General features: G+C 47.2%; 1 long non-coding RNA gene across 3 annotated transcripts; it reads left to right on the forward strand.

Moving 5' to 3' along the window:
* The first annotated feature begins 12,259 nt into the window (after window positions 1-12,259).
* Window positions 12,260-231,029, forward strand: LOC138246496 (uncharacterized). 3 transcript variants are annotated; one of them, XR_011194299.1, is made up of 5 exons: window positions 12,260-12,293; window positions 138,939-139,018; window positions 224,704-224,846; window positions 226,882-227,062; window positions 230,024-231,029. It is a non-coding gene; the product is annotated as an uncharacterized lncRNA (long non-coding RNA). The 3 variants fall into 3 exon arrangements; XR_011194300.1 differs by lacking the exon at window positions 138,939-139,018 and having other exon boundaries at window positions 224,704-224,906; XR_011194298.1 differs by lacking the exon at window positions 138,939-139,018.
* The last annotated feature ends 57,329 nt before the right edge of the window (window positions 231,030-288,358 follow it).

Genomic DNA, 288,358 nt, shown 5'->3' on the forward strand with positions numbered 1-288,358 from the left:
CTGCCTGTACTTATCCATTGTAAGGGGACAAGCAGCCAGTGTGGCAAGGCCAATGCCACTAGGTGTGACAGAAACTGTCTTGGGACTGACTACCCCAGTTTCTACTATGGACCCAAAAGTGAACCCAACTACACCCTTAACTTGACTGTTGCCAGCAGTCCCACCACTAGTACCACTACTGCTAGGGGCACTAGAGCTTGATGTATTAGTGGTGGTAGGCTCAGGGGGTTTACCTGGACAGGACTTATCCCCTGGCCTATGGCCTCTGTTTTTACACACAAAGCACCAAGGCTTTTTAATGTGTGCAGGTTGAGAAGAAGAGGAAGAATTAGTTTTATCCCCACCCTCTGAAGAGTGTTTAAGATTTGAAGTGGGATCTTTGGTTTTACCCTTATCCCCATGCTTATCTTGAGATTTTTACCATCTTTCTTCTTATTGCCATCTTTGTCACCCCCTGTATGAACTTTTCTGTTCACCCTTGTTCTGACCCATTTGTCTGCCTTCTTTCCCAATTCTTGGGGAGAGGTCAGATCAGAGTCTACCAGGTACTGGTGCAACAAATCAGACACACAATTATTAAGAATATGCTCTCTCAGGATCAAGTTATACAGGCTGTCATAATCAGTAACTTTACTGCCATGTAACCACCCCTCCAAGGCCTTCACTGAATGGTCAATGAAATCAACCCAGTCTTGTGAAGACTCCTTTTTGGTCTCTCTGAACTTTATCCTGTACTGTTCAGTGGTTAAGCCATAACCATCCAGGAGTGCATTCTTAAGAACTTGGAAATTATTAGCATCATTTTCTTTCACAGTAAGGAGCCTATCCCTACCTTTTCCACTAAATGATAGCCATAGGATAGCAGCCCACTGCCTTTGAGGGACATCCTGTACAACACAGGCCCTCTCAAGTGCAGCAAACCACTTGTTAATGTCATCCCCCTCCTTATAAGGGGGAACTATCTTCTGCAGATTCCTGGAATCATGCTCTTTTGCAGGATGACTATGGGGAATACTGCTGCTGCCACCATGGGTTTCTAAACCCAGTTTCTGTCTCTCCTTCTCTACTTCTAAAGTCTGTCTATCCAAATCCAGCTGTTGCTTCTTGAGCTTCAGTCTGGTTTGTTCCACTCTCAATCTATTGAGCTCCCTTTCTAACAATCTGTCATCAGGGTGGGTGGGAGGGACATGCCTTGAAACAGAAGTATGGTGAGAATGGACAGAAGGAGACCTGTCCCTTACAGAAGCCACCCTAACAGCTTGGCTAACAGAAACATCACTACCAGTATGGTGAGAATAAATGTTTTTGCTATGATGTGAGACAACACTATTTATATGGGGTGGCTCATCATCATTACCAACTAAGCTAGACTGTCTAGTAATGGGCAGGCTAGGAACTTTCTTTCCTGAATCTTTTCCTGGGGGAGTCCCTGGATCAGATTGAGAACCATTAGCTACTTTTTCTACAGATGGGGCACTTATGGCCTTATCCTGTACTCTAAGCATGTTAATTAACAGTTCTAAGGAAGGATTCTTCCCTACACTCAAACCTCTCTCTATGCAGAGACTCCTTGCTCCTTTCCAGCTAAGGTGATCATATGCAAGTTTGGACAGATCAACATTTTGGCCTGTGCCAGACATTTTTAGAGAGAGTTAAAGTGATAGTAAAAGAAAAAAAGTTTGTCAGAGCTTTTAAAAAGACAGAGAAAAAAAACTTTTTAAACTTTTTAGAACTTTTTAGAAAGTTAGAAGTACTTTTCAGCACTTAGAAAAGAGTGAAAAGAGGAAATGCAAAACTTTTTGGCTATGTGTATATACACTGACCTTGTTTTGTATATTTTTCTCTTATGAAAAGTACAATGACAAGAGTGGTAAGTAGTCTCAAAGCACTTATCCCACCGCTGCACAACCAATGTAGGAGGCTGGACTGGCTTGTAGTGAGTACCAAGGGGTACTTGCACCTTGCACCAGGCCCAGTTATCCCTTATTAGTGTATATGGTGTCTAGCAGCTTAGGCTGATAGATAATGGTAGCTTAGCAGAGCAGCTTAGGCTGAACTAGGAGACGTGTGAAGCTACTACAGTACCACTTAGTGTCATATGCACAATATCATAAGAAAACACAATACACAGTTATACTAAAAATAAAGGTACTTTATTTTTATGACAATATGCCAAAGTATCTTAGAGTGTACCCTCAGTGAGAGGATAGGAAATATACACAAGATATATATACACAATAGCAAAAATATGCAGTATAGTCTTAGAAAACAGTGCAAACAATGTATAGTTACAATAGGATGCAATGGGGAAACATAGGGATAGGGGCAACACAAACCATATACTCCAAAAGTGGAATGCGAACCACGAATGGACCCCAAACCTATGTGACCTTGTAGAGGGTCGCTGGGACTATTAGAAAATAGTGAGAGTTAGAAAAATAACCCTCCCCAAGACCCTGAAAAGTGAGTGCAAAGTGCACTAAAGTTCCCCTAAGGACAAAGAAGTCGTGTTAGAGGAATAATGCAGGAAAGACACAAACCAGCAATGCAACAACTGTGGATTTCCAATCTAGGGTACCTGTGGAACAAGGGGACCAAGTCCAAAAGTCACAAGCAAGTCGGAGATGGGCAAATGCCCAGGAAATGCCAGCTGCGGGTGCAAAGAAGCTTCTACTGGACAGAAGAAGCTGAGGTTTCTGCAGGAACGAAAAGGGCTAGAGACTTCCCCTTTGGTGGACGGATCCCTCTTGCCGTGGAGAGTCGTGCAGAAGTGTTTTCCCGCCGAAAGAACGCCAACAAGCCTTGCTAGCTGCAAATCGTGTAGTTAGCGTTTTTGGACGCTGCTGAGGCCCAGGAGGGACCAGGAGGTCGCAAATTGGACCAGCAGAGAGAGGGGACGTCGAGCCAGACAAGGAGCTCTCTCTGAAGCCGGTAGCACCCGGAGAAGTGCCAGAAACAGGCACTATGAGGATGCGTGAAACAGTGCTCGCCGAAGTTGCACAAAGGAGTCCCACGTCGCCGGAGACCAACTTAGAAAGTCGTGCAATGCAGGTTAGAGTGCCGTGGACCCAGGCTTGGCTGTGCACAAAGGATTTCCGCCGGAAGTGCACAGGGGCCGGAGTAGCTGCAAAGTCGTGGTTCCCAGCAATGCAGCCCAGCGAGGTGAGGCAAGGACTTACCTCCACCAAACTTGGACTGAAGAGTCACTGGACTGTGGGGGTCACTTGGACAGAGTCGCTGGATTCGAGGGACCTCGCTCGTCGTGCTGAGAGGAGACCCAAGGGACCGGTAATGCAGCTTTTTGGTGCCTGCGGTTGCAGGGGGAAGATTCCGTCGACCCACGGGAGATTTCTTCGGAGCTTCTGGTGCAGAGAGGAGGCAGACTACCCCCACAGCATGCAGAAGCAGGAAAACAGTCGAGAAGACGGCAGGATTAGCGTTACAGAGTTGCAGTAGTCGTCTTTGCTACTATGTTGCAGGTTTGCAGGCTTCCAGCGCGGTCAGCAGTCGATTCCTTATCAGAAGGTGAAGAGAGAGATGCAGAGGAACTCGGCTGAGCTCATGCATTCGTTGTCTACAGTTTCCCCAGAGACAGAGACCCTAAATCGCCAGAAAAGAGGGTTTGGCTACCTAGGAGAGAGGATAGGCTACTAACACCTGAAGGAGCCTATCAGAAGGAGTCTCTGACGTCACCTGGTGGCACTGGCCACTCAGAGCAGTCCAGTGTGCCAGCAGCACCTCTGTTTCCAAGGTGGCAGAGGTCTGGAGCACACTGGAGGAGCTCTGGACACCTCCCAGGGGAGGTGCAGGTCAGGGGAGTGGTCACTCCCCTTTCCTTTGTCCAGTTTCGCGCCAGAGCAGGGCTAAGGGGTCCCCTGAACCGGTGTAGACTGGCTTATGCAGAATTGGGCACCTCTGTGCCCAACAAAGCATTTCCAGAGGCTGGGGGAGGCTACTCCTCCCCTGCCTTCACACCATTTTCCAAAGGGAGAGGGTGTCACACCCTCTCTCAGAGGAAGTTCTTTGTTCTGCCATCCTGGGCCAGGCCTGGCTGGACCCCAGGAGGGCAGATGCCTGTCTGAGGGGTTGGCAGCAGCAGCAGCTGCAGTGAAACCCCAGGAAGGGCAGTTTGGCAGTACCAGGGTCTGTGCTACAGACCACTGGGATCATGGGATTGTGCCAACTATGCCAGGATGGCATAGAGGGGGCAATTCTATGATCATAGACATGTTACATGGCCATATTCGAAGTTACCATTGTGAAGCTACATATAGGTAGTGACCTATATGTAGTGCACGCGTGTAATGGTGTCCCGCACTCACAAAGTTCAGGGAATTGGCTCTGAACAATGTGGGGGCACCTTGGCTAGTGCCAGGGTGCCCTCACACTAAGTAACTTTGCACCTAACCTTTACCAGGTAAAGGTTAGACATATAGGTGACTTATAAGTTACTTAAGTGCAGTGTAAAATGGCTGTGAAATAACGTGGACGTTATTTCACTCAGGCTGCAGTGGCAGGCCTGTGTAAGAATTGTCAGAGCTCCCTATGGGTGGCAAAAGAAATGCTGCAGCCCATAGGGATCTCCTGGAACCCCAATACCCTGGGTACCTTAGTACCATATACTAGGGAATTATAAGGGTGTTCCAGTAAGCCAATGTAAATTGGTAAAATTGGTCACTAGCCTGTTAGTGACAATTTGGAAAGAAATGAGAGAGCATAACCACTGAGGTTCTGATTAGCAGAGCCTCAGTGAGACAGTTAGGCACTACACAGGGAACACACACATATAGGCCACAACCTTATGAGCACTGGGGTCCTGACTAGCAGGGTCCCAGTGACACATAACAAACATACTGAAAACATAGGGTTTTCACTATGAGCACTGGGCCCTGGCTAGCAGGATCCCAGTGAGACAGTGAAAACACCCTGGCATACACTCACAAACAGGCCAAAAGTGGGGGTAACAAGGCTAGAAAGAGGCTACTTTCTCACACAACCCCCCCCCAAACGAAGGACAATAAGGCTAACCTTGGCCAGTTGAGACTTTATTGTCTAAGTGGTGATAAGTAGAGAGTAGCTCTGCAATAGACTGGTTACTCCCTTTATCATCCACTATATGGTTACTTCCCTGTGGGGATGTAAACCACCCTGTTTGAAGTTTTTTAGCTAAGCAACAATGTGAAGATGTATTTTTAGAGTTTCTATCAATAAGTTTTAGTTTAGAGCAGTGGGAATTATCCACTGAACCTATTTGTAGTGATGGAAATGCCAGACAGGGATGCTGTCTCAGAAAAGCCATGGCTGGGCAAAAACTTTGTCCATATGGCTGGAAGAGAGAACAGGGATGCTGTTTCTCTTGAGTTGGAGCAGGGCAGGGATGCTGTCCTATGAGCTCCACACTAGGGCAGGGATGCTGTCCTAAGTGTTGTGAGGCAGTGCAGGGTTTCTGCACTAAAGTTTCTCTGGGAGGGTTGGAGGGATGCTCCATGTTAACTAAAATGGTGCTCTTTTTCTCACCAATGTTAGTTATCCCACAGAGAGGTACTTCTACCTCAGGGAGTACAGTTTTGCCAACTGATGATTCCCTTGGAACAGGTGCCACCCCAGGAGAGGTTTCTCCCACCACAGGAATGGTATCCTGAATGGTAGGGTGGTTAGGGGATACTGTGATACCCCTTTTACCTGTTGATGGAGAGGGATCCTGAGTTTTCAGGCCTTCTCTCCTTTGCTTTTTCATTTCTGTAGAAATGAGAGGGAACAATTCCTCAGGGATGCCCAGCATTGCTGCATGGGCATAAAACTCTACATCAGCCCAACCTGAGGCCTCTAGGTCATTACCTAAGAGACAGTCTACAGGTAAGCTAGGTGATACCACCACCTGCTTAGGGCCAGTAACTCCACCCCAACTAAACTGAATTATAGCTAAGGGAAGAAACTTAGTGGAGTTATGGACATCAATAATCTTATACTGTTGTCCAATGATGTGTTGATCAGGGTGCACTAGGTTTTCAGTCACCAAAGTGATACTGGCACCTGTGTCCCTGTAGGCCAAGGCCTCAACACCATTTATTGAAACTGTCTGCCTGTACCTATCCATTGTAAGGGGACAAGCAGCCAGTGTGGCAAGGCCAATGCCACTAGGTGTGACAGAAACTGTCTTGGGACTGACTACCCCAGTTTCTACTATGGACCCAAAAGTGAACCCAACTACACCCTTAACTTGACTGTTGCCAGCAGTCCCACCACTAGTACCACTACTGCTAGGGGCACTAGAGCTTGATGTATTAGTGGTGGTAGGCTCAGGGGGTTTACCTGGACAGGACTTATCCCCTGGCCTATGGCCTCTGTTTTTACACACAAAGCACCAAGGCTTTTTAATGTGTGCAGGTTGAGAAGAAGAGGAAGAATTAGTTTTATCCCCACCCTCTGAAGAGTGTTTAAGATTTGAAGTGGGATCTTTGGTTTTACCCTTATCCCCATGCTTATCTTGAGATTTTTCACCATCTTTCTTCTTATTGCCATCTTTGTCACCCCCTGTATGAACTTTTCTGTTCACCCTTGTTCTGACCCATTTGTCTGCCTTCTTTCCCAATTCTTGGGGAGAGGTCAGATCAGAGTCTACCAGGTACTGGTGCAACAAATCAGACACACAATTATTAAGAATATGCTCTCTCAGGATCAAGTTATACAGGCTGTCATAATCAGTAACTTTACTGCCATGTAACCACCCCTCCAAGGCCTTCACTGAATGGTCAATGAAATCAACCCAGTCTTGTGAAGACTCCTTTTTGGTCTCTCTGAACTTTATCCTGTACTGTTCAGTGGTTAAGCCATAACCATCCAGGAGTGCATTCTTAAGAACTTGGAAATTATTAGCATCATTTTCTTTCACAGTAAGGAGCCTATCCCTACCTTTTCCACTAAATGATAGCCATAGGATAGCAGCCCACTGCCTTTGAGGGACATCCTGTACAACACAGGCCCTCTCAAGTGCAGCAAACCACTTGTTAATGTCATCCCCCTCCTTATAAGGGGGAACTATCTTCTGCAGATTCCTGGAATCATGCTCTTTTGCAGGATGACTATGGGGAATACTGCTGCTGCCACCATGGGTTTCTAAACCCAGTTTCTGTCTCTCCTTCTCTACTTCTAAAGTCTGTCTATCCAAATCCAGCTGTTGCTTCTTGAGCTTCAGTCTGGTTTGTTCCACTCTCAATCTATTGAGCTCCCTTTCTAACAATCTGTCATCAGGGTGGGTGGGAGGGACATGCCTTGAAACAGAAGTATGGTGAGAATGGACAGAAGGAGACCTGTCCCTTACAGAAGCCACCCTAACAGCTTGGCTAACAGAAACATCACTACCAGTATGGTGAGAATAAATGTTTTTGCTATGATGTGAGACAACACTATTTATATGGGGTGGCTCATCATCATTACCAACTAAGCTAGACTGTCTAGTAATGGGCAGGCTAGGAACTTTCTTTCCTGAATCTTTTCCTGGGGGAGTCCCTGGATCAGATTGAGAACCATTAGCTACTTTTTCTACAGATGGGGCACTTATGGCCTTATCCTGTACTCTAAGCATGTTAATTAACAGTTCTAAGGAAGGATTCTTCCCTACACTCAAACCTCTCTCTATGCAGAGACTCCTTGCTCCTTTCCAGCTAAGGTGATCAGATGCAAGTTTGGACAGATCAACATTTTGGCCTGTGCCAGACATTTTTAGAGAGAGTTAAAGTGATAGTAAAAGAAAAAAAGTTTGTCAGAGCTTTTAAAAAGACAGAGAAAAAAAACTTTTAAAACTTTTTAGAAAGTTAGAAGTACTTTTCAGCACTTAGAAAAGAGTGAAAAGAGGAAATGCAAAACTTTTTGGCTATGTGTATATACACTGACCTTGTTTTGTATATTTTTCTCTTATGAAAAGTACAATGACAAGAGTGGTAAGTAGTCTCAAAGCACTTATCCCACCGCTGCACAACCAATGTAGGAGGCTGGACTGGCTTGTAGTGAGTACCAAGGGGTACTTGCACCTTGCACCAGGCCCAGTTATCCCTTATTAGTGTATATGGTGTCTAGCAGCTTAGGCTGATAGATAATGGTAGCTTAGCAGAGCAGCTTAGGCTGAACTAGGAGACGTGTGAAGCTACTACAGTACCACTTAGTGTCATATGCACAATATCATAAGAAAACACAATACACAGTTATACTAAAAATAAAGGTACTTTATTTTTATGACAATATGCCAAAGTATCTTAGAGTGTACCCTCAGTGAGAGGATAGGAAATATACACAAGATATATATACACAATAGCAAAAATATGCAGTATAGTCTTAGAAAACAGTGCAAACAATGTATAGTTACAATAGGATGCAATGGGGAAACATAGGGATAGGGGCAACACAAACCATATACTCCAAAAGTGGAATGCGAACCACGAATGGACCCCAAACCTATGTGACCTTGTAGAGGGTCGCTGGGACTATTAGAAAATAGTGAGAGTTAGAAAAATAACCCTCCCCAAGACCCTGAAAAGTGAGTGCAAAGTGCACTAAAGTTCCCCTAAGGACAAAGAAGTCGTGTTAGAGGAATAATGCAGGAAAGACACAAACCAGCAATGCAACAACTGTGGATTTCCAATCTAGGGTACCTGTGGAACAAGGGGACCAAGTCCAAAAGTCACAAGCAAGTCGGAGATGGGCAAATGCCCAGGAAATGCCAGCTGCGGGTGCAAAGAAGCTTCTACTGGACAGAAGAAGCTGAGGTTTCTGCAGGAACGAAAAGGGCTAGAGACTTCCCCTTTGGTGGACGGATCCCTCTTGCCGTGGAGAGTCGTGCAGAAGTGTTTTCCCGCCGAAAGAACGCCAACAAGCCTTGCTAGCTGCAAATCGTGTAGTTAGCGTTTTTGGACGCTGCTGAGGCCCAGGAGGGACCAGGAGGTCGCAAATTGGACCAGCAGAGAGAGGGACGTCGAGCCAGACAAGGAACCCTCTCTGAAGCCGGTAGCACCCGGAGAAGTGCCAGAAACAGGCACTATGAGGATGCGTGAAACAGTGCTCGCCGAAGTTGCACAAAGGAGTCCCACGTCGCCGGAGACCAACTTAGAAAGTCGTGCAATGCAGGTTAGAGTGCCGTGGACCCAGGCTTGGCTGTGCACAAAGGATTTCCGCCGGAAGTGCACAGGGGCCGGAGTAGCTGCAAAGTCGCGGTTCCCAGCAATGCAGCCCAGCGAGGTGAGGCAAGGACTTACCTCCACCAAACTTGGACTGAAGAGTCACTGGACTGTGGGGGTCACTTGGACAGAGTCGCTGGATTCGAGGGACCTCGCTCGTCGTGCTGAGAGGAGACCCAAGGGACCAGTAATGCAGCTTTTTGGTGCCTGCGGTTGCAGGGGGAAGATTCCGTCGACCCACGGGAGATTTCTTCGGAGCTTCTGGTGCAGAGAGGAGGCAGACTACCCCCACAGCATGCACAAGCAGGAAAACAGTCGAGAAGGCGGCAGGATTAGCGTTACAGAGTTGCAGTAGTCGTCTTTGCTACTATGTTGCAGGTTTGCAGGCTTCCAGCGCGGTCAGCAGTCGATTCCTTATCAGAAGGTGAAGAGAGAGATGCAGAGGAACTCGGCTGAGCTCATGCATTCGTTGTCTACAGTTTCCCCAGAGACAGAGACCCTAAATCGCCAGAAAAGAGGGTTTGGCTACCTAGGAGAGAGGATAGGCTACTAACACCTGAAGGAGCCTATCAGAAGGAGTCTCTGACGTCACCTGGTGGCACTGGCCACTCAGAGCAGTCCAGTGTGCCAGCAGCACCTCTGTTTCCAAGGTGGCAGAGGTCTGGAGCACACTGGAGGAGCTCTGGACACCTCCCAGGGGAGGTGCAGGTCAGGGGAGTGGTCACTCCCCTTTCCTTTGTCCAGTTTCGCGCCAGAGCAGGGCTAAGGGGTCCCCTGAACCGGTGTAGACTGGCTTATGCAGAATTGGGCACCTCTGTGCCCAACAAAGCATTTCCAGAGGCTGGGGGAGGCTACTCCTCCCCTGCCTTCACACCATTTTCCAAAGGGAGAGGGTGTCACACCCTCTCTCAGAGGAAGTTCTTTGTTCTGCCATCCTGGGCCAGGCCTGGCTGGACCCCAGGAGGGCAGATGCCTGTCTGAGGGGTTGGCAGCAGCAGCAGCTGCAGTGAAACCCCAGGAAGGGCAGTTTGGCAGTACCAGGGTCTGTGCTACAGACCACTGGGATCATGGGATTGTGCCAACTATGCCAGGATGGCATAGAGGGGGCAATTCTATGATCATAGACATGTTACATGGCCATATTCGGAGTTACCATTGTGAAGCTACATATAGGTAGTGACCTATATGTAGTGCACGCGTGTAATGGTGTCCCGCACTCACAAAGTTCAGGGAATTGGCTCTGAACAATGTGGGGGCACCTTGGCTAGTGCCAGGGTGCCCTCACACTAAGTAACTTTGCACCTAACCTTTACCAGGTAAAGGTTAGACATATAGGTGACTTATAAGTTACTTAAGTGCAGTGTAAAATGGCTGTGAAATAACGTGGACGTTATTTCACTCAGGCTGCAGTGGCAGGCCTGTGTAAGAATTGTCAGAGCTCCCTATGGGTGGCAAAAGAAATGCTGCAGCCCATAGGGATCTCCTGGAACCCCAATACCCTGGGTACCTTAGTACCATATACTAGGGAATTATAAGGGTGTTCCAGTAAGCCAATGTAAATTGGTAAAATTGGTCACTAGCCTGTTAGTGACAATTTGGAAAGAAATGAGAGAGCATAACCACTGAGGTTCTGATTAGCAGAGCCTCAGTGAGACAGTTAGGCACTACACAGGGAACACACACATATAGGCCACAACCTTATGAGCACTGGGGTCCTGACTAGCAGGGTCCCAGTGACACATAACAAACATACTGAAAACATAGGGTTTTCACTATGAGCACTGGGCCCTGGCTAGCAGGATCCCAGTGAGACAGTGAAAACACCCTGGCATACACTCACAAACAGGCCAAAAGTGGGGGTAACAAGGCTAGAAAGAGGCTACTTTCTCACAACTGCATTCTACGCTACTGCACTCTATGCCACTCTACATCAATCCACTCTACGCAACTGCACTCTACAGCACTATAATCAACTCTGCACTGCACCACTCAACACTACGCCACTGCACTCTCTGCCACACAAGTCTACTCTGCACTCTATGCCACTGCACCACTCTACACTACTGCACTCTGCCACTCTATTGTATGCCACTCTACTCCACTCTACTTTGTCCCATGCCACAGCACTCTACGCAAATGCACTCTAAACAACTGCACAGTACCCCACTGTACTCTAAATGAACTTCACGCCACTATGCCACTAACTTATAGCCATGCTAAACAGCAGCCACTCTGGTCAAAACACATTGGCAAAGCCAATAACTCTTGCGTAGACAAGACCTATTGGCTTTGCCAATGCCTGTTAGTACTATGAGGTAGGATGTCCCTGAAAGAACTGTGAATGTGTAAGTCCTTGTTTTAAACATGCAACTGATGCCTCGTTGGGGGTAGTAAACGTTATATAAATACAATTACATCATAATATAGGCTGCTACAAAGTGTGCAAATACATCCCAGTTAAAGTTTTAAAAAAGTGTTTTTCAAATACAGATTTGATTAATATATAGTTTATACCTAGAACTAACATTATTTATAACAGTCTAATAAAACACACACTCCACAGCTCACCTTGGAACACCATTACAGTATCTCTGCCATTTATTTAGTGCTCACAAAATGCCTGCAGCGTCCCGAGCTGCTTCTAACGGCCCAATGAGGTGCCGTGACGCAGCTCGGGAACAGGTAACTAGTAGAAGGGCAGTGACACAAAAGAAACTCAGTAAAAGAGGAAAGCTGAGATTATATAGTAAAAGAGGAAAGCCGAGATTATATATATAGAATATATAATCGGCACGAGTACTGACCTTAGAGAAGGGGTAGCGCCGAACGCGGTACTGCTGCTCCAACCGCAATCCGTTGTGCCCCTGGCAATGCCGACCGTTAAAATGAAAAACGCGCATGCGCGTCATCCTCAATTAAAATTCACACTAAAAATTCAAAGCGCGCATGCGCTCCAGAAGTGCCCGTGGAGGGGAGCAGTCCCAGACGGCGAAATTGACAAATTCGCCGGTGCGCATGCGCACAGTTGTGCGCATGCGCACATAACACAGCCGACTCGATTCGGACGGGGTGCGGCTAAAGATAGAACACCGGGAGGAGTTATCAGGCTGGTGGGGGCGACAGGTAAGTGCCATTTTCTTCTTCTTTTTTTTTTGTAACTGCTTTCTCCTTTGCACTGTTCTTTTTCCAACAAGAGAGACAGCCTCGTGGGAAGAGGCAGACATTTGCTGTGTGGAGACCCCCTGGGCAGTTCAAGTTAATTTTCGACCCTCGGGTGTGAAAGCAGGAATACCGTGGTGGGGGTCAGCGGCATTGGTGCAGGCCGTCGCAGGCCTGTGCTGCAAGCACTCACTTGGCATCCAACGTGGTTTTAGGTGGGGGGCGGTCCCCGGGCACTTTTATTTTCTTCAGTGCGGTGCCTGTCTGCACCCTCGCACTTTCCTGGTTTTTTGTGGCCGCGGCAGTCTTGCTTCGCTGCGGCCCATGTCACAGCTTTTTCGGGCCTTTTTGTCGCATTACTGTTGGGAGGTGGGGGCCGTCCTTGGCATTTCTTCCTTTGGCTTTGGTGCAGACGAGCACCTCTGCGCACGGCTGAACTTTCTTCTTGGGCACCCACAGCAGCGTTTCTCATGCCATGGGCCACGCTTTTGCCTTCTGCATGTTGAAGGGGGGGCGGCCCCGGGGCATTTTCTCTCGGGGCGCAACAGCGCCATCGCGCATTCTTTGTCTCGGCCGCGGCAGCTTTCTCTGACGCTGCGGGCCATTCTTGCTGAGACAGGGGGTGGCCTTGAGCATTAATGACATCTTCTTTCGGTGCGAACTAGCACCTTCATGTTCATGGCGACCACAGCCGTCCTGGCAGTGCTGTGGCCGCCATGCCGCCTGGTGGGTGCTTCTTAGCACTGTAGCGCTTCTCTGTTCGCGGCTGCAGTCGTTTTCTCAGAGCTGCGGGCCGCGTTGGTCACTGTCAGAGGGGCTTTCCTCATACCCCCGGGCTCACCTCATGCTCGGTGTGTGGGGGATGGCACTCCCGTTCCCCTCCTTCCACGGGGTAGCATTCATGCTGAAAATTCATGCAGAGCTGCCTCAGGCACAGGCAACTCTTCCCCCTTTGAGCAACGTCAAAGTTGCTGCCAGTGCCCACGTGGAATCGTCGACCCTCGTCGCCAATGTAGTGTTGGGGCCCTAGGCCCCCATGCTACTAGAATGTCCGACACGGACACTGGTGTTTGGTATCTGGAACTGGCCCTGGGCACGTGCGCCCGGCCCTTTTTATTGCCAGGGTCACCTGACCGGTGACGCCTGTGTTGGGTGGGTGTGGGGTGTAGGTGGGAGGCCAGCCCTCAGCAGAGAGGCTGGCCAAACACTAGAACGTGTCCAGCAGGACACTACACAGGGTACAGAGAGGGGCTAAAGGGGCAGTGGAAAGGGAGATCAATACTGATTGGTCGGATTACCGAGGGAGAGAAAACACAATGGGCTAAGTTTAAGAAAAGTGGCGCTAAATCATGCGCATGTCTACTTTTCTTGTGCCCCTTAGCGCCCCCCTAATGCCACCATATGTGCGCCCTATTTAACATATGGTGCACCATGACAGTAGTTAGGGAAAATAGTGTCAACATTTTTTACTCTAGTTTGGAGCTTTGCAGGATTAGCGAAAATGTGGACACTAATCCTGCAAAGCACGTGGCGACCCATTGAAAACAATGGAAACCTAATTTTAACGCCTGCTCTGTGCAGGCGTTAAAAATGCAGAAAAATGGTGCAAAGAAAGCTTTTAGAGTTCTTTGCAACATTTTTTTGCCCCCCACCTCATGGGGGAACACACCCCTTTGAAGGGAAGAGTGTATGTGTGTGTTTTTTTTCTTCTGGAATATGACAGACAGTTCACCATACCCAACTGAAAGCACCTGTACCGAACTATTTTCCAGAAAATACATTTATTAGGGGGGTGTAACACCGCAAAAAACCCCTACCCCCTGAAGCTATACCCCTGTGCATCTCCCAGCTGGATGATGCACACCTTGCTTGATTCATACATAAACATTCTAGAATGTTGTTTACAGTGATAAGGCGAGACATTAATATCGGTGAAGTAGGGGAGACAAATATACTTCATGTATGTTAGGCAATGTGCCAACTGGAGTGATGACAACTCCCTCACTTTCCTGATATTAACACCTAATCATGCATATAGTAATATGCTAGTCTAGTCAGCAGTTGACTACGGGAAAGGCGAAGTGGAATAAGGGAGAGAAATAGACACAGTGGTTATCCTCACTCTGCCTGTTTCTACAGCTGGGCTCAGGTGCAAAAGAATACTTCTCTCTATGTTGATAACTACCTTCAGTGATTTGTAAATTAAATATGTGCTTTGAATGATTCATATTGTATCATGTTTACATTAGTAATATAACTTCTTGCTCCCCTCATTGAGAAAATAATGCAGGGTAAAGTTCATATCCTTTGGGAAGGATAACTCCTCAAACAAATGTTCAAAATATAAAGGGGTACATCTTTCAGTGCAATGCTATCCTCGAATGCTTCTCTGAATATGAAAGACTTTGATAACTCCAGGTTAGTGTTTGTATTCCAATAGGACAACAGGAACTCGACTTCAGCAAATGAAGTCCAGATATTCTCCAGCGGTACCATCACAAAGTGACACTAAGTAACGCATTGATATTGACTTTCTAGAACAAAAGGCATGTTGTGCTGGAAAGGTGACCATTTCTCAGAGCAAAAAGTACTTTGCACTGTTTTGCATTACTGTACGTTAAGAGGGTGTTACTAAGGTCTTGTTTGAAAGCATGAGTGGAAAAAGCCATAGATTTTGACACTAATGCCCTCATTATGACCCTGGCGGTGATAAAGTGGCGGTAATACCACCAACAGGCTGGCGGTAACTTTGGCCAAATTATGACCATGACGGTGATAACTCCCATAGACAGCCAATGTACCACACCAACCGCCACGGCGGAAACAACATTAACCACGGCGGCTGCCAACAACAGCCAGGCGGGAGACAAAGTACCGCCCACCATATTAAGACACACGAAACCGCCACCTTTTCTGGGGCGGTACCAACACCAAGAAAAGCCTAGCGGAAACCGAGCTCGGATGTGAAAGGACTCACAATGGAGACACAGACATTGCTGTGGGGGGCCAGGCCAGGCCAGACATTGCTGCGGGGGTCATCTCCAGGGTAATGGTTGCATGTCAAATACATGTAACCTAGCTTGTTAGTAGTCACTTTCAGTCAGGGCATCGTGGGTCCCAGGTGTGCTGCAGTTGGCTGTGTGTGCGCCTCATCATGCCTTGGTGACTAGCCATATCACTGGTAGTGCAATGCATATTGATTAGGCCTGTTCCCTGTGTGTGAGGGTGCTGTGTACGCCAATGGTGGTGCTGGTGCAGTAATTGACACAGTCTTTTCTTTTTCACTCTCCCCCCTTTTTTTGTTCTGTCATCCTGTCCTTGTGTGCATTAGCATCATCTGGCGGAGCAGGGTCACCGGCGACAGAGGGAGCTGCATCCCTCAGGACCCTGGAGGCAGAGTCCACCGACGCCGAGGGAACCAGTGGGACAGAGGGCAAGGGGAGCACCACGGCGGAGATGGCACAGACTCAGGCAAACACAAGCACCACACTTCATCCAACAGGAACTCACGCAAACACCATACAGTTGCAGACACAACAACATCCACTGTCTCCCCTTCCTCCTCCTCCTCCTCCTCCCCGTCCTCCTCCTCCACCTTCCTCCCAATCACGTCCACACTCACACCTGCATGCATTACATCCACTACCAGCATCACCACACCAAGCAGAACACACAACACACTGGCAGACACCTCCACAACAGCCATGCATGCCGCCCCTCCTAAGGGACACAAACGCAAGCATTCACGCATCCAACAGCCACACAACTCACATCAGCATACTGCCCATGTACCTGCACCCAGGTGCAGCAGACATACTCCTCCAACAACCACTCCCTCATCCTCCACTCCCATTACTCCTCCCTCCTCCTGCCCCACTGTCCCTAAAAAGCTTTTACTTGCCCAATTTGACCTCTTCCCTCCCCCGCGTCCTGCACGTATGGGCAGGGTACCAAGGACACAGCCCAGCACCTCAGCCAAACAGTCCACAGGGACAGGGGTAGCACCACCTGCTCGTGGTGGTAAGGATACCAAACCTCCATCACAGAAGGGGAAGGAGCCAGCACCACCAGGGAAGACGGGGAAGTGGCCTGCACCACCAGGGAAGAGTGGGAAGAGGCCTGCACCACCTGTGAAGAAGGGGAAGGAGAATGCACCACCTGTGAAGAAGGGGGAGGAGCCTGCACCACCTGTGAAGAAGGGGGAGGAGCCTGCACCACCAGGCAGAGAGGTGAAGAGCCTATCAACCCTTGCCAGGAAGGTTAAGGGATCCACGACCCATGTACAGAAAGAGACGATGTACTCTACGCCAGCGGAAGCTGTCAGGCTGACCCCACCACTGCGAGCTGTCACAGAGCCCCCACCGCCAGCTGTGGAAGTGCTGCCATCAGTGAGTGCAGAGGCTGCCCAGGAGGCTGCTCCATCCACCACCACAGTGCAGCCATCGGACAGTGCAGAGGCTGCCCAGGAGGCTCCTCCAACCACCACCACAGTGCAGCCGGCAACGCCAGCGGATGCCATGTAGGCCGCTCTCCAGAGGCTGTTGTGCGAGTTGCCTCCTCCAGAACCAGTGGGCAAGTCACCCACTTCAGAGACTGTGGCCTTGCACTCCCCAAGACAAAACAATGGGCATGGAGCCCCCCCCCCCCCAAGAACCAGTGGGCAAGTCACCCACTTCAGAGACTGTGGCATTGCACTCCCCAGGACAAAGCAATGGGCATGTTGCCCGTCCAGAACCAGTGAGAAAGTCACCCACTTCAGAGATTGTGGCCTTACACTCCCCAGGACAAAGCAATGAGCAGCACAGAATCTCCTCCAGCACCAGTGGGCAAGTCACCCACTTCAGAGACTGTGGCCTTGCACTCCCCAGGACCAAACAATGGGCATGAAGTTCCATCCAGAACCAGTGAGAAAGTCACCCACTTCAGAGACTGTGGCCTTGCACTCCCAGGACAAAGCAATGGGCATGGTGCCCCATCCAGAATCAGTGGGAAAGTCACCCACTTCAGAGACTGTGGCCTTGCACTCCCCAGGACAAAGCAATGGGCATGGTTCCCCATCTAGAACCAGTGGGGATGTTTCCGTATTCGGCTGAGGCACCCCCCTGCATATCCTTGAGGTGCCTTCCAACTTGCAAAATGATGCCCCTCGAATGTTCTCTCCGGATGTGTCAGGATACAGGTTGGGCCTTGGACTGTGCCCTGTGGCATTGTGTGCCCTTATGACTTTGGACTGGGCATTGGCCCTTTATGTACATCTGTAAATATATTTGGTTTGTGTGGTGGGTTTTGCTATACTAATACATTGTCGGTACTCCAGCATTGTGGTCCGTGTTTTATTATGCCGTTTGTTGTGTGCCGTTGGTTTACATGTGCAGCTGGTTGTGTGTATGGTGTGTGTGTGTCGGGTGTGTGTTGTGCATGTTTGTGTCACTCTTGTTTTCCTCCCATCCTTCTCTGTGTGCTAGGTGGTTGTACTCACCTTCATCGTCTTCGTCGGCGTTGGTGTTACAGGTGGAGCATAACGTAAAAGAGCATCGGGAAAACTTGCAGTTCATGTTCCATTGCGGCGTGACCACTTGGGGACGAGGTGTGACCTGGGGTCCCTGTACAGGTGGGCACAGTGCTGATTGACGTGTCCTGGGGACAGAAGTGTGAGTACGCTGGGTAGGTGCTGTGGTGGACTGTGATTGTGCTTGTGTGACCGTCTATCCGTCTATCACTGGAGGCATCTTCTGTTGGGGGACTGGATAGTGGTGGCACCTCTTCTCCACTGACATTGGCTGGGTTACCTGTGGGGATGTAAGTGATGTAATATGCTTCAAGTGGCACACGCGTATAGATTTTTGGCTAGTGGCTCGCCGGTTGCTGTGCAGCCTGACCCCGGAAGCCCCTTGGCCTCGAACATATTCAGACCACTCCCCAGTACCAATACTGTTGACAACTGGTACGATAAAGGCTCCTCCATTTTCATGGAGGTTTCCTCCCTTTTCGCTTTTAGACACTGTCTTTAAGGCCGAATTGACCTCAGAGATCACAGAGTTCTTTCGGATTAATGAGGGTTCCGTTCCTGAGGTAGGCACGGTATGGGAAACCTTTAAGGTGTACATCAGAGGGATTACCATAACCAAACATGCTGGGGTGCTCCGATCAATAAGGCGGCGGCTCCAAATACTTGAAAGGGACTTATCAAAACTGGAGCGAGACCACAGTGACACTGCAGACGCTAACTTGTTGAGCCAAATTTGCGCTAAGATACAAGAATACCAAGAGACAGCTCACACAGAAATACAACACCTGGGTAAATACACCACAGCCCGAATATACGGGGAGGGAGAAAGACCGGGGGCAGTACTGGCGGGATTGATACGTCCCCAGCGAGGCAAAAACACAATTGAAACCATATGATCCGAGGGGGGAGAGGAAATAAGAGATCCTGAACGTATAGCCGATAGATTCCGAGAATACTATCAATCATTATACTCCTCCAGGGTAAACCCAAGCTCGGATGCAAAAGCAGACTACCTCACACATATCGCTATGACTAGACTGACACAGGAGGATAGAGAGGCTCTCGGTGCACCTTTGACTCTAAGTGAAATTAAGGAAGCGCTGGGGGGAATGGCTGAGGGGAAAGCTCCTGGTCCAGATGGGCTGACAGTATACTTCTACAAAGCATATCAACACCTATTACTCCCAAAGTTAAAAGACGTATATGATGAAATGGTAGAGAAGGGCAGCATGCCCCCATCAATGAGAGAAGCAATGATAATTGCCCTGCTCAAACCGGGTAAACCCCGAGAAAACTGCTCCTCTGATAGGCCATTGCCACTGTTAAATGTAGATGTAAAAAATGTTGCCCGGATTTTGGCTGATCGCTTGGCTGGAGTGCAGCCACGTCTGATTCGGCCTGAGCAAGCTGGTTTTGTCCCCGGTCGCAGTCTGTCCATGAGTCTTCGCACATTTTTTGGCACAATCCAAAATATTAACCCGGAGTTGAAGGCGGTGGCAGTCTTCCTGGATGCCGAAAAGGCATTCGACTTGGTAGAATGGGAGTTCATAAGGGTGACTTTGCGCAGATTTGGGGTGGGCGACACCTTCCTCCAAATGATCTTCACATTGTATAGCGACCCCCGAGCCAGAGTTTGTGCTAACGGTACGGTGACGGAATCGTTTGGGGTTACGAGGGGTACCAGACAGGGTTGCCCGTTATCTCCCCTATTATACGCGTTGGTAGCGGAGCCCCTGGCGTGTGCAATAAGAGAGCACCATGGACACCGAGGCCTCAGATTTCAAAATGATGCCCTTGTTTTGTCTACATATGCAGACGATACCCTATTATATATCATAAATCCTGAGCGTACCGTCGCTCCAATACTTTGAGAACTCATAAAATTTGGCTCTCTGTCAGGGCTAGTAATAAATTGGAATAAGTCCATCGTGTTAACTCCAGTAACAACGCAGGTAGATGTAGACTTCCCGCTGGCGTGGGAGACGAACACTGTCAGATATTTGGGGATACAAGTGCATACTGACCCTAAGAGAGTGATAGAGGGAGGATAATTTCGAAACTGCATTGAAAAAATTGTTGATGGATGTGGAGAGATGGATCAAGCTGCCGTTGTCGTTACTTGGGCGCATAGCACTGATGAAAATGGTGGTTTTACCGCGCTTTTTATTCCTGTTTCATAATATACCTATAGTCCTGTCGAAGACATACTTTGCCGCTTTGAAAACGTTATTAATTAAATTGGCATGGGCAAACAAGGTACCTCGCATGAATTAGCTAACTCTGACACTCCCATATGAGATGGGGGGCTTGGGAGCCCCAGACCTTGAGATATATTACATAGTTGCGCATGCAGCAGTGGCACAGGAGTGGTTTCATGGGACGGGTGAGGCCCCGTGGCTAAGGATTGAGAGGGAGTTGGCGGCCCCAGAGCAGCTGAGTAGTAGGTTGTTCCATACACCCCATAGACGAAATAGAGAATTTGTGTCCATAAATTCGGTCACACGTGCATGACATGAACTCATTAACAAGCAGGGGCTGGTATTATTATATTCTCCGCATGTCCCGGTAGAATGCTGTGCCTGGTTCTCTCCTGGGAGAGACCGTAGTTTGGTGCAATCCATGCGCGAAATAGGCATTGACAAAATGGGAGATATCTTCGAAGAGGGCATAGTGAAGACCTGGGACGCAATAGCAAGGGACACGGAGACACCAACTTCCCTATACCGATATCAGTACCACAGGGTGAGACACGCTCTGACGAAATTATTAGGAGATGATATGCAAGAACTCCCAGAGGTACAGGCCCTCTCGGTGGTACTGTTGGGAAAACAACCTCGCCGACTGATTTCTTGTCTCTATGCACATGTTCAGGGGGCTAGGGAACATGAGTTATCGAGAGCGCGCCTGGAGTGGCAGAGAGAGCTAGAGGTGCAGATCACAGACGCACAATGGCCATACTGCTGCTCTAGAACGAAATCCATATCCTTAAACAGCCGACACTGGCTAATACATTTTAAATATCTAAATAGAGTCTATTATACCCCCCTGTGACTCTATCAATATGGACTGAGAGAGACAGCTAATTGTCCCAGATGTGGAGAGGAACGGACTGGATTCCTACACCTGTCCTGGGGTGCGGAATGGTGCAGCAATTTTGGAAGGCAGTGACACAGGAACTAAATAGTATCACTGGAGAGCAGATGACCTGCGAACCGATGACAGCACTTTTGGGCTGGGATAAACAATTAGCGGCTCAAAATCGCACACTACTGGCAATGGGGTTCCTATCAGCCAAACGACGGATAGCAATGAGATGGGATCGCGGCCCAGTCCCCACAATACGAGAGTGGCATACAGATATGGCATATTGTAACACACAGTCAGACAATTATAATGATATGCTCCCCACCACCACTAGGCCGAAGAAATAATGGGAGGCCTATAGCCGCTACCTTGCTGGAATGGAAACAAGCGTACCAGAAACAGGAGAGACATTCTGATGGGACATAATAAAACTGAATCACATGAATATAAGCAGTGACTGTGGCTGATTGATGGCCCGATGTTTCAGGGTAGAGGAGATATGTGTAGAACTGTTTACCGTATGCGACCGCCTAAATACGTCAAGTGATTGATAAGTTTGCAGCAAGATTAATACTTTGTTATGTTGTAAATGGCTACATTAAAATATAAATAAAGATTTAAAATATATACATATGCTTCAAGTGTATGACATTTGTACATCCATGGCTTCCCCTCTATCATTGGTGTTGCCCTGACACCTTTTGCTTGTGTATGGTGTAAGAAGTTGGCTCTGTATATCCTATTTCAAAGTAAGAAATAGTGTACACAGAGTCCAAGGGTTCCTCTTAGAGGTAAGATAGTGGCAAAATTAGATCATTCTAATGCTCTATTTTGTGGTAGTGTGGCCAAGCAGTAGGCTTATCAGAGGGTAGTGTTATGCATTTGTTGTACACACAGTGGCAATAAATGAGGAACACACACTCAAAGACTTACTCCAGGCCAATAGGTTTTTATATAGAAAAATATATTTTCTTAGTTTATTTTAAGAACCACAGGTTCAAGATTTGAAGTAAACACATAAAATGCAAGGTACTTCACATAGGTAAGTTAGGAACTTTGAATTAGAGCAATAACATATACAGTTTTGGTTAAAATGGCAATAAGCTATTTTAATTGTGGACACAGTGCAAAAATCAACAGTTCCTGGGGGAGGTGAGTAAAGGTTAGATTGTGAGGAAAGTAGACACTTACAAGTCTCAGTTCCTGGGCATAGGCAGCCCACCGTTGGGAGTTCAAGGCAACCCCAAAGTTACCACACCAGTAGCTCAGGGCCGGTCATGTGCAGAGGTCAAAGAGGTGTCCAAAACCCAAAACACATAGGTGCCTATGGAGAACAGGGGTGCTCCGGTTCCAGTCTGCCAGCAGGTAAGTACCTGCATCATTGGGGGCAGACCAGGGGGGGGTTTGTAGAGAACTTGTGGGGACACATGTAGTCACACAAAACACACCCTCAGCGGCACAGGGGCGGCCGGTTGCAGTGTGCAAAGCAGGCATCGGGTTTTAGATAGGATTCAATGGAGGGACCCGGGGGTAACTCTAGCGGTGCAGGCATGCACAGGGGGTGCTTCTCGGGACAGCCACCACCTGGGCTAGGCAGAGGGTCGCCTGGGGGGTAACTCCTGTGCTGGGGTTCGGTTCCTTCAGGTCCTGGGGGCTGAGGGTGCAGTGCTGGTTCCAGGCGTCGGGTCCCTTGTTACAGGCAGTCGCGGTCAGGGTGAGCCTCTTGATTCTCTCTGCAGGCGTCGCTCTGGGGGCCCAGGGGGGTTTTCTCAGGCTACTCACGGGCTCGCAGTCGCCGGGGAGTCCTCTCTGTGGTGTTTGTTCTCTGGATCTCGAGCCAAGGGTGTCAGGTGCAGAGTGTGAAGTCTCACACTTCCGGCGGGAAACGTGAGTTCTTTAAAAGTTGCTTCTTTGTTGCAAAGAAGTTGCTGTTGTTGAGCAGATCCACTGCTCATGGGAGTTTCTTGGTCCTTTACTCCAGGACAGTCCTCTGAGGCTTCAGAGGTTGCTGGTTCCTGTTGGATGCGTCGCTGGTTGCAGGTTTTCGAGTAAGGAGGCAGGCCGGTAGGGCTGGGGCCAAATTAGTTGTCGTCTTCCGTCTTCTCTGCAGGCTTGTAGGTCAGCAGTCCTTGTTTCTTCAGGTTGCAGGAATCTGATTTCCTGGTTCTGGGGTGCCCCTAAATAATAAATGTAGGGGTGTGTTTAGGTCTGGGAGGGCAGTAGCCAATGGCTACTGTCCTGGAGGGTAAATACACCCTCTTTGTGCCTCCTCCCTGTGGGGAGGGGGGGACATCCCTAATCCTATTGGGGGAATCCTCCAATCTCAAGATGGAGGATTTCTAAAGGCAGGGGTCACCTCAGCTCAGGACACCTTAGGGGCTGTCCTGACTGGTGGGTGACTCCTCCTTGTTTTTCTCATTATCTTCTCCAGCCTTGCTGCCCAAAAGTGGGGGCAGTGGCCGGAGGGGCGGGCATCTCCACTAGCTGGGATGCCCTGGGGCGCTGTAACAAACGGGGTGAGCCTTTGTGGCTCACCGCCAGGTGTTGCAGTTCCTGCAGGGGGAGGTGTGAAGCACCTCCACCCAGTACAGTCTTTGTTCCTGGCCACAGAGAGACAAAGGCTCTCTCCCCATGTGGCCAGCAACTTGTCTGGTTTGTGGCAGGCTGGCAGGAACTGGTCAGCCTACACTAGAAGTTGGATTGGTATTCAGGGGGCATCTCTAAGATGCCCCCTGGGTGCATGTTACAATAAATTGCACACTGGCATCAGTGTGCATTTATTGTGCTGAGAAGTTTGATACCAAACTTCTCAGATTTCAGTGTAGCCATTATGGAACTGTGGAGTTCGTGTTTGACAAACTCCCAGACCATATACTCTTATGGCTACCCTGTACTTACAATGTCTAAGGCTTAGACACTGTAGGGGCACAGTGCTCGTGCACATATGCCCTCACCTGTGGTATAGTGCACCCTGCCTTAGGGCTGTAAGGCCTGCTAGGGGGGTGGCTTACCTATGCCACAGGCAGTGTGAGGTTGGCATGGCACTCTGATGGGAGTGCCATGTCGACTTAGTCTTTTTCTCCCCACTAGCGAACACAAGTTGTGAGGCAGTGTGCATGTGCTGAGTGAGGGGTCCCCAGGGTGGCATAAGACATGCTGCAGCCCTTAGAGACCTCCCTGGCATCAGAGCCCTTGGTGCCAGGGGTACAAGTTACAAGGGACTTATCTGAGTGCCAGGGTTGTGCCAATTGTGGAAGCAAAGGTACAGTTTAGGGAAAGAGCACTGGTGCTGGGACCTGGTTAGAAGGGTCCCAGCACACTTTCAAATCAAAACTTAGCATCAGCAATGGCAAAAAGTTAGGGGTAACCATGCCAAGAAGGCATTTCCTTACATATGGTGATGTATTGTGGGTATGTTAGTTTCCCTATGCTGTGCTTGCTTTAGTGATGGGTGTACATGCAGGGCTGTAAGGGATGTCCATACATTGGTATGGCATGCAGGGCATGGCATTGGGGTTAATCATATGTGTAGGTGCAGTGTGTGGGATGGAGTGGAGTGATGGGAGTGAGGGTGTGGGTGTGAGATGGCATGCAGGTATTGGGGGGGAGGGGTGATAGGTAGTAAATGTTGCTTACCAGTGTCCAGTCCTCCGGCAACTCCAGCGAGTCCCTCAGGATGCAGTATTGTCAGTACTTGCTCCTCCCATGCTGTGAGCTGTGGGGGAGGAGGATGGGTCCACCGCCAGTCCTCTGTATGGCGAGCAGGTGCCTTGCTGCAATGGAATGTACCTTCCCCCGTAGGTCGTTCCACCTCTTCCTGATGTCGTCCCTTGTTCTTAAGTGCTGTCCCATGGCGTTTACCCTGTCCACAATTCTCTGCCATAGCTCCATCTTCCTTGCAATGGAAATCTGCTGTACCTGTGATCCAAAGAGCTGTGGCTCTAACCTGACAATTTCCTCCACCATGACCCTTAACTCCACCTCAGTGAAACGGGGGTGCCTTTGTGGTGCCATGGGTGTTGTGTGATGTGTGTTGGTGTGAGTGTGTTGGGTAATGTGGTGGGGTGTGTGATGTGGGGGTGTATGGGTGTGAGCAGTGTGTGTGTCTGGTTGTCGATGTGCTCTTCTTCTCAGTCTCCGGGTAGCAATTGGTGTTTGTAAGGGGTTGTTGGTATTGTGGGTGGGTGTTTTATAGTGCTGTGGGTGTGGTGTGTGTATGAGTGTCAGGGGTGTGTTTTTGGTATTGGCCAATGTGGTGGTTTTGTATGTGGATGTCCATTCTGAGCGCTGCGGTATGTACCGCCAATGGTTTACCGCTGTTGAATGTCCGCCGTGGTAATTTGTGTGTCATAATGTGGTGGGCCTTGTTTTGTTGGCACAACGGTATGGGTGTTGGAACCGCCACTTTATCACTGACCTTTGGGCTGGTGGAATTGTGTATGTGGCAGTATTCTGTCGGATTGGTGTGTGTGTGTGTGTGTGTGTCATAAAATGGTGAACGGATATCCGCCGCCGTGGCAGTATGTTGGCGGCTGTCAGCGTGGCGGTAAGTGGGATTTACCGCCAATGTCATAATGAGGGCCTAAACCAAAACAGCCAGACTGGGCTTTACATGAAAAACTAATGCATCCTTGAAGTAGGAGTTAACAAGAAGATATTTTTTCATTTCTCCAAAACATCCAAGCATTGCTATGTGTACTGAAGTTCACAGAACACACTCAGTGCATAAGATCCTTCTGAGTTTGTCTAATCATAAGACTTTGTACTGGAAGGGTGTGCTTCTAGCACACATCCTTGACTAGATGAAGCACACTCACCTATGCATTATGGTGCAATACTATGTGTCATGCAAGGAAGGCTAATTAGAGTGCCAGCAAAGCGGATGATAGCAGTAGCAGGCCAATCTTAGTGGACATGGATCTGTGCTGTTTTCACTCTTATGCAACACAGCACAACAAATTTGCTTTGCATGAAAAATTAGTCAGTCTGTCCATATGTTTGCTGATTGCCTAGCAAAGAACACTGTGAAACACAAGAAAACTATACTCCATGAATCCAAGATGACAGCCACCATTCCACGTTTCTGGAGAGTCCTGTGGTTCCCTGAGACTTGTAGTCTGTTCTGACTCTTTATCTAAATTCCTATCACCTCTCATGCATCGCACATGCAAGGTCTGACAGCAAGTGGCACCCTCATTTTGCAATCCCCACTTGGGGCCTCATTTACAAGAATCTGGCACATCGGCTCCAATGCGTCACATTTCTTGTGCTGCCCTGAACCCCCTAACAATGCCATGGATGTGCTGTATTTACAATACAGACCTCCATGACACATGTTTCCACAGATGCATCAGAAATTCTGATGCATATGTGGCACTGAACTCAGGCATTGCTGGGACAGCATAAAAGAAATGCAGTGCTAGGAAGGCTCCCATGTTTAAAAACCCTGCGTCAGATTCTTGCCTTCTCTGAGCAGGTGTTACATTTATTTAAATTTAGTAAATTTCACTGTGCCAGTTCTGTGTGACTTTTTGCCTGGGTATGCCTACCTTGCATACATTATACCTGGTGCAGGTATAATGTGGCACAAAGCTTTACAAACTTGTGCAATGGTCCCAATGCACCAGTTTGTAAATATGATGCAGTGTAGGGGACTGCTTGCGCTGCTGCAGCATTAAAAAGTTGACGATACAGCGGTGCAAGGGGCTTGTAAATGAGCCCCTTTATTCTCTGGTCTTGGTTAAATTGTGCACTTATGACGTTTGTTAGGTGTTTCTTCTCATCTGTCCTTTTATCACAGGTGAGTGTGGTCCATGGACCGTGACACAACTTTTAATCACTTCTGAATATTCAAGGGTGCCAGATTATAGACAACTGTGCCATTTCTTCAGACCAGATGCGTGGCTGCTGGTGCTATGCAGAATGCTCTTGGATAAACATATAAACACTTTTCGATTCTGGCAGAGATGCACATTTCACAGAAATTAAACCACATCAATGTATGCACTTACAAATATGAACATACCAGGTGCTCCAGTTGGAAATGTACTTTTGTTAACTCGCAAAGGAACTGAAATCTGATACAACAGATGCATGTGTTGATTTAAAGAATCTCAATCATTTCTGTTCTGAATGTCAGGGCAAAGAAGGGGTTTTCCTCTCTAATATTGTCCTGCTCTGACTGCAGAGCCTAGGGTTAAAAGTTTCAATCATTTATGAGTATTGAAGTGTGCCAAATCATGTACAAGGTCTTTCCTTTTTTAACCACCATTTTTGTGGCTTGACAAAAGTAGAAGAAAGCATTGGCTGCGCCAATCGGTTTCAGGGCTGAAATGTATAGGCTTTGCCAGTGCTGGTTTTTGTTTGTGATCACCAGTTGCACTTATGTATACTGCAATGAGTTTAAGGCCCAGATTATGGATGGGATGGAATTCCGAGTTGTGTGGTACTTACTATAGCCAGTGATTACCAGGTATGATAAAGACCTTACTGTTTGTTAAATTTCGACATGTCAAATCTGCTGGAATTTAAGCAAGAACAACTGTATCTTAATTACTGTGTCAAGTCCACTAAGGTGGGTAAGTGCCTAACCTGCATGCTATTCCCAAAAAAGTCAGACTACTTGATAATTATCAGATCTGGTAAATATGGACCATCTCGGTGTCAGATTTTTACCTCTGCATTTCATCCAACATGATATGAATAAATGAATGATGTGTTCTAGAGAGCGCAACAGCAGCTCTAACTGGTGCATCCTCCGCTAGTTGCCGAAAAAGACCAGAACGTAACAGAGCCCACCTTTGGACCAAGCAATCCCATGAAGAGAAAGTAAAAAAGAACCTGGAACAAAATCATATATTTTTAAAGAGATGGGTCTTTAAGCAGGTATTGAAATTGGTCTTGGAAGTGATGGTTCTAAGATGATCAGGAAGAGAATTCCACAGCTTGGAAACCAGGAAAGAAAAGGTTTGGCCTCCCACCTTGATTTGCGTATCTTAGGGATGCACAACAAGTTTTGGTGAGTCGACCAAGGGTTTCTGGGTGGTTGGTACTTTTTGATCTTGTTTTGAATATACAATGGGCCCATCTGTTGTGTTCGGCCCTTCTGTCGTGTCACCCTAAACGTAAATAGAAGGGCTTTGAATCTTATTCTTTGCCCAGTAGGTTGCCAAGGTAGTGTCTTTAGGCCCTTTCTGATTGAGTGGCATCAAGGAATGTTCAGCACCAACCATGCCGCAGCATTCTGTACCCGCTGCAGTCTGTTTGACAGCTCTTGGGGGGACTGAGGAGCAAGATGTATGCATAATCCAGCCTTGATGTGATCAGGGCCTGGATGATGTCTTTCTATGTGTTTTCAGGGAGAAACTTCAGGGTCTTTCCACGCTCATGTATTTGCTGTGGCACCTAACATACTATTGTAATTGTATTTATATAGCGCTTACTACCCCTGACGAGGCGTCGTGCTGCATGACAATGTGAATTTTAAACATTGCTTATATTATTTTTTGCATGTGTTTGCTGTATTTTTTTTTTCAATTGATATTATTTGGTGTCTTGTCAGTAGTACATATTCATTTCTGTATAGTGCACAAACTCACCAATCTCGAGCAAGACCTATTGGCTTTGCCAGTGCAATTAGTATCTGGATTTCTCCTCGAGGGTTCTGGCTGCTTGCTGCTGCCTCTGTCGAAAAATCGTGAGCAGGAAGACGTCACCATCGCTAAATTGAATACCTACATGCTGTTCAAGGTGGCTGCCTCATAACCCAGCATGAACATACAAAGGTCAAATGGATGCGCGGCCTCAAAGACACGCGACTAGCATCATCAATATCCGGTGATGGCAGGAAATGTCTTTGCTATTAGTGACCGGCTGCCCTTTTAAGCAACATTTAAAGTTCACGCTTCCAATTGTTGTTTTTAATTGTGCTGTTATGCGGCAACAGATCAATAACTGCAGTGGACGGCAGTACATATTGACGCGAAAGTAGATTTATTTGGGGACTTTGCACCAGTCAGAAGCACAATGCAAAATAACAGAAGATAGAGTGAAATCAGGGCTTGTAGTGAACCCTGCTTTCCTCCGCGCCTTTTTAACTGCGCCTGATGCTGGAACAAGAAAGTTTAAGTGCTTTGGATTTCATTGCCTCTGTGGCCTGATGACTGCACATTCCCAGTCCATGTTTTCTTATACCAAGCACTATAATCTTGAATTTTGGTCCAATTAAAATAATCCCGTAATATAACTCTGAGAATGCATTGAGTTTTTAAACAAATAACCACACCTGTAACATTGTCCTTGATTACATGCACTAGTGTACGTATTACAATACAGTCTTATAGCCCACTATCCAAGGGCTATACCGGTAGTTAAAGGCCCTGAACCAGAGTTATAGGCTCGAGCTGCAGGGGAGGGCCTATAACAAGGGCTGAGGGACATTAACAACTGCTATAGTCTGAGGCAGAAGGGCTATAAGGCTATTCGAATATTCTCACCTATATGGGGAGGAATGTTGTAAATTAAAAAGGGAGAAATGGAAACACAGCTTATGGAATGTTGGAGCAGAAGGCTTATACCAGACGTTATAAGCCCTTAACCATTTCATTGTCTTTAATGGAGCTCACAACATTACAATGTTCTAATACTCTTTTTAAAGAATCTTTGTATTCCTGTACATGAGTTTTGGTGCATAATGGCTCACAGCCTTAAAATTGTATTATCAAACGTATTTCACTGCTTCCTGTGATGTATGCAGTTAGTTGAACCAGAAAATTGCCTTTTTTAACATCATATGTTCCACAGCAGAGTACGATTTTGCGATTGGGAAATCAGTTGACTGGCCTGGTTGGATCAAAGGGACCATGCGGAAAGGTGCAAAGAAAACTTTATGAAATCTTGTTACATTCAATAATATATCAGACAGATGTAACAAGGATTGGAAAACCCAATAAGTTTCCCCTTTATAAGTGTCGAACCATTGGCTTTGCCAATGCTTGCTTGTAAAGCATTCTTACAAAAAGTAAAAAAAAAATATTCAAAATACCAGAGTAAAAACATACATATATCTTGAGGTATCTCAAAACCGTGCTCTGCATGAAATGTTTTCATTTTTTTATAAATAGCCTGGTTTACTTTTCAAATACTTATCTCTCAGGAAACTTTGAACAGATTTTTTTAAAAATAAGTTGGTTTAAAGGGAAAGGCTTACAATGGCTTAATTTACTTTCCACAGGACTCAGAACTGAACCATACTCTAGTCATTTGACCTCTGCAGTAGCACAGGGAGCAGCTCTTTCTCCTTCCAGGAGAAGAGGCTTCTCCATTTCAGTGATGCTAATTACACCTTCCAGCACTTAATTTGTAAAAACAGTGAATGCCAGGGCCCAGGTCAGTTCTCAGGAGGACAGTGCAGTTGCATCCCCTAGGTGCCTGTCAGTGCAGCCAGCTACCAGCATCAACACCACCTACTAGTGATTACACTCCTAAAAGAACGTTTGAGCTATACCAGGTGACCCAAAGCTATATGAATGGTTTTGGCGCACTGGCATTCTCATTTAATTCTAAGTGCATATTAAATACCTAAACACTCTGCTCATTTAAAGATAAACTGACAGAGCCCTCGTATGGTTGACCATTATAAATATGTCAGTGTTAACAAATTAGGGACTGCTACTGCTTCAAATGCCAGCTGCGTGCATGCAGGCGACAGGCTCCTCTCCCAAGGCCTGAGCTTCTGAGTAATGTGTGTACTGCAGGAGATAAAACAAAACAACCCATAGAGTCTGCCTCTTAGTCATACCCTGGCAACAATATATCTGTTGCTGTTCTTTTACAGACAAGCTTGGAGGGCAACCCAGAGCATACGGGTGGATATTCGAGGGGCCAAGGAAGCAGCAGAAAAGAGCGAGAACAAGAAAATACATTCACTCCCATGGAGTGCTGAATGAAAAAGTAGTTCCCTAAATGTGAGCAGTGGAATGATACAAGTCGGCCAATCTAAAGGGCGGTAAAGAGGCAATGATGTGTGAGATATGAGGAAGGCAAGCCAATCAAAAAAAGAAATCAAGCACATGAGTCACCATAAAGCCAATCAGTTGGAAACAATGGTTGGGCTTAAGGCCCACTGTATGTTTTTGATAAGGCCCAAATAAGGCTTTTGCCTTCATGCAGCTAAAAGCGAGAATTAATCTTACCCCCTCTTAATTCGGGCCACATCACAGCTCATCGTTGTTACCATGCCACCTTAGAAAAGAACCAGCCATATGCAAGTCAGCCTTGGGCATACTTCAATGAGAACAGTTTCAGGTTGCCTACTGAGCTGGAACACAAGCAACCTAGACTGGTTTCATCCTAGTTATGGCTCGTTGGCCCGGTAGAGCTTGAGCCCTCCGGCACAGTGAGCATGGGCACCACAGCTGGGCATACCCGTCACACTTAGTGCATTGCACATCAGAAAACAAATAGTGATAAATAGAATGCTTGAATTAATCTCAGCTACTGGTAATTACACGGGGGCTGTATCCCAGGCCATCATTTTTTTTGCCCACCATGCCACCTCAAGAGAGGAATCAGCCAAATGCAAGTCAGCCTGGGCCCAGCCCAGCCCAGTATTCGAATCCAGGTCCCCTTTAAATGGAAGCGCAAGCAAGCCCAGACCAGTTTCAACCTAGTATATGTATTTATATAGAACTCATTCACTCTCTACGAAAAATCCTCCAATACATTTGTTAAAGAAGCAAAGTACAAACTGCCATCCCACAAACCTAGAAACATCAATCGCAAAATTCAAGATCTCCTAACTCCACTGGACTAATGGAAAAAATAATCAATTACACTTAAGAAACCCAGACAGACTTACACTTCTATGCATTTTAAGTTAATAAAGAGTAATTTATTTACTTTTGGTATCACTCTTTCCAGTGGAAATTCTTTCTAACCATGGATTCCTCACTGCCCTCCCACCTCTCTGTTCTGTGAGTGGAATTCTGAGCATCTTATCAAGGTTCCAAGTTATATTTTTGCACACTGTCATCTGCAATTTGTTCAGAGTACTCAGTTTCTGAAGGTAAGCGAGGTGAAAGATTAAGAAACTGATGTCAATGTACAGACATTGAAAATATAGGCGACTCCACTAGGTCACGTATGGGATGGTCTGAAGTTACCGAAGAACCATATGGTGCCACCTACTGGTGCATAGGGAGCACTGTTGAAAATATCTGGATTCAGCTTGGTGCCTGGGAATATTCTACAATGGTCCGAAGTGTCAATTAGAGAAAACATATTTCAACTTTGGTGTTAAAAAAGCCTAGAAATTGTAAGGAGTTTAAACCTTTTCTTTAAAAAATTCACATTGCTTGATGCCCAAAAGGCACTCACTTACAATGCCTTGTGAGCTAGGAGTAGCCTTATTAAGGTGCTCAATAAGCTGCAAGTCACTGACATGTAAACATAGAGCAGTCATAGAATTTGGTCCACTGAGCTGAAGGTCAAACATAAATGTTGAAGCAACAATGTAGATTTTCCTAATACATTATGACGGAAAGTCTTAATTTTATTAAAGATACGGAGGCGAGTATTATGCTTCTCTTACTTGCTTTAATTTCAATAGCAGCAGTCAAGAAACTACAACTCCCAACAGGCTTGGAACCACAAAGCCAATGGGAGCAAAAAACGAAATAACAGATGAACCAATCACAATTCTGACAGGTAGCATACGTCACACTTGACTGCGACCAGCCCTCTTTCTTGATGCGAGAAGGCTAGTATTTACGAGAGAACAGAGGAAAAATGGCAAAAATTATAGCAATTGCCAAAGTCAGAGAACAAAAGTCTTGGATCAATGCGATGCAAAACCGTAAAGAAGCCGGAATCCGGAGAGAAGAGGAAGGAATGCTTCAGAAAGAAACTGGACCTCCAGTCGATGTGACGGCATGCGGCAAATTCTTCCGTTGATCAAGTAGAGGCTTGAGCTGGAGTGGGAGGAGCTGCAAGGGAGGGAAGAAACAAGACAAATCAGAAATATCTCCTTGTTGAGGCGGGATAATACTCGCCTCCGTATCTTTAATAAAATTAAGACTTTCGGTCATAATGTACTAGGAAAATCTACATTTTATGGCAAGAACGGAGGCTCATATTATGCTATTTTAAAGCATATTAATCACTATTGAGGTAGCTGTGTGCACTGGTTTACAATAAAAGGTCCTAAATACATTATCATTGGACCAATCAGCCGATCTCAGAATGTCCTCCAACCTGGATCCAACCCAAAAGGCCTTGGAAGCCATAGCACCCCTGACTGAGTGAGCCCCAAAAATGGAGGTATCTATACCCGCCAGGGACATAACCCAACGAACCCATCTGGCCAGAGTTGCCGCGGCCACTGGATTATGTGGTTTTTGGAAAGAGATTAGAAGTTGGGAAACTGAGGACCTTCTAAGATCGGCTGTCCGTTCCTCATAACATTTGAGACATTGCCCTACACAGAGTTTAGGTTGATCTGGGAAATATGGATAAAAGACTGTACGTAAATTGGTTTTGGTGCGTTTATTAATGGAAAAAAGTACCCCTGTGGGGACAAACTGCCGAGAAGTAACATCGAGTGCTCTAACGTCAGATAAACACTTAATAGAGACTAAGCAAAGCAACATAGTTAGTTTCGCTGAAAGCATTATTAACGACAAATCAGCATTGTCCTGCCAGGAAAGGAACAAATTCAAAACCAAATTGATATCCCATAACTTGGAATATTTAGGTAATGGAGGAACAGAAAATCTTCTCCCTTCAACAGGCGACAGAGTAGGGGGTGTTCTCCCACCGGTTTGTCGTTGACGTGTTCGTGATGCATGGAAATAGCAGACCTATATAGATTAATTGTTCTATAGGACTTACCTGCGCTAGCTTGAGCCGCCAGGAAATTAATTACATAATTTATATCTGCTGAAAAGGGATTGAGGTCCCTTCCCAAACACCAGCTAGACCAAAGAGACCAGGCGGAAGAATATGCTTTCCTGGTACCGGGGGCCCATGCCTTGTTGATGAGGTCAGAAGCTTCTTCCGAAATTGGAATGGTAGATGAGGAATGCCTGATACCTTCCAAACTGATAGAGTGAGCGTATTGTTGAGCACCAAGGGATGGGGATTCCCCAAGGGATCTAGCAGAAGGGAAGGAAAAGAGGGAAGTAGAGAGGGATAATCTATTGCCAATTCCAGAAGAGGGGGGAACCAAATCTGGGATTGCCAAAAGGGGGCCACAAGAACCAGCGTCGCTCTTTGGCGCCTGACTTGGGCCAGGACTCTGGTAATCATAATGAAAGGCGGAAAGGCAAAATTGGTCGACTGGGACCAATCCTGAAGAAACGCATCTGAAGCCAACGCCGAAGGATCCGGGCGCCAACTGAAGAAAAGAGGAAGTTGGGCGTTTAGGCGGGAGGCAAACAGGTCTATCTGGAAGGGACCCCACTTGTGGAGGATAGATTGAAAAGTTGAGGGGTGAAGCTTCCAATCGCTGTAATTCCTGAGGAAGCGGGAATGCCAGTCCGCTGTCTGATTGAGGGAGCCGGGAAGATATTCCGCCGTGGGCGAAATCTGGTTGCCCAAACAATATTCCCACAGGCTTTTTGCCAAGTCCGCCAACGGCTTCGATCTGGTTCCTCCCAGATGGTTTATGTATCGGACAGCCGAAACATTGTCCATACGGAGGAGGATGGTACACTGAATCCTGCCTTTTGTCAGACTCTTTATTGCAAAGGAACCTGGAAGCATCTCTAAATAATTGATGTGCAATCTGGACTCCCGTAACGACCATGTACCGCCAGTCGAGATTGGTCCACAGCGGGCGCCCCAGCCCGTCAGGCTTGCATCGGATTCTAACACAAGATCTGGGGCTGATGGAAAGATAGTTCTGCCATTCCAGGCATCTAAATGGTCTATCCACCATTGGAGTTCGAGGCGGGATTCCTGATCCATAAAGACCATGTCTGAATAAGCTAGGCCTTTTCTGAGATGACGGATTTTCAGTCTTTGAAGGGCCCGATAATGTAAAGGGCCGGGAAATATGGCTTGAATTGAAGAGTATAAGAGGCCTACTATCCTGGCTTTCTGGGATTTCCGAAGAGTTCTCCGAATCTCTGACTTGATGGCGTTTACTTTTTGAAGAGGAAGATGGAGGGTAGAGGAAGAGGAATCTATTTCGAAACCCAAAAATTGAAGTCTTTGGGAAGGAGTCATACTTGACTTCTCTACATTCACTAGAAAACCCAGTTGGGATAGTAGGGAACAAGTTATCTCTAGATGAGAAAGAAGCGTCTCGCGATTCTGATGTAGAATAAGAATATCGTCGAGATAAATTAGCAGTCTGATGCCCAAAGATCTGAGATGAGTCGTCACTGGTTTCATCAGCTTTGTGAAGCACCAGGGTGCTGACGAGAGACCGAACGGCAGGGAAGAAAACTGGTACGTCAAACAGAGCCACTGAAACTGAAGGTATTTGCAGTGATCTATATGAATGGGAACCGAGAGGTATGCATCTTGCAGATCTAACCGAACCATGAAGTCGGACGGGAGGAGAATATCCCTTAAGTGAAGAATTGTCTCCATTTTGAAATGTCGGTAGACCACAAACTGGTTGAAATACTTGAGATTTATGACTGGTCTGAATTTTTTGTTTTTCTTTTGGACTAGGAATAACGAACTGAGGAACCCTGAGGGATCTGGAGTTGAGATTTGGACGGCGTTTTTGGAAAGGAGCGACTTTACTTCTTCTGAAATCAGAAGAGACATTTCCGCCGAAAAAACTGGCGGAGGAGGGAAATAAACTTGGAGAGGTTGCGCATAGAATTCTGGGGGTTATTCTAACTTTGGAGGAGTGTTAATCCGTCCCAAAAGTGACGGTAAAGTGACGGATATACCACCAGCCGTATTACGAGTTCCATAGGATATAATGGACTCGTAATACGGCTGGTGGTAAATCCGTCACTTTTCCGTCACTTTTGGGACGGATTAACACCTCCTCCAAAGTTAGAATAACCCCCTCTATTTGGTAGCCCTGAATAGTATTCAAAACCCAAGGATCGGAAGTTAAAGAGTGCCACTTTTGAAGGAAAAAACTGAGTCTGCCTCCAACTGGAGGAGGGCCAGAGGAAAGGCTTACCTTGGTTTTTGGTGGATCTGAATCCTCGTTGTCCACGGCCTCTGTAACCTCGGCCTCTCTGAGGGTAAAACTGGGGCTTGTATGATTGGTATCCGTAATTGGAGTACGCAACTGAGGAGCCTCTGAATCCTTGCGGATGAGAGAAACGGCCAGTAGAGCGGCTCCTGCCTGCACCGGCCCTGGTGAAAACCTGTTGATTGAAAACTTTTTTGATATTTTGCTGGGCTTTATCAATAGAGGAAAAAGTGGCCACGAACTTTCCTAAATCTTTGATAAAAGATTTTCCGAAGAGACAACCATCAGCCTTGGCTCCAGGGTCCATGGACGCCAAATTAGAGAGTTTGGGATCTAACTTTAGTAGTAACCCCTTTCTTCTTTCATGCGTAATGGCTGCATTCGCGTTACCCAACAAACAGAAAGCTCTCTGCGTCCAGAGTGAGAGCTCTGAAGGGTCTATATCCGCATTGTCTGATTTAGCGGATTCTGCCAGATCCAAAATACGGGCCAGGGGCCCCACCAAATCCAAAAGTTTATCCTGGCAATTCGACCAGGCTTTATCTACCCCTTTACGGGGATCCTTGCCAAATTTTGAAAAGAACGTCAAAAGTGATTCATCAATCACTGGAGTGGTAGTGATATTTGAGGAGAGAGATGGTCTGGGGCATTCAGATCTTAACTTGGCTCTCGTCTGCTTATCCAGGGGAAGCCGTAACCTGGACGCAATGTATTGTCCCACGTGACGTGCAGGGGACCACTCAGTAGAGTTAGGGTGGTGGAGGTAAGAGGGATCGAACATGGGGTTACCGTCAGAGTCAAGAATGAGTTTTGCAGAAAAAGGAGTAGAAGGCTCAAGTTTAGGCTTTTTAGGGGGGGAAGCCTGTGAGAGCGAGCCCCATGCGTCAGAATCCTCATCATCCTCATCAATATCCCCGATGTCCTCATCGGTATCAGAAATATGAGTGATAACCACTTGTTTTGGCGCTGTAACCGTATTCTTTACTTTAAATTTACGCTTTCCAGAAGCGTTAACAATATTCCCCTCCTTTAAAGGAGGCCTGGGAGGCATATCATCCTCAGTCAGGGGTGAAGAAACTTCACCAACCAAAGCGCCATCTTTTTGTTTTACCACATCCTTATTTTTTCTATGTCTGCTATCCCCCGCAGACTGGGCCAAAAAGGATTGGAAAACCATATTCTGCATTGAACTTTCCAAGTTCTTCGACATTTTACTCATGGAGGCTGAAACAGCCTTAGATACAGCCTCGTTAATAAAGGCTCCAACATCCTTACTAGTGGAAAAATCTGAAAAAGGAGATTGCCCTTCCATATCTATGGAGAAAACCGGGATAGTAAGGGTTAAAGCTGAGCCCAGCCGGAGGAGAGAGAAAAGACACGCCCAAGAGGCATGGTCAAGCAGGAACCCAAAAGGAAAAACCAGCCGGAAATATCCCCGTTGAAACGCGAGGTCCGGCACAGAGAAGAACAAGCCGGGACCTCCAAACGAAGAGGAGTTTCACCCTGGAGCGGTAAGCACCAAGAACCGAAACGCGCTGTGGAGCGGACGCTCTTCGAAGGAAGGGCGCGTCCGATGGAACGTTGGAGGCAGAAGCACTGCCTCCGACGTGCTCGAGCGCGTCGTGCCGAACCGGTTCTTAGACCGGAATAACGCCTCACGCGCCGCGCGCAATAAGCAAGCCCTTAAAATACAGTTACTAAAACGCGCATAACACCAAAGCCATCAATACATATAAAATATGAGGTATAAACGAGCCTTAAGTATAAACATATAGAAGAGAAAAAATAACGTGACTTATCTTGACTGTGAGCAGCAAGAAAGAGGGCTGGTCGCAGTCAAGTGTGACGTATGTTACCTGTCAGAATTGTGATTGGTTCATCTGTTATTTCGTTTTTTGCTCCCATTGGCTTTGTGGTTCCAAGCCTGTTGGGAGTTGTAGTTTCTTGACTGCTGCTATTGAAATTAAAGCAAGTAAGAGAAGCATAATATGAGCCTCCGTTCTTGCCATAAAATTACGAACCTTATGGAACCCTACACTGCAGTTTGAACCGAAAAGGCAATAAAGACAGGACCTGCGATGGGCCCTGTAAAAAAGAAGAAAACTAGGAGTATTTCTTTGGTGTGGTATACAACATCAAAGGCGACATATAGGACAGAATTACACTGGTCACTTCTTCATCTGTGATGTTCCTTAGCTTGTTTAGGGACAACGCTAGCCTGTCCATGTTCCTTTGCTGGATTGAAAGCTTCAGTGCCATGGGTCTAGGATCCCTGCATGCAGTGTTTTTATAATAATCAATTAATCAATGCTTGTAAAGCGCGACTTATCACCTGTTAGGGTTTCAAGGCGCTGGGGGGGAATGTAGCGTTCACTGGTGGTTCTTAAAAAGCCATATCTTCAGTTCCTTCGTGAAGCTGAGGAGGGACATGGTTTGTCTGATGTGGAGGGGAAGGGCGTTCCAGATGGTGGCTGCGAGGTAGGAAAAGAAGCGTCCTCCTGTTCTGGTTTTCCTGATGCAGGGTACTTCTGCGAGAGAGAGAGCTGGGCTAAGCGTAGGGTCCTGTGGGGTACGTGGAGGTTGAGTCGATGGTTGAGGTAGTCTGGTCCGGTGTTGTGGAAGACTTTGTGTTCGTGGGTGAGGATTTTTAAGGTGATTCTTTTCTCTATGGGGAGCCAGTGCAGTGTACGCAGGTGTTAAGAGATGTGGCAGTGTCGAGGTAGGTCGAGGACCAGTCTGGCAGCGGCGTTCTGAATGTGTTGCAGTTTGCAGATTAGTTTCTTGTTGATTACGGCGAAGAGTGCGTTGCCGTGGTCCAGTCTGCTGGTGATGAGGGTGTGTGTGACTGTCTTTCTATGTTTGAGGGGGATCCATTTGAAGGACTTGCATAGGAGGCAGAGGGTGCGGAAGCAGGTGGAGGTGACGGAGTTGATTTGATGGTTTATGCTGAGATAGGAATACAGGATGCTCCTGAGGATACTGGGTTGGTGGGTGGGTGGCCACCAGGAGGACCTCATTGTTCTCAGAGTATCTTCAGTGGTGAGGGGGATCCAGGTGGTGATTGTTGGTTTGTTGGTTTTGGTAGAGAGGGTTCTGCGCGTAGGTTGTACTTGCTGAAACTGTCATAGATGGTCTTGATTTTGTGGTGGAAGTAGGTGCGGAGTCTGTCACAGAGGTCCTGTGAGGGTGGGATGACCATTGTTGGGTTGGGCAAACTCCTTGATGATGCTGAAGAGTTCCTTGCTGTCATGTGCGTGTCAGGAGATTCTGTCTTGTATAGCTTTCTTTCTGGTGTTTCTGATGAGTTGGTGGTGTGCGGTGGTGGTGGCTCTGAAGTTGCAATGGGCTTCTGTGAATTTGGTGTTTCTCCAGATTTTCTCGAGGCGGCGACTAGATTCTTAGAGTTCTGAGGTGAACCAGCTGGCTTTCTTTGCATGCTTGCTGTTGTTCTTTTTGAGGGGGGCTATGGTGTTGGCACAGTCAGCATCCATTTGTGGAGGGTGCGTGCTGCGGTGTTTGGGTCGTGGTTGTGTGTGATGGGGGGGTCGGCGATGGCGGTGATTCTTTTCCAGTTTCTATGTGATGGTTGGTGTTGGGGTCTGATGACGGTGGGTGTGTTGAAGATGAAATGGATGCATCAGTGGTCTGTTCAAGGGTGTTCTGAGGTGTGACTGAAGGTAACGGAGGTTCCTGTAGTGAAGATGGGATTGAGGATGTTTCCTGCTGAGTGTGTTGGCTCCGTCATGATCTGTCAGAGCCCTATGTGGGTGTTGGGGTCTTGTAGGTTGTCGAGGTGGAAGTTGAGGTCTCCCAGCAAGGTGTAGTTGGTGGCTGTGATGCCTTGTGCAGAGATGTAGTCTGTGATGGAGTCGGCGAAGGGAGCATGTGGTCCAGGAGGGTGATAGATGAGGGTTCCCCTAATGGTGGATGTCAGGCTGGTATGTAGTTTGAAATGGAGGTGTTCCATCAGGCTTGTGGATTCTTCAGAGTCTTTGCAGTGTGTGTTCAGGTGGCGGTTGGACCTGTGGACGATGGCAATCCTCCCCCACCCCCCAGGGTGGCTGGGGCGGTCTTTCCGGATGATCTTGTATTCCTGGGGGTTGGCGATGGCAATGTCCGGGCTTGAGGTGGTGTTGGTCCAGGTCTCGGTGAGGAACGCGACGTCCGGGGTTGTTCTGTCAAGGAGGTCCCAGATTTTAGTAGCGTGTTTATAGAGGGAGCTGATGTTGAGGAGAATGCACTTTAGATATATGGGGTCGGTGTGTTGTTGCGGGTGGGTTGTGCTGGGCCCAAGGGCTTGGTGGTGGTGTAGGGTTGGAAGTAGTGGAGGCAGCTGAAGGGTCCGTGGGTGTTGGCTGGTGATGCTTGCTTGCAATTGTTGTTGCGTCCTGGGTTGAGTGTGATGAGTGCTGCTGACATGTATGGGCGGTGGGTGGCAGGACCAGAGGTCCTGGCGCTGGTCGCGATTGGTAAGCTGCACAAAAAATAATGAGCTACTCTAGAATCATATTTCTGTGGAGAAGTGTGGCTCAATGGTTAGAGCGGCAGACCCTGAAGCAGAGATCTGGCTCAAGACCAGGGTTCAAGTCCCGCTTCAGCAGGTCTTGGGCTCAATTCCACTTGACCAGATAATTCTCGCCTCGGTGCCTAATCTAATTCATGGGTCCCACTCTGCAACTCTGGGCAATAGCTTGCTTAATCTCCACAACGGCCCCAACAGCGCTTGGATGCCTGGCTTCACCCTGGGGGTGCTCAGGAGTGGGCACCTCACAGGGAAAAGCCAGGAGGGGTTCCATAGCGGTATGAGTACAGCGCCTTGAGACCCTAACGGGTGAGTAGTGTGCTATACAAGTGCTAATTTACATACATAGATACAAAACCAAAGAAGTACGATATGTAGCAATATTCATCTTATAATGTATGTCAACACTTACAAAAAAATTATATATATATACGTTCAATCTGAGGCTACATCACATATCATTCATTATCTACATTTTCATGGATATCATTACACCAAGATACAGTATTACTATATCAATATTTTATTAATCATTATAAAATACATCATAAAACAGACAGTACCTACATCATTCACACCGCATTCATTCTAGACTAATATATACAACAATATAATGAAATATTGACACATAATCAAATATTAACATGTATATACAATAGTACCAATATACATTTACTTAAACCTATAGAGTCCAATCTCTTAATATACTCATATGGTACTCATAGAACCTAGTAGGAACCAAAGGCTTACGTGCGTTTCGGGGATCCTCTCATAGGGAGGTCACCTTCATCAGTGCCGTTCCCAAATCTATATTTAAAGGTAGATACCAACACCATCAGACGGACATATATATCAAACGAAGAGCTGATGTCTTGATAGGTGCCACTTGAGATAGGGATATGTGATATATAAAGAAAATAGAAAAATCGCCTTGAAATCGTGCAATCCTGAGTCCAAACAAGTTAGACAAGCACTATGTGCAGATTAAGTGCACACGACCCTAATACCACATGCTCCAAACAAGTGCAGAAAACACCACCACACATGAAGACAACCCGTTAATGTGATAAGCACCAAAGGAGACCGAGTGAGAACCCAGAAATAAAGCAATAGCAAAGAAAGAATTAATGTAAACTTATGTCAGTTGAAACATGCCAAATCATGCACCAGGACCTAAGAGAAATCTGTGGTATCTCATATGCTCGTATAAATCGAATCTTGCCTTAAAATAATTCCACCCTGTGAGGGTAGCAAGAAAAGACCCCATCCATTTGTTTTCTAATTAGATGCCGATATTTACCTGCCATTTACTTTAGGTGGACACTATGGTGGAGGGTACACACTCTACCAAGGGTGTGATAGATACCCCTTTGCATTGCGCCTGAGTGTTCACATAACTCCTTCAAAGATGGAGTTCTCTACAAAAGGAGACCAAGTAGTTGCCAAGAGAATTGTAATAATCATAGTTAATCAGAGTGCCTTAGAGGGTCAATAACCCAAAGAATGGCTTTACTATTAATGGCTCATTTTTAGAGGACAACGGGACAGTAAGGATGAGCTGTTATAGTAGTTAAAGACCCCACTCCGGCAAAAATGTCTATTGAATTATTCTGAAAAAGAAAAATGTGTATACAATATATACTTATTCTCTAACCACTCACCGATCTCTGTAGTGCGTGTGGGCCTGATAGCATACCAGGCAGCAGTACTTATATATAACCGCCAAATCACTCACCCGTATACGAAGATAAACAGACCTGCATCTCCTGAACGCCAGTCTAGTTCGAGCGCGTGCCGCCATCTGTGGCTTCTTTGTAGACTGCCGGACACCTGACTCCGCGCACGGAAAGACTAACGCGAAGCGGGGTCAACTAACAAACTCCATGGCAACCACCATGGGGTAAAGCGGTCGCCATGTTGGCAGGGCGTAATTCAAATTACCGCGCAAGGAAGGAAATCTCCCACAGGCATATAGGTATTACGATATATCATAGAAACCACCACAGACTTAAAACCTGACTTACCACCAATGAAATAGAAAGATTAACGTTACATTGTGAAACATCTTAAGGGAACCCATTCATAAAGGTTTTCTTCAATATATTATATGAGTATACCCTTCCATAGATTCTCTATAGACTAGTATAACTGGGGAACAAGAGGTCAGGGGATCCCAAACAGCCATCTGTACTGTTCTGCCTAGAGAAATACATCACCGGACCCACCTAGGGGGTCTTTGTCTGTAATAAATATAAAAAACAGGAGATAGATGACAAATAGCTAGGGGCCAGAGTTTGGTCGCAATTTGGTCACGCATGGGTGTAGATGGGCTTGCCCTGGGCGTGACCGCACAGAGGCCGCCATTAAGTAGGGAGGAGGGAGGAGAGGACAGCTGGGAGGCGGGAGTGGGAAACAAAATGAAAAAGGGGGGTGGGGCTGGGGGGCAGCAGCGGTGGGGAGAGTGAGAGAGAGGAGGGGGGCGGGGCTGCGGGGGCAGCAGCCGTGGGGAGAGTGAGAGAGAGAGAGAGAGAGAAGCGAGAGATGAGAGAAACGAGGAAAAAATAGAGGAAAGCAGAAAGCGAAAGGCACAAAAACAGTACACAAAGGAAGAATGGCACAAAGACAGTACACAAAGGAAAAACAAGGTAAAATAGAAAAGAGTCAGAAAGCAGCCCAACAGAGGAGCAGAGCTCTCCCACTAGACACCAGGGATGAGGCGCAGGCAGAAGCCTGCAGGTGGAGGAGAGCCTCGAACTTCTGACCGAGGTCAGAGTTCGAGTCAGATGGGCTTCACTTGCAGGTGGAGCTATGCGGTGGCAGAGCAGTTCACTGACTAGGTCAGTGAGGTTGCCCTGAATAAGCATAAAACAAAATGCAAGAGAGCACCGGAAATTCAATGCACAGATAGATGTAAAGATCTTAATTCAAGAGCACTCAGCAGTCCATTCCAGGAAGTACATCCTTGTTGTTGCTGCAATATGTCAGAAATTATGTGGGAGTCAGCGAGGGCATTGCAAGGAACAGTGATCCATTCAGGGTACATATGACCAAAGCTTCGCATCAAGCCATTACTGCAGCAAATAATTTGGCCATTCACAACCTAAGCTAAGCTGAAATTCCGCAGAAGACACGTTAGGATGTTTAGTCAGATCTATATGAATGTGTACTTACATCAGTGTTCTACAAATAAATGCTGCATCAAATGGAGGATCACAGAAAATTCAGAAAATTTGCATCACCACTTAAGAAAATTGATTCATTTTAGTCCACCACATTCGTAAGAAATTAGCTTGGAATGCCCTGTATCTTGGACAGGGAAGGTCCTTCTTTGAATTAGTCCCATGAATCCCTATGAAACTGACATACACTCTCCTAAGGCTCTTAAAGTGAATGAATTTAATTGGCTACTTCATGATAAATTTTTAGTGTGCAACCAGGCCACATCCAATTCAAAATCAAATAGCAGTCTACCCAGGTCTGCAGCAAATCCCACCCTGAACCTGAAGCAGGTCAGTAGGCTATCTACAGGGGGCCCCTGATGCCAGTTCCTCCATTTGGAAACCCGACCATGTCCCACATGTGCTTGCCACCACCCTAGCAAAATCCCCCAAAAATCACTTTATTGGTTGGCTTGAAGTCGCAGAGGGTTCCTCTCTAGTAATCCCCACATTCCAGTCCTCAGAACACACCTCCCGATAATTTGCATTAGAAAAACACAATTACTCTCAGGGAAACACAATAATTCTTGGTTTCATTTCTAAAAACTTTCAGCCATACCATTCAAATGCCTCTAATGTGTTGGACATTCAATTATATAGATGCCTTGTTTGATATGAGCCATTAAGCCAGTCACCCATAACACTCTACTGATCGTGTCAGTCGAATCAAAGCACATGACCACATGTTGTAGTTTTGGAGCATAGCAATAATTCCCTCAATTCTGGAACCCTACAATCTGACTTTTCACAAAGGGATGTAGCGTGGCCAAAGCAGCCCTAGATACTCCTTCCACAGAAAAAATGGCAGAAAGGCAGAAAAGCACATATCAGGTAAGATTTCTGGTTTCTGATTTCTGGACACTGAAATCGTGTGATGTAGCGCTGCTCCTTTTTCCACATAACTGTGGATTTGCCGCATCGTCCACGTAATCCATCATCTGCTGCATAATCTTTAACAAAAATAACTTGTTTCTTGCTTAAACGAATAAAAAGTTCAGTAAAACGTAGAGCCATGTGTTGCTGCACATTTGAAGGCCCTTCGCAAAGGTTGACTGGTCAGTATTCTGTTGCTTATTGCTGCATTTGGGTGTCAGACTGGAATCTTTGCCCAGTAGTTTTATCATGTGTAAAATGTCAAAGTAATGAGGTTGGACTATCACAAAATGGCTGCTCTGTTCTGCATAGTTTCCCTTCTCTTGCCGCTTAATTTAGTAAATCCTGCATCGTAATTTGGTACTGACACCTAATTCCAGTGGTCCTCCCCTGGCATGGATGTGCTCTCATCTTAGAAACTGCCATTTGTCCCATGAGTGTGGAGGAAACTTGAGCTAGAAGTCAACTGATTGCAGCCATCGGTCCACTGCCCTCTCTAACTGAGAGCTACATGTCAAGCAGATCACTCTGCAGATCTCAGGTACTTAAAGTCCTCAGTTTCAATCAAGAGCCTCAGTTGTCTATGATCTCAGCTCCCCTCAGATTCAGCAAAATGGTGGCCCTGATACCGAGCCAAGCTCCTCAATCAATTGCAACTGGAGTTGTGATGAGCAGCATTATGGCATCCCCATACAGTGATATGAGGTCTGATCCCCACCAAGATGAAAACTACTTGCCAAGAAATCAGAGTTGGCAGCAGGCAGCACTGGCTGGTGCCACTATGCTGCCATCCTGCTGACATCACACCCTTGCTCAGGGCTCCTACCACAAGCCCACTCTGCTGCAAGCCCAAACACACAAGCATGGCAAACAAATACTGCCAACCAACCATACAGGGTCCCATCTGAGCATGAAACCTGGGTTTAGCACAGGACACTCATTGTGCATTATCCTTGTCTACAGACCATAGCCGTGGCCGTGCAGATGTTCTGGCAGGGAAACATCCTTTTTTACGACTTTTTTTTTCCCGAAGGTCGTGGTTAACGAAAGCGCAACAATGCTTTTTTTAACCACGACTTCGGTTTTTTGTGTCTTTACTACGTATGTTCTGAACAACGAACATGCGTGGTTAAGGTACAAAGAAGGGACTTGGCGAAGGTAAGTGTGGGTTTAGGTTTTGGGGAGAGGGTGGGGGTGGGGGGTCAGGGGGTTTTAGGTTTTGGGGTGGGGTTGGGGGGGTGGGGCGTTTTTGGTTTTGGGGAGTGGGTGAGGGGTCAGGGGGTTTTAGGTTTTGGGGTGGGGTTGGGGGGGTGGGACGTTTTTGTTTTTGGGGAGTGGGTGGGGGGTCAGGGGGTTTTAGGTTTTGGGGTGGGGTTGGGGGGGTGGGGTGAGGTGAGGGATGTAGGGTGAATGGTGCCTATTGCTAATGATTTTATCAGGAATGCCTTTTGTTGTATTGGAGCGAGAATGAGAACCTCTAGAGGTTCGAGAATGCGGGGCGCGTAGACCAGAGAGAGAGACGGTTGGTCCTAGGAGGAGGTTGGGATTTTATTGACGGTAACTTGGATCTCGGAAAAGAAAGAATAAAGGGATTTCTACTTCACTTCTTCTGAGTCCCTTATACATTATTACACTGGCGACGAGGTGGTCAACTCTGCGTGTTGACATCCCAACTCCTTTCTATGTTCGGCGGCTTGCTTCGAGAACCGTTCAAGGTTGAAATCAACTCATTCTACTGACGTTCGGGAGGTAGAAACGAGAGGAGTTCTTCTGGCTGTCATCGTGCAAACAATTTGGGAGTTTAATTTCTTTGTGGATTTTTGTGTGTTTATTGAAACACATTTTATCAAGGGCTGCGCGTGCTGTTTCCTAGCAATGCGCACACACCGTCAACCCGGCATTTTGTTAGGGACTGCACGTGCTGTCTCCTAGCAACGCGCTCACACCGTCAACCCGGCGTGTTACTAATCATCCAGACGACATTGTGCCGTTTGAAACGAGAAGAGTGCTGCCGGCTGTCATTGTTTCTTCTTAGACTTTGATGTGTTTGTAAAGGCACATTTTGCGTGTTGCTTATAATTTTTCAGACCGCACTGCATTATAGTGCCGCATTTTTTTTTCCTCTTGGCAACCAAGAGACGCTTTTCAGTGATTCATCTACAACTTAAAAAAACGCTTGTTCATATATTATTAAGAAAGCATTTTTAGTCTCAGCATTTTATGTTTTATTAAGAATTTGTTTCAGTTTTTATGTTTGTTATACTAAGTTTAGCTTATATATAAGTATAAATATATTTATGGATATATCTGTAACGGTATAGATTAGATACATTATTACTTAGTTTTATATACTCTTTCTACAAATATGCAGAATGTTTCCTCTCCTCCTTTCTTTCTTTCCACTCCTGGTGAACCCCCAATTAAGTGGGCTAAATGGAAGAAAGTCTTCGAGAGGTACTCCAGAGTGTGTGGTACTTCGTTGAGTAATGAGAGAAGGACTGCTTTACTTCTTCATTGTTTAGGAACAGAGGGTCAGGAGGTTTTTGACCATCTTCCTGATCTTCCTGACAGTGAAGCGATCAATTTGAATGAGTATGAAATATGTATTAGAAAGCTAGATGTTCATTATCTTCCTAAGGTTAGCACAATTCTTGAGAGGTATTACTTTGGGAAGCGTTTTCAATTGGAGGGTGAATCTATTGAGAGTTATATCACTGATTTGAGACGTTTAGCTTCATCATGTAAATTTGGGTCCGCAATAGATGAGAGAATTCGTGACCAATTCATGTTGGGATGTAATGTTGAAAAAGTACGGAGTGAACTATGGCTTTTAGATGATCCTCAGATTGATCAAGTTATTTCTTTAGCCTCAAGAATTGAACATTCTCTTAAGTGTGTTGATGCTGTGAAACACTGTGATACCAAAGAGGTTCATGTTGTTGGTGATACTAAACCCAAAATAATCAAACCTTTTGATAAAGAATTATTCTCCAGTAGTGCTAGCAAGAAATGTTTTAGGTGTGGAAGAGTGGGACATCTTGCTAATAGTAAGCTTTGTCCAGCTCTTAATAATTTCTGTTTGTTTTGCAAAAAGAAGGGTCCCTTTTCGGTGGTGTGTAATCTGAAAAGAACAAAACAACATGTGAGAGTGGTTGATAATGATTCTGATGTCTGTAACGCTGAATCTGATCTTGCCTGTGGTCAAATCATACTTCAAGTTGGGAACAATTTGTCTGGTCCTCTTGATTATATTACTGTAGAGGGTAAAAGAACTAAAGTACTTTTTGACTCAGGGGCGAAAATTTCTATTGTGTCTAATAAGTTTTATCAAAATGAGTTGAAGGGTAAGGTTAATCTTTTGAAACCTGATATCAAACCTTGTGGTTATGGTGGTGAGCCCATTGATTTACATGGTTATTTTGTTGGGTTGATAGAGTATGATCAACGATTCACCTCTGGAAAAGTCTATGTTTCAAAAAAAGGGGATAGCATCATAAGTTGGTGGCATCAGAAAGATCTTGGTGTGATGCTTGATCCCAACAGTTCGCCTCCTATTATAGTGAAACGTATGAGGGAAATGGGTGATGTGGATGCAATTTCTACGACTGATCTCACTGAGAACTTGTGTAAAGAATTTCCGAATGTTTTCAGTGACAGAATAGGTTGCATGAAGGGATATTCTCATAGAATTAAGTTGCTTCCTGATGCTATACCGTGTTGTAGTAAAGCGCGGAATGTTCCTTTTGCGGTTAGGGATGAGTTACAATCAGAGCTCAAAAAATTAGAAGATCAAGGGATAATTGAAGAGGTGGAGGGAACTAACTGGTTGTCCTCCATAGTGGTGGCTAAAAAACCTAATGGTATAATTAGGCTTTGTGTGGATCTTCGCAAACTTAATAGATGTATAATGGTGGACAGATATCCTCTTCCCAACATTTCTGAGTTATTAACTATGGTTTCTGGTGCTAAGGTTTTCTCTACAATAGATTTAACTTCGGCTTATCACCAGATAGTCTTAGATGAATCTTCAAGAGATTTAACGGCTTTTGTCACACCTTTTGGTACGCTCAGATTTATTCGATTGCCTTTCGGTTTAATCTCGGCTGCGTCTGTTTTTCAAAGGGCAATGGAACGCATTTTAAAAGGAATCGATGGTGTGTGTGTATATCAGGATGACATTCTGATTTATGGGGAGAACAGTAGTGCCCATGATGAAATCCTCAGGAGGGTGTTAATGAAAATTTCTGAATATGGTTTAACCATTAAGGTGGAAAAATGCAAATTTGCAGTGGGGAACATTGACTACCTTGGACATACTATAACTGGTGGTGGTTTATTTCCCAAGAAAGATCTTGTTGACACGATTAAGAGTTTGGCTTCTCCTAACTCTAAGGAAGAATTGATGAGATTTTTGGGGATGGCTGAATATTATAATAAGTTTATTCAGAATTTTGCAAGTTCATGCTTCAACATGAGACAGCTATTAAGGAAAGGTCAAGAATTTCTGTGGGATGAGGAGTGTGAGAAAGAATTCATTGTGTTAAAAAATTGTCTGTGTAACGCTCCCAAACTGAAGAATTTTAATCCTAAACTGCAATCCATACTGACAACTGATGCCAGTGGTAAAGGGTTGGGTGCGGTTCTGCAACAAGGATGTCGCAGTGCAGAGAATACCATAGCATTCATCTCCAGGAGTCTGAAAGATACTGAGACAAACTACTCTGTTATTGAGAGAGAGGCTCTTGCGGTTTATTGGGCAGTAAAGAAATTAAAAAAGCTTTTGTGGGGAAGATCTTTTGTTGTAAAAACGGATCACAAACCATTGGTTGAAATTTTTAAGTCCAAAGGTGTTGATGCTATCTCTAGCAGAATTACCAAATGGATCATAGCGTTGCAAGAGTATGAGTTTCAAGTTGAGTATGTTCCTGGGACTGATAATTACTCTGCGGATGTGTTATCAAGATTGGTATCTCCTAAAACGTCAGATTTTGAAGATGTTGAAGATTTTGAGCAATTTGATAGTGTTTGTGTGCTGGATCTTGAAATGATTCCTGAAGATAAGTGGCGTGAGGATACTAAGTCTGACAAAGTTTTACAAGAAGTACTCAAGTTAATTTGTTCTGGTTGGAAAAATAAAAATCAAGGCAGTGTAGAGTGCAGAGAGTTTTGGAATGTGAGAGATCAGTTAAGTGTTGATCGGGATTTATTACTTAGAGGGTTGAGGTTGATTCCACCATCTAGTGTAAGAAGTTTACTGATTGGTCAAGCACATGACAGTCACGTGGGAATATCTAAAACGAAGGAGAGGTTGAGATCATCTTATTGGTGGCCTGGGATGGATACTCATGTAGAGAGAGTTGTTCGTGACTGTATACAGTGTGCTCTTAATGAGAAGACGATGAAAGTTAGGATTCAACCGATGATAGTTAGAGACAAATCGAAGGGACCTTGGGAGGATATTTCACTAGACATTTTGGGTCCTATATATGGTGATGGTGCTGTTGATTATGTTATTGTGGTCATGGATATGTATTCTAGATGGCCTGAGCTATTTTTCACCAGAGGGATTGATACGCGGATAGTAATAGAGAATCTTAAAATTCTCTTTACTAGGGAAGGCATTCCTTCCACCTTACTTACTGATAATGGGGTACAATTGACTTCGAGAGAGATGGAAGATTTTCTTAAGAAATGTGGAATTAAGCATAAGTTATGTGCATTATATCATCCTGAGTGTAATGGATTGGTTGAGAGATTCAACCGAGTTTTAAAAGAAACTATATCCTTGGCTAAAGATAATCACCTTAACTGGAAACAAGAGATAATTAATAAAGTTGCGGTATATAGACCTACTCCACATTCTACAACAGGACAGACTCCTTTTGCTTTGTTTCGAGGAAGACGAGGGAATACCATACTTGAGCCACATTGGGTCAATGAATTTTTGAGGGCGAAAGGAAGAAAGAGTGTTAATGAGGATTGGAAATTCAGGGAACAAGAGAAATCTTTTAAGAGTAAAAGTTATTTTGATAAAAGGAAGGCGGTGAAGAAGACTTGTGTAAGTGTTGGTGATTGGGTTATGGTCAAGAATCCTGTAGGGAAGACTAGTAGTAAGAGATTTGGTTTTCCTTTAAAGGTTGTAAAACTTTTCACTAATGCTGTTAAACTAAGTGATGGCCGAATTTGGAACTTAAATAGAATAAGTAAATTTAATGCTGATGCTACGGGTGTGGATACTTTAAGGTGTCAACATGAGAAGAACACCTGTCCTGCTGACGATATGGAAACGAGGAAGTCCGAAAGGAACATAAAGACTCCTTCACATCTAAAAGACTACATCTTAAGTGGACGGAGAGACTATATTCCTAATGCGTCGGATGAAAGGCCAAAAAGAAGTATCAGAACTCCTTACCATCTCAAGAATTTTGTGTTGAATTGATGTATATCTTTTAATTTTAATGTTTGTTCCATATTTTAGTTGTGTTACATAGGAGGGAGGTGTGTTGTATTGGAGGGAGAATGAGAACCTCTAGAGGTTCGAGAATGCGGGGCGCGTAGACCAGAGAGAGAGACGGTTGGTCCTAGGAGGAGGTTGGGATTTTATTGACGGTAACTTGGATCTCGGAAAAGAAAGAATAAAGGGATTTCTACTTCACTTCTTCTGAGTCCCTTATACATTATTACACCTTTACAACGAAATATCGTTGTTAAGGCATTCGTGGTAAAATCATTAGTAGTAGCAACGAGGTCGGTGTTCCGACCTCGTTGTTAAGGCAGTAGTTTTTTTTGCAGTCGTTGTTTCGTCGTACAGTCGTTCTGGCAAGGAAAACACACAATAAAGTTTAGCAGCTCTTTTTAGCAGCAGTGTTTAATGCTGTCAACCACAGCGGACTGTTACCCGACTCATAGAGATCAGCATCCATAATCCTAGAGTAGAAAAAGGCCAACCGCTCTGACCCAGCAAATTATCACTCAATATCCCTGTTGATGGAGCGTGAGTAGTCTATGGCAAGGTTCTCTGAAACCACACGCAACCATAAGTAGACAAAAATAATGTTCTTAACAACCCCGTGGCCGGCTTTAGGAAAAGGGTTAGGACGATTGAGCAAGTTGTGGGGTTATATTAAATGTGTTCTAAACCACTTAAAACAACCCGCTGTTTTAATGGAAGTTTTTGATTCTAAAATCTGCTTTTGGTTCTGTTAGTTGCCCACTCCTGTGGTCGGAGTAGGATGATCTGGGCGTGTCAGATTCTGTGCTTTGCTGTGTGACCCATCTAGATAAACCTATCACTGCCAAAGTAAGATATAGGAAGAATGCCCATGTACATTCCCAGAGGTTTCAGACGTTTCACACGAGTGGGTATTGGCACAAATGATGTTGGCGAGCATCTTCAAAGACTGAATCTAGGTACTCCCAGTCTGGGTGGTGACAAATTCGCCCTCTTCCTTCTTGCAGACAATACAGTGTTCTTGACACTAACAGAGATCACCATGCACCTCTACTGGAGGCTCTGAAATCTATTGCCATGAAAGAAAACTACCCATAAATATAAGCAAAATGGAAAATATGGTCAAGAACCTGAAACACCAATTGAGGAACACTCCCAGAATTAGGGGGACTTCATTACATAGAGTCGGCTATCTTGACTTCCTAAGCATCAAGATAGATCACAAATTATGTTCTGAACCAAGGGAAAAATTGGAGAGTGCGTTGAATCAAACAATGGGTGCCATCCTGAGATGTAAGAATACGTAGGGTAGTGATGCAATCCTGAGATATAAAGAAAACAGCCCACCTCCAACAGTACAAGAGTCAGAAATTAAAATTAACATCTAAATAAATGTATGTAATGAAAGCACGTCTATTCATTTCTTTCGTTCATTTAAAGTTTTGTTGCACTTTTTACAGGAACGATTGAAACATTAACACATTTTAGACTGCCCAATCCCCCAGAATTGTTGGAGGTGGGTATTTTCTTAATGTTTTGTTGTGCTTTCCCTGTTCCGCTCCTATATCAGTAGTGTTTATGGGGGAACCCTTATTTTGTCTTCTCAGTAATCCTGCATATATACAGAGCAAAAGCAATGGCTATTGCTTCTGCTGACACAGACCCGTTGGGGTTTGTTAAGCCCACTGTTATTGGAAAAAAATGATAATTGATCGCCGAGGGTCCTCTTGCCCATGTCCTGGTACCCCGATGACCGTGTTAATGCCTGAGATAGATATGAACTACATCTCAGGTGCCATCATCTGCTACCCTGTTTTTTTGGGGTGGTGTTTTCTGACTTGCTGAATCCAGTGGTGGTGCCTCGACATTTGGTGATCATGGATCTCGAGCGACCAGCGGCCCTCCCGGTTCTGGCCCATTTGAAAAACTCAATCCGTGCATGGATCCTGTGCTTGATGTTAGCGATCATCGGGTAGATTGCCTTCATCTTGGGACATAACACTAGAGTGGGGCAGCAGTTTCCAGGTTTCAGCAGCTATCTGCTCCACAGAGTCTTCTCATGTCTTGACCACCATTGTCTGCTCCTGGACTTGAAAAAGAAAAGACAACACAGTGAGCCCCTTTCGTGCAACTGATTCCTTGAGTTACCAGCATCTGATGCTAGATATCCAAAGTTAGTATGAAGAGGTTGTTACCTAATGGCTGGAGCTGCTGACTTTGAAAGCTGGGGACCCAGGTTGGAATTCTGGGCATGGCTCAACATCATGTCATTCTGGCCAATTCACTTAATCTCCCTGTGTGTAATGTATTTGTGTAATCCCCATATGCTGTACATGATCTAAGATCGTCAACCCCCCAAGTAATACACAGCGCTTCACTTCTTCCTACCAAGGTTTGAGCTATACAAATATCAACACATATAAACGAAATGCGCATGCACTCAAGAGCTAGGAATCACTGACCTCGTGGAATCCGTTTTAATCTTCCTAAGCAAGGCATCTAACTTTGAACCAACTACCCCTGATCTTTGATTTGGGTCTGACATCAGTTTCATTGTGAACTCAGACATTGGAATGGACACTGCAGTCTTGTAAACGTCCAGTCTAAATCAAATAGTTTTTTTGGGTGTATTCCACACTAATCCCATGGTATGCTTTTCCAACAGAAAACCCAGAATACCTAATCACCCTACAGGTCAAGCAGCGGGTACGAGCAACACAAGGTGTGCTAGTGTGTTGTGCATGCTGGATTCACATCCACATTGCTAGTTGCTGCTATTGCTGTTTCTCTTCTGTCTGCAATGGCCTGCTTCCAAGAATAGTCACAACCAAAGTCACCTCTCCACAGTCACTGGATGTGTATCAGGCAGAGAGACAAATAACCACCCTTGGCAATTTCTCCTTCCGCGCTTTTTCCCTACTTGGGTTCACCCATGCAGGGCCTGTGATTGGTTGTGATAGTAGAGAGCAGGAGTGGGGGATTCACGTCTCTTGGTTTATGCCCTGGGTAGAATGTGATTATCCTCTTCTCTACAACGTCATTTTGTTATTTTGTTTATGGAGAAGACAATTATGACATCACTGTTCGCCCATCTCCCAGGTCCCACACAGCTCTTAGAGCAAATGTCCTGAGTGGCTGTGGGTGATGCCAGAGCACATCGACACCCACAGATGGGATTGTCACACCTGGCTGCTTTAATTTTTGTGAAAATTGACCACAGAGGAAAGACTTTACAATAACTTCCAGGCAAGAGCTAGCCATCAAAGTTGACACTGGAGAAAGGTGTCATTGCCTTCCACATGCCCACCACGCGTCTGTTTTGATCCCTCATGGCAACGTACACTGCTTGAAGTCCAAGAGAACTGTGCTGAGCCAGGTTCTCCATTGATTACAATTTTGTAATCATTTACCAACCCAAATGAAGGAACTGAAAGCTCATCCTCTATCAAAGTCTGGATTTTCAGATGCTGCGATGGAGATGACGTGATACACTATCTATATCACCCTGCAGCAGGTTTGATGGAACACAAGGTATTGCTTGTCTTGTATGGAATTCAATAAGCTTGACCATCAGATCTGGGTATCAAAGGTAGATAGCACATTTGCTGATAGACTGCCACAATTTTGATATTCTGAACGTGTAACCACAGGCTTTACTTGAACTGGCTCTAGCACACTTCTCCTTCAGATCCATATATTGACTGCCACATGCTGCACCAAGCGAGAGGCTTGCTTTCAATGCTCTGGTTGCAAGTATGCCTACAGCAACACTCCTCTAGGGCTTTTCCATTTTACAGTTCATTGAGCTGTCATCCCTGTATGATTGTGAGTGCTATCCATCCCTCACACACAGTCCTTATGGTTCAGGACCATGTCAACTAGTTACAGGATCCACGAGAAAAAGACCATTCAAACTTGCTGGAAGAAGGAGCTTAATACAAGGAGTACACACACACACAGAGTTGGTCTGCCTTACCCATGCAGGTAGAACATCCAAGGCTGTTTTGCAGAAATAACTTGAGGGGCAGAATGGACACTTATGCCCACTTCTTGTAAGCCTGGGTACACTTTGGTGTTATAGAAGGGACCCATTGATTCTTTTGCAACCCTTTCTATGACATGATTGAAGCTGGTACACACTTTGAGATAGCACGCTCATGAGGGAGTACTACCTCATCTCTATGGGAGTTTGCCCACATAAGAATGAAAGAACACTTTGGGCCTTATTACGACCTTGGCGGTCTTCAGACCGCCAGGTGTTGCGGTGGCGGTCTGACCGCCGCCAAACTGGTGGTCCGACCACTTTGTCAGTGGTCTGACTGCCTCATCCAAGGGGCGGACCGCCAGCACTGCCAGTTTCCCTCCACAGGTCTTAATTACGACCCCCCTCTCTGACAGCTTTTACATGGCCTTAGCACTGCCATGGAAAGGCTGGCAGAGACAGTAGGGCCCCTTCACTGCCCATGGCGACAACCCTGTTGTGCAATTCATTGCAGACAGTGAACCGCGCGATGGGTGCTGGTGCACCCTACGCACCACAACATTGCCGCCAGCTCAATTATGAGCTAGCGTCAATGTTGTGGGCTGTTCCCCGCTGGACCAGTGGGTGGATACACAGTTTCTGCCCGTTGACCCAGTGGGGAACTTGTAATGGGGCCCTCGGGAAGGCAGCTGCACTGACGGCAACCTAACTGCGGGAGTTGGGTGGACAACCTTTTCTGTCCGCCAAACTCAAAATTACCCCCGTTATCTTTGTGCCTTTGCCACAAGCCCATAGGCTATGGACCTATATGGAGGTGCATCAACTGTGTGCAACACAAATAGATGGCGCACAGTAAGTGTGCCTCCTGATAACACCCTAGGGATAAGGCCTAGGAGCCAGTTCTCCCCCACTTCAAAGAGAAGCTGGTCTACTTCCAGTGGACGATGGTGCATTGTTTTAAGCTGGGCCCTCCTAAACCACAGACACTCTCTCAGAGAAACACTTATTTCAGCAGGGCACTCAAAGTATATAGAAAAATCTCAAATATTTTGCTTTGCTTTGTAAGGTCTTAGATCCTTTTTTAATAGTAATTCCTAGTGATTCACCAACATTATGCTTATGTATTGTACAATACTCACCTGAAATACTGATTCATACTGGACGACATGCTCAAATACTGATTCATACTGGAAACCCTATGCAGTTTGAGATGCACCATTTAAATATAACAAGTGTAGGTGTATTTTCTGTGCATTCTAACATCATGGCGGTGATTCTAACCGCGGCGGGCGGCGGTCGCCGCCCGCCATGCGGTTACCGCCAAATGACCGCACCGCGGTCACAAGACCGCGGCGGCCATTCTGGCTTTCCCGCTGTGCTGGCGGGCGACCGCCAAAAGGCCGCCCGCCCGCACAGCGGGAAAGACCCAGCAACGATGAAGCCGGCTCCGAATGGAGCCGGCGGAGTTGCTGGAGTGCGACGGGTGCAGTAGCACCCGTCGCGAATTTCAGTGTCTGCTAGGCAGACACTGAAATTCTTTTTGGGGCCCTCTTACGGGGGCCCCTGCAGTGCCCATAGCCTTTGGCATGGGCACTGCAGGGGCCCCCAGGGGCCCCGCGGCACCCCCTACCGCCATCCTGTTCCTGGCGGGAGACCCGCCAGGAACAGGATGGCGGTAGGGGGTGTCAGAATCCCGCGCTCCGCCGCCATGGAGGATTCTCAAGGGCAGCGGAAAGTCGGCGGTACACCGCCGACTTTCCGTTTCTGGCCGCGGCTGAACCGCCGCGGTCAGAATGCCCAGCGGTGCACCGCCAGCCTGGTGGTCATTCGCCCTGGCGGTTTTTACCGCCAGGGTTAGAATGACCCCCCATATGTTTAATACTGTTTATCTTACTCTGGGAGATGGAGAGGACAGTATGAATAAGGGGTGTTTCTGTGCTTCTAAGCAAGTCAAAATTATTATTTTGTGATGAAACAAATTTTAAGTGGATCTGCTAAACGTGTGTGCGTGAGAAATGGGTTCCGCTTCCAGTTATCCCACGGAATCTTTCACTTTTTGGACTACCTGGTGTGTGGGCTTATGCTGTGAGTCTCACCACCTAAGTCTCATTCATTGTAAGCTCTTATAAAGGATTAGGAGTGCTAACAGCCAGTGTTCATTGCAGCAAAGGTAAAGACTCTCTGCTGGTTGCTCATGAGAGAACAAGTGCAAACTACTATGGACTGAGGATGTGAGACTAGGGTCTGTAACTCAACATAGTATCTGGCCACAGGAAGCCTGTTGCAGAAGAGACCACTCAGGGACTTATGATGACCTGGGTAGGCCTCATAATGTGATGTGAGTTGGCATTATTAGAGTGAGTATTTGCTGTAGTTTTCAGTGTTTACAGAAAAGTGTGCCCTTCACTTTATTGCACAATATGGGCGAAATCTGCACCAAACTACTTTCACCATAGTTAGGCCTAAAGCCTCGGTTGATGCACCAATATTATCTTACAACAGGCTACTGAGTCTACATCTGACAATAATTTACACATAGCTGCACTCCTAGTAGCACTTAAAGATTTTCTTTTTTCTCTGACTTAACACCAAATGAGATTCATGCCTTTGAATCACCCGACTGGGCCTTGTTAATTACTCAGCTGCATGATCAAAGGCCTCTCCACACAATAGGGTCATTAGCCATTAATTAGGCTTGCTCCTGGGAAATAAGAAGATGGTGACAGAATCTGCATGTGCTAATTAATTTTCACACTGCATCTGGCTTGGGAAGCTCAACCACAGAGAATCAAACGAGAGCAGGCCAACCCCAGTAATCAGTCACAGAAGGGAATGCTCTTTGAAGTTTTGGAGGGAAGGGACAAGGCAGCTGTGACAGTATGGGGCAGGGCTTTGGATCTTAGAGAAAGTTTACCAACAGACCACTTGATGGTGCCATCTTGTGAATTCCCACAAGGCTGTGCAGGATGGTTGGGAGAGGGATGGAGTGACGATGTGTTACCCTCAGATTAACAGTTGTGCATAGCTTCTATAACGTTCCACCCCAACATTAAAACCCTGCACAAGGGAGAGACTTTACAGCACTCTCTGGACCTGTGGGGGGGGGGGGAGGAACAGTCTGGACTAGGGGAATCAACACTGGACGAATGTCCAGCTGGAGAAGGGAAGACACCTGACCCCTCTGCAAAAATGTAGTCAAGGACTTCTGATTTCAGGTGGCACCCTAGGACTAGGGCATTTTTCTCCAGAGCCAGTGGCAGCGGCACACCTACTCCATCAGGGAGATAGTAGAGGGAAGCATCTGTAAGTGGAGACCATGGAGGGCTTCCTGGCTCTTCTGTGGACTGGTTCCACAGGAGTGTGACCTCTAGGAGGAGGGGTGTAATTGCTTCTACTGACACAGATGCTTGGCAAGTGGTCAAAGGAGGCTGTGGGAAATGGAGGGTGCAGACAGGGAGGGCACTCTGTTCCCAGTTGATTCACCTGTGCCACTGGAGCTGGGTTCTTGTCTCACCTTGTTCTGTCCTCTGGCCCCACCCCAACACTTCCACCTCCTGCTATCAGATTCAAAAACAGGAACACACACCCAGGACTTAATTGTGGTGAATCCTTTTTCAATCAGCACCAAACTACATGTGCAATAGTAGGTCTCTTTGCATAAAGCACAAGCTCTTCATCTCTAGTACATAACTACCTTAGGGGCTAATGCAGTACCAGTGCAGCATGCGGTTGGTTTGCTGTGGACCCTCCCTACTGCAGGAATGCCAGGGCTCTTTGGGCATTGGGTGGTGCTCAGGGAGTTGCTTATTTGGAGTGACGTGAGAATGGCTGCTTAAATAAAAGGTAACTATTGCTTTCTGCATGCAACCTTACCTCTTGGACGTTCATGTACTCAGGGCTTTTTGCACATAGGGGAAAGTACATGACCCTCATCTGTTTTTGGGACAGGGAATCTTCATTTTCCTTTCTCTTTCTGCATCTGCTTCACTGTGTCTACAGGCAGATCTGTGTGAGTGTAGCTGTCCCAAGCTTGAAACAGGTTGGCTAAACTATCAGGCTGTTTGCCTGGAGCTACGATCCAGACACCATAATGCCTCTGCACATAGGGTGGAAATGGGAAATGAGGCAAAGGCTGCAGACCTGTCCACTTTGAGATAAATTTCACCAGGTGAGAGGAGCAGTTTTAAAGGGGCGGAGCCTTGAGCCCATTACTCTCATCAGGGCATGAGGGCGAAGCTGTGGGATGATAGGTCTTTCTGCTGAGCAGTGATGTGTGTCCTCTTAAATAAAGCACAATCTTAAGCTTCCAAGGCTGTTGCTGATGGCCTGGTGTGTTGACACCAAAAATATTGTTTTACTTTTAGCCAGTGCAGCTTTCAAATTGATGAGGGCAAGCAGCTTTGCCATCAATAACATTTTGCAAAAATCACGACAAAACAAAGCCAAAAGGCTGATGGCCAATGTCAGACTTATTGGCTTTACCAACACCTTTTAATTCCACTAAAATTATATAAATGGGATACTTATAGGGGTTTTCAGAAGGCCCGCTTCATCCATTGTTCTATTGTTGTGCCATTCACATTTTTCTTCCCCCACTAGGGTGTTGCGTAGGTTCTCATTATCCTAATGAAACTACTGGATGTGGGTTGGCAAAATCGCCTGGACTGCGGGGGACTGAGTCTGAACCTGCTCCAGGTGACACCTGTTAGCCTAATCCAGTTTTTTTCTGGCTAACTAGCAGTGCCTCATCTCCACCGAAGAGCAGGGATGATTTGGGCATCCGGCCGAATGACATAAATGACTCCACAGGGGAATCATGGGCACTCGAATCTCATCAGTTTCTCTCAGTTACATTAGTCTCACATGCGCAAGGACAACCAGAGGCAGAGTATAGTTCAATAAAGTTTTATTGAAGTAACTGCATCTTAGATAATAAAGCATGTATTGCAATAACTAGGACGATGAAGCACAACAAGATTAAAATTATGACAAGGATAACGCTACCATTTTGTCACCAACATTGTGAAGGGTAGTTCCTACCTAGGCTATGTTAGAGCACAGCATGTTAAGCTCTAATTCTGCCCTTTGGGGTCACCCTGGGAAGACATCATCCCTAATACCTGAGCAAGAGGTCTGTAGTCTACATAAGCAGATGCAGAAGAGCATTCAGCAAACAGCATACAGTTGTGGTCATCTGGCTGGAATCTCCCTCTAACGTACAAGGGTCAAAGTAGTGTTTTTATAATAAAACATCTGATGGTTCAAAGCCTAACTATATATGCAAAAGCTACTAAAATTCATCCTATGGGGTATACATGGGAATTTCAATAATGACAAGTTAGAATGTTAATTGTAGCATCAAAAAGCTGAATTTGAAAAGTCAGAGTCATTTTTAAATTCACCAATTGAATCCGAGATAATTGTAGACAGGAAATTCACCAGTTCGGCAGGTGGCATAATAGGAAGTTCATCGCCAAGGAAAACCAAGGAGCATTCGTGTTCCAAAGCTTGAGCTCCAGCCAAGGCAGCAGCATTCTGTGGTGTGCACAACAGTGAGTTTAGAGCTGCATAATCCACAAAGGGCAACTCATAAACAGCTTCTCGTAGCAAACGCACCCTCAATGCGCATGTCTGGTAAAGAGCCCTCAGCGAGAACATCAATAGATCAGCGTCCAATGAAAGCAAGCGCTGCGTAGAAAGACATATTTTCAGTGCACATTCAAAAGTGCACCAGGGGCACCAAAACACGGGCTGCACACAATGCAAAACTGGTCTGAATGACAGAGACCAGTCACACTCCAATCGTTTCAACTTGTCAAAATTCACATTTGAAGTAGCGATATGGGGCCAAATGTCAGCTACTGTCCTCTGTTGTTTAGGGGGAAAAAGTACATTCCTGCAGCATGTAACAGTTTTGGAGACTGAAACGATGTAAACTATTCCGACTTACATCCCACAACAGCTCTGCTATTAAGGAGCACATAGCTGCCATTCGAGAGCACCTAGAATGCAGGTCTAATCAAGGGGACTGGGACTCCCTTCAGATAACAAGCCAAGCTCGATGCCGAAGTGTTGCACGCCCTGTGCAAGGACAGGTGTTTACAAACCATCGAATGGCTGACAGAAGTCTCCCATTCACTAAGGCTAAGAAAGACCTCTTTTATGCCATTGATACATTTGTACGAGAAGGGTAGCTCCCATACCACATGGATGTAACTATCTCCTAGCCTTTCATATCTGCCCACTGGAATGTGTTTTAAGCGTGATGTGAATTGGAGTGTTGAAATAGGCAGATTACATATAAGAAGCACTTTCTGCGTTGTTTTCTGGGGCCTAACAGGAAATCCTGTAAGTCAGTGTTGTTAGACAGGAGATTGAGGGGTTCTTTAACAGCATCTAATGAGGAACTCTTCAACCAGTGCTGGCATAGTTTCCCTACACTGTATGTTGTCACTATACCCGCATGTTCAGATGACACATAGCGAGGGTCAGGCCTACTTGTTCTAAAAACCCCTGTGGAGTTTACAAAACGTTTATGACACCCATTGTTATCTTTTGGCCACAATAACCACCCACCAGGACATGAAAGTGAAGCATTAAACGTGCCATTTTGGACCCATTCATCAAGCTGATCTTCAGTTGTATTGATACACCTTTTCCATTTGTAAAATTTGGCAGGGGCAGGAATATTGGGCACATTCAAATCCTTCATTTTTGCTAAGCCTAAACAACTTGTCTGTTGTACAGTTTCATTTAAAAATATAATTTGAGCAGGTATCAGGCATGCTCTAAACAAAGCTTCCTTTCCCCTTATGTGCCAATTTTTGTTGTTTCCCACACACTTTTTAATTCAATCACCTTCAACCAATATTGATAGCCTTCTATAGCCAACCGGGAAACAAAGGAATCAGAATAAATGAATTTTGTATCTGTCAATAATGTATGTACGTTTTCCATAAATGGCAATTTGAAATCATGTGACTCAGAATTTTTAACATCGTGCCCAGAAACATATGTACATTTTCCAGAATATATTTTAGAACTTCCTTGTGGAGGAGTTGGACAATGTTCCCATTTTGTGTAAGTAAAAATAGTTTTCGGGGTACTTGCTCTGTGAATGAAATGGTGAAATAGCAGAACATATCACCATAATTTTCTTTTGATTGATAAACATCCTCACTTTCAAATACAGTAAAATACTGCAATTCAGTCAACATAGAATCAACTGTTTTTACGTCCCAGTCATTAGAAACAACTCCGGGTATTATTACATCATCCAATCAATCAATCAATCAATTAAAAAAGATTTGTAGAGCGCGCTACTCACCCGCAAGGGTCTCAAGGCGCTGGGGAAAGTTTAGACACATATGGTATTTTAATGACCTCCGTTGGGCCATGTATATTAAATGTGACTTTATCTCAAACAATCCCATCAGGAATTGGTAGAGCGGACATGTTCACGAAAGAACCTGCGAGCCCTGTGAGAAGAAAAATTGGGTTTTAGGACCTCATCCATCAGTTCAAATCTTGATCGTTCAGGAAGGTAATGAACATGTATTAATACAAAGAAAGTAATAACAAAGCCAATCCAAAGGAGGAAAGGAAATATCAAGGAAAGCCACAGATAGTTCCATGAGAAAATGAAGTAATTTGTTTTAAGCCAATTTATCAGCTTACGTGTTTTGGCAGTTCAGGTTTAGAAGAGGCAAATGAGTCCGAAAAGGTGTCATTGATATCGGCAAAGTATCCAGAAGCAGTTCATGCAAAAACTGGAGCAGTATTTAAAGGAGGTGAACTGGCAGGGGTCTCCTGCGGTGTTTCACTGTAAATGACACCATCCGTTTGTGTAGAAGTCGAATCAAATCGATCAGCAATTTCCGTGTTGCTTGTTGTAGTAGATGTTAGTGGAACTAATGCAAGATTATGCAGTGGGCGTTTGATGGTGGACCCCTTAATTTGTTGGCAGATGTCACAAAGGACATACTGCTTGGTCTGTTTGTATAGACCTGGCCACCAATAACGTGGTTGCAATAATGATACTGTAGCCGCCACACCAGCATGGGCAGAGGCAACCCCTTCATGCGCTGCTTTAATCAACTCTGGTCTTAGGTCTTTATTGGGAATTACTCGATCTTCCATGCCTTCTATTTTCACTTTTGTGTCAAGGAAGCCTCCCATTCGGTAGGAATATTTAGCAGAGAATGCTTTTGGTAAAGGCGTGCCTTCAGCAGTGGCTTTCACTGCAGCGCATATGTCATCGTCCGGTTTAGTTCTAGAACAGTTACTGTAGCAACAGAAGCCGTAGCTACTGCTGATTTGACTTCTTCATCAGCCAGTGTATTTCCAGCAACGTGTATTCCAATGCGCTGGTGTCCAAGTGTATGTACAACATGGGCATTTGGTAGCGTTTCCTCTAGATCCGCTACTTTCCCCACAGAAGTCTGTGTTTGATGGTGTTACCTTTGTAATCTCTGAACCCATTCTGGCGCCAGTAGTGCAGATATTCATTGAAGGACTACACACAATAGTACGAATCACAGACAATAAACGTTATCTGGTCAGGATCTGTATGTTCCAGTGCCATCACCAGAGCCTTTAGCTCTGCTAGTTGTGCTGTGCAATCCCCTAGGGTTTGCGTTAAGGTATGTTGGGGATAGAATTTACCACCCTCCATGTAGACGCTTACGACTGCACAAGCAGCGGAGTATTGATGCTTTGTGCCTATCGCTGGTTGTGCTAAGCCATCAGTGTACATGACTCTTTGGTATTGATCAATAGGCAATGTATTTGCTAGAACTGGGTATTCTAGTTCATATTGCACAAATTCTTGAGTTTGTAACTTTGGTTCGGAGATATAGTCAACATCAGTGGCTGTCAGAGACACTGCCTATTGGATCCAACGCGGATGTAATGCTTTAGCATTTGGAACGCTGGCTTTGGTATCAGCCTCGAGGGCTGGAATTGGAGATACGACAATAATGCATTTTCCCTGGGCTAGTGGTCTTTCTTTAATGACAGCCATCTTAACAACAGTGAGTATTTTCTCAGTGGGAGCAAAACGTTGTTCTGCTGCTAAATACAAATGTGATTTGTAGGCAGTCGGGAGGGTCTCACCCTCAATGAATGTTAAATAGGTAAAACCAATGGCACCAGCAATTACTATGATGACCAGATGTTTTTTGTTGTCCCTTGTATGTAGGTGTTGTGTTGCAAGCATGTCTGTTTGCAAAGCTCTGAGAATGCATGTGTGTTCAACTGTCCAGAATTTACTGGAAAAGTCAGGACGTATTAAGGCAGTCATTATGAACCTGGCGGGAAAGACCACATGGCCCGCGGTGGCGGTAACTACCGCCAACAGGGCAGTGGTGCAGATTGGCAAATAAAGAAGCATAGGAGAAACAGCCAGTGGCCCATCCACTCACCGCCATCTTAGTAGCACCGCCGACAACGGCGGAGGCAAGCTTCAGCCAGGCGGAAAGGCCCAACCAGACCACAATATAATGAGGCACCACAACACCATCAGTTCCAGGGCGGGACCCTCCGCCACGCAAAGCTTGGAGGAAACAACCCATTTAAAGGGAAACACTCATCGGAGGCACACACAGAACACGCTGACGCTGACATGGATTTGGAAATAATACCAGTGCTTCTCCTTGCCATATTTCTCCAGGACCCTGACCTGGACATTTCAAAGTCCCGGAAGGGCACATATAGCCCACACTTGACTCCTATGATGGAAAAGAAAACTCCACTGAGAAGGGGAATCAATGGGGCAGCCAGGCGGCTCAGGGGCAGAGGGTGGTGGGGGTGGGGACTCAGGTTTGGAAGGGGGGGTCTTGGGCGTAGGCTCTGGAGGCAGAAAGGGTTTGGGCTTGCTCATGGGAGGAGAGGAGGAGTGGGCCTGGACCTGGGGGTGGCAGAGGGACCAGAGGCAACACAAGCCTTCTTCCTCCCTGGGGAAGGGGCACAGGAATGGGTAGTGCGGACTGAGGAGGATTTGGATGAGGAAGGAGTGGGTTTCTGGAGGGAAGGGAACGTTTAGGGACAAGACGGGGTGGGCCAGTGGGTTCGAACAGGTCAACATGGGAGAGGGAAAGCTTTCGAGGAGCAATTGGAGGGGTCTTGGAGACAGTTTTGGAAATGGAGTTTGAGGGAGTGGTGGCATGAGGTGTAGGTCTGCTGTGCTTGGATGCAGGTGCCTGTACATTATGCCCATGTTTGGTGGATGTGTGTGGTGTGGATGTCTGGGAGTGTTTCTGCATCCTTGGAGGAGGGGCGTTGGACACAGTGGGAAAGGTGGATGTTTCTGTGTCTGCCTTGGAATGTTGGGTGTGTGCCTGCATGTGGTGGAACGTGTGGTTCTTGTGTTTGTCTGCCTGCTTCTTGGGTGTTGATTCGGGTGCCTGGCTGTCTGGATGTCTGCACGGGATGGGAGAAGGGAGTGGGGTTCTGGAAGGGGGAGAGGTGGTGGGGGGGATGAAAAGATCAGGGACACTGGCTGCCATCAAAGAGGAGGCCATGGCCTGAAAATATCTCTGTAGCCCAGACATGGTACTGTGAATGCCTTCCAGGAACGCATTGCATTGCTGCATCTCTGATGCCAACCCCTGTATGGCATTCACAATGGCTGTCAGACCTACAGAGATGCTCCTCAGGAGGCCAATAGCCTCCTCAGTGAGGGCAGCAGGGCTAACGGGGCAGGAGATGAGGTGCCTGGGGCGAAGGAGACACCCAACCTCCTGGGTGAGCGGGCACGGGCTACTCGCTGGGGAGCTACTGGGAGGGCGGTGGTGGTATGGGGGGTGGCGGAAGATGGCAAAGAATGGTGGGCCCAATAGGATCCGCCACCACCAAGGAGATGCAATCGGAGGAGGTGTCGGAGTCACTACCTCCAGTGGTAGTTGCCTCCCCGTGGTACTCCCCTCGCCCTCCAACCCACTGGTCCCCTTGGCATCAGTGGATTCTGCCTCCTGGGAACTGTGGACTGCAGCATCCCTACTCGACGGTGCCTCAGCTCCCTCGCCAGATGATTCTAAAGTACACAAGGACACAAGAGCACAGAGGGGTGGAGGGACAAAACAAGAAAGAAGTATGTCAAATCAAGGTCAAAATGCCTGTTTGCACACATACACCCCCCCCCCCACATCTCAGGCACTAACCCCCAGCAGAGACACTAGTTAACATGAATGTGACCCTGACTGCTAGGCATGATCCCACAGTACACTACATGACAATCCTGGCCCTCTACTCTGATACACTTTGCAATGGGATACAATGAGAGACAATGGCAAGACAACAAATATGCAAATCCATGAGGCTACATCTAAACCAATAGCCCATACAGGGTACCCCTCACAGGCCTACATTCCCAGCCATATCTACCTAAGGACTCCATCCCACGGACGTAGAGGGGGGCAGGACTGCAGGGACACACCTGTCTATGGGCATGACACTACACTGCATGCACCTCATGGCACCTAACTACACACAGCATAGTAGCATTACAACATTGTTGGTACTCACCCCCTTGTGGATGCTGTGCTTTCTTCAAGCGCCCATCCAAATCAGGATAGGCCACCTCCAGTATGCGGGCCATGAGGGGGGCCAGGGTCCGACGGGCACCTCTCCCACATTGGGAGGCCGTCCCCAGCTGGGCCTCTTTGGTCTTCCTCCCCAGCGCCGCAGGTCCTCCTACCGCTTCCTGCAGTGGGTGCTCTGCCAGTTGTAGCCATTGCACTTCCTTGGCGATGGCTTGCCAGAATCCTTTCTTCTGAGGGGTGCTGACCTGCATGGGACACACAGAGTAAAGAAACAGACGTCAGTGTTGGTGCACCATACACAAATCCCATGCCAGTTGACCTGACCTGGCCCATGGTGACACACATATTGACAGTAGCCAAGACAACAACTGCCAGACACATTACGGGTAAGCATCAACTCAGGCAACAAAAACGCATACAGGCATCCGCCCCGTTCACACACATTCATGGATGTCAAATAGCAACTTAACTGAGCCTCTGGTCGCCCATACAGATTTGCATACAGGGGTAGGACCCTGTCCACCAGCTTCTCCAGCTCCTCCGTGGTGAAGGCCGGTGCCCGTTCCCTATAGCACGTGCCATCTTAAGGACCAGAGTCAGGACACAGCAGCTTACGCAGTGGAATTCCGATCCCCTCGAGGTGTAGGAGTCAAGTGGCAAGGGCAAAGCAAAATGGCAGTATTTACCGCTGTAGTGTGCACCGTCACTGCCGGCGGTGATCGTGATTGGCCATGCTTCCCCATAGACGCCATTGTTATCCAATGAACAGGTGCACAGCGGTGAATACTGCCTATTGCCATGACGACTAATGCCAGCGGAATTAAGTCACTTCCTACACTACACTACCTGTAGGGCAAGGGGCTGCCATTTTGCATCCACCACGCCTTCATAATCTGTCCAGGGTCCTAATCCATGGCTCCATTCCCTCTCCCCTTCATCGAGTACTGGTATGATCAGTGATCCTCCTCATGGAATCATAGTGGGAAGTGTGCCTACACTGTGATGCAATGAAACATACACACCTCACCAGACATTACACTGACAGGATTACCATGTTCTATACGTCTGTGTGAGGGACAATAGTGTTGCATGTACAAGATGAATGGTGGAACAATGTCATTGGAGTGTTTGTCGCAACTCAATGTGTCTCTCTTCCACCCCCATAGGTACGGACCCATGTGGCGAGGGAGGGCCCCATCTGTTTACAGACCCCTGGTTGATTTGGCCACCATGGAGGAACGTCACATCATCATCACTTACCTCCTGAATCAACCCGCAATCCTGGTACTCTGCACAAATGGAGCCTGTTCTGATGCCAGCTAGTAGGAATCCCCATGCCATACCTACAACTGTGCAGGTACTATCTGTGCTTGCTACATTTTCAGACCACAGGCTCATTCCAAGTGACAGTGGGCATGGCAGCTGGGGCATCTCAGCCAATGTTCAGCAACATCCTGTCTAATTTTCTCAATTCCTTCGTGCAGCACCTACAAAGTTATGTCCAGTTTCCCAAAGGGCTGATCTCACTTCCATCAAATCTGGATTCTATGCTTTTGCAAATATCCCCCATGTGATAGGTGCCATTGATAGTACCCACATAGCCCTCAAACCCCCAAGAGTAGATGAACAGGCGTTCAGAAATCGTAAAAACTTTCACTCCATCAATGTCCAATTGGTGTGTACTGCTGATCAGTCTATTACTCATGTCAATGCAAGGTTCCCTGGATCAGTCCTTGACTCCTTTGTCCTGAGAAACAGCAGTGTACCACACATGATTGGACATTTACAGGGGGACAGAGCTTGGTTCATAGGTGAGTATGTATGACACTGGATCAGTCAGATAGCTGACAGGCAGGCTGTATGCAAATAGATAGTGTGTGTTTCAACCCTCTTTCATCCACTTTTCCAGGGGATTCCAGCTACCCAAACGTGCAATGGTCCCTGACACCTGTGAGGAATCCTAGGACAGATGAAGAAATCCATTATAATGACGCACATGGTCGCACCAGATGGGTCATTGAGCTGACCATAGGACTCCTGAAGGCAATATTTTGTTGCCTGCATCTCTCTGGGGGATCCCTGTGCTATGTCCCTGACAAAGTGTGTCAAATAGTGGTGGCCTGCTGCACAACTTGGCTTTGAGGAAAGCTATCACACTACTGGATGAGGAGGATGCTGTCCAACCACCCCTGCCACCTCAGAGGATGGATGAGAGTGATGGGGAAGAGGAGGGGCAAAATGTGAACTCCAGGACCCAGCTAATCCGGCTATACTTCCAGTGACTCTCAGGTACTGTTCTATGATGCCAATGGGTTAACTGCATTTTTTCAGGGTGACTCGTGCAAAGTGCTGTGGTGTACCTTACCAGTGATGTGTAAACTTAATGAATGAAGGAGGAGATGTGTGTTACAGCAATGGAATGTACAGTGTGACATACTTCAAACACTGCAGTCTGTTAGACCCCCTCATGCAATGAAAACGGCATTATGATGGAAACTGGCTAATATATTCACATATTTTGAGTGCACAAGTGTAAGGGAGTGGGCGACATTTCCACAGCTGTTGATAGCACAGGGGCATAGTCCTACTGGCCATTGGCAGGTGGTGATATGGCAGTGGCATGTCAACAAGGTAGCTCAGTGGCACACAAAGGAGGCAGTTCAGGGCAGAGTCACTTCCTGGCAGTGCGCTTGGTCTTGGCTGGTGCTTCACAGGGATGGCTGGGTCTGAGGCCATGTTTGCGAGGGGGAAGCTTGTCTGTAGGGGAAGGGGTGCTGGTGTCCTGTGAGTCCTCTGGCAGTGCCACCAGTCCACTAGCAGCTGCAGGTGTGGATGTCAGGCTAGTGGAAGGGGCCTGCGAGGGGGGTGGAGGACTCAGGCTGGCTGTGGTACTGGCGCTGCAGAACCCCTGCAATAGTGGCCATGGTAGCATTGAACTGTTTCCATTGCTCGATGGCCTCCTGATGGTGTGCTACATGCAGTATCTGATTCTCCTCCAGCGTGGCCAGGATCTGGGCCATCCTGTCTTGGGAATGGTGGTACGCTCCCAGGACAGCAGCAACGGCCTCCTGGGCCGAAGCATCCCTCTTTGGGCCACCCCCTGACCCACTGCTCCCCTCCCACTGGCCCTACCTCCCTGTACCTGCGTCCCCTGCACTGGTCTGGCAGTCCCACTTGCACTGAGTCCTTCATCATTCTGCCTGGTGGTGGGTGGAGATTCAGGCCTCTGTACTTGTGGGCAGCCAGTTTGTGGACTGGAGACACTGGTGTGGGGGCATGGTGCCAGTGCTGATGGTGGTAGCTGAGTGGTAGGGGTGTCAGTGGTGTCCTGGATGGGGCTTCTGGAGGATGACTGTCCATGGCTGTGGGATGGCCCAGGGATATCCTCTGTCTCCAGCCATCCCTTTGTACTCTCTTGAGTGGGGCCTTCGTCTTCAGGTGGAGGACTGGCATGTGTGTAGTGGAGTAGATTTCTGTGGTGCTTTTGGCGTTGCCAAAGATTGTGGGTTGTGTATGTGTGTGTTTTATGGTGGGGTGGATGTGTGTCAGGTGTGTGCTTTTCAAATTTGCAAATGTGTGCTTCTGTTGTTGGCGGCTCCCATTTCTGAGCGTGGTGGTCATTACTGCCAATGGTCGTTCGACATTCACTGTCCACTGCAATCATTTGTGCATCATTATTTGGTGGGCTGGGATGTGTAGGGATGGTAGTGGTGGGCTGCCGTGTCCTGCCTTTCCGCCGTCATTGGCCCTGGCGGTGAGTGGAAGTGTTTTGGCAGAATTTGTTTTTGGCATCATCATTCGGCGGTGTGCAGACCACCGCCACTGGCGGTCTTTTGTTTACCATCAGCATGGCAGTCGGCGGTGATTATCACCAAGTTCATAATGGGGGTCTAAGTCATATAAGGGTTTTATGCGTGATGCGTAATCTGGAATGTAAGTTCTGCCATAATGTCCACATTTTTCTAAGAATTGTGGCGCTAGGCTCTTTACTTCATTTGATAATTCGTATTCCAGAAACAGGACACTAGGGAAGGCTATTTTTGTTTTCTTGAATTTGAATTTATAGCCAAATTTGACAAATCCTACAATAATGCGGGCTACCCATCTTAGATGTTGCAGTAATTCATCATCTGTAAGATCAATATCATCTACATAGGACAATGCTTCAGGGTCAATGTTGTGCAATATTGAAGTTACATGAGCCAAGAACAGTCCTGGACTGTTCTTGTACCCTTGAGGTAAACAACAGAATTTTTTCTGAGAGCCCAGTGCACTGAAACTTGTTGGGTCTCTACTCTTAGGCTCTATGTTCTGGCATAAGAAACTGTTGGAAATATCCAGTGTTGTTTTGTATTTTTGGTGCACTATGTTGTTCATAAGTGCTATGCGATGAGAGTTTTGTATAGCATATGTGCATGTATAACTGTTTAAGTGTCTGTAGTCTAAGACTATTCTATACGAATGGTCCGATTTAGCTACTGGAAATAAAGGATTATTCATTGGTGAGACACAAGGTTCGATTACGCCCTGGTATTCTAGTTGTGTGAGGATTTCCCTCACAGGTGTTTTAGCATCATGTTTTATTGGATACTGTGGTTGAGGTTGATTCTTATTTGGAATTACATGATAGGGGGACTCTTTTCCCACCCTACGTGATGGCGATATAACACCAATGTCCAATCAATGGCTTAAGACCCTGCAAGCTCATCGGGAACAAGGAGCGAGAAAGAAGATTTGATAACTTCTTCCCCGTATGGGCAAGTATGGACAAATTCAGGTGGCCAATCCCTTCCGGCCATTAGAATATCATATATGTTTACAACATGGTCTCAAAAGATTGCATCGATTGTGCGTTCAATGTCTCCTTCTAACTGTAACATTACTTTGTACACCCTGTCAGGCGTGGAGACAAGCATGTCCGCAGTTTCAACTTGGGGAATGTCATCAGTTGCTTTCACCTCCAGATGATCTTGAAGATTCCAGTGAACTATTGTGACCTCTGTGCGCTGTCTAGCAGAGGTAGTGCCCACTTCTTGTTCTTCAATAGATTCCTCTTCTTGAGTGGCATGACGAATCGCAACTGCTGCTACTTTTTTTTTTTTTAACTGAGTCTTGTGTTGGGGAAGTTTCTCTTCTTTTTTGACAGGAACTTCTGTAGAGCATGTGATTCCTGTCTTGGTTTCACGTACTCTGTTCTTTTGCTCTGACCGCTTACATCTCTCACTGCGTTTTTCAGTGAGTCCTGAAAGGAACGAGATTGGCGTGTATCAGTATATTGATATCTGTCAGGCATTTTAATATTATCTCTATGTCTGAGATTATGTCTATTCTGTGGGGTCCCTGTATGCGGAGATTCTCACCTTTCTTTTTTAGGTGTTTGTTGTTTTTTATCCCAGAGTTTTTTTTGGAACCCTCAGAAGCTTGCTTGGTAGTATCTATATTAGATTTACCCTGAAACTGTGATTTTGTGGGTCTGGCCCCCAGACTATCTCGATCAATACTGGAGTAGGTCTCCGCGATAATGTTTGGCATCTCACGTTCTTGATCCTGCGGAGGAACGTCCCAGAGCCGCAAATCGCACTGCTAGTGCAACTGCTTCCCCTGTTAGGTTACATAATATGATTGAAGATACGGTGTCAAAATTGCCCATGAGTTGCATCCCCAAGTCCAAGGCCGCGGCAGCCCCATATTCATCTTGAATCTGTTTTAACACTTCCGGTAGATTGGCAAGTGTTGGTGTATCATGTGCGGTAGTATAGTGCGTGGCAAATACCGTGCCCCAAGGATTGCAGTTATCTACTGTGGGAACCATCCCAAATGGCAAGCACATAGCTCTAGCTGGCAGTCGGTTTGCACCCTATCCAAGTATGGACCCTCACTCTAGTCAGGATAAGGGAGGTACCTGCTCAGATAACCCCAGCTCACCCCCTTGGTAGCTTGGCACGAGCAGTCAGGCTTATCTTAGAAGCAGTGTGAAAAGCATTTGCACATGACACACAGTTACACAGTGAAAATACTACAAAAGGACACCAAACCAGTTTTAGAAAAATAGCCATTAGTTATCTATTTAAAACAAGACCAAATATGATAAAAATCCAACATACACTGATACAAATATGAATTCTGCAAGATTTACTCAAGAATACAGTTCCTTGAAGTCAATAGCTCCACCTGGAGCTATCATGGCGCCGTGATCAACAAAACCAGCAGTTCAGGCCGGTCGTGGCATCGTGGGCCAGCTACGGGGCCGGGAAGACCCGCAAACAGTAACTTGGATTTGTAGGGCATCATGATCCTCATGGTAAGCTCCGGAGAGTGGCGTCGCTGACGTTGCGGTGTCGGTTCCAGAGTCAGTGCAGGAGACCATTCAAATCACACGCATTGCAGATCGAACTCCGGGCTGATGAAGTCAGGAGCGCTGGCGTAGATGGTGTCAGGGCTGCGTGCGAAGTGGGACGATGCGATGTGCAGTGCCCACAGGTCACGGTGCAAGCAGCGGCTCGGTGTCGTTGAGACCAGGGCTACGGTGTGAAGCGGGGAGGTGCAAAGAGTGGTGTCCACAGGTCAAGGTGCAGGCAGCTTCATCGTCATTGCGGAAGTGCTGTCGTCAGTATGCCCAAGCCAGCCATACAGGAGGGGACGGTGATTCGTGACCCTCATGAGCGGTGTCCACAGGCTACAGTGCAGGCAGGGATGCCTGGTGACGACACTGGAGTTGGCGTCGGTGGACCGGGGCTGTGGTGCGGGAGGGGACAGTGCTCTTCACGATCTATGTCCACAGGCCACGGTGCACGCAGCAGTGCTGGTGTCAGCAAGCGCGTCGTCGTTCGGGTGGGCCAGGCTGCGCTGTGAGCAGGTGATGCCGGAGTGCGGGGCCCACAGGTTGCAGTGTGAGCAGCGGCTCGGTGAAGTTGTCTGATGACAGCGTTGGTGAGACCAGGGTCGCTGTGCGAAGCGGGGCAATGCGACTACGTGCGGCGTCGGCAGGTCATGGTGCAGGCCTGGGGCTTTCTTGGCAACGTCACAGTGGTTTTTCTTCTTGTACAGCACAGAACACACAGTTCCCAGTGCTGCAGGTCGAGGAAGCTGAAGTATTTGGTGTCCCTGAGACTTCCAACAGGAGGCAAGCTCTACTCCAAGTCCTTGGAGAACTTTCTCAAGCAGGACACACAGCAAAGTTCACCCTTTGCATCTCTTTTCAGGCAGAAGCAGTAACTGCAGGCCAGTCCAGCAAAGCAGCACAGCAAAGGGAAAGTACTACTCCTCCAGCTCGTCGACTCTTCTACTTGGCAGAGGTTCCTCTTGATTCCAGAAAGATTCTAAAAGTCTGGGGTTTTAGGCCTGTTCTGCCTTTGAAGTTGGCAAACTTAAAAGCAAAGTCTCAAGTGTTTGCAAGATCCTTCCTTGTCCAGGCCAGGCCCCAGGCGCACACCAGGGGGTCGGAGACTGCATTGTGTGAGGGAAGTCACAGTCCTTTCAGGTGTGAACGACCACTTCTCCCTCCCGTTTAGCTCAGATGGCTCTTCAGGATATGCAGGCTACACCCGCTCCCTTTTGTGTCACTGTCCAGAGAAGAGGTGTGAACAGCCCAATAGTCGAACTGACCAGATGGGGAATCCACAAACAGGCAGAGTCACAGAATGGTTTAAGCAAGACAATGCCTACTTTCTAAAAGTGGCATTTTCAAACAGACAATTTAAAAACCAACTTCAATAAAAGATGTACTTTTACATTGTGAGTTCAGAGACCCTAAACTCCATATTTACATCTGCTCTCAAGGGGAATCTGCACTTTAGGGATATTTAAAGGCAGCCCCTCATGTTAACCTATGAGAGAGATTGGCCTTGCACAGTGAAAACCGAATTTGTCAATATTTCACTGTTAGGACACATGAAACACACTAGTATATGTCCTACCTTAAACAAACAGTGCACTCTGCTCCTGGGGCTACCTAGGGCCTACCTTAGGGGTGTCTGACATGTAGTAAAAGGGAAGGTTTAGGCCTGGCAAGTAGGCACACCTGCCAAGTCGAATTGACAGTTTAAAACCACACACACAGACACTGCAGTGGCAGGTCTGAGCCATAGTTACAGGGGTACTAATGTGGGTGGCACAACAGTGCTGCACGCCCACTAGTAGCATTTGATCTACAGGCCCTGGGCACCTCTAGTGCACTTTACCAGGGACTTACCAGTAAATCAAATACACCAATCATGGATAAACCAATCAACAGTACAATTTCTACAGGGAGCACTTGCACTTTAGCACTGATTAGAAGTGGTAAAGTGCGCAGAGACAATAAACCAGAAAAAACAGACCTGAAAAAATAAGAGGAAGAAGGCAAAATGTTTGGGGATAACCTTGTAAAAAGGACCATTTCCAACAGTTAATATTCTATGCTTATCCTGAGGTCCCATATGGGGAAATACTGCTTCCAGTGCATTTATTTTTTGAGCTAACCAAAACGGAATCTCTTCTCATTTGGCGGGTACTTTACCCATGATCGAATGTACAGTCGCAGGATTAATACCTGGCATTACTGCATGTGGTTGTGCTGGGGTAGCACGTGCTGGGTTAGTATTTAATGTTTGCATTACAAACTGTACTAATCGTCCAAATATTTCCGTCAGCTCAGTATATAAGCGGTGGACTTCAGCTACTGTCAAGGTTGCTGCATCAGGGTGCGGCGTAAATGTGGCCAATAAAGGCCAGGTAGGACCATCATTACTTAGAGGACAAAACGTATAGGATTGTATGTGGTAGGGCGCCATCAACCCAATTTTAATGTTCTTGATAAGATAAAGGTATTTCTAGATATGCATGTACTCTATATTGTGCAGCTATGTTTGCAGGTGTATAGTGATGAAATGTATTTGTGTTCCCATCAGCTCCTGGGAATGTGGCACACTGCAGCTGTGTTTGCAGGTGTATAATGATGAAATGTATTTGTGTTCCCATCAGCTCCTGGGAATGTGGCACAAGAATAGAACATTTCTGTTCTATAGGCTGGATGAGCCTCAACAACAAATGTAACAGGACCCCCCCAGCCGTTAGGCCATGTGCCAATAAATGTGCAGTAAGGGGTTGCCGCATATTGATTGCAATTGCTATCTGTTGCGGGTTCGCCATGATGAATGGTAAATTTAGTCCAGAGATAAGCACACCAAATGGGGATTATCCTTTTAGAGTTCAAGCTTGAACAACCTATAGCGTTAGTTTGGTACTCCCTACTTAGCTGAGGAGGAAAATCCTCAATACCACGGACGTCTCCGTATATAGTACTGAGGTGACTTTGCATGTAGTGAGACACAGGAGGACCTGAAGATTAGAGCCTGACCAAACGTTAGCGGCGCCATGTTGTATAGGTTCTCACTATCCTAATGAGACTACTGGATTTGGGTGGCAGAACCACCTGGACTGCGGGGGAATGAGTCTGAACCTGCTCCAGGTGACGCCTGTCACCCTTATCCGGGTTTGTTCCAGCTAACTAGCAGTGCCTCATCTCCACCCAAGAGCAGGGATGATTTGGGCAACTGGGCGCATGACATAAATGACTCCCCAGGGGAATTGTAGTCACTCAGATCTCATCCGTTTCTCTCAGTTACATTAGTCTCACATGTCCAAAGAAAATCAGAGGCAGAGTATAGTTCAATAAAGTTTTTTTGAAGTAACTGCATCTTAGATAATAAAGCATGCATTGCAATAACTAGGACGATGAAGCACAACAAGATTACAATTGTGACAAGGAGAGTGAAACACAAAAATAACGCTACCATTGTGTTGCTAAGATTGTGAAGGATAGTTCCTACCTAGGTTATATTAGAACACAGCATGTTAAGTTCTAATTCTACCCTTCAGGTTCCCCCTAGGAAGACATCATCCCTCATACCTGAGCAATAGGCCTGTAGTCTACATAAGCAGCTGCAGCAAAGCATTCAGGAAACAGTATAGAGGCATGGTCATCTGGCTGGAATCTCCCTCTAACTTACAAGGGTCAAAGTAGTGTTTTTATAATAAAACATCTGATGTTCCAAGAAAGGATCCCCATGTAAGAGGGTGTATATTTCTGTGAATATTGGAGACAACGCGTACCACTTTTGCAGGCAACCTATCTTACTGCAGCTTTGAGAAAAGCACAGAGTGAAGGAAATGTCTTGTTTAAGAAAGCGGTGCTGGCCTAGGCGAAGAACAGCTAGATAGAGAAAACAAAACAAGACCTCAAATGTGGCTACTGTTAAAATAATATAACAAAGCTAGAATAAAAACCTATCTAGGTTAAAGTGCACAACAGCAGGCCTAGTTTGCTAAAATAACCTGTATAAAGCTATATCTAAAAATGGCTACACAACAAGGGCACATCTCATTGGGAAATGGATAAGCCCACTTCAGCCATTGGCTAAGTTCTCTGTGAGTGACAGGATTCTTCTCTTTGACAAGGAGAACATCTGCACACAAAGGAGTTCCCTTAAGTGACAGATACTGATAGGGCAAAGTGTGCTTTATGAGGCCCAAAATTGTTTTTGCTTTTAAGTATTTTTTTAATTTTATATGGTTGAGGCCCATACAGCACCCCCTCATCTCTACAATAACCCAGGAGGGGCCTATTGGCTTTGCCAACGTCTGTTATAACCGATAACCTTTTCTTAAATTTCATTGCAAGGAACTCTGCTACTACCTGTGCTCTCTGTTAAAAAATGGCAAAATCAGTTGTGGGAGGTGGGGGTGTCCCCCTGCATTCTGGCCGTACTTGGATCTGCAGCTGAACACATTTCATGGGCAAGCTATGCATGTTTTAAGGGCACATGTAGCCTGACTCTGCTGACGTTCTACAAGCCAGCAATCTCTGGTTTGCTTTAAGTTGCCTTCATGGGTCCTGCTACTTTGTAAAGTTCTGTTGTAGTGCTACGTTGCTTCATGGTGCTTGTTGCAGTCCTGTAATGAATGGAGGTTGAGGCTAGGTGAGTAACAGGAGTGAGGTATGTGTAAGTTTAGATATGGAAAAGTGCAAGAAGTGTTATATGCTAAATTTAAAAGGTAGCTAAAGCACTGAAAGTGTCTGGTTACATGTTTAGTACCCCCACAGCAGTATTTACCAAGTTTATAGGCATACTATTCATTTTGCAGATATGGGATCTGAAGTGCAGAGAGAAGGAAAGTAGTTTGGCCAAGATCACAAGTGTCACAAGTGGAGAAACCAAGAGTATGATCCAAGACTCATGACTATACAATTAGCATTACACCACATACAATTTGAAGCACATTTACAATGCTATGACTTAGGGGTCTGATTTAGTGCTTGAGGAAAGGAGTTTTTGTCCAAAGGGATGGCGGAGGACATTACATCTGCCACCCCCATCTCACTCTCCCATTAAATTTAGAAATGATTGCCGGCCAATCAGTCATCTCTGTAAATTGACGGGAACTACGATGAGGGTGGTTCCTTTCATTGTATTTAAAGTTTGGTGGATGGCCAATGTGGGTTTTGATAGTTGTCTGCCAAACTTTTTACATTTTTAGTTCTTGAGAAAAATTCCCAAAGTGGGAGTTTGTTTCTGAAAACAAAAAACCTATGATCCTCACATCCTGAGAGTTTTCTTCCTGGGTGTGCAAGTCTTTTTTGTTTATTTCTGTTCCTCAACACTAATTTTTCCTAGCAGTGAGACAGGGAAAAAGGCATTACACTGTCTTCTTAAAAAAGGCAGATGGGGTAATGTCCTTCCCCCAACAGCCCCTACTATGCTGGACCATTAGGGGTTGTGCACACTAAATATCATAGTCACAAAATTGAGGCTACTAAATATCAAGGACAACATATAAAAATAAAATAAACAAGTAAGTAGATCTACATTTTCTATACTTAACTCCACACATATCTACCCATGGGGTACATATAACTTCAAGTTATGTAGAAGTGGAGTTAGGAATACTTAGTATATAATTTGCTATGTGCACTTACCTTTCAATATTTTGTCCCTCGATATTCTGCCCTTGATATTCTTGTATGTCCATATTCTTCATGTCAATATTCAGAAGTAAAATCCAGCAGAGAAAGTATTCTGTCGAACGAGCCAATGGGGGCTTCGTTGATGGAATATATGGGGTCCGCCGATGGACTAAGGGTTTGGTGGATAATGCACTCCATCACTTTTAACAGAATACCCTGTCCACCAAACTTTAACTACGGCTCCTAGTAGTTTTAGTTTTCTCTTTTTTAGCTGTTCTATTGGGACTCATTTGATGTGCAGTCAGGTGACACGGTGTTTTCGTAGATGCTTAATAATGTTTTTAATTAATTATCACTGATTACATTACTTCAAGTCCTTCTCCCTTGCTTAATTCATTGCATAATCAAGCTTATCTGTCTCTTCTCAAACCCACACATCCAAAGCGAAAAAACTGAAAATTTGGTGACAGTGAGTCCAAGAACCCTGAAGCACAAGCCCCTCCATTCAGACCCCTCGACCCTGTGCGCAACCATCCATTGTGACAAAGCTTCCCTAAGAAAAATGAATGTGGAGCTAACAGTGGGGTGGGACAGCCGAACCATCTAGCCTCATCACTGTGCGGATCCGCTAATTATGTTGTCATGTCGAGGGCCTACTGGCACAAGTATTCTTAGCCCTAAAGAATGGATGTCTACAAGAAAAGGACCGCAACTCCACAAGTTCCATAGCCATAGAGATTGCTACTAGGAAAAAAGGTAAAACTTTAAAATCTGCCAACGCCAAAGGTTCAAAAGCACATTTTTCAAAGACTCCAAGGACTAAGGGGAGTCCCAGATAGAAACAAGTAATCCAGAGGAAGACCTAATATTAAAAAAAATATATGAAAAGGCACCACACCAGACTATCAGAGCCTCTCTAAAGGCCTTATTTTCCTCCCACTATTGAGTGTTGAAAACTTTGAAACTCAAATGGAAACTGTTGTGATGAAAAGACTAAATCTTGCCTGCATTTGCTAACAAAGGCTCCAATTGTATAGAATTTCACCAGTTCCTAAACGACCCCCACTGAGAGGACTGTACAACAAAAGTCAACTGATTAATAAGTCCTACACTTTCAACATCCAACATGTTAAGAAGAGCCTCTCCAGAGTGCTTTGATGCAATACCAGAAAGGCTAGAAGGAACTGTTGGTATTAAGAATGTCAAACCTGTCCTCATCCAAGTGAATTGAAGATAGCAGGATGACCAGGTCCAGTTGGAGCAATCATCACTACAGATGCCTTTACCCTCTTTACTTGTACCAGAAATTTCAGAATCAATGGAAAGTGGGATCGGGGGTGAGCATAGAAAAGTCACTGAGGGCAAGAGCAATTCAGCGCATCCTCCCCCACAATCTTCCTCTTACTTCACTCTCGAATGAAAGCTTGGCAGAAGAGCATCCGCTCCACTGACAATTGATCCAAAATGGGCTCTCTCCAGACTCAACAGAGATGAGAAAAAAAACTGTGACTCAGGAAAATTATGTGAGGAAGGAATGTTTCTGCTTAGAGTATCTCCTGTGAAAGTGAACTGATCAACATGACTTTGCCCAACTGAAGAGCAGGAAAACAACCATGAGAGCCAAGTAAACTGCCTTCAAATCCCTTAAGTTGAATGAGAGTTTTTTGATGGGAGAACAAGTACACTGAAGCACATGACTCTTCAGCCAGGTAGTGCCATCCTTGGGATATTTCAGGCCCTGTCCAGAGTATACCGTACAGGCCCCCATGACACAAGTCAAATTGTTTTTCATTGCTAATCATTTTCGTTTAGTGGATTGTTAACAAGTACAACAAGTACAATTAACTATACAGGCACACATGTAATAGAATAATATATAATGCTACTTCTTCACAAGGAAACTTTCCTTGTTTTCTGTCCTGCAAATTCTTTTATTAGTTCACTGAAGTCGAGAGTTGGTTCATACACAATGTCCCGCACATGCAGCTGCTTTTTTTTCTGCTGTGCACAGGCTACTTTAAGGGAGGCCGCGCCCTTCCTGCGGTGCAGCAGATAACAACAATGACATTACATGCAGTGCACGTTCCGGCAGTAATCCGTGGAGGCACTGTGCCCTTACATTACCTGCTACTGCTCTGCGATCTTAGAGGTAGCAGTGGCATAGCCAGTGTTTACAGAAACCATGAAAATCCTTCCGGAGTTCTGTGGGACGTGTCAGTTTACAGGGCTTCTGAGGCACACACACTCCCTTCCCCCTCCTTGCACTATTGTTCTTTTGCTGCCTCCATAGCTGACCGCACCCAGCTCTTCTTCAGCTGAGAGTACTGGCTGGCGAGAGCACCGGTGCTGAGGGGCAGGCACTCTGATGTTGATGGTAAACTTCAGTGAAATTTTCTGAGACATTTTCAGGCCCCTCTAAGTTACACGCCCTATGTGCATGCACATTTCGCATACCTATAAAGCCGGCACTGATCCAGGATCCCCAGCCTTGTGTGGCATCCATGTGGTAATGCTCCCGTAAGAACCATGGATGCGGATATGAAGCCCACAAAGGGTCAGCCTCACCACTCTGAGCGAATCTTCTACTTACCGTGTGTTGCTGGGGGCCCCCAACACCACCAGGCTCCGCTGTTCCACTGCTGAGCCCCGCTTACAACAGGAAGGTATATAAACATTATTTTACCCTCCAGGCGTCGTGTCAGGGAGTCACATACAAAATTTAAGTGGTAAGAGGGGGAAAGTGTTTTTCTTTTTACACTATGCTGTTTTTTTCCTCTTTGGAATAGTGAGTTGAGGGAGGCGGATGTACCTCTTGAAGGAATGAACTAATGACGGTAGTAATGCAGGTGTCATCCTGAAGCACCTAGGTTCTGGTGGGGACAGAAGCAGGCAGGGGGCTGCAGCTAGTGCAGGGTCTCCCCTCATCCTGGGCAGAGCCAGCCCCATTCATTAAAGTAGTTATGAACTTGACGAAAAAATTTTGAGAATAGAAGGGACCGTGACAAAAAATGGATCACTCTAAGGGAGGCAGCTAGGGTTAATGATTCACGGAAGTACAGGCACTTCGCTGAATACTGTGACTCGAGGGTGAAGGCACAGGCTATTCCAATTGCTGAAAATACCTGGGTGGATTATATCTACCAGTTGTAATTCTGAGCCTGACTTTCCATGGAAGATTCGGGTGGAGGAGGATTCCCTCACACAGCATGGTGCCCCCTCAGAGGTTGAGATAGCTGGTTTTATCGAGGATGCTAGCTCCTCTAGCGCTTTGGGGCCTGATGAGGTTCCCATTGAGGGTTCAAAAAGCCGGTCATTGCTTGGGGTTCATTTATTGCCCTGTTATTCAGCTTCTGTTGCCGCTGAGGAAAATTCCGTTGTCATGGAAGGTCAGTGTTGTTGTCCCGTTGTACAAGGAGGGCCCTAAAATCTCTCCAGCAAGTTTTAGACACATAGCTTTAGTGGACGCCTCTGGCAAGTTATTTGCAAGAGTGTTCTGTGTCACCTCCAGCAGTGGGCTCATGAGCAGAATATCTTACCCCCGGAACAAGCTGGTTTTAGGAGGAACCATAGTACTCTGGATAATATTGTGGTCCTCCAAACAGTAGTGGAAAAATATGTTTTCTCCTGGGTATGCTGGTTTATACAGCGTTCATTGATTTCTCCACAGCGTTTGATAGAGTTGATTGTCAAATGCTGTCGAGGAAGCTTTTCCGGTTGGGTGTCCCGCATCAACTTCTGGGTTTTATAATGGAGTTACACATGGATACATGGTCTCCAATCTTGATGGAGGGACACAGGGCTTATCCTGTAAGGTTAAAACACATAATAGTCTTAAGCAAGACTGCCTGTTGGCCCCTTTTGTTTTCTTTATACATTTTTATTCTTCCAGGTACCCTCAATCAAGTGAGGGTTGAACATCCTAAAATTGGGGAAATGTCTATTGGATCTTTTTTATGCTGACAGTGTATCAGAAATGGACCTTACCTCCATTGCTTTGCAACGTTGTCTTTCTGCATTGTCAAAATAGCAGATGCTCATTTTCAAAAGATCAATATTTCTAAAAGCAATGTCCTGTTATTTAGAAAGCATGATTTTAGATTAAAAAGGAATCTTATTTGGTACCTCGGTTCTGATAAACTGGAGTAGTGGACTCATACCTCTATCTCGTGAAAGTCTTCTCCAAGAGTGAGCGCTATTTTGGCCATATGAAGGTTTGTATGAACAGGGCCCTCTCTCGGGCTAATGCCTTGCTCAGATTCTATAAATCATGTCAGAGTCGCCACTTTGGGTATGTCTTGTAAGTGTTTAGGGTTAAAATCCCTCCTTCTCTGTGTTAAGCGTGTGAAGTTGTTGACATGAAGGATTGGCATTCACTTGAGGGGACTGGGTCACATTTTTCGTCAACTGTGCAATCTGAATACCCTCACAGCCCCACACGCGCTGCGTTTGGAATTTGGCTTACTACTCTCTTTTTTAGCCTTGTCACTAGCAGCTGTCCTGAGGTGGGGTAATTCTCTTTTTTGTGGTGAGGTGGGAACTTCACAGGCAGCCCTGATGGTTGAAATCTTTCTTCGGTTGAAGAGCACAGCGCATTCTTTAGGTCCTTTAGGAGGGCTAATGAAATTTTCAAGAGTCACTTGAAAATAGATTTTTACATGACCAGGGCCGTCATGAAGAACTTATTAAAGGGCTCTTTGCACAAAGTAAGTTCCGTCAGAGATATTGCCTTGAGTCAGGTTAATCTGTGTAATCAGGTAGTGGTCGAGAGCACCTTGGGGAATAAAACCCAACCTTAGCTAACATGCAATATGCCCATGGAATTCGGAGGATAATTCTACTGCTGAGATTGTATTTGATACATTTACAGGTTGTTACTGACATTTGGGACAGTGTTCCCAAAAAGAATCAAAAATATGAGTTGTGCTAGTTTTTTTATCCAGGACCTTAATCATGTTTTGTGTGTCCTGGGTTGTCGGAGGCTCGTCGTCAAATTTTAGGGCCCGTGTTTATTAAATATAACATGCATTCAGCTTCGGAGGCTCGCAAATTTGTACTCGCTCCCCAAAAGAAATGATATTTAATAAACTTTATCATTTTTTAAAACCCTTTTTGAACATTTTTTAGGGTCCAAGTTTTGATGATCTTTGTCGTTGGCCTTGGTGTAGTAGACGTCGCATTATGCACATTGCACTTTATAGAGGCTGGTAAAACAAAATATTGTTCTGTCTCTTAGTACGATACAGTTTCTTCCCTTCCCTTATGTGGTCGGGAATAAGTGAGTGCATATTATTTCTTAGTGTTGTGTGATTTGTAATTTGACTTTTAAGCTTTTTTATTGTGTCGCTTGATGTTTTACTATTTGGGATCGCCCTTTTGAGTTATGTATGTTGGTATATTGTATACAAGATCCTCATCGTCTTTCTCAGATGATGTTTTTATTTCTCTGAAGGCTATTTTTATTCTTTACTATTTATTTTATTGTTTTTTTAACATGTAATATGTACCTTCTTTATTAATGTATTTTGTTATGTGGACCTCCATAGGAGTTCTGTATTAAAATTAAAAAAATATTACTTGACTCTAATGAGGAGCATTAGAATTGCAAAGTCCCCAGTATCCAGGCACAAGTCAGTTTGGGATGTTTCCAGAGTTTTGACTTTCTTTGAGGGTTGGGAATTAAATGAGGATTTCCTTTAAGGGATTTATCGTTTAAATTGACAACTTTATTGTGTTTGATTTCATTTAGGAGGGTATCGGATGTACAAGCCCTTGATGTAATGAGCAAGGTTTTTTCCCCAGAGGATGTGTGTTTTTATTTGACTAAAAGTACCAAAAAACCTATTTTTCAATTTATCCCTTTTTCAATGAAACTGAGAAACTATGTGTAGTAATGTGTTTAACCAGAGGAGAACTTTGATTCAGGAGTGATTCAGTTGCCTATTTCTTTAAAGAAACCATGTAAGGCGCTGTTGGAGGTGGCGTGTTCTGGTTGGCTGAGGTTGGGCCCTAGCCAGGTAGAACTCACCACTCCCATCGGGGTGGGTGATTACACTCACTGTATAACAATTGTTCACACTTGGTAGCTTGGCACAGAGCCGTCAGGCTTATCACAGGGCAATGTTTAAAACAATGGCACAGCAATAACACACAACAATTACGCTGAGCATCACAAAAGAGACTTCATACTAGGTGTATATAAATGTTTTATATTCAACACACACAATATTTAACACAGCATGAACATCATGTAACCCTAGGCAGGAATCACCATTTTAAACAACATTAGCAGTACTAGGCCCAACTGTGCTAAAACGACATTTGCAGTGTGCACATGTGAGAAAAATAATACATTCCCTCCCAGCATCCACATGAGGTGCCAAATGTTGTCAGCACGAGACCCACCCTAGCGATAACTCCAACTCAACTATACACAGTCCTAGAGTGCACACCGGTTCACACTGCTAGCATAATACAGAGCAATGCAGGTCTTTTAATTAGCTCCACGGCATGGGCCACACAGCTAGAATCCAAGGTCAACTCTGTAAGTCCTCTGGCAAGAATGAATGTGTCTGGCAACACTGTTGTATGGTGTAACAATCACCCACAGGCGTTCCCACACGCTCACTCCGCACCGCCAATTGGCTTGTAAATTACGCACTAACATACACTCGCTCCCAGCACCCTAATGTGGTGCACTGATATCCGTCAGGTTAGCTATCACTTCGCTCGCGATTCCCCTGTTGGGGGTCCTCCACCCTAAAACTGGCCCTACTACCCTGCCTCCCATTAGCTGAAGATGCGAACAGCCTTTCCACTGGTGATAGGCCGCACAAAGCCGGAGTCACTCTTGTTCAGGCACCCGGGGACAATATGGAGGAAAGGAAGAGATACCTGTGGAGCAGATAATAATCAACAAGAGGAGGCTTGGCTACCACTCCTCCTGGAATGAGGCACAACATCTGGTGTGCGATGACTTGAGCCGCACCAGACAATCTGGTTGAATACACAAAAAGGATTCCACTCCCGCACCTCCCTGGAATGAGGCACAACATCTGTTGCACAATGACTTGAGTCGCACCAGACATTTTAGATCACAAACACATGTTTGATGTTGTGCCTCCCTGGAATGAGACACAATATCTGGAGTGCGCTGACTTGAGCCACACCAGACAATCTGTTTAAACACACAAAAAGGATTCCACTCCTGTACCTCCCTGGAATGAGGCACAATGTCTGGTGCGCGATGATTTGAGTCATACCAGACACGTCCGATCACAAACATAACGTGTTCAATGTCATACCTCCCTGGAATGTGGCACAACTTCTGGTACGCGATGACTTAAGTCACACCAGACAATCCTGAATGCCAACACAAAGAGCTCAATGTCATGCCTCCCTGGAAGGAGGCACAACGTCTGGTGCATGATGACGTGAGCCGCACCAGACAATCCTTGAGCGTGCACAAGAAGGATCCCAATGCCGTGCCTCCCTGGAATGAGGCACAACATCTGGTTTGGAATGACTTGAGTTGCATCAGACAATATGGCTACACACAAAAACGATGCAAGTCCAGCGGGGCTACATGAGGTAGGATACAGCACTGCTCTTGGAATGCTCACACCTCCGAGGGTCGTCACCTATGACAAAGACACTGCACACAATGAGCATGCACTCAGGAGTCGCATGAGAGAAATGCGATGCACTTGACAAAGGGGGCCACAAAGGGTCACTCACGGGGAATCCACTCACAACAAACCAGGCGCTTATGCATGTCATGGTGGGCAATACTTTGAAGGCACTGCACCAGGCAAAACTGGCCACCAGATAGTATAATTGCCTCAGAGCTCTCACCGCTGCTGCCCGATGAAGTCAAGCTGACAATGGCACCACTCTCCAGATGACAGCGTTGGAAGGTGTAGGCCCCTCACTGGAGGTCTTTGATGTCCCTTAGACCTCCATGAGAGAACAGGGGGCATGCCGTCATACCCTTGGAGAGCACACTTCAGAGTGCCACACTGCAGCGACTAGTTTGCCCAGGCCAACCACAATGTCAAAAAGGTGCCCGGTCCCTTCCTGTGGGCAGTAAATACTAATTGATTCCTGTGCAAGTGTGCACCACATGGTCAAGTGTCTCCCTCCCACATTCCTGCAAGCGTAGCACTAAGTTGCTGAAGTGTGTACCGGTTGATATACTGAAGTGTGCTTTTCAAGTTAGGGGTGGTTCAAAGGGTCATCCTTTGAACCACAGATGTCTCACCTAAATTTCAGTCCTATCTGCTGTGGGGCCATGGAATGCTGATTGTTATCTGTAGCGGGGCCATTATCTGGCTAAGAGAGGTGAGGTGTCAAAACCTCTCCCCCAAATCTATCTATCTAGCCAGGCCCTCAACTGGCTGCGGCCTGTCGCTCCTGGTGCCCATCTTTTATGTCTGTCTTTGAGGAATGCACAGATGTGCTTTCCTTAGACTCCAATGAAATAGAGTTGGAATTAAAAGGCACCAAAAGAGTGTTTTTAGAACATAGAAATGCCCACTTATTAGAAGTGGCATTTCTAGAGCATTACTGCCAATACCGCCTTCACCATGAGAAAGGGTTGGTCCTTGTGAATCCAATGATAGGAAACACCATGAGGCACTGTTGCAGTTTAGGATCACTTGCAACCTATCCCCATGTTAACCTATGGGCAGAGCAGCTCTCATATGTACTGAAAATGCATGTGAGCATTCTGTCACTACATGTGCACTTGTGCTCTGGCACACAAACAAGCCTTCAAGGGCAGGCTGGACACACAATAAAGGACACCACATGGGTGCAAGTGTCCCATTCAGGCCTGATGTGACAGGCCAAGTACATAGGGGCACAACAGTGTGCATAAGTGCACATGCTGGTCAGTGCCACTTTCCTTGCATAGGTAGGAAGGTGTGCGTGCTTTCACACTGTAGGCACTTTAAACCTCTTTGTGCAAGTGCACACCCACTGGCCTGCTGTGTCAGGCTCAGTGTGCATTGAAACACTATTGTGCAAGTGTGCGCATACTGGTAAGCAATGGCAGACCCGGTACCTTACTGGACATCATGGGGCAAGTGCGCACATACTGACCTGCCAGGAAAGGTTCAGCATATGTCAGAATACCATTGAAAGGATGCCCACTTCAGCCCACAGTGGCAGGTCCAGTACACACTGGTTAGCGCCACTTCCCACTATGCATAGGAAGGGCACTGGCACGTCTACACTGTACCCACAGTGGGACAGTGCCCTGGGTTCTAAAGGCCACTCGCCGGGAATCAGCAAAACCTATGGGAGAGGCCGGCGTGGGGCTTCTTCCCTGCCTGGGCAGGGAACACCCTGGTATCCCTGCCCTGCCTTACGTATACCACCCTCGTCGGCCTTCAGGGGGCTCCCTAGGGGTAGCGTAAAGCACTTTCAGGTTTGGTTAATGCATGAGAGATGCCACCCTGGACGCAGACGCACCTGCGCCTCCACAGGCCTGCGCTGTCACTGCCAGGGCTGATACATATGGGTCAAGCTATCTGGTTGGTGGCACACTTAGTGCAGCACCCCACCAGTAACCAGGGCCGTATCTGCCTCGAGTATATGGTGTACCTTTTTACAGGTATTGCTGGGTACAGTACCTCAACTGCCCATGCACGTGCCCCTTCCTGGCTAATGTAGGAAGGGAGCATGCTCTTTCCTACTGCAGTACAGTGGGAAAGTGCCCAGAGTCGTAAGGCCATTCTAAGAAAGTCAGCGAAAAGCCAGGAGGAAACATCAAAACGTTTTGGGGAAATCCCCCTAATTATGCCTTATTCAACATTCAGTGTCTTCTCCAACACTTGCTAAATGGGTGAAAGAGGTGTTGAGTGAAGCGGGTGTTGATGTGAGTATGTTTGGAGTTCATTCTGTAAGAGAAGCAGCTGTGTGTAAGACCTTTATGAGGGTAGATGCATTGCAACACATTTTTAGATGGACTGATTGGTCCAATGATGTGACTTTTAGAGGTTTTACTTCAAACTGGTTGAGAACGCAACATGCTGTTTGTTAGAAGGGCTTTAAACTTGCATAATATTAGCGTCCAGGTCTTTCCATAAAATGTAGATTTTCTACAGCCTGGATTTTAAAAACATGGAGGCTAATATTATCCCAACTCTGAATTCATTGTTATTTGTTTAACTTGTAGCTCGAGGGCAAGTTTAACGGATGGGGATCATTTATGTTAAGAAGATAGAGATGCCCAGCCTTCAGGAACAATTAGCAAGGATAATGAAGGTTTTTTGGTGAAGTTTCTTAATCTAAGAATGTTCTAAAGTTCTAAATATTTTGTGACATGTTGCAGTTACCTAAAAAAAGAAAGATGAGGGTTGGGGGTTCCATGCTTTTGTAATGTTTGAGTTTTTGTGTTTTAAGTTCTTTAAAGGAGCTGCTGTGAGTAGTAGCATTGAGGGAGATTGCATAATATTAGCCTCCATTTCTTTAATAAAATCCTGGTTGTGCAAAATCTACATTGTGTATGTTTTCATACGCATAAGAGAAAGTCTGAAGTTCCATCACAACTCCAAAGCGTACCACCTTCCCTTTTATTGAGAGGAAGAGATCCTGTGTCCAGATTGTGACCATGAAAGTTCTTGTAGTAAGAGCATTGCAAAAGGTATGTTGATTTAAAAAAGAATATGGAAAATGTGGTTTTGATGCTGGGTAATTGGCTTAAATTGTTTAAAAAAAAAAAACCTTAAAAGTAGTTAAAGGTGGCCTGAGGGGCTGAGATGGTGGATGCTCCTTAACTGAGCTCTGCTACGAATCCCCCATAATCAGATAAAAATCATGCACACCATTAGCACTGCTACACACTCGCACTGAGCCTTGCAAAGAAAAAGGAGCAGAGAAACATGAAATCCTGACTCCTGGGGCAGCCGAAGGCCACCTCACAGCGTTCTGTGGCACCCGAGAGACTGGGACAAGGGTAGCGAGGGGCGATGCCTGGGTGGATAAGACGACGGAGCGGGCTGTGGAACAGGGCCCGCGGCCCAGCATGCTGAGTTCCACCGGACGCTGAATGGGCTCTGAGTGAACCCCTCCCGGGGCCGAGAAGGGGAGACCTGGTGCATGGCAATCCCTGGCTCCGGCCGACAGCAATCTAGGCATGGAGAAGCCTTGGAGTCAGAGGTGGGATTCGTACCAGAGGCAGCACCACTCCCCGGTTAAGGTAACATCTGCCTTTGGGTGGGCCTAGTAGGGTCAGGGGGAAGGGGTCTTAGTGCGAGGCACGAGCCCAGCCTCCGCTCCCCTGATGAAGCAGAAAATGAAGGTTTTGATTTATTAACGCATAAACGTAGTGTGAAATAATCATGTGTGACATTAACCGAACTAATAAAGATTGTACGGGGACAAAATGTGCCCTCAGAGTAGTTTGCCATCATTTATACGCGTGCTTTATATAACGTAGTGTATTAGAATTGCACTAATCTGACATAATCATAAATGTGTGCTACGATTTGCTTGTTTGAAATGCTTTAGCTTAGCATTACTTTAGAGGAGGCTTTGGCCTAGTGGCCTGGTCTCACGGTTTAGATGTTCGTATTTTTCCAATGTGCTATTAAACGTGTATTTCTGCTTGAAGCTGTACTTTTCCACAGAAACTGTTCACATGCTTATCTTAAAGTTTCGTGCCAGCATGGCATATTTTCTCTTTAATTCAAGGTCGACTTGCAGGTGCGGACAATGGAGGCTCTGAAAGTGAGCTAATTGGGAGACAATGTTGCGATTTGCGTACCCATCTCCAAGGATAATGTATGCTTAAGTAAAAGCTTGAGAACTGTCGTTTTTGATTGGACAATTTGAAGCTAACCTATGAACCCTCCAATGGAGACCCTACTGGATTCGAACTGTTGTCTATAAAAACCAGGTGCACGAGAAGAAAGTAGCTATTACCAGCCATTACCAGCTCGATACCCGCCATTTTGCAGACTTCGTAGCTATTATGGCCCACTTTGCTGCGACGCCATTTTGAGAGACTTTGATGCTTTCTCTAATCGAGAGAAAGAGACTTTAATGATTCTTGCCCTAGAGACTTTAACTTTGATTTGTCCCTTTGCATGAAGTAGTAGTCTTACCTTGCAGCCGTGAGGCAATTGCCCCGTTTACCCCTGCCCCTTTGTCCCGTCCCATGCTGATCGAGAAACGGTACCTGTGAGACGAAGACTTCCTTGTACGCTGATCGTAATTGGTAAATATGAAAGGAAATTGTAAAATTGCATTGTGTTTCTTTTAGGTAACCAACTGCTGATTTTTGATAAGATCCCTAGATAGGAGTTTTTTCTAAATTAATGTTGCTAAATTGTTTTTGCATGAAGTCCCACATGCCGATGCTAATTTGAGGTTAGATGAGAATTCCATATGTCGCACGATGCAATTTGAGATCTTGTTATGCTGACTAAATGTACGCAATTAGCCCATTACAGATTATCGTATTAGTGCTTTGCATTGCCATTATCGAATGCCTTGTGATTCAAATGCTACATAGATTACACTTGTTTCGACGATATGGACAGCTATTAATGTTCATTTATGTTTATCATTTGGTGTTGAGACACATCTACATTGTGCTAGCTTTGTTAATATAGGGAAATAAATTCACTAACTTTGCAATAAACTGGTGTGGTTATTCCTGACTGAAAGGTCAGGGTTCGCCGAAATGTATTCTGGGTTAATCATTAAGTGTTATGTTGATCAAGGTATTGCTTACGTTCGTTATTGATTATTGATTTGATGCAACTGATCGATTAAGAGTACAGAGAGTTCCCACTTAGTCAAAAGATTCATCGGCCTAAAGAGCGTCCGAACACAGGTAAATTGTTACCACGGTTCGCTCTATCAGTAGATGGTAGCAGAGGACGGTTTCGTCTTTTGGGACCCTGTACTATTAAAATACATGGTGTTGGATTAACGGTTACGCATTTTGAGGCCTCATTCGAGAAGCTGAATAAGATTTTTTCTTGGATAAAATAGATTGACAGAATGATGATGGGCTAGGTCCACCGCGACTTTCCCGGGATCTCGGAGCTTGCGAATGGAGAGAACGGAGGTGTGGAAACAGCGTTGGCGGTACTAGTGATGGCATGAGTGAAGTTAGGGTTTTGCGCTTGCACAGCTTATTGCCGCAGAGTGTGTGAAAAGGTTGCGAGGATTTTTTCTTTTAAAGGATAGCGGAGGTGCGACTCCGAGTGTAGAAGTAGAGAAGTCGTCGAACTTAATAGAGATAGCGGAGGTGCGGCTCCGAGTGTGAGAGTAGGGAAGTCGTCGAACTTCATGTGCGTGTGGCGCTTTGTGCATAAAAAGGTCCACGTGGTTGTTGTTGTTGAGACGGGCCCTGCGAGGTCAAGAGACTCCGGAGTATGTTGATCCATGTTGTGGTCTGGGCGGTTTAGTAGGTTGATCGGGCGTGGTCAACGAGTCGGTACGTGTGTTAGGGAGTGAAAGGAACTTCGACTTCGGGCTTTGACAAGATTCTAAGTGCACTAGAACAGATCATTGACAAGTTGAGAGTAGGTCTGCGGGTCAGATTTGCTTGCGAATGTGGGGACTGAGAAAGACGGAATAGCGGCCAGAGGCTAGTGAAAAGTCCCGAGGCTAGTGAAAGGTCCCTAAGGTCCTGAAGCGATTGTGTTACCCTTCCTGTAGTAAACCGACAGATCTGTTTTAGTTTTGGTAGCTCGCGATACATGCAAGAAGTTGTTACGGGAGAAGCTGAGTGAAGGAAGACTAGCCGCGAGGCTTTGTCAGCCGCAGTGTGTGTGAGTGTGACGTCACTAGGAGCCGCGCTGGGATAGGTTGGTTGGAGAGAAGGGTCGCGCACGGATTGGACGCAGTCCGTGGGACTCGATTGGAAGGGGAAAGGCAAGCGAAGAGTATTCCGGGAATTAAAGTCACCTATTGATTACAAATTTTGTGGAATAAAAAGTGACCTATTGATTATAAACTTTGTGAAATAAAAGGCGAGAAAATGAAATTCCTTAAAGCATTTAGGAGTGCGATGAAGGGGGAGACTTACATTAAAGCGAGCGTAGGAGAGGAGACGCCGCCCGAGGGCACACCAGCTTACATTGTAATGGAGGAAAAAGGGGTAGCTCCGTGTCTTTGGCTAAAACAATGGCACAAACTGACAGAGAAACATGGGAGCGTAGCGTTCCCGATACATGGGACATTCAATATAAGGATCCTAGAGAATTTGAGATTCACGATGTACGACATGAAGGTGCCTCCAAGGCCAGCACAGTTTGAGGCTCTAGCAATCTGGGAATTAATGGCTGGACAGCAACAGAAGAATAAGTTTGAAACAAGGATGAGGAAGGTAGAAAAGACACTAGCGGATGCTAGGTGGGATAATGCGCAGAAGGTGTGGAGGTCAGATGTATTGCAGGGAATAAAATTGTTCCCCGCAATTACTAAGGAAGGAGAGGAGACAGGTAAGAAAGCTACCTGTAAGACAGACAGGAGGTGTTCCAAGGATAGAGAGGACGAGGAAAAGTTGAGAAGAGAAGAGGAGTTAGAGGATGAGGAGTTGATAATGCAATTGCTGAACGACCGTCCACCGCCTTATGCAGAGAATGGACAAGGTCCAAGTACCAGTTCTGCCCCCCCCGGCACTGGTACAGAACAGTGAAAATCAGAGTTCAGAAGCGTCATCGGGATCTAAGGACCCGAGTTTACTGTTTACCCCGCAGATACCGCAGGTTAGGAGAATATATCCAGATGTGCCCATGTTGAAACCAGCAGAAAATTATCAACCGCAGATGCCAGGGTACTACAGCAGTGACAATAGTGGAGGAATGGTTCTAGAACAAACAGTGAGGGGAGTACAGAATGGTCACAATCCAACAATGACACAGGCTGAATCAACTCAGTTTATGATGCCTCAAAAGCAGATGCAGGGAGGAAACGCATATGGTCAGATGACGGGGAGTCAGATGGGCATGCCGACAATGATGACCCATAATATGGGGATGAACATGCCTCAGAACATGGGAAATGGACAGAACCCAGACGCGATATCACTACCCATTACTGTAGGTCCACCGGTACCTCTGTATAGTCAGCCTAACTTAGGCATGAACAGTCAGGGATCAATGCTACAGAATGGGACAGAGAGGAGGTGTATAGAGAACACTCCAGGGATAACTCCTATAGCGGCTCAGCCAAGTGGATCTGGATCCTTGATGGAGTTTAGTCCCATATGTGCTCAGTCTACACTGGTGAGGTCGAGTCCCCCACTGATAATACCTTTAACATCGAATACTGAAAAGTTGCCGCAACCATCAATGGCAGTCGATGTGAATGCTACACTGATGGGGGTAAATGCGCAACAGCTGACACAGTGGTTCAACAGTCTGAATTCCACACAAAGTTCAGACAGTGGGAAAGGAGAAGATTACCTGAATAGGATGAGGCTGAACATGGAAGCACAAGAATTGGTGGAAGGGACTATGGGTGTGAATAGGTTAGAGTCCTACACGGAAGAAGAGCTGAGATACCTATGTCCAAAGATTACGAAAGAAGTGAACAAGGTACATAAAAGTTTGCAGGAAGTAGCGGACAGAAACGGGATTGACATAGGCAAGACGAAACACTTGAGCAGGAGCTATAGGTTGGATTTTGGGACCACAGATTTTGAACACATGAGGTCAGCAGGCATGAAGGCACACCTTAGAGAATTGTTGCAGAGTGCCCAAGTGTGGAGGTGCTTAGACAAGTGGGAAAGCAGGTGGGTAAAGAGGAAGGATAAGAGGAGGGACAGTGCTACAGAGCACAACGAGAAAAGACCACAGAGCAGCGAGACAGTAACCATGTTACCAATGAGGGAGACAGCAGGGGGAAAATTAATACATGTACCATGGCACAGAAGCGACATTCAGTCATTTACGGATGATTTTCCCAAATTGAGAGAGAAGCCGATTGAATGGTATCAACAGACTGATAGGTTTGTGAAGCTTGCAAAATGTCTCTGGGAAGACCTGAATACTCTCTTTGAGATCGTGGTTCCGGCAGATTTGTGGGAGGATTGTAAAAGAGCTGTAGGTTGGCCGACAAGTGAACCAGAAAGAGACAGGGAGACGGGTGCACCATCACCTATGGTGATGAGCTTGTACTATAAGGTGATTGAGCATTTGAAGACGAAGGTTGCCGCGAAAAATGTGGATTGGCAGAAGATTGATCGAACTGCCCAAGAGGCTAAAGAATCGATTCATAGTTACTATGAGAGGTTGTTGAAGGCGTTCAAGAATTACAGTGGCACGGAAACAATAGAGGCGAAGGATATGCTTCATTTTGTGTTCAGATTTGTGGAAGGGCTGAGACCAGAAATAAGTCAGATGATAAAGTCGCATTTGATTTGTTGGCAGTCTAAACCGTTTGATGAGGTCTTGACGTATGCGAAATACTGTAGCGACGAAATTGAAGTGAAGCAGAAAAGGCTGAAAGAGAAGGTGATGATGATGCAACTTAAAGCAGCTCAGACAGGTTTGCAAGGTCTGCAAGGTTTGCAAGGGATGCAAGGGTTCCAACAGCAGGTACCGCAACCGCAGCCGCAATTGCAGGGAAACATGGCGTTTCAGCCACAGCCTAGAGGCAGAGGCAGAGGAGGTTTTGTAAATAATGGTCCGGATTTGAACACTGTTGTAACGGGTGTGCAGGCAATGAAGAAGGTGATGCCGTGTCACGCGTGCGGAATTGTAGGGCATTGGAAACGCGAGTGCCCGATGGTGGTGCAGGAAGGTGCAGGTGTAGGTGTTGGTCAGCAAAACAATGACGTCAATGCATTTCAGACAATGAGGGGACCGAAAATGAGAGGTCCAAATCCAAATTTTCAGACCGTAAATCAATTGCAGGGATTACAACCTATGCAGCCGCAGCAGATGCAGATGCCCCGTATGCAGATGACGCAAATGCAGCCGATGCAACAGCAGTTACCCATGGTACCTAATCAGCAAATGCAAATACCTTTGGCACCAATGAGTCAGCAGCAAGTGATGGTTCCTCCACAGGTCTCGGGTCAGGTAATGAGTACAAATGGCACCGTACAACAGTTCCCATTACACAGTGAGAGTGGAATAAACAATGTATGGGAGAGTGAAAGCTCAGAAGAAGAAGGAGATTGTGTGCTTGCAGCATCCTTAGAAGTTGATCAAAAGGGTCCGTACGTAGAGGGAAGAGTAATGGGTCATCGTGTTTCATTCTTGGTGGACACGGGAGCCACACGTTCAACTGTTAAGAGTAGTGAAGTACCAAATTTGCCACTCTCAGGGAGGACAGTTCAAGTGGTGGGAGTAGCAAACAGATATCTGACGAACCCAATTACAGATCCGGTACCAGTCAGCATCGGTAACTATCAAGGGGTACACCAGTTTGTGATATGTGATTCAAGCCCAATAGCACTGTTAGGGAGAGACCTATTGTGCAAGCTGGGATGTTCGATCATGTGTTCGAACGAAGGAATAACAATCCAGACGAGCAGTGATGGGGAGGAAGAGGATAGTGTAGAGGGGGATGAAATGGAAACGGTCGATGAAGAGTATCCTCTGATTTGCCTTTTCCCGATGATAACTGAAGAAGATATTCCAGCCGAATTACGGGAAACAGTCGGAAAAGAGGTGTGGGACATGACAGGGAAAGAGGTGGGATTGATGAAAGGAGTGGAACCAGTGAAAGTGACTGTAAAGCCCAATGCGATCTTTCCCCAGACCCCACAATACCACATGCCACAAGATACCCTCATGAAAGTTGCCCAACTTATTGACGAATTTGTAAAACAGGGGGTACTGAAAGAAGTGTTGAGCAGTCCATGTAATTCACCAATAATGGGACTAATAAAGCCAAGTGGGAAGGTCCGACTCGTGCAGGACTTGAGGAAAATAAATGACATCATAGTCAAATGCTGCCCTGTTGTACCGAATCCAGCTGTGATAATGTTTCAGATCCCTTGCGATGCTGAGTGGTTCTCAGTCATCGATTTGTCACAAGCATTCTTTTCTGTGCCTCTTCATGAGGACAGCCAATTTCTCTTTTGTTTCAAATTCCTAGACAGAGTGTACAGTTGGTGTCGAATTCCTCAAGGGTTTTCTGAGTCACCGTCGATATTCAATCAGGTTCTAAAGAAAGACTTGGAAGAGTTAGAGTTGCCATTCGAGTCAACCCTAGTACAGTACATTGACGACTTACTGGTTGCATCAAAGACAGAAAGTGGCTGCACAGCCGATACCATTGCCCTGTTGAACCATTTGGGAAGAAACAGACACAAGGTGTCTCCTTCCAAATTGCAGTTCTGTCAGAAGAAAGTGAAATACTTGGGTCACCAGATAGAGAAAGGGTCACGGAGAATAATGAAGGAAAGAATTACAAGTGTACTTCAGATGAGTCCGCCAAAGACGAGAAAGGAGGTGAGGAAGTTCTTGGGAATGGTGGGCTACTGTCGCCAGTGGATTCCCAACTTCTCGACTCTAGCGAAGCCTTTACTGAAACTGACCCAGAAGGATGCTTTGGATCAAATTGAGCTGAAAGGAGATGAGATGGATGCTTTTGTTGAACTGAAAGAATGCATGTGTAGGGCTCCAGCTTTAGGTATGCCTGATTACACAAAGCCTTTCACATTGTTTTGTCATGAACGTGATGCATGTTCTTTGTCTGTCTTGACTCAAGCCCATGGTGGCGTAAACAGACCAGTAGCGTATTTTTCAGCTACTTTGGATCCGGTCGCAGCAGCACTCCCAGGGTGTTTGCGCGCCGTAGCAGCAGTTGGTATCAGCCTCACTCAGAGTGAAGGAATAGTGATGGGACACCCAGTAACAGTCATGGTCCCTCACTCAGTTGAGAAACTTTTGACCCGCTCCCGAACGCAACACATGACTGGAGCAAGACTCACAAGGTATGAAACGATAATTCTGGGCTCACCGAATGTGCAGCTGAAAAGGTGCACTACGTTGAATCCAGCTACCTTGCTTCCTGGAGAAAATGCTGAAATTGAGAACGCTGAAGACGTCGAGCATGACTGCCTTCAGGTGACTGAATTTTGCACAAAACCTCGACCGGACATCAAGGATACTAAACTTGATGAAAATGACCAAATTCTTTTTGTTGATGGTTCATGTCTAAGAGACGGGATGGGGATTTTGAAAGCAGGATATGCTGTATGTACTGTAACAGGTGTCTTGGAAGCGGGATGGCTCCAAGGAGTCTATTCTGCACAAGTAGCAGAACTTGTAGCCCTTACCAGATCATGTCAACTGTCTGCATTAATGAAAGTCACCATTTACACTGATAGCCAATATGGGTTTGGGATTGTGCATGACTTTGGACAACTATGGTCACAGAGAGGTTTCCTGACTTCTTCAGGATCCCCAGTGAAAAACGGGGAAAGAATAAGGGAATTGTTACATGCCATTCAAGTGCCAGCTGAAGTTGCAGTGGTAAAGTGCAGTGCTCACACGAAAGGACAGGACTATGTTTCGCTGGGAAATGCATATGCAGATCAAGTTGCAAGATTTTGTGCCTTGAACTGTATATTACTGAGAGATGAATGGAACTCAATAAGTGAGCCAGAACTCGAACCAGCTGAAGCATTTGCCTTGAAGGTCGTAGATACAATAGAGGAACTAAAAGCATTACAAAATAATGTCAGGGAGGATGAAAGAGATTCCTGGATCAAATCACAATGTATAAAGAGACAAGACGAGTTATGGGTTTCACATGAGGGAAAATTTGTTTTGCCAAATAGTCTCTTATCACAGCTTGCGCGGTTCTATCATGGGCAAGCTCACCTAGGGAGAGATGCCATGATAAGATTGTTCAAAACTGATTGGTTTTACCCCAGATTTCGTCAAGCTGCAGAAGCAGTTTGCCATCGATGTGTCACTTGCCAGCAGATGAACCCAGGAAAGGGAACAGTTGTGAACGCGAGCCACATTGGTAGGGCAAGCGGTCCTTTTAGTCGTATGCAGATGGACTTCATTGAGATGCCTGTGCATGGAGGTCTGAAATATGTGTTGGTGATTGTGTGCATTTTTAGTCACTGGATTGAGGCATACCCAACACGTAGAAATGACAGCCTTACAGTTGCCAAGCTATTGTTGAGGGAGTTAATACCACGTTTCGGATTCCCGATCTCTTTAGAATCAGATAGGGGAAGTCACTTCAATAACGAGGTGATAAAGTTACTTTGCGAAGCGCTGAACATTGAGCAGAAACTGCATTGTAGCTATCGCCCTGAAGCATCAGGACTGGTGGAGCAGATGAATGGTACACTGAAATCAAGAATGGCGAAAATATGTGCATCAACAAATTTGAAATGGCCTGACGCATTGCCCTTAGTGCTAATGTCAATGAGAAACACTCCTGATAGAAAAACTGGATTGTCTCCGCACGAAATTCTCATGGGCAGGGCTATGAGACTTCCTGCAGTTCCCGCAAACGCGCTTTTGAATATTACAGATGATATGGTGTTAGACTACTGCAAAGGACTGGCTTACGTGGTTCGCTCTTTCTCTCACCAGGTGGAAGCAACCACCTTGCCACCGATCCAAGGTCCAGGACACGCACTGAAAGCAGGTGACTGGGTTGTGGTGAAGAAGCACGTGAGGAAGTCGTGCCTGGAACCCCGTTGGAAAGGCCCTTTCCAAGTGATCCTGACGACAACTACCGCTGTGAAGTGTGCGGGGGTTCCCAACTGGATTCACGCCAGTCACACAAAGAAGGTGTTGTGTCTCACAGATGAGGAAGTTGAAGCGCTGAAATTGCCAGTGCCTGATAAAACAGTGCCGAGTGCTGAGACAGAACAAAAGCGAACTGAAAGCGAACAGGCAGAAGCAGGAGAGAAAGAGATATTATTGGAGGGCGAAGAGTCCGACTCACTTGGGGAAGACCAAGGAGAAAGTTCAGACAGCGACGAAGAAGCTGCAGGTGACAAAGAGCCTGAAGCAGCTGAGGGTAGCAAAAAGCCTGAAGCAGCTGAAGGTGACAAAGAACCTGAAGCAGCTGAAAGTGATACAGAGCCTGACGAAAGTAACGGTGACGAAGGGCTCGAAAAAGGTGAAAAAGCAGGAGAGCCTGATCAGAGGAGGGCTTTCCCAGAAACAGACGATACAGAAAAAGGAAAGGAGAACGTGATCGATTCCCCTGAAGGAGGGGACAAGGCAGAGCAGAACGAAAAAGTTCAAACCTCTACAGAAAAGGTCGCAGGTCCATCAAATGGACATGGTGCAAAGAGGAGACTAAGGTGGTCATTCTGACCTCGGCGGTAAAAGGCGCCTACCGCCGGTCAGAAATCCTCCATAATCCCGCCGCGGTCGCGGAAACCCGCCACGGTCATTCTGACCCGCAGAAGGCAAACCTCCGAAAATCCGACCGCCACAACAGACCGCCAGACCAGCGGTCGGCGGAAAGGTGGAGGTGACCAAACCTCCACCGCCACGCCAACAGAAATACGCCCATGCCATTACGACCCACGAATCCACGCGGCGGTCATTCAAACGCGGTATTCCATTGGCGGGACACACCGGCGCGGTCAGAATACACACAAACGAACAAAACTCACCCACATTGGATGATTTGAATCCCACACACCTGATACACATACACACACCACTCCCACACACACAATACAATATAAAACACCCACCCACATCACCCACAAACCTCTACGCTTAAAAATTCGTAAAGAAGACAAGAGCGAGACACCAGCATCCAAAACATAACAGCCACAGCCACTCAACACCATCACCCACACACTATCCACACACAAAACAACACACACCACCACACTCAACTCACTTAAATACACATACTCCACCCCACACATCATACACACCACCCCATGGCACCCCAAAGACAACCCCGCTTCACAGACGAAGAACTCAGGGTTATGGTGGAGGAAATCGTTCGGGTAGAGCCCCAGCTGTTCGGCACACAGATACAATACACCAGCATTGCCCGGAGGACGGAGCTATGGCAGAGGATTGTCGACAGGGTGAACGCAGTGGGACAGCACCCCAGAAATCGGGAAGACATCAGGAAGCGATGGAACGACCTACGGGGGAAGGTGCGTTCCATGGTATCCAGGCACAACATCGCCGTGCAGAAGACTGGCGGAGGACCCCCACCTCAACCCCCACAATTCACATCATGGGAGGAGGAAGTCTTGAACATCCTGCATCCTGACGGCCTCGCAGGAGTCGGCGGAGGAATGGATACTGGTAAGTTGAAGCTTCAATACTGCTTCCCCCCCACCTGCATGCCAAATCAGACCCCAACCCTCACCCCCATCCTCGAACCCCACCCTCACCCCCACCCCCATCCTCACCCCCACCCTCACCCCCACCACCATCCTCACCCCCACCACCATCCTCACCCCCACCCCCAGCACACCTATTCCCCGCCAATGTCTCACCATCACAACCCACACATCCCAAAACCTAGGCCTGCATGCGTCCACTAAGCATGGACACCCATCACCAAAGCATGCCCAATGCATATACACATCCCCCCCACAAGCCACCCTCACCAAAGCCCCCACACACGAATGCCAGCACTTGGGGACACGGGAACCCACAGATACACCCATATGCCACACATTGAAACTATAACCATACCTCTATACCCCTGCAGGACCCGACCGTCAACACACCGCGGCGGAGGGGCCAGAATTATCCACACCCCCCACCCAAGAGGCCGTCAGCGATGACAGCAGCTCTGTCGATCTGGACACCGATGACCAGCCCGGACCATCGGGGACCTCTGGACAGTCGGTTCCCCTCACACAGGCACAGGCCACTATAGACCCTAACCCCTCTGGGAACACCAGCACAGCTCCCACCCAGCGGGCCCATGCCTCTGTCTCCAGGGCGCGTCAATCTGCGGTGTGTCTACCACTACAGGGCACCCAGGATAACCCACCACCCCAACAACAACAGGGACCTGGGGGCAGTGGTAGTGGGCACACCGGCCAGGGGGCAGAGGCCCAGGGAAACAGGGCAACTCGGCGGGCAGCTGTGCGACAGGGGGGGGAGGAGAGGCCCAGGGAACCCACTCTCCACGAGGTCCTCACCACCATCATGGGAGCATACAACCGCTCCCAGGAGACGATGGCGACGGTACTGGCCCGGTTCCAGGAGATCCAGGTGCTGCAGGAGGAACACTATCGGGGGTACAGGGAGGACATCAGAGCCATCAACACCACCCTGGTTACCATGGTAGGGCTGCTGCAGGACCTCGTAAACAGCAGGGCGGACACTGAACAACACCCAAGGGCCCCTGCCACTAGCCTGGACCAAGAACAGCCATCCACCTCCGCCGGCGCTAGTGGACAGGAGGCCCCCGCACAGCAGCAGCCCACCAGACCCCCACCTCCTGCAGGAGAAGAACCACCCCGCAAGAGGGCCCTGAGATCTCGCAAGAAGACAGAGTAGGATGTCAAGACCCCCGCCAGCAAAGGATACCACCTGATGTCATCCCACTGTCCCACATTGTCACCCTGTCCATCCTTGAACTGCCCATGCTCCATCTCTCCACAGGCCTCTGGACAATGCACCTGTGTGACTGTTACTCTGGACTCTGCCATGGACATTCCTTCACCATAGCCCCCACCCACTTGAAACCACCCATCCCATTTTGAGCACTTCAATAAACACCTATTTTGCACCAAAATATCAGGAGTCTGGCTGTGATTTCAATAGATTGTAATTGACATGACAGTGCAAATATGTCCTTGTACATGGTGAAGTCAACAAACAGCTGCCACAAAGCTGTAGTCCATGGGGAAACGAAGCACAGGACTCGTAGTGGGGACCCCAGATCTGAAATAGGGAGGGAAAAGCCAAAACTCAGTCATCATACACTGGGGCAAATAGACAGGCAGCAGAGATGCTGCAGAGTAGTTAACATTTACTAAATTATCTTTGAAATGTTACCTGTGTCCTATTGGAAGTACTGTTCAATGATTCTGTCCCTGTTGTCTGTTTCAGCCCCGTCGTCTTCCTCCTCGTCACTCTCCTCAGGTTCCACTGCTGCCACAACACCACCGTCTCGACCATCCTCCTGCAGGAAAGGCACCTGGCGGCGCAAAGCCAGGTTGTGAAGCATGCAGCAGGCCACGATGATGTGACACACCTTCTTAGGTGAGTACATTAGGGATCCACCGGTCATATGCAGGCACCTAAACCTGGCCTTTAGGAGGCCAAAGGTGCGTTCGATCACCCTCCTAGTACGCCCATGGGCCTCATTGTACCGTTCCTCTGCCCTGGTCCGGGGATTCCTTACTGGGGTCAGTAGCCACGACAGGTTGGGGTACCCAGAGTCCCCCACTAGCCATACACGGTGTCTCTGTAGCTGTTCCATCACGTAAGGGATGCTGCTATTCCTGAGGATGTAGGCGTCATGCACTGACCCTGGGAATTTGGCATTTACATGCGAGATGTACTGGTCAGCCAAACACACCACCTGGATGTTCATTGAATGGTAACTTTTTCTGTTCCTGTACACCTGCTCCCTGTCTCTTGGGGGAACCAAAGCCACATGGGTCCCATCAATGGCACCAATTACGTTGGGAATATGTCCAAGGGCGTAGAAATCACCCTTCACTGTAGCCAATTCGCCCACCTCAGGGAAAATGATGTAGTTCCTCACGGATTTCATCAGGGCAGACAACACTCTGGATAACACCTTCGAAAACATGGGCTGAGACATCCCGGAAGCAATTCCCACGGTTGTCTGAAATGACCCACTTGCCAAGAAATGTAGTACTGACATGACCTGCACCAGAGGGGGAATCCCTGTGGGTTGGCGGATGGGGGACATCAGGTCGGGCTCCAGCTGGGCACACAGTTCATGGATAGTGGCACGGTTAAGACGGTAGGTCAGGATAATGTGGCGTTCTTCCATTGTCGACAGGTCCACCAGCGGTCGGTACACGGGAGGATTCATCCGTCTCCTCGCCCAACCCAGCGGACGGTGCCTAGGAAGGACAACATGGAGCACACAGTCAGGCAACCCACAGGTACGTACTCACAGCTAGCACAGTATACGATTCTCTATGCAGTGAATGGCGTGTCTGAGTGGCTATGCAAGGCCTAGGCCTGTGTGACGCAGTTGAAATTGAGCCATGTGGGCCCTGGAAATGGCGGCTGCCTGACCTGTGAAGTGTGACAATGGGATGTGAGGTCAATGCGCTGGCGTGGCACACCGCGGCGGGCGGCGGGCGAAGACCGCGGCGCGAAGCCGCATTGGTTAACATTGAAGCCTATGGGTTTCAGGAGCCAATGGCGAAGGGCGCCGGCGGTGGCGGGACGCACCGCCGCGGTACGCACCGCCGCGGACGTGACCGCCATTTTCTATCTACTTATCCACTTGCGACTTGAACTTTCACAGGAGAGGACCTATACTGCAAGTGTTGCTGTGACCTCGGTCTGGAAGGGACAATGGCTGCTGCGACTGGGGAAAGGGCCCCTGCCTTCACTGGAGAGGAGTTGGAGAAACTTGTGGATGGGGTCCTCCCCCAGTATGCGCTACTCTACGGTCCTCCAGACCAACAAGTGAGTTTAATTCAATATGGATTTGGGGCCACTGGCTGGCTTGGGGGCCTGGCGGGGATGGGGGGCATGTTGGGGCTGGCGGGGGGCCTGGCGGGGGGCCTGGCGGGGATGGGGGGCATGTTGGGCCTGGCGGGGGGCCTGGCGGGGATGGGGGGCATGTTGGGCATGGCGGGGGGCCTGGCGGGGGGCCTGGCGGGGATGGGGGGCATGTTGGGGCTGGCGGGGGGCCTGGCGGGGATGGGGGGCATGTTGGGCCTGGCGGGGGGCCTGGCGGGGATGGGGGGCATGTTGGGCATGGCGGGGGGCCTGGCGGGGGGCCTGGCGGGGATGGGGGGCATGTTGGGCATGGCGGGGGGCCTGGCGGGGATGGGGGGCATGTTGGGCATGGCGGGGGCATGGCGGGGGGCCTGGCGGGGATGGGGGGCATGTTGGGCATGGCGGGGGGCCTGGCGGGGGGCCTGGCGGGGATGGGGGGCATGTTGGGGCTGGCGGGGGGCCTGGCGGGGATGGGGGGCATGTTGGGCCTGGCGGGGGGCCTGGCGGGGATGGGGGGCATGTTGGGCATGGCGGGGGGCCTGGCGGGGATGGGGGGCATGTTGGGCATGGCGGGGGGCCTGGCGGGGGGCCTGGCGGGGATGGGGGGCGTTGGGCCACTGGAAAGGAAAATGCTGAGTAACTTGAACGTGGTATTTCTCCCTCCCTGTACGTGTCACATAGGTCCGCGCCCATGAGAAGATCGGGATTTGGCGTGCCATCGCCAAGGAAGTCCGGGCCCTGGGGGTCCACCATCGACGGGGCACCCACTGCCGCAAGAGGTGGGAGGACATCCGCCGCGGGACCAAGAAGACCGCCGAGTCTCTGCTGGGGATGGCCTCCCAACGTAGGCGGGGTGCCTGCCGTCAACTGAGCCCCCTGATGTTCCGGATCCTGGCGGTGGCCTACCCTGATTTGGATGGGCGCGTGAGGGCAGCACAGCAGACACAAGGGGGTGAGTACAAGCATTATCTACTCTGTTGTCGCGCAGTGGAGGTGTCTGGGTGGGGGAGGAGGGCTGGGGGTCCCCCTAGGCCAGGGCGATATCTGTAGGCTGGGCACCCCCGTAAGCCCCTGTGTCCCCAGCCACCACCCTCAGTAGTTTGTCAGTACAGCCATCCCTGGGCCGTGTCATCCATGGGTGCAGTTGTCAACTCTAGGCGTGTAGGGCATGTTCCACGGAATGCGTAGCGTACCCCAAGTGCGCAACTTAGTGCAGGGGGCATCTGTGTCTGTCATGTCCGCTAACTGTACCGGAGATCCATGTACTCAATATCCCTTTATTTCTCTCTCCCCCCCCCTTTTTGTTTGTCTTTCTGTGCTTGTGTGCATCAGCATCATCAGGCGGAGGAGAAGTGGCATCGGGGCAGGAGGGAGCTGCATCTCACATGGCCCAGGAGGGCCATGCCACAGAGTCAGACTGGACCAGTGAGACGGAGGGCGAGGGGAGCTCCACGACGGGGACGACTGGAGCCTGCAGCGACACGGACACGTCCTCGGAAGGGGGCTCCCTTGCGGGGGTGGCACCATCCGTGCCCCCCGCCATTACAGGTACAGCCGCCACCCAGCGCACCATCTCCGCCCTCCCAGCAGCCCCTCCGCGTTCGCCCCGTGCCCGCTCTGCCAGGAAGCCGGGCATCTCCTTCGCCCCAGGCACCTCAGGCCCTGCCCCTGTTACCCCCGCTGCCCTCAGTGAGGAGGTCATTGACCTCCTCCGAACGCTCATTGTTGGGCAGACTACCCTTTTGAATGCCATCCAGGGGGTGGAGAGGGAGGTTCATCGCAGCAATGCGTACCTGGAGGGCATTCATTCGGGTCAGGCTGCCCATCAGCGATCGTTCCAGGCTCTGGCCTCAGCACTGACGGCAGCCATTGTCCCTGTCTCCTGCCTGCCTCTACTAACTCCCTCCTCCCAGTTTCCTGTTCCTCTGCCTGTCCCACCCACACCATCAGACCAGCCTGCACACACCTCAACACCCAAGAGAAGCTCATCCAAACATAAGCACCACAGATCACGCAGACATTCACACACGCAACATTCCGATGCAGACATGCCAACAGTCACTACCACCTCTGTGACCCCCACCTCCTCGTCTCCCTCCTCCCTCCCTGTGACGTCTACACTCACACCTCCATTCACCTCACCATCAGCCAGTGTTTCCATCACCAGCACACCCTCCACTCCAGTCCGCACACGTGCAGTCACCACCCCCACTGCCATTTACACGTCCCCTGTGTCCTCTCCCACTGTGTCTGTCACCCCCTCTTCCACACCACACAAACGCAGCCACCCACCCACCCAACAGCCATCCACCTCACGACAGCCTATCCCTCCTGCACCTGCAACCAAAGACAGCAAACGTGACTCACCTACAACCACATCCTCTCCCTCCACTCCCATTCCCACTGTACCTACCACTCTCCATTGTCCCAAGAAGCTCTTCCTCGCCACTACTAACTTCTTTCCTGACCCTGAGCCCCCCCCTCCTTCTCGTCGGGGTAAGAAGAGCACCTCAGCCGCCACCAGCCCTGCAGCCCCCTTGACAAGGGTGCAGGGGTATTGGAGCCCGCCAGCCCGCATGTCTGGATCTTCGCCCAGCAGCAAGGGGACAGCCAGCCCACCCCCTGGGAAGAGGAGCAGAAGGCGGAAGGGGCGCCGCAGGAGCCCGCCTTCTACATCCCCCCCGGACACCACCCAGAGACAGTCACCAGCCACAGCTCCAAAGGGAGGAAAGGGCCACAGGCCGACGACTAAGGAGGGCAAGGGCAGCAAGTTGGAGAGGTCAGGCAGCAGGCCTGCTGCCCAGGAGGAGCCCACAACCCCCATAGCCGCTGCCCCGGGAGGAACCGGCACAGCTGCCCCGGGAGAGCCCACCAGCCCCATAGCCGCTGCCCAGGGAGGACCCAGCCCAGCTGGCCAGAAGGGCCCCACCACCCACAGCCCAGGTGGGCAGTGAAGGAGCACCATCCCCGCTGCCCAGGAGGGCACCACCAGGCATTTAGCAGTTGGCCATAGACCGTCCGCCGTCTCAAGAACCGCTGAACTGGGCCCTTCAAGGCAAGAACCGCTGAACTGGGCCCCGCCGTCTCAAGAACCGCTGAACTGGGCCCTTCAAGGCAAGAACCGCTGAACTGGGCCCTTCAAGGCAAGAACCGCTGAACTGGGCCCCGCCGTCTCATGAACCGCTGAACTGGGCCCTTCAGGGCAAGAACCGCTGGCCCTTTGGCAGACGTGGCAGGGCAGGATCTATCTCGGGCAGGGCTGCAGGATGTCCTCTGGCCAACTTGCCTCCTCCAGTGGCAGTGGGGTCTGTTATGGACTGTATGGACTGTGGCTTTGCTCTCCCCAGGATGGCCCAGTGGGCAGGCCACCCACTGTATGGACTGTATGGACTGTGGCTTTGCTCTCCCCAGGATGGCCCAGTGGGCAGGCCACCCACTGTATGGACTGTTTGGACTGTGGCTTTGCTCTCCCCAGGATGGCCCAGTGGGCAGGCCACCCACTGTATGGACTGTATGGACTGTGGCTTTGCTCTCCCCAGGATGGCCCAGTGGGCAGGCCACCCACTGTATGGACTGTTTGGACTGTGGCTTTGCTCTCCCCAGGATGGCCCAGTGGGCAGGCCACCCACTGTATGGACTGTATGGACTGTGGCTTTGCTCTCCCCAGGATGGCCCAGTGGGCAGGCCACCCACTGTATGGACTGTATGGACTGTGGCTTTGCTCGCCCCAGGATGGCCCAGTGGGCAGGCCACCCACTGTATGGACTGTATGGACTGTGGCTTTGCTCTCCCCAGGATGGCCCAGTGGGCAGGCCACCCACTGTATGGACTGTATGGACTGTGGCTTTGCTCTCCCCAGGATGGCCCAGTGGTCATGGAGTCCCCTCGTGGATCTGGCGTCGTGTACTCAAGTGGCTGAGGTGCCCCCCCTTCCCTTCCCCCTGAGGTGCCTGTCCTATTTTCTTTCTGATGCCCCTGCAGTGTTCTCTCCGTGGAGTTCTTGTCGTGGGACTGGGCCTTGCCCCTTTGCACAGGACCCCTGTGATCCACGGACAGTGGTTGGACTACATTTAGTAGCTGTATATATTTTGTACATAGTTTATTTATTTATTGGGATTAATGGCGTACATATTTCAATATATCTGCCCGTTTATGATCTCTTCTTTTGGTCTTTGCATTATTTCGGAGGGGGGTGGTTTGTGGGTTGTGACAGTGATCTGTGGGAATGCATTGATGTGTGTGTTGTAGTGGGTGTGGGTGGGTGGGTGTGTGCCGGTAATCTTTTCCCTCCCCTGTGTCGTAGGTGCAGTACTCACCGATGTCTTCCGCGCCGCCGGGCGTGCTCCTGGTATATGAGGAGGAATAGGAGTGCGGGGATGACCTGTAACTCTGGCTCCATACTGCCGGAATCTCGCGTGGAGTGCGTAGAGGTGAGCGTTTTCCCGTTCGTAGTCTGTTTCCGCCGTGTTCTTATCGGCGGTGCTCCCGCCCCGGAAAAGGTGGCAGATTGGTGGGTCGTAATAGGGTGGGCGGTACTTTGTCTGCCGCCGGGCTGTTGGCGGGAACCGCCGCGCTGTTTGTTTGTACCGCTGTGGCGGTCGGAGTGTTAAGTTGGCGGGCTGTGTTGGCGGTTCCCGCCAGGGTCAGAATTGCATATTTTAGACTGCCGGCCTGTTGGCGGCTTGGCCGCCGCTTTATCACCGACCGCCAGGGTCAGAATGAGGGCCTAAGTATATCACCAGTAAAACAAAGGTCTGGAGAAGGTTTGAACGACGGAGAAAGGCCAAAAGTAAAAGAGAAAAGAAAAGAAGTGTCTGTCGCGGTACCAACCTCGAGTGAAGAAAAAGACTTGACAAAAGAGGAAAGTACCAGCGAGGCAGAATCGAAAAGAGAAGCAAAATTGAAAAGGAAAAGGATACCAAACAGAAGGTATTCTGGTCCTGAATGGGCATATGCGGTCAATGACGATTGGACTGACGAGTTTGTATCTCTAAGCATCGAGAACGAAGAAGAGGAAGAGATACCAATAGAAAAGAAAAGTTTTATGGACAGTGTTGATTGAAAGGGTGATAAATGACATTGCTTGCTACAATCTAACGTGAAATAAACAACCAGCTGAGACGTTGCTAAACCGGATGAGACATTTGCTAAACCGATAAAGACTGAGTTATTGCCGAATTGAGACAAATGCTGCTAACCGATAAGTGACTTGGCCTTTGGAGAAGACGGTGTGAACGTTGCGCTCGCTCAGCTTTGTAACTAAATTGCTAAATAAGTTTCATTTATAAGTGCTTCTAACTCTCTGATTCTATACAGATCATGACGCAAAACAATAGAAAGAAATATTGTAAATATGTGTGTATAGGCTTGGTAGTTACATGTGTACTAATAATAATGGCAATTGTGTTTGGAATGCATGGAAAGGGTGAAAGTGAGAATATCGAGGCTTCTACTTTTGCTCCTGTTACTGTCACTGAACTAACCGCATTGAAAAGGCTAGCACTGGATGAGAGACTCTTGCATGAAAAGAAAGAGCTTTCGTATAATGTTTTCTATCGTTTACTAACAGAATATGTTGAGACAATGGATGCGAAAGATTGTTATGTGTGTACCCAGATACCGACATCAGTGAAGGAAGGGGTGACATATCACCACATGCCTCTTACATACGGGATTACATGTAGTATAGTAATGTCTAGGTTTTATGGTCAAACTAACATACAGTATTTTTACTCAAATTATGATGTTACCTTTGCTTATGTTCCTATAATAGCGCAGCTAAGCCAGACTGCAAAAGATTGGGATGCTAAAATTATGAGGGAATTTTTCGAGCCAATGCAACCTTTTGAAACGGCTCACGCTCATAGGGAAAATCTTACCTGCTCACTCTCTGCAGTAGAAATAAGCTTTTTAGATCGCACAGATGATAGAAGGGCTCAAATGAAGGCGAAATTTGAAAAGGAGTTACATAAGAGGACTTCAGTAGATAATTATGATTTTGCTGCAATAGAAACACAAGGGAAAATTGCTTTAGATGCTTGGCATGTAGGGAAGTTTTGTATATATCGAGGTGAATCTTATTATGACAACATTTTTGTAGGAGCGAGTGAGTGTAAGCACACGTTTATCTTTAAGGCCAAATGGACATTCATGATGGACGGACTTGACCCTGTCATTCCAGGTGTATATTACATTTGTGGATATAATGCCTATTATCGTCTTCCAAAGGGATGGTGGGGAAGGTGTTATTTGGGTATAGTGTTCCCAAAGGTTTATCAACTGGATGACCTATCGATGATTCAAAAGACATCTGGATCCCATCGTATCCAGAAAAGAGAGACCGCAGCTGCTGTGGTAGGTGATATATTTGGAGCCATGATTCCTTCATTGGGAGTTGTGCTGAATTCCATCAAAATAAGAAAGTTGTCTACTATAGTGGATAACATGTTGACAAAGTTTTCAGGTGCTATAATTCTGATAGATGCTGAACTTGCAGCGGAAAGAGCTATGACTCTTCAAAATAGGCTTGCTTTAGACATTCTTTTCGCAAAGGATGGTGGTGTTTGCAAAATGCTTGGTGCAAGACACTGTTGTACCTATATACCTGACAATAGTGTGAAAATTAAAACTATGCTTGCTAATCTAACAAAAGAAAGTGCAGATTTGAAGGAATTGAAAGAACCAGGAGTGTGGGAGAAGGTTGGAAAAGGACTTGCTTCAGTGGGACATTGGATTGGGGGAATTTGGAATGGAATATTGGTAAAAATAATAGAGGGAATTTTAATAGTGATAATTTGTGTATTTGGAATTTGGGGAATAAAAAGGGGAATAATAATGATTATGGAAAGAATTAAAAGAAGAAAAGAGGAGAAAATTATGAAAAGAATGGCAGAAGAATACAAAGCACAAACTAGGGGAACTAAAAGGAAAAGGGAACTGACAGAATTTTAATGGAATAAAATTTGTGGGCTAAATTTGTGTGATGACAAGTAGTCATCAGAGGAGGGATTGATGAAGCAGAAAATGAAGGTTTTGATTTATTAACGCATAAACGTAGTGTGAAATAATCATGTGTGACATTAACCGAACTAATAAAGATTGTACGGGGATAAAATGTGCCCTCAGAGTAGTTTGCCATCATTTATACGCGTGCTTTATATAACGTAGTGTATTAGAATTGCACTAATCTGACATAATCATAAATGTGTGCTACGATTTGCTTGTTTGAAATGCTTTAGCTTAGCATTACTTTAGAGGAGGCTTTTGCCTAGTGGCCTGGTCTCACGGTTTAGATGTTCGTATTTTTCCAATGTGCTATTAAACGTGTATTTCTGCTTGAAGCTGTACTTTTCCACAGAAACTGTTCACATGCTTATCTTAAAGTTTCGTGCCAGCATGGCATATTTTCTCTTTAATTCAAGGTCGACTTGCAGGTGCGGACAATGGAGGCTCTGAAAGTGAGCTAATTGGGAGACAATGTTGCGATTTGCGTACCCATCTCCAAGGATAATGTATGCTTAAGTAAAAGCTTGAGAACTGTCGTTTTTGATTGGACAATTTGAAGCTAACCTATGAACCCTCCAATGGAGACCCTACTGGATTCAAACTGTTGTCTATAAAAACCAGGTGCACGAGAAGAAAGTAGCTATTACCAGCCATTACCAGCTCGATACCCGCCATTTTGCAGACTTCGTAGCTATTATGGCCCACTTTGCTGCGACGCCATTTTGAGAGACTTTGATGCTTTCTCTAATCGAGAGAAAGAGACTTTAATGATTCTTGCCCTAGAGACTTTAACTTTGATTTGTCCCTTTGCATGAAGTAGTAGTCTTACCTTGCCGCCGTGAGGCAATTGCCCCGTTTACCCCTGCCCCTTTGTCCCGTCCCATGCTGATCGAGAAACGGTACCTGTGAGACGAAGACTTCCTTGTACGCTGATCGTAATTGGTAAATATGAAAGGAAATTGTAAAATTGCATTGTGTTTCTTTTAGGTAACCAACTGCTGATTTTTGATAAGATCCCTAGATAGGAGTTTTTTCTAAATTAATGTTGCTAAATTGTTTTTGCATGAAGTCCCACATGCCAATGCTAATTTGAGGTTAGATGAGAATTCCATATGTCGCACGATGCAATTTGAGATCTTGTTATGCTGACTAAATGTACGCAATTAGCCCATTACAGATTATCGTATTAGTGCTTTGCATTGCCATTATCGAATGCCTTGTGATTCAAATGCTACATAGATTACACTTGTTTCGACGATATGGACAGCTATTAATGTTCATTTATGTTTATCATTTGGTGTTGAGACACATCTACATTGTGCTAGCTTTGTTAATATAGGGAAATAAATTCACTAACTTTGCAATAAACTGGTGTGGTTATTCCTGACTGAAAGGTCAGGGTTCGCCGAAATGTATTCTGGGTTAATCATTAAGTGTTATGTTGATCAAGGTATTGCTTACGTTCGTTATTGATTATTGATTTGATGCGACTGATCGATTAAGAGTACAGAGAGTTCCCACTTAGTCAAAAGATTCATCGGCCTAAAGAGCGTCCGAACACAGGTAAATTGTTACCACGGTTCGCTCTATCACCCCTCTGTGGCAAGAAGAAGGAAGCAGAGCGGAATGGACGGTGAGGCCTGTGAGAAGTGGGAGAGGGAGCGGTGCTGGGCCGACAGTGGGTGATCTCTCTCCACGTGGCAATATAAGTAGGGGGCCTGCAGTTATTTGAAGACTTTCTCCCACTGTGCTTGTTTAGGACACTCCCTCTGGCTTTCTGGACTTTTTTTTGGGGGGGGTAAGCCTTCCCCCCATGTGCAGTGACACTTCTGCTTCTCCTTTACCCTGCCTGTTGAGGGGCAAAGATCACAGCACATACTCTATTGGGGGGATCTCCCCAATGGCTATTGGTGCTGCCCCCACCCCTGGCACTCTGTGGCCCCCACAAAAGTCCTGTTGGGGAGGGAGGCTACCTGCCCCCCACAGTAACGGATAAAAGCTCTGCCATCCTGGGTGAAGGAGGGCCAGGGACCACGTATGTGGTGAACCACTGGTGGCGTGGACAAACCTTGCTGACCACTGGATGCCGGGACTGCATTTGTTGGGGCCTTTCCTGACTCTGTCCTATAGGGGCTCCTGTGTGGTGGTGGGTGCCCAGAGCACGCTGCTGGGCCCTGAACAGTCCAAATCCGTCCCAGAGGATGGCCCAGGGGTTCCCTTCCACTGCCTTCCCCCTGTGGGGAAAAGTGACAAGACTTGAGGCGAAATTTAATCCACATTAACACATTCCCCCCAAGACATCCACAGCCGTACAGATGACTGAACGTCATAGGGGAACACAGCTTTAGTACCGCCAGTATGTAGAAGGGGGATCCAATGAATGGCAAGTACTTTGGCCCCTGACACTAACACCCAAGTGAAGTTTGGAGGACTGAAGCTTGGTGGAGCTGATCGAGAGATGAGACATACTTCCCCCTCAGCTACAGCGAATAACTAACTCTCCCTATAGCCCCCCAGTGGTTACACTGCGCCAATGCCACCATGGCTAAAGACAAAGACCCTAGGCCCTCTAGGCAAGGCAGGATCGACCACTACACCAAGGCCGTGACCCTCCAGTAGAGACTGAGCCTGATGGCACAGCCTTGACAAATAACGCAGCCATACTTTACGCAATCCAGTCCTCCCGGGAGGCCTTGGAAGGAATGATTGGAGGGGTAAGATTAGACATATCCCCCATATGTCAGGACCTCCGGAAGGTATCCGAAAGAGTTACCACAGCTGAAAATAGAATCTCAGAGGTGAAAGACACGACCAGCGGCCTCAGGAAGGAAGTTACAGAGCTCAAAGCCATAACTAAATACTTACATTGGAGAGTGGAGCATGCTGAAAACCACGCAAGAAGAAATAACCTGCACTTTGTGGGCTTTGTGGAGAGGGTAGAGTGGCCTGATCTGGGGGCATTCTCAACTAAATGGCTACGAGCTTCTCTCCCAACAGGACAGTTCTCTCCATGCTTCGTTATAGAACGACCACATAGAGCGTTGGCTGCCCGCTTCCCTCCGGGAGCCCCTCCTGCCCAATAATTGCCAGATTCCTTCGTTTCTTGGTTAGAGACATGATTTTGAGAGTGATTCGCCGCCTGGCGGAGGTCAGTTTTGACAATACTAAAATATGGTGTTTCTGGATTACTCCAGGGAGGTTCAGAAGCAGCGCTGCACCTTTGACTCTGTCAAAGTCAAGTTGTGCACCCTGAAACTTAAGTATATGTTGTTATTCCCGGTCAAGCTAAAGGTCCTGTACCAGGGAATGACCTTCTTCTTCCTGTCCCCGGAGGAAGCATGGAAGTGGCTGGAAGAGCGCCCACCCCTGAGGAAGATGCAGGAAGGACGATTGGGTGGGGGGCCCCTTTCTCGGGGTATGCAAGACCCAAGACCCCAAGATCAGAACGAAGGTGGAGGAGTCGGGGATGGCCCTGGGCGAGGGGTCACCCCACGGGATAACCAAGGACTGGGAGAGGACACTGCACTATCCTTAGACACTGTTGGGGACACACCCCTGCTGCCAAAAAAGTCTAAATTTACCCAGAAATAGAGAGACAGAGCATTGGCACACGTTGAAAGAGACCACACTTTGGAAATGGATGACCCCCATCCACTGATACATGAGATTACACTTATGGAACTAGAGAAGGGAGACACGGTTCACGCAGCAGGGGACAGGACAGAGGGAAAACTTGGGCCTACCAGCTGAATGGTGAAACTGAAATTAATTTGAAACTAAGAGGGAGGATGGGAGCTCCTTATGCCAACCCTAAACAGTTAGAGGGGACTGAAAAGAGTGTTGGAACTTTGACTGATCATTTTTTCTTTCCAGCCTAACTTAGCCCTTCCTGTTTTTTGGGTTTAGTTATTTCGCATTGTTCTTATAATTGGGGAACTGTAAGTAATATTTTGGGGAGGGCTACAGACCTCTCACATTCTCTCCATGTGGGCCCCAATTTTGGAAGTGTGGCTCAAGATGAGGGAGAATATTTGGGGGTTGTGGATGGGGGATGGTTGTGGGAGAGGAAGTTTAATAAGCTCTGCCTTCATTTTCTGTTGGGCTTATTTCAAAGACATGCAATCACAACCTTGTTCATGGATGATCACACATAGACAGGCACAGACACAAGGACCAACCCCCTCTAGATGGTGCAGTCTATAGCACTTTGGAAGATCAACCACTCACACTACTCACCTGGAACTTCATTGGTCTGGGGAATGTACTAAAATGGGAACTGGTGGCAAAATGTATTAAATAGATGCAACCCTGTAGGAGGCTGGACTGGCCTGTAGTGAGTACCAAGGGGTACTTACACCTTGCACCAGGCCCAGTTATCCCTTATTAGTGTGTAGGGTGTCTAGCAGCTTAGGCTGATAGATAATGGTAGCTTAGCAGAGCAGCTTAGGCTGAACTAGGAGACGAGTGAAGCTCCTACAGTACCACTAGTGTCATATGCACAATATCATAAGAAAACACAATACACAGATATACTAAAAATAAAGGTACTTTATTTTTATGACAATATGCCAAAAGTATCTCAGTGAGTACCCTCAGTATGAGGATAGCAAATATACACAAGATATATGTACACAATACCAAAAATATGCAATATAGTATTAGAAAACAGTGCAAACAATGTATAGTTACAATAGGATGCAATGGGGACACATAGGGATAGGGGCAACACAAACCATATACTCCAAAAGTGGAATGCGAACCACGAATGGACCCAAAACCTATGTGACCTTGTAGAGGGTCGCTGGGACTGTAAGAAAACAGTTAGGGTTTAGAAAAATAGCCCACCCCAAGACCCTGAAAAGTGAGTGCAAAGTGCACTAAAGTTCCCCAAAGAGCACAGAAGTCGTGATAGGGGAATTCTGCAGGAAAGACACAAATCAGCAATGCAACAACAATGGATTTCCAAACGAGGGTACCTGTGGAACAAGGGGACCAAGTCCAAAAGTCACAAGCAAGTCGGAGATGGGCAGATGCCCAGGAAATGCCAGCTGTGGGTGCAAAGAAGCTGCTACTGGACAGTAGAAGCTGAAGATTCTGCGGGAACGACAAGGGCTAGAGACTTCACCTTTGGAGGATGGATGCCCCACGCCGTGGAGAGCCGTGCAGAAGTGTTTTCCTGAAGAAAGACCGCAAACAAGCCTTACTAGCTGCAAGTCATGCGGTTTGGGTTTTTGGATGCTGCTGTTGCCCAGGAGGGACCAGGATGTCGCCAATTGCGTCAGAGGACAGAGGGGGCGCCCAGCAAGACAAGGAGCCCTCTCAGAAGCAGGCAGCACCCGCAGAAGTGCCAGAACAGGCACTACGAAGAGGAGTGAAACGGTGCTCACCCAAAGTCGCACAAAGGAGTCCCACATCGCCGGAGGACAAATTAGAAAGTCGTACATTGCAGGTTAGAGTGCCGTGGACCCAGGCTTGGCTGTGCACAAAGGATTTCCGCCGGAAGTGCACAGGGGCCGGAGTAGAATGCAAAAGTCGCGGTTCCCAGCAATGCAGTCTGGCGTGGGGAGGCAAGGACTTACCTCCACCAAACTTGGACTGAAGAGTCACTGGGCTGTGGGAGTCACTTGGACAGAGTTGCTGGATTCAAGGGACCTCGCTCGTCGTGCTGAGAGGAGACCCAGGGTACCGGTGATGCAGTTCTTTGGTGCCTGCGGTTGCAGGGGGACGATTCCGTCGACCCACAGGAGATTTCTTCGGAGCTTCTAGTGCAGAGAGGAGGCAGACTACCCCCACAGCATGCACCACCAGGAAAACAGTCGAGAAGGCGGCAGGATCAGCGTTACAGAGTTGCAGTAGTCGTCTTCGCTACTTTGTTGCAGTTTTGCTGGCTTCCAGCGCGGTCAGCAGTCGATTCCTTGGCAGAAGGTGAAGAGAGAGATGCAGAGGAACTCTGATGAACTCTTGCATTCGTTATCTAAGGAATTCCCAAAGACAGAGACCCTAAATAGCCAGAAAAGAGGGTTTGGCTACTTAGGAGAGAGGATAGGCTAGCAACACCTGAAGGAGCCTATCAGAAGGAGACTCTGACATCACCTGCTGGCACTGGCCACTCAGAGCAGTCCAGTGTGCCAGCAGCACCTCTGTTTCCAAGATGGCAGAGGTCTGGAGCACACTGGAGGAGCTCTGGGCACCTCCCAGGGGAGGTGCAGGTCAGGGGAGTGGTCACTCCCCTTTCCTTTGTCCAGTTTCGCGCCAGAGCAGGGCTGAGGGGTCCCTGAACCGGTGTAGACTGGCTTATGCAGAAATGGGCACCATCTGTGCCCATGAAAGCATTTCCAGAGGCTGGGGGAGGCTACTCCTCCCCATCCCTAACACCATTTTCCAAAGGGAGAGGGTGTAACACCCTCTCTCTGAGGAAGTCCTTTGTTCTGCCTTCCTGGGCCAAGCCTGGCTGGACCCCAGGAGGGCAGAAACCTGTCTGAGGGGTTGGCAGCAGCAGCAGCTGCAGTGAAACCCCTGAAAAGGCAGTTTGGCAGTACATGGGTCTGTGCTACAGACCCATGGGCTTGTGCCAACAATGCCAGGATGGCATAGAGGGGGCAATTCCATGATCTTAGACATGTTACATGGCCATATTCGGAGTTACCATAGTGAAGCTACGCATAGGTAGTGACCTATATGTAGTGCACGCGTGTAATGGTGTCCCCGCACTCACAAAGTCCGGGGAATTTGCCCTGAACAATGTGGGGGCACCTTGGCTAGTGCCAGGGTGCCCACACACTAAGTAACTTAGCACCCAACCTTTACTAAGTAAAGGTTAGACATATAGGTGACTTATAAGTTACTTAAGTCCAGTGAAAATGGCTGTGAAATAATGTGTGCATTATTTCGCTCAGGCTGCAGTGGCAGGCCTGTGTAAGAATTGTCAGAGCTCCCTATGGGTGGCAAAAGAAATGCTGCAGCCCATAGGGATCTCCTGGAACCCCAATACCCTGGGTACCTCAGTACCATATACTAGGGAATTATAAGGGTGTTCCAGTATGCCAATGTAAATTGGTAAAATTGGTCACTAGCCTGTTAGTGACAATTTGTACAGAGAGAGCATAACCACTGAGGTTCTGGTTAGCAGAGCCTCAGTGAGACAGTTAGGCATCACACAGGGAACACATACATATAGGCCACAAACTTATGAGCACTGGGGTCCTGGCTAGCAGGGTCCCAGTGACACATAACAAACATACTGAAAACATAGGGTTTTCACTATGAGCACTGGGCCCTGGCTAGCAGAATCCCAGTGAGACAGTGAAAACACCCTGACATACACTCACAAACAGGCCAAAAGTGGGGGTAACAAGGCTAGAAAGAGGCTACTTTCTCACACAACCCCCCCCAAACGAAGGACATTAAGGCTAACCTTGGTCAGTTGAGACTTTATTGTCTAAGTGGTGATAAGTAGAGAGTAGCTCTGCAATAGACTGGTTACTCCCTTTATCATCCACTATATGGTTACTTCCCTGTGGGGATGTAAACTACCCTGTTTGAAGTTTTTTAGCTAAGCAACAATGTGAAGATGTATTTTCAGAGTTTCTATCAGTAAGTTTTAGTTTAGAGCAGTGGGAATTGTCCACTGAACCTATTTGTAGTGATGGAAATGCCAGACAGGGATGCTGTCTCAGAAAAGCCATAGCTGGGCAAAAACTTTGTTCATATGGCTGGAAGAGAGAACAGGGATGCTATTTCTCTTGAGTTGGAGCAGGGCAGGGATGCTGTCCTATGAGCTCCACACTAGGGCAGGGATGCTGTCCTAAGTGTTGTGAGGCAGTGCAGGGTTTCTGCACTAAAGTTTCTCTGGGAGGGTTGGAGGGATGCTCCATGTTAACTAAAATGGTGCTCTTTTTCTCACCAATGTTAGTTATCCCACAGAGAGGTACTTCTACCTCAGGGAGTCCAGCTTTGCCAGCTGATGATTCCCTTGGAACAGGTGACACCCCAGGAGAGGTTTCTCCCACCACAGGAATGGTATCCTGAATGGTAGGGTGGTTAGGGGATACTGTGATACCCTTTTTACCTGTTGATGGAGAGGGATCCTGAGTTTTCAGGCCTTCTCTCCTTTGCTTTTTCATTTCAGTAGAAATGAGAGGGAACAATTCCTCAGGGATGCCCAGCATGGCTGCATGGGCATAAAACTCTACATCAGCCCAACCTGAGGCCTCTAGGTCATTACCTAAGAGACAGTCTACAGGTAAGCTAGGTGATACCACCACCTGCTTAGGGCCAGTAACTCCACCCCAACTAAACTGAATTATAGCTAAGGGAAGAAACTTAGTGGAGTTATGGACATCAATAATCTTATACTGTTGTCCAATGATGTGTTGTTCAGGATGCACTAGGTTTTCAGTCACCAAAGTGATACTGGCACCTGTGTCCCTATAGGCCAAGGCCTCAACACCATTTATTGAAACTGTCTGCCTGTACTTATCCATTGTAAGGGGACAAGCAGCCAGTGTGGCAAGGCCAATGCCACTAGGTGTGACAGAAACTGTCTTGGGACTGACTACCCCACTTTCTATGATGGACCCATAAGTGAACCCAGCTACACCCTTTGCTTGACTGTTGCCAGCAGTCCCACCACTAGTACCACTACTGCTAGGGGCACTAGAGCTTGATGTATTAGTGGTGGTAGGCTCAGGGGGTTTACCTGGACAGGACTTATCCCCTGGCCTATGGCCTCTGTTTTTACACACAAAGCACCAAGGCTTTTTAATGTGTGCAGGTTGAGAAGAAGAGGAAGAATTTGTATTATCCCCACCCTCTGAAGTGTGTTTAAGATTTGAAGTGGGATCTTTGGTTTTACCCTTATCCCCATGCTTATCTTGAGATTTTTCACCATCTTTCTTCTTGCCATCCTTGTCACCACCTGTATGAACTTTTCTGTTCACTCTTGTTCTGACCCATTTGTCTGCCTTCTTTCCCAATTCTTGGGGAGAGGTCAGATCTGAGTCCACTAGATACTGGTGCAACAAATCAGACACACAATTATTAAGTATATGCTCTCTCAGGATTAAGTTATACAGGCTTTCATAATCAGTAACTTTACTGCCATGTAACCACCCCTCCAAGGCCTTCACTGAATGGTCAACAAAGTCTACCCAGTCTTGTGAAGACTCCTTTTTGGTTTCTCTGAACTTCATCCTGTACTGTTCAGTGGTTAAGCCATAACCATCTAGGAGTGCATTCTTAAGAACTGCAAAATTATTGGCATCACTTTCTTTTACAGTAAGGAGCCTATCCCTACCCTTTCCACTAAATGATAGCCAAAGGATAGCAGCCCACTGCCTTTGAGGGACATCCTGTACAACACAGGCCCTCTCAAGTGCAGCAAACCACTTGTTAATGTCATCCCCCTCCTTATAAGGGGGAACTATCTTGTGCAGATTCCTAGAATCATGCTCTTTTGCAGGATGACTATTGGGAATACTGCTGCTGCCACCATGGGTTTCAAACCCAATCTTCTGTCTTTCTCTTTCAATTATTAAGGACTGCCTATCTAAATCCAGCTGTTGCTTCTTGAGCTTCAGCCTGGATTCCTCCACTCTCAATCTATTGAGCTCCCTTTCTAACACTCTGTCATCAGGGTGGGTGGGAGGGATATGCCTAGAAACAGAAGTATGGTGAGAATGGACAGAAGGAGACCTGGCCCTAACAGATGGCACCCTAATAGCTTGACTAACAGAAACAGCACTTCTACTATGATGAGAAGGGATACTCTTACTGTGATGTGAGACAACACTATCAGTATGGTGTGACTCTACATCAGTACCAGCTATGCTAGGTGGCTTGCTAGGGGGCAGGCTTGGAAGTTTCCCTCCCACCTCTTTTGCTAGGGGTGCCCCAGAATCAGAGTGGGAACCATCAGCTAACTTTTCAACAGTAGTGCCAGCTCTGGCCTTATCCTGTTCAACAAGCATATTCACTAACAGTTCTCTAGGGGGATTCTTCCCTACACTTAAACCTCTTTCTATGCAGAGACTCCTTGCTCCTTTCCAGCTAAGGTGATCATAAGCAAGTTTGGACAGATCAACAGTTTGGCCTGTGCCAGACATTTTAGAAAGTGTTTAAGTGATAGAAATAGTGAGAAAAAAGTTTTTCAGAACTTTTGGAAAGACAGAAAAAAAACTTTTTAAACTTTTAAGAACTTTTTAGAAAGTTAGAGGTACTTTTCAGCACTTTAGAAAAGAAGTGAGAAAATAAATGCAAAACTTTTTGGTTAGGTGTACATACACTGAACTTGTTTTGTATATTTTTCTCTTATGAAAAGTACAATGACAAAAGTGGTAAGTAGTTACAGAGCACTTATCCCACCACTGCACAACCAATGTAGGAGGCTGGACTGGCTTGTAGTGAGTACCAAGGGGCACTTACACCTTGCACCAGGCCCAGTTATCCCTTATTAGTGTATAGGGTGTCTAGCAGCTTAGGCTGATAGATAATGGTAGCTTAGCAGAGCAGCTTAGGCTGAACTAGGAGACGAGTGAAGCTCCTACAGTACCACTAGTGTCATATGCACAATATCATAAGAAAACACAATACACAGATATACTAAAAATAAAGGTACTTTATTTTTATGACAATATGCCAAAAGTATCTCAGTGAGTACCCTCAGTATGAGGATAGCAAATATACACAAGATATATGTACACAATACCACAAATATGGAGTATATTATTAGAAAACAGTGCAAACAATGTATAGTTACAATAGGATGCAATGAGGACACATAGGGATGGGGCAACACAAACCATGTACTCCAAAAGTGGAATGTGAACCACGAATGGACCCCAAACCTATGTGACCTTGTAGAGGGTCGCTGGGACTGTAAGAAAACAGTTAGAGTTTAGAAAAATAGGCCACCCCAAGACCCTGAAAAGTGAGTGCAAAGTGCACTAAAGTTCCCCAAAGAGCACAGAAGTCGTGATAGGGGAATTCTGCAGGAAAGACACAAATCAGCAATGCAACAACGATGGATTTCCAAACGAGGGTACCTGTGGAACAAGGGGACCAAGTCCAAAAGTCACAAGCAAGTCGGAGATGGGCAGATGCCCAGGAAATGCCAGCTGTGGGTGCAAAGAAGCTGCTACTGGACAGTAGAAGCTGAAGATTCTACAGGAACGACAAGGGCTAGAGACTTCACCTTTGGAGGATGGATGCCCCACGCCGTGGAAAGTCGTGCAGAAGTGTTTTCCTGAAGAAAGACTGCAAACAAGCCTTGCTAGCTGCAAGTCATGCGGTTAGGGTTTTTGGATGCTGCTGTGGCCCAGGAGGGACCAGGATGTCGCCAATTGCATCAGGGGACAGAGGGGGCGCCCAGCAAGACAAGGAGCCCTCTCAGAAGCAGGCAGCACCCGCAGAAGTGCCGGAACAGGCACTACGAAGAGGAGTGAAACGGTGCTCACCCGAAGTCGCACAAAGGTGTCCCGCGTCGCCGGAGGACAACTTAAAAAGTCGTGCAATGCAGGTTAAAGTGCCGTGGACCCAGGCTTGGCTGTGCACAAAGGATTTCCGCCAGAAGTGCACAGGGGCCGGAGAAGCTGCAAAAGTCGCGGTTCCCAGCAATGCAGTCTGGCGTGGGGAGGCAAGGACTTACCTCCACCAAACTTGGACTGAAGAGTCACTGGGCTGTGGGAGTCACTTGGACAGAGTTGCTGGATTCAAGGGACCTCGCTCGTTGTGCTGAGAGGAGACCCAGGGTACCGGTGATGCAGTTCTTTGGTGCCTGCGGTTGTAGGGGGACGATTCCGTCGACCCACAGGAGATTTCTTCGGAGCTTCTAGTGCAGAGAGGAGGCAGACTACCCCCACAGCTTGCACCACCAGGAAAACAGTCGAGAAGGCGGCAGGATCAGCGTTACAGAGTTGCAGTAGTCGTCTTCGCTACTTTGTTGCAGTTTTGCAGGCTTCCAGCACGATCAGCTGTCGATTCCTTGGCAGAAGGTGAAGAGAGAGATGCAGAGGAACTCTGATGAGCTCTTGCATTCGTTATCTAAGGAATTCCCAAAGACAGAGACCCTAAATAGCCAGAAAAGAGGGATTGGCTACTTAGGAGAGAGGATAGGCTAGCAACACCTGAAGGAGCCTATCAGAAGGAGTCTCTGACGTCACCTGCTGGCACTGGCCACTCAGAGCAGTCCAGTGTGCCAGCAGCACCTCTGTTTCCAAGATGGCAGAGGTCTGGAGCACACTGGAGGAGCTCTGGGCACCTCCCAGGGGAAGTGCAGGTCAGGGGAGTGGTCACTCCCCTTTCCTTTGTCCAGTTTTGCGCCAGAGCACGGCTGAGGGGACCCTGTACCGGTGTAGACTGGCTTATGCAGAAATGGGCAGCATCTGTGCCCATGAAAGCATTTCCAGAGGCTGGGGGAGGCTACTCCTCCCCAGCCCTAACACCATTTTCCAAAGGGAGAGGGTGTAACACCCTCTCTCTGAGGAAGTCCTTTGTTCTGCCTTCCTGGGCCAAGCCTGGGTGGACCCCAGGAGGGCAGAAACCTGTCTTAGGGGTTGGCAGCAGCAGCAGCTGCAGTGAAACCCCTGAAAAGGCAGTTTGGCAGTACATGGGTCTGTGCTACAGACCCGTGGGATCATGGGATTGTGCCAACAATGCCAGGATGGCATAGAGGGGGCAATTCCATGATCTTAGACATGTTACATGGCCATATTCAGAGTTACCATTGTGAAGCTACACATAGGTAGTGACCTATATGTACTCCACCCGCACTCACAAAGTCCAGGGAATTTGCCCTGAACAATGTGGGGGCACCTTGGCTAGTGCCAGGGTGCCCACACACTAAGTAACTTAGCACCCAACCTTTACTAAGTAAAGGTTAGACATATAGGTGACTTATAAGTTACTTAAGTGCAGTGAAAATGGCTGTGAAATAATGTGTGCATTATTTCACTCAGGCTGCAGTGGCAGGCCTGTGTAAGAATTGTCAGAGCTCCCTATGGGTGGCAAAAGAAATGCTGCAGCCCATAGGGATCTCCTGGAACCCCAATACCCTGGGTACCTCAGTACCATATACTGGGGAATTATAAGGGTGTTCCAGTATGCCAATGTAAATTGGTAAAATTGGCCACTAGCCTGTTAGTGACAATTTGTACAGAGAGAGCATAACCACTGAGGTTCTGGTTAGGAGAGCCTCAGTGAGACAGTTAGGCATCACACAGGGAACACATACATATAGGCCACAAACTTATGAGCACTGGGGTCCTGGCTTGCAGGGTCCCAGTGACACATAACAAACATACTGAAAACATAGGGTTTTCACTATGAGCACTGGGCCCTGGCTAGCAGAATCCCAGTGAGACAGTGAAAACACCCTGACATACACTCACAAACAGGCCAAAAGTGGGGGTAACAAGGCTAGAAAGAGGCTACTTTCTCACAAACCCGATGTAGTTTTCTTCCTGGAATCTCATTTACAGGGTTCACACTGCAGATTCTTAGGATGAGGGGCATACACCACTCTTGCGGGATTCTCTTAGGAGGCTAGAGGGGTGGCTATACTGGTGAAGAAGAATCACCCCTTTCATGTGACTCAGACCTGGATAGACCCTAGTGGTTGATATGTAGGGGTGCAGACTACAGGGGCAAGTCTGGGCGTGAATGCCCCTCCAAGACTCCAAATACCCACAGTGGCCAAGGTAATGGAGCTCCTACTGTAGTCAACATCTGCACTCTATATTGTGGCCTGGAACTTTAATGACATAGGCCCTCATTATGAGATTGGCGGCAAATTCCGCCTACCTCCACGGCGACGGCTGCCAACATACCGTCGCCGTGGCTACCGACCGTCCATGCCATTATGACCGTAGACGGAATACCGCCAGAAGGCTGGCGGAATTCAGTCAACCGTCATGGTGGTGGACGGGGGTAAGGTGGCGCTGCTGCCAGCAGCAGCGTCACACCAGCAAAGCACCGCCTACCGTATGATGTTCCATGATACGGCCTGGTGGTGTTTTGCTGGCGGACGCTGCTGCTGGCAGCAGCACCGCATTCTGTCTCCTGCCGGAGGACCCCCCTGTAAGCAGATAAGTCGGGTTCCCCAACAGGAGAGGGGGATAGGGGGTGTTGTGTGCGTGAGTGGGGGTGTGTGTATGCGTGAATGCGTGTGTAATGTGTGTGTGCATGAGTGGGTGTGAGTGTACGTGCATTTTGTGTCGTGAGATTGCATGTGTGCCTATATGTATGTTTGTGAGTGTTGCTGTGAGTGTGTATGAATGTTTGAATGCGTGGGTGAATGTGTGTATGCGTGTGTGTATGGGTGTGTATGTATGTGCGTGTATGTGTGTAAATGTGCGGGGGTCAGGGGAGCATGGGGGAGGATTCTGGGGAGGGGTGGGAGGGGTGGGAGAGGGGGCGGGGGAGACCACTATCAGTGCCAGGGAAGGAATTCCCTGGCACTGATAGTGCCTACCACCATGGTTTCAGTGGCAGTACCGAACCCACTGAAATCATGGCAGTGGGCGGGGTCATAATACCATGGGCGGCCTAGTGACTGCCGCCGGGCTGTCTGTCGGACATTACCGCTGTGGCGGTCGGTGTGGTACATTGGCACCGCCAATGTCATAATAGTGGAGGTAGGTACCGCCAGCCTGTTGGCGGTAATACCTCCACTATTCCACCGACCGCCAGGGTTGTAATGAGTGTCAAAATATCCCCCAAGCTAGACTGCTCCAAAATACACACAATACCCTTGAAGGCTACTGACTAGGCCCAGTTCACAGGCAGATTGGGGTTGGTGGACCTCTGGCGAAACATACACCCAACAAAAAGAAAATACTCCTACTTCTCAGGGGCCCGTTACATGTATTTGAGATTAGATTATATACTCGTCCCTGAGGGAGAAAACAGAGACAATAAAAGCTGAATTTTTGGCCAGGGGGCTGTCCAACCACTCCCCTGCTAGTTCAGATAGGGCACTTCACACATTGGCGTCCAAAAGAATGGAAACTTAACACATGGGAGCTGAAAGATAAATACTGTATATTGTGTGAGGCCTTAAAAAGGACACCAACATGTACTTTCAGGAAAACGAGGGGACTGTAGCTTCTAATATTATACTGTTAAGGCTTATAAAGCGGTACTGCGAGATAGGCCCAGAATAGGATTGTGTACAAAAAGAAAAAAAAGGTAGCGGAGCTCGAGGAGATAGAAAATCTAATACTCCAATTCAAGGGGTCTCTGGGAGAAGACAGGGATCCCTTGAGGACCCCTCAAATTGCATATCTGCGAGTGGAATACAGGAACCTGGCACAGGACGGGGCCAAAAAACAGATGATGGCCACGGTGCACCCCCTCCATGAGGCAGGAAATCGTGCCAGAAAACTGCTAGCCTGGTTGAACAGGAGAGAACAGGAAGACCGGTGGGTACACACAATCCATAAACTTGTGGGAAAAGCCCAAGCTACTGATGCCCTGATTGTGCAGGAACTGACTTGCTACAATGAGGAATTCTATAAGCCTAAGCCCCTTCATGATATAGAGGCAATAAGTCACTATCTCGCCGCGATTCCCACACCAACATTGGACACGAACACCTGTAGGGAGAGATTACATTATCCGAAATGCAGGCTGCAATATCGAAGTTGCGACTGGGCAAGACACCTGGTCCCAAAGGAATACTGGCAGAACTGTGCAAGAGATATGCAAATATACTAGGGCCACATCTACTAAACCTATTTCTAGAGGCTCAAGACTCCCCCCCGGATCTGAGCCGGGCCACTATAGTGGTCAGCCCAAAGGAGAGTACACCTAGGGAATTATGCGGCTCATACTGCCCAATCTCCCTACTAAATGTGGAGAACAAACTGCTGGCCACAGTCCTAGCCACCCGACTACTAAAGGTCATCACTTCCCTAATCCATAGAGAACAGTCTGGGTTCATGCCTAATAGGTCTACCCTCCACAATCTGAGACACACGCATAACTGGCTAACCAAGACTCAGACACATAGGGGCCCCCATGTGTTCCTTATCTTAGACACAGAGAAAGTGTTTGATGTGATACTTTGGCCCTTCCTGGATTAAACGTGAATTAATTTGGATTTGGCCCTCAGTTCCACAAATGGGTGGCACTGCTGTAAAAAAACAATGGCAACAGTACGGGTTAACGGGCTAACATCGGCGACCTTTCCAATTGGAAGGGGCATGAGACAGGGCTGCCATTTATCCCCTCTCCTGTTTGCTCTGATGTTAGAGCCTCTGATCTGAGCATTGCAAATACATTCTCAACATCAGCAGGTTTTGCATCTCTGAGGCAGATATGCAGGAATAAAAAATCCTGCTCTACGCTGACGATGTCCTCTTATATTTCACTAATCCAGAGACCACCATCCCAGCATTATTCCATCTTTTAACTGAATAGATGGCTCACTCGGAATACAAAATCAATTGGGATAAGTCTGTGCTTTATGTCCCAAAAGGACTCCAGGCCGAGTCGTCACTGCCACCTGGGCTCTGTGTGACTGAAAACAGGTTTCAAGTATTTAGGGATGTTCATCACAACTAATAGAGAAAGGTGTGAAAGGCAAAATATAGCGAAAGTCCTTGCTCAGTTCCACACTGGCATGATGAGATGGAGGGGGCTCCTGCTCACTGATGGGAAGGGCGGCTCTATTTAAAATGATTGCTCTCCCCAAGTTTCTCTATATACTACGGAACACCTACTATCCGATGTTCCAGGCCATATTTTGTAAAATAAATGGGGAATTGAGGAAACTGCTATGGGATGGTGTCCACCCCAGAATCTCGGTCAAAACTCATGTTTTGAAGGGGCTTGCCCCCCAAGTTTCAACTTGAACGTGTCCTCCTAGAAGGGCCTAGAAGGCCTATTTATATGAGGGGAAAAGGAGGAAAGGAGCCCAGTCCTTGCCGCCAGCATAGCGAGTGGCGATTGAAGTGTGTGAGAAAGCCACAAACACAATGGGCTGGGATCTCAAAATCATGAAACAAACACCAATATGGAAGGTGGCCTGGCTCCGTGAACTGGCAAAACTGCGTGGATTCTACCTATGGGATACTATCAGCATCTCGAAAATACGATACATTCTTGAACAGGGGGCCTTCATACCCTTTGCCACACTGCATGAAGAAAATCATATGCACCCTACCCAATTTTTAAAGTATGCACAGCTTAGACATGCCTGGCAGGCAAAAGGACTGATAGGGAAGGAGCTGACGGAGTATGCCCCACTAGGGGGACAACTACTGATGGAAGAACTGGGCAAAGGGGCAATGTCCACCACATACAGAACACTCAACAACAACATGCCAGACTCTATGGGTTACCTAACAGCGAGATGGCAAAGATGTAGGGGAACTAGAAGACATTGACTGGATGGCAGCACTGAGGCACCCGCTGAAAATATTGCAAAGGATCTAGTATGATCCCTCCAAACTACATAAGATGGGGAGGTCTTTCGGCCACCACTGCCTCCATTGCAAAGAGGCCACAGGGACCTTCCTTCATACAATATGGAACTGTCCTCATGTGACAACTTTCTGGGCCACAATCCTATGGGAACTCTCCCCTATACATAAATTGCTGTCCCAATCATGTCTTGTTATCTATTGTTTGGGAACAGACCTACGTCAGGGTGCCGAGTAGATCTGTATAAATGCACCTCACTTAGGTGGTCATTATGAACATGGCGGGAAAGACCGCCTTGTCGGCGGTGAACAGAATCCCGCTGGTGGCGGCGAATGGAAACCCGCCATATAATGATTGAAAAACCCAACCCCGCCAAAAAATCCCAGACCACCACTCCCCGCCAGGACACTGTCGGGGGGAATCCCAGCTCACCCCACCCTGCCACCGCCAAGCACACTCACATCCCGCCCACCAAATAATTATGCAAAAATCCCCTCGGCGGACAGTGGAGGCCGGACAACCATTGGCGGCTGCGACCACCACAGGCGGCAAGTGGACTCAAGAACAGCAAATGCACACATTAGATAGGCCTATCACCCACACACCTGACACACATCCAGAACCCCATAAAACACCCCCAGACACACCCCACGATCCCGTGCAACAAAACCAGGACCAGAAGACGGAGAGCACCAGAGCCAGACAGCGAACGCCAGCATACAGGACACGCATATCGACCCACCCAGGAGCACCCATAACCCGTCCCCAGTCCCGATGCCATCCACCACCCTCACCATGTCCCCCCCAAAAAAAATCCACGCTTCACCGAAAGGGAGCTAAGGACCATTGTGGACGAGATCCTGAAGGTGGAGCCACAAATATTCGGGTCACAGGTGCAGCACACACCTGTCGCGCGGAAATTGGAGCTGTGGCAGACCATTGTCAACAGGGTGAATGCAGTGGGACACCATCCACGCACCAGGGACGACATCCGCAAGAGATGGAATGACCTCCGGGGGAAGGTCCGTGACATGGCATTCAGGCACCACATCGCAGTGCAGAAGACTGGGGGAGGACCACCACCAACACCACCCGACTACACCGACTGGGAGGAGAAGGTACTCGTCATCTTCACCCAGAGGGACTCACTGGACTCACTGGAGGAATGGACTCGGGTAAGTCATCTACAATTACCCCATATACAACACATCTGCAATGCATGCACCACCCCACCCCACCCACACCCACCTCGACCGACACCACACCCAGCCATTACCCACCACATCCACCACCCTGCATTACCCACAACTCACTACCAGGCCCACATCACTCCCGCTGTGCTCAGCCACCCACCCCTGCACGTACCCACAATTGAATAATACCCCCCACCACAATGTAACCCCACCAATGCCACTAAATGCAATGTCCACCTCACAAAGGCACCCTGGAAGGCCACTGAAAGTCACACCAGCACAAAATTGCACAGTTCTGTACACCTCAAACCGTCAGGCATATGTAACAGACATGTCTATGTCCCCCAACAGGCACCACCACCCATGCAACCCTAATGGAGGGGACAAGGAGTGCCACAGCACTCCTGGGAGATAGAGACACATCAGAAGACCTTGGCGAAGGACCCCTGGACTCTGATGAGCAGGCAGGCCCCTCACACAGCCCTGGATGCTCACCATGCAGCAGCCCCACCCAGGAAACCACTGTCACCCCTAATACCCAGTCAAGACCAGCAGGCCAAGGGAGGCGTACCCACACCAGTGTACCCAGGGCACAGACAGGTGGAACACAGCTACAGAGGCCACAGTCTCCCACTCCCAACATGCAGGAGTCAAGTGATCAAACGATGACGAACACACGTACGTTCTGCGGCGGTATGCACCGTCACTGCCGGCGGCGATCATGATACGCCAGGATTCCCCATTGGCATCCATGTTAGCCAATGAGGGTGCGAACAGCGATCAACACCGCCGTACGCTGTGACATCAACCGCTAGCGGTATTAGGTCACTTCCACAACGAAGGTGCAGAACTACAGTGGCAGACATTTTTCCAGCACCTACGCATGTTGAAATTCATACTACTCACAATGCGGGGCCTACTAGCCACATGAAGCACCTAGGCCTCTAGCCATTGCGTATAGTAGCACACATGATTTACTCTGTTCCCTCCTAATGATGTGCATGTACATCTGTCAGGTTGCAGTTATTGTACAGACACTACTATGATCAATGCACTGCATGTATTTAGCAAATATGCCAATGTATGTGTGCACATCACTCCTTTTTGTAACCCCTCATAGGTACCGACCCTTGTGGCGAGGACCAGTGTCCAGACTACTTGTGGATATGGGGACCATGGTGGAGCGTCAGATCATTATCACTTACAGATTCACACGTTCAGGACCTATGTGCATTACTGGATCCTGCACTGACTCCCGGAAATCTTAATCAGCATGCCATTCCAACTGAGGTGCTCTCTGCACTCCATTTCCTGGCCACAGGCTCTTTTCAAGTGACAGTGGGCATGGGTGCTGGTTTCTCACAGCCAACGTTCAGCCAGGCACTGAGAAGATTTCTGAATGCATTGTACAACATCTGCAATCCTGTGTGCGATTCCCCCAAAGTGCTGACCTCCCTGCCACCAAGTCTGATTTCTATGCCTTTGCAAACATTTCCCATGTCATAGGTGCCATCGATGGCACCCACATAGCTATCATCCACCCAAGAGTGAGTGAACAGGTGTACAGAAACAGGAAGAACTTTCACTCTATGAACATCCAATTGGTATGTACTGCAGCCCAGCACATTTCCCATGTGAATGCCATGTTTCCGGGTTCAGTCCATGATTTATTTGTTTTGAGGAACAGTGGTGTGCCACAGAAGATGGAACAACTACAAGAGGACAGAGAGTGGATCATAGGTACGTTTGCATGTCACTAACTGACACATTGCAGAAAAACAGCCTGTCTGACTAAGGGACATTACAATGACGAGTCTGTATTGAACCTTTTTCTAGGTGATTCTGGCTATCCAAACTTGCGTTGGCTCCTGACACCAGTGAGGAATCACAGGACAGATGCAGAGAGGAAATACAATGAGGCCCATGGACGTACTAGGAGGGTGATAGAGCGTACTATAGGTCTCCTGAAGGATAGATTCCGGTGTCTCCATATCTCTGGGGGTTCCCTGGCCTATGGGCCTGAAAAGGTGTGTAGAGTAGTGGTGGCCTCCTGCATGCTGCACAACGTGGCTGTGAGACATTCTATCCCCCTTTTGGAGGTGGAGGGTGCTATAGGTCCTGATCAGCTACCTCAGAGAGGTGAGGAGAGTGATGGTGAGGATTAGGAAGGGGAAGATGTCAATTCCAGGAACCAACTGATACAACTCTACTTCCAATAACTGTCTGGGACTTAAGCCTGTAAATGTGGTTAGTGACTGTTACTGTCAGTGAGCCATGTCATATAGGGGGGATTGATCATGACAGGCGAGACATGGACCTCTTCTGCATGGTACTGACAGACAATATATGCATTCCCTCCTTGCCTAATTTGAAACACACATTACCACCACCAAGCACAAATTGACAATAAAGTTGTTCTCTGCCAGTTGCATCCATACTCCATTTTGTTCAACATTGAAGACAGGGGACAGTGTTACAGGTAAGAAATGTGTTTTATTGGTCGAATACAGTGAATTGTGCTAAATACAATGGTGGAAGTCGTAAGGGTTGGGTGTCCTCTAAACCGACTTGGGGGCAGCCCTGTTGGATGTCATAGGTGGGTCCTGTTTGTAGTATAGTTCTTCAATTTGCCCTCAGCTAAGTGTTGTTGGTGAATGGGTGGGATGGTTGCTTTTCAGTAGTAGCAGTGTCAATTGTTGGAGTGGGGCTGGTTCTTAGCTGGGTTTCCAGTGCCATATCTTGGCCTGAGACTACGTTTGGGCGCCTGCTGTGGAGCTTCTTGGGGTGGCATAGTTGGCCCTTGTGATTCCTGGGAGGGTATTTCCTGTGCTGTTTCTGCTGCTTGGGTCATCTGTTGCTGGTTGTCCAGGGCTGTTGTGGGGGCCTCTTGTCCGGTGTGGGTGTCTGACTGTTTGTTGACCAACTGCAGCAATGCTCCAGCAATGGTGCCCATTGTGGCATTGTGTTCTTTCCACTGCTCCATGGCCTGTTGGTGTTGTTGCTGCTGCAGCATCTGACTTTGCTCCAGGGTGGACACAATCTGTGCCAACCTGTCTTGGGTATGTTGGTAGGCCCCCAATACCTCTGCAATGACGTCCTGGGCTGCTGCATCCATCCGGTGCCCTACTCCCTGACCCACTGGGGCACTTGAACTTGCCCTAGCCCCCTGTGCCTGTGTCCCCTGCGCAGGTCTTGACGTGCCACTTGTACTGGGGCCCTCGCCTTCCTCCATGTTGGGATTGGGAGACTGTGGCCTCTGTAGCTGTGTTCCACCTGTCTGTGTCCTGGTACACTGGTGTGGGTACGCCTCCCCTGGCCTGCTGGTCTTGACTGGATGTTAGGGGTGACAGTGGTTTCTTGGGTGGGGCTGCTGCATGGTGAGCATCCAGGGCTGTGTGAGGGGCCTGCCTGCTCATCAGTGTGCAGTGGCCTTCCAGGGTGCCTTTGTGAGGTGGACATTGCATTTAGTGGCAGTGGTGGGGTTACATTGTGGTGGGGGGTTTTATTCCATTGCAGGGGTGGGTGGCTGTGCACAGCGGGAGTGATGTTTGCCTGGTAGTGAGTTGTTGGTAATGCAGGGTGGTGGACGTGGTGGGTAATGGCTGGGTGGGGTGTGGGTCGAGGTGGGTGTGGGTGGGGTGGGGTGGTGCATGCATTGCAGATGTGTTGTATATAGGGTAATTGTAGATGACTTACCCGAGTCCATCCCTCCAGTGAGTTCAGTGAGTCCCTCTGGGTGCAGGATGGCGAGTACCTTCTCCTCCCAGTCGGTGTAGTCGGGTGGTGTTGGTGGTGGTCCTCCCCCAGTCTTCTGCACTACGATGTGGTGCCTGGATGCCAATGCACGGACCTTCCCCCACAGGTCGTTCCATCTCTTGCGGATGTCGTCCCTGGTGCGTGGATGGTGTCCCACTGCATTCACCCTGTTGACAATGGTCTGCCACAGCTCTAGTTTCGGTGCGATGGATGTGTGCTGCACCTTGGACCCGAATATTTGTGGCTCCACCTTCAGGATCTCATCCACCATGGTCCTTAGCTCCCTTTCGGTGAAGCGTGGATTTTTGGGGGGTACACGGTGAGGGTGGTGGATGGCGTCGGGACTGGGTACGGGGTATGGGTGCTCCTGGGTGGGTCGATATGCGTGTCCTGTATGCTGGCATTCGCTGTCTGGCTCTCGTGCTCTCCGTCTTCTGGTCCTGGTTTCATTGCAAGGGATTGTGGGGTGTGTCTGGGGGTGTTTTATGGGGTTCTGGATGGGTGATAGGCCTATCCAATGTGTGTACTTGTTGCTCTTGAGTCCACTTGCCGCCTGTGGCGGTCGCAGCCGCCAATGGTTGTCCGGCCTCCACTGTCCGCCGAGATGATTTGTGCATCATTATTTGGAGGGTGGGATGTCGGTGTGCTTGGCGGCGGCGGGGTGGGGTGGGCCAGGGATTCCCGCCAACAGTGTCCTGGTCTGGGATTTTTTGGCGGGGTTAGGTTTTTCAATCATTACATGGCGGGTTTCCATTCCCCGCCACTGGCGGGATTCTGTTCACCGCCGACACGGCGGTCGTGGTCTTTCCCGCCATGTTCATAATGACCGCCTATATGTGAAGGCATAATTGCATGAGCAATATGCCCCCACTGTGTCATTGCCAAAACTGGGAAATACTGAGAGAACAGAGTAGCCATTTTAATATATGTGGTGGACACTGGTCAATACGAGTTTACTAGCTACATAATGGCTACTCTGAACCCTCAGTTGTTTGGTATCAAACAACTCAGAATGATAAATCCAAACTGGTACCAGTACTGGATTTATTATAAAATGTACCCAGGGATCATCTTAGAGGTGCCCCCTGCGAAAACTAACTATCCTGGCATGGTTGCTACCACATTCAGAGAGCCAATATACAAACCTGGGGGGAGAGCCCTGTCTCTCTGGTTTGTAAAACATTGCCCTTCCTTGGTGGAGGAGCTAACACCCCCTCCCTAAGGAAAGCGTACTGCCCTGGTAGTAAGCTTCAAAGGCTACTGCCCTTGAAACTCGAGCCCCAGGCCTGCTGCTAGCAGCAGATGGCTTCCCCCTTTGTCAACCCTCACTTTTGGAGGGAGCAAAGGTGGGAAACCACACAAAGGGTAGGAGGAGTGTCCTTGTTGAGCATGCATTACCCTTAAGGGCTTGTAAGCAAAGTGGACCCTTCATTTCATTTTCCTCCATGCTGGATGGCAGGAAAATAGCCAGTAAGGTTTAGGGAAGTGACTTTTTCCAAAGGAAGTGGTCACTGTAGTGGGTGTAGTGGGTGTAAGGGTAAGTGTCCAAGTGGACACTACCAGGTTACCCCTAAAATGCCCACTAAATTCAGTATTTAGTGGGCTCCCCTAGATCAAGAAATTAGATTGGAAAAGACAAAGAAGACCAGCACCAAAGAAGATCCAAAGCTAGAGAACTGTGGACCTGCTGCACAAGAAAAGGCGTCAAACCCTGCCTGCTGCACCCAGGACCTGAAAATCGCCAATAAGGAGCTGGACACTGGACCAACCCCAAGACACCCAGGGGGCCTCCAGGCTTCAAGGATCACCCCAGATCTCCCTTCTGAGTGGAGGCACTACTCAAAAACCAAACAAGAACCAACAAACTGGTGAGGGTCACTTTACCAAATGGCCGATATCACTGCAACCAGAAGTTGTAGCTGGACCCCACTCAACACCAACAACCGCCCGGATGTGATCTACAAGTGTGCCAAGTTTGGTGGCACTGCGCCCTCCAGTGGCTAAGTTATGCTAATACCCTGGGTACTGGTCAGCTGACATCGGACAACCAGAAAAACAGCACCCTCAGTGCTGAAAAAGGAGCAAGAGGAAGCCCCAGTCAAGGGATTTCAGGAACACCCTGGACCTCTGACCAGAGTTACCCTGTTTTCCTGTAAGCAGCCCTCAAAGATACTCACCTCCAGCTCCAAAGGACTCCGTTGCGCACATCTCCTGGATCACCAACTCGCCCTGCATCCGGCTGCCCTGCATCCTGCAACGAAGAACCAGCTGTGCTCCACGGGTCCCCAATTCCTTGTGACCTCATCAACTCAGGCACCATCTTTGAATCTGTAAACCAGCTCCTTTTCTAAGTGGCCCCTGCAGGTGGCCCTGTGCTGAGAGACTTTCCAACGCAGCTCCCGCCGGAACCGGGAGCCACCCGAGGCTCTCCAGCTGGCACAAGGTGCCCACCAACTGCGACCATCTTGCAAAAGAAGAGACTGGTAACCCAACTGTACGACTTTTAATGCATTTTTAAAGGTAATTGTTAATTGATTCCAATGGTGCGTAATTACGCATTGAAAGACTCACTTTATTCAAAAAATCATAACTCAAAAAGTACTTAACATATTCTAAAGATCTTGGTCTTAAAATGTATATAAAAGTCTGAAGTATTTTTATAAATTCTGGTCTCAAGTTATTCATTGAGTGTGTGTGGTACATGATTGGATTTGTGAGTACAGCAAATACCACATCTCCTGGATTAGCCTAACTGCTTGACCTGCTTCCTTAAAAATTGGAGCATTAGGTGGTCTAATTTGTACCTCTGGAAACCAACGTGTGGTTGCCCGGACCCTCTGCATAGTGTGCTCAGTTTAGTACACTACATAGAGGGCCAGCCTCCTACACATACATTCAAATAGTGATTACATAATTGCAATTTGCAGATAATCGCAATTAGATAATCACTATTTGGAAAAATGATACATCTGGCCCTTACCCAGATATTGGGGAGCACCAGAAGTGCCCTCTGTAAAAAAGTACCCCTTTTGGTATGGTTACGCCTGTCCACTTTTTGCCTGATATTGATGCTGGCTTGACTGACAGTGTGCTGAGATCCCGCTAACCAGGCCCCAGCACCAGTGTTCTTTCTCTAAAACGATACCATGTTCCTACAACTGGCATACCCCTGGCACACAGCTAAGTCTTTTGTAAAAGGTACCAGTAGTAGCAATGGCTCTGTGACTAAGGAGGCTCCCTAAGGTCTGAACCATGTACTTTGCTGCCCTAAGGTACCCCTCACCAAGCACATGCACACTGCCATTGCAGATTGTATGTGCTGGTGGGGAGAAAAAGTTAAAATTGACATGGCATCCCTCTTAGGGTGCCATGCCCACAATCCATTGCCTGTGGCATAAATAAGACATCACTCTAGCAGGCCTTAAAGACCTAAGAAAGGGTGCACTCTACCACAGGTGAGGGCATAGCTGCATGAGCAATATGCCCCTACTGTTTCTAAGTCCATTCTTAGACATTGTAAGTGCAGTGTGGCCATATAAAGTACATGGGCTGGGAGTTTGTCACTATGAACTCCACAGCTCTTCCGAGGCTTCACTGAAGTCTCAGAAGTTTGGTATCAAACATCTCAGTACAATAAACCCACACTGATGCCAGTGTTGGATTTATTGTACAATGCACCCAGAAGGCAATTTAGAGATGTCTCCTGTATTTTGACCAACACTTTAGTGTAAGGCTGACCAGTCTGTGCCAGCCTGCCACTAAAAGACACGTTTCTGACCCCATGGGATGAGGTCCTTTGTGCCCTCTTGAGTCAGAAATAAAGCCTGCTCTGGGTGGAGGTGCTTCACACCTCCCCCCTGCAGGAGCTGCGCCACTTGGTAGTGAGCCTCGAAGGCTCAGACCGCCTGTTACAGTGCCCCAGAGCACTCCAGCTAGTGGAGATACCTGCCCCCCCGGACAAAGCCCCACTTTTGGCGGCAAGTCCACCGAGAAAATTAGGTAAAACAGGGAGGAGTGCCCCCTCCAGCTGGGACCACCCCTAAGGTGTCCAGAGCTGAAGTGACCCCTTCCCTGCAGAATCCTCCATCTTGGTTTGGGACCTATAGGGTTAGGAATGTGTGCCCCTCCCCAAAGGGAGTGGGCACAGGAAGGGGTGTAGCCATCCTCTGGGACCGTAGCCATTGGCTACTGCCCTCTGACCCCTGTAATGCCCCCAAATCTAGTATTTAGGGACATCCCTGAATCTAGGTCATCAGATTCCTGATTCAAGAAGAAAAGAAGAAAGAAGCAAGAAGAAGGACTGCTAAGCCGACCCCGGCAAAGGAGCCTTCAGACACCAACTGACTTGATCCCAGCCCTACTGGCCTGCCTGAGACTTCAGAAGCCCTGCTACAAAAAGGTGATGCATCCTGCAGGACCAGCAACCTCTACAAACCCCCAGAGGGCTGCCTGCCCACCAGAGAGCCAAGAACTCCAGACGACAGCAGCCCAGTCCACAGGCAACTCTAAGAAGGACTCCAGAACCACCCAGGATCCATGAGCCCTGCCCACTCTGCACCCAACACTCACGGCCCAAGTCCTGGTGGCCCACCAGTCCAGAGCAGGTCCCCAGGCAATTCTGACGGTGTTGTGTCCATCCTGGGCTGACTCCTCCTGACCAACACGACAACGCCTGCAGCCTAAATCTGGAGGAGCCCCCCCCGATCGTGAGAGAACGAGAAGAAGAAACCCAACGCACAAAAGGTACTGCTGCACCTGCAGCCCCCTGCAGAATCTGACCGATGGTCCAGCAACATTTAGAAGATGGCCCTCCTCCTTGTCCAGCCTTGGGTTTTACGGAACCGACCCCCTGCACCCAATCTGAAGCATCTTTGTGACCCCTGTGTTTCCCCTATTGAAAAGCATTTGGAGCCCAAATCTGTGTTTGCACCCGGCCGCCCCTGTGCCGCTGGGGGGGTGTATTTGGTGCTAACCTGTCTTTCCGCCCACCCGGTGCTCACCTAAAGCCCCCAGGTCTGCCCTCTGAAGTTGCGGGTTCTTACCTGCCAGTAGATCTGTTTCCTAGTGACCCCAGTCTCTATAGGATCCCATCTAACACCAACTTTGACCTCTGCACCCAGCCGGCCCACTGTTGCTGGTAGTGTATTTTTGGGGTCATCTTGAACCTTGACCAGTGGACATTCTAACCCTCAGAGAGGCTGGAACTGTAAGTCGAGTATGTACCTCAAAACTGCACTACCACTCCTCCCCCAGGACTGTTCTGAAAATTGCAGTGTCTTTTGAAAGTAAAAAGTGTTACTTTGCCTCTAAACTGTTTTTTTTTTACATATTTTTTTTATCCTCGTAGGAGGCATCGTTGACATTTACCAGAGGGGAAAAGAGAACCCTCACTGGGGCCACCTTGCTGTTGGGCCTCCTTCAACATATGTAAGTTTCCAGAGTATCCTTCTGTACTCCTTTGCATGTTGCTTTGTCTTTAATCATTGGACCATTAGTCCATGAAATATTTTTTGGAAACTTTCCCACATCTCCATTCTTTTCCGGGACCCACCAACGCTATCCACTCTACAAATTCTTATAGCTGATCTAACCCAATCTAACACATCTGGTGCCTCAGGTGATAACCATTTCCTACATGTTTATCTGCGAGCTACTACCATCAGCATAAAAAGTAAATGATGATGGGACTTCCTCAGTTTAGTAGTGGGGCTTTCATTGGTCACAATGGCAAAAATAACCAAAACCAGGTTCACCTTGATATTTCTCTTGAGCATGTCTGATAAAATATTACTCACTCCTTGCCAAAAGGGTTGAATCCTCACGCAATTCCAAAAAAGATACATGTCATCAGCTTCTTCCAGACCACATTTCGGACAACCCCTTCTACTCCATCCTCCTAGCCTCATTAATCTCTTTGGAGACCAGTATGCCCTGTGGATTGTAAACAGATGATTTCTCCTTAACGGTGCTGATTTTATCACTTGCCACAATGAAGACATAGATACTTGCCAAATATCATTTAACTCCATGTCCGGCATATCCGCCTTCCATTTCTCGACTGGCAATGTTAATGGGCCGTCTTCCCCTTGTACCATCATCCAGTACCACTGAAACACTTCTTTCATCTGTGGAAACAGCCCCAGTAATTCTTTTCCCTATCCACATCTCCAGTCCCAAAATCCTGTTCCGTTCCTGCCCAACTTGCTAGCTGATAATATGTGAACCTCGATATCTTCTTCTCTGTAAGTCGGTCCAGTTCTTCCCATGTTGCTAGTGCCCATTCCTTTTTAACTGTCCCCACATTGTCACCCCAGCATTTTTTAGGGGGATAGATAAAACATCTTGTAAGCACTCTGGTGTACCTGGAGAATTCCATATTGGAGCAAGGCAACTGTCGTACACAATTTTTAAAATCCCCCTAACTTGTATCCATATTTTACATGCTGCTATTAATATTTTCAATCTAATCTTTTTAAAGTATTTGGAGTCACCAAATTTAAATAACAAATGTGCACCCCCTTCCTCCTACCTTTCAGTAAGCACATAGCATAATGGGTGAGGTCTGTTGAAAATGTGCTTGTAATAGTGATCTTATGTTCTTTAATTGAAAGGCTGAATTATATTACTGAAAATCTGGAAATGCAATACCTCCATCAACCTTCCTTTTTCCGTAATTGTTTTCCAGGCAATGCGTGCCCCCTTATGGGCCCATATAAAACTGTTCATTTCACTTTGGAGCTTCTTAAACCAACCTACTTCAAACTCTAGAGGGATGGTATTAAAAATAAATTTGAATTTTGTCAGTATCGTCATTTTAGCTATATTACACCTCCCAATGAATGAGAGAGGAAGACACGCCAAAGAATTCAAAAGCTTCTTTGTTTCAACCACTAATTTATTCAAATATTCTTGCGCCATTTGTCTTATATCCTTAACTACCCATATCCCTAAATATATAATTTCATTTTTCTCCAATATACTACAAGGATCCGCATTCCAAGACATTAATTCAGTTTTCTTCTGGTTTATTTGATATCCGGATAGTTCCCCAAAATCCTTCATGAGTTCCTGTATAACTAAAAGGGCGTTCCTGCTGTTCTGAGTAAAAATCATCAAATCGTCTGCATAGAGTGCTACTTTCTTCTCCCAGTGCCTGTATTTAAATGGGATAATCTGTTGTTCCTTGTAGCAGGCTGGCCTGGCTTATAGTGGGTACCTTGTGGTACTTACACCCTGTGCCAGGTCCAGTTATCCCTTATTAGTAGATTACAGGTGTCCTAGCAGCTTAGGCTGATAGAGGTAGCTATAGCAGAGCAGCTTAGGCTGAACTAGGAGACATGCAAACCTCCTACTATACCACTTATATCACTTAGCACTATATCATAAGAAAACACAATACTCAGAGTTACTAAAAATAAAGGTACTTTATTTTAGTGACAATGGGGGTTATTACAACTTTGGAGGAGGTGTTAATCCGTCCCAAATGTGACAGATATACCACCAGCCGTATTACGAGTTCCATAGGATATAATGGACTCGTAATACTGCTGGTGGTATATCTGTCACATTACCGTCACTTTTGGGACGATTAACACCTCCTCCAAAGTTGTAATAACCCCCAATATGCCAAAAGTATCTCAGAGGATATACTCCCTTAGGAGGTAAGTACAATACACCAAATATATACACACAAACCAAAATCAGGTAAGTAACAGTTAGAAAAGTAGTGCAAACAGTGTAGAACACAAAAGAATGCAATAGGAGACAATAAGCCTAGGGGCAACACAAACCATATACTCCAAAAGTGGAATGTGAACCATGAATGGACCCCAGGCCTAGTGTAGTGTGTAGAGGGTCGCTGGGAGTGTAAGAAAACACTAAGGGTGTCCAAGATACCCCACCCCAAGACCCTGAAAAGTAGGAGTAAAGTTACCCTACTACCCCAGAAAGACAGTAAAGTCAAGATAGGGGATTCTGCAAGGACAACAACTGACTGCAAAGCACTGAAGACGTATTCCTGGACCTGAGGACCTGTAAAGGAAGCGGACCAAGTCCAAGAGTCACGCAAGTGTCCAGGGGGGGCAGGAGCCCACTAAACCCCAGATGAAGGTGCAAAAGGGCTGCCTCTGGGTGGAAGAAACCAAACATACTGCAACAACGGAAGGTGCCAGGAACTTCTCCTTTGGTCAGAAGATGTCCCACGGTGTGCTGGAGGATGCAGAGTTCTTTCCATGCAGAAAGACCTCACACAAGCCTTGCTAGCTGCAAGAGTCGCGGTTGAGGATTTTGGGTGCTGCCAGGGCCCAGGAAGGACCAGGAGGTTGCCCCTTGGAGGAGAGACAGAAGGGGCGCTCAGCAATACAAAGAGCCTGCGCAGAAGCAGGCAGCACCCGCAGAAGCACCTGAACAGGTGTTCAGAAGATCTGAGGATGACGGGCAACTCAGAACAACAAAAGAGGGTCCCACGACGTCGGAGTCCAACTCAGCGAGTTGGGCAATGCAGGACGGAGTGCTGGGGACCTGGGCTACGCTGTGCACGAAGGAAGTCTTGCAAGAATGCACAGAAGCCCTAACAGCTGCAGTTCACGCAGTACACAGGATTACTGTCTGGCGTGGGGAATCAAGAACTTACCTCCACCAAATTTGGACAGAAGGGCCACTGGACTGTTGGGGACACTTGGATCCAGCTCCTGTGTTCCAGGGACCACGCTCATCAAGATGAGAGGGGACCCAGAGGACCGGTGATGCAGAGGTTTGGTGCCTGCGTTGGCAGGGGGAAGATTCTGTCGACCCACTGGAGATTTCTTCAGCAGGATGAGGCGCTACAATGTTGCTGGTAGTCTTCTTGCTACTTTGTTGCAGTTTTGCAGGCGTCCTGGAGCAGTCAGTGGTCGATCCTTGGCAGAAGTCGTAGAGGGAAGTGCAGAGGAACTCTGGTGAGCTCTTGCATTCGTTATCTGGTGAGATACCCACAGCAGAGACCCTAAATAGCCCTCAGAGGATGATTGGCTACAGAGAAAGGTAAGCACCTATCAGGAGGGGTCTCTGACGTCACCTGCTGGCACTGGCCACTTAGAGCTGTCCATTGTGCCCTCACACCTCTGCATCCAAGATGGCAGAGGTCTGGGACCCACTGGAGGAGCTCTGGGCACCTCCCCTGGGAGGTGCTGGTCAGGGGAGTGGTCACTCCCCTTTCCTTTGTCCAGTTTCGCGCCAGGGCAGGGCTGGGGGGGATACCTGAACCGGTGTAGACTGGCTTATGCAAGGAGGGCACCATCTGTGCCCTTCAAAGCATTTCCAGAGGCCAGGAGAGGCTAGTCCTCTCAGGCCCTTCACACCTTTTTCCAAAGGGAGAGGGTGTAACACCCTCTCTCAGAGGAAATCCTTTGTTCTGGCTGCCCAGGCCCCAGGGGGGCAGAAACCTGTCTGAGGGTTGGTAGCAGCAGTGGCTGCAGAGAAAACCCCGGGAAGTTAGTTTGGCAGTACGTGGGCTCTATGCTGGAGACCCGGGGATGCATGGAATTGTCCCACCAATATCAGAGTGATATTGGGGGGACAATTCCATGATCGTAGACATGTTACATGGCCATGTTCGGAGTTACCATTGTGACGCTACATATAGGTATTGACCTATATGTAGTGCACGCGTGTAATGGTGTCCGCGCACTCACAAAGCCTGGGGAATTTACCCTGAACAATGTGGGGGCACCTTGACTAGTGCCAGGGTGCACTCACACTAAGTAACTTTGCACCTAACCTTCACTAAGTGAAGGTTAGACATATAGGTGACTTATAAGTTACTTAAGTGCAGTGTAAAATGGCTGTGAAATAACGTGGACGTTATTTCACTCAGGCTGCAGTGGCAGTCCTGTGTAAGAATTGTCTGAGCTCCCTATGGGTGGCAAAAGAAATGGTGCAGCCCATAGGGATCCCCATGGAACCCCAATACCCTGGGTACCTAGGTACCATATACTAGGGAATTATAAGGGTGTTCCAGTGTGCCTATCAGAATTGGTAAAATTAGTCAGTAGCCTGCAGTGACAATTTTAAAAGCAGAGAGAGCATACACACTGAGGTTCTGGGTAGCAGAGCCTCAGTGATACAGTTAGGCACCACACAGGGAACACGTACAGGGCATACTTTATGAGCACTGGGGTCCTGGCTAGCAGTACAGTAAAAATGGGGGTAACATGCCAGGTAAGATGGTACTTTCCTACATTCCTCCCTCAGTAAAATCGCCAGTAGCACAATATACAAATTGAAAAGCAGGGGTGGTAGGGGGCAGCCCTCTTGTGTACCTCTCCGTATTCATATATTAATCACAGCATACAGAAAGGTCCATCTTACTCTGTCAAAAGCTTTTGCGCCATCAAATGCCATTATGGTCAGAGCTAGTTTTCCTTCTGTTGCCACATCTATTGCCGCTATTAACTAATGCGTCAGCTCTTGCACTTGTCTCCCTTTCATAAACCCATTTTGATCCGCATGTATCAAACTCCCCAATACTTTTTCCAACCTTCTAGCCAGAATCTGTGTATATATTTTATAATCATTGTTCAACAAGGATATGAGCCTATCTGCTTCACAAGTTTTAGAGTCTTTCCCAGATTTTAATAGTGTAGTAATAACAGCATCATCCCAAGACCTTGGTTGGGGGCTATTGCCCTTATATATTTCATTTAGCAACTTAGTCATGACGGGCATTAGTTCCTCCCTTAGTGCTCCATAAAACTTGCTTGGTAAAGTGTCACGCCCGGGGCGTTCCTCCTTTTCAATTCTTTTATTACTTTACTTATCTCTTCAGTAGTTATCTCTTGATTTAACTCGTGTTGTTGAGCTAGTTGTAAGACAGGCATACTTATTGCTTGTAGCCAGGTGGCTATCTGTTCCTCTGATATTAAACTCTTGTCGGTGTATAGACGTTGAAAAAAGTTTTTAAAAGTATGTCCTATACTCTGCTGGTACAGGCAACGTTCCCCTCACTCCTTTATAACTATTTCCGTAACCGCATTCCTATCCTTTCTACCCTAGCTTTCCACGCAAGCATCTTACCACACCACTCCCCATACTCATAATGGGCCAGCTTACTGGCCTCCCATCTTTTTTCACACAGGCCTCCAAGTAGTCTGCTAATTCATCCCTTGCTTCTGTAAATTTATTTATGCAATTAGCCTTTTCTTGGTATTGACAAGATTCCACTTCTCTCTGACATGTTCCTATCCTGTCTTCTAGTGTCCTCACTCTAAACATATGTACCTTTCTACTTAGGGCTGCACTGCTTATTATTTTATCCCTAATATAGGCTTTATAAGTATCCCAGACCACATTAATGGGAGCAGATCCTTAATTTTCCCAGAAAAATTCTAACGTGTCTTCTTTCAATTGGGTTACTAAAATCGAGTCAGTGAGTAGTGACCTGTCCATGGTCCATCTTCTCAGACCTACAACCCCTTCTAACTCTACCTCCAATGCTACCGCTGAGTGATCCGAAAGATGTTCCTGTAGGTGAATTACCTCTTTTACTTTAGATGCACAATTCCTATGTAGCAAAAAGAAGTCTAATCTGGAGTAGTGGCCATACTTTTTATTATGGTAGGTATGCCCCTTTTCCTGTCTCGATCTTTGTCGCCAAATGTCGATTAAATCAAAATCTCCTATCAAGCGATGAACACCCTCCCTCATTTTCCCTAATCCTCCCACTGTTTTCAACGTAGATTTATCTCGCACAGGGTCCAATAGGACATTAAAGTCCCCTCCTATCACCAAATATTCGGCCACCTCAGCCTTTATTAGTTGTCCTTGTAATTCTTGTAATTCACTAATGTATATCCTACCCTATTCAACTTAGTGTTTACCACCAGCCACCTACCACCCGGATCTTCAGTATTGTTCTCTAGCCTGATTAGTGCCGAAGTCTTCAGGAGGATAGCAATGCCTTTCAGACTACACCTTTGGTCTGTGCATGCAAACTGACTAATCCATTTTTGATGTTTTAATATCTCCCTCCACTCTTCCTTATGGAAATGTGTTTACTGTAGTATTATAACATTGTAATTTACCTTTTTTAGATATTCTAATATTTTCCTTTGCATACTTGGTACCCTAAGCCCATTCACATTCCATGACAACACCCTTTCCATGACAACACCCTTAAACCCCCTACAGTCATGGTGTCAGCCCTGTACTCCCCAACCTATCCTTGTTAGCTTGCCCCCCATGAGGATTTTTTTTCTTTTTTTCCCATATGCTCCCCACCACGTGCAATACAGTTCCCATTCCTTTTGAATTTCTCCATGTGTAATTCTCCATGTGTAATTCCCCGCTTTACCCTCCCTCTGGGGAACCCTCCACCCCGCTTTATCGGGTATCGTTGATACCCACAGGATCCCTCTCCCTGTAGCTACACGCAGCTCTCTTTCATTTGTTGGAGTATGTTTTGAACTTCTGTCCGACCTCTTATATTGCGCATTTTGTTATTCCACATAATCCTGAGGGTTGCAGGGAATTTCAAACTAGCCATTGCGCCTAAAGATCTAAGCTCCTGTATGAATTTTCCCAGTTCCCATTGGCAATCTTGCGTCCCTTTAGAGATATCTTACCTGATCCGAAAAGTTATCTCACCCTTCTTGAAGGAATTTACTCTTAAAGCTTCCGAGAGGATCTGTTCTTTTATTGAGTAGGTCTTGAAATTAACCAGTATCTTCCTTGGCTTCTCTCTATTAGGGTTCTTTTTGAAGGGATCTTAATGGATTCTCTGGATATCTGCCTCCAGGTCCACTGAAGCTATCACTGGAATATGTTCCTTTATCAAGCCCGCAATGAAACCTTTTAAGTCTCCTCCTTCTGCTCCTTCCGGTTCATTCAGTATCCTAATGTTATTCCTCCTTGCATTATTTTCTAATGTTTCTATCTTGTCACACAAATCTCTTTCATTAGATTTTAATGTTCGTATTTCCCCTCGATTAGTATCAACTTCTTTCCTTAGACCTTCAATGGCGATCTCCATCTTAGTTATCCTGTCTGATAGTTCACCCATTCTTGCCTCCAAGTTCTCACCCGTCCCTTGAATTGTTTCCTGGTTTCTTTCTGATATTGCAAATTTCTGTTTTATTTCCATTGTGAGTACACCCAGCAGTGACGCTATGCTGGCGCCGTTCTCGGTGTTTTGATTACCTGTGTCTAATAGTGAACCGTTTTGCAAGCTTTCTACTCCATCACCCTCTTATTCACTGGATACCTCACCCAGGATTTGAAACCTGTTCATGCATGCGGATATAGTCTTAGCCCTACGCCGGTATCCAATGGACCTGGCATATTTAACAGTGGTGAAATATTCAATCTCTCCTTGTCGCACTTTCCTTGTATTCTAAAGAAAGAAGGCACTGAGGGGGTAATTTTCGATCTCCCTGCTATATTCACAGAAGCGCCCCATTTTTCCTTTTCTGCTACACTCTTTTTTTTAGTTATGTTTTTAACAATGGCTGGGTTACCTCCTTATCCACCTCCAAACCTACCCTTTCATTCAATTCAGACAGGGACTTTTTTTTTGCCCCCAGTGGTTCTTCTCCATGCCCCCTGGCTCTAAAATCGTAACAAGTCCTTCTCTCTTCCCTGCTCTCTTTTACCTTGGCATCAAGTTTTCCTCTCTGGATTACCCCACAGGGGCTCTTCTTTGCCAAAATCTTCCCGTTCCTTAGCCTGGTGTGCATAGATTTATGCCCGATATCTCCCTGCTTGCCGCTGTCTCTGTCTCCACTCTATCTCCCAGCTCCACCGGCACTCCCTCTGCCCCGGAAGCACACCTGGGCTGCATTGCGCCGTTTTCTGCTGATCCACTGGGCTGCTCTTCCCCCACGGCTCCAATATATTAGCCGCTCCTCGCTGGGACTCACCCTGCGACCCAATTATCCGACGACTTCAAACTTTTCTTGACTCCAGTGAGTAAGTTTCCTCATAATAGACGAAAAGTTATTACGCTGCGTTCTCTCTCATCGTTTCCCAGAGCGTCTCACCATTATTCTAGATACAGGGTCTGGTGCCCTCAACCGCCTTCCTTAGCTGGCCGCCATGTTTCCCATACCTTGCCTGTAAACTGTTTTATTTATTAAACTTAAATAAAGTACATTTGATACATATGCTTGATACACACAAATGTACTTACCTGCAACGAAAATCTTTTGGATCTAGAAATAAAGTAACAAATATATTTTTCCCATATAAATACATTGGCCTGGAATTAGTTTTGAGTGTGTGCCCCATTTCTTGACTGTGTCTGTACAACAAATTATTTTCACTACCCACTGATAAGCCTACCTGCTCGACCACACTACCACAAAAGAGAGCATTAGTATTTTCTACTTTAGCCTCTGTCAAGCCTCTGGGGAACCCCTGGACTCTGTGCACGCCATATCTCATTTTGATATAGTATATTCAGAGCCAGCTTCCTAAACCCTCTATGCAAGAATGGCAACAGGGCTAGGTCTCTATATGGCAGCAGAGAAAGTGACATACAAAAGTCGAGGTTGTCCCCATAAGTTTCACAAGGTTTGGGGATGGTGGAAAACTTACTACGGGCTGGACTCCGGGAGGATGACATAAACGGGACACCGAGTTAGACCCCACAATTAGTACCGATCACTACACACTGAGTTCCAGCATTTCCTACTTATGGGACTACGTTGTTATTATGTGTCATGCTTGCATGTGTAATAAAAGATTATAACTCTCTGATACGATCATGGTGTGTTAATGGAAAAGAATCAAACTGTCTTGGTGAATTGGTTTAAGAAAATTAAATAAAATATTGTTTTTAAAAGAGTGGTTAAAGGTGAATATAAAAATAAGTTTCTTCTGTTAAGGTTACTAAGGTAACCATAACTAGTTTCACATAAAGGGAAAGGAGATGTAGAATGCACAGTTTCAGGAGGCTGTTTATTGCATTGATTTGAACATGGACTGTCTGTCCTCTGTCTCATTGCGGATCGCGGTGCTGAGGGATGAATTTGTGGGACTGGTGTTCACCAACGGCGGTCGCTGTATACGCCAAGAGGAGAAGTGGGAGGACGATGGAGGAAACAACATTTAAAACAAAAAAATAAATAAAACACTTACTGTTTCCCTTGCGTTGCCTCGCTCCTCTTGTGGTTTCCCAGCATTCTCTGAGGCACTATTACAGGCTCCCCAACAATCCTGGCTCTGCTTAATGCTAAGCATAGCATCTAGGCAGCATCAGGATTGGTCTGAGTTGCTCGGAGTGTCGCTCAGACACAAGTATGGGGTCTGTGCTGTTTCTCCAGCCCGGCTGTGTATACAGCCAGGTTGGAGAACCCTAAGTGTGCATATGTCTTTGGCTGGCCTCAGACGGCCAGCCAAACATACATGTGCACTTAGGGCCAGATTTACAAGGCCCTTGCACCCCTTAGAGCCACATTTGCACACATTTTTTGCCGTAAATGTGACGATAACGGGCCACTACCATAGCGCCATATTTACAAGGTGGCGCCAACTAGGTTTGTGCCACCTTGTAAACCCTTTGCTCCACATCATGCATAATATATGCAAAGGGGGCGTTCCCTCGTTAGAGGATCACTAAAAGTGGCACAATGGAATCTTGTAGATTTCATTGCGCCATTTCTAGCATCATTTTAACGCCTGCTCTCCCATTGATTTCAATGGGCCTCTTAACACTATCATGGATTAGCGTCATCTTTTTTCCCGCTAATCCAGTATGGCGTTACAATAGAATAGAAAAATGACGCAGGTGCCCCTAACATGCGCCATGGTGCACAGTATTGTAAGTACAGCGCTACCATGGTGGCGTTAGGGGACGCAAGGGGTCCGCAAGAAAAGTGGTGCATCACTATTGATGCGTCACTTTCCTGTAAATAAGTCCCTAAGTGCACTCTCCCCTCTTCCTCCCTCCCACCTCCTGTGGCCCAGCGTGCACCCCCCTGTACACTCTGCTGCCTGGGCCAGCAGATGAAAAATTATGAAAATTGAACGGTAGCAAGCTATGGTTTTATTTTTCATGTGCTGGCTCAGGCACGGGAGGGACGTCCTCCGCCTCTATAAATCGATGCTCTTCTAAGAATGACTTCCCTGTTGCGAATTTCCTTCAGTATGGTGTTAAGCCCAGAGACAAGTGTTGGCAGCAAAACCGTGAATAACCATTGCGTAATAGGAGTTATGGCAACCTAGAATAGGCGCTAACTGGAGCATTGCATGCACTTGGAAAGCGCTACGTTGGGCGCTATGGAAGTGATGCATACTGGGCGCATACCTGAAACAGACAGGGCAGTCTGCCAAGTGGTGCAAAATGGAAAGGTGTAGATTGAAACGTATGCATCGTTTTCTGACTCGTCTGGCGCAAGGCGGACTCCTGCGGGTTGGAAACATTGTAAGAGAAGTCTGAAGCATAGCCTGGCCCTACGATTCGGAATCCCTGGGGTTTTTGTTGGTCTCGTGCTCCTTTGCGTGTGGCATTAATATACCACGCAGAAGCCAAAGGTAGTATACTGACCGCCACTGGCACGCGCAGAGCCAGGTCACGCTTCCGAGGCACGAGATGGCAGAGCCCAGCGCTCCAAGTAGTCCTCGGCGCGCGCCTCTAAATGCGTTGTGGGCGCTAACTGCACTGCTTTTCACGACCAGGACAGCTCCCAAAATCCGGCCAGGGCCCGCCATTGAACCGATGGCCGCGATAAAGGCGGAATTAGAAGTTGCCTTTGCCCAGAAAAATGATTTTCTTTTGCTCGATGTATTTGCCCCCAGAACTGAAAAATAAAATGGTAAGAAACTTTATTTATTACCATTTTATTTTTCAGCACCCCGTCCTGAACGGTGGGGGCATTTTTTTTAGAGGGGCGCTCTCATGGAGGAGCTACCCCTGGAATAAAAAGTAGGCAAATGAGAGTGGCGGGAAAACCAGGTAAGGAAGGGGTGGGCTCGATAAGTCCCCAATGTGTCTTTCTCATCTATCCCTCTGTGCTGTCTGGTAGGCTCATCCTTCACAGGTAAGAAATACAAGTGTTACTGTTCAGAGCTAGAAAGAACCCTACACGTACCCCTGAAGTGACAAAGCATACTACAGTTGAGAGATTCTTATATGATTTCGTGTGTAGGCTGAGCTGTTTCACTGCATGCTAATGATTTATTGAATTACAATTCGAATTTAGACTTTATTAAACATGTTGTATTCTTTTGATATTTTAAAATAATTGCTGGTAGGATGAAGCTATAAAAATGATTTAAATTATGTAAACTTGCATTTTTCAGTGCTGAGAGGTATTTAAAGGCATACAGGAACATTGCATTGCAAATCCACCAGCCCCCACACTCCCATCCCCCCACCCACTCATCGGCCCTAATTGAAGGCTTCCTGCTTGCCTTTTTGTTAGCTGCATGATGATCTGCAATAGGATGCTAGCACTTGAAGTCCAAGGCTCTGAATGGATGTGCTTAGTTGGAGGGGGAGCTATTCATGTGAAGCTGCAGTAGAAAACAGCTCACTGATTACCTCCTGAAGACCACAGCCGAAGACAGAGATAGCTCGGCGTGCCACAGAGCACACAGCTTCCATCCCCCAGAGCGCTACCTTCACCACCTTAGGTTTCCACGCGGACTCTGAGTTTCATCGGTGAGCTTCTTGTGATCAATATGGCAAAATTCATCCACCTTCTTAAAGGAAGATCCCAGTGACATATGGTTGAGGCATAGTTACCACTCATCGTCTTGCTGAGACATAGTTACAGCTCATCTACTGTGGCTTCTCATTTTCCCCGGCAAAACCAGGACCTCCTGTGGACATGGATGCGGCGGTCTTCTCAGCCTATGTCATCTTTTTCATTTTTGGTGTGTTGGGGAATGTGGTGGTCGTGGCGTTGACCCTCAAGAAGTCCGGCAGGCATATCTCTGCAGTGGATCTACTAATCAGCAACCTGTCTTTAGCCAACCTGTGCTCTGTCACAACCAGGTACACCCCGGTGATGCTGTACAAAGCCGTCAGTGAGGACTTCGTGGGCGAAACCTTTTGCAAGATCTTTGGCCTCTTCTCCATCCTCTCTGGCTCCATGAGCGCCTGGCTCACCGTCCTCCTCAGCGCGTACCGCACGTTCAAGCTGTGCTCCAACCAGGGATCTCTTCTACTGCGAGTCTCGGAGGGTGGCCCCTCAATGAAGATCTGCATTGTCACCATCTGGATCATCTGTGGCATTTTCCTGAGTCCTTATTCTACCTGGAAAAGGAGACAAGGGGTTGTAGCCAAACATTGAGCGGGAATGGTTCCTGTGCCAATGTCTCCAACCCTCTTGGCAACATCAGGAGTTATTACGGCTGTGTTCTTTCTGTTGGGCACACCTGGAGAAATAAAGCCTACGTCTACAGCTGTTTGGTGCTGACAGAGATCCTTCCTGCCGCCATTATGCTGGTCGCCAGCACAGGCACTCTGTGGGCCCTACGGAAGTACATGAAGATGCTGTCACCAGCAGTCACTCTGTCAATTGGGCCAATGAAAGTGAACACGTGGGTTGGCCCCACTCCCAGCTCCAGGCCCAACACTCATTGGAGGGCAGGGTGGATTGTGCTGGCCTTGATGTGCGTCTACCTTGCCTGCTGGGTCACCCACTTCACCATGCTGGCCATCAGCTTCAGCAATGGGTACCAGCTAGCCCCAGGCCTCATCACTCTAGGCAGGATGGCTTATGCCACCTACCCAGTGCTGTGCCCATATGGCTTGGGGTTGGGAAGCCAGCAGTTTCGTAAAGCTCTGCGCAATTCCATGACGTGCATTTAAGATGTTGACAGCTGTGCTACAGGTTGTGTTGGGCACAGCTTGCAGAGCACCATATGCCCACAAGGGAGTTTCAAGGAACTTTCAGAACAAATGAGAAAAACATGCTGATAACAATATCATTTTGCATGTTTCAAAGAATGTGTAGCTTGTGTGGTGCCTCTGGGTGAATTTCATAGAGTGAAACGCAAGAATTGTTGCTACCTCCATTGGACAGTGTTCATCACGTCATGTCTTCGCATATGTTCCACCATGTGCTCTGCATGTTTGTGTTTGCTTGTGACCCACACAATGTGCTGCTACATGTGTAATGTCTTTGAGTGTGTTCCGGTATGTAAAGATTGTGACTTCTTCCTATGAGTGTTACATTGTGTCTCATTCTGTCTGCATATGCTACATATGTCCTGACTGCATGTTTTCTATGCTGTGCTCTGTCTACACGTCATACTTTAGTCTGTTTTCCATAGTGCCTGCTGCCGTCGTTTTGTCTGCACGTGACCCTATAGTGGGCAATACATGTTCCATGCACATCCGTGTGTTCCACAGTTTGTCTACATGTGTCGCATCTCTGTCCTTGTTTCACAGCACCTTGTGCATGTGTTTTATTGTTGTGGGTATTATATCACCTGAGCAACATTTTCCAAGTGTTCATGTGACCAATACCATGTACTATACGTGAGCCACATCGCTGCGAGAGTTCTACAGCCTGTGCTACGTTTGCTGTGTATGCTATGTGTGATATATCTGTGCCATATGTGTGTGTGATTGATATCATGCACCACATACATATGTTGTGTCCCTAAGTGTGTGCCACTGTCTGTTCTTCATGTGTTTACACGACCCATAACTTCTATCATATGTGCTACGTCTCTGGTGGACTTCCACAACCTTTGCTACATTTGTCATGCGTTCATGTGGCCCTTAGTATGTACTACATATGCCAGGCCTCTGCATGAGCTCTACTGTCTGTCTTACATTTGGTGTGTCTCTGTGTTTCATAGTGAATGCAATACGTGTGATGCTTCTAGGCATGTTCGCAGTGTGTGCTACATCTGTCATGTCTGCATCTGATTGATACTGTGCACCACATATGTCATGTCACTGCATGTGTTCCTAGGACTGCACTGCATGTGTCATAGATTGCACCAGTTGTGCCATGCTTCTCTTTGTTTAACAGTCTGTTCCGCATTTGGTTTGCCTGCATGTCACCCATGGTGTGTGCTACATATGTCATGTTTCTGCACGCTTTTCATAATCTGAACTACATTTTACATGTTTGTGTCACAACTCCATAGCATGTGCCAGATGTTTTGAGTGTGTAGTATATATGATGTGTGTGTGTGTTTGTGTGCATGAGTGCTCTATACGTGTATATTTCTCCTGTTAAGTTTGCACGTGTTCCATGGTGTATGAGATGTTTTGTGTTTCTGTCAGTTTTCTATGATGTACGGTGCATTAGTATCTTCTTGCGGTCCCTAGCATGTACGACATGTGTTGTGTGTGCATACGTTACATAGTCAATGCTACATTTGTTGTGCCTCATTCTATGTTTTATAGTGTGTGAGTACCTTAGAGCATACTAGATTTTGTGTGCTAAATGTGCTGTTTCTCACTGTTTCATAAAGTGTGCCTCATGTCTTTTTTTGTGTGCCTCACAGTATGCTCATGTGTTGTGACTCTTGGTTCAATACTGTGTGCTGCGAAGTGTTGTGTATCAGTCTGTTTGCTAGTGTGTGCTACATGTCATGTCTTTTTCTGCATAGATTAGAGTCTGCTATGTGTCATGATTCCCTGCTACACAGTGCGTCCTGCACACGTCTCTGCGTGCATTTCCCAGTGGGGTAAAAGGAGTTACATAGGTGTAGCACATGTGGTCCATGGGTGTTCAAGAACACCTGACATTTTGGGAAAAGTGGTATGGCAACCTTTGATCACTCGGCATCACCCAAAGTCTCTTGCGAGCCCCTATACCTTAAACCGACTTTCTAATAAGATGCAGGGGTCAGACCTCTGCTGCCCCAAGGTCATGGCGCTGTGACTGAGCTGGACGCAGGTCCTTGAAACCCTGGGACTGAGTGACAATGGAGAGAGACCATCTGCACCTGGACAACAGGGAGAGAACTGAAGGAGACAGGGGGAGGGGGATAGCGGTGCCCATCAGAGGAGATGATGATACTGGGGAGCTGTACAACGGGCCATGGAGCAGGAGGGGGGCTCCTCTGTGAATGAATCATAACATTTTACACTCGAAAACATAAAGCACTGGACCGTGTCATGTTATAGCAGTGCGTGTCGTGTAAGTTCTTTTGCTTAAAACTTTTTTGAAGAAACATCTGTAGTGAAAAGAAATATTGAAATACACTTTAGTTGTAAAGATATTTTTATCAGATAGACTTTTTAATAAAAACGTAAAACGATTTTCCTGCAGCTCTGCTTGTAATGCACACCTGATGGGCGTCTACCTGTTTGTACGTCGACATGGCCAATCCTTAGAGTCACTGTTGTACCCACCGGATCCAGGCCCTTATACGCCTCTAGTTAACAAATGTAATTATCCAGGTCAGGGCAACGGCGAGTCTGGGGATGGACAAGTTGTAATAAGTGCAGAAGAAGAAGTAAAGGTTGGATGCTTCGTGGCAAAAATACCACAAAGAACCAAAAAATGTAATTTTTTTGTAATTTAAAGAAATCCTCACTCACAAAAAACTCTCTGGAACAGGAAACAGTGTGTGAACATTGAAGGGATGTGCTCTCTGCCAGCCTATTCAAAAGTGTGAAGAATTGCATAGTCTAGGACCTACGATGTTATTGTGTGAACAAGCTTTATTCACATTTATTTTTTGACAAATGTGTCATTTACAAAGACATGCATTAATTTTCGAAAAAAACGTTTTCGAATAAAAGTATTCAACAAAGGTGTTTTTCAAGCGGATGTTTCAACTCATTAACTATCGTCGGTGCTTGTGTTGAGTAATCTACCTCTGATGTGAGGAAAGTCAGTTGTAGTCAGTGGGAAAGAAGATGCCTGCTGAGAAGTCACTCGTATGAATACATTAAGATGAATAAAGAATATTAAATAACTGAAGTGTATATGGAGAGCTGCGTGCTTGTTTACCAGGGATGGATTGTCCACTTGGAATACCAGGATAGATCTCGGTAAGCCAGGGGATGTGTCTGCTTAAAACAGATTTGTATTCACTCATCTTCCAATATACGAAACGGCTGTTCTTACCAAGAACAGCCCTCCCTCCGAAGTTAGACCAAGCATGATTGAAAGCCCAGGCTCCACTCTGTAAGGCAGTCAAGCCCGTGCAATCCCCACAAGTCCCACCCCCTCCAGAGCAGCCTCCCATTGGCTCTTTGAGGAGCGGGGCATCCATGACCTCAGGAAGGATAACAGCAGGGTCACCCAGCCTAGCCCTGACATCTTCAGGGCTTCACCAATGGTTTAACCAGTGTGAAGAGGAGTCTCCCTTCTCGTCGCTTTCACCTACACACTATTCCTGTACACAGGACACACCGCATCCCTGCACGGACACTATTATTTCCGTGTGTTTGGACCAGAGGCGGTAAGAGGCCATGGGGTAGTAGGGCGACTATTCCGACAAATCTGCACCAGTATAACTAATGTTGCCACCTTACTAGAATAATTGAGCAGCCTTACTGGCATATTTTAGCAGCCCACCCTATGGATACTTATTAGTGCCCACACTGTCATCATCAGTCGCGGCTGGTGACCTTTAAAAGTGGTGGCTCATAATCCGTGGCTCAAATGCCAAAGAGCTTTTTCTTGAAGGGTTCTCTCACACTTTCTTGCACTAAGTTTACTGTCTCACCCTGACTCACCCAGTTTCACTTGGTCTCACTAATTCACACAGTTTCACTTATTCTACTCTGGCCCACTCTGTCTCTCTCAGTCCCACTCAGTCCCCCTCATTCTGAATTAGTTTTACTGTAAGTTAGTCCCACACACAGTGACACTCAGTTACACTAGCTGTCATTCTCCCTGACTCGCTCAAATTCATTCTCACATACTGGTCCTTACTGTCACTCATTCTCACTCACTGTGACTCATTCCTTCACTGACTTTCTCTCACTTTAACTCACACACATAGTCACACAGACATGCTCACAGTGGTGGGACTTCACCAGCTCTGAACAATCTATCTCAAGGCTGGGACAGCTACCTTCATGCCCTTGTGTCAGTAGTCAAAGGATATCACTAACTGACTCTGTTTGTTTGGCTGGACCCAAAGAGGGTCTGCATTTCATTGTTTTTTATATCAAGAGAGAATAATTACTCACTCTTGATACAATAAAAATGGACCACAAAGCAAGGAGGATGTAGTGTAGCTGTGGAGCTCATAAGGGAGAGCTGTTACTGGTCAAGGGACACCTATCCATCAAACCAATCCATCCATTCTTTCACTATCCACCCCCCCTTTCATCCATCCATTCAATCATCCATACACCCTTTTGCCCCATCTATCCACCCTTTCACTTCATCCATCCATCATCATCCCTTTGGATCATCCATCTCGCCACCCTTTCACCCAGCCATCCATTCTTACACCCATCTGTAGGAAGCCGGCTCTGTATATACTATATTAAAATGAGATATAGTGTGCACTGAGTTCAGGGGTTCCCCGCAGGCTTAACATATGCTAAAGTAGATAATACTAATGCTCTCTTTTGTGGTAGTGTTGTCAAGCAGTTAGGCTTATTGGAGGGTAGTGCAAAGCATTTGTCGTACACACACAGAGGCAATAAATGAAGCATACACTCAATTACTAACTCCAGGCCAATGTTTTTTATATGATTGAGTTTGCAGGTAATTACATTTGCAAGTAAGTATCAAACGTATGTTTCAACACCACTTTGTTTCAATTTGGCAAGTTATATGTTTCTCAGACAAATAGCAATAATCTGTTTTAAAAGTTGACACTGCAATTTTCAGAAACAGTTCTGGGGGGAAGAAAAGTTAGTACAGTTGTTAGGTAAGTACTAGCCTTACAGTTCCAGTCTCTGGGAGTAAGGATGTCCACAGGTTGGGGTTCAAGTTAACCCCAAACACCTGCCACCAGCAACATAGGGCCGGCCGGGTGCAGCAGTCAAAGATGATGCAGGATTTAAAATGGAGTCTTACAGAGACTGGGGGCACTCGGAATCAGGCCTGCTTGTAGGTAAGTACCCGTGTCTACGGAGCGCAAACCTGGGGCGTTTAGGTGAGCACCGGAGGGGCCATAGGTCAGCACCAAATACACACCCTCAGCGGCACAGGGGCAGCTGGGTGCAGGGTGCAAACACAGGGTCAGACTCCCAACGATTCCAATAGGTGCATCCCAGGGGTCACAAAGATGCTGCAGGCTAAGTCCCGGGGGTCGGTTCCAGAAAACCAAAGGCTGGACAAAGAGGAGGGCCGCCTACTGGACGTTGCTGGACTGGTGGTCAGATTCCCCAAGGTCAGGGGGCTACAGGTGCAGAGGAAGCTTTGGGCGTTGGGTATCTTCGTTGGTTTCTCTCGCGCCAGGGGGATCCTCTGGGTTTAGGCTGCAGGCGTCATCGTGTTGGACAGGAGGGGTCAAGCCAAGGTGGACACTAGGTCAGAATCAACAGGGGACCAGCTCTATTTGGTTAGGTCACCTGGACACGGGCCGTGGGCGTCGGGTGTAGCGTGGGCTGGACTCACGGATCCAGAGCAGTTCTGGATTCCTTTTCTGGAGTTTCTTTCTGGTCAGGGCTGCTGTCCAACGAAGATCTTGATCTCTGGTGTGCAAGCAATCTCTTGGGGCTTTTAAGAGATCGCTGGTTCTGCAGGATGCATCGTCTTTTTGTAGAAGGGCTTCAGAAGCTGGTGAAAGACCTGTAGGGCTGGGACCAAGTCAGTTGCCAGTCTTCTCTGCTGGGGGTCCGTATGCAGTCCTTCTTCTTTCTTCTTGTCGTCTTCTTGAGGTCACCAGGAATCTGACACACTAGTTTCAGGGGAGCCCTTAAATCCTGAATTTAGGGGTGCTACAGGGGTCAAAGGGCTGTAGTCAATCGTTACTGTCCCTGAGGTTGACTACACCCTTCCGGTGTCCACTCCCTTTGGGGAAGGGGACACATACCTAACCCTATTGGTCCCTGTCCTCCAAACCAAGATGGTGGATTTTGCAAGGAGGTGGTCACTTCAGCTCCGGACACCTTAGGGGTGGTCCCAGCTGAAGTGGTCACACCTCCTTGTTCCCACTGGTCTTGTCACCAAAAGGAAGGCTTTGTCCGGGGGGCAGGCATCTCCACTTGTTGGAGTGCCCTGAGACACTGTAACAAGAGGCCTGAGCCTTTCAAGCTCACCACCAGGTGTTACGGTTCCTGCAGGGGGAGGTGTGAAGCACCTCCGCCCAGTGCTGGCTATGTTCCTGTCCACAGAGAGCACAAAGGCTCTCACCCCATCTGGTCAGAAACTTGTCTGGGAGTGTCAGACTGGCGCAGACCGGTCAGCCCTGCATTAGACATTTGACTAAAATACAGGGCGCATCTCTAAGATGCCCTCTGGGTGCATTTTTCAATAACTCCAGCAGTGGCATCAGTGTGGGTTTATTGTGCTGAGAAGTTTGATACCAAACTTCCCATACTTCAGGGAAGCCATTATGAAGCTGTGGAGTTCGCAATGACAAACTCCCAGCCCATATACTCAGTATGGCCACACTGCACATACAATGTCTACGAATGGACTTAGATACTGCTGGAGCATATTGGTCATCTAACTATGCCCTCACCTGTGGTATAGTGCACCCTGCTTTAGGGCTGTAAGATCTGCTAGAGGGGTGACTTACCTATGTCACAGCTTTGTGGGCATGGCACCCTGAGAGGGCTGCCATGTCGACTTTGTCCTTTTCTCCCCACCAGCACATACACACTGCAATGGCAGTGTGTATGTGCTTGGTGAAGGGTCCCCTATGGTGGAATAATACATGCTGCAGCCCTTGGGGACCTTCCTTGGTCACAGGGTCCTGGGTACCTGGGATACCTTTTACAAGGGACTTAACTGTGTGCCAGGGGTGTGCCAATTGTAGGAACAATAGTACCGTTCTTGGAAAGAACACTGGTGCTGGGGCAAGGTTAGCAGGATCCCAGCACACTCCAAGTCAAGTGAGCATCAATATCAGGCAAAAAGTGGGGTGGGTAACCATGCCAAAATAAGCACTTTCCTACACCATCCACCCACCATTTGTCCCACCCATCTATCTATTCATATATCCCTCTATTTACCCTTTCACTCATCCATCCATCCTTTCACTCATCCATCTAGCTATCTATTCATCTATCCATCAATTTACCCTTTCACTCATCCATCCAGACATCCCCATCTACCCTGCCTTTCACTCATCCATCCACTGTTTTACTCATCCATCTTCACATACATCCTTTCACTCATCCATTCTTTTGCTTATCCGTCCAAACTTTCACTCCATCCATCCACTAATCCATCTATTTACCCTTCCACTCATTCATCCATCCATCCTTTCACTCATTCTGCCATTATCCATCCTTTTTTATCATCACTCATCCCATCCTTTTCATCCATCCATCCATCCACCCATCCATCCATCCACTCTAACTTTCATTTATATACCCTCCCTGCCTTTCAGTCTTCCATTCTTATGTCCGTCCTTTCACTCATTCATCCATGCATTTATCCATCCACCTTTCCATTCCATCCATCCACCCATCCTTCCTTTCACTTACTCACTCTCCCAAGCCAAGCTGCAGACAGAAGAGGTCCATCAAGAACCCCACAACACCATAGCTGCTAAAGGGGGTGGGTGTTAGAAAGACCCTGATGCAGGCAGAAGCTTAACTTCACACTTACCTCTTAGTCCACTAATGCAGCGATTCCTTACCTGTCGTTCGCTGCCCCCCAGGGGTCAGTGACACATTCCCCTTGGGTCCGTAGCCCTTGGCTGGCAGGAAGGCACTTCTCTGCTGGGGCCTCTCGACAGAAAAATGTGCGTGTTTTTATATCACTTCCTTCATGCAGCAGTTTTAAAAGCACTGCAAAGTTCCCTGTACATCCATCAGCTTTTGGAACATGGATCATGCAAAGAACAGAATTTTATGTGCATTGCATAGTGGGTTACTGCTTTTGTCACAGAGATTCTTTTGATACTCTGCAGTTCATAAGTTACAATCGTAATCTAGCACAGTGAGCTACGACCTGCTATCAAGGAGCTGCATGCAAACTGCATGGGAAAAAGTAGAAAGTTATGTTTTCCCCCCAGTCCTTTATTATCCTTATGCTGCAAAAAAAAGGTTTGCTTGCATTGTGGGCAATAATAATTCTTATTATTAAAGTCAACACTAACCACTGTGTTATGTTCTGAATCCTGAGTTTGTGTTTCTCCAGGCCAAGCACTCTTAGAAAATGCCTACCAGTGTGGATGATGTGAATCCTACACCTTGTAGTCCCCGTAAAGTGCTCCTACACCCTACACTGGTATGAGAGGTGCTATAAAACAAATGAATGACATATGACAGGCTATGGACAGATGATCGCCCCTTTTAGTTTCACTTCCTTTCCCCACCACATATTTATGTGAAAAAACTTTTTCAGATCTTAAAAAAAAAAAACGAAATCGCCTTGGAAATGTAGAATCAGACCTGAGGATTCAGCTTTCCTAAATAAAACCAAACATTGAAAAGTTCCCATTAAAATTATTCAGTTTTGCATATATTTGTTCCAATATAAAATGATTATATTTTTTAGTAAGACGAGTATTTGTTTGGTGTGTATTTGTCTGTTTATTGTTTGAGGTTTACAGTTTTAATGTTTGAAATTTAAATCGTACGAATTGCTTGGGGGTCCCTGGCTTCCAGAAGTGATTCACTGGGGATGCTCAGGAGTCAAAATGTTGGGAACCACTGCACTAGTGCAATTGTTGTCCGCAGTTGGTTACTTCCCTCTCTCGGGCCTCTACAGTCGAGCTAAGGAGCACTGCCCCTGCTCAGCTCATAATGTTTTTTCCAAAGTGAAACCAGATGCACACTGAACACGCATTACTGCTAGGAGAGCAGCCCCTGCACCGCTCCTACAGCTGCTTCTCTGTGCAATCAACAAATTGTTGCCACCCACTCCCTCCTTGTTCTCATCGGCCTGCCCCACCACCAGCCATTGAAGTGAATCGAGCTTTGCTAACTCCTCCCCGGGCCACTATTTCTGTGCCCCAAAAGCAACCAGATCCGTTGCATTGGAAATCAGCATCCCTCTCTGGTGATGTCACTGCTGTCGCTTGTGCCTCCGGGTCGAAGAAAAACTCACTCGGCTAGCACTTGCGCAGCAGGACACCTGCAGAGTTAACTAGAGTTCACCCAAGAGATTCCGCACACTTTCTCAGAGCAGTGATCTGTTCTCTGCTGCTCTGTGTTTATATCCCTGTTCTTGCCTTTCTACGACAGAGGGTGGCAGGCAACACCCCCTTTCCCCATGAATACCAGTTGCCCCTGGTTATCATTAAGCACCACCTCTATTAATTGAGCGGTCCACCCCGCTAGACACAGCAGCCGAAGTACAACAGAGTGGCTCATTGGCCTACCTGAGCATCGTGTTTCAGGTGTAATTAAGAATTACAACTAGTGCAGTTGGTGACCTAGTGTCCAGAGAGCAGGCACGAGGCTCTGTTGCTGGGCTCAATGCACAATGAGGATATCACTGATATTTTTCCTAGACTTATTTTCACTCGTGTTCTCTAGTATGTGCTTATCTTAGAAGTCTGAGTGAGAAATGAAAGGATTCTGTCACTGGACTTCCCTACCTTTGGGAGATTTGGACAGAGCTTCGGATGGATTCACTTTGTGTGCCAGTGACTATCATATACATGTCCACGAGGCAGGAAAAATTGGGGAGAGTATGTGACTATTCAGAATGTGGCGTTCTTCTTGCTAACCACTTATGGAGAGTGTGTATGTGTTAATGGTGTGCTTTAATGCAGACCAGAATGCTTGTGATGGAAACTGTGCCCTATACCTCTCCAGATGGGTATTTGACTTTAGGATGATAAAATCTCTGCTTTTTTCTCAGCGTATGGGGGAGCCCTGTGCAGGATAATCAAGCAGACTGGGAACCTCTTTCTTTAGTTGAAGAAAGGTCTGCTGTGCTTTACTTCTGGAAGAGATACTGGCCCATATTTTTTAAGCTTTTGCATTGTCCTTGCTTCAGGACAACACAAAGGCTTCAGTAATATTTACAGAGCCATGCAAGGCCTGATTAGCATGGCCTTGTGTGGCTTTGTAAAGAAATTTAATGCAAGACAGCTGCTTGCACTATGTTACGTTCCATTTCCACATAGGAGGCATTCCATGGGTGAAGCAATGGTGTTCCCACACACTCATCCATGATTTTGATGCATCTCCAGATTTACCAAGACTTGTAAACCTAGCAATCTGATAAAACGATCCGCCATCCCATAGGAAGTGTAACGAGAAGAAATGGCTTGATTTCTCGTCAGGAAGAGAGCGGAGATGCTTCATATCTTTGTAAATATGGAGCTTATCTGTGCTCTACTTTTCACGCAGCGCAGCTACTTTGCTTGCTACCATGCACTGCGTGAAAGTTTAGTGAATGTGCCCTGTGCAACTTAGCGACAGGAGCTGTTTCGTCCAAGAATTCATTTTTACCTGTGATTTTAGACCTATCTCCAGCATGGTCCCCCGAGTTTGAAGACCATTACTTTATTGTAATAACTTGTTTTTACATAGTGCTTCATACCACATCTCTGCTATTTCGATGTGCTGTAAATATCAGGCATAACTGGTACCCAGTTTAATGGTGGTCAAAAGGATTCAAAGTTGAATATTCCTTGCCTGGATTCGATTTTACACACTTCTGATTGCAAACAATCAATTTTGACAGATAGCTGCAAAAATATAACAGCATCAAGCCATAGCAGTTTGTTTTGCACTGTGTGAGCAATGCGTTTGGTTCATTCCTACTTATACTAACAGCAGTGACTAAAATCAGTACCCTCTTTCTTCTGTGGTCCCTGTAGAAAAGTGCCCCTTTTGGCATGGTTAACCCCCCAACACACACACACTTTTTGCTTGATATTGATGCATTGACTACCTGATAACCAGCCCCCAGCACCAGTGTTCTTTCCCAAAACTGTACAAATGTTTCCACAACTGGCACACTCCTGGCACACAGCAAAGTCCCTTGTAAAAGGTACCAGTGGTACCAAGGGCTCTGTGACCAGGGAGGGTCTTTAACGGCTGCACCATGGATTGCACCATCCTAAGAGACCCCTCACTCAAGCACATGCACACTGCCATTGCAGACTGTGTGTGTTGGTGGGGAGGAAAAGGTAAAGTCGACATGGCATCCCTCTAAGAGTGCCATGTCCACAACCCACTGCCCGTGTTATATGTAAGTCACCGCTCTAGCAGGCCTTACAGCCCTAAAGCAGGGTTCACTATACCACAAGGGAGGGTATAGCTGTGTGAGCAAAATGCCCCTACAGCAGTGGTTCCCAGCCTTTTGTCTTCAGTGGACCCTAACTTTATTATTACTGGAGAGCGGGGACCCCCACTGAATCTTTATTGGAATCTGGGTCCCCCCTTCTGAGTCATTACTGAAAGCTGGGGACCTAATCTAATAATATTATTCAATGTTGTAAGTGGTCACAGATGCCCTGAGGAGGCTTTGCGGACCACAAGGGGTTCCCAGACCACAGGTTGGGAACCACTGCCCTACAGTGTCTAAGTCCATTCATTGACATTGTAAATGCAGTGTGGCCATATTGAGTACATGGGCTGGGAGTTTGTCAGTACGCACTCCACAGCTCCATGATGCCTTCACTGTAGACTGAGCTTCCTACAGTCCAGTAATTAAAAGGGTGCTATATCTAACATAGGACTCCAGGTCAATCATTCAAGTCTGCAGAAAAGGGCGTAGGAGACCAGAGTTATTTATACACAAGTTCAGATAAGCAAGGCCTCCACCCTGCCGTTTGGTAACACAAATTAGAGCAACACTTCTCCAAAGCAATAGTTGTGCATCGCAGTAATTGCGTGAGACAAAGTTCTATGCACTTACTCTTGATAGGTAATCTCTGAAAGGTGTCATCAACTACACATTTTATTGCATGGCAGGAAGCGAATATTATGCATTCTCTTCTCTTACTGTTTACTGAATAGCACCTTTTAAAGCAACACAGTTCCCATGATCCCACTCTCATGGGCAGGAAGTAACAACATAGAGAAAATACTATAAATTGGGGCAGTCCAAAATACATGTCCTCTTTTCTTGCTTCTTGAGTTAGGTACCTGAGCATCTGTGTACTCTGTTATGTAAATGCAATGTGTTGTGTTCTGTGTGTTAAATGGTTACATATATTTTAAGACTTTCTGCCTGTAGCGCACTTTTGTGTTTCTTGCATGTGGTCGTGCGGGATGCATTGTTGTGAATAAGACATTTCTTCATTTCGTTAGAGCCTGGCAGCTGGGCATGTTTACGGGTTGATACAAAGTGTTTCTTGACTGTGAGGGCAGCACATCACGAGTTTATTGATTTTCTGCTCCTGGTGGCTTTGTGAAGGGCTGGTCAATTTTAGTTTGGAAGAACAACGTTGCTAATTTAAAATAGCTGCTGCGTGGCCTAATGATTAAAGTCTCATACTCTCAGTCTGCATATTAAGTGTTTGAGTCTTGGTGTCTCCGTAGGCATGGGCTGCCTCTAATGTTTACTTTAAAAAGCCTTTTGGCAGCAAGTCCAGGGGACATAATGAGAAAAACAAGGAGGAGTCAACCACCAGTCACAACAGCCCCTAAGGTGTCCTGAGCAGAGGTGACCCCTGCCTTTAGAAATACTCCATCTTGATTTTGGAGGATTCCCCCAATAGGAATAGGGATGTGCCGCCCTCCCCCCAGGGAGGAGGCACAAGGAGGGTGCAGCTACCCTCAAGGACAGTAGCCATTGGCTACTTCCCCCCAGACCTAAACACCCCCCTAAATTGAGTATTTAGGGGCGACTCTAAACCCAGGAAATCAGATTCCTGCAACCTGAACTACAAAGAAGGACTGCCGACCTACAAGCCTGCAGAGACGACGGACGATGACAACTGCTTTGGCCCCAGCCCTACCGGCCTGTCTCCTGAGTCGAAAACCTGCAACCAGCGACGCGTCCAGCAGGGACTAGCAACCTCTGAAGCCTCAGAGGACTGACCTGACCCCCAGGACCAAGCAACTCCAGTGAGCAGCGGCTCTGCTCAACAACAGCAACATCTTTGCAACAAATAAGCAACTTTTAAAGAACTCACTCTTCCCGCCGGAAGCGTGAGACTTCACACTCTGCACCCGACGCCCCCCGGCTCGAGATCCAGAGAACCAACACCACAGGGAGGACTCCCCGGCGACTGCAACCCCATGAGTAGCCCGAGACAACCCCCCTGAACCCCCACAGTGACGCCTGCAGAGAGAATCCAGAGGTTCACGTGACCGCGACTGCCTGTAACAAGGGACCCGACGCCTGGACCAAGCACTGCACCCGCAACCCCAGGACCTGAAGAAACCGAACCTCAGTGCAGGAGTGACCTCCAGGCGCCCCTCTGCCTAGCCCAGGTGGTGGCTGTCCCGAGAAGCCCCCCTGCCTGCCTGCACCACTAGAGTGACCCCCGGGTCCCTCCATTGAAACCTATCTAAAGCCTGACGCCTTCTTTACACACTGCACCCGGCCGCCCCTGTGCCGCTGAGGGTGTGTTTTGTGTGCCTAGTTGTGTCCCCCCCCGTGCTCTACAAAAACCCCCTGGTCTGCCCACCGAAGACGTGGGTACTTACCTGTTGGCAACCCTGTTCTCCATAGGCGCCTATGTGTTTTGGGCACCTCTTTGACCTCTGCACCTGACCGGCCCTGAGCTGCTGGTGTGGTAACTTTGTGGTTGCCTTGAACCCCCAACAGTGGGCTGTCTATGCCCAGGATCGGAGACATGTAAGTGTCTTACTTACCTCACAATCTAATCAATACTTACCTCCCCCAGGAACTGTTGTTTTTTGCAGTGTCCTCTTTTAAAATAGCTTATTCCCATTTTAACAAAAACTGTATATGTTATTGCTCTAATTCAAAGTTCCTAACTTACCTGTGTGGAGTACCTTGCATTTTATGCATTTACTTCAAATCTTGAGCTTGTGGTTCTAAAAATAAATTAAGAAAATATATTTTTCTATATAAAAACTATTGGCCTGGAGTTAAGTCTTTGAGTATGTGTTCCTCACTTATTGCCTGTGTGTGTACAACAAATGCTTAACACTACCCTCTGATAAGCCTACTGCTCGACCACACCCCCACAAAATAGAGCATTAGAATTATCAAATTTTGCCACTATCTTGCCTCTAAGGGGAACCCTTGGACTCTGTGCACACTATGGGGGTTATTACAACTTTGGAGGAGGTGTTAATCCGTCCCAAAAGTGACGGTAAAGTGACGGATATACCACCAGCCATATTACGAGTCCATTATATCCTATGGAACTCGTAATACGGCTGGTGGTATATCCGTCACATTTGGGATGGATTAACACCTCCTCCAAAGTTGTAATAACCCCCATGTCTTAATTTGAAATAGTATATACAGAGCCAACTTCCTACATTGGTGGATCAGCGGTGGGGTCTAAGACTTTGCATTTGCTGGACTAATCAGCCAATATCTGATCACACGACTAAATTCCAAAAATTGTCATTAGAAACTGATTTTTGAAACTTGAGCTATTTTTCTAAATTTTTTAAAGTCCTGCTAGGGCCTTGTGTACGTCCCTGTTAGCATTTCTTTTAGAGTTTATAGTTTGTAAAAGTTTGGATTTAAGTTCTAGAAGTAGTTTTTAGATTCTTAAAAAGTTATCCCAACTGTTAGAGAAATAACATCTAGCTCAAATGAGATGGTGGTGGAACTCAACCTCACCCTTTACCTGCATCTAGGGATGTCAGACTTAAGGACTCTCTTTAAGCTACAAAATATAAAAACTGGGTCCAACCCTACCAAAGTAAAGCTCCAGGAGCTTTTGGCAGAGTTTGCAAAGGACCACCCCTCTGAGGATCATCCTACAGAGGGGGAAGCTAGTGACCAGGAGGATGATTCCCTCCCTCCAGTCCTAGTTAGGGAGAACAGGGTCCCTCAAACCCTGACTCCACAGGTGATAGTCAGAGATACTGGTTCTTCCACAGGGGAGACCAGTAACTCTGGAAGCATTGAGGGCAGCCTCAATGAAGATGACCTCCTGTTAGCTAGGATGGCCAAAACATTGGCTTTGGAGAGACAGCTCCTAGCCATAGAGAGGGAAAGACAAGTGATGGGGTTAGCTCCCATCAATGGTGGAAGCAACCTAAATAGGGCCAGAGAAAATACTGACATGCCAAAAATCCCCAAAGAGATTGTAACAAAATATGAAGATGGTGATGATATCACCAAGTGGTTCACAGCTTTTGAGAGGGCTTGTGCAACCAGAAAAGTAAGCAAATCTCACTGGGGTGCTCTCCTTTGGGAAATGTTCACTGGAAAGTGTAGGGATAGACTCCTCACTCTCTCTGGTAAGGATGCAGAATCCTATGACCTCATGAAGGCTACCCTGATTTAGGGCTTTGGGTTCTCAACTGAGGAGTACAGTATTAGGTTCAGGGGGGCTAAAAAATCATCGAGCCAGACCTGGGTTGATTTTGTTGACTTCTCGGTCAAAACACTAGATGGTTGAATTAATGGCAGTGGTGTAAATGATTATGATGGGCTGTATAACTTGTGTATGAAAGAACATCTTTTAAGCAATTGTTTCAATGATAAACTGCATCAGCATCTGGTAGACTTAGGTCCAATTTCTCCCCAAGAATTGGGAAAGAAGGCAGACCACTGGGTCAAGCCAAGGGTGACCAAGACTTCCACAGGGGGTGACCAAAAGAAAGGGGTCACAAAGCCCCCCTAGGGGAAGAGTGTTGAGACATCCAAGGGAAAAAGTAAAGAGTCTTCTACAGGGCCCCAAAAACCTGCTCAGGAGGGTGGGTCCAAAGCCTCTTCACAACCCTCATTTGGGTATAAGGGTAGAAACTTTGATCCCAAAAAGCATGGACACCAAACTGGAGACAAGGGCTGTCCCAAGAAAGGTTCCACAACAAATACTACTCCAGTTAGCACTGGAATAGCAAGTCTCCAGGTGGGATCAACAGTGTGCCCAGAGCAAATCAGGGTTCCCACTGAAGCTACATTAGTCTCAGAGGTTGGGGTGGACCTAGCCACACTTGCTGCCTGGTCACATAACATGCAAAAATACAGGCAGCAGCTCTTAATTAATGGAACTAGAGTAGAAGCTCCGAGGGATACAGGTGCCAGTGTCACTATGGTGACAGACATACTGGTTTCCCCAGGACAATACCTGGCTGGACAGACATATCCAGTCACCATTGCTGGCAATCAGACTAAAGTCCATCCCATGTCAATGGTAACTTTAGAATGGGGAGGGGTCACTGGCCTGAAACAGGTGGTAGTCTCTTCTGCTATACCAGTAGAATGTCTGCTTGGAAATGATCTGGAGTCCTCAGCATGGGTTGACGTAGAACTCAAAACCCATGCAGCCATGCTGGGTATCCCTGAACTGGTGCATGTCAAGACAAGGGCACAGCGCAGGGCACAGGGTGAAAAAGAAGTGTTGCAGTCTGCAATAATGGCCCAAACTTCCAAGAGAAAAGGAAAGAAGACTGGGGAACCAGCTTCAGCATAGAACAAGAAACAGAACCTCTCTTCCCAGGAAGAAGTTCCATCCCCTGAGGGAACTGAGTCCATGGAGCTTGGGCCCAGGGGGACCCTCAAGGAAACAGCTGTTCAAGGGGCAAGAAACTTGCCCCTTTCTTGAAGGCCTAAAACAGCAAGCAGCTGAGCAAGAAAAAGGAAATGTCAGTGGAACACACAGGGTCTATTGGGAAGATGGACTCCTTTACACTTGGGCAAGAGATCCCAAACCTGGTGCTACTAGGAGAGTGGTAGTGCCTCAGGAGTTCAGGGAGTTCATTCTAACCTTAGCCCATCACATTCCCCTTGCTGGGCATTTGGGACAAACCAGGACATGGGAGAGGTTAGTCAACCATTTCTATTGGCCCAATATGTCCCAGAAGGGAAAGGAGTTTTGCACCTTCTGTGTCACCTGTCAAGCCAGTGGTAAGACAGGTGGCCACCCAAAGGCCCCCCTCATTCCACTTCCATATTTTTTAATATTTTTATTGATTTTCAATACAAATCTGCTTTCCATGATTTTGCAGTCACAATGACAGGATATGGTTGACCTGGTTGACCTGTTATAGAATATACATTCAAAACAAACAATAAAAACTTAACTTAGGTCTTGTTATAATACTCAGAAAGTATTTGACTGCTGTACCTGGGTGATGGGCTTGGTTATGCTCTTTCCTGCTAGTATGCGTTTTGTTTGTGGTGGTGGAGGGATCCGGTCTAATGTCTGTTTATGGCGTATGATGCGGTAGTACTTATTGCACATATTCTAACTGTTTGCTCTGTTCTTGTTAGCCGCTGTAGGTTGTGGCAGGTTGAGGGTGTGAGAATGGGAGCGTTTTCTACCCTTATTGTGTAACTCGACTGGCTTACTTGATTATGTTAGAGGTAGTCGGTGTGTGGCTATTTATCTCGAGGCTGATACTTAGTCGAGTTCATGGCAGCCTTTCATCGTTCTTGGCTTCCAGTCTACTTACTATAATTTCCCAGGCTTCGCAACCTGTGTGTTGTTGGCCTTCCTTTGCCAGTTTACCTAGTACCAGAAATTCTGTGCGGGCCTATCGCAATGTCATATTGTGCCAGGTTTTCAAAACTGGTGCTATGGACGCTTTCCAATTCATAGATATCAGTCTTTTGTACATCACATATGCTAGGTCTGCGAACTTATGTAGGTGCCTATGTTTCTTTTCTCTCGGTCTCAGCCCTAACAGACAGGATTTAGGATCAACTGTGAGCGCCAGACCAGTCAACTCTGAAACCTCTTCTACAACTCCACTCCATTCCTTGTTCACTTCAGCACATTCCCACACCATATGATAAAAGTGTGCCAAAGGGGCGTTGCATCTAGGACAGGTTGGGTCCGAGCCGGGGAACATGTGTTTAATCCTAGCTGAAACGTGAAAGGTACGTTTGGTGTGTAAAATTGAATTGTGTATAGCGAAATCTGGGATTTCTCGATACCCCGTGTGTGCTGTAAAACTTTCGGCCATTCCTCTTGCGGTATCGGGTTTGGCAGAGCTGCGTTCCATCTTTCCCTTACATTCTCCAGGTTGGGTTCGGGAAGTTTGTTCAGGGTTTTATATAAGTTCGACACTACCTTTATTTGATTGTCGTATTGTAACATGTGGTGTAGTGTAGGGGAGATCGCTGGTTCTTGGTCACCAGCTTCCCATGCCTTCTTAATTGCGTGACATATAGCATAATATGTTATAAATTACCCGGGATTCACTGCTGTGAGGGCTTGCATAGATTCAAATGACATCAGTTTGCCCTTTTCAAAGCAGTCTCCTGCTGACAATATACCCGCCTCTGCCCAGGCTGATAGCGAGTGTGTACTAGCCTCATTGACCCATCCAGGAATCAGTCCCAGTGGGATGAGCGGCAAATAGGAGAGCGTACTGTGGCCATTTTGAATGTATCTCTTCCAACATGAATGTGCTGCAAGCATTAACGGATTGTCAGATGACCCTTTCCATATTTTATTTGTTAGCCAAATGATCAGAGGTTCTCCCTGTAGTCTCTCCTGTACCCACGCGGACTCCGCCTGTGTGGTTCTGTGTATCCAATTTAATATCCACTGTAGCTGTGCTGCAGCATAGTAGAATTCGAAGTTGGGGGCTCCCAGGCCACCCGCGCTTATTGGGTGCTGCAGTGAGGTGAATGTGACACGCGCTCTGCCCCCTCTCCATATTAGCTGCAGCAGGATAGTGTTCAGGTCGCAAAAGAAACTCTTGGGGATCAATAGTGGCAGAGCCGCAAAGTAATACAGCAGCCGGGGCAATAACATCATGTTTGCTACTGCCACTCTGCCCAGGGGTGACAATGGTAGTTTACACCAGAATCGCAACAAACCCTTCATGGAAGCCAGAGTTCTCCCCAGGTTTCCATCTCTAAGGTCTTCAATTCTGTGATATATGTGGACACCCAGATATTTGAACGTATCAAAGCACCATTTCAATTGTCCTGCTGGGGCCTTATCTTTCCTCGGCGGGGACCATATGGTTAGTGGGAACACACACGATTTTTCCCCGAATTCAGTCAGGAGTGAGATTACTGAGGATATCGTCTCGCTCCCTTTTCACACGTATATTAAAGCGTCGTCTGCATATAATGATATAACATGGTGTAGCCCATTCCTGACTATTCCCCAATTGTAGATGAGTCGCTAGTGGTTCCATCGCTAAAGCGAACAGCAAGGGAGATAAGGGGCATCCCTGCTTGGTGCCTCTAGCGATCGGGAAGCTATCAGATATGACCCCTCCTGTTTTCACCCGAGCTTGTGGACTGGCATACAATGTCTGTACCCACTGTATGTAGTTAGGGCCGATACCCATTTTCCGCATGACGGCAAACAAGTAGTCCCACTCTAGTGTATCAAAAGCTTTCTCAATATCTAGCGAGAGTAACATTTCATCCCATGCACCCGGGGGGGGGGGGTGTCTCCCATTACACTCAGTAATCTACGGATATTTAAAAAGGTATTGCGTTTTGGGATGAATCCGTTTTGGTCTTCGTGTATCAAAGTGTGCATAATGGGAGCTAACCTGTTAGGCAATATTTTGCCTAGGATTTTAAAATCGAGGTTTAGGAGTGAAAGTGGTCAATAGGATTTAACATCTGTCGCATCGCGCCCTTGCTTGGGGAGAATCACTATCATTGCCTCTCTCTGTGTGGGGGTCAATAACTTACGGCGCCATGCCTCCTTGAATATTTTCAGCAAGTGAGGCTTTAAGTATTTCAAATACAGCGCGTAGTATTCTATAGGGAGGCCGTCTGTACCTGGCGCTTTGTTCCTGGGCATCTGTCCCTGCGCTAAGTCCAGTTCCTCCATTCCCAGTGGGGCCTCCAGTATTTCCCCGTCCGCGTGTGTCAGATGCGCCAAGTGTGTGTGCCTGCTAGAAAAGATTCAAGTTGTTCGGCTGTGCATACTGTGCGTTTGGTGTAAAGGTTTGTGTAGTATTCCCTAAACGCCCCATTTATCTCTTCTTGCGTGGTGGCCATTTTGCCATCGTCTAGCTTTATAGCCCCTATGGGAGACTGCTGACGGTTCCCACGAAGGAGCCACGCCAGCAGCCTACTCGATCTGTCCCCTTCCGATTGTAGGCGCATTAAATGATATTTGTGGTCGTGCCAGCGGAGACGAGAATCTGCTTCATTGTATTTTATGCACGCCTCCTTTAGCACTGTGTGAGGAGTCTCCCCGCGTGCCACTGCAATTTCCATTAATCTCAATTCCTTTTCCAATTTACTGATCTCAATGTGGAGGGCGCGTCTTACTCCCCAAGTGGACGATATACAGTATCCTCGAATAACCGCTTTGTGTGCTTCCCACTCTACTGCTCTTGTGTCTGTGGAGTTTTTATTACTTTCTCAGTACTGTCTCAGTGTCGTGTTCAGGCCTTCTCCGAATGCTTGGTCCTGGAGGGCTTCCACTTGTAATCGCCAAGTGGGGACCACCAAGTGTTTCCTGCCCCAGTTTAATGTCAATCTAAGCGGCGAATGATCCGACAATGTCTTGGCCAGGTATTCCGTCTCTTTGGTCAATGCGCAAATGTCCGGGGACCCCCATATTATGTCTATTCTACTGTGCACTTTATGAGGTATTGAGTAAAATGAGTATTCCCTCCGTTGGGGATGTTTCATGCTCCATATGTTATAGAGCCTCATGTTGCCCGCCCAGGTCGACAAGGAGCACCTGGCATTCCTATTTGTTAGTCCTTTCGGGGGGGTGTTTGATCTGTCTAACACTACATTCGGTATGCTATTAAAGTCGTCCCGCCATATGGCCGGAGCTGCAGGGTTTACCAATAGTGCTGGGGTAAGCATGCCCAGGAATTCCGCTAACGCATTGTTGGGAGCATAATTGCCCCTCTATTACCACATATCTGCCCCCCTGGTCTATCTTATGTGAGGTTTGGCCAATTGGAATGCCCCCTGCTATCCATATCAATACTCCTCTAGTGAAGGCTGAGTATGTTGTGCCTATTATCTGCCCTCCCCATTTCCCACGAATCTCCTGCAAGTCAGACTCGAGAAGATGTGTTTCTTGTAGAATAGCGATGTGTACTCTTTGGCGTCTGAGATGTGCATAAACCTGAGCTCTCTTGCTTGGTGTACCCATTCCTCTCACGTTCCAAGTAACTATTCCATATTGGTGTGTGTTAAGATTTGCGTGCTGAGTCATGTAGCATTGTATGGTGTACCTGTATGAAAACCGATCCGGGTAGCTACGCCAGTCCGGGCCCCTATCACCTCCACAAAGTATAGAATTAAGGCTAATAACCGCAGCAGTAATCTCCGTAATCTGAGTTGACCTATTACATACAACTTAACTAACTACCCCCCTCCTCCCCCGCTACTTCCCCTCACATGACTACAAACACTTATTAAACTACATAACACACTACTAATTAAGAAAACCTGTATCCATGCGAATACCTGTGGGGGAGTCATTTTGGCAACCGGGTGTGGCTCTTATACGGGGCTCACATCCTTCATAAGGCATGGTCTGCACATATGTATGGGCGCTCCCGGAGGGTTAGCCCCCCCAGGCCTCCATGTACATTAATATTAGGCAGTGTTCACAATAAAAAGGAGTAAATTGTTCAAAAGATACTCGTGGGTAGCAGCGGTGTACTCCGAGTTGGTTTTATAGTCAATCCCCTCTACCTCCCAGCGGCTTGTCGCGCGGTCCGGGTGGAGATGCGATCTAGCTGCTTGTGTTCACAGTTCATCCGCGGATCTGGGGGTGAGCTTCGGGCCCCTGAGCTCTTCTGTTAACGTGGAGTCCGAGTTGACCGAGTCAGAGTCCGAGCTGATCGTGGGGGCTGCACGGAGTGCCTCAAAGGAGTTTTGTGTGTAGGGGAGTTTCTTTCAATACTTTTGCCCTTTCTTCTGCTGCCTGTTGCCTGCCTGGGTTGACCCTTGGGGCGTTTCCTGGTGCGCTTCCGCGATGAGGAGGTAAGCCATTCCTCTCCTTCCTCCACTCCCTCCTGGGATTGTGCGAAGCCTTTAGCATGCATCCACGTCCAGGCGTCTTCAGGGGAGGTGAATATGTGGGTGCGGTCGTCTGATATTACTCTCAATTTAGCAGGGAATAAAAGGGCATATTTAATATTGTGATCAAGGAGGCGTTGTTTGATTTTTACATAAGAGTTACGTTGTTTCTGTACCTCTTGGGTAAAGTCTGGGTAGGCATTAACCACTGAGTCTTTGTGTCGGAATGGGCCTTTACTGCGGGAATTGCTGCAATATTAAATCATGATCTCTATAGTTCAAGAATCTTGCTATCAATGGTCCAGGTGGTTGGCCCGGAGGCGGCGGTCTACCCGGGACTCTGTGCGCCCTTTCCACAGAGAAGAACTTTGGTGGGGACCCATTTAATACTTCTTTGATTAGCCATTGTTCTAGGAATATTTCTGTGTTCTGTTCTGGTAGTTTCTCAGGGAACCCTAGGAAACGGATGTTGTTGCACCGGGATCTGCTTTCTGCTTCTTCAGCTCGACGCCATAGGGTCTTCACTTCTGCGTCCAATCTTTGAATTTGATTTTGATTGTCCAAGACTGTAGGATTTGTTGCATTTAGTGCATCTTCCGTCGCCTTCACTCTCTCCGCCAAATTGCGGTGGTCCACTCTGAGTAGATTCATATCTTGTGATACTGTATCTATCCTAAATTGCAGAGAGGATTTAGTGTCCATGATCGCCTGTAGTACTTTTTCAAACTGTGTGGAGTGGGGTTGAAGTGTGCTTTCCAGCGACTGCAATGTTGGGATTAGCTGTTGATCGCTCGGTACCGGCGCATTTCGTTCTTGGTTTTTTGTGGATTTAGACTTCCCGGCCATGTTGCGTGTTTGTCGGGCAGCTCTCATGGAGCAAGGCAGTGTTGTTGTGTGCTGCTTGAGCGTCCGAGTCCGCCGATGATGCAAGAGCGCTCCTCAGTGTGTGATTCTCCACCGAGAGTGGGCCGGGTCTGACTGCCACTCCCCACAATCAAGCTGGTCGGCGATGGCGAAAGACGAGGGCTGATGGGCAGTAAACCCTACCGCTGGTGATTGAATGTCCTGGGACAGGGCGTATCCTCTCGTTCGATGTGTCCAGCCACCACCAGTGAGGCGGGATTCAGGGCTTCCTAAGTTACCACTGCCAACCGACAGCGGGCACCGCACTGGTATATATATGTGGCCTCCGGCAGGAGCAAGGAGAGGAGGCCGGAGGAGAAGGTTAAAGGATGAGAGATGGCAAGGAGGGGGGGGAAGGGAACCCGGTCCCTCCTGTCCAATCAGCCCCCCGCTCAGACCAAAGGTGTTGTTGCCCCCGCTCCGTGGGGGGGAAATGAGATCAATTTTGAGTGGTGTGGAGGGAGTTGTCCCTCAAACATATGGGCGGCAATGCCGGCTGCCGATGATCACTCGCTGGTCTGGAGAGGCTCCCGTTCCAGTGAGCCGTGACCTCACCACCATTTCCGCCTCAAATTGGCTGCAAGAGATGGCTGATCCTTGCGGCGGGGCGGCATGTGGCCTGCAGTAGTATTGCACCAGTATTAGAGCTCTGCTTGCAAGACATTAGGCAAGCTCTTTAGACAACCGCATCCATTCCCCCGCTCCTCCTCCATAAATGTGAGGGCGTCCCGCCCGGTGGGGGAGAACCGCGCCGAGCGCGGCAGCCGGCGGCCTCCGATGGAGGAGGGGGAAGGGGGGGAAAGAGGGGAGAGGCTGTGTGTTAATATAGCTCCCCCCGATGGAAACCCCCCTCCGATTCGCCTTCCTCCCCTCTCTCCGCAATCCTCCAGTCACCGAGGCGTGCAGTCCAGCGCCGTCCCAGACTCCGCGGGCACCCGCAGTCACTCGATGTCGCGGCCTCCGATTGACTCGCAGCACCCCACTGGGGTTGGTCCTCCGTCCACTCTCACGGTGCCGCTCGGTACTGTGGCAGCCCACCGGCCTTCAGGGCTGGAATACAGCGTTTTAGGTGCCGAGTACCTCTCCGGGAGCGCCCTACAGGATGATTACCGCGAGCCCGAGGCAGAGCTCACGGATTAGGCGTCCGACACGGCCGCCATTTTGGCTCCTCCCCCATCAGGGAATCAGTATATCCTAGTAGTAGTTGATCATGCTACTAGATACGTTGAAGCAATTCCCCTTAGGTCCACTACTGCCTCTGCAGTAGCCAAGGCACTCATTGGTATTTTTACCAGAGTGGGATTTCCTAAGGAGGTGGTTTCCGAGGTACCAACTTCATGTCAGCTTACCTAAAACATATGTGGAATGAGTGTGGGGTGACTTACAAATTCTCCACACCATACCATCCACAAACCAATGGTCTTGTTGAGAGATTTAACAAGACATTGAAAGGCATGATCATGGGGCTCCCTGAAAAACTCAAAAGGAGATGAGATGTCCTCTTGCCATGCCTGCTTTTCGCCTACAGAGAGGTGCCTCAGAAGGGAGTAGGGTTTCCCCCTTTGAACTTCTGTTTGGCCATCCTGTTAGGGGGCCACTAGCTCTTGTAAAAGAAGACTAGGAGAGACCTCTCCATGAGCCTAAACAAGATGTGGTAGACTATGTACTAGGCCTACGTTCAAGAATGGCAGAGTACATGGAAAAGGCAAGCAAAAACCTTGAGGCCAGGCAACAACTTCAGAAGATGTGACATGACCAAAAGGCTGCTATGGTTGAGTTTCAGCCAGGGCAGAAAGTCTGGGTTCTGGAGCCTGTGGCTCCCAGGGCACTTCAGGACAAATGGAGTGGCCCTTACCCAGTGCTAGAAAAGAAGAGTCAGGTCACCTACCTGGTGGACCTAGGCACTAGCAGGACCCCCAAGAGGGTGATCCATGTTAATTGCCTCAAACTCTTCCATGATAGGGCAGCTGTAAACATGTTGATGGTTACAGATGAGGATCAGGAAGCAGAGACTGAACCTCTCCCTGATCTCCTCTCCACTGACCCTAAGGATGGCTCAGTAGATGGAGTGATCTACTCAGACACCCTCTCTGGCCAACAGCAGGCTGACTGCAGGCAAGTCCTCCAGCGGTTTGCTGAGGTCTTTTCTTTAACCCCTGGACAGACACACCTGTGTACCCATGATGTGGACACATGAGACAGCATGCCTTTCAAAAACAAAATATTCAGACAGTCTGACCAAGTTAAGTAAAGCATCAAAGTGGAAGTCCCCAAGATTGTTTTGTATTGTAATAGTATTTATAAAGCACATCCTACCCCTGATGAGGCGTCGAAGTGCTTTTCGGTGAGTAGCACGCTACTCTGGAACCCAACAAGAATTAGTGATGGATTAGTATCGGGAAATATGAGTACAGTTTTAGTATTATTATGAGTTCATTTGAGCCGCGGATATGAGAGTTTGTTAGTTATATTGACTGGAGTAATGGAGGGGTGGAGGAGGAAAGAAATCCAGAAGTGTTAATCAGGAGTATATCCCTCATTTACTCAACCCAAAGGCTTGGGATGAGTAAAAGGGGATGGAGGAGGGAAGAGTCTGTGGAAGGGTTAGGGAGAGCATAGTAGCATGGTGAGATAAATGAAGGAGAATTTAGTAGGGTTGTGTGGGAGGTCATAGTAGTAGAGGGAGGTTTGGTGAATTAGATGTGGAAGCGGAGGGAAGAGCTTAGGCAGAGTTATTTAGGAGACGAAGTAGTAGAAAGGATTTGGGATGAGTCAGAGTGGGACTGGAGGATAGTTTGATAGAGACATGACATATGATGATGGGTAGATAAGTGTGATAAGATGAGAGCAGGGATTCATAGATATCTAGTATAACAACCCACCCAGGAGCCATGCAATGACCCACGAACATGCCAAGCACAGAAACAACATATACACATACATACATATATATATATATATATATATATATATATATATATATATATATATATATATATACACATACACACATACACTCACATATACAAACACAAATGAATACACACACATAGGCACACATATATGTACATACAATACATAATTAGAACCATGGGTAAATATACTTAATCAAACAGATTTAAAGAGTGTGTGTGTGTATTTTATTGTTATGACATAGTAGCGATACATATTTTCTAAAGAACTATACATAACTAGAAATATACACATAATCAGAAAAAATATTTATCAACATAGGCATATGCAGTCCATAGTTGTTTGAATATGGTGGTTATGAAGGAAAGAGCCAACTCTTGAGTAGTTTTCTGAAGACAAGAAAGTTATCTGTGGCTCTTATAGTTGGGGGGTAATGAATTCCATAGTTTGGCTGCCTGAACGGAGAAGGATGTAGCACCTATAGTCTTTTTCTTGTATGGTGGTGTTCTAAGGCGGGGTGCCAATCTTGAGCTGAGGTTTCTTTATTGGATGTATTTGGTTATTTTGTTTCTGATAAAAAGCGGTCCTGTTCCATGCATAGCTTTGTGGGTGACACAAAGCAGCTTGAAAGTGCATCTTCTGGCAACGGGTAACCAGTGTAGTGCTCTCAAGGCAGGGGAGATGTGGGCTTGCGGCTTTACATGTAATAGTAGCCTGGCTGTGGAATTCGGGATACGTTGTAGTTTTTTCATAATTGATAGAGATGATCCATGGTAGAGGCCATTGACATAATCCAGTTTGGATAGTACAAGCGAGATAGTAGCTTGCACCTTGTGTGGAAATCCGAGGTGGGGGAAGATGTGTCGTAAAGTCTTCAAGGTGATAAAGCTTGTTCGTGCTAATTTGTCCACTTGGGCATTCATAGTTAACTTGGAATCCATGGTGATTCCAAGGTTTTTAACTTCCTTGGATAATTGAGGAGGTGGTCCGAGATCGTCAGGCCAGACGCACAGAGGGTCATAACCTTTCCAGTCACCACATATGAGTATTTCTGTTTTGGAGGTATTTAGTTTGAGATGGCTCCAGGTCATCCACTGATCAACGGCTCTGAGGCAACTGAAGATTTGTGAGTTTTCAATGTTTTTGGGGCATTCTAATTTAAGTAGTATTTGTGTGTCATCTGCATAGTTGTAGCATGTGAGATGAAAATCATTGATCAGTTCTGGTAAAGATATCATGTAGATGTTAAAAAGCAAAGGTGAGATGATTGATCCTTGGGGGACCCCTGCTTTTGTGAGGTAGGGTTCGGACGAGAAGGGGGGCGAGTGGATGATATTAGATCTTTTTTGAAGATATGAAGTAATCCAGTCGAGAGCAATCCCTTGTATGCCGGCTTCGTGGAATCTTTGAATTAGGGTGTCATGATCAACCGTATCAAAGGCAGCCGAGAGGTCCAAGAGAAGTAGTGCAGCAACTCCATTGTGGTCGACTGTGTTTTTAAGATCATCCCAGATTGCTATGAGTGCCAATTCAGTGCTTCTTCCTGGGCAGAATCCAGTTTGGAAGTCTGAAAGTATAGAATTGTCTTCAATGAATTGTGACATCTGGGCGAATGCTGCTCTTTCTATCAGTTTGCCCAGGAAAGGTCCATTTGTGATTGGTCTGTAGTTGTTGGGGTCTTGTGGGTCTAAGTTTGTTTTCTTTATTAACTGTCGTATGTATGCGTTTTTCAGGTCTACAGGAAAAGTTCCTGTAGTTAAAGAGTTGTTGATGATTCTTCTTACCTGTGTGGCAGCAGAAGTAGATAGAAGAATGTTCTTGAAGATTTGTGGTGGGCAAGGGTCAGAAGGGCAACCGGAAGGTCTGCTTGCTTTGACCAAATTCATAAATTCACCTTGGGATATTTGTTTGAAGGACTGTAGAGGTTGGGTTGGTTTATTCTTAGAGGGTATTTTAGGAAAGGGGTTGGTGCTGATGGTTTTCTTCTGTTTTAGATAGGAGTCCAATGTGTCTGCCTTGGTTGTGTAGTGAGTTGCCAATTTGTTTGTGAAATCTTGAGTAGTGGAATGACTTCCTTCCATACATGTAGGTTTTTGAAATTCATTGAGAATTTTATAAAATTCCTTTGTTGTAGATTGAGCATTTTGAATTCTGTCTGAGTAGTATCTTTTTTTTAGCTTTTTTGATTGATGATTTGTATTTTCTGTTAATGTTGGGGAAGCTGCAGTTTGTCTTGACTGTTGTTTGTTTTGAGCCAGGTACGCTGCAACTTTCTGATTTGTTGCTTTATCTTTTTAAGTTCTGTGTTTCTCCAAGGTGTTGGTTTTCTTTTGTTGTGTTTAGTCTTTCTGAGTGGTATTAGGATATCAAAAGCTTCCTGTAGCCACTCATAAAGTTTTGGCACAGAATTAATTGTATCTAGATGTGTGTTGGCTGTTAGTTGTGTTTCTAAGTCATCCAAATTGAGTTTGCTCCATGGTCGATAGCTGCACGTATGTAAGTAGTTGTGGGGTGTGTTGATTTGTGGAGTTGTATGTCGGAAAGTTATCAAATGGTGGTCTGACCAAGTGATTGGCGTGAGGCTACGAATAGTAACTAGTTCAGGCTTGGCAAAAATGACATCTAGAATGTTTCCAGCGATGTGTGTGGGATTGTGTACAATCTGATGTAGGTTCAATGTGATTAGGCCAGTGGTGATAGCTTTTGGATGAGGCATATTGGGTTTGTGAAACCAAATGTTTAGATCCCTAAGAATGCATAGGTTGGAGTATAGTGTAATAAGGTTTGAGACTGTGTCTAGAAAAGCATCTGGGAATGTGGAGTTGTTAGGTGGAGGTCTGTAAAGGAGGAGAAAGTTACAGGAGGAAGTTGGAGTAGGGTGGCATCTGTTAAGGAGGGCTTCACAACCTTGTATGAGATGTTGTCTGGTTTATTGAGGTTCATTGCCTGTTTGAATATAATAGCTAGTCCACCTCTTCTCTTGCCTATACAGTTTTGTGTGATGGTTTGATAGCCTGGAGGAACGGCTTCGTGCAACACTGGGGCCATGTCATCTCCCAACCAGGATCCACTTATGAATAGTAAGTCAGGTTGTGTGTCTCTGAGCAGGTCGTAGATGTGGTGCTTGTTTTTTTAGAGTGATCGAGCATTTATGAGCTGACAGTTTAGAAAAGGTGTGTTAGTGGTAGTGTTGTTTTGTTTAGGAGAAGGGTAAGTAGTATAATATGAGTTTGAAGCAGGAGTGTTGCTAGTTGTGATAACTGTTTGAGGCTCACAATAGTCTTGCTTTTCCATATAGTGTTCCTCTTCCAGCAGGTTAAGGAGGCATTTTGTTGGGTCTGTGTGTGTGGGTGGTGGACGTGGTGGCTGAGAGAGCCATGAAGAGTGTACTGTTTTTTGTAGGGTAGTCTTATTATGTAATAGACAAGGGGATGCGAGGTTGCTAAGAGTGGCAGGTTTTTTTATTTTGTTTGCGTTTGTTTAGTGTGGATGGAGTGTGGGTTAGGGGTGGTGGAGGAGCATGTGGATCTAAATTGTGCAATGGAGGAGAGGCGAGTGAATGAAAGTTGCTGGGTTGGGGTGCTTGTGGTAGGTGTTTGTGAAGAGTGAGAAAGTAGGTGTGAAAGGGGTGAAGATAGGATGGAATTTGTATTCTTTGTATAGGCCTGAGGTTGGGAGTGGGTATGACGATAAGTGTAATGTAAGTTTGTGTTGATTTGATGTGCTGATGTGTGTGGTCTGTATTATTTTTGTGGAAAAGTGAGAGGGGATATTGGTGTAGTTGTTTTTGGTGAGGGATTTGTATGTGAGTGGAAGTGAATGGTGAGTGGAATTTGAGTGTTAGGGGGCTGTTGATGTGTTTTGGAGATGAATGTACGAGGTGTGTAAGAGGTGATGGATGTGTGTCTGGGGAGTTAGTGTTAGTTGTGATGACTGGAAGAGGTAATATGTGTGGTGGAGTGAAATGTGGGAATTGTATGGTTGTGTGTAATTGGTGAAGAGAGGGGAAGAGTGTTTGTAGCTTGTGTGTTTGAAAGCAGGGTTTGAGCATTGTTATGATGACAGGTGGTCTGTGTGGAGCAAACAGTGGATAGTGTTGTTGGTTAGAATGAGCAGAGAGTGTGTATCTGGAAGGCTGAGACTGAGAGAAATGTATATTGTAGTTTTGTGTTGTCTGGGTGATGACAGGTTGTGTTAGTGGGAGTGGACAGAGTAGTGTTTGCTGTGAGAATGAAGGTGTTTGACTGTTGTAGTTGTGGAGGATATGTGTATATGTGTTGTATAAAGGGTACTGTGTTGGGTGATGGGACATTGCAATCTGTCTGTGGTCAGTTTTTGATGCATGAGTTGGATGTCTTTGTAGAATATGTGTTTGCATGTTGAGGGATGTGTAGGGGCTGAAACCATTCCTGGTCGATTGAGAATTGGGCAGCATTTCTGGCCCTAGTCCCTAGTCCCTACCTGTCCCGAACAGGCCCAAACAGGCAACTGCCCTTGTCCTCTCCTCCCTTGGCTGAGACGCCCGGGCTGAGATGCCCTGAGTCCTAGGCTTAAATAGCCCTACTGGCCAATAAGAAGCTGGTCCTAACCCTAGCCAATCCAATTTCTAGCCCTGATTCAAACAACTAATGGGAGACCCACCCCTAATCACCAATCATAGCCCTCTTCCTGACCACCAATCACAGCCCAAAGCCCTAAAACCAGCAACCAATCAGAATCCCAGCCCTATCCACCAATCACAGCCCTAGAACCATCAGCCAATCAGAATCCCAGCCCTATCCACCAATCACAGCCCTAGAACCATCAGCCAATCAGAATCTCAGCCCTATCCACCAATCACAGCACTAGAACCAACAGCCAATCAGAATCTCAGCCCTATCCACCAATCACAGCCCTAGAACCAACAGCCAATCAGACACAGCCCTAGAACCAACAGCCAATCAGATTCTCAGCCCTATCGACCAATCATAACCCCAGCCCTGGAGTCAGCAACCAATGGAAAGACCATCTCCCAACAACCCATCACAAGAACATATGCAACAGCCAATAGGAACTTATATAACGAGCAAATCCAGTCCCTGTGGGCAGGGAGAAGGCAGCTGCTGCTCTATTCAGAATCTCCTTGGATACAGACAGGCTGAATCCACACTTCCAAGCTAGCAGAGTCTACTTTCCAGGTAAGGGAGAAATTGTTTAAAAAACAAACACTGGAATACTGTTGGACACACACTCTGAAATCGGGCTTTTTAAAGGCAAAAAACAGAGGGGCAGACAGTTTCTAAACACAATTTAAATCACAGAAACAGATTAAAACAGTCTCCTAAAAACACACTCTGCAAGATGTATGTAGCCTTTTTACTGAGAAAAAAAAGGGGGGGGGAGGTGTGGGTTTATGTGCCACAAACTAGCAACGCAATTCACACAGTCACGGCAAAAACAAATTAAAAAAAACACACCACTTTAAAAGAGGCCAGGCTGCCTGAAACACAGAGAGTCCACAGTAAAACAGACACAGGTAGCTGAAATAAACACTTTTGAACAAATAATACTATTTACCCAGAAAAATAAGGGGGGCTCCTTACCTAGGTCTTTTTGCAATCCTTGAACACTGGGCTGTATTAGGACACAGTGAAGATGCTGAGGCTCACAAGATGGAGGTGGCTTTCTTGGGCTTCCCTCCACAAACTTAAGGGGCCAGAGCAGGTGTGGGGGGAGGGCTCAGGTGCAACAGGGACTCAGAGAGCCAATCAGCTAAGTCCAGTCCCTGTGGGCAGGGAGAAGGCAGCTGCTGCTCTATTCAGAATCTTCTTGGATACAGACAGGCTGAATCCACACTTCCAAGCTAGCAGAGTCTACTTTCCAGGTAAGAGAGATATTGTTTAAAAAACAAACACTGGAATACTGCTGGACGCGCACTCTGAAATCGGGCTTTTTTAAAGGCAAAAAACAGGGGGGCAGACAGTTTCTAAACACAATTTAAATCACAGAAACAGATTAAAACAGTCTCCTAAAAACACACTCTGCAAGATGTATGTAGCCTTTTTACTTAGAAAAAAACAGGTGTGAAGCACCTCCACCCAGTGCAGGGTTTGTTCCTGGCCACATAGTGACAAAGGCACTCGCCCCATATGGCCAGCAACTCGTCTGGTTTGTGGCAGGCGGCAGGAACTGGTTAGCCTAACACTAGAAGTCAGATCGGTATTCAGGGGGCATCTCTAAGATGCCTTCTGGGTGCATGTTACAATAAATTGCACACTGGCATCAGTGTGCATTTATTGTGCTGAGAAGTTTGATACCAAACTTCCCAGATTTCAGAGTAGCCATTATGGAACTGTGGAGTTCGTGTTTGACAAACTCCCAGACCATATACTCTTTATGGCTACCCTGCAGTTACAATGTCTAAGGTTTTGCTTAGACACTGTAGGGGCATAGTGCTCATGTACATATGCCCTCACCTGTGGGATAGTGCACCCTGCCTTAGGGCTGTAAGGCCTGCTAGAGGGGTGACTTACCTTTGCCACAGGCAGTGTGAGGTGGGCATGGCACTCTGAGGGGAGTGCCATGTCGACTTAGTCATTTTCTCCCCACCAGCACACACAAGCTGTGAGGCAGTGTGCATGTGCTGAGTGAGGGGTCCCCAGGGTGGCATAAGACATGCTGCAGCCCTTAGAGACCTTCCCTGGCATCAGGGCCCTTGGTACCAGGGGTACCATTTACAAGGGACTTATCTAGGTGCAAGGGCTGTGCCATTTGTGGGAACAAAGGTAAAGTTTAGGGAACGGACACTGGTCCTGGGGCCTGATAAGCAGGGTCCCAGTACACTTTCAATCATAACTGGCATCAACAAAAGGCAAAAAGTCAGGGGGTAACCATGCCAAGGAGGCATTTCCCTACAAGTCCCTTTTTGCAGGATTGCCCTGAAACATTTTGCCTTCCTCCTCCTACTTCTTGCTGAATTTGTTTTTGTTGGCTTTAGAACTCTGTGCACTTTACCATTGCTACCCAGTGCTAAAGTGTTTGTGCTCTCACCTTGTAGAATTTTCTTATACCCAACTGGCATATTTAATTTACTTGTAAGTCCCTAGTAAAGTGTACTACATTTGCCCAGGGGCTTTAAATGTAATATGACTAGTGGATCTCCAGCACTGATTGTGCCACCCACTTAAGTTGCCCTTTAAACATATCTCAGGTCTGCCATTGCAGTACCTTTGCATGCAGTTTCATCAGACATTTCAATGTGGCAAAATAAACATTATGCCAGGCCCTTAGAAGTCAATTCTGATGTAGGCACTGGACAGCCCAGAGGGTAGGGTACAATGTATTTAAAAAGCATGGTTAAGTTTTACATATCCTGGTAGTGAAAATCTTTTGCCAGGCCCAAACCTTCCTTTGTAGTACACGTACGTCAACCCAAGGTAGACCCTAGGTAGCCCCAAAGGCAGGGTGCAGTGTATTTAAAACATTGGACATGTACTTTTAAGTTTAAGATGTCCTAGTAGTAAAAAACTCTTAAATTAATTTCACTACTGAAAGGCCTATCTCTCCCACTGGATAAAATTAGAGTTATCTTATTACACGTTATAAGTGCAATTTCCAAATGGGAAGAGATAAATAAATCATGTTTGGTGTCTCTGAAATCAAAATCTAAAATCCTATCTGTTGGTAAATTTGGATTTTAAATTACAATTTTCAAAATACCACTTTTAGTAAGCTGCCATTTTTCTGCCCTAGCCCTTTGGCACCTGCAGCCTGTCTCTGGTCACATTAATAGAGGTAGTTGACAGTTGGACTTTGTGTATTTGTCCTAGACAGTCACACAGTGGAAGCTTAGGTGTGACTTGATGGGCCATTACTAGCAGGATGGGAGGGAGAAGCTGGGCCCATCCTCACTTACACCTGGATAGGTTGTGTCCTGTCTCCACAAAAAAGAACCACATCGCCCCTGTAGTTAGCATGGAGCCAAGGTCAGGAAATTAGGACATCTGTGTACTTCAAAGCCACGCCTCTAGAAGCTTCTCCCTACTTCAAAGGCACAACAGGGTATAGAAATATGACCTCAGACACCACCACTTCTGTACACTTCCGGACCTTTGGAAACTCTGCCAGGAAGAAGGACTGTCACTCTGCAGGATCACACTCTGCTAGACTCCTGCTTTGCTGTGCTGACCTGCTGCCTGTTACCCCGCTGTCTAGGTGAGAAGCACTGGACCTGCACCTCTTGAACCTAGACCCCAGAGTGACTCCAACGGCTAGTTGGCTGGAATCCTGATTTGAAGTATCAGGGACATAACAGGCTTCCAACAACTTTGCATCTGCACCTGGACTCTGCTACCTGTGAGACTACCTTGAGAAGTGGTGTCACTCCAGTCCTGGGCTCTTGCTTAAGAGGCTTAATGTGCTTTGCCAGCCTCTGTAGATCTAGCAGAAGTGATGCTTCTCCTCTGCTGTGCGGCGCAACCCCAACCTGAAGCACTGCTGCGTATATTGGACCCATCGCAAAGACCTGCATCACCACCACAACCTGCAATGCATTCAGAACTGCCACCATGCACCACATCTGTGGCACAGACCCTTGCATCCCTCATCCACCAGACTCTGCATGACAGCCACACAGCTCTTCGAAACCGACGCATCGTGCCGACTGCAATACTTTACACATTGCCTCAAGTTGAGCCTGAGTGCTCTGCGCCTCTACCAGGGGGTTGAGGAGAGGTTATTTGGGGTTTGCTTGTGCCTTATCCTGACTAGGAGTGTGGTTGCTGCTTGACCAGGCCTCATACCCCCGTCAACCAGTAACCCAGTTTTTAACATTGATGATTAGTGGTGAGGATTGGACACGCCATACAGTGATTTGGTGTACAATATCATCCCAAATCTAAGACCTATTTGACCTATTTGAGTTTTAAATTCTCTCAGATTGCCCTTTTTGTTCTAAATTCATTCCTACTCTACCTGACTGTTTATGTCTGTGACCTCTTCTGCAAAGATGGAGTTTGAGCTTGTCAACCTGGAGAATTACACTGTGGCTCAGCTCAAGGAGTTTTGCCAGAACAAGGGGACGTGTGCTAAAAGGAGCATCAAGAAGATGGCACTCCAAAAAACCTTGAGAGCATGGGCAGATTCACACAAACTGCCAGTCACAACAGATCACCAGGTGGAAGAGGAAGATGAGGAAGGACCAGAGCAGGGCCCACAGGAGTGTCTTGGACTGCAACCAGTTAAGGAAGAGAGATAACCTATTCCCAGGACTGTGAATTCCCTCCTATGCAGGGAGCAGTGTGTGCTCTCACAACCGGTCCCCAGAGGAGCTGGTGGAAAGGAAGGGGGAGAGGGAGTACAGGCTGGAGATGGCCAGGCTCAAGATGGAGGAAAACAGATTGGCCATGGAGTTATATCAGAGGTAACTGGCCATGGAGGAAAGAATTAACTTGGCTCATGAGAGGAGCCTTAAGGAGAAGAACATCAAGGGCAGATAGGCAGAGTCCAGCATTGATGGAAGCAGCATTTCGTCAGTGCCCTCTGGGGACGAGAGGGTCCATATTCCCAAAGGTCTGATGCCTGACTATATTTTGGGAGATAATATTGACAAGTGGTTTGAGGCTTATGAGATTGCCTGACAGATACACAAGATCCCTGAAGAAGATTGGAGGACTAGTCTGTGGAGGCATATCCCTAGTGAAGGTAGGGGCACCCTACTGGCCCGAGAGAAGGGAGACAGGATGAGGTATTCCCCCATGAAAGAAGCCCTTGTCAGGAATTATGATCTGACCCCAGAGAAGTACAGACAGACGTTTAGGGATAGTCAGAGACTGGCCCAACAGACCGCAGTGTATTGTGTGGATTCCTTTTGCAAGGCACTGGATGGTGGGGTGAAGGGCAGTGAAGTGAAGGATTATCAGGGTCTGTACAATTTGACTGCAAGGAGGGCACATGTTCAGTCTTTGTTTTCCAGATCTGAGCCAACACCTGGTTAATAGCAAGTCCACTGACCCCAGGGAGCTTGCTAAGGAGGCAAATCACTGGATTATCACAAGGGTCCAAAAGAAGGTACCTGGGATTGCTGCCAAGAAGGGTGGTTCAGGTTCTCCCCAGCAGAGTGAGGGGGAGATCCAAGAAAACACAGATAAGTCCCAGAATAAGAAGGGAGAAAAAGGTTTTCATGCCTCTTTTGAGCAACAGGGAAGAGGTACTGATGGGCTGTGGCCCAGAGCACCCCCTTTCCAACCCTGCTGCTTTGATTGCCCCCAGCTAGGATACAAGCAGGACGACTGTGTCTGTCCTAAGAAACCACCCACTAGTGGGACCTCTACAAGGGTGGCCAATGTGGCCTTAGAGGTAAAAAGTCTGCAAGGACAGGTCGTAGACCATGCTATGATCTCCCTTAGCTGGGGGATAGCTCCAGAGGGTGAGTTGGTAATCCCTGAGAGTGTGAGTCTCTTCCACCAGGTGAAAGTGAATGGGGTCCCAGTAACTGTTCTGAGGGATGCCGGGACTAGCCAGACCATAATAGTGGAAAGGCTAGTTTCTCTGGGGCAGTACACTGGCCATGTGTGTAGGGTACTCAGACCCAGTGACATGACTTTTTCCGCCCTATGACCCTGGTATTCCTGGAGTGGGGTTAGGAGGTGACCAGGGTGAGGGTCATAGTTAGTCCCCAGATGCCCATAGATTGCATTCTAGGGAATGGGATGTCCTTGGTGTCAGTAGAACTGAGAGGGCCAGTTGCCAAAGGCACCCTGAGGATTCAGTTTTCTGGGGGCACCACTCTCAAGCAGGAGCCCAGATGGAGAAGCCGGATGAAGGAAGACTCATCCCTCCTCTTGTTCAGCCTCAGGGTATAGATCCTGTGATGACTGGGCAGTCTCAGAATACCACCTCTGAACTGGCGGGAGGTAGAGAGGAAGTAGGGTGCAAGACACCCAGGGCTACTGCCCCCACTCTGAGAAACCTCAGAAGTTAGAGAACCCTGTATGGCCTGAGGCCTTGTTCTGGATGCTGACTGCTGTCAGTGACCTCTGTTGATTGCTGTCCTTGTGGACAGAACATTTCCATGGGTTGGTGACAGAAGTCTGATCCCAAGAGTGGAGTGGGTCATACCACTTTGTTGGTCATGGTGCTACTGTCTGCCTACTGGGATGCAACTGGAAGCAGGTCATGGTTAGATGCTGCACAGTTGGGGCCCACAAGTGAGGAGAAGAATTACCTATGGGTCAGTTCAGTGGCTCCAGAGAGTATAGACAGAGGGATCAAACTGAGTTCAGGGAGGTGAAGACCTGACAAGTGCTCCTGCAGTGAAGGGCCACTGTCCACGCTCTATCGTCTAATCTGGGATGTCCATCAATGTTTTGATTACTCTACCCTGGCTTTAGGCTGGAGAGGGGTTGTGGTGGACCTGGCCCTTTTTGCAGGCTCAGTCCCAAACGTTTTGCCTTCCTCCCCCTACTTTTTGCTGCATTAGTTTTTGTTGACCTTAAGACTCTCTGCACTTCACCACCGCTAACCAGTGCTAAAGTACTTGTGCTTTCTCCATAAAAAGATGGTAGAATTGGCTTGTACACATTTGGCATATTTAATGTACTTGTAAGTTCCTAGTAAAGGGGCAATACATGTGCCCAGGGTCTGCAAATCAAATGCTACTAGTGAGCCTGCAACATTGATTATGCCACCCACTTAAGTTGCCCTTTAAAATTGTCTCAGGCCTGCCACTGCAGAACCTGTGTTTGCAGTTGAAAGTGCCATTTCAACCTGCCAAAATAAACCTTTTGCCAGGCCCAAACCCTCCTTTTTAATACATTTAAGTCCCACATATCGTAGGCCCTGCACAGCCCAGAGGGCAGGATTCAATGTATTTAAAAAGTAGGACATATACCTTTAAATTTAACATTTCTTGGTAGTGAAAAACTTTCAAATTAGTTTTTCACTACTGTAAGGCCTATCTCTCATAGGACAACATTGCCATTGCCATATTAAATGTTTAAGTGTACTTTCCAAATGGGAAGAGATACTTGTATCATGTTTGGTGTCTCTGGAATCCTAATTCAAAATCCTAATTTATGGTACAGTTGGATTTGAAATTACATTTCTGAAAATGCCACTTTTCAGAAATCTGGCATTTTTTGCCTTAACCATTAGGTGCCTACAGGTGACATAACTGGGTGTAGTTGACAGTTAGGCTTTGTGTATTTTTCCTAGACAGCTGCAGTGGGAGCTTAGATGTGACTTGGAAGGCAGAGCATATGTACACTTCAAAGGCATGCCTCTAGAAGCTTCTCCTCAATTCAAGGGCACAACTATTTATAGAAGAAGGACCTCAAGCACCCCCACTTGAGTAAACTTCTGGACCTGTGGATACTCTGCCAGGAAGAAGAACTGTTGTGTTGCTACAAGGACTGTCACTCTGCTCTGCTGGTCCTCTCCTTTGCTGTGCTGACTTACTGCCTGCTGTCCTCATGCGTGGGTGAGAAGGGTAGGACCTGCATCTCTTGAACCCAGAACCCAGACTGACTTTAAGAGCTAGGAGGCTGGCCTCCTGATCTGAAGCCTCAGGGACATACCGGGCTTCCAACAACCTGCACATGTACTCTGCCTTCTGTGAGACTGCCCTGTCATGTGGTGACACCCTAGTGGACCCTTGGAAGTGGGCTTAAGGTGCTTTGCTAGCCTCTTTCAATCCAGCAGAATGGGCACATCTCCTTTTCTGTGAGGTGCAACCAAGAGCAGAACTGACACATCACCACTGCTGCATGGATTTGACCGTCACAAAGACCCGCATCGCCGCTGCAACCTGCGATGCCTGCAGAACTGCCACTGTGCAATGGACCCTCGGCATAGGCCCTTGCATCCCTGATCAACAGCAGCCTCAAATACGACACCAGACTCCACATTGCAGCCTCCCGGCTCTTTGAAACGAATGTATCACCCAGACTGTATGCTGTATCCTTGACACCAAATTTCACACTGCAAGTCACATTGGAAGGATCCTTGACAATGATGCAGGCCCTCGCATTGCATCTCACTGCATCTCTGAAACAATGCATTACTTCGGCTGCGCAATGTATTTTCGAAGCGGATCTGTGCGATTCTCCACAAACCATGACTTAAGGTACTTTGTTCAGTGGACCCAACTGGGTCACTGTAGCTGGCCCATACTTCATTGAGGTTGGCTTGAACTTGTGACTTTGTCCTGGTCCAGCACAACCATATATCCACAGTTGTCACTTTGTGCTTTTTTGTACCTTTGTGTATAAAAATGTTTTTAAATTCAATATCTCTGTGCTACTAATTGAATTTTAGTTGTTTAGATCTTGTTTTATTATTACATTGAGTTCTACATTTCTAACCAGGTGTGGGATTTCTTTGTATAGTGTTTTCACTGTTGTACAAATACACTGCCTCTAAGTTAAGCCTGACTGCTCTGTGCCAAGCTACCAGGGGTTTGAGCACAGGATAATTTGGGGTTTGCTAATGCCTTACCATAGATTAGGATTGTGGTTGCTGCTTGAACAGGGTCACACCCCTGTCAGCGAGTATCCCAATTTCTAACACTGATGCCTACATTATGTTCTAGTTCTGTTGGGAATCACTCTAACACCTTTTTGGTAATGTCTGCTATATTAAAGTGTAAAAGCACACAAATAAATTGATACATATATAAATAACTAAATACATGGATAGATAGATAGATAGATAGATAGATAGATAGATAGATAGATAGATAGATAGATAGATAGAAGAGTTAGGTACAGCAAGCCTGCCAGGCTCCCAGGAGTACCGGTTTTGGTGTCTGTGGCCTGTCCTTGATGTTCCCATGATGCAGTAGATGCAGGTAGTTTTGTTGAAGATCACTTGGGATGCAGATCCTAGGGAATCATGAACCAACTTTCCCCTTAAGTCAGTCCTCCACAAAGATCTCAGTTGGCTAGCCTTTGCTCTGTCTCCTAGTGGTCTTGGCAGCTCTTTTCCACAATTGGGCCACCCCACTCATTGGAGGAAGCAGCTTGCCTCTGGCTCTAGGCCTAGCCCCATTTGTGAGGGAAGCAGTAGTGTTGTGTCTTGCTTCTGGTCCATTGTCTCCATCCACTGTTGCTGTACAGCTTTTGTCTGATGTCCAGAGGAATCCATAGCACTATCAACAGAGAACCAGTACTGGTTGGTAACTGGGGGTACATGTGGCAATCCAGGGCATAATGTATGCTGGCTCTGTCTAGCCAACTATAGCAACAAGAATCTTTGTAGGCTTAAACCTGTTCTTTCCTCCAAGCAATTGATCACTGGGCTGTGAACTATGAGGTCCCAGGCCAGACATTCCAAGTGGAGATAAAATGCTGTCTGGTAGGTCAGGGCCTTCCCTGCAGAGACAGACAAACTTATTTGATTACTTTGGTGTTGTTGGGCAGATCTCTGGTGGAAGGCATGTTGAAGACCAGAAAGTCTCATAAGGCCAAACGGCTGCTGCAAGGGCAGGAATACAATCTTTAAAGCCCAGCTCCAGTTGGAGCCCTAATTACGACACAACACATAAATGAATTGTGGCTATGAAAAATGCTAACAGTCCTCAGATGCAGTACCCATACACACTGACTGCTGACAGTACATAATAAATCCTCATACTAAGTAGTTAAGCCCAAATTAGCCATTCATACAGTCAGTAACCAAAGCATTATTAGGACCTACAGCAACAGAACTTATGCAGATATCTGTCCTGTTTAGTTCACAACACTGTGCCAAGAAATGACTCAATTAAGTAGTGTCCCAGCTTTAGTTTCTTTATCATCTGTTTGTTTCTCTTAAATGTTATCAAATTAGTTTTCATAGTGAGTTCATTCATCCCCTGGTGTTTACCTCGTCCGCTTCCCAACCTAATTTTAAAGCAGAACAGTATCATGATTTCTAGTATATTCAGTAAAGATTCAGGGGCTGATTCACCAGAAGTAGTACTACACGGGTACTCTTTACATGCCTTTCAGATTCGACCTTAAACAACCAAGGGCCAGATGTATGAAGCTCTTGTACCGGTCACCAATGGCCCATCGGGCTGTTTGTGACCGGTAAAAGGCTTTTTGCCATCAACTAGCCCTATTTTGTGAGTTAGTAACCTGTTACCGACTTGCAAAATAGGGATTGCGACTGTATTAGGAAGGGGCTTGCCAAGGGTGTCCCTTCCTAATAGCGACTCCCAGGGCCATGTATGATTGTTTTGCAACTGACAATATGGTTGTAAAACAATTGCAGTTACCACCACTTTCAAGTTGGTGGTAAGCCATTCGCAAAAAGGAAGAGGTCCCCAGGGAACTCCTTCCCCTTTGCAAAAGGGGATGCAAACATTTTTTAAGAGCAGGCAGTGGTCCGACGGTCTCAGTTTCAGATGATTTTCGGATTGAGATGAAGTGTAAATCATTTGGATCATTTTCTGTTTCAGATCACTTTCGTAGCAAATTTTGGAGATAGACAGTTTGCTTCACCGGCCTACATATACCCTCTCGGATCTGCATGTATTTCTTGAATTAACCTCAACAGAAATGGGCTGATACACATTGAGCTAGTCGGGCCTTGAAATAACCCTCTCCATGTGCCTGAAATCAAGTTTGATTACATGCCAGCAATTTGTTTTCTTACCCCCAGTCTCCTTTCCCTTCATTCTCCACCCTTCCCTGCTCAGGACCATGAACTTTTAAACTGAATATCTCAGAATGAACAACCCAGTGCCGTAACCGACTAAACTGACAATGAAAATAAGAAATACCATAAAAGCACATGCAACGCTGTTCAAAACTGCCAGCTTACTGAAAAATGTAAACTGTGAGCCTCTCTCTCATACTTCTTCATCCACCAAACTGCTAAGCGCTGTGTCCTCGTACCCAATAGGTCCACATTGGTAGTCTTCATGCATGACATGGAAACACTTTCCCCATAGGATTAAAACCAATACAACACCCTTCCAACCACACATCCTCCAGAGTGTAGCATGCTACCCCATAGGCAAGTGCTTCACTGCCCTTGTAGGGATAGTTAGCATTATATAAGGGTTGCAGTATAAGGGTTGCAGTATGATACAATGCAATACTTATGTTTCCAAGAAGAGTTTAGATAAGCTAAAGGATAGCTGAGCCTCAGCATTCAGCAGTGTGATTAATCACTACTTATTTGGATCTGCTTCTTAAAAATCAGCTGTAACACACTTCCCTTCTATGGAGGAGGAATTGCACTATATACACAGGGAAAATTCAATCTAACCAAAACTCTGTCTCTTTTGATGTCTGCCATTGATATTTAATTAGGACTCTGTACATTAATCAACTCTATCATTCTTCAAAGATTAAACAAAATCCATGCTAGAACTTTTTAAAGTGCCAAGAAACATGGCCATAGTGAAGCAATACATTTCTTTCGTGTGATCTGTTTATGTGGACAGGTTTAGTGGGCAGACAAACGAGCCAGTGAACTGTGTATGCCTTGGATATACACAATCATATTTTGAACTTTTGGTGCTAAGCAATTTCAACCATTGAGAAGAGATATTCGTATTTCTTTGCTAAAAAACAACATCTTGAAAGTTGACTTCAGCTGCCTAACATAATCTCAGGGATATATGTTTCGCGTTTATCCATATCATGATGCTGCAGCTCTGATCATGTTATGGTATCTTTTGTCATGTTATCTTATGTTATGTTATGAGTATAAACATATGTTAGCACTAATGTGTGAGCAGCACTTTATGTGGGCACGAACATCTTTAAGCACCAATCTTCGTGATCATCAATATTTGTGAGAACCAACCAATATGAGCATCAATCTGTACGAGCACAAACAGTTGTGAGCACCAATGTATGTGAGCACCAACCAACGTAAGCAGTAATCTATCTGAGTATAAATAAAGGTGAGCACCAATATATGTGAGCACAAATATATGTAAGCACCTATCTACATGTGAACACAAACTTGGACAAGCCTGTGCGAGCACCATTCTATGAGATCACAAACTTGGACAAATCTGTGCTAACACCATTTTATGAGATCACAAACTTGGACAAATCTGTGCAAGCACCATTTTATGAGCTCACAAACTTGGACAAATCTGTGCGAGCATCATTTTATGAGCTCACAAACTTGGACAAACCTGTGCGAGCACCATTTTATGAGCTCACAAACTTGGACAAATCTGTGCGAGCATCATTTTATGAGCTCACAAACTTGGACAAATCTGTGCGAGCACCATTCTATGAGATCACAAACTTGGACAAATCTGTGCGAGCATCATTTTATGATATCACAAACTCAGATAAATTTGTGCAAGCACCGTTCTATGAGATCACAAACTTGAACAAACCTGTGCGAGCACCATTCTATGAGATCACTAACTTGGACAAATCTGTGCGAGCACCATTCTATGAGATCACAAACTTCGACAAATCTGTGCGAGTACCATTCTATGAGATCACAAACCTGATGGAGGGCCATTTTTTGTGAGCACAAACTTGGGCGACCATCATTCTATGAGAGCATAATCCTGTGCAAGCACCCTTCTATGACTGCAAACATATCTGGGAAGCACCCATCTCTGTGAACACCACTCCTCTTGATCAGCAATCTCATGGACAAATCCATGTAAGCACCAGTCTCCGGGAACACTATTCTCTGGAATTGCCATATTGTGTTGCTTTCCCCATATCTCCCACCAGAAAAAAAGGGGACCAACCAGCGCTGGCATCGTCATAGCACTTTCTTGCCTAACTTTTAGCAATGCAGTACAGCAGCCATTCCGCTAAACAACATGGCTAAAAGACATTGACGAACCAAGTAACTGCATAGGCGAGACCTTTTGGCTTTGCCAATGCTTTTTTTTTACTTCAAAGCCCTTCTAGTGCTCTGTGCATTTGGCACTTCTTTGAACACCCAATGAGTCTCAAATTGCTTACATTAGGCACATACCCTATTATTTCTGTGGATAGCTCAGTGAATTGCTGAAGTTGCATCCCTGCTGCTGGAAAACGTCTAACTGAGGCATTCAGAACAAATCAGTTTTAACCATCTGAGAGAATATGGAGGAGGTAAGGGGTGCAGAAGGCGAGATGAAGTAGAAGTACAAATAGTGAGTGAATCACAATGAGAGAGAGAGAGAAGTGAAAAACAGAGGATGTGTGAAACAGACAAATGCACATTAACAAGGGGTGCATCCATTGCCTGAATCTTGCTTCAGGTGTCCTTCACAGGCTAGCTGTCTTTCTAGAATGATGTTTCGCGCAGCAGGAAGTACTGCGATCGGCTCCAAGCAGGAGTACCCACAGTATGGGTGCAATCAAGTGTGCACCTGGCTGCCATTAACCTTTCTGAAGTGCCAATTAGGGACACACAAAGAGCAGGCCTGGCCTAGAAATGTCCTCATCTTGAACAGAAACAATAGGCCTACCCCTCGTCCCTACCATCTACCATGTAGCAATGCTCAGGAACAACTAATTAGCATGCCACTGATAACAAGGTTCATTGAGGCCCTGATTTATGGGCTTTTGACGCAGGGAATGCGCTGTATTGCACCATATTTATGCAATACAGCGCATTCCTGTCCTTTTCCACTGCGCTGGCACTGTTTTGGCTGCCTATCTCCAACGCTGGCACCCTTGCACCATGGTGCTAGAGTGCCTGCATTGTAGGCAGGATTGCACAAAAACAATTCTGGGAGGCTTTTCCCTCTTTTTGGGTGTGCTGTAGAATGCTGCAGAATGGAGCACAGATAGAAATAGGAACAAATCAGAAATATAGATATTTCTCCTTGTTGTGTCTCCCCTAGGGAGGAGTAAGGTTTTGTCACAGCCCCAGGTTTACAAGATCTTTAAAATCTGGGGATGCGTCAAAATCCATGGGTGTTGCGTGGGAAGGGCCACTGCATCGCCCCTGGAATTACTCTCTTGCACAGAGTAAGGCAACACAGTGATTTGCACTGCCTTGGCTTACTCCATATCTATGAGGCCATTCAAAGCCCCGCAAAGTGGCTTTGCGTGAACTCAGATATGAGTTCAAGGTTTGCGCCGCTGTTGTGTCACAAAATGGATGCAACTGCAGAGAATAGGGCTCAAAAATATGCCCCTGAATTGCTAAATTCTGCCCTGTATACAACATTCTCACTACATTGTCTGCTATATCCAACTCCAACCACAGAAGTGCAGGCACTAAATATACACTTACTGGAGAAGCTATCCTCACGCCATCTTGTGCCATACCAAAATAAGGGAAATCCAAAATGGATCAACTTCTCTTTGTGATTGATTTTGTGAACCAAACATTAAGGGTCAACATCACAAGACATCTGCTCCAGCTTTTGCAGAATCTCCTTTTTGATGTTTGCATTATTTACCCTGTACACTCTGCCATATAGCTATGATGAAGAGGTTATTGATGCCTTTGAGCACAAGCTAAACCTCATGATTTTTTCTGTTCATGCATTCAGCCATTATTTTACGATTGCAGCCCTTGAGCTGATCAACGGTTCTTGCTAAAACAAGTTTCTTCTCGGATGCCTTTCAGGGGGTAGACTTTTCGTCTGATTCTAGTGCTTATTGAAGTATTTAATACAGCATTATCTTGCATGCAAATAATATTTGCTTCTACAGTTTCCATCCCCACACAATCTCAAAAAACCGTCCTCTGTATTCCTGTAGGAGGCTGGCCTGGCTTATAGTGGGTACCTGATGGTACTTACACCTTGTGCCAGGTCCAGTTATCCCTTATTAGTAGATTAGTAGTATTCTAGCAGCTTAGGCTGATAGAGGTAGCTATAGCAGAGCAGCTTAGGCTGAACTAGGAGACATGCAAACTCCTACTATACCATGTATATAGGTACTATATCATAAGAAACACAATACTCAGGGTTATTAAAAATAAAGGTACTTTATTTTAGTGACAATGTGCCAAACATATCTCAGAGGATATACTCCCCTAGGAGGTAAGTAAAATACACAAAATATACACACAAACCAAAATCAGGTAAGTAAAACAGTTAGAAAGTAGTGCAAACACTGTAGAATACAATAGGATGCAATAGGCCTAGGGGCAACACAAACCATATACTATGAAAGTGGAATGCGAACCACGAATGGACCCCTAGGCTAGTGTAGTGTGAAGAGAGTCGCTGGAAGTGTAAGAAAACACTAAGGGTGTCCAAGATACCCCACCCCAAGACCCTGGAAAGTAGGAGTAAAGTACTACTATTTCCCCAGAAACACACTAAAGTTGTGATAGCGGATTTTGCAAAGACCACAACAGACTGCAAAGCCCTGAAGACGGATTCCTGGACCTGAGGACCTGCAAAGGAAGGGGACCAAGTCCAAGAGTTGTGAAAGTGTCCAGGGGGGGCAGGAGCCCACTAAACCCTGGATGAAGGTGCAAAATGGCAGCCTCTGGATAGAAGAAGTTGAAAGTTTTTCAACAATGAAAGGTGCTAGGAACTTCTCCTTTGTGCAGAAGATATCTCACAGAATTCTGGAAGATGCAGAGAGATGTTTCTTTGGTAAAAGACTGCAAACAAGCCTTGCTAGCTGCAAAGGTCGCAGTTGAAGAAAAAGGGTGCTGCCCGGGCCCATGAAGGACTAGGATGTTGCCACTTGAGAGAGGAGACAGAGGGGGCCCTCAGCAACGTAGAGAGCCAACTCACAAGAAGGCAGCACCCGCAGAAGTCTTTGAACACGGGTTCAAGAAGACTGAGCACGGCGGTCATCTCAACAGTACAAAAAGAGGATCCCACGAAGCCGGAGTTCAACTCAGGGAGTTGAGCAATGCAGGACAGAGTGCCGGGGACCTGGGCTTGGCTGTGGACGAAGGATTCCTTGGAAATGTGCACAGGAGCCCTAGCAGCTGCAGTTCACACGGTGCACAGGATTACTGTCTGGAGAGGGGAGGCAAGGACTTACCTCCTCCAAATTTGGACAGTTGGACCACTGGATAGTCTGGGTCACTTGGGTCCACCACCTGTGTTCCAGGGGCCACGCTCGTCAGGATGGGAGGGGTCCCAGAGTTCCAGTGACGCTGAAGTTTGGTGCCTGCCTGGGGCAGGGGGAAGATTCCGTCGACCCACGGGAAATTTCTTCTTGGCTTCCAGTGCAGGATGAAGGCAGGCAGCCCCCAAAGCATGCACCACCAGGAAACAGTCGAGAAAGTCGGCAGGATTAGGTGCTACAATGTTGCTGGTAGTCTTCTTGCTACTTTGTTGCAGTTTTGCAGGTGTCCTGGAGCAGTCAGTGGTCGATCCTTGGCAGAAGTTGAGGAGAGAGGTGCAGAGGAACTCTAGTGAATTCTTGCAAGTTGTTATCTTGCAATAGCCCTCAGAGGAGGATTGTCCACCTAGTCAGGGAAGCACCTATCAAGAGGGGTCTCTGACATCACCTGCTGGCACTGGCCACTCAGAGGCCTCCAGAGTGCCCTCACACCTCTGGAAACAAGATGACAGAGGTCTGGGACACACTGGAGGAGCTCTGGGCACCACCCCTGGGGTGGTGATGGACAGGGGAGTGGTCACTCTCCTTTCCTTTGTCCAGTTTCGCGCCAGAGCAGGGACTGGGAGTTCCCTGAACTAGTATAGACTGGCTTATTCAAGGAGGGCACCATCTGTGCCCTTCAAAGCATTTCCAGAGGCTGGGGGAGGCTCCTCCTGCGCAGCCCTTAACACCTATTTCCAAAGAGAGAGGGTGTAACGCCCTCTCTCAGAGGAAATTATTTGTTCTGCCTTCCTGGGACTGGGCTGCCCAGACCCCAGGAGGGCAGAACCCTGTCTGTGGGTTGGCAGCAGCGGTAGCTGGCGAGAAAACCCCAGAGAGCTGGTTTGGCAGTACCCGGGGTCAATAGTGAAGGCCCGGGGATGCATGGGATTGGCACCCCAATACCAGATTTGGCATGGGGGGACAGTTCCATGATCTTAGACATGTTACATGGCCATGTTCGGAGTTACCATTGTGAGGCTACGTATAGGTATTGACCTATATTTAATGCACGCGTGTAATGGTGGCGCACTCCCAAAGTATGGGGAAACTGCCCTGAACTATGTGGGGGCACCTTTGCTAGTGCAAGGGTGCCCTCACACTTAGTAACTTTGCACCTAAACTTCAGCAAGTGAAGGCTAGAAATATAGGTGACTTATAAGTTACTTAAGTGCAGTGAAAATGGCTGTGAAATAACGTGTGCGTTATTTCACTCAGTCTGCAGTGGCAGTCCTATGTAAGATTTTTCTGAGATCCCTATGGGTGGCATAAGAAATGCTGCAGCCCATAGGGATCTCCTGGAACCCCAATACCCTGGGTACCTAGGTACCATATACTAGGGAATTATAAGGGTGTTCCAGTTAGAATTGGTGAAAATAGTCACTAGCCTATAGTGACATATTTAAAGGCAGAGATAGCATAAGCACTGAGGTTCTGGTTAGCAGAGCCCCAGTGACACAGTCACTACACAGGTATACACATTCAGGCCACCAACTATGAGCACTGGGGTCCTGGCTAGCAGGATCCCAGTGAGACAGGCAAAAACAAACTTACATACATGTAAAAATGGGGGTAACATGCCAGGCAAGATGGTACTTTACTACAATTCCCATGCAAATTGATCTTCAGTTAAAATTTCAGATTGTTGCTTCTCCATTTCTTCCAAATGGACATCTTCTTACTTCCATTCTCTGCATGCCTCCTCCCTCCCAGTACAGCCTACTCTAAATCAGATGTACGTTTGCCTTAATCAATATTATATTTCTATGTATTGCCGACACCTCCTTTTCAAAGATCTGCAACCTAACAAAACCTACTCCTGTAGCTCATCTATTACTGTCACTGATCATTGTATGATTTAAAAAAATCTCCCCTTACTAAAGTTCACTACTAACTGCTATTAATTTAATCTACCACATCGAAACTGGAGTAAATGCATGGAATAGTTTCCTTAACAAGACTAATCATTATAACCATCATTAACCACTGAAAAAAGGAGTAAAAAACCACTAACCTTTGGTTCTGGAGCAGCTTTCTGTCCGGCGTAAACTGCTTCAATGCCTCTTCAGGTAATAATCACTAGATAAATGCAATTATAATACAATACAGCAGATAGACCTCGTGACCCACACTGAGACTAATACCAAACACTTAGCGACCAGGCAGTTGATCATAGCTCACACAGTCTGCATAATATATAGAATTATAGATGGGCAACTGAAATACAGGGATGTTTATCTCTGAGGGGTTCTGAGTGACATCAAATAGAAAACGAGAGCGAAGCTCAAGTTGTCTATGATGTCACTCAGAACCCAGAGGAGAAAAACATCCTCGAAATTCACTTCAATTCAACGGTGGGTAACAAACGGAAATAAACGATAGAGGCTTTCCATGAGAGCCATACATAACAATTCTATTATACTGATTGACTCTTACACTCGTAGATAAAACTGCTACAGGAATAACTGCACCCAGTATTGTACTGGTGCACTGTGAAAAAACACCCATCCCAAACTGAACACGTATGGAATTCCTGAATTGATCTTCCACATGCTGCTGACTAGAGGAGGATTTTAATGTAGTCCGCCACTGTCCACACAACCTAGATCAGTGACTGCTTTTTGACAGCTCACAATGACAATCAGATATCAAACAATATTAGCAAAGTCCATCCAAGCAGACCTGCACATCATTTCTCCCTCCAACCTATGCTCAGGATCATAAGCTTTAAACAAAATATCTCATAATGAACAACCAAGTTCAGTAACCTGCTGAGTGGAGGATGATCACAAGAACTGACATAAAGAGAATAGCTGAGTTCCTCAAAGCTCCCATCTTACTGAAAACCATAAACTGCACACCCCCCTCTTATACTTCTTTGTTCATCACACTGGTAAGCACTGCATCCGATATCACGATAACCGGACCTCAGTGGTCATCACGCACAACATGGGAGCACTTCCCACATAAGATCTAAACAAAGATAAATCACAGACAACCATACACCTTATGCTGTTTAGTGCGCTACCCATGTAGACAAGGGCTTGAGCACCCCACATAGGGCTACTAAGCACTTTATAAATGTTGCAATATGATACAATAGTCAAGCTCCATCCAGCCATAACTTCCATTTAGTTCTCAATGTTCCTTTCTCAACAGCCCTGTTGTGATAAACATTTACTTTATACATAGTTATGATAAATTCATCCCTCACATACAAGCCTCCTGGGCAATGTGTAAGCATCACTACACTGAAGTTCAGCATACAGGGAATTATTTTACTTCAACACTTCCTCTTTTGTTAAATACAGAAATCCAATTCCCCCCTTAGGCTCCTTTTTAGGGTTGGGCGCACAGGCACTCTGTCCCTGATTACATTTCTCTGTTGTCTTTTAACCCCGCCCATGTCCCTCCCATCACTTTAGTTGGTTTGTGGGCTTGCCTTGTAAAATTCGCTTGACTTCATTAGTAAAAGGCATGCATATGTCATGCCTTTACCGGTGTTTAGCACTCCTCGAGCACACCGGCCAACTACTGAAAACATACAAGGATCCATGTTTTACACATGGTTTCTGGACTACTTTTTCTCTTTATTTCGTAGGTAGCACAATCTCGCTGGGCAGTAATCGAGCGCTTTTCATGACTACCAGTTTAATTCTATTGTTTGTCTTAGTGCTCCTTTGTGAATTCAAGGTTTTACACAGCGCGTTTGCGCTTGTTTTTTTATTTTTTATTACTATGCAAAGACGAAACCATACCGGTCTTTTTGTTCTGAATAGTCACCTTCATGCTCCTGGCATGGGGCTTTAAATCAGCTCGCTTATGTGAAATTGTATTACTTTTCATTTTCAGTTTATGTGGTAAGAAAAGCTGCTAATAGCTCTAACTGCAGCAAACGTGAGACCCATTGCCTTACAAATGCTTGTGTAGATGCTCTATCATTCTCAGTTAAGAAAGCACATCCTTAACACCCTGGGACACAGCCAGAGACGGCGAGCCTCTGCAGTTAAAGTAAAACAAGAAGCTGTACTATATTTTGTCTTGCAAATGCAGTTCTTGCATGTCTGAGCAGAGGCAGCTCGATCCTCTATCTCCAGGAACATATCATTAAGTAATCTTCGTGTCTGTCTTCTGGTCATCTTCTCCTCTTGACTTTCTCAAGCACAAACATGTTTTCCATAATTTAACACAAACGAAAAAGGGCAGGAAATCGAAGTCTGTTTGCTCCTGACATTAACACATTTCTTCAACAGAAGAAGTAATATCCCTTCATTATTTACAAAAGGAACAAAAAGGCCTCTCATTTTAACAGTATATCAAAAATATTGTCTCCAAGTGTACTAGAACCTAGGAAAGTTTTAACAGGCACCTCACCAATAAAAAACGTTTCAAAGGCATTGAAATGTAATAATTACACAGTAATTACACAAAAGGCAACGTCTTGTTATCTGCACTGCTCACAAACTTGGCCCCTCCTTGCATGGGCTGCAGAAAGGTATTAGAAATAGATTTGCAGGGCCTCTGTGTGTTGCCAAATGCACGCCCACCCTTAGAGTGGGAACACATTTGAAATACGGCGTTCCTCCCCTGTACTGTCGTATGGCCCTATGCAAAAGAGAAAGTCCCATGCTCATATACATATTTATTATAAGTAAAGCACATGCATGGGCATAGTTTGCACCCGTGTTAATCACCCCAGGTAAACATGTGCGCCTTATAGAATCACAACCTCCAAACACCAATTTGGTATGCAATAAATCAATGTTTCACAACTTAACCCACACACAAAACACTGAACAGATAGCAACTTCCAAGTTTGTAAGATAGGTCTGATTAAGTCCAGCTTTCGAACTTTATGTATTGAACTAATAATATATAGGTTGGTTCATAACATTTTTTACTGGTCTCAAACAAATATCAGGCACACATTTGTACATCTGGCCTATAGTTCTCTAAGCTAAATCCATAGAAAATAAAATCACTATTTAACCAATGAAAACATGAATCGAAAGGACACTGTCGGGCAGCTGACACACAATATATCAGGGGACACACTCTCTATCATTCACTTCAACCACCAGTTATTGAGCTAAGATTGGTGAGAGATAAGCAAAGAAAATGATTTTTGTTTCGTAGAACATGGTAGAGAAAGGGCAAAGTTTAGTGGCGTTACAGTTCTGTTTTCCATGAGAGAGAGGGAAGAAGATGCCAAAAGACACATCACCACACATACAATTTCAAGAAGACTTATTATTGGTCATCCATCAACACAAACCACCATGAAATACCTAATATTTCCATAAACACCAGTACGGCGAAAATCTGCAACCGTTTCACAAAATCCACAGAAAGATTGATCCAGATGTGACATTTCTTCACGGTAGATTTCACGTTTCTCGTTTTGGCAGAAAGTTTTGCCCAGACATGCAGGCGAAGTGATGCTTAGGACAAGAGGCATTTGTTACTTGTGCAGTGTGCCTTGGAGGGACATTTACCCACCAAAATAGCCTGTGCGGAGGGAAACATGGATGACGTCATTTACACTGAGTGGGGACCGCATCAGATCCTGCTCGTGTGTTCAGACCCAGTAACCACACATCAAACCTGTGGTAAATAAATTCTCTTTAGAGACCACGCCTGAGCTATAGAAGCTTAGCACATGGCCTCTATTTAAAAATTCTTACTTTGCGTATGTACAATGTCTCTGGCTGCACGATTTGAAAACTTCACACATAGAAATGTCCAAGTAAAAGGGAAATAATTGATGGGAAGAAGGTTGCCATACTTTTGAAAATATTTTCCCCTGGTGGTGCTGAGGTCAAACAATACAACCTGAATGGGTCTCATTTTTAGGGTCAAGCGCCCAAGCCCTCTAACCTGTTGTAATCTCTCTGAGGGCTTTTAACCACGCCCACTCTTCATTCTTTGTTGTGCTTGTCTTAAATGCTTCATTTTTATTGGTGCATTTTGTGAAATGTCTCTCCCTTGTGTGATGAGCTCCTCCCCCAGGCAATTTAACTAAGTGAACGTTCTTGTTGGCCATCACACTACGTCAGGCTTCCTCCTGTTAGAGCGTGTGATGGCCCCTCCTCCAGTTTCCGTTTGCCTTTCATCCCACTCGCTATCCTTTCTAGGCATACGCGCAGGGAACTCTAACGCGCAGGCCCATGGCGGCGGTGGCGCTTTGAATCGGCTTACTTCTCTCAACTGTTTTACTTTTCAAGTTATGTGGCAAGAAAAGTCCACTTAGGAATTTACAACACTAATAGCTCTAACTCAAGCAAACGGGAGACCCATTGCATTGCAAATTCTTGTTCAGTTTTCCAAAGAACATTAATGTGTTGCACATAATTCAAATTAATGTCTATAAAGGCTTCAATTGCCTCACATCTGACAACATGTTAGAATCTGTCAAAACAAGGAGGTTTATCCTCCTAATTCTATCTGATTTGGAATCTTCAATGACAGCAACATTTAAAATTATATCATTGTATAATCAGAAAGAGCAATATTTGCATTTTAAGGCATTTTATGTTTTCCCTACTAGGTACTTACATGGCAGATTGTGATTGTAACCCAGAGGTTTTAACATTCCATACACCAGTTAGAAACTCTTTGGCTAGTCACACAACCATAACTAGAAATGCTAAATAAACTGAAGTGTGGCAAGTATTTTTATTACATGTAAAACTCACTGCGATTACAGAATAAAAGAGTATCAGTATTTCATGAAGAAGTCACCACTTGTTATAATAACACATTTTTTAATTTGCGCCCCTTCTTAGAGTTTTGTTATATCTCAGAATTCTAATACATCTGAGGTGAAAATGTTCATCTGACAAGACTATTTTTTAAGGCTGTCGATAGTCGACTTTCGCTGGTTTTCAGAGTTCTTCTAAAATATACATAAAGGTAGCTTCAGAGAATTTCTTTCTTACTGTCATGCTATTGGCTGCTTGGTATAATAATCCACCTCCTGAAAAGTGCTTCTATTGCAATGCACGAAATGTATTGTGTTCAGGAGCAGCAGCAGCTTGGAGGAACTATTTGTTAAATACAGAAACCTCTTGAAAAGAATGCTTCATACAATAAAAGTCATACATTCTAAGTTTTAACAAAATACTTAATTGAAGTATGTTTTAAATACGCATATAAATGCACCAAAGTATTTAAAAGGTACAATTTTTCAAATCAATAAAAACGATTTTTTTACTGTGAAAAAGGTCAAAGACCTCAACAAAAAATACAGTATATTTACATAGATACCTCATAGTACGTATATGTTCATTATTATACTGATTGTGTTGCTTTCAGCAAAGATAGCTGTCTTTCCAAGGTTGTTAGCATCCTTAAATTGTGAAAACTACCTTCCATAGATTTTGAATACTTTTAGGGCCGCATGTAATTAGAATTTTTCTTGTCGCAAATGGCCCGATTTACAGAATTGGGCCGTTTGCGACAAGAAAAAAGCATTTTGGTATGTACAAACCCTATTTTGCGATTCAGTAATCTATTTACCGAATCGCAAAATAGGTTTGCGATTTGTAATTAGGAAGGGGTGTTACCTTCCTAATTGCGAATCGCAGTGCGATATATGATTGTTTTGTGACTGTGAATGCGGTCACAAAACAATCTCAGTTAGCACCGATTTCAAATTGGTGCTAACCCATTCACAAAGGGGAAGGGGTCCGCATGGGCATGGGCACTTCAGGGGCCCCCGTAAGAGGGCCCCACTTTGTATTTCAGTGTCTGCTTTGCAGACACTGAAATACGCGACGGGTGCCACTGCACCCGTCGCACCTTCCCACTCCGCCAGCTCAATTCTGAGCCGGCGTCCTCGTGGGAAGGGTGTTTTGCACTGGGCTGGCGGGCGGCCTTTTGGCGGTCGCCCGCCAGCCCAGTGCAAAACCCAAAATACCCTCAGCGGTCTTTCGACCGCGGAGCGGTATTTTGGAGGGGGGAACTCTGGCGGGCGGCCTCTGCCGCCCGCCAGGGTGAGAATCACCCCCTATATGTGCCCAGGGCCTGTAGATTAAAATATACTAGTGGGCTTGCAGCACTGATTGTGCCACCTACTTAAGTAGCCCCTTAACCTTGTCTCAGGCCTGCCATTGCAAGGCTTGTGTGTGCAGTTTCACTGCCAATTCGACTTGGCATTTAATATTACTTGCCAAGCCTTAAACTCCCCTTTTTATATATAGAAGTCACCCCTAAGGTGTGCCCTGGGTAACCCCTAGGGCATGGTGCTGTGTAGGCAAAATGCAGGACATGTACCTATGTAGTTTACATGTCCTGGTAGTGTAAAACTCCTAAATTCTTTTTTACACTACTGTGAGGCCTGCTCCCTTCATAGACTAACATTGGGGCTTCCATCATACATTGTTTGAGTGGTAGCTGTTGATCTGAAAGGAGTAGGAAGGTCATATTTAGTATGGCCAGAATGGTGATACAAAATCCTGCTGATTGGTAATGTTGGATTTAATATTACTATTTTAGAAATGCCACTTTTAGAAAGTGAGCATTTCTCTGCACTTAAATCTTTCTGTGCCTTACAATCCACGTCTGGCTGGGGTTAGTTGAAAGCTCCTTGTGCATTCACTCAGACACACCCCAAACACAGGATACTCAGCCTCATTTGCATACATCTGCATTTTGAATGGGTTTTCCTGGGCTGGGAGGGTGGAGGGCCTGCCCTCACACAAAGGACTGCCACACCCCCTACTGGGATCCTGGCAGACAGGATTGAACTGAAAGGGGACCTCGTGCACCTCTAAGCCACTCTTTGAAGTCTCCCCCACTTCAAAGGCATGTTTGGGTATACAAACAGGGTCTCTGTCCCTACCAACTCAGACACTTCCTGGAGAAGAGAACCTGAACCAGAACCTGCATCCTGCTAAGAAGACCTGCCTGGCTGCTCAAAGGACTCACCTGTCTGCTTTCTGTGAAGGACTGCTGCCTTGCTGCTCTCTGGCTGTGGTGAAGAAGTGCTCTCCAAGGGCTTGGATACAGCTTGCCTCCTGTTCCCTGAAGTCTCAGGACCAAAAAGACTTCATCTCTACAATAAGGACTCCTTGTGCTGCGAAATTCAATGCACAGCCTGCCAGAAACAACCCACAGCCTGCATCGCGGTGAAAATTTCACTGCATGCTGAACCAGAACGACGTAGCCAGACTTCGCAACAAGAAGATCGGCGCAGCGCCTGCCAGCTTCCAGAGAAGAATCGACGCAGCGGCTGCCGTGCGGTAGAAAAACGCCTACCAGATCGACGCAGCTCCAGTGACTTCATCCTATCAGTGCCGGAAGGCCATGCATCGTCACCTTGGCGTCTGAAAACCCCACAACCCGAAGAGGATCCATGTCTGAGCGCTGGAAATCGACGTACAACCGTCCCTGCGTGAAAACTAACCAACACATCGCTGTGTGCTGCCTGAGAAATCGACGCACACCCCTTTGTTTTCACGCATCTCCTCCTCTGCAGCCCTTTGCGGAGATTTTTCAAGCGAACCAGGTACTTTGTACTTGAAAGAGATTCTGTTTGCTTTTAAAAGACTTAAGGCACTTCATATCACTTTTCAGTGATATCTCTACATTTACTTATTTCATCTTTGATCGTTTTGACCTGCATTTATCCATATAAATAATATATATTTTTCTAACCACTGTGTGGTGTATTTTTGTGGTGCTATATTGTGGTATTGTATGATTGATTGCACAAATACTTTACACATTGCCTTCTAAGTTAATCCTCAGTGCCAAGCTACCAGAGGGTGGGCACAGGATAATTTGGATTGTGTGTGACTTACCCTGACTAAAGTGAGTGTCCTTGCTAGGACAGGGGGTAAACTGATTGCCAACCAAAGACCCCATTTCTAACTCAGGGTTCCCCGGACCACTGCCTGCTCTGAAAAAATGACAAGAAAACATTGCATTTTTGTTTTTGAAATGCATCCCGTTTTCATTTAAGGAAAACAGGCTGCATTAAAAAAAATGCTTTATTTAAAAGCAGTTACAGACATGTTGGTACACAATCAACTCTCACCTCTCTCTCTGAGGTAGGAAGCTACTCTACTACTCTCATCACCTTGCTAAAGCACCATGGTACTGATGAAAGGTCAAAGGGGAGCATGCAGAATAGCTATAATCAACACCGCCTGGTGAATTTTGACGCAGACACTCCCTGGCTATCAGAATGGTAAAGTAGGCATCATTCAGGTCCAACTTTACCAACCAATCCTTTTCTAGCAACATATCTCTTAAGAGATGGATTCCTTCCATATTGAAATGCATGGAGACAAGGAATCTGTTCAGATCTCTCAGGTCTATCAAGGGCCTCCACCCTTTGTCTTTCTTTTCCACAAGGAAGAGTATACTAACGAAAACCCTGTGCTCTAACGGAACTTCTATAATGGTGCCCTTCTGCAATATATATTTTACCTCTTCTACCACTTTCGGCTGATCCGCAGTCAAACTTAGTTCTCTTGGGGGAACAGTTTGGAATGGTTTCTTCAGGAAATCTATCTTGAATCCTTGGACGGTCTCTAGCACCCAAGGAGCCTGCATAATTTTTTCCCAGGCCTGGGTAAAAAGTCTGAGGTGACCTCCCACTCTTCCCATGGAAGAAGAAGAAGCTGAAATGGTTGTACTCATCCTGGTAACCGGTTGAGCCTTGTCCACATGACCTATTCCCCTTGCACAATGAAAACATCCTCTTTGGGGATAGAACGTCATGCTTGCACCTGCCATGGCCTTTTTGTCTGAAGTTTGAGAAGCGGGACCTCTGGGATCCTCATCCGGTAGAAAGTCCCCTTCTGCTGGCTGGTCCAAAAACACCTGGACTGAAAACCCTGCGCATTTTAGACTGGTCAGTAAAGGTTGCCACGTACTTGCCCAGGGTTTTGATTATGATCATGGAGGTCGTCCATATCTAAGTCCCCTTGTTCAAGGTCTAATACGTATTCATTTAAGGGCACTTCGCTCTGTTGTTCCTCCCCTCCCAATTCAGTATCCTGAGTGCCAGTAGGGGCACCTGATTACGTTGTGCCGCACTGGACACCTTTCAGTTGTGTGCCGCATAGGACACCAATCCCCTTCAAGGTGCTTAGACCTCCCAATCCTTTTGAGGTGCTTGGACCTCCTGTTTTCTTTGAGGTGCTTGGCCCTCTCATCCATTTAAGGGGTGTAGATTTTCTCTCAATGTGTTTTGATTTCCTCCTTCTCTTACCTCTTTTAACTCTGCAATTAGAGTCTCCCTCTGAGATGGACCCATAATCAGGATCATTATCATATTCCAAAGATAGTTTATTAATCATCACCTGATCGTGTCTCACCTACGCAAGTACGCATTTCCTGTTGAATTGGCTTCTTAATTAGTTCCTCATTAATCTTTGCAAGTGGAATTTCAGGGCTCTCTGTCTCATGATCTGACATTGTTAGTTAAATGAGTGAAAGGAGTATTATTTTAAATATTCACAAAATACCCTGTAGGTAGATGGTCTAATGGGATACGGGAGAGGGTTGGTTTAGAACAAAACTTGCTGTGAAGCAATAAACACGTGACCTGGATGAGGATCAGTAATCTCTAACAGCAAACAGCTTATCGCAGAGGCACTAGGGGGGGGGTCATTACAACCCTGGCGGCCACAGTGGCAGTCGGACTGCCACCATGGTTGGACCGCCAGCACCACCAGATTATGAGTTTTTGTTGGTCTGGGGGTGGTGGGGGTCCTACTTGTCCAAGGCAGAGCTGAAAGCAACACTGCCCTGGGGATTATGAGTTCCTTCTCTGCCAGTGATTGCATGGCGGTAGCACCGCCATGTAAAGGCTGGCGGAGACTGGGTGCAGGAGGCCCCGGGGGGGCTTGCACTGCCCATGCCCCGTCACGAACTTCACTGTCTGCGCTGCTTATACGTTATGGATGTTTTGTTCTAGAATGTTTACTCTGTGATGTGAAAAGGTCTTCAAGTGCTGTATGGAGTGGCATTAAAGGAATAATGCATAATGGTAGCCTGCGGTCTTTTAATGAAATAAAGCTTCAGAACACATCATCATGCTGTACATGACAGAATTACATCATATTCAAAACACTGCATTCAAAATATATTTTGTATGCTGAATGTACAGTGTGAAAAGGACAGAAAAATTACTGTATGCAAGAATAAAATGGTGACAGGCCGCAACAATCATTTAAAAAAAGACCTACATTATTAATGTTGATTAATGTTAATTAAAAATAATTACTGTTACTAATGTTAAGATAAATACAGATTCTTAGTAAAAATCTCAATTCAGTATGTTAATCACACATGCAAATACAATTCTATTCCAGGACTGGAGGATTCAGATTATGCTTCTCTTTTTTTTACTGAACAATTACAGCGGCCAATTAAACCACTTGAAACTCAATTTACATAATCCAGGAGTCCAGTGTCCTGTCCAGTCAAGGGCCAGCTACCCTTAAATATGATCCTTCCTCTTTCTTTACTGCTACAGCAGCGGAAGATAAGTTGTTTCCTTCATTTCTATGCTAATTGTGCCTTGCATGCATGTTTATAATTTGTTCTGTTTTAGCGACTTGGCAATTCGCCCTTGAGGTCTCGGTTGAATACCTCATCGCGCAGACCAGCAGTGGAGTGGGAGCAGGGATTCTGAGCGAATGCTCTGCTTGCCTCGAGGACCGCCTCCTGTCTCAATCGCTCTCTGAGAGCCTACATAATACTTGTGCAGGGGCTGATTCCCACCCCTGAACTCTTCCAACTCTCACTGCCATGGTATACTACGCTGAGGAGGATGAATGTTACCAGGACATGCCTGAGGTGCCCTTTGAGCACCAGATGGAAGAGAGATTAGTGGAAGCCTTGCATAACCATGTGCAGGATTCCGTGAATCAGGCTCTTACTAAGGCGCTGAAGCATTTTACTCAGCCTTTGATGAGATACGGTGGATGTGAATTAATGAGGGGCTCCTTACCTGATACCTTGGCCAGAGACAGCCAGCCTACCGATTTGGCCCTTGCCCGGAGAGCCTCTTCGGGGGATCATCCTCTGCGGACTTGCTTGCACAAATGGCCGCTTTGCTCCCATAGCTTTGCTCCTCAAGGACATTCCGGAACCTTCTCCTTTCCAAAATCACAGATGGCAGGGATGTCTTCCCCACCCTCCTCTCAGTCCTCTGATTCTGGTCATTCTCAGGAAGATCCACAACCTGCAGTGAAGCGGAAACCAAAAACTCACCACTCCAATGCTAAGGTTCCCAAGCCATTATATCTGCTCTTTGACACAGAAAATACTGTGCATCCACGTTCCACCAAATGGATTGCTAATGAAAGGAATTGAATGTGAAGTGCGTAACACCTTAAGGCCGGTGCCTTAACCCTCTCTCCTTGGTAAGGTGGCAGACACACCAAAGTTGGACCCCAATATGACAACCTTCCTTAAACAATTTGCAAAAGATCCTAAGAAGAGTCTCGATAGAGCGTGGCACGGATGCCAGAATAAACTGCTAGGTTCAAGCAAAAGAGTCAAATTCCCATTTAGACCTGGACACAGTCCTGGAATGAACCCAAAGAGCAATGTGCCTTTTCTGTAATGCCAACTGTGCCATATCCACAGAGTGCCATAAATCTTTTCTCATGTGCATTGACCAGAAACTGGCAGAATTGGCCTCTAGAGAGGCAGGCACCTTGGTGAACAGCCTATTGTTCGGAGACAAGTTTGTGAAGGATCTTGGAAAATATGTCGTCACACTTTCTGCATTGGACAGAGCCCAAACATCCATGAAAACATTATTTAATAGTGGCCTTTTTGCCAGGGCCGGATGCTTCCTACCTATCACAATTCATCCAACTTCTACCGCACCCGCAACAGAGAAGATCACAGCTGTGGCCACCGAGGTGAATACCGTGGAGGAACCAATGCGTCAGATTCCACCTATTGAGGTAAAAGTGATACCCTTGTCAGAGGTTATTTTGAGGGGAAGGATAAGGTTTCACCTGCATGCATGGGAATTAATCACCAAACGCCCCTGGGTTCTGGAGACGGAGCAAGGATTTCAACTGGAGTTTTATTCCACACCTCTTCAAGTGAATCACCCCAACCCTCTTCTTTTTTCCCAAGCAGCAAGCAATATCATAGACAACAAGGTTCGCTCTCCTCTTTTAAAGCAAGCGATAGTTGAGGCTCATCCCATCCTCAGGGTTTTGTCAGTACAAGATTTTTAGTTCAGAATAAAGTGGATGTTCCTGCTTGGTCCTGCACTTCAAACATTTCAACTCATGGATAATGTACAGCCATTTCAAAATGGAGGGCATTCACTTACTTCAAGACCTCTTGCAGGAAGGAGATTGGTTGGTGCACCTTGACCACAAAGACGCATACTTAACAGTTTCCATTTTGCCCCTTATTGGCAATTCCTTCAGTTTTGTTGGCAAAAACGTAGGTACGAATTCACTGCCCTCCCCTTTGGGTTTACCCTGTGGTGTTTCACAAAACTATTATGCCCAGTAGTTCAATATCTCAGGGAAAGGGGGGATCGACTCATTATATATCTCAAGGATATTCTGATCATGGCGCGGAGCAAGGACATGGTCATTCTACACCTTTCTTGGACTGTCCAACTATTGCAGGATCTCGGGTATTTCATCAACTCAGAGAAATCAGTCAGGACTCCTTCCCAAACCATAGAGTTCTCAGGTTTTCAGGTAGATTCCCTCAGGATCCAGCTTCAATTGCCTTTGATGAAATGGAGTTCCATCAAGAAACAGTTGAGGAGAGCCCTTGCCTTTCCGACGATATCATTGAGGATTCTAGCACAACTCGTGGGTCTTCTGGTGTCTTCCATCCTAGCCACCTTCCCGGGTCCCTTTCATTATCAAGCTCTTCAACGCCTAAAAATCTTACATCTTCAGAAGGGGTTATCTTACTCAGAACAGATAGTGCTTTTGGAGCAAGCCAGGACAGAGATGTCCTGGTGGTTGGATCAAATGGATGCGTGGTACGGCAAGGCCATTTTTGCATCATCTCCAAATGTAATCCTAGAATTAAATCCCAGCCGCAGGGGCTGGGGGGGCTCAATGTGGTTCACTGGAGACAATGGCCACAGGTGGTCTCCTGAGGAACTCAGCCTACACATCAACTGCCTCAAATTATTAGCTGGAGCATTTGCAATCTGATTTCTTTCTCCCCGCAAAGTGAACTGCTACATCATACTCTGAATGGACGTTGTGTCAGCAGTACACTACATAAATTGGTTAGGGGGAAGGAAATCACGTACTCTGGATGACATTGCCAAGGTCTTTTGGCATTGTTGTCTACAACATCAGATTTCAGTGATATTGCGGAATATATTTTGGGACGCTCCAATGCGATAGCGGACTGGAACTCTTGCTTCCTGTGAGACGTCAGCACCAGGAGGCTTTGTCCCAGAGCCCTGAATCTACACTGGGTTTCATGCATGATAGATCTGTCAAATCTTTCCAGAATGTTCAGCTCCCACTCTTTTACAGCTGGAGCCTGGATCCCCTAGCGATGAGCTTGGATGGCTTTCTCCAATCTTAGTTGTAGGGTCTCCTATCTGCCCTTCCCCACTTCTCCATGATTCAGAGAGTACTCTCTCAGGTGTGGAGACAGTCGGTGAAGATGGTCTTGGTAAGCCCTATTTGGAAAGCGCAACCTTGGTTTACAGTAGCGTTGTCATTGTATTGCGCGCCTCCAATGTGGATTCAGTCCTTCCCAGATCTCCTCACCGATCCCATGGTTCGTCCTCATCCCCTGGTGATTGAAGATTGCTTGTCCCTCATGGTGTGGAGACTTTCTGGAGATGTTGACAAAAGCTGGGAGTTTCAGAGAATGCACTGTTCTTCTTGTCACAGTCTAGGGCTCCCTGCATTCAAGTATCAGTAATAAGCAATACAAGGCGGCCTGAAAGAGAAGGACACATTGGTGTAGTGAGCAGAGTATTGATCACTTGGGGGCTGGGATACAAATGATTGTGAATATGATTGTGAATTTTTATCTGAACTGGTTGCTCAAGATTTAGCTTTTAGGACGATTAATAATTTTCATTCTGCTGTTTCAGCGTGTCACCCACATTTGGATGTCATGCCTGTCGGAGAACATCCCTTGGTCTGTAAACTCCTCATGGGTATTAGGATGGTTTGCCCTCCACAACGAAAATAATCAGTCTTGTGGGATGTTGACATGGTACCGTTTTTTTTTTTAGAACTGATGTATGTTTGTCTGTTTGTTTTAAAATAGATTTGAAATATATATTTGGGGAGTATATCTTAATGTCCTGAAGAAGGTGGTGGAAGGACTTTTGAAAAACCACTGAAATGCTGGACCCATTGGAACGGGCCTAAATTTGAACAGAGACTGTGGACAGAAGTCAACAGGCCCACACCAAAATACCAAAATTGGTACAGCGCTTATATAATAGACTAGAGTGGGTGCCTTTTTGTTTTGTCTCCCTTATGTCTGATTTTTATGTGTGATGGTTTTATCATTGTTCTTAGTTTGTAAAGTGAGGTTTTATTTTATAATTTTATGGGTTTGCATTAATTAAAACTATATTGTTTATCAACGATTCCTTTATTTAGATTGATGATTGGAAGCACTGAGTGGTTGAGACTGTGTATCGTGTGTGGTTCAGTTTAGTTTATCGCATTGGGGAATTTCCTTTTATCACTGTTTTTGAGAGCTTGGCCAGCTAATGAAGAACTTTCTTGTAAACAGCTGTCGGCTAAGCTGACACTTCTTTTGTGTTTGATTTCCTGTAGGGGTGTAATAGATGTGCACACCTTGGGAATAGCTGATAGAGTATTCACTCCATCTGGAGTTTCGTTCTCTATTTCTAGATGTACAAAAACTGCATCACGTTGTGTGTCATATCCTGCTTTTCCTCATAAGCAGAAGTTATATGTTGTAAAATGTCTGAAAGTATAAGAGGAATGTACGCAGAAATTTCATAGAGATTTCACAGGTCAATTGCTCATTTCTTCACAGAAGCCTTTTAGTCCGGTTTTAGCAGTAACTTCGGCTCCTTGGCTTAAATGGTTGTTGGAAGAAGCTGGGGTTGATATCTCCCTTTTCGGGGCTCACTCTGTGTGTGGAGCCAGGGCATCAAAGGCTTTTTCTACTGGTTCACGTTTAGAGGATAATATGGCCGCAGCTGATTGGTCTTCTGATTCCATGTTCAAAGTGTTCTATCACAAACCAGTTGTAGACATTGCATACATGGTGATGGCTCAGCTTTAAACTGGCATAATCTGAAGTCTATGGTCCTGCCATAGAATAAAAAGACTTCTAGCTGACACATCAAGAATTTTCAATTCTATTCAGGACACAGAGGCGAGGATTATCCTACTCATAAGAACATAATATTGTATTTAAAATATTTCATGTAATTCAGAGTATTATGAGTGTTGATTAAATGTACAATGGTTTCATCATGATGTTGTTTCTCACCCGAGATTGATTTAGCGTTCATGATTTGTTGGTATTCCTCGCTTTATTTTTTTTGGGTCCACGGGAGCGGATAAGAACTCCACATGAATTTGTTTAACGGACCAAAGGTGATGTTCCGTTGAATTGCCGTGATGGGAGTTCTGTCGACTGCTGAGTTGAATTTGTTGTGGTGGACAAGTTGCTGTTCCAAAAGATTCTTCATTGGATTCGGGTTGTTAAGCATTATTCTTGAGGTTTGCAAAGAAACAGGAAGGACTATGGTGGCAGGAGCATGTATACAGAAAGCGAACCACTGATTGGGCAGGACACTGGACTACTGGGGCTCATGGGTTATGTAGTTTGAGTTTTAAATGTTTTAATTGGCCGCAGTAATTGTTCAGTAAAAGAAAGAGAAGCATAATCCTCACCTCTGTGTTCTTAATAGAATTGAAAATTCTTGACGCGTGAGCTAGAAACCTTTTTACATAAGAGAGAGATACCAAGTCTCATAGACACACCCTCAAAACTAATTTAACTAGTTACATCTCTTCTGCCCTCCCAACATCCTGTTTTCATTGTGTCTCCCACCGACACATACCTTCTGAGTGGCTGCGGTGCAGCAACTCTAGCGTTGCTCTTTGTTCTATGAAAGGATGGAAATCATGGCATCTCACTAAACGACACATTGGAATTTGGTGGTGTAGTGGTGATGTTCCTGCAATGAGTAGGGTGGGGGATTTGATTGGGCAGTCTCTCTGTTGGAGGGTCAGCGCATGCACTCAAGGATCTCTTCCGGGTGTTGGTGTCTTTTTTGCCACTGCAGGAGGTTTCAAAAATGGAGGCAGCGGAGCGCCTTTCAAAGCAGCTGATAAGGCCCCAATAGAAAATTGGAAAATTAAGACTATTATTGCTAATCACCAACATGATAATGAATTGCCAGGCCTAAAACTGTCATTGCTAAACATTTAAAAGCATGCTCTGAACTTTGTCTAACCTGTGCTTCATGACTTGCACAACTTGCTAGGCTGGTATATATTTTTTTTAATGTTTCTTCTTTAACCTCTTCTTGGCTTGTAAAATTACAACTTTCTTTAAAACAATAGAACCCGTATTACTTACACCCTTACCCAACTAGTAAACCACTTTGGAATGCGCTAACGTGTATTTAGAAAATAACATTGCTGGAGTTGGAAACATTAACTTTACATGAATGATGGACACTGAGTGGATGTTATACTTATGTATGTAAAATTATTCTTATAGACGTGAAGAGCACATAAGAATGGAAGCACATGTATCCGATCTTTGTCATCTAACAAGATGATGCATTGTCTACTGTTGCAAAATCTCAAGAATTTCATAACATTATTAAAAATGGGTCAATCATTAGGGAAAGGGTAGGGATCGGATGACAGGTCTTACAAACTGAATGTTCTTTTCTAACTTTCCCAGACTAAGAGACAGTATCAGTTAGATGTACTGCAATTGTGAGAGTAGTGATGGAATCTGGACACTCTTCATGTGTGCTTCTGTAACCTGAAATTTTGGATAAAAAAACTATATTAATTATTTAAATAAATATTTCAAAACAATTAGAACTCTCTTTATTGACCGAAATGGCACCAAGTTATTAGTTAAAAGATTGTTATTGCAGTTTATAATTTTTTCAGCCACTCTTAGATAAAGGTTCATACTGAGGGTCCAGATAAGAGTAAATGAGATATTAAATGAAAGAGGGACAGTGCACCCAGCATTAATTCTGGTAGCAGAAGGAATGGTTGAGTGCTAGGAAACAATTAAGCTGCAACAGATTAAAAAAACGTTAGAAGATAGGTGAAAGATAGAATAAACTTCAGTGAGAGGATGAAGAGTAGGTCAATGGTGGTCACAAGTGGCAGCTGCTGCTGAACCGAACAAAACTATTTATGGACCTAAGTATTAATAGGGCTGTTGCGTCGATGAGTATAGAAATGTTTGAATTATTGTTTTGTTCTAATAAGAAAAGAGGTTATCAGACTAAGAAGTAGTCTAAGATCCAGGGATAGATAATCCAATTATTTTGTCTGCTAAAGTGAAGTGTAAATCGTGAGAAGTCGTAGATTACACATAATCAGGGAATTACAGTCTTTTGTGTGCATCAAAGAAAACTTGTTAAAAGGGACCTTACTTCAACAGGTTGAGAGACTGTTTGATTTCTTAAGGAGAAGCAGACAAAGATTTAGTAACATTTGTATATTTTAGTGGTTTTCTGTTAAGAACAAAAAAAATTGTGAAGAAGGGGTAGCTGATGCAGAGACGTACTAGTGTGCTGCGCTGTTATTGGTCGGATGGCGAAGGTTTGCGCCATGATTGGCAGAAGTTCAATGGAGAAGAAGTTCTGTTTCTGATCATTGTAATTAACCCAAAGTTTTGACAACAATGAAGATTTTAAAGTCGATAAGAAGATTAGAAAGAGGGAATGTGGTGATTCCTATTAGAGAGGGAGAAGAAAGTCCTCCAGAAGGAACGCCAGGTCACCATATGATGGTAGAGAGGGGAATACATACATGTCTCTGGCTCCAAGAATGGAGTAAAATTACAGAAAAAGGCGGGCGAGCTGCGTTTCCCAAGATGGGGAAGCTTTAATTTGGCAGTATTAAGACAGTTGAGAGAGATGTCGTGTGATTTAAAACCACCCACTAGACCCACCCAGCTTGAAGCATTTTGTGAATGGGAGAGAATGGCTTTAAAGCATGAAAGGAAAAGATATATTAGACGAACAAAAAGAGCAGTAAGAAATTATAAAGATGCTGTTTGGGACCGCAAGGCACAGATCTGGAGAAAGACTATAGCTGAAGGGTGAGATTATACCCTACGCATATAAAGGAAGAATATAGAAAACCGAGGGAAGAGGAAAGGCCACCTAGCAAGAAGTTTAAGGGAGAAAGCAAGATACAGGAAAAACAAAAGACAGATACTGACACTGATTCAGGGGACGATATATTGGAGGTAATGCTATCAACGCATTCTCCGCCATATGTTAAATCCTCTGTAAGAGATTAATGAAATAGTTTGACAAATGCTACTGCTCCTGTACATCCTGCAGTTTCATGGCTTACTAGCCAAATGCGAACACTGATGCCTGTAAATACATCGTCCGGAGTGGAACAGCAAATCCCATCACAAGTAGTGTTCTCATGCAGCCCTTGAAACAGAGAGCTATCGTTAGTACTTCTGCCCAAATTAGGGCTTCCCAATTGATATCTCCATCTCAGGTGTAAGTTCGACAGGTTACAGTTACTCAGACTACAGAACTAGTGTCAGAACAAAAAGATTCTACACAGGTCACACCGACTGTAGAGACACAGCAAGCTTCTGGGGGCAATCTAGTGAATAGGTTTGTCCCGACTTCACAAAATTCACAAATTATGGTTTGGACACCACCACAGAATGTCATGGCATTAAAAGAGGGAAGTCGGTTTGTCTTTATGACACAACCTACACAAGCAGAGGAAATAAAGGATGAGTTCCAGAAAGGATACAGGAAGTTATTAAAAAGTACAGAAAGACATTAGAAGCAGAGAAGCCGAGCACCAGTTTAGTTAGTGCTGAGACAAATCCAGAAACCCAAAACGAGAGACTAATGAACATTCCACAATTGAAAGTAGAATTGGAGGAGGTCTTGAGATCTGTTTAAACATTTCTAAAAACAATTGGTCTATTTGTGTAAAGAAATTACCAGAAGAGTAGCACAAGTGTATAACAGCAGCACCAGCGCTTCGATGCCTCGGCCGGAATGCACTTTATAAATACGAAATACAATACAATACAATAACCAGTTGACAGAATTAGCAAATAAATACGATATAGATATTTCAAGGAGTGTGCCTCTTTAGAGGAGTTTTAGGATGCAGTTAGATGACAATTCCATTGAACAATGAGCACACCAGGGTTGCAAATACATCTTACCGAATTGGTGAAATGTGTGCACAAATGGAGTGAGATGGAAAAGTACAAAATTAAGTGGGCACAAAAGCAGGAAAAGAAAAAGAAGCTAGCGGAGGAAGCTGAGGAGAAAAATAAAGAGCAGTCAGAAAAGAAATAAACCACTACTGCATATCCCTTGAAAGAAACACCAAGCGGGACATACATTCATGTGCCATGGAGCAGAGGTGATCTTTTGTCATTTACTAGCAATCCCTCCCAAGAATCTGGATTATTTAAAGTTAGAATGCAGCAAGAGGTTACGGAAACTATACATGAGTTTTATAAATGATTGATGAAAGCCTTTCAGCAGCATATAGGACAGACACATTTAGAACCAGGAGATATAGGTTTCTTTTTTTACAAGTTTTGTGCTTAGATTGTGACCTGAAATTTGTCAGCATATACAGCAGAATGTCATTTGTTGGCAGAAAAGTCTTTGAGTGAGATTTTGAAGTATGCAAAGTATCGTAAGGATGAACAGGAAATGAAACAGCGAACGATTAAGGAGAAATTCATGTTAGGCCAAACTAAGTTGGCACAACAAGGGTTTTAGAATCCTACAGGTAGTGACAATGAGGCAGCTATTCATGGGATGAGAGGAGTGATACAAATAGGAATTCAGATATTATCAGGAAGAGGAAGGGGAGTTCCTATAGATTCAGGAACAGGTGTTGATATTACAATGCTAAAGAAAACAACTGCCTGTTATATGTGCAATAAGGTGGGAGACTGGAAGCAGGAATGTAGATTTAACCCTGATAAGAATCATGGTAAATAATTGCAAGAGATGAATCAGGTCCAACTATCAAATGTCCCTTTGAGACAGACTCAAGCCCCATTACAGAGTCAAAATCAATTGATACCCATGCCACAAACCCCTGTGATTCAGCCTAATGTGAACGGAGTCAGATTTCATCAAAATCAGTTACCTCGAATGTCCCAAAATGTAGCTCAGAATCCCGTAATAATATCACAATTCCCAATGTTTGACGAGAATGAGGTACTGGATTTTGGCATGTCACAATGACGGTGCCTGAGAGGGGAGGCAGATTGCATCTTTGGTGCAATCTTAGCGATAGACCAGAGTGGACCATATTTAGATGGAATTGTAAATGGTCATTCAGTAGTGTTTTGAATAGACACTGGCACTATCTGTTCTACTCTGAGAATAGCAGAAGTACCAGACCTATCCCTCTCAGGAAGAATAATACAAGTAATAGGTTACTAATCCAATTTCAGAAGAAGTTCCGGTAAGAATAGGATCTTTCAGAGACAAACATCAGTTTGTAGTATGTGATTTAAGTTCTTTCAACCTGTTGGGAAGCGATTTATTGTGAAAGTTAAATTGCACCATTAGTTGTGCTCCGGACAGAGTTATTTTCCAGATACATGATGACGAAAATATGGGAACTAGACCAGGTTTAGGAGAAACTGCAGAATTCTTCCTGATGTTGTTATTAAATCATTTGCCCAAGGAACTAAGTGAAAAAGCGAAGGCAGATGTCTGGGACGTTACCGGATCAGACATTGGATTAATAAAAGGAGTTAAGCCAGTACGAGTAAAAGTTAAGTCAGGTGCGATTTTCCCCAGAACACCTTCTTACCCAATGACACCAGAAACAATAGCAGGAATTAAACCCCTGATAAGGGAAATGTTGGAGAAAGGAATATTAAAATAACTGATTGGGAGTCCATGCAACTCACCTATCGTGGGATTATGTAAACACAAATGGAAAATACAGAATAGTGCTGGGTTTGAGAAAAATCTATGAAATCGTAATCCCATGTTGTTCCGTGGTATCAAAGCCAGCCAACATATTTGACCAGATTCCGTGTACAGCTCAATGATTCAAGGTGATTGGGTTCTGTATTGCTTTTTTCATGATACCTTTACACAATGACAGCCAGTTCCTATTTTCCTTTGAGTTCCAAGAGAACGTAATCATGTGGTGTCATGTCCCAAGAGGTATACTGTGAGTCTGTCACTTTTAAATCGGATTTTAAAGAAAAAATTGTAACCTTTGAAATTGCCATGTAATTCAGTCTTAATTTAGTACATTGATGATCTACTGATCGCATCCAATTACTGAAGAAAAATGTCAGGAAGATTCAATAGCGTTGATAAAACATCTGGCTGAGAATGGACACAAGGTGTCACCACAGAAACTGCAATATTATTGAAAAGAAGTACAATATTTGGGACATATAATTGAGTAAGGAACAAGCAAACTGTCCAAAGAAAGGGTTGAAATTATTTTCAAAATTAACACCCCAAGAACACAAAAAGAGGTCAAAATGTTTCTTGGATTGGTTGGCTACTGTAAGCAGTGGATACCCAACTTTTCCCTGGTGGCAAAACCATTGTTGAAAATGATTCACAAGGATATTACTGATCTGATTCCATGGGACAATGAATGCATGAAATCATTCCTAGAATTGAGAGAAAGTCTCTGTCGCACACCCGCATTGGGAATGCCAGATTACACTGAAGAGTTCATTCTGTTCTGCAGTGAGAGGAAAGGGTGCGCTCTCTCAGTACTAACCGATATTCACAGAAGTTACAAAACACCAATTGCATACCTCTCTGTGGCTCCTGATCCTGTTGCAGCCACTTTGCCTGGATGTTTGAAAACAGTAGCCACAGTAAGCGCAAGTCTCAAAGTGTGAAAACATTGTGATGGGATTTCCCTGAACTGTCATGGTCCCACATTTCTTTGAGGTGATACTAACCAAAACTAAAACACAGCACCTCACAAATTCATAACTTACTAAATATGGGCAACAGATATTTTCTGGAAACAATGTAGTCCTAAAAAGAGGTCATGTTTTAAACCCCAGTGCTCTTTTACCAATACCTGAGGAAAGTGATCATTATGCACATGATTGCCTTGATGTGCACCAAACCCAGACCAGATATAAAAGATGAGCCTTTGATTAATCTAGATTATGTACTTTTTCTGGATGGCTCATGCTTAAGAACAATTGAGGGATACTTAAGAGCATTGTATGCAGTTGGCACCATACAAGAAGTAGGTGAAGCATCTTTGTGACAGGGAATTACATCTGCACAAGTTGCAGAGTTGATTGCTCTTACTAGAGACTGGAAACAAACCAATGGAGTAAAAGTGATGATTTTCACAGACAGTCAGTACGGGTCTGGATTTGTCCATGACTATGGGCAAATGTGGTAGCAGTGAGGTTTCATGACCTCTGCTGGAACGCCTAATAGAAATGGGCAACAAGTGAAGGATCTATTCAAGGCTTTACAAAAACCCATTAAACTAGCCGTTGTGAAATGTGATGCGCATAAGAGTGACTGTAGCTATGTCACAATCAGCAACAGGTATGCTGATAAAATGTGCACGTTACTGTGCAACATTGGCATGCATTTATGACGGATCACACATCATTGCAAATCAGGAAGGGAGCCTTCTTGCAGTCATTCCGAGAACTGCAAACAATTGGGATGAATTGAGATGAATGCAGTGAATGCACCGAATGAAGAAATGCAAGGTTGGGTCAAGGCAGGATGTGGAATTGATGACTGTTAGAAATGGGGTCTCTAGTTGGCAAAGGTATACACCCTTGTCCAAGTAGGGACCACAATCCTAGTCAGGGTAAGTCACACACAATCCAAATTATCCTGGGCCCAAACTCTGGTAGCTTGGTACTGAGCAGTCAGGCTTAACTTAGAAGGCAATATGTAAAGTATTTGTGAAATAAATCATACAGTAATACAGTGAAAGCACCACAAAAATACACCACACAGGTCAAAAAATAGATAATATTTATCTGAATAAAATAAGGTCAAAACGATAAAGATCCAATAAACACAAGTTGAAATGTCATTTTTAGAATGTTTAAAAGAGTCTTAATCCCTGGAAATAAACAGTTGTCTCTTTGTTTCACACAGTACCTGGTATGCGTCAAAAATAACAATGCACGGAGACCGCAGAGGAGGAGATGCATGGAAAAATAAGGTGGTGCATTGATTTCTCTGACACAGCACAGGCGATGCGTCATTTCTTTCCACGCTGCAAGGGGGTTGACCTTTATGTAAGTGTCAGGCTCTCCACCCTTCCAGCCCAGGAAGACCCATTCAATATGCAGATGACTGTAAGTGTGACTGAGTGTCCTGCTTTTGTGATTGTCTGGGTGAAATGCACAAGGTAGCTGTCAACCATCCCAGCCCAGACATTGATTGGAGACAGCTTGTAAGACACAGATGGTTTTTAGGTGCAGATAAATAATCACTTTCTAAAAGTGGCATTTCTAAAATAGTAATATAAAATACAACCTCACCAATCAGCAGGATTTTCTATTACCATTCTGGCCATACTAAATATGACCTGGTTACCCCTTTCAGATCAGAATCTACCACTCAAAAAGTATATGCGGGCAGTCCTAATGCTAGTCTATGAAAGGAGCAAGCCTCACAGTAGTGGAAAACGAATTTAGGAGTTTTTCACTACCAGGACATATAAAACACATGTGTACATGTCCTGACTTTCACTTACATAGTACCCTGCCCTATGGTTTACCTAGGGCCTACATTAGGGGTGACCTATATGTAGAAAAAGGTGAGTTTAAGGCTTGGCAAGTACTTTTAAATGCCAAGTCAAAGTGGCAGTGAAACTGCACACACAGGCCTTACAATGGCAGGCCTGAGACATGGTTAAGGGGCTACTTATGTGGTGGCACATTCAGTGCTGCAGGCCCACTAGTAGCATTTAATTTACGGGCCCTGGTCAGAACAGTAACTGAGAACAGGCAGAGTAGTGCTAAAAAGAAATAAAGATTAAGGCCCTCATTATGATGTTGGTGCTCGACCGCCATATAATGATGCAAGTACTACCACCCACGACCAGGGCTAAGTCGACCGCCGGGCCGAAGGTAGCCACCTTCGATCCGGCGGTCGACCATAGACCGCCAGTGGGATAATGATCCTATTTCTACCAGGGATTTCCTGTCGGGATTCCCCGCCAGGTAATCCCTTGCGGAAAGCATACTGGTGACAGGAATGCTCCTTCCTGTCACCAGTATGTGAAACACCAGCCCCCCCACTGCCACAACCCCCACCCACTCCCCAAGCCCTTAGACCCCCTTCCCCTGAACCCTGAAAATCTAACCCATACCTCTCCTCCCCCTGATATCCCTGTAGGCCCTTCCCAACCCCCCTCACCATCCCCCACCCCCCTCCTCCGTCCAGGACTCCTCCCACCCCACCCTTTCCTCTCGGACAGCACTTACCTTTTCTGTGGCGCTGCTCCGGGAGGGAACGGGCTCCCTGGATGCTGCTCCGCTGGCAGTGCTTCGTCTCCATACACCGCCACGCCTATTATTGCATCATAATAGGCGTGGCGGTGTCTGGCTGATGTGGCGGTGAGGGTAAAGCAGCATTCAACTCCGCCACCGACCACCAGTATGGCGTCTGGCGGTTCACACCGCCATCAATGGCGGTGTTAACCACCAGGCGTCATTGTATGGCGGTCATAGACCTGCCAGCACTGGCGGTCCTGCCGCGGCGGTGATCTCGGCGGTCCACTGTTTGGACCGCTGATATCATAATGAGGGCCTAAGTGTTGAGTATAATCTACCACCGCTGTGTCCCACACCAAACTGGCCTCTGAGAAAAGCTCCCTAATAATGTCATATGCTGACCTGGGGGGGACAACTAGATGGCAAACTGGATGCACTTGCAGTACATCCAGACAGAGGCCCAGGTCAAACTGTAACTCCTATATTGTATGCCAGCTCTGACACCATTGTGTATTGTCAAGTTGACTCAATGATGCCATACACCGTACTAGGAGAGAAATGTACATTGTCATGTCTTTACTCAGGCAAGATATGAAGGTATCAGCAGCCATCTAAACACCAACATATTCTAAGAGCTTGGAACATGCTGTATGCAATTGCAGATTTCTGTGTCCCACATTGCATTAACCCAGACTTATTAGCAGCTGTCATTTTCATTTCAGAGGATCATGTAAATGCAGTGTGTGCATCTCATATACCATGCTTAGTTGTCTAATTTATACATCACTTGTTGCATCACTTACAGCAACAGTGTGTTCCTCTTCTCCTACAGGTAACCTTGCAAACCCCCAACATGGAGAGGACACCAGAGACTGACACTACCCCTCTGGATGAAGGCCCTAGTGAGGAAAATACCCTTGGATATATGGACACTGAGGACGAAGCAGTCAACAACTGTCAGCATCACCCTGTCCACAACGACTCCTCCCAGCCCTGCTGAAAGTACATGACAGGTAATCATTTGCCCCCAACCTGTGTCTCAAGGACAGTCTCTTCCATTGTGTCCCCCCAGTACAGGTACCTGAGTCTCCTAATGTCACCCCTGACAGTGATGGTCCTGCCACCAGTGGGAGTGGGCACACTGTGCCAGGGGCACAGGTACGTGGGGGTAGGGTGCATGGTAGGGATGGTGTGGGCCACAAGATGGGTGCTCCAAAGGACACAACTGACCAGGAGACCATCTCCCAAAGATTTGGGAGCCTACCAAAAACCCCAAGCCATGATGGGCTAGGTACTGACGTAGATGGGGGAGATCCAACGGCTGCAGAGGGACAACCACCGGGAAGCCATGCAGCAGTGGCAGGTGATGGGATGCTGAGGGACATGAACACTACCCTGAGTAGATTTGGCACCCAACATTAGGCCTCTTCCACTAGCATTAAGATATCAGGTCCTTCTACATCTGTGGCTGATAGTGGAATTGAGGCCCTGCCAGGGGAAGGGAATGCCTCAGACACCCCACCCTCTGTAGCAGAAAAATGTGGACATCCACCCAGATATCCTGGAGGAGCAGATGCCAGGACCAACCCACAGCCAGGAAGTGAACCTCTCCTGATTGGTTCCCCTTGTGTGTCACTGATACACCCTGTCGACTGTTCTGAAACAAGTCCAGTGTCCTATGCTGCAAGGACACTGGACTTGTGTTTCCAAATGGTGTAGCAGCTACCCTGATGATTTCATCCACCATGACTGAACCCTTCACTTTTAACTTTGTGTTATTGCTGTTTCAAATCACTCATTTGGTTGTACACTCCCTAATAAATACCACTTAACCACAAATCCTGTGTAAGTGTGGTGTATCAGCTATATACAACTGTCATGTATAACAGCTATTGTAACAAAATGTTCCTCTCCAATGTTAAACCTTTATCATGGCCATCACACATGTACTGGATAACCAGGATACATATAGCATTGGGATTGTAACATAGCCATGACACAAATCACCAGTAATGTACATCTCCACATATGTATTTGTAGAATGGCAATCAGCACATTTTGAAGTCATGCTGTGGACTTCAGTGTTTCAGCTGAGGTGTCATTCACTACCAACCCACAGAATACAGATGTTAGGAGCATGTCAGTCTTTCACCATCCCAGAAGGCAGACAGGTTGGTTCCATGTATCATCAGCTAAAGCCTTATCACATACCCATACCTTACCTTCCAATTGATTGTACCCTATGAAACAGACAAAGGTCAGTACTAACCTCCCCATTCATGGAACCTTCCAATTACCATGGTCAGGTATCTGTAGGCTTGTCACTCACCCATGTCAGTTTTCAGGCACATGCACATTGGTCTACAATAAGAAACACACTTACAGCTATGCACAAGTTAGAACACATACAACACAAACCATAATGATGATTGAGGGTCTTGATACCACATTATGACATGTGTTAGACACAAATGGACACACACGTGGCACCATCAGAGCCACCTACAATACTAAACAGGTCTTTTTTGTGGAAAACGACACTCCCATCCCACTTTCCTGACAGTCTGGGTATAGAACACACACACACCACAAAAGTCATGCTAAACAGTACCTGGTGTAAACCATGTCCACTTCTCATGTCAGTCTGAAAATCCAATCTCCCTGTGACACTGCCTGAGATTGCTAAATGAGGATGAGCCAAACCACCAATCTGCAAATATGTGATTGACAAAGATTAGGTATAGGCCAGAGTGGAACATATACATCGCATTAGCAATGCTTAACTACAAATGTGACTTTGATTGTGAATTTACAAAAGAATAGACTCTTTACATAACAGTTCTGTACACAACTCCAAGTATTAATCTGCATGCGTATCTGAGTCATGGGCTTTGGAGCCTCTTAAGACCTCACTTATGGTGGTAAATAGAACATTACATGGCATGCATAACCTAAACAATACCCCAAGGAATCACAATTGTAACATCGCAACACATACCTTGAGTCAGCTGAAGTACAGATTGATGACATCTGCCCTGATGTCTCCAGCTTCATCCTCATCATGCTCATACTCACTTGGCAAATCTGCATTTCCACCCACAGGATCTGCTGGCTCCCCCTCATCTGCTATGAATGGTATCTGACGTTTCAGGACAAGGTTGTCGAGCATGCAGCAGGCAACAATTATTTGACATACCTTGTGGGGTGAGTAGAGGAGGGCTCTTCCAGACTTGTCTATGCTGCAAAATCTTGCCTTCAGGAGCCCAAAAGTCTTGCCCTTCCATGGGCCTCATTGAAAAAGACTTCTCCTGGCGTGGTTGGATACTCACTGGTGTCAATAACTAAGGACGGTTTGGGTAGCCAGAGTCCCATGTAAGGTATAGTGACACCAATCCAAACTTTAATCTTGAACATCCTCCAGGCGTCATTATATGGCAGTCATAGAACCACCAGCACTGGCGATCCTGCCGCGGCGGTGATCTTGGCGGTCCACTGTTTGGAACGCTGAGATCATAATGAGGGCCTAAGTGTTGAGTATAATCTACCACCGCCGCGGTGCAAACTGGATGCACTTGCAGTACATCCAGACAGAGGCCCAGGTCAAACTGTAACTCCTATATTGTATGCCAGCTCTGACACCATTGTGCATTGTTCAGCTTCAAGTTGACTCAATGATGCTATACACCTTACTAGGAGAGAAATGTACATTGTCATGTCTTTACTCAGGCAAGATATGAAGGTATCAGCAGCCATCTACACACCAACATATTCTAAGAGCTTGGAACATGCTGTATGCAATTGCAGATTTCTGTGTCCCACATTGCATTAACCCAGACTTATTAGCAGCTGTCATTTTCATTTCAGAGGATCATGTAAATGCAGTGTGTGCATCTCATATACCATGCTTAGTTGTCTAATTTATACATCACTTGTTGCATCACTTACAGCAACGGTGTGTTCCTCTTCTCCTACAGGTAACCTTGCAAACCCCCAACATGGAGAGGACACCAGAGACTGACACTACCCCTCTGGATGAAGGCCCTAGTGAGGAAAATACCCTTGGATATATGGACACTGAGGACGAAGCAGTCAACAACTGTCAGCATCACCCTGTTCACAACGACTCCTCCCAGCCCTGCTGAAAGTACATGACAGGTAATCATTCGCCCCCAACCTGTGTCTCAAGGACAGTCTCTTCCATTGTGTCCCCCCAGTACAGGTACCTGAGTCTCCTAATGTCACCCCTGACAGTTATGGTCCTGCCACCAGTGGGAATGGGCACACTGTGCCAGTGGCACAGGTACGTGGGGGTAGGGTGCATGGTAGGGATGGTGTGGGCCACAAGATGGGGGCTCCAAGGGACACAACTGACCAGGAGACCATCTCCCAAGTATTGGGAGCCTACCAAAAACCCCAAGCCATGATGGGCTAGGTACTGACGTAGATGGGGGAGATCCAACAGCTGCAGAGGGACAACCACCAGGAAGCCATGCAGCAGTGGCAGGTGATGGGATGCTGAGGGACATGAACACTACCCTGAGTAGGTTTGGCACCCAACATTAGGCCTCTTCCACTAGCAATAAGACATCAGGTCCTTCTACATCTGTGGCTGATAGTGGAATTGAGGCCCTGCCAGGGGAAGGGAATGACTCAGACACCCCACCCTCTGTAGCAGAAGAACGTGGACATCCACCCAGATATCCAGGAGGAGCAGATGCCAGGACCAACCCACAGCCAGGAAGTGAACCTCTCCTGATTGGTTCCCCTTGTGTGTCACTGATACACCCTGTTGACTGTTCTGAAACAAGTCCAGTGTCCTGTGGTGCAAGGACACTGGACTTGTGTTTCCAAATGGTGTAGCAGCTACCCTGATGATTTCATCCACCATGACTGAACCCTTCACTTTTAACTTTGTGTTATTGCTGTTTCAAATCACTCATTTGGTTGTACACTCCCTTATAAATACCACTTAACCACGAATCCTGTGTAAGTGTGGTGTATCAGCCATATACAACTGTCATGTATAACAGCTTTGTAACAAAATGTTCCTCTCCAATGTTAAACCTTTATCATGGCCATCACACATGTACAGGATAACCAGGACACATATTGCATTGGGATTGTAACATAGCCATGACACAAATCAACTGTATTGTACATCTCCACATATGTATTTGTAGAATGGCAATCAGCACATTTTGAAGTCATGCTGTGGACTTCAGTGTTTCAGCTGAGGTGTCATTCACTACCAACCCACAGAATACAGACGTTAGGGACATGTCAGTCTTTCACCATCTGTGCCCTTCAAAGCATTTCCAGAGGCTTGGGGAGGCTACTCCTCCCCAGCCCTTAACACCTATTTCCAAAGGGAGAGGGTGTGACACCCTCTCTCAGAGGAAATTCTTTGTTCTGCCTTCCTGGGACTGGGCTGCCCAGACCTCAGAAGAGCAGAAGCCTGTGTGTGAGTTGGCAGCTGCGGTAGCTGCAGAGAAAACCCCAGAGAGCTGGTTTGGCAGTACCTGGGGTCCATGCTGGAGCCCCAGGGATGCATGGGATTAGCACCCCAATACCAGATTTGGCATTGGGGAACAATTCCATGATCTTAGACATGTTACATGGCCATATTCGGAGTTACCATTGTGAAGCTACATATAAGTATTGACTTATATGTAGTGCACGCATGTAATGGTGTCCCCGCACTCACAAAGTCCTGGGAAATTGCCCTGAACTATGTGGGGGCACGTTGGCTAGTGCCAGGGTGCCCTCACACTTAGTAACTTTGCACCTAACATTCACTAAGTGCGGGTTAGACTTATAGGTGACTTATAAGTTAATTAACTGCAGTGTAAAATGTCTGTGAAATAATGTGGACGTTATTTCCCTCAGGCTGCAGTGGCAGTCCTGTGTAAGATTTGTCTGCGCTCCCTATGGGTGGCAAAAGAAATGCTGCAGCCCATAGGGATGTCCTGGAACCCCCATACTCTGGGTACCTAGGTACCATATACTAGGGAATTATAAGGGTGTTCCAGTGTGCCAATTAGAATTGGTGAAACTGGTCAGTAGCCTATAGTGACAATTTTAAAGGCAGAGAGAGCATAAGCACTGAGGTTCTGATTAGCAGAGCCTCAGTGACACAGTTAGTCACTACACAGGGACACACATTCAGGCCACAAACTATGAGCACTGGGGTCCTGGCTAGCAGAATCCCAGTGAGGCAGGCAAAAACAAACTGACATACAAGTAAAAATGGGGGTAACATGCCAGGCAAGATGGTACTTTCCTACACATTAGGGTTCCAAATCCTGTGAGTATTCATTTTTACTGCATTTTAAAGTAATTTTATGACATTATAAGGCCCTTTGTATTTTGACAACAATCCCTCTTTTCTAGGAAATTTGATTTTAGTCGCCAACCTTCACTGACGTGTTTTTCACAGCTTAAAGTACATCATAAATTGCTTTCCTCTTCTCTTTCATTTTTCTCTTCAATCCACAATTTCTTCCACATGATCATGTATATCTTTTATTTTCTCCTGTACCCATTTGGGAGCAACTTCACAATTAGGTAATCTACGCCTGAACAGCTAGAAAGACGAAACCCTGTGCTAGAATGTGGTGTCAATCGATATTCATGAACCTTTTTTCTCATCCCTTCTTCCCATCTCATACCATGCACTGAAGACAACTGTAAACATTCTTTCACAACTTTGATAAAATGTTCAACAACCCCATTAGATTCCAGATGGTACAATGCTGCTTTTTTGTGTTTGACACCTCTGTGTCTCAAAAACATCTCCGTTAACTCAGAGGTTAATTGAACTCCATTGTCTGTGAGGATAGATGAAGGAAATGTTCCCTCTCAAACAGCTCTTCCAGGAAACATATGACATCTTTAGATTCCATCAAATTCACTACTTTAAATTAATTTTAGGCCATTTTAAGTACGTCTATGCAGACGATAACATATTGATCATGTGACTACATTCTCACTGGACCAAGTATATCCAATGCTATATCCACCATGGTCCTGCAGCTTCTTCCCTTATGATCACTGGTTGTGTCCTACATTTTAATACTTTATCAGATCATGCACATTATGACAATTTCTGACCTCTCTCTCCACTAACATATCCATTTGCAGGCCACCAGTAGTTATCCCTTACTCTCTCCTTACTCTTGAAAATTCCTATATGACTAGCATGGGCATGATTGACTAGCTTGTTTCTCCGTGCAAATGGAGGAACCAGTTTGCTGTGCCTTACTAGGACCCCATCTTCAACAGCTAATTCATACCTCACCTACCAATAAAAAACACATCGTTACAATACTCCTGTTTCGTACACCACTCACCTTGCGTTCACCTTTTGTAAAACTTAATCAGCCAGAAGTTCATTTCTCCATTCTGATGCATGTATCACCTCATTTGTAATCAAACACACCCTTATTTCCTCCACTTTCTAGAACCTCTTTCTCATATGTTTCACATTCTCTCAACAGACAATCAGCTTGCACATTTGAAGCACCATGCATATAGGATACTTGAAATTCAAACTCTTGCTGGGCCACCACCCACTTCCGGATCCGATGAGATAGTCTGTCTGCATATAGGGAGATGCATTCCTCCCATCCCCCTTTTCCACTATCCCTTGCACCAAAGGATCCTGCCATATCCAGGCAGCTAGGGGCTTTAGTGCCAATGCAAAAATCACGAGGGACAGGGGGCACCCCTGTCTTGTTCCTCTCTGTAGAACAAATGGACGGGAAAGAGCCCTGTTCAGCCTCACTCTTGCCAGGGGAGTCTGGTACAGGAGCTGTATCCATTTGCAGTACTTGGGGCCAAATCTTAGTTGGGTCAGGGCTGCAAAACGATATGGCCATTCTATGCTGTCGAATGCCATCTTGGCATCCAGCGAGAGCAAAACTGTTTCCTCATGGCATGGGGACATCGTCATGTATAAGATTCTATAAAGGCACCTGAGGTTCAGTCTAGTGCCCCTCTGGGGCATAAACCCTGCTTGATCCACATGAATCACTGTAGTGATTACCTTTCTCATTCTATTGACTAGGACCTATGCCAGAACATTGACCTCCACATTCAGCAATGATATGGGCCGGTACCATTCAAGGGCTGTGATTTCAGTTTCCAGCCCCTCACATCTGAGGGATTGCTCCTTCCTAATCCCTATACCTGGCCTCTTATTAATGTTTTGTATGCCTCCCAGAGGATAGTTGGCGAGGTTACCGACCCGCAGTTGCCGTGGAAGTACTGGATGGTCCCGTCCCTTATCTTGTCGCTGAAGGTAGGCTCTTTAAAGTGCTAAGGGTCCAACCTTGGGGGTAGCCTCCGATCCCTATTTGGGCCGCTGAGCACCACCACCACTGGGGAGTGATCAGGGATACCTCTCGCGAGATGGGTCACCCTGTGCCACTGTCCCATGTGTAGGTGCAGCATAAAGATATAGGCCCTCATTATGACCCTGGTGGTGAGTGATAAAGTGCCGGTAATACCACCAACAGGCTGGTGGTAATTACCGCCAAATTATGCCTATCGCAGTGATAACTCCCATAGACAGCCAATGTACCACACCAACCGCCAGGGCGTTAACAACACTCACCACGGCGGTAGCCATCAATAGCCAGGTACCGCCCACCATATCATGACCCCGCAAACTGCCACCTTTTCCGGGCCGGTACCAACGCCGACAAAAGCATGGTGAAAACACATCACTGAAGAGAATTGACTCACCATCAGAGACACAGGGAAGCAGAACGCCACCATGGAACCCGAGCTGCAAGTTTCCAAGATGATCTTCTACGTTATGCTCCACCTGGAACACCAATGCCGACGAAGATGACGACAGTGAGTACAGCCGCCAAGCACACAAGGGAGGGAGGGAGAAAAACAAGAGTGACACACACACATGCACAACACACACCAGACACATACACACCATACACACAACCAGCTGCAGTCAAAAAACAATGGCACACGACACACAGCAGAATAACACAAGGACCAGAGTACGGATGTACTGAAAATGTATTAGCATAGCAAAACCCACCACACAGACCAAATATATACAAATGTTCACAAAGGGCCAATGCCCAGTCCAAAGTCATAAGGCCTCAAATGAGCACAGGGCACAGTCCAAGGCCCAACTCGAATCCTGACTTCATCCAGATAGAACCCTGCAGGGGCATCAGTTCACAAGTGGGCAGGCTCCTTGGGGGGGGGGGGCACCTCAGCCGCATATGGGAACAAGCCCACTGGGTCTGGAGGGGGCTCCATGCCCATTGCTCTGTCCTGGGGAGTGCAAGGCCACAGTCTCTCAAGTGGGTGACTTGCTCACTGCTTTTGGAGGGGGCTCCATGCCCATTGCTCTGTCCTGGGGAGTGAAAGGCCACAGTCTCTCAGGTGGGTGACTTGCCCACTGCTTATGGAGGGGGCAACATGCCCATTGCTCAGTCTTGAGGGGTGCAAGACCACAGTCTCTCAGGTGGGTGTCTTGCCACTGCTTCTGTTGGGGGCTCCATGCCTATTGCTCTGTCCTGGGGAGTGCAAGGCCATAGTCTCTCAGGTGGGTGACTTGCCCACTGCTTCTGGAGGGGGTAACATGCCCATTGCTCTGTCCTGGGGAGTGCAAGGCCACAGTCTCTCAGGTGGGTGACGTGCCCACTGCTTATGGAGGGGGCAACATGCCCATTGCTCAGTCTTGAGGGGTGCAGGACCACAGTCTCTCAGGTGGGTGTCTTGCCACTGCTTCTGTTGGGGGCTCCATGCCTATTGCTCTGTCCTGGGGAGTGCAAGGCCATAGTCTCTCAGGTGGGTGACTTGCCCACTGCTTCTGGAGGGGGTAACATGCCCATTGCTCTGTCCTGGGTAGTGCAAGGCCACAGTCTCTGAGGTGGGTGACGTGCCCACTGTTTCTGGAGGGGCCCCCTTGTACAGCAGTACCTGGAGGGTGGCCTACATGGCGTCCACTGGTGGTGATGGCTGAATGTTGGTGGCAGATGGAGGTGCCTCCTGGGCAGCCTCTGGAGGTGTTGATGGCTGCACTTCCTCACCTGGCGTTGGGGGCCTGTGACCGCTGGTGGTGGAGATGGCTGCAGTGTGGTGGCAGATGGAGGTGCATCCTGGGCAGCCTCTGGAGGTGGTGATGGCTGAACTTCCTCAACTGGCGGTGGGGCCCCCGTGACCGCTGGTGGTGGTGGAGGTGTCACCCTGAGAGCCTGGCTTGAGTAGAGGGCTTCGTCCCCTCCATGACAGGGGGCGTGGATTCCTTTCCCTTCCTGGCAGGGGTTGATGGCTCCTTCCCCTTCTTGGGTGGTGGTGCAGGCTCCTTCCCCTTCTTGCCTGGAGGTGCAGGCTCTTTCCCCATCTTGCCTGGAGGTGCAGGCTCTTTCCCCATCTTGCCTGGAGGTGCAGACTCCTTCCCCTTCTTGCCTCGAGGTGCAGACTCCTTCCCCTTCTTGCCTGGAGGTGCAGGCTCCTTTCCCTTCTTGCATGGAGGTGTAGGCTCCATCTCCTTCTTGCCTGGAGGTGTGTTATCCTTCCCACCACGAGTTGGTCCCCGTGGACTGTTTGTCTTTGGGACCCTGCATCTACGGGCAGGACGGGGGGGAGGGAGAGGAAAGAGGTCAAGTTGGGCAAGGAAAAGCTTCTTAGTGACGGTGGGGCGGGAGGGGGAGGAGTGAAGGATGTGGAGGTTGAGGGAGTGGTTGCAGGAGGTGTATGTCTGCTGGATATGGGTTCACGTGCATGGGCAGTGTGCTGATGTGAGGTGGATGGCTGTTGGGTGTCTGAATGCTTGCTTATGTGTCCTTTAGGAAGAGGGGGACAGACAGGGTAGGAGAGGACACAGGGGGCGCGTGCATGGATGTTGCAGAGGTGTCTGCTAGTGAGGTGTGTGTGTTGCTTGGTGGTGATGCTGGTGGTGGATGCAGATGTAGTGCATGCAGGTGTGAGTGTGGATGTGACTGGGAGGGAGGTGGAGGAGGAGGAAGTGGGGGAGACAGTGGAGGCAGTGGATGTTGTCATGTCTGCAACTGTCTGGTGTTTGCGTGGGTGGTTGTAGGATGAAGTCTGGTGCTTGTGTTTGCTTGTGCCACTCTTGTGTGTTGTCTTGTGTGCATGATCGTCAGTATGTGTGCCTGGGATGGGTTGGGGTTGAGGAGAATGGGACTGGGAAGTGGTAGTTGGAGGGGGGATGGTAGAAACAGGGACAATGACTGCCATCAGAGAGGAGGTCAGGGCCTGATTCGATCTCTGTTGGGCCGCAAATCCACTGTGAATGCCCTCTAGGAATGCTTTGCATCTGGGATGCCAGCCCCTGGATGGCATTCACAATGGTTGACTGTCCTACAGAGATGGATCTCAGGAGGTTAATAGCTTCCTCACTCTGCTAACAAGCTAGGTTACCTGTGTTTGCTATACACCCATTATCCTAGAGATGATCCACACTGCAATGTCTGGCCTTAGGGGCACCCACTGACTCACATCCACCACCCGGATCCCACCACACCTGCCAAAATCTATTATGATACCCACTGTACTCACCCCCTTGTGGCTGCTGTGATTCCCTCAAGTGCCCATCCAGCTCTGGGTAGGCCATCTCCAGTATGCAGGCCATCAGGGGGGTCAGCTTCTGACGGGCACCCCGTCCTAGTTGGGAGGCCATCCCCAGCTGGGCCTCCACTGTCTTCCGTGCCAAGTTTCTCAGGTCCTCCGACTGTTTCCTTTCAGTGGGTGCTCTGCCTGCCATAGACTCCCAGGGTCCACACGTCCTTGGCGATGGCACGCCATAATCCCTTCTTTTGATGGGCGCTGACCTGCAGTGGTAATACAGACAGGAGAACACCATTAAACAAACAGTCCAGCCTGTCACACAAATAGCCCACCGTACCTGTTTCCATCACCATGGGCACACGCATCGCCCAGCGCACAACATATACACCACCACAGGACATTCCCTCACCCACACACCCCCTGACACGATGCTTGCACACACAACTCCATGCATTCTTCACACATGCATCGTGCCCAAAGTGTACTCACCTGTTGGTCTGGAGGCCCATACAGCAGTCCGTACTGGGGTAGGAACCCATCCTCCAGTCGCTCCAACTCCTCCAAAGTGAAAGCAGGGGCCCTTTCCCCAATCCATGGTAGACACCAGACACTGGTCACAACAGCACATGCAGTGGAGGTGTTATCCTGTTGAAGGTCAGGAAACAAGTGAGGAATCATGTAGAAAATGGCGGTCACTGCTGGCGCTGATTCCCATTGGCCACTGCACTCCATAGAGCCCCATATAATCCAATGAGGAATTGCATGGCGGTGCAAAACCGTCTTCTGCCACGACGCCCAGCTTCGGTGGACTTACCTCACTCCCACCTGTCCCTACATACAGGACAGGCGGTCGCCATTTCAGGGTGGGGAAACAGGCATATCAACATTGACTGCGTCACAGATTGGACTGGCACATACCTCGCCATTAACACTGGCCTATTACATAAGTGCACCAAGCAGACTGCAGTTGTGGTTCCATTGTACCAATTGTGACAGCCTATTCACTCTTGTGTCCCTTAGATAGCTCCCACTGCGGATAAATAGGAGGTGGAGACATACCCCGTGTACAGACCCCTGGTGGACTTAGCTACACTGGAGGACAGGCACATTATCCTCACCTATAGACTGGACAGGGCCACAATCACAGAGCTGTGTGCCCAACTGGAGCCAGACCTGATCTCATCTATCAGTCATCCAACTGGAATCCACCCTCTTGTGCAAGTGCTATCAGTGCTCCATTTCTTGGCACTGGTTCCTTCCAAGTGACAGTGGGCTTGGCAGCAGGAATGTCACAGCCAATGTTCTCAATCGTGCTGGCAAGAGTCTTGTCTGCCCTGCCCTGGTAAAATACATGTGCAGCTACATTAGTTTCCCCCAGGTGGAAGAATTGGCCAATGTGAAGGCCAGATTCTATGCAATGGGACATATCCCCAATATTATTTGGGCGATTGACGGTTTACATATTGCGTTTGTTCCCCCTGGCCAGAAGGAACAGGCGTTCAGGAATCGGCAGGGTTTCCACTCACTGAATGTACAGATGGTGTGGCTGGCGGACCAGTACATCTACCACGTCAATGCTAAGTATCATGGGTCTGTGCATGATGCCTTTGTTCTGAGGAATAGCAGCATCCCAAATGTGATGGCACAGATACAGAGGCACAGGGTGTGGCTGATAGGTGAGCACTGCTCCCTGCTGATGATGGGCTAAACCCAGAAACACGTGTACAGGGATAAACAGCACTTGCTGCGCCTACAGAGGTGAAAGACTTTATTACTTTCGGAATGGACTACGAATTCGACTGCATTTACCATGATGCATTGGGGTTGGACTTTGTTGCTGGAGTGTAGGCAGTGTGCTCCCTTTCTTTGTAATTTTGTCTTTGGACGGCTCCCTTGAGCCACGGCTGACGAGCCTTGGGAGGCACCTGTGCGCCATGAGAGGTACATAAACCTGAGAAAACATTTGGCGGCATTTCAAGCAAGCCCCTATACCATGCTGCTCCCTGCTGATGATGGGCTAAACCCAGAAACACGTGTACAGGGATAAACAGCACTTGCTGCGCCTACAGAGGTGAAAGACTTTATTACTTTCGGAATGGACTACGAATTCGACTGCATTTACCATGATGCATTGGGGTTGGACTTTGTTGCTGGAGTGTAGGCAGTGTGCTCCCTTTCTTTGTAATTTTGTCTTTGGACGGCTCCCTTGAGCCACGGCTGACGAGCCTTGGGAGGCACCTGTGCGCCATGAGAGGTACATAAACCTGAGAAAACATTTGGCGGCATTTCAAGCAAGCCCCTATACCATGCTGCTCCCTGCTGATGATGGGCTAAACCCAGAAACACGTGTACAGGGATAAACAGCACTTGCTGCGCCTACAGAGGTGAAAGACTTTATTACTTTCGGAATGGACTACGAATTCGACTGCATTTACCATGATGCATTGGGGTTGGACTTTGTTGCTGGAGTGTAGGCAGTGTGCTCCCTTTCTTTGTAATTTTGTCTTTGGACGGCTCCCTTGAGCCACGGCTGACGAGCCTTGGGAGGCACCTGTGCGCCATGAGAGGTACATAAACCTGAGAAAACATTTGGCGGCATTTCAAGCAAGCCCCTATACCATGCTGCTCCCTGCTGATGATGGGCTAAACCCAGAAACACGTGTACAGGGATAAACAGCACTTGCTGCGCCTACAGAGGTGAAAGACTTTATTACTTTCGGAATGGACTACGAATTCGACTGCATTTACCATGATGCATTGGGGTTGGACTTTGTTGCTGGAGTGTAGGCAGTGTGCTCCCTTTCTTTGTAATTTTGTCTTTGGACGGCTCCCTTGAGCCACGGCTGACGAGCCTTGGGAGGCACCTGTGCGCCATGAGAGGTACATAAACCTGAGAAAACATTTGGCGGCATTTCAAGCAAGCCCCTATACCATGCTGCTCCCTGCTGATGATGGGCTAAACCCAGAAACACGTGTACAGGGATAAACAGCACTTGCTGCGCCTACAGAGGTGAAAGACTTTATTACTTTCGGAATGGACTACGAATTCGACTGCATTTACCATGATGCATTGGGGTTGGACTTTGTTGCTGGAGTGTAGGCAGTGTGCTCCCTTTCTTTGTAATTTTGTCTTTGGACGGCTCCCTTGAGCCACGGCTGACGAGCCTTGGGAGGCACCTGTGCGCCATGAGAGGTACATAAACCTGAGAAAACATTTGGCGGCATTTCAAGCAAGCCCCTATACCATGCTGCTCCCTGCTGATGATGGGCTAAACCCAGAAACACGTGTACAGGGATAAACAGCACTTGCTGCGCCTACAGAGGTGAAAGACTTTATTACTTTCGGAATGGACTACGAATTCGACTGCATTTACCATGATGCATTGGGGTTGGACTTTGTTGCTGGAGTGTAGGCAGTGTGCTCCCTTTCTTTGTAATTTTGTCTTTGGACGGCTCCCTTGAGCCACGGCTGACGAGCCTTGGGAGGCACCTGTGCGCCATGAGAGGTACATAAACCTGAGAAAACATTTGGCGGCATTTCAAGCAAGCCCCTATACCATGCTGCTCCCTGCTGATGATGGGCTAAACCCAGAAACACGTGTACAGGGATAAACAGCACTTGCTGCGCCTACAGAGGTGAAAGACTTTATTACTTTCGGAATGGACTACGAATTCGACTGCATTTACCATGATGCATTGGGGTTGGACTTTGTTGCTGGAGTGTAGGCAGTGTGCTCCCTTTCTTTGTAATTTTGTCTTTGGACGGCTCCCTTGAGCCACGGCTGACGAGCCTTGGGAGGCACCTGTGCGCCATGAGAGGTACATAAACCTGAGAAAACATTTGGCGGCATTTCAAGCAAGCCCCTATACCATGCTGCTCCCTGCTGATGATGGGCTAAACCCAGAAACACGTGTACAGGGATAAACAGCACTTGCTGCGCCTACAGAGGTGAAAGACTTTATTACTTTCGGAATGGACTACGAATTCGACTGCATTTACCATGATGCATTGGGGTTGGACTTTGTTGCTGGAGTGTAGGCAGTGTGCTCCCTTTCTTTGTAATTTTGTCTTTGGACGGCTCCCTTGAGCCACGGCTGACGAGCCTTGGGAGGCACCTGTGCGCCATGAGAGGTACATAAACCTGAGAAAACATTTGGCGGCATTTCAAGCAAGCCCCTATACCATGCTGCTCCCTGCTGATGATGGGCTAAACCCAGAAACACGTGTACAGGGATAAACAGCACTTGCTGCGCCTACAGAGGTGAAAGACTTTATTACTTTCGGAATGGACTACGAATTCGACTGCATTTACCATGATGCATTGGGGTTGGACTTTGTTGCTGGAGTGTAGGCAGTGTGCTCCCTTTCTTTGTAATTTTGTCTTTGGACGGCTCCCTTGAGCCACGGCTGACGAGCCTTGGGAGGCACCTGTGCGCCATGAGAGGTACATAAACCTGAGAAAACATTTGGCGGCATTTCAAGCAAGCCCCTATACCATGCTGCTCCCTGCTGATGATGGGCTAAACCCAGAAACACGTGTACAGGGATAAACAGCACTTGCTGCGCCTACAGAGGTGAAAGACTTTATTACTTTCGGAATGGACTACGAATTCGACTGCATTTACCATGATGCATTGGGGTTGGACTTTGTTGCTGGAGTGTAGGCAGTGTGCTCCCTTTCTTTGTAATTTTGTCTTTGGACGGCTCCCTTGAGCCACGGCTGACGAGCCTTGGGAGGCACCTGTGCGCCATGAGAGGTACATAAACCTGAGAAAACATTTGGCAGCATTTCAAGCAAGCCCCTATACCATGCTGCTCCCTGCTGATGATGGGCTAAACCCAGAAACACGTGTACAGGGATAAACAGCACTTGCTGCGCCTACAGAGGTGAAAGACTTTATTACTTTCGGAATGGACTACGAATTCGACTGCATTTACCATGATGCATTGGGGTTGGACTTTGTTGCTGGAGTGTAGGCAGTGTGCTCCCTTTCTTTGTAATTTTGTCTTTGGACGGCTCCCTTGAGCCACGGCTGACGAGCCTTGGGAGGCACCTGTGCGCCATGAGAGGTACATAAACCTGAGAAAACATTTGGCGGCATTTCAAGCAAGCCCCTATACCATGCTGCTCCCTGCTGATGATGGGCTAAACCCAGAAACACGTGTACAGGGATAAACAGCACTTGCTGCGCCTACAGAGGTGAAAGACTTTATTACTTTCGGAATGGACTACGAATTCGACTGCATTTACCATGATGCATTGGGGTTGGACTTTGTTGCTGGAGTGTAGGCAGTGTGCTCCCTTTCTTTGTAATTTTGTCTTTGGACGGCTCCCTTGAGCCACGGCTGACGAGCCTTGGGAGGCACCGGTGCGCCATGAGAGGTACATAAACCTGAGAAAACATTTGGCGGCATTTCAAGCAAGCCCCTATACCATGCTGCTCCCTGCTGATGATGGGCTAAACCCAGAAACACGTGTACAGGGATAAACAGCACTTGCTGCGCCTACAGAGGTGAAAGACTTTATTACTTTCGGAATGGACTACGAATTCGACTGCATTTACCATGATGCATTGGGGTTGGACTTTGTTGCTGGAGTGTAGGCAGTGTGCTCCCTTTCTTTGTAATTTGGTCCCCACCCACTTTATGTTTGTGTATGGCTTCTGATGTTAACCCCATAGGATTGTGTGAGGCTAAATGTGATCCCTCAAATATTTGCAGGTGACTATGGCTATTCAAACCTATTGTGGCTGCTAACCCCTGTGAGGAATGCCAGGACAGAGGCTGAGGAACGTTACAATGTGGCACATGGACGAACCAGACAGATCATCGAGAGGACCTTTGGCCTCCTGAAGGCCAGGTTCAGGTGCCTCCATCTGACAGGTGGATCACTGTGCTATTCACCCGAGAAGGTCTGCCAGATAGTAGTGGCATGCTGCATGTTGCACAACCTGGCCCATAGATGCATTTTCTGCAGGAGGAGGAGACTGGAGATGCCCCTGTGGCAGCAGTAGACCCTGATGACAGTGGGGATGAAGAGGCTGAGGATCAGGATCAGGACAACAGAACATCAGTTATCCATCAGTACTTCCAATGACACACAGGTAAGACAGTGCAACTGCACATTCCTATGACTATTGGTGTATTCTGTGTGGCTGTAGCATGATGGCATTTACTTCCTTTGCATCTCAACTTACTGTCACCTATGGTTTGTCATTTTACAGATGTTGGTGACATTACAACTGTGTACTGATGTGCTGACTACAGCCAGATACAGGTAATTATTTCTATGCTCTCACAGTGTACAGTTCATTTGCACTAGATGTGACTGTTTCCATAAATACACATTTTCTATACATAAAATAGTAGTAGTCAAGTTGTGTTTAAGGGTGTTTATTGTATTGCTGAGAAATTGACGGGAAAGTGCAATGGAATGGGGTAATGATGGAGGAAAGTCCAGGGTATTGTTCCAGTCTCTTTGTAGCACAGGTCCAGTGTCCAAGAGGCCATGGGAAGGGGAGCAACGGCAGTTCAAAGTTGACAAAGTGACTGAGTGGAACACAAGGGGGACAATCAGGAACCTCATTTCCTGGCGGTGGTCTTGGCAAGTGTCTCTGGCTTCTGTCTGGGTCGCAGGGAACATTTGCAGAGTGGTTCACCTTCTGCAGGGGGAGGGGTGCTGGTGGCCTGTGGGTCCTGTGGCGGGGCCTTCTGCCCACTAGCTACAGCTGAAGTCGAGGGCTGGTCAATAGACTGGCTAGTGGTAGGGGCCCGCTGCTGTGCTGTTGCCTCCCTCATGATGTTGGCCATGTCTGCCAGCACCCCTTCTATAGAGATCAGGGTGGTGTTAATGGCCTGTAAGTCCTCCCTGATCCCCTCCTGCAGCCGCCTGTTCTCCTGCACGTTGTCAAGGATCTGGCCCATTGTGTCCTGGGAATGTTGGTAGGCTCCCAGGATCTCAGAGAGTGCCTCCAGGAGAGTCGGTTCCCTTGTCCTGTCCTCCCTCTGGTGCACAGCAGCCCTCCCAGCGTACCTGTTTGCCTGTGCCTCTGTCACCTGAACGGTGTGCCCACTGCCACTGACCCCAGGTCCCTGATTGTCTTGGGGACGAGGTACGGCCTGGGGTCCCTGTACAGGTGGACGCACTGCTGATTGACGTGTCCTGGGGACAGAGGTGTGGGTACGCTGGGTGGGTGCTGTGGTGTTGGATATCAAAGGTGGAGGCTCTGTGGTGGACTAGGAGTGGGCTTGGGTGACCGGCTGTCCAGTGGTCCCTGATGTGCCAGGTAGGTCATCCAGATCTTGAAGTCCAGAGTTACTGTCATCAATGTGGGCATCTTCTGTTGGGGAACTGGATTGTCGTGGCACCCCCTCTCCGCTGAGATTGGCTCGGGTACCTGTGGGGATGTAAGTGATGTATTATGCTTCATGTGTGTGACATATTGTACATGTCAAGACTGGGCCATTCACCTGAAAAGCAGGCTATCTGCAGTGGTGATGGTATGCTCCGACCTCCTGGAACACCTTTCGGCACTTCCTGGTGGGCACAGAAACCCCGGCAGGTGTCCCAAAAGGAAAGGGGGAGTGGAAGAGAAAGAGACAAAACACTGCCACGTCTTGCCGGTCCAGCCAGGCACCCTGTATCTTTGGGGGGGCAGGTCGTTGTTGACAGAGTGATAGTAGAGTTAGTGTACTCAACTTCCTTGAAACTGAATCTCTCTTTCTGATATGGGCACGGGAGCGGTAGAAGAACACCGAGACGCTCCACCACTTTTCTTGGATAATAATAACTGTTGGCACAATTACTAACACTGCATTACCAAAAACCCAAACTGAGTACCATAACAATAAGTACTGTGACACTAGGGCTGGCATCACAGAGATTCACTGTTGCACACTACAATTTGAACTGTGGTTGCACTTATCATGCACAAGAAAGACAAACAAGGGCATTAATTAAATCACGTATATCTTTCCTGCAAGCATAGGGTTAAACTAAAAGGAACAAAAACAATCCAAGAAATACAAATGTCCACTTTGGGTTTAAATAGTTAGGGTGGTACAGTTTAGGTTGGTTTCACTGTATGTGTGAAAAACCCTTCAAAAGCAAATTCCTCAAACCTGAAAGACAGGCATAAATGATACAATTTAAATCCAAGAGTTATGCTATTAAAGAAAGAAAAGTCACGTAAATGCTCTTTTAAACTTGCACTGTCACTTTGTGTAGTACTTGAGCTCAAGCAGATTTCCTGAAGCACATTTAGGCAAGTAACTACAATAATAACGTAAAATGTTCATAAATGCATTTTTCTCTTCAAGATAAACACTCTGCCAAAATATGAGGTCTGAAATACACCAGCTGTTCTAGGAAAGCGTGGCGCTCAAAGAACAAACTCCCTGGAGAATACTAGGTCTCTTAGCTGCAGTCTTTTCCAGAGTACTGTAGGAATGCCTGTTGTCAGCTGGTACAGGAATGAAGAAAAGAATTGCCTCAAAAGTCCTGAATACGAGGAAACCAACTGTGTAACATAGCACATTATGTTTACTTAGAAACATAAAGATTTAACCAAGAACAGAGATATGACGTAACCCTAATCCCTGGGGATACTGACAGATAACGCAGAAGGCATCTTGGGTATTCCTGACAGTACGTCTCTGGCTTCCCCTCTATTGTTGGTGTTGCCCTGCCACCTTTTGCCTGTGTATGGTGATGTATTGTGCGATTGTTAGTTCCCCTATGCTGTGCATGCTTTGGTGATGGGTGTCCATGCAGGGCAGGGAGGGCTGTCCATGCATTGGTAAAGCATGCAGGGTTTGGCATTGGGGTTAGTCATATGTGTAGGTGCAGTGCATGGGATGGAGTGGAGTGATGGGAGTGAGGGTGTGAGATGGCATGCAGGTATGGGGGGTGATAAGTAGTACGGGGTCATTATGAACATGGTAGTAAACACCGTCTCCCGCCATGGCGAAAGTGAACAAAATCCCGCCATTGGCGGTGAACAGAAACCCGCCAAATAAAGATGCAAAAAACAGAATCTGCAAAAAATATCCTTACCACCAGTCTCCGCTAGGGCCTTGTTGGCGAAAAAGCTGCACATCCCACCCCACCACCGCCGAGCACACAAATCCCCGCCCTCCAAATAATGACGCACAAATCACTGCGGCGGTCAGTGGATGTTGAATGACCATTGGCAGCCCAGACCACCACGGCCAGCAAGTGGACCCAACAGTAAGAAATGCACACATTGGCAAGTTTGAAACCCACACACCTGACACACATCCACAACACCATAAAACACTCACAGTCACACCCCACAATCCTTTGCATCGCCAATAGGAGAAGTCAGATGGACAACACTACAGGCAGACACTGAACGCCACATCACACGACTCACATACCCAACCACACAACAGCACCCTCACCAATATCCACACAACACACACCATGGAACCCCCAAGCACCCACGCTTCACAGAAAGGGAGCTAAGGAGCATGGTGGACGAGATACTCAAGGTCGAGCCACAAATATTCGGGGCACAGGTCCAGCACACACCCATCGCTAGGAAGATGGAGCTGTGGCAGATCATTGTCAACAAGATCAACACAGTGGGAAACCATCTACGCATGAGGGACGACATCCGCAAGAGATGGAACGACCTGCGCTGGAAGGTGAGGTCCATGGCATCCTGGCACAACATTGCGGTCCAGAAGACTGGGGGAGGACCTCCACCAACAACCCCGACTACACTGACTGGGAGAAAAAGGTACTGGCCATCCTGCACCCTGAGGGCCTCACTGGACTCACTGGAGGAATGGACTTGGGTAATTCATCCACAATTACCCCATATCTACCACACCTTGAATGTATGCACCACCCCACCCCTCCAACTACCACCAGGACCATTACCCCACCCAGGCCACAATCACTAAATCCAGTCACCCTGCATGCCCACAAACCCACCAACAGGCCATATCCCTCCCCCTGTGCACAGCCACCTACCCCGGGAAGGCATCACAATGGCACTACACCACTCACAATGCACCTCCACATCCCAAGCAAAATGCAATGGCAACCTCACAAAAGCACCCTGCATGGCCCACCAGTGGAAGCTCTGCACAAAAAAGGCCTGCCCTGTGCACCCCGTCTGATTTTGCAATTGTAACATACATGTCCATTACCCCCAACAGGCACCACCACCCATGCCACCCTGACGGACAGGACAAGGAGTGGCAGTGGCCCACATGGAGACAGAGGCACCATTCAGGACACTGGAGAGGAAACTCTGGACAGTGAGGAATACCCTGTCCCTTCATACAGTCCTGGGCTGTCACCATCCAGCAGCCCCATGCAGGACTCCACTGACACCCCTACCACCCAGCCACCAACAGCAGCTCCGGGCAGCCGGCCCCACACCTGTGTATCCAGGCCACAGACTGGTGGAACACAAGGACAGAGACCACAGTCACCACCTACCAACAGGCAGGAAGACGATGGCCCCAGTACAAGTGGCACCGCTAGACCTGTGCAGGGGACACAGGCACATGGGGCTTGGCCCAGTGGGAGGGCAACAGTGGCCCAGTTGGGATGCCAAAGTATGGATGCTGCAGCCCAGGAGATCATCTCTGAGGTCCTGGGAGCATACCACCATGCCCAGGACAGGATGGGCCAGATCGTGACCACCCTGGAGCAGAATCTAAAGGCTGCAGATAGCACACCACCAGGAGATTATGGAGCAGCGGAAACAGCTCAATGCCACCATGGCCACTATTGCAGGGGCGCTAATGCACCTCTTCCCAAACCAGCCTGAGACCCCCACAGACCATGATTCCCCTTCCACAGACCAAGATACAGACTAGCCATCAACAGCAGCAGCAGCAGCTAGACTGGTGCCACAATCTAAGGACACACAGGAGACCATCACCTCCACCCATGCAGGCCAACACCAGGCACCCAAATGGTCCCTCAGACCCAGATATGGGTCAGGAACACCTGCCAAGACCAAGGTACCCTTAAAGAAGTGACTCTGACATGAACTGTCCCCCAAGTGTGCCACTCAGCCGCCATCCCCACAGTGCAATAGAAACTCAACAACGTGTAAAATACAGATGGACATGTTACCACTGCCAACAATCACTGAGACCATGTATCCAGAATGGACATCCACCAGCAGCCCACTCCCATCACTGTAAAGAACACCCTGGTATCCCTGACACCTAATAAACACATGTACACCAATGTCAATGTCCCCTGTCAGTATGTTGAATCAAATTGAACTGTGCATGCAATTGTCATCGTAATCATATAATCATGCCTTTATTGCAGGAATGGCACCCCAAGTACAACATGGGGTGGTGTCAACAGAAATGTCTAACAAGTTGTTCATCATGTCACATGTCACCTGCAAACCTTGTTACAGTGAAAATGTCTATTGACCCAACACCCACATAAGGTATAAGTCAGACAGACAGTATGCAGCACAGACAACTACAGCAGCAAATAGTACATCATAGTCACTGGAAGTATGGTTGCATCAGTTGGTTCCTGGAGTGTACATCTTCCCCCTCTTCATCATCACCATCACTCTCATCCCCTCTTAGAGGAAGCTTGTCTTAATATACACCACCCTCCTCCTCCAAGAGGGGAATAGATATCCTCACAGCCATGTTGTGCAGCATGCAGCGGGCCACCACTATTCTACAGACCTTTTCAGGGCCATAGGCCAGGGATTCCTCAGAAATATGGAGGCAATGGAATCTAGCCTTCAGGAGATCTATAATGCGCTTTATCACCCTCCTAGTACGTCCATGGGCCTCATTGTAATTCCTCTCTGTATCTGTCCTAGGATTCCTCACTGGTGTCAGGAGCAATGCATGTTGGGGTAGCCAGAATCACCTGCAAAAAGTGGGCAAAACAGGACTATAACTAACAAGCCTCAGTTGCAGACAGGCTAGCTGTCATCTATGTGTAGAAAATAGAGTGAAAGTTGTTCCTGTTTCTGTACACCTGTTCACTTACTCTTGGGGGGATGAAAGTTATGTGGGTGGCATTGATGGCACCAGTCACATGAGTGATGTTGGCAAAGGCATAAAAGTCTGACTTGATGGCAGTGAGTTCAGCACTTTGGGGAAACCTCACATATGACTGCAGGTGTCATACAAATGCATTCAGGAATCTGGACAGTATGAGGCAGAACATTGGCTGTGAGAACCCTGCACCCATGCCCACTGTCACCTGAAATGAGCCAGTGGCCGGGAAATGGAGTGCAGAGAGCACTTGCACTTCAGTAGGGATGGCATGCTGATTACGATTAGCGGGTCTCAGTGCTGGATCCAGTAATGCACAAAGTTCATGAATAGTAGCACGAGTGAGTGTGTAATTGATAATGATGTGACGTTCCACCATGGTCTCCAAATCAACAAGTGGTCTGTACACCGATGGGTCCCTCCCTCGCCACATGGGTCTGTACCTAGGAGGAGTGGAGAACACATGTGAGGGACACATATTCATCTTCACAGCATGTTGATTATTCATCACTGCTAGCAAACAAGTCGATGACACTTATGCATTGTAGGATGTTAAACTGGAGTGACGTGTCCTTACTGATACATCTGGACTGTTGTGGTGAGTAAATATTTTTTTGTTCATGCATTTGGGGGATGGGGTCCATAGGGCCTGCATGGGGCCAATGAGAAATTAATAACTGCATAGTATTGTGCAAAGTGTCTGCCCCAGTAATCCAGATATGAAGCAGTGAAAGTGACCTCATACCGCTAGCAGTTGTCGTAATGGCATAAGGCCGTATTCCCTGCCGTGCACCCATTCATTGGTTAACATGGTTGTCAATGGGGAATATGGGCCTATCATGATCGCCACCGGCGGTGACGGTGCACACCGCCGTGGAGCATACCCTATCTCATCACCCCAATTTCATCTGACTCTCCGATTATGTGCATGCAAGTACTCCACTGAGTGTGCTGCTTTGTCCTGACCCTGGTCCTGGAAATGGCACGAGTGGCAGGGGAAAGGGCCCCGGCCTTCACCACCGAGGAACTGGAGAAGCTGGTGGATGGGGTACTACCCCTGTACGCCAAGCTCTATGGTTGACCAGAGGTACAGGTGAGTAGGCAGATTGGGGTGCATGGATGTGTGAAATGGTGGTAGATGGCTGTAAACAAGTGTGCACGATATGACACTGTACAGCTGGGGACGTATAGCCAGCTGTATCAAATGGGCATTGTCTGACCTCTGTGTCACTTTTCTGTGTGCTCCCTACAGGTCAGCACCCATCAGAAGAGGGGACTAAGACAGGCATTCACAAGGGAGGTGCGGATCCTGGAGGTCTACAACCGCCGGAACACCCACTGCAGGAAGCAGTGGGAGGACCTCTGGCGCTGGGCCAGGAAGACCTGCGAGGCCCAGCTGGGGAAGTCCTCTCAATGAGGAAGGGATACCCGTCTGGCAACGACCCCCCTTATGTGCTGCATTCTGGCGGTGGCGTACCCAGACTTGGATGGGCACTTGAAGGCTGCACAGCAGACACAAGGGGGGTGAGTACAGAGTACATTGTATGCCTCCTTGATGGATGTCTGAGGGTGCTGTAGTAGGTATGCTGTCTAGTGGCAGGCACTCTGACAGATGTCATTTGGCATAGTGGCCCCTTTGGGCAGTAAGATGATAAGGGACAGGTTTGCAGTTCTTCAGGTACTTCTGTGATGTTGGAGATGGATGTATACCAGGGTTGTGGCCAATAGTCAGGGCCATAGCCATTAGTATAGCTGTAGGTGCTGGATGGTAGTATATTTGCTGGGTGGAAGTATGTGTGAACCAGTTATGTACATCCATTCAGCTATTTACAAATGTCTCTCCTGTTTTGTCTCCCCATCCCTGTTCCCCTGTGTTGTCTATGTACATCAGCATCATCTGGTGAGGGAGCAGTGGCATAGTTCCAAGGAGGCAGAGTCGAGCGACGCCAAGGGCACAAGTGGGTTGGAGGGCAACAGGAGTACCATGGGGGAGGCAACTACCACTGAATGGAATGATTCTGACACCTCCTCCGATGGGAGCTCCCTGGTGGTGGTGGACCCTAGTGGGCCCACCCATTCTTTGTCATCATCCGCCAACCCCATACCATCACCGCCATCCCAGTTGCACCCCAGGAGGGTGGGCGTCTCCTTCGCCTCAGGCACCTCATCCCCTGCCACAGTCAGCCCTGCTGCCCTCACAGAGGAGGCTATTGACCTGAGATGTCTGTAGGGCCGACAACCATTGTCAATGCCATCTAGGGGCTAGCATCACAGGTGCAGCAAACCAATGCCTACCTGGATGGCATTCACGGTGCCTTGTCTGGCCTACAGAGGTCTTTTCAGGCTCTGGCCTCCTCTTTGATGGCAGCCAGTGTCCCTGGTATTTCCGTCCCCCGTCCCAGCACCTACACCTCTTCCAGCAACCCACTCCCTTCACCCATGCCAAGCACACATTCTGACAGCCATGCACACACTTCAACACACAAAAAGCACACAGAGAAACACAAGCACCACATTTCCCCCACAGGCACACATACCAACATCCACTTCCCCCAGTGTGTCCACATCTCCTGCCTCCCTGTCTGTCACCTCTTCATGCACATTCACAGGCACTGCACCTTCATTTACTGTTTCTGACCCCATCCTTGCAGTCACCACAACATCAGACATCCAGTCATGCACCTCAGACACCACACCTGCACTCACCACAACAACATTGACTGTCACATGCAGCACACTCACCAGGCCTGCAGACACCCAGACAACATCCATTTACACTGGCAGCCTGTCTTGTCCCACTGTGTCTATCCCCCTCCTACCAAGACACACAAACATTCCTAGACACCCACCCAACACACATCCACCACACCTCAACATACTGTACAGTCACCTGCATCCACATCACGTGCACCTACACCTGTTACGACCACTCCCTTTACCTCCACTTCCACACCTTCCTCCAGGTCCACCCCGATTGCCCCTAAGAAAAATTTCCTATCCCGTGTAGACCTTTTTGAACCCACCGGCCCACCCCATCTTGTCCCCAAACGTGCCCACCTCCTTGCCCTGTTCACTCCACCCACGTCCAAGTCTGCCCTTGTCCGCCCTTCACATTCCTGTGCACCTTCCCCTGTGAGCAAGAGGCCCCATGCTGTCCCAGGTACATCTGACGCACCCCAGTCAAATCCCGCTCCCCCACATTCCAAGATAAACCCAAACCCCCTCCACTTCCCAAACGTAAGCCGAAGCCCCCCACGGCCCAGACGTAAGTCCTCATCCACTGCCTCTGATCCCTGAGGTGCTTGGCTGCCCCATTGATGCCCCTTTATGGTGGAGTACCATGTGCACATGTGGGAGTCAAATTGGGATCATTTGGGCCCATTAGCCTTTCAGCTATGGACTGGCCATTGGCCTAATGTGGACGTTCTGTTGCTCCTGGAGCATTACTAAAGTTTGTGTGGCCAGTGTTGTTGTTGGCACACTCTGGATCCATATTTACTTGTTTCATTGTGGGGGGGTGTTGTGCACATGTGTGTACTTTGCGCAGGTTTAATTTGACTTCTGTCGGGTAAGTACCCCTGGCTCTGGGGTGTATGGCTTGTGCTGTTGTGAGGGGTTATGGGTGCATTGCGGGGTGGGTAGAGTGGGTGGGTATGTAACTGTGCCCTTTCTTCCCTTGTTTAGTAGGTTTCGGTACTTACCGTTGTCGTCTTTGTTGGCGGTCTCGGTCATGGAGGTATATGGCAAGGAGCAGGACTGGCATGATTTGCAACTCTCTCTCCATGTCTGCTTCGCCGTGTTGTGTGAGCCTCCGGTGAGTGTTTCCTTTTATTTGGTTTGTTTCCGCCTGGCTTTGCGTGGAGGTGGTTCCTGCCCTGGAACAGATGGCTGTCTTAATTTGTTGGGTGGGTTGGGCCTTTCCATCAGCCTGTGGGTGGCCTATTCCATTGTTGTTGGCACTCCTCTGCTGGCGGTAAGTGTTTTTCAGGCTGCCTGTTTTTCATGTGCTTCATTATTTGGTGGCCCAGACCGGCATGTTCATAATGAGGGCCTAAATGGTGACTCACCAGTGTGCAGACCTCTGGCTACTCCAGTGAGTCCCTCAGGATGCTGTATTGCCAAGACTTTCTCCTCCCATGCTGTGAGCTGTGGGGAAGGACGAGAGGGTCCACTGCCAGTCCGCTGTATGGCGAGCTGGTGCCTTGCTGCCATGGAACGCACCTTCCCCCATAGATCGTTCCACCTTTTCCTGATGTTGTCCCTTGTTCTTGGGTGCTGTCCCACTGCGCTCAACCAGTCCACGATTCTCCACCATAGCTCCATCTTCCTGGCAGTGGAGATTTGCTGGACCTGTGCTCCAAACAGCTGTGGCTCTACCCTGACAATTTCCTCCACCATGACCCTTAACTCCTCATCTGTGAAACGGGGGTGCCTTTGTGGGGACATGGGTGTTGTGTTTTTGGGAGTGTGTGCTGAGTAATGTGGTGGGGTGTGTGATGTGAGGTGCGTGAGGGATGTATATGTGTAAGTGGTGTGTGGGTGTGGTATGTGTATCGGTGTCAGGTGTGTGTTTTTGGTATTGGCCAATGTAGTGTTGCTTTCTATGTGGTTATTTTGAGAGCGGCTGTATATACCGCCGATGGTTTAGCGCCACTGAATGTCCACCATGGTGATTCGTGGGTCATAATGTGGTGGGCGTTGTTTTGTTGGTGTAACGGTATGGGTGTTGGTACCGCCACTTTAGCACTGACCTTTGGGCTGGCGTATTTGTGTATGTGGCGCTATTCTGTCGGATTGGTGTGTGTGTGTGCCATACTATGGAAAACAGATATCTGCCACTGCGGCGGTATGTTGGCAGCCGTCACCGCAGCGATAAGCCGCATTTACTGCTAATGTCATAATGAGGGCCATAGTCTATTCTTGAAAAACTGTTGTGCACTGTCGATAAATATGTATTTTGGTTCCCCCAGGGTTATGTTACCTCCAGAGGTCTACTAGTCCCAGTGCCTCCACAAATGTTTTGAGGGAACTCTCATTCTCCCCCCCCCACCATCCCGCTAGTACCAGATAGCCTCCCCATGTCCATAATATCGTTCATGTCACCTCCCCAGATCAGAATACCCTAGGGCGGCCCCAGCAGTTCCTCCCCCAGCTCCTGATATGTGTCACTGTGCAGTCGGGGCGGCACATAAACCAAGCAAATGTTTAATGTTTGACCCGCCCGGGTTCCTGTTTGCAGCACCAATCTACCCAGCGGGTCTGCCCGTGTGTTGTCCTGGGTATATGGTACAGATTATTTTACCAGTATTCCTACTCCCCTTGAGTTAGACATGTAACCTGCTTGTGCCACAGGGGAGTAGCCCATTCGATCTAGCACCTGTTTCTGTTCCTTTTCAAGTGAGTTTCTTGGATCAAGATGGAGTATGGAGTGTGTCTTCTGATGTATTGTAAGGCTACACTGTGTTTGATTTTATTCCCAAGGCCATTGACTTTCCAAATCATGACTCTCACCTCTGATTGGCTATTACGATCCATATTGTGTCTATCGCAATCTCTCCAGATCGCGGCCTTGCCCCCATCCCGTGAATATTGTGTAGCGGAGCAAGAACAAGTAACTTCTTAAAGGGTCACGAACTGACCCAGAACAATTTCCCCCATCAACTCCCCCCACCCTGCTACCCTGCATAGTGGACTCAACACCCACCCACCACCCCAATTTACAGAGTGCCTGTCACCCTAACATTAACCAAACTAGTTAAGGACTGGCTGGCAACGCCAATCAACTTCTAGTGTTGTATATGTGTGTGTTCCCGAAACCCCCTTTCTGGTCCGTTTAACAATACATCTGTTTTGCCTGACATTTAGTGTAGCACCTTCTATTCTCTAGTTATATGTCTGCCCCCCAGCGATCATATTGTTAGTCCATCACTGCCCTTGGACCATGGGAGTCAGCTGCATTTAGGTTCCAGTCGCCTTATTTGTGTTTCTTCTCCACCTCTAGTCCAGCGATTGCTTAGCCCCAGAGCCCGGCAATGAACTCCCCCCCAGGCATATATCCATCCCCTGCATTCAGCTCTCGGCTGAGTCCTGATCCAATGTGGTCGGTGCGGGCTGTGCTACTGCGTCTCTGGTTTGCTGGTCTGTGGCCCAGTTTGTCTTCATGCCCTTTGGGGGATGTTTTCCTGTTGTGTGCCATCACACCACCCATTCCCAAGTCTTCGCAGGTGTGGCAAACAACCAGGGTTTGTCCTTCTCAACCACTCGTAATCTGGCCAGGAAAAGCATCAAGTATCTGATGTATTTTGTTCTTTGGATCTTCTTGACCTCTTCAAAGCTCTGTCTCTGACGCTGGACCTGTAGTGTAAAGTCTGGAAAAAACCTTACTATGTTGTTTTCGTAAGTTAGATCTCCATGCGTACCGGCAGCCTGAAAGATGGCATCTCGGCCGCGGTATTTGAACACCCTCGCTATGATGGTTCTCGGTAGAGCCCTTGGTCTGGGCTGTGGTGGCAGCGCCCCATGCGCCTGTTCAATGGAGAAAAAGTTCGACAGTTGCTTCGGGCAGAGGTGGTTGACTATCAGGTCTTCTAGAAAGAGGTCCACTCTGGGCACCTCCCCAGGCCCTTCCACCCGGATGTTGTTCGTCCTCATCCTACCTTCTTGATCCTCCAGCCTGGCCGCCATCTGCTTCTGTTGTTTTGTTAGGTACTGGACCTGATCCTCCAGCTTCTTCGCCATGGATTGCAGGAGGTTAATGTGTTATTCCACAGTTTTAACTCCCTCGGACATCTTGTGGAAGTCTGCTTGCAGCAGGTTGACGTCCACCATAACAGCGTCCAACTTGGGCTCCAGGGAGCTCTTGAGGTCTCAAAGCGCTTCCATTATGGCACCCAGCGAGGGCTTAGTCACCACCGACTTCTCTCCTCCCCCGTTGGTCTCCACCACCTACCTAGTTACTGCACATTTGTCCATTTTGTTCGACTGTGTGTGTGTGTGTGTGGCTCTTAGGTTCCACCATTGTCTTTAGGGGACTTCACACGGCCAGATGGGGCACAGGGGAGGCCCCCAGCTGGCCGCACCACCAGGCCGCAATGTGTCTATGACCACACAGTGTGCCCCCCTCCCAAGTGTGGTTTGTAGGGCCAGGCGGATCACTGTAGCTCAGTTCTTGTTGTGTTCCTGGTCCAAACACCTCACTTCGGGCTCTCTCCAGATCAGACCAGACCAGGTCTCGCCTGCACTTGCAGCCTGCAAAAGTGGACCCTGCCGCCACTCGCCTCCCAGCAGGCCTGCTCGGGCCCAAACTGTGGCCTTCTCCTTCTTATTCAACCACACCGGGAGAGGGATTTCTGTTGGGGCAGCCCCAAGCCCTCCCCGCAGCAAGGCCCTTGATCGCTCCTTTCTGACCCCAGGGGCCGCACCGCTGACTCCTCTTCCTGCCATCTCTCCCTGGGCCCTGGGGCCAACTTTCGGGCCGAGCACCTCCCCCCTAGGCCCTACCTCTGTTGCCGTTCCTTACCTCTATCCTGTCACGTTGCGGCCTCCACCTCTTCCTCCCTCCGCAGCAGCAATGCTCGGCCATGGCCCCCGCCACTCACTCTTCCCTGCGGGGTGCCCTGGTGTGGCAGTTTCCTCATCCCGTATGGCGCCAGAGTGCGCTGTTGTCCTTAGCTCCAGCGCCTTAGGGGGAGGCCCCCACTTGGCATCTGGGTGGGCCCAGGCCCGGGCCAGGCACTCTCAGCCGGTGGGCCCACTGTCACTCTTTCTGCCACCCTGGGGACGCCCTGCTCACCTCACAGGTCGCCACCTTGTCGGCACCGGGCCTCTGAGAGCATTCTTCAGGCTGAGCGCTATGCCTCCAGGCCCCAACTTCTCAGCCGCCGTCCACAGCCGGTCCAACGGCATCCCTGCTACTGCTCTTCCTTGCTGCAGCGACCTCGGTGGCCACCCCAACTGGAATAGACTTGCACCGGGTCACCCCAGTGCCTCACTTCATTCGCCGTCAGAGGCCCACCTCCAATCTCCACCTCCGGATCACCTTCTCTGGCTCCTCGTGAGTCTCTTACCCCCTCTCTGGCCTTCACCGCTGGCGACCTCTTCGCGGCTGATACACCGGTCCCAGTCACTCCCATCACGGATCTGCGACTTTCTAGGTGTCTAATGTTTTTAAGCCATCTGGGGGGCTCTTCCTGATTAGATGTATGCAGATTTTGTCATGGATGTCGGGGGTTATTTATGTGAGCTCCCCGGAAGTCCCTTATTGTGGCCATCTTGGCTGCACCCAAGCCATGCCCCAGATGTGCCTAATCTTGATGCACAGACATTGTCTGAAACTCAGAGTTTACAGAATGAGGCTCACTAATTTCCATGTCTTGTCAGCATTGTTATCTAGTATGACGTTTTACGTCAAATTAATAAAGTTAGCAATTTAATGCAAAGTACTGACATGCAGTTAGATGCTGCCATAGCTCTGCTGAAACGTACTGGGGATTATATGAGAGAGTATTGTGACACAGAATTTATTAAAGCTATTGAAGTTGCCTCTGAGATAGCCTCCAGGTTTGGTGATCCAGTGGAGACCAGCTTTGAGATTGAGAACAGGACAAGAAGGAAGAAACAACATGTTGATCATGCAAGAGGAGATGCTCCAATAATTGGAAATTAAAAATAGAATACTTCAATGTCATTGTTGATCAGGGAATTTGCAAACTCCAAGAATGGTTTGAACAAATGGTAACATTTAATGACAGATACTGGTTTGTGCACCAGGTCATATCAGGTAAACCGTTGGAAATGAGAGCTGGAGAAAAAGTGCAAAAATGCAGCTACATATTTTGAAGAAGACATTGCAGGGAATGAACTCATCAGAAATTAAAAGCTTCCACTGCCTGTACAATAAAAGCAATCCTGATGCAGACGCAGCATGTTCTCAAACACATATATGACAACCGCTTGCAAGAAATTAATCTGAATTTAAATACCATTCCTAGAATGTTTTGGACTGTTCCTGTCACAGTAGCCTCTGGGCAATGATCCTTCTCAAAGGATGATGAATGTGAAATAATATTTTCCATAACGAATATAGGGATAACCAATGAACTGGCGATGCTGTACTTGAAACGAATTGAAAACGAGGCTTAAAAGTGAGAATAATTTTGTAGTTTAGTTATGCCACATTTTTACCTTGACACCATTTTATTCAAACATATCCAGTTTTCGGGTGTTTTGGTTACTCTGCTACTGCTCATTTCCCCCGTCCCAATCAATGTCCCTATGCAAACCTTTTCTCCCCACAGTTTCCATGGAACCCAGAGCAACATGACGTAATCAGCTGTTTCTTTAGAGAGCCTGTACTGTGCACGAAATCTCCATTTTGCTCTGAATTTAGTAGCACATGTTTGAGTCTTTGTTGGAGAATGTTTCATAGTCTCTATTTCACCTCTGAATTTCCGTAGCTGTGGAAGGTGAAAATGTACTGTCGATGATCATGCCATTATGCCAGTTTTTCCTGTTTATTCATAACGTATATAGAAAAACACTGATTTTATGTGGTTGCGAGTGACTTATTTTTCTTCACAGAACTCTGTCCGTTTGAAGAAGACTTTCCTTTCCTTTTTGAACTCTACCCAGTTAATGAGTGACTTCCTATTTTTCCATTAGAAATGCTGTTTGTGTTCTTAAACATGCACCATGGCAACTATAAATGTATTCCGATTCTGTACTTTTGTGTCTGTGCCTTCTGTTTTGCCTATTTCATTTTTATAATAAAACCTTTTAACTTTTTATTGTTTTAGAACTAAATGGTCCTAGGCACAATGTTTGATTACTCTGCTACTAGGTTAGGCCTGATGTCTGAAAGGGTACTGTCTCTTAACGCTGGATTAGGGTTCTGGAGCTGAATCACCTAAGGTAAATTTTGGGTAAATTAAAATATTGGATTTCAGTATATTATTAGGTTTTATTCTCCCACAGTTCTACAGCACCTACTCTAACTGTGGTGTCAGATGCTTAAAATGTAGCAGTGGGGCAGCCTATTCGTCAAGTCAGTGGTGTGTGTCCATTAATGATTAACTAAAAGCATTAGCCTGGAGCTGTCAGTGGCATTGGCCGCATGTCAGTCAGTCCTATGAACCTGGCCCATCAGTCTGCAGAGTGCCCGCTTTTGACACCCTCTCAGCCCACATCGAGTTGTCAGTATCCTCAGATTTTACCTCCTTTAAAACTAATCCAGTAAGGTTTGTTGTTCCACTTGTGAGCTCATTCACTTTGATAGGCTTGGGCCTACAGCCCTCTTCTGCCTCCAGTCCCCCCCATCACTCCTTTTAACATTATTATGCACTGCCTACAGGTTGGGACCTTCCCATGCATCAATGCTTCCCAAACATTTTAGAACCACGACCCCCTTTTTGGTATGACACACTTTTGTGACCCACCTACCTTTAATGAACATGAGGCAGGTGATTTTGTCATATGATAAAGCATTGTGTGGCAGCAAATTGTCATTTGCAGGCGGCACATTTTCCATTGAAATGGTCACTACATTTGTACAGCCATGCAGTTAAACAGCGAAAGCTGTATTGCACAGAAATTATAAGAAAATAGTGTTAAAGTGAATATTCATTATTTGATTGATTGATTGATCTGTTTTGATCCTACTAAAATCTTTGTTCCCATCACACTTCAGAATAACAAAAAATGTTTCATTTTGCTTTCCTAACTACTGAATGTGTACAGTTTCTAGACAGGTACTTACATTTAGTAAAAAATGACATCCTCCAGCTTTCCTTTTACACTTCATGTGCCGCAGCAGGATTGTCACATAATTTTTTTTACATTCTTTTTATTAGTATTTCAAAACCAATACAGGGAAATAAAAAGAGGAGCTCAGCAGTACACATTAAATATATCCATCAGCAGCGTTCAAATACCGTCATCAATTTGTAAGTCCAAGTGCCACACAATGGAAAAAGTCCTCATCTGGTAACAGCAGTGAGTGTACAGTTGAGGGGAGGGCAGAAGAGGGGGGGGGATCCGCCACTCAGCAAGGTCGCAGCGGGTCAGGGCCCTGCTTGCGAAGTGCAGCCGCGGCCATAAGGGCTTTTACAGCAGCGTGCGGCTACCTCTAACCACATCCACTCAGGGGGCCACAGACAACAAGCTCAACGACTCCTAAACTGTTGCCATTGCATCGGAGGTCACGCAGTCCCCACCCCTACCCACCCACGCACTCTGGTGCATCTCCAAGGGGGCCCAGATGTCCCTGGAGCGCAATCTCACTGTCATCAGCTCCAAAAATGCTGTTCAGTTATCTTGACAGTGCGCCACATCTTTTACCCAGGTAGCATTTGCTGGACTGGTTGGCGACCCCAGTGCATCGCCAGCTGTTGCTTAGCCAGCAGTAGCAGAAGCGCATGCGCTTTCCCTGTTTTGGACTAACCTCTGAGAGAGCGTAGCTTATATAACCTATATTAACATGAAATGTTTATGAATTAATGTGTGATAATGTTGCATAGAAACTGTAATAATAATTTTGCTTAAACGTGCACCTGAAATGTGACCACGGGAGAGTGGCCGTCAATGTATACGTGGACTAATAATGATGACTAAAATGTTTATATATTATATTGAATAAGTTTATAGTAATTATTTATAATTGCGTTATTGAATTTGTGCTGAAATCCTTGTAGGCCTATACATATTAAATGTATTTTTCCCTTCTTGCAGTGTGCTGACTCACAAAAGGACACAACCTTTTGATTTTGTTCAAACTAGAAGACGAATGTAACCATGCTAGATCCGTTCCCATGAATTTTTCCATTGCTTGTAGGATGATATTAAAACAAAATGAAACAGTGTAGATTAATGTATTGTACAAGGTCATTCAAACCGGTGAAGACAATGGAGCTACTGACCAAAAGATATGCAAAGAATTACAGAAAGATGAGATCATACTGGACGTGCCACCTCTGAAGACATCGAATAAGGGAACCAATCAAAGACTTGTGAAATAATATGGGGGGAAGAGTTAGGTGACCTAATGTGTTTTCTGACCGGTTAAAGATAGTGGGGTATAACAAATGTCCAACAGAATTTTGGGGGAATGTACAACGAAAAAGGGATAAAAACCCATGACACGGGGAGCCATTGAGGTGGGTTAGGGAATGCTATTGATTTTATCCAGAAACTTTGTCACTCTGTTTGGTGACTGGTTGCTTTACTTAAAACCATCTTCGCCCTTAGATTTGCCCATATTACACTTTACCTCCTTATGAGGGAAGTGCCCATTATTGCCCCGGAGCTGAGTCCTGACTGATGGCGATTTGACTGAGGTCCTGAAGACGAAGACTGAACCTGTGCGCTGACCTAAACTTTGGAGGGTAATTATGACAATGCAATTGTGATTTGTCTGTTTGCTTTTCCTTTCTAGGTACCAACTGCTTACTTTTGACAGAGACCTTAGTTAGATGTTTTCCAAATTAGTGTTCTAAATTGTTTTGCATGAAGCCCAACATGCTAATGCTAATCAGCGGTTAGGACAGGTGTTCACTAAACTGACGCAAATAGACAAACGACCGAAACTATGCTTTGTTGAACTGACGCATTATTGACACTCTGCTAAATTGATCTATGTTCACGCTGTGTTATATTCTGATGTTTGTGATTCTCGCCTTAATGAAATCTTATCAAAGTTGCCATATCGTGACTATGCTATTATGTTTCTTGGTGTTGAGATTAATGCATCTTCTCTTAGATTTGTAATCAATAGGGAATAAAACGTATAAAATTCTACTAAACTGGTGTGGTTATTCATGGCTGCAAGGTCATGGTAGAGTTTTGAAGTGACTAATGACTTTGAAATGTATTGTTATGATAAATATTGATGACATTATTGACGTATTGATTGACATATTGATTAGCTATCTCGTCCTAAGGTGTCTCTCAACTGGGTCAAAAGATTCATTGGCCTAAAACGAGTCCTGATGTGTAATAAATTATCATAAAGGGACGCGTTAACACCTCTTTTACATAGATGAGCAGTGCAACCTGTGGCGTGCACTCCAGTTGCAGGTCAACTATTTCATCAATAATGTTGAAGACAGTGTTCCAGAACGTTCCCACACCCGGGCAGTCCCAGGCCAAAAGCAGAAAGTAGGCGCATATCGCTGAGCATCGGACGCAGCGTGCATCTTCCAGAAGGACCATTCTGTGCAGCCGCTCTGGGGTGCGATAGAGCATATGTAAGTATTTAAAGTGCACTAGGCGCATCCGATGGTTGTGCGATAGTGCTCAAGCCTAAGCACAGCAGAAATACCACTGCTTCTCGGAAATAGGGGTGCCAAGGACATTGGCCCACACCTGCCGTGCGCCGAGAACACACACCAGAGCCGTGTCCTGCAAATCACAGTATATTCTGATGATGAGCCTGCGAGGGGATGGGTTTACCAGGAAAGTCTCAACAATTCAGCACCTTGGGGGTGCGGCAAGGAATGAGCAAATGAAGGTCATGAATCGCCGCTCTCAGCTGTATGTAAATGTGTCTTGTAAAGAGATGGCTGGACCCGGTAGTGTTTTCTGAGAGGTGATGGAGGTGCCCTCTGGATAAATGCCACCCATGGTTGTGAGATTCAGCTTGCACAATCTGTTGCCTGTGCCAGTATTTTGTGTGATGGGTAAGGCTGGGTGACCAATCAGTGGGACAGAGGGGCTAAAGAGGGAATCCATCCAGGCCTGCTTCCACTGCTCATCCCACGCCCAGCTCCTGCAGCCCACAGTGCCAATCGTGGCCCTGGGGCATCTCGGAGTTTTGTATAGTGCCAATTGGAGGGGGCATGCAGCTGCCTGGTTGTGTTCGGGTGCTGTGTGGGCAAGAAAGTGGGTGGGGTAGCCAATAGTGTGCAAATTGCACTTGCACATTATAGTAGTAAAGGTCCATATCTGGCACTGCTAGCCCACCCTGCTCAAGTGTAAGGATCTCCCAGACCATTTGGGGTTGCTTCCTGGCCCACACAAGAGTTAGAAGAAGGGAACAGACATGCAGGGTCATTACAATCTCGGCGGGGAAACCTGCTGAGATTGGTGCTGATGGTCAACAGAAGACTGCCAGCACGCAGAACCCCCTGCTGACCACATTATGAACATCCAGCCGGCCCAGCTGGATGTAGGGCCTGAACATTGACGCGGGCTCCAAATGCTTGCAGCGCTGCCCAGTCGGATCAGAAACGCCTCCACCGTCAGGCTGCTTGGTGGCGGAAGCCTGGCGTTGGCGGCGCTTCAAACCTGGCGGTTCAGCCACGTTCATTATATGGAGGTCTGGACAGCCATGCCGTTGGCGGCAATAACTGCCACTGCCGGCATGGCGGTCCAGACCGCCATGTACATAATGAGGGCCATGGTGTCAAAAGTATTGTGGCAGCGGAAGTGGGAGGTAAATGAACAGGTACAAGAATTTGGGAATTATCACCATCTTTGCCAAAGCTAGCTCACCTGCCATAGAGAGTGGAATATTCTTCCATATCTCCATGCGCTTCTCCAGACAGTCCATCAAATAACCTTAGTTGGAGCGCCAGAGGGTGTCCAGGTCACGACTTAGCCAGACCCCAGGTATATAATCAGCTCGGCCACCCAATGCAGAGGAAACTGTGAAGTAACCTCCTGGGTCACTGTCGTGAGTAGGAAAATGACTGAATTTGCCCAGTTTATTGAAATTTATTGAAATTCCAGAGAGCCCTCAAACCTGGTGAATTTGGTGTACATGGAAACCAAAACTACACAAGGCAAAGAAGCCAGGCCACTGTGAGAGTAGTGTTGAGAGAGTCTAGCTGCAAGAGGTTCCATTTAAATGGGAAAAGGAATGGGAGATAATGGGCACCACTGATGCGTGCCCTTGCCCTGAGTCACCGGGAAAGTACGGTGTAATCTGTTCATTAATGCGAAGGTGGGCTAAAGGGGCTGCATAAAACAGGTGGATGAGTTTGAGAAATCTAGGGCTGATACCGAGCTGATACCAAACAGCACAGTTAAGAGGTAAGGCCACTCCAATGAATCAAAGGCCTTAGTGGCATCTAGAAAAATCGCAGTGCCACGGAGGCTGGGATCAATTGTGTGTAGTAGAGCAAAAAAGGTCTGAAGGTTGTAGGACGTAGATTGCCCAGGGACTGGCCTGACAATGAGCAGAAGCAGTGGAAGCAGCCAGGAGGCAAGGATTTTATTATCCATGTTAAATCATTCCATTTACTACGAATGCTAACTAATATGGACTCACATTTGTCAGTGAAAAACTGAAGCTCTCATGCCCTGATCTCAGGTTTGAGGCGTGTCAAGCCACCCCTCAGCGCGTGCAGTACCCCAGACTACTTGGCTATACATACCCCATGGATTACAGTTTTAAAGGCCTACCATAGTGTGGTGTAAGAGTCCACCGTACCCAGGTTATGTGCAAAGTATTCCACAATTGCTGCCCACACCTCCTCCCGACTCACCTGATTGTGCAGTGCACCTAATGGCAGGTGCCACATGAAAGCGCAAGACCTATGTCCGGAAGGGAGAACTGTGGCAGAACCAGGGCATGGTCCAACAGGGTATATGGCATGTGGAAAACCACGCTGGTCCACACATCCACATCCCGTGTGGCAATCCAAAAATCAATATGTGACCAAGCGAGGCGGGCCGGGGCAATACATGTTACCTCACCGCTGTCTCCATGACGATCTCACCATAAGTCAGTGAGGTAATTATCCTCCATGATTGAGTGTAGTAGGGCTGGTGCACATGGGTGGGACTGTCGAGAATCACTCGATCTGTCTGCCGAGGGATCAAGCACTACAATAAAATCCCCACCCTATATTGTTACCCTGGGGCTGAGGGAGACCGCTAGTCTGGAGACCTTAGCAGAAAAGCCAGTATCATCCCCATTGCGCCATATATAGAAATAAGTGCAAGCGGGTGACCTTGCATTGTGCCCGCTAGTATCACATAGCAACATTGCTTATCCCAGAGAGATTGATGTGTGCACCAAGGTATGCGCTTCCAGAGAAGTATAGCAACCCCCCACACATAGTTAGAAAAGTGTGCAATGTGTTGTTGCCTTATCCAGCTCGCTCGCAGGCACGCCAGTGTGCCCTCTGCCAGGTGTATTTCCTGTAGGAAGTTGATGTCTAGGCCATGCCGCTACAAATACGCCAGCACATACCGTGTCTTATGTCTGTCATTCAATCTATGAACATTCCAAGTCACGCAATTTAGTGGTGCCATAGCGTGCCCTTCTTAGTCTGAGCCAGCAGGGTCAGTGCACGGTCGCAGGAGAAAATAGTGTGTCACTGAGCTGGTGTGTGTGCGCTGAGTGAAGGGAAGGGATGGGAAGAGAAGAGAAGAGAAGGGAGTGAAAAAACTAAAATATAAAACAGGCAAACAAAACCCCAAGGGTAGTACTACCCACCTCCCACTTCAGCCCCCCAATCGGACCAAAAGCATCCTTTCCACCCCAAACCTGCTCACTAGTGCCAAAATAGAAAATCACACAGGTTCTCATCCCAGTGGGACATCTAGAAGCTGAGCACACTCCTAGCTATGAAGAAGCTGGGGACCGGGAGAGATATTGTAATGCCAATTTGTGCCCGCCAACATGCAGGCAGATTATACATGTAGATGTTGCAAGCTCAACAGTCCAGCAGCCCCTAGAAACATGAAGTTATCTAATGCAAGGCTTGTGTGTCAGACAATGCCATCAGTTTTTGGCAGTCAAAAAGACAGTGATAGAGTTTTGTAAAGCACAGATCTTAACCCTACACACTTAAATGTCCCTGTTCAGTGTCCGTGGATTCTGTGTGTGTCCTAGTCGCTGTCAGTGGGATATTCTTGACAAATTTGGTTGCCGCCTAACGATCGGTGAAGCACGTAGTCTTTCCTACTTGAAAAATTCAGAGTTTGGCTGGGTACAGCAAGGATTATTTTGCATCCATCTTGAAAAGTGAGTGCTTAGCAAGAAAAAAGTCTCTCCTGGCTGCCTGTACAGTGACCACAAGTCCGAGTAGAAGGAGACGGTCATGCCCGGGTAAACAAGTCAAAGCACTGTGTCTCTGTCCTTGTAGTTTAGTAGACCAATGATTATGGGTCAAGCCAGAGTTCCGGACGGAGGGCGCAGACCTAGGGATCTGTGCACTCTCGCCACAATCAGCATGAGAGAGAGCGACTTGTCAAAGAGGGTGCGCAGCATAGTTTCAACCTAGTCCTCTATGTGGCCATGGTGGTGGACTCCAGAACTCCAGTGATCCCCAGAACTACAATGATCCCTACATTGTTCTGTTGAGAGTGCACTTCAAAGTCTTCATTTTTTTTCCAACCCCTAAAACTTTTTTCATCTGGAGCAATTTCTCACTCACCTGTGCCCCGTCATCCTTAATTGTCAATGTGTGACTCTCTAGTTGGGTTATGGATTCGCTGTGGCCATCAACTCTTTCTTTGAGCTGGTCACATCTGTCAGTCAACAGATCAAACTTTGCGTCGATTGTGGTTAGGCTATATTTTATATATTGGAGGATCAGACATATGTCTGTCTGTGGAAGTGTTCTCTTTGCTGCCTGAGCACAACTATCTTCCATTGGCGGGTCCATTGTGCACATCTTTTGGCGTTGTTCAAATGTGAGCTTAGACTGCTTTGCGTTACATTTCCAAATTGTTTTGGTGGTGGGTTAGCTGTGGAGGTGCTGCCGCACGGGATGCAGCATCAGTCAGTTGGGCAAAATAGGTGTCTTACTCCAGCTGGGTCCCACCTCACCCCAAAGGGATGTTTTAAGAGGACACGAGGAGACCTCATAATTTCAAGACACACTCCGCTTTAGTTTTGCTCTGAGCCTCCTTAAAGCCAAATCGCATTGGGGTCGCAGGTAGAGAATGAGCACCAAAATGGGGTCAGAGCAGGCCCTGCCACCCCCTACAGGCCACAAGTGAGGGGCACGAGCAGGCTGAGAGGTGGAGGCTGGTCAGGTGGGGTCTCTTGCAACATCAAATGTCTTGCACGTGCTCAGGAAGGGTTGACAACCCCCGCGGATGTTATGCCAGGGATCAGACTCACTGTTATGTGAGACCCAAGCAGGTAGTAGCACTGCCCCATAGTTGTACTGTGGAGAGTGGGGGCCACCTCTGCACTTACCCACCATTCCTTACCCTTGTGTCAACCTTGTTTTATTCAGATTTCCCATATATAAAGATGTCATCTTGAAAATAAGTGACATTTGACAATTCCTTGAACACTTTTTTTGTTAAACTCTGAAAAACATCAGACGCAGACGCCAATCTGAACTCCATTTGGATGTAGCGGGATGCCCCTTCTGGTGTCATGAGTGACATCTGGTGCCTACACTCCTCAAATAGTTCTACTGGATTATAGACTGCAGACATGTCAAGTGACATAAATAGCATGGCTCCCTTGAGTGTGGCCAACATCTCATTGACTTTGGGTTGGAATTTAAGTTACATGAAACCACACATAATCTTAATTGTTTGTCTGTTATGTGCACCAATACTACCATAATTACCCATTCCAAAACTTTAATCAGCACTATTATTGCTGAAGTGCATAAATGATCAAGTTGAAACTTAAACTCTATCCCACATTTATGGGCACTCTGCGCACTAGGGTTGGGCATTCTCTCTCAGGATGAGTCGGTGTTGGAATCCTTTAAGTTTACCTAATTTTTCAGTAAACACTTCAGGATATTTGTTTGCCCACTTACACTTACTCAAGTTGCAGACCGCCATACATCTGAAGCCTAGGAGATTTTGCGTAGATGATTGGGGTCAAATACCATGGTGAGATTGCCTTGTTCATTGGCACAGGTCAGCAGCGGGCTCCAGGGCAGGTCAAGTGGGGACTGGTTGGGTCACCAGTTGCAGAAAAAGGTCTCTTGTAGCTGGTTGTGTTCCTGGGCCTTGACTAGGAGTACAGCATTCGGACCTTTGGAGTCCACTTCTTTTTCTCAGTTGCAAGAGGGAGAGCAGGTCCAGTCTTCTAATTTCTTCTCAGGTCACAGGCAGCAGGTCCAGTCCTGTTCTGTTCTTCTACAGGTCCAAACTGCTTTCTATGAGGGCACTGTGGGTACCACAATTATGCCTGGCTCCTTCCTATGAGATAAATGTTCCCATGGGTAACCCTAATCACTTTAGCAGCATTTCATATGCGCCTTACTGCAAATAATCCCACAGTGCCCCTTTCTACTAAAAACAAGCAGATCCTTTCTTCCTCTGTGCAAAGCTCCTGTGTACAACCCCCGATACATGGCTTGGGAAACCAGCAACCCCTCCTCTGTGGCCACTATAAACCAGTTCCAGGGCAGCGCCCCTCTCTCTTGGAGTTGAGAGACAAAGCAAGGCTACATCTGCTTGTGATAGGGTAGGTCTCTTTGATGTTAATCAAGTTCCTGGGCACAGCATAGAGGTCATCTTGTCAAGGGAAACTTTCACCTACCCACATCCAAGACCTTTCGTCTCTGCTCTGGGGGGCAAGATCACACTTAATCAAGAGGGTTATTCAGCTGTCACGTGGCAGTTGATGCTAATGCGAATGGACATATAGGGGCTTTAGAAAGAGATAGGGTAAATTTAAAAGTACAATTTCCAAAGTATTTATTACAAATCTGACGTGACTAGTATTTTGGGCCCCCAAACAATATCTCAAAAAGTAAAAAAATTAACTTGGTGGCTGTTTCCTCACCATAGATAACTTTATTGATTGTAATCTTGAATACTATTACTTTCCTATGGAACAGCCAACCGTGCTACTGTGAAAACAGCTTTTGGGCCCTTTCCCCTCTGAGGACATGTTTAACATTGAACTTTTACACGTCCTACTTTTGAATATCAGGTGCCCTGCCTTAATGGGGTGACAATTAATATTTAAAAAGAACATTTTAACAGGTCAAATTTGCATTTTAAAACTGCACAGCCAAGCTACAAAGGGTAGGGGTTCATTCCTTGTTAGACCTGACAGCCTTAGAGTGGTGACCCCCCAAATTTTTGCCTACCTCCCTCCACTTTTCTGACACTGTTTTTGCTGGTTTTAGGACTTCTGCACACTTTACTACTGCTAACTGATGTTAAAGTGCGTATGCTCTTTCCCTTAAAAATTGTAACATTGGTTCATACCCAATTGGCATATTTAATTTACTTATAAGTCCCTAGTAAAGTGCACTACATGTACCCAGGGCCTGTGAATTAAATGCTACTAGTGGGCCTGCAGCACTGATTGTGCCATCCACCTAAGCAGCCCCTTAACCATGTCCCAGGCCTGCCATTGCAAGGCCTGTATGTGCAATCAATCAATCAGGGAATTTGTAAAGCGCACTACTCACCCATGAGGGTCTCAAGCCGCTGAGGGGAGGGGGCTGCTACTGCTCGAACAGCCAAGTCTTGAGAAGTCTCCTAAAGTAAGGAGGTCCTTGGTCTGACGCAGGTGGGTGGGGAGAGTGTTCCACGTCTTGGCGGCGAGTTGCGCGAATGATCTGCCGCCAGGTGGTTGTTCTGCGGATGTGTGGGGCGGTGGTGAGGGCAAGGTCGGCGGCGCAAAGCTGCGGGTCGGGGTGTAGAAGGAGAGCCATCTGTTGAGGTATTCTGGTCCGGTGTTGTGCAGTGCCTTGTGAGCGTGGGTGAGGATTTTGAAGGTGATTCTCTTGTTGACAGGGAGCCAATGCAGGTCTCTCAGGTGGGCTGTGATGTGGCAGTGGCGGGGGATGTCCAGGATGAGGCGCGCAGAGGCGTTCTGAATGCGTTGCAGTCTTTTCTGGAGTTTGCCCGTGGTTCCGGCATAGAGGGCATTGCCGTAGTCCAGTTTGCTGCTTACAAGGGCTTGGGTGACGTTTCATCTGGTTTCAGTGGGGATCCATTTGTAGATCTTTTGAAACATGTGGAGGGTGTTGAAGCAGGAGGAGGAGATGGCGTTGACTTGCTGGGTCATATTGAGGAGTCCAGGATGAATCCCAGGTTGCGTGCGTGGTCGGTGGGTGTTACTGCGGTTCCCAGTGTGGCAGGCAACCAGGAGTTGTCCCATGCGGAGGGGGTGGAGCCGAAGATAAGGACCTCAGTCTTGTTGGAATTCAGTTTAAGGCAGCTGTTCTTCATCCATTCGGCGATGGCATTCATTCCTTTGTGGAGGTTAGTCTTGGTGGTGTCCTTAGTGAGGGAGAGGATCAGCTGGGTGTCATCGGCATATGAGATGATGTTGTGGTTGTGAGATCGGGCGATGTTAGCGAGCGGAGCCATGGAGATGTTGAAGAGGGTCGGGCTGAGGACCAACCCTGGGGTACGCCGTAGATGATTTTGGTGGCTTCAGAGCGGAATGGAGGGAGGCGGACTCTCTGAGTTCTGCTGGTAAGAAAGGAGGTGGTCCAGTCCGGGGCTCTGTCTCAGGTTCCTGCATTGCTGAGGTGTGTGCGTAGGGTGTGGTGGCAGACGCTGTCGAACAGTCCAGAAGGATGAGGGCTGTGGTTTCGCTGTTGTCCAGTATGGTTCTGATGTCATCGGTGGCGGTGATGAGGGCAGTTTCGGTGCTGTGGTTGCTGCCGAATCTGGATTGGGGTGGGTCCAGAGTGCTGTTCTCCTCGAGGAAACGGGTCAGTTGTTTGTTGACAATTTTCTCTATGATTTTTGCCAATAAAGGGAGCAGAGAGATGGGCCGGAAGTTCTTGAGGTCCTTTGGGTCTGCCTTAGGTTTCTTGAGGACGGCGTTGATCTCAGCGTGTTTCCAGCTTTCCGGGAAGGTGGTGGACTCAAAGGAACTATTGATGATCTTCCGGAGTGGGTGTGCAATGACAGAACTTGCTTTGTTGAAGATGTGGTGAGGGCAGGGTTCGGATCTTGAGCAGGATTGGATGGTGTTTATGATTTTGATGGTGTTGTTGTTATTGACGTGGGTCCAGGAGAGTAGGAGGCTGGTGGGTGGAGAGTCTCTGGTGTCGGTGGTTGACGGGGGAGGTCTGAGTGCTGAAGCTGCCATGGTTATCTGCGATCTTGTGGTGGAAGAAGGTGGCTAGGGAGTCGCAGAGGTCTTGTGATGGTGAGATGTCGTTGATGTTGGAGCTGGGGTTGGAGAGCTCCTTCACGATGTTGAAGAGCTCCTTGTGGCTGTGCGCGTTGTTGTTGATGTGTTCTTTGAAGGCGGTTCTGATGGCGGTTCGGATGAGTTCGTGGTGTCTGCGGATGGCGTTTTTGAAGGCTGTGTGGTTGTCCAGTGTCTAATCTTGGTGCCACTTCTTTTCAAGTCTTCGGCATGTTTGCTTAGATTCTTGAAGGTCGGAGGTGAACCAGAATGCCTTTCTCTCGGTGCGTCTGTTGGAAGGATTTTTGATCGGGGGAGAGTGTTGGCACAGTCGGCGATCCATTGCCTGAGGTTGCGGGCAGCTGTATCAGTGTTGGTGGTGTCGATGGGTGGGTTCTGGGAGAGGGTAGTGATTAGTTGGTCTTCGGTTACTGTGTTCCATCTGCAGTGGGGAATCCGTTGCAGGTGATGGTGTGTTGTGGGATTCTCGAAAGAGAAGTGGATGCAGCGGTGGTCTGTCCAGTGGAGTTCGGTGGTGTGGCTGAAGGAGACCTGTTTTCTGGTGGAGAAAATGGGATAGAGTGTGTGTCATGATGAGCTGTTTGAGGCCGAGGTCGGAGAGGTTGACGAGCAGGGTGGTAGAGTTGTTATCATTGGTATTCTCGAGGTGGAAGTTCAAGTCCTCAAGGAGTATGTAGTTTGTGGATGCAAGAGTGTGCGTGCTGATGACGTCGGTGATGGAGTCGCTGAACTGCTGTCGGGGGCTGGGGAGGCCTGTAAACGAGGGTCCCTCGAAGGGTGGTGTTTGGGTCGGTGTGGATCTGGAAGTGTAGGTGTTCGACAGTGCCGAGGGTGTCTTCGGTGCTGGTCGTGATCCTGAGGGTGTTCTTGTGGACAATGGCATTGCCTCCTCCTGGTTAGTTGGAGCAATCCCTGCAGGTTATCTTCTAGCCGTCCTGGATGGCTATGGCAATGTCTGGCACTGAGGAGGGGTTCATCCAGGTCTCGGTCAGGAAGGCGACGTCTGGGGAAGCTGAGTCGAGTAGATTCTACAGCTCGATGGCGTGTTTGTGGATGGATCGGGTGTTGAGTAGGATGCATCTGAGATGGTTGCATCCTGCCTTGGTGGGTGGGTCGCTGGCGTGGAGGCTGGTGAAGGTGCAGTTCCGGCAGAAGAAGGGTCTGCGGGTGAGCTGCTGTGTGGCTTGATGGCAGGCGGGTGAGCGGCAGGTGTTGAGGGCGTGGAGGGTGGTGGCGTTGTAACGAAGATGGGTGTAGCAGCTGTGGGGGGGCGAGAGCCAGGGGATCCTGCACTGGGCGTGGTCCAGGCACAGACGGACGCAGACGGGCTTGCCTTTGGTGCGACTTCGGCTCGCCAGCGGCACAGCTGTGCAGCAGCCACCATTAAGTAGGGAGGGGGGAGGAGAAGACAGCTGGGAGGCGGGAGCAGGGGTGAAAACAGCATGAAGAAAGAGGGCGGGCTGCGGGGGCAGCAGCAACAGGAGTGCAGTGCGAGAGAGAGGAGGGGATGGGGCCACAGGGATGGCAGGGGAGAGAGAGAGGCGAGAGAGTGAGAGAGAGAGTGGAGGGAAAAGCGCAGAAGTAAAGCAAAAGTAAAAAAAAAGCACAGGAGAGCGAACAGCAAAAAGGGGCAAAGGGTCCAGACATGGAAGAGAGAGCACAGGGAGAGAGAAGCAGAGAAAAGGAGAGTGGCAGCCTAATAGGAAAGCAGAGCTCTCCCACAAGACATCAGGGATGAGGCGGAGGCAGAAGCCTGCAGGTGGAGGAGGGCGTCAAACTCCTGTCAGGGGTCAGGAGTTCAGAGGAATGAGGAACAAGGGCTCTACGTAGCAGGTGGAGCTACGGGAGGCAGAGCAGTTCACTGACCAGGTAAGTGGTATTGCTCAACCTACCGTGCAGCGGCCGCATTAAGTGGGGGGGGAGGAGAGGACAGCTGGGAGGCGGGATCGAAAATGGCACGAAAAAAGGGGGTGAAGCTGCAGGGCAGCAGCGGCGATAGTGCAGCGCGAGAGAGAGGAGGGAAGAAGCCGCAGGGGCAGCAGCGGTAAGGGAGAGAGAGGTGGGAGAGCGAGAGTGAGAGAGAGCGTGGAGGGAAAAGCGCAGAAGTAAAGCAAAAGTCAAAAAGAGCACAGAGGAGAGCGAATGACAAAAATGGGCACATGGGGGCAGACACGGAAGAGAGAGCACAGGGAGAGAGAAGCAGAGAAGAGGAGGAGAGATGCAGCCTAGTAGGAAAGCAGAGCTCTCCAACTAGACACCAGGGATGAGGTGCAGGCAGAAGCCTGCGGGTGGAGTAGGGTCTCGAACTCCTGATAGGGGTCAGGAGTTCAGAGGAACGAGGGCTCTACTTAGCAGGTGGAGCTACAGGAAGCAGAGCAGTTCACTGACCAGGTCAGTGGTATTGCTCCTGTGCCAGTTTCACTGCCAATTTGACTTGGCATTTAAATGTACTTGCCAAGCCTTAAACTCCCATTTTTCTAGATATAAGTTACCCCTAAGGTAGGCCCTAGGTAACCCATAAGGCAGGGCGCTATGTAGGTAAAAGGCAGGACATGCACATATGTGATTTACATGTCCTGGTAGTGAAAAACTCCTAAATTCGCTTTCCGCTACTGTGAGACGCGCTCCTTTCATAGACTAGCATTAGAACTGCCCTCATATACTTTTTGAGTGGTAGATACTGATCAGGAAGGAGTAACTAGGTCATAATTAGTATGCCAGAATGGTAATAGGAAGTCCTGCTCATTGGTGAGGTTGGACTTTATATTATTATTTAAGAAATGCCACTTTTAGAAAGTTAGCATTTCTCTGGACTTAAAAACCATCTGTGCCTTACAGACTGTCTCCAATCAACTTCTCGGCTGGGCTGGTTGACAGCTCCCTTGTGCATTTCACCCAGACAACCACAAACACAGGACATTTAGTCACACCTGCACTCATCTGCATATTGAATGGGTCTTCTTGGGCTGGAAGGTTGGAGGGGCTGACACTTAAATTTCAAAGGCTAGTGGCCTGCCCTCACCCAATGGACTGCCAAACCCCCTACTGGGACCCTGGCAGACAGGAATGTACTGAAAGGGAAACTTGTGCACTTCAAAACCACTCTTTGATTCTCCCGCAATTGAAAGGCATTTTGGGGTATGTAGCCACCAACTCAGACACTTCTGGACCTACAGATGCACCCTGTGAAGAGAAACTGTCTGGCTGCCCAAAGGACTCATCTGGACTGCTTTGCTGAGAAGGACTGCTGCCCTGCTGTTGCCCTGCTGGCCTCTGACTGTGCTGAGAAGGACCCTGCATTCTCCACAAGTGTTCTCCAAGGGCTTGGATTGTGCTTGCCTTCTGTTTTCTGAAGTCTCAGGGACAGAAAGACTTCAACCCATATTTATACTTCTTTAGCGCCGCATTTGCGCCGCTTTTTGATGCAAAAACGGTGCAAACTTCCAAAATACAATTGTATTTTGTAAGTTTGCACCGTTTTTGCGTCAAAAAGTGGCGCAAATGCGGCGCTAAAAAAGTATAAATAAGGGTCTTCATCTCTTCATGAAGCTCCTTGTGCGTTGAAAATCGACACATCCCCTGCCGGAATCGACGCAAAGCCTACAATGAGACCGAGAAGTCACCGCACAGCCGACCGGAATGACACAGTCCGACTTCCCGACTGAAACTCGACGCAGCGCCTGCCTTGCAACAGAAAATTCAAAGCATTGCCTACTGGATCAACGCAGCACCAGTGTCTACTTCCAGCGTATCAAGGATTTTCACCACATCGTCCCTGGGTGTCAAAAGATCCCCGCATTGCAGTGAGGAACCAAGACTATGCGCTGAAAAACAATGCAAACCCCTTGCAGCATGGAAATAAACATTGCATCGTGCATCCGACGCAACACCCTATTTTACCATGCATGTACTTTGTGTAACAAAGGGACAACTGTTCATTTCTAAGGATTAAGACTCTTTTAAACCTTTTAAAAGTGATATTACAACTTTTGATTAGTTAATCTTTATTGGTTTTACCTTATTTTAGTCAGATAAATATCTAAACCTGTATGATGTATTATTGTGGTGTTTTCACTGTGTTACTGTATGATTTATTGCACAAATACTTTACATATCACCTTCTAAGTTAAGCCTGACTGCTCAGTGCCAAGCTACCAGAGGGTGGGCACTGGATAATTTGGATAATTTGGATAGTGTGTGATTTACCCTGACTAGGATTATGGTCCCTACTTGGACAAAGGTGTATACCTCTGCCAACTAGAGACCCCATTTCTAACAGTTATGTTTACACTGTCACTTTAGTGGATGGCACAATAGGTGATGCAGTCCACTAGTGATATTTAACTTACAGGCCCTGGATATCGTTAGTGCCATATATTCAGGAAATTAAGGGCAAGTTAAATATGCCAATTAGGGGTATGTCTGTTTCATCATTTTGAAATAATGGTTACTGGTACTTTATCGCTGGTTAGCAGGGGTAGAGTGCACAGAGTTCTACAGCTAGCAAAAACAGTCAAAGCAAAACTTTGGGGTTACTTCACACACAATATGGTCATTTGCTGCAGGCATCCAAAGTCATAATGCAAGGCTTGAGATCCACAAAGATTCCACTCCTGCAAGTTAAGACACAGCCTAACTGCTTTCTAATCATGGAAGTCATTTAAGGGTTGCCAAGCATCCCAGCTGCGACCCCTGGTATGAATTTTGGGACCCCCTAGCACTTTCAGTATGACTCCTGATAGACCCAGACAGGTTATAAACTGTACCAGGCCAGACAGCTTTTAACTTTCTCCCGCCTCTGCACAAAGGGTGCAGATTCTTTCCCTTATTAAAGCACAATATGATCGCAAATGTTATTTTTTTTCGAGTGGCATCTAAAATGCCACCCTGGCTATCCGAAAAACAGGAGGCTGGAGGCAAGATTCTCACAGGTGTTCTAACTAAGGTAGATGAATAAAGCATGCATTGGAGTGGTCAGACTCTGCGCCTGTCTTTGAAGTACTCTGCTTGTTTATTTATGCTTCAGTTGCTTTCACTGTGTATGTGCAGTGAAAGCAACCAATGTCTTCCTGTCACTGTGTGCCTGCCTTTGCTTACAGTCAATCACAATGGAGATGGCTGAAAGCTGAGGCCAGGCTGATTTGCAGGTCTGCCTGGTTGACAGGAAGCACTTAATTCCAGGAACAAGGCTGCAGCAGAACCCAGCAACTGCCCACATTAACATTGAGGAAAGATTAGTGAGGTTTTCTCCAAAATGTGTGGATTACTTGGGGCATCATGTGTTAAACAAAGGGGTGGAACTCAAGGTTAAGGTTCTGCAAGCGATGGAAAAGGTGCCAACATCCTTAGAACAAAATCTACTCAGGTATTTCCTAGGCCTTATTGAATATTAAGCCAAATTTTAGGATAGGTTTGCCAGCAAAACTGTGGTGGTCATTCCAACCGTGGCGGTTGGCGGTGAAGCGGCGGTTAGGCCGCCAACAGGCTGGCGGTCTTTTTTCATGTATTCTGACCATGGCGGTTACCGCCATGGCCAGCCGCCACTTCACCGCTCCGACCGCCACGGCGGTAACGACCGCCGGGCTGGAGACTTGGGTCTCCAGGCCGGCGGTCGACACATACCACCGGCGGTATTCCAACCCGCCTGACCGCGGGTTACCGCCATGGATTTCATGCGGTTTGGGACCGCCATGAAATCCATGGTGGTAAGCACTATCAGTGCCAGGGAATCCCTTCCCGATAGGGGTCTCCCCCACCCCCCACCCCCAAACCCCACCCCAACTCCCTCCCCTACCCCCACCACCACCCCTGACACCCCCAAAAGGTTGTAGGACCCCCCTCCCCCACCCGATCCCTAACATATACACACACATACACACATACACGCACGCACTCATGCACATACACACACACCCCCGCATTCATGCACGCACTCACACGCCCCCTCAACATACACACACGCACACCCCCATGCACGCACACAACTCACAACACCCCCCTGCCCCCCTTCCCTAGCGGACGATCACCTTACCTGTTCCGGTGATCCTCCGGGAGGGGACGGGACCCATGGGGGCAGCTCCGCCGACACCGCCACGCCAACAGAACACCGTCACAGCGAATCACAGGTCGTGATTCGCTGGGCGGTGTTCTGTTGGCGTGGCGGTGGAGGTGGAGCTACCTCCACTTCCCCGCCTGCCACCAGTATGGCTGTTGGCGGCTCTCCATCCGGAAACGGGCGGAGCGCTGCCAGCAGTCAGAATGGCCCGTGCGGAAGACTGCTAGCACTGGCGGCTTTCCGTACGCCGGTCCCTCGGCGGTCTGTTGAAAAGACCGCCGAGGTTGGAATGACCCCCTTTATGTTTGTTGAACTTGCTAAAAAAGTGAAGAATGAGTGGAACATGGCTGAGAATCCTGGCATCCTTGACGTGGTTTAATCCTAACATTTTGCGTTTAGACCCCCTGTTTTTGCTGACTTCATTTTCACTAGCCTTAGAATTCTGCACACTTTACCACTGCTAACAAGTGCTAACGTGCTTGTGCTCTTGGCTTAAAACATTGTTGCATTGACTTATACCCAACCGCCATACTTAATTTACTTATAAGTTCCTTTGTAAAGTGCACTACGTGTGCCCAGGGCCTGGAAAGTAAATGCTACTAGTGGGCCTGCAGCACTGGTTGCGCCACCCACCTAAGTAGCACTTTAAACATGCTTTAGGCCTGTCATTGCAGCCTGTGTGTGTGCAGTTTAAACTGCCATCTCAACCTGGTAAAAGTAAACATTTAATTTATAATACAAATAAGTCCCGTCTAGGGTAGGCCCTAGGCCCTGGACAACCAAGAGGGCAGGGTGCCATGTATTTAAAAAGTTGGACATGTACCTTTATGTTTTACGTGTTCTGGTAGTGCAGGCTTAACTCTCCCTTAGGATAACATTGGAATTATCTTATTACATTTTATAAGTGTAGGTTCTAAATGAGAAAACTTACACTTGAATAGGCTGTATCCTGTCTCCACACAAAAGGCTGCATACCCCCCTATATTTAGTCTGGAGCCAGGACAAGGAAAGTAGGTCATCTGTGCACTTGAAAGGCATGCATATAGAAATGTCTCCCTACTTCAAAGGCACAGCTCAATATAAAAGAAGGGCCTCAGACACCAACTATTCAGTACACTTCTGGACCTGGGAAGACTCTCCCAGGAGAAATAGCTTCTGTGCTGCAGAAAGGATGGCCAATCTGCTGGACTGCTGCTCTAAAGGAACTGCTGTCCTGCAGTGCTGACCTGCCCCCCTCTTGGCTAGGGAAGACAAACAGTACCTGCAACTTCATCTTGTACCCAGGACCCCAGAGTGACTCTAAGGGGTAGTCCGCTATCCTCCTGATCTGATCCTCAGAGACAACAGAAGGTCCCCAAATCAAATCAAATCAAATCATTAACATTTATAAAGCGCGCTACTCACCAGTGCGGGTCTTAAGGCGCTAGGGGGAAGGGGGTTACTGCTGCTCGAAGAGCCAGGTCTTGAGGAGTCTCCGGAATGCGGAGTGGTCCTGGGTAGTCCTGAGGCTGGTGGGGAGGGTGTTCCAGTTCTTGGCTGCCAGGTACGAGAAAGACCTCCTACCCGCCGTGGAGCGGCGGATGCGAGGGACGGCAGCGAGCGCGAGGCCGGTGGAACGGAGGAGACGGGTGGGGGCGTAGAAGCAGAGGCATCGGTTGAGGTATTCAGGTCCCTTGTCGTGGAGGGCTTTGTGTGCGTGGGTGAGAAGTCGGAAGGTGATCCTTTTGCTGACTGGGAGCCAATGCAGGTGTCTCAGGTGTGCGGAGATGTGGCTGTTGCGGGGTATGTCGAGGATGAGGCGGGCAGAGGAGTTTTGAATACGTTGCAAACGTTTTTGGAGTTTTGCAGTGGTCCCAGCATAAAGGGTGTTGCCGTAGTCCAGGCGGCTAGTGACTAGGGCGTGGGTCACGGTTTTTCTGGTGTCGGTGGGGATCCAGCGGAAGATCTTGCGGAGCATGCGGAGGGTGAGGAAGCAGGAGGAGGACACGGCGTTGACTTGTTTGGTCATGGTGAGAAGAGGGTCCAAGATGAAGCCGAGGTTGCGGGCGTGGTCTGAGGGGGTCGGTGCGGTGCCAAGGGCCGTGGGCCACCAGGAGTTGTCCCATGCGGTCGGGGTGTTGCCGAGGATGAAGACTTCCGTTTTGTCCGAGTTCAGTTTTAGACGGCTGAGCCTCATCCAATCTGCGACGTCCTTCATGCCATCTTGTAGGTTGGTCTTAGCGCTGGCGGGGTCCTTGGTGATGGAAAGTATAAGTTGAGTGTCGTCGGCGTAGGAGGTGATGATGATGTTGTGCTTGCGTACGATGTCGGCGAGGGGGCTCATGTAGACATTGAAGAGTGTAGGGCTGAGCGAGGAGCCTTGAGGGACGCCGCAGATGATCTCGGTGGGGTCTGAGCGAAAAGGTGGGAGGTAGACTCTTTGGGAGCGGTTGGAGAGGAAGTAGGCGATCCAGTCCAGGGCCTGGCCTTGGATCCCGGTGGAGCGGAGGCGGGTTATTAGGGTGCGGTGACAGACGGTGTCGAAGGCAGCCAAGAGGTCGAGGAGGATGAGGGCGACTGTTTCACCGTTGTCCATCAGGGTTCTGATGTCGTCTGTGACTGAGATGAGGGCGGTTTCGGTGCTGTGGTTGGTTCGGAATCCGGATTGTGAAGGGTCGAGAAGGTTGTTGTCTTCCAGGAAGTTGGTAAGCTGTTTGTTGACGGTCTTCTCTATTACCTTGGCAGGGAAGGGGAGGAGCGAGATGGGGCGGAAGTTCTTCAGGTCACTTGGGTCAGCCGTAGGTTTCTTTAGTAAGGCGTTGACTTCGGCGAGTTTCAAACTTTCGGGGAAGGTAGCAGATGAAAAAGAGGAGTTGATGATGGTCTGGAGGTGCGGGGCGATGATGTCGTCGGCTTTATTGAAGATGAAGTGAGGGCAGTTGCACAGGTCTTGTGAGGGCGTAATGGCGTTGGGGTTGGAGAACTCTTTAACGATGCTGAAGAGTTCTCTGCTGTTGTGGCTGTTTTTGTCCAGTCTGTCGGTGAAGAAATTCCTTTTGGCTGCGCGGATCAGGTGGTGGTGTTCGCGGGTCGCGTTCTTGAGGGCGGTCATGTTGTCAGCGGTGTGGTCCTTGCGCCAGGCTTTCTCGAGGGCGCGACAGGTTTTCTTCGATTACTTAAGGGTGTCAGAGAACCAGAGAGGTTTTTTGGTGTTGGCCTGTCGATGCGTGCGTCTGAGGGGAGCAAGGTTGTCTGCGCAGTTGGTGATCCAGTTCGTGAGGCTGAGGGCTGCGTCGTTGGGGTCGTCGGTGGTGAGGGTAGGTTGGTTGACGGTGAGCGCGGAGAAGAGCTGTTCTTCGGGGATTTTGTTCCACTGTCGACGAGGGATGGGTTGAGTGCGGTGGTGGCGGGTCTCGCGTCGGAATGTGAAGTGGACACAGCTGTGGTCGGTCCAGTGTAGAGCGGAGGCGTGGCTGAAGGAGACCTGTTTGCTGGCGGAGAAGATGGGGTCAAGCGTGTGTCCTGCGATGTGGGTGGGGGTGTTCACCAGTTGCTTGAGGCCGAGGTTGGCGAGGTTGTCGAGCAGGGCGGTGGTGTTGGGGTCGTTGTTGAGTTCCAGATGGAAGTTTAGGTCGCCTAGGAGGATGTAGTCCGCCGAGGCGAGGGCGTGCGGGGAGACGAAGTTGGTGATGGAGTCGCTGAAAGGGGCGCGCGGTCCGGGGGGACGGTAGATGAGGGATCCTCTGAGGGTGGTCCTGGGGTCTGTGCGAATCTGGAAATGCTGGTGTTCTGCGGCGAGGGGGGTGTCTTCGGCGGAGGTGGTGACGCTGCTGGAGTCTTTGAAGACGATGGCGATTCCTCCTCCTACTTTGTTGGTGCCGTCTTTCCTGGAAATCTTGTAGCCTTCGGGGATGGCTATGGCGATGTCTGGGGCCGAAGAGGCGTTCATCCAGGTCTCCGTGATGAAGGCTACGTCCGGTGCTGTGGAGTCCAGGACGTCCCAGAGTTCAACAGCGTGCTTGTGGACGGATCGAGCGTTGACCAGGATGCATTTGAGGTGGTTGATGGCGCGTGGGCTGGTGGTCATGGTAGTTGCTTGGTGGAAGATACGTTTGCAGGAGTGCCAGGCGAAAGGTCCATGGGTACGTTTTGGGTTAGCTTGGAAGCAGGTGTTGAAGCGTCCTGGGTTGAGGGCGTGGAGGGTGGTGGGGTCGTAGCGGAGCAGAGGGGTTTGGGAGTGCTGAGGACCAGGGGTCGTGGCGCTGGGCGCGGGTCAGGCGCGGATGGGCGCAGACGGGCTTGCCTCGGACGCGGTCGCGCAGCGGCCACCATAAGAGGGAGGAGGGGGGGGAGGGGTCAGCTGGGGGCGAATGGGAGCTGGGGGGTGGGGGCGTGCAGGAGGTGGCGGCGGGAATGCGGAGGGAGGGGGGGACAGGTAGAGGGGAGAAGAGCTGGGGGAGGGGGGGTTAAGGGTGCTGGGGGGTGAGTTTTAGGAAGTTTAGGAGTTTAGGGATCGAGATAGGAGTAAGGTTGGGAAGATAGGGGAGGGGGGCTTGTAGAGGTGGGTGAGGGTGAGAGGTAGAGTGAAAGGATAGGAAGATAGGGGTGGTAACAGAGGGGGTGGCGAGTGGGGGGGAAGATAGAGAGATAGGTAGATAGGAGGAGGTGGTGAGTGAGGGAGACAGAGAGAGAGATAGAGAGATAGGTAGATAGAGAAGGGGGAGAGATGAGTCAGGAGCGGGAAGAACCAGCTAGTAGGTAGCAGTTAGCTCTGTTGAGAAACAGAGCTAACAGAGGAAGAGGAGCGGGGAGCAGGAGGGAAAGAAGAGAACAGGAGGAACAGAAGAGCAGAAGACAGAAGACCACAGAAGAAGAACAGAAGTCAGAAGAGCCGAAGAACAGAAGACAGAAGACCACAGAAGAAGAGGAGCCAAAGAACAGAAGACAGAAGACCACAGAAGAAGAGGAGTCGAATACACAGAGGGCAGAAGGCCACAGAAGAAGCTACAGAAGAAGAGGAGCGCCGAGGACAGAAAAGTACAGATGAAGGTGAAGAAGAGGAGCGCAGAAGACAGAAGAATACAGACGAAGGTGAAGAAGAGGAGCGCAGAAGACAGAAGAATAAAGATGGTGAAAAAGAGGAGCGCAGAAGACAGAAGAATACAGATGAAGGTGAAGAAGAGGAGCGCAGAAGACAGAAGAATACAGATGAAGGTGAAGAAGAAGAGGGGCGTCGAGCAGCAGAGGAAGGATCCAAGAAGAGGGACAGAGAAGAGGAGGCACACGCGGGTCGCGGTGCAGAGGAGAGGGAGAGAAGCACACAGAGGAAGAGAGAAGACGGGGAGCAGGAGGGAAAGAAGAGTACAGAAGAAGACTACAGAAGGAGTGCGCAGAGGAAGAACAGAGAAGAAGAAAAGAAGCAGGAGAGAGGGTGAGTAACGCGGGGCAGGGCGAGGGGCTGGGAGGTGGGGGGGGTACTTACTGCGAGGTAGCTGGGCAGTCTCAGGAACCTGGGCTGGAGGAGCTGGAGGAGCTGGAGGAGCTGCAGCGGCAGGGGGAGCGACCTACCCTTGGGTCAAGGGTCGCTACCACTGTTGCGCAGCGGCCGCCATAAGAGGGAGGAGGGGGGGAAGGGGTCAGCTGGGGGCGAATGGGAGCTGGGGGGCGGGGGCGTGCAGGAGGTGGCGGCGGGAAAGCTGTGGGAGGTGGGGACAGGTAGAGGAGAGAAGAGATGGGGAGGGGGGTTAAGGGTAGTGGGGGGTGAGTTTTAGGAAGTTTAGGAGTTTAGGGAGAGAGATAGGAGTAAGGTTGGGAAGATAGGGGAGGGGGGGTTGTAGAGGTGGGTGAGGGTGAGAGATAGAGTGAAAGGATAGGAAGATAGGGGTGGTAACAGAGGGGGTGGCGAGTGGGGGGGAAAGATAGAGAGATAGGTAGATAGGAGGAGGTGGTGAGTGAGGGAGACAGAGAGAGAGATAGAGAGATAGGTAGATAGAGAAGGGGGTAGATAGGAGTGATAGAGAGGGGGAGAGACGAGTCAGGAGCGGGAAGAACCAGGGAGTAGGTAGCAGTTAGCTCTGTTGAGAAACAGAGCTAACAAAGGAAGAGGAGCGGGGAGCAGGAGGGAAAGAAGAGAACAGGAGGAACAGAAGACAGAAGAGCAGAAGACAGAAGACCACAGAAGAAGAACAGAAGTCAGAAGAGCCGAAGAACAGAAGACAGAAGACCACAGAAGAAGAGGAGCCGAAGAACAGAAGACAGAAGACCACAGAAGAAGAGGAGCCGAATACACAGAGGGCAGAAGGCCACAGAAGAAGCTACAGAAGAAGAGGAGCGCCGAGGACAGAAAAGTACAGATGAAGGTGAAGAAGAGGAGCGCAGAAGACAGAAGAATACAGATGAAGGTGAAGAAGAGGAGCGCAGAAGACAGAAGAATACAGATGAAGGTGAAGAAGAGGAGCGCAGAAGACAGAAGAATACAGATGAAGGTGAAGAAGAAGAGGGGCGTCGAGCAGCAGAGGAAGGAGCCAAGAAGAGGGACAGAGAAGAGGAGGCACACGCGGGTCGCGGTGCAGAGGAGAGGGAGAGAAGCACACAGATGAAGAGAGAAGACGGGGAGCAGGAGGGAAAGAAGAGTACAGAAGAAGACTACAGAAGGAGAGCGCAGAGGAAGAACAGAGAAGAAGAAAAGAAGCAGGAGAGAGGGTGAGTAGCGCGGGGCAGGGCGAGGGGCTGGAGGTGGGGGGGTACTTACTGCGAGGTAGCTGGGCGGTCTCAGGAACCTGGGCTGGAGGAGCTGCAGCGGCAGGGGGAGCGACCTACCCTTGGGTCAAGGGTCGCTACCACTGTCGCGCAGCGGCCACCATAAGAGGGAGGAGGGGGGGAAGGGGTCAGCTGGGGGCGAAGAGCTCCTGGACCTAGTTGTAGTGAGTTCCTGACCCCCAAGTGGTGCCTCTCAGGCCCTAGACCCTTGGTGTGGCTCGGCAAATTTAAATCAAGCTTTTGGGCTCTTTGTGACTGGGAACGGGCCTGTTCACAATGAGAGTGCGCCACTCACACCAAAATGCAGTGTGAGCCACCACCAGCTCGTCATTTCGCACAGCAGCATCAGCCGTCTGCAGAGGGCCACCAACCTGAAGCTCCAGCCGACGTGGGCAGGAAGCCAGGCCTGCGCTTTGCACCACACCTACAACCTTCTGCAACGCTCTCCTTGTTTCCTGTGACCCTCTCCAACATGAACATGACTCATGGCTTATAATTTGGGAAGATAAACCTTCAGTGGGAATAATCTGTATAGCAGTTGGCCTGAACTTTGGATTTTGATCTGGTCTAGCGCAACCAGATAGTTGTGGTGGTGCTTTATGCTTGTGGTGCTATTTTTCACTTTATTCTTTAAAAAATCATAACCGCGGTTCTGCTGATTGGACTTTTGTTGTTTTGGTCTTATTTCATTTATTAAACTAAGCTCTATTCTTTTTACTCTGCTGTGGGATTGTTTTGTGTAGTGCTTTTACTGTTTTACAGACTGAACTGTTACACAAATACTTTACACATTGCCTCTAAGTTATGCCTGACTGCTCTGTGCCAAGCTTCCATGGGGGTCGGGCACAGGTTAATTTCGGGTTTGCTTGTGCCTTACTCTGACAAGTACTGTAGTTGCTGGAGGACCAGCAGGACCAGGGCTCACATCCCAGTCAACCAGTATCCCAATTTCTTACAATTGCCAAATGGCAGTATCGGTTGCAGAAATGTCATTATAAAGTGGAATATGTAGCAAATGTGAGGAATTTTGCTGGAGATAGTATAGAATCAGGTTGCCTTTGAGAGAGGATGTCAGTAAAGGTTAAATGATAACATAGCGATGATGGGCATGAGTAACTTCATGGATGTTGTAATGAATGGAGGGTTGCCTGAAAAATAACAGACGAAGTGTAATCCTAGTTCTGTATAGATGAGTTTCTGAGGAGTTATCTGTAATTGAAGGAATATTATGACAGTGCGGCATTTAAGTTGTTCCAGAAGGGCTTTGTGGTAAGGTATTGAATCTTGTTCATGAAAGTCTTGTAGGGGTATGTGCTATAAAGCGCAAAATGAGAGAAGATTTCTGATGGCCTGGGGCTGACAGAGCTGTCACACGATATGTCGGGGAATGCTGTGGATGTGTGATGATATGCAAATAATGATACCTAGTCCCATTACTCTAAAAGTTGGCACTAATGCACAGTGATGTAAGCTTGTATTTGATAGTTCTGGATCATTCAGGGTGCTAGCTAGTACACCCAAGTGTACTTTTGTCCTAATTAACTACATGAGCAAATGGCCCGAGATACAAAGTTAACACTGGTGGTATCAATGAGTTTTCCAAGGATGTATTCATCAGGCAGGGATGTACAGAAGAACTAGTGACAGATGTGTGAGTGCACAGGAGTGTAATTCACAACCTCTCAGTCTGACGGACCTTTATAAGTTGCCATGAACATGAAAGGGTGTTAACAATAATAATATGCTTCAAATCTTGTGAAGCCAGTTTGATCCCGCAATATGGACCATGAATCAGTGACTGAAGTTAAAAGATTTTTTTCTAATTATTAATCAGTCCAGTATATAGACATGCCAGGAATATATTCAGAAGATTCAAAATTACAGTTGGCAAGCTGAAATATTGCTATAGGTTAGGTTTGAGAAACTGAGAATTAGAAATCGATGTTCCATAAGGAAACTCAGATCCTCTCTCCCAAACATGAAATAGTTCTAAAGTCATCTAGTAAGGGCTCTAATTAAGAATAAGGATTGTTTGTACAATGGGGTCTCTAGGAAATTCAGAAATGCAGAAAGGTGTCAGTAAAACTAAGGCTTCAGTAGAAGTCTTCCAGAAAAATGAGTAAGGGCCACATGTACAAATATCACGTTTTGCAATTCGCGAATTGCGAGTCTTAGAGACTTGCAATATGCGACTCGCAAAACCTAATGTACAACAGTGTCAATGACACTGTTTGTAATTCCCAATGGGGTCACAAATGACCTACCTCATAAATATTCATGAGGTAGGTTGTAATTTGCGATCCCATTGGGAATAGCTGCACTCACAGGGATAGTGGCCTGCTGGGCTCAGCAGACCACCATGTCTGTGACTGCTTTTAAATAAAGCAGTGTTTTTTTAAATGCATCCCGTTTTCCTTAGAGGAAATTGGTGCTAACTTTGATTGTTTTGTGACCACATTCAAGGTCACAAAACAATCATACATCGCACCTCGACTCACAATTGGAAAGGGTACGCCCCTTGCTAATTGTGACTCGCAAACCCTTTTTGTGATTCAGTAATTAGATTACTGAATCGCAAAATTGGGTCTATGCATTGCAAAATGCTTTTTTCTTGTCGCAAACGGCCCGTTTTTGCAAATCGGGCTGTTTGCAACAAGAAAAAAGATTTGTACATCTGGCCCTAAGGGGGTCATTACAACATTGGCGGTAAAAAACGCTTATCGCCATGCAGAAGACCGCCTACACACCGCCGCGGCCGCGGAATTCCGCCACGTTCATTATGACCCACAGCTCGGAATCCGCCAAAATTTAGACACCCACACAAGTCCGCCACACCAAAGGTCAGTGATAAACTGGCGAAAACAAAACCTCCACCGTCACGCCAGCAGGAATACGCCCACACTATCACGACCCACGAATCCACGCGGCGGTCTTTCAACCGTGGTATTCCATTGGCGGTACACACCGCCGTGCTCAAAATACACACACACTTACAAAACAAATCCACCTTGGACAATTCGAAATACACACACCTGATACACATACACACACCATTCCCACACACCCAATACAATATAAAACACACACCCACATCACCCACAAAACGACATCAACTGCGACTGAAGGCCACAGAGAGACACCACCATCTACAAACGAGCATCCACAGGCACTCAACACCATCACCCACATAACATCCATGCACCTCACACAACACACCACTAAATATCACCCCACACATCACAACACACACCAACCCACACATCACCCACACCACCCCATGGCACAGCAAAGACACCCCAGGTTTTCTGAGGAGGAGCTCAGGGTCATGGTGGAGGAAATCATCCGGGTAGAGCCATAGCTATTCAGATCACAGGTGCAGCATACCTCCATAGCTAGGAAGATGGAGCTATGGCGAAGAATTGTGGACAGGGTCAATGCGGTGGGACAGCACCCAAGAAATAGGGATGACATCAGGAAGAGGTGGAACGACCTAGGGGGAAGGTGCGTTCTGTGGTCTCAAGACACCACATCGCGGTACAGAGGACTGGCGGTGGACCCCCCCTTCTCTCCCACAACTAACAACATGAGAGGAGCAGGTCTTGGCTATTCTGCATCCTGAGGGTCTCGCAGGAGTAGCTGGAGGAATGGACTCTGGTAAGTCAAATCTGTACTACTATACCCCCCACCCTACCTGCATGCCAACACATACCCCCACCATCGCCCTCACCCCCATCACTCCTACTCCTCACAAATGTCCCAATATCACAAACCACCCATCCCAACACCAAGCCCTGCATGCAACACCAAAGCATGGACACCCATCACCAAAGCACGGCCACTGCACATACCCATACACCCCCCTAAACCATCATCACACA

This window comes from Pleurodeles waltl, chromosome 7 (genome assembly GCF_031143425.1).
Source record: "Pleurodeles waltl isolate 20211129_DDA chromosome 7, aPleWal1.hap1.20221129, whole genome shotgun sequence".
Taxonomy (NCBI): Eukaryota; Metazoa; Chordata; class Amphibia; order Caudata; family Salamandridae; genus Pleurodeles; species Pleurodeles waltl.